General features: G+C 40.3%; 13 protein-coding genes, 2 long non-coding RNA genes and 5 other non-coding genes across 32 annotated transcripts; 12 read left to right on the top strand and 8 right to left on the bottom strand.

Annotated features, from left to right (window-relative positions):
* Positions 1-52,037: 52,037 nt before the first annotated feature.
* LOC5500830 (palmitoyltransferase ZDHHC4) lies at positions 52,038-56,138 on the bottom strand. Its single transcript, XM_001622159.3, has 5 exons — positions 55,948-56,138; positions 55,569-55,663; positions 54,296-54,588; positions 53,530-53,774; positions 52,038-52,859 (listed from the first exon to the last, which is right to left on the bottom strand). Exons 1-5 carry the CDS (start codon positions 56,074-56,076, stop codon positions 52,530-52,532), a joined length of 1,092 nt encoding a protein of 363 aa, XP_001622209.3. The 5' UTR covers positions 56,077-56,138; the 3' UTR covers positions 52,038-52,529.
* A 1,605-nt stretch (positions 56,139-57,743) lies between these two features.
* Positions 57,744-61,422, top strand: LOC116607552 (supwaprin-a). Its single transcript, XM_032369210.2, has 5 exons — positions 57,744-57,938; positions 58,238-58,393; positions 58,833-58,880; positions 60,721-60,836; positions 61,344-61,422. Exons 1-4 carry the CDS (start codon positions 57,875-57,877, stop codon positions 60,831-60,833), a joined length of 381 nt encoding a protein of 126 aa, XP_032225101.2. The 5' UTR covers positions 57,744-57,874; the 3' UTR covers positions 60,834-60,836; positions 61,344-61,422.
* Positions 61,423-66,849: 5,427 nt separating this feature from the next.
* LOC5502948 (synaptotagmin-7) lies at positions 66,850-75,744 on the top strand. Its single transcript, XM_048728149.1, has 4 exons — positions 66,850-67,277; positions 67,352-68,016; positions 73,331-73,469; positions 74,250-75,744. The coding sequence occupies exons 1-4, from the start codon at positions 67,268-67,270 to the stop codon at positions 74,552-74,554; spliced, it is 1,119 nt and encodes a 372-aa protein (XP_048584106.1). The 5' UTR covers positions 66,850-67,267; the 3' UTR covers positions 74,555-75,744.
* Positions 75,675-111,231, bottom strand: LOC116610383 (centrosomal protein of 83 kDa). 4 transcript variants are annotated; one of them, XM_048728141.1, is made up of 33 exons: positions 110,684-111,231; positions 109,877-110,410; positions 109,629-109,712; positions 108,325-108,422; positions 107,867-108,011; positions 104,639-104,764; positions 103,712-103,837; positions 102,792-102,959; positions 102,106-102,264; positions 101,640-101,732; positions 99,902-99,970; positions 99,442-99,506; positions 99,015-99,123; positions 95,623-95,687; positions 94,848-94,911; positions 93,896-93,966; positions 93,225-93,293; positions 88,052-88,110; positions 87,522-87,603; positions 87,297-87,362; positions 83,688-83,988; positions 83,519-83,569; positions 82,838-82,911; positions 81,853-82,024; positions 81,209-81,270; positions 80,042-80,213; positions 79,671-79,760; positions 78,683-78,728; positions 78,125-78,194; positions 77,913-77,990; positions 77,441-77,506; positions 77,142-77,198; positions 75,675-76,119 (listed from the first exon to the last, which is right to left on the bottom strand). In XM_048728141.1, the coding sequence occupies exons 1-33, from the start codon at positions 110,807-110,809 to the stop codon at positions 75,960-75,962; spliced, it is 3,777 nt and encodes a 1,258-aa protein (XP_048584098.1). In that variant the 5' UTR covers positions 110,810-111,231; the 3' UTR covers positions 75,675-75,959. The 4 variants fall into 4 exon arrangements, with proteins under 4 accessions (XP_048584098.1, XP_048584099.1, XP_048584100.1 ...); XM_048728142.1 differs by having other exon boundaries at positions 79,686-79,760; XM_048728143.1 differs by lacking the exon at positions 102,106-102,264.
* Positions 88,060-124,858, top strand: LOC5502942 (U3 small nucleolar RNA-associated protein 15 homolog). Of its 2 annotated transcripts, none has more exons than XM_048728147.1 (14): positions 88,060-88,245; positions 111,917-112,009; positions 113,294-113,425; positions 113,498-113,550; positions 115,640-115,763; positions 116,617-116,671; positions 117,041-117,166; positions 117,992-118,127; positions 119,094-119,178; positions 120,510-120,668; positions 121,283-121,384; positions 121,726-121,853; positions 123,128-123,186; positions 124,141-124,858. In XM_048728147.1, the coding sequence occupies exons 3-14, from the start codon at positions 113,393-113,395 to the stop codon at positions 124,332-124,334; spliced, it is 1,254 nt and encodes a 417-aa protein (XP_048584104.1). In that variant the 5' UTR covers positions 88,060-88,245; positions 111,917-112,009; positions 113,294-113,392; the 3' UTR covers positions 124,335-124,858. The 2 variants fall into 2 exon arrangements, with proteins under 2 accessions (XP_048584104.1, XP_001624074.2); XM_001624024.3 differs by lacking the exon at positions 88,060-88,245 and adding an exon at positions 111,431-111,603.
* Positions 88,491-91,247, bottom strand: LOC5502949. The gene is made up of 2 exons (XM_001624018.3): positions 91,136-91,247; positions 88,491-91,101 (listed from the first exon to the last, which is right to left on the bottom strand). Exon 2 carries the CDS (start codon positions 90,909-90,911, stop codon positions 89,082-89,084), a length of 1,830 nt encoding a protein of 609 aa, XP_001624068.3. The 5' UTR covers positions 90,912-91,101; positions 91,136-91,247; the 3' UTR covers positions 88,491-89,081.
* Positions 115,172-115,308, top strand: LOC116610387. Its single transcript, XR_004293351.1, has one exon. It is a non-coding gene; the product is annotated as a small nucleolar RNA SNORA16B/SNORA16A family (small nucleolar RNA).
* On the top strand, positions 117,583-117,719 carry LOC116610385. Its single transcript, XR_004293349.2, has one exon. It is a non-coding gene; the product is annotated as a small nucleolar RNA SNORA16B/SNORA16A family (small nucleolar RNA).
* LOC116610386 lies at positions 118,493-118,629 on the top strand. The gene has a single exon (XR_004293350.2). It is a non-coding gene; the product is annotated as a small nucleolar RNA SNORA16B/SNORA16A family (small nucleolar RNA).
* On the top strand, positions 122,058-122,194 carry LOC116610388. The gene has a single exon (XR_004293352.2). It is a non-coding gene; the product is annotated as a small nucleolar RNA SNORA16B/SNORA16A family (small nucleolar RNA).
* Positions 123,420-123,556, top strand: LOC116610389. Its single transcript, XR_004293353.2, has one exon. It is a non-coding gene; the product is annotated as a small nucleolar RNA SNORA16B/SNORA16A family (small nucleolar RNA).
* Positions 124,859-126,002: 1,144 nt separating the features above from the next.
* LOC125563176 lies at positions 126,003-128,636 on the bottom strand. Its single transcript, XM_048728148.1, has 2 exons — positions 128,291-128,636; positions 126,003-127,915 (listed from the first exon to the last, which is right to left on the bottom strand). The coding sequence occupies exons 1-2, from the start codon at positions 128,354-128,356 to the stop codon at positions 126,662-126,664; spliced, it is 1,320 nt and encodes a 439-aa protein (XP_048584105.1). The 5' UTR covers positions 128,357-128,636; the 3' UTR covers positions 126,003-126,661.
* A 232-nt stretch (positions 128,637-128,868) lies between these two features.
* On the bottom strand, positions 128,869-155,174 carry LOC5502940 (integrator complex subunit 3). 2 transcript variants are annotated; one of them, XM_048728145.1, is made up of 29 exons: positions 154,983-155,174; positions 154,721-154,804; positions 154,133-154,216; positions 153,314-153,427; positions 151,039-151,190; positions 150,389-150,530; positions 144,560-144,618; positions 144,043-144,113; positions 143,762-143,859; positions 143,633-143,680; positions 142,655-142,798; positions 142,287-142,374; positions 141,884-141,963; positions 141,373-141,464; positions 140,418-140,936; positions 139,958-140,015; positions 139,316-139,413; positions 137,671-137,715; positions 136,995-137,114; positions 136,349-136,445; positions 135,709-135,768; positions 135,039-135,107; positions 133,864-133,939; positions 132,382-132,544; positions 131,913-132,086; positions 131,264-131,352; positions 130,623-130,695; positions 130,304-130,421; positions 128,869-129,160 (listed from the first exon to the last, which is right to left on the bottom strand). In XM_048728145.1, the coding sequence occupies exons 1-29, from the start codon at positions 155,058-155,060 to the stop codon at positions 129,077-129,079; spliced, it is 3,177 nt and encodes a 1,058-aa protein (XP_048584102.1). In that variant the 5' UTR covers positions 155,061-155,174; the 3' UTR covers positions 128,869-129,076. The 2 variants fall into 2 exon arrangements, with proteins under 2 accessions (XP_048584102.1, XP_048584103.1); XM_048728146.1 differs by lacking the exons at positions 151,039-151,190; positions 153,314-153,427; positions 154,133-154,216; positions 154,721-154,804; positions 154,983-155,174 and adding an exon at positions 150,794-150,941.
* LOC125563177 lies at positions 137,085-137,625 on the top strand. Its single transcript, XR_007308191.1, has 2 exons — positions 137,085-137,312; positions 137,570-137,625. It is a non-coding gene; the product is annotated as an uncharacterized LOC125563177 (long non-coding RNA).
* A 5,775-nt stretch (positions 155,175-160,949) lies between the features above and the next one.
* On the top strand, positions 160,950-181,530 carry LOC5502952 (solute carrier organic anion transporter family member 4A1). 3 transcript variants are annotated; one of them, XM_032371242.2, is made up of 11 exons: positions 160,950-161,052; positions 172,115-172,323; positions 172,611-172,865; positions 173,502-173,809; positions 174,326-174,606; positions 175,624-175,757; positions 176,300-176,459; positions 177,068-177,218; positions 177,773-177,969; positions 178,651-178,865; positions 179,904-181,530. In XM_032371242.2, the coding sequence occupies exons 2-11, from the start codon at positions 172,119-172,121 to the stop codon at positions 180,068-180,070; spliced, it is 2,073 nt and encodes a 690-aa protein (XP_032227133.2). In that variant the 5' UTR covers positions 160,950-161,052; positions 172,115-172,118; the 3' UTR covers positions 180,071-181,530. The 3 variants fall into 3 exon arrangements, with proteins under 3 accessions (XP_032227133.2, XP_048583517.1, XP_001624073.3); XM_048727560.1 differs by lacking the exon at positions 160,950-161,052 and adding an exon at positions 163,641-163,771; XM_001624023.3 differs by lacking the exon at positions 160,950-161,052 and adding an exon at positions 165,172-165,328.
* Positions 167,813-171,795, bottom strand: LOC5502941 (alpha-2-macroglobulin receptor-associated protein). The gene is made up of 4 exons (XM_001624013.3): positions 171,233-171,795; positions 170,454-170,794; positions 170,086-170,235; positions 167,813-169,072 (listed from the first exon to the last, which is right to left on the bottom strand). Exons 1-4 carry the CDS (start codon positions 171,657-171,659, stop codon positions 169,019-169,021), a joined length of 972 nt encoding a protein of 323 aa, XP_001624063.3. The 5' UTR covers positions 171,660-171,795; the 3' UTR covers positions 167,813-169,018.
* On the bottom strand, positions 180,789-190,179 carry LOC5502944 (secretory carrier-associated membrane protein 2). Its single transcript, XM_001624012.3, has 10 exons — positions 190,013-190,179; positions 189,773-189,871; positions 187,467-187,583; positions 186,761-186,799; positions 186,347-186,413; positions 184,558-184,689; positions 183,744-183,915; positions 183,130-183,231; positions 182,449-182,569; positions 180,789-182,034 (listed from the first exon to the last, which is right to left on the bottom strand). Exons 1-10 carry the CDS (start codon positions 190,052-190,054, stop codon positions 181,897-181,899), a joined length of 1,029 nt encoding a protein of 342 aa, XP_001624062.3. The 5' UTR covers positions 190,055-190,179; the 3' UTR covers positions 180,789-181,896.
* A 3,799-nt stretch (positions 190,180-193,978) lies between these two features.
* Positions 193,979-233,381, bottom strand: LOC116610380 (structural maintenance of chromosomes protein 5). The gene is made up of 32 exons (XM_048727477.1): positions 233,189-233,381; positions 227,854-227,915; positions 226,206-226,285; positions 223,871-223,923; positions 223,592-223,694; positions 223,043-223,105; positions 222,639-222,701; positions 220,267-220,338; positions 219,562-219,702; positions 218,368-218,529; positions 212,267-212,338; positions 211,948-212,009; positions 211,696-211,771; positions 211,469-211,586; positions 210,614-210,768; positions 205,535-205,648; positions 205,046-205,140; positions 204,543-204,675; positions 204,164-204,211; positions 204,014-204,075; positions 203,606-203,672; positions 203,303-203,404; positions 202,333-202,400; positions 201,045-201,168; positions 200,379-200,501; positions 199,100-199,225; positions 198,514-198,609; positions 198,322-198,437; positions 198,041-198,146; positions 197,056-197,241; positions 196,138-196,233; positions 193,979-195,926 (listed from the first exon to the last, which is right to left on the bottom strand). The coding sequence occupies exons 1-32, from the start codon at positions 233,335-233,337 to the stop codon at positions 195,795-195,797; spliced, it is 3,225 nt and encodes a 1,074-aa protein (XP_048583434.1). The 5' UTR covers positions 233,338-233,381; the 3' UTR covers positions 193,979-195,794.
* A 171-nt stretch (positions 233,382-233,552) lies between these two features.
* On the top strand, positions 233,553-278,363 carry LOC5502946 (leucine-rich repeat serine/threonine-protein kinase 1). Of its 6 annotated transcripts, none has more exons than XM_048727470.1 (27): positions 233,553-233,817; positions 235,016-235,691; positions 236,147-236,431; positions 241,460-241,757; positions 242,318-242,560; positions 242,910-243,133; positions 243,986-244,095; positions 246,151-246,254; positions 246,748-246,885; positions 248,138-248,308; positions 248,687-248,941; positions 249,966-250,125; positions 250,590-250,813; positions 263,115-263,311; positions 265,251-265,411; positions 265,775-265,986; positions 267,083-267,218; positions 267,657-268,080; positions 268,511-268,715; positions 269,372-269,608; positions 270,273-270,497; positions 270,855-270,997; positions 271,426-271,622; positions 272,838-273,034; positions 273,358-273,489; positions 273,953-275,878; positions 276,572-278,363. In XM_048727470.1, exons 1-27 carry the CDS (start codon positions 233,808-233,810, stop codon positions 276,761-276,763), a joined length of 7,482 nt encoding a protein of 2,493 aa, XP_048583427.1. In that variant the 5' UTR covers positions 233,553-233,807; the 3' UTR covers positions 276,764-278,363. The 6 variants fall into 6 exon arrangements, with proteins under 6 accessions (XP_048583427.1, XP_048583428.1, XP_048583430.1 ...); XM_048727471.1 differs by having other exon boundaries at positions 233,555-233,817; positions 265,293-265,411; XM_048727473.1 differs by lacking the exons at positions 233,553-233,817; positions 235,016-235,691; positions 236,147-236,431 and adding an exon at positions 240,503-240,539.
* On the top strand, positions 252,616-255,176 carry LOC125562992. The gene is made up of 2 exons (XR_007308043.1): positions 252,616-252,736; positions 255,117-255,176. It is a non-coding gene; the product is annotated as an uncharacterized LOC125562992 (long non-coding RNA).
* Positions 278,364-288,358: the final 9,995 nt, after the last annotated feature.

Here is a 288,358-nt window from a genome sequence, read left to right as displayed (position 1 = left end):
AAGATGTTGGTTTTGCAGTCTTTTATTCAACACTTTCAAGATTATCATGCAATTCTGTAGTTTGACTGGATATATATACTTTTTTTCTATTCATTTACAGTTCTATATGTAAAGTGTGACCATAGTCATGATTACAATTATTTATAATAATTTTTACCCACTAACAGAAACCAACTTGACTGCAAAACACTCACTGTAAAGCATAAGATATTAGGCATTTCTTTCATGTGGCTGTGAGGTTGACCTGTCAACATCTACAGGGGCCACACTCAACTCGGAGTCATAGGGGTCCATAAAAGCAAGGTGTCGCAGAACCTTTTCCTGCCCTCCTTACCCTCCTTCATCAGGAACACCTGTGCAGCCGACACCCTTAGGTGGATGGGGTGCACAGGTGCTTTGGGTGTAGCCCTGAAGATGGCACAGTGACCACAAGATGTACCAGAATGAAATTGTATATACTGTAAAAACATGTGAGTAGAAAACAGTCAATAGCCATGGAGTTTTTAGTGTGTTGTACATGTTATACATGTTTTAGGATTTACCTAATTACTTACAGTATTTTTTTAAATAGAATTTTTTACTTGTATAATTTAGATGAGTAATACATACTTTTCATAGTATGTTGTAGAACTCGTCTCGTTCCTCCTAAATAACAATCAAAATTATGTTTGTTATTATCTTCGTGCAAAGGAATCTACAGTAGTTTTTTAATCAGATAATTGTTTTTCCTTCAACATTCCCCTGTTATTTCAACAGCTCTCCCTTGAATTTGCTTGTCTCAGAAATAGACCTTGTTTGATAAACAAAGACATGTTACCCACTTATTCAATAATAGGTAACAACTGCAATATTGTACTGTATGAAAAGAGTGTCCCTCCCCTTTCTAATGTTGACATCAGTAAATCTAGCAAGTTCATTTTGCTAGATGTATGATGTATACCAGGCTTGTATCCTCCAGGTCCATTTCCATACTCCGATGGATGCCATTACGGAATTGATCCGGAGATCCGGAGAAAAATTCACGAGGGGGAGGGCCAGTCAACACTCCTCCCCCCAAAGTCAGACGGTTGTTTGGATGGTCTGTTTTTTTTTTTTTTTTTTTTTTTTCTTGTTTTTTTCTTCTTCTTATTTTTCCGAAAACTACACAGGAGTGAAAGGGGTTAAGCTCTACGAAAAAAAAAAAAAATAGAAAAAAAAAAGAAAAAAATGCTATTGGCATGGGATCGAACCCGACCTGAAAAACAAAACGGAAACCATACATACGGATTACCCAATCGGTATGGCAGCACAAGGCTTTTACGGAAGGCTGTAAAGCACCCGAAGGCCCCAAGCACCGATATTTCCGGCGAATATGCTGTACAACACTCTTGCAAGGTATTCCAACCCGCGCATTAATGGGGAGGACAATAACCAGGATCCCAGGCCTGTAATACGGTTACGCCACGCACAGCTCGCTGAGATAGAGGGTGAAAAAAAATACAGGTCTATTTGGGCGTCTTGAGTCCCTTGGGGGCTCGCTATGTCGGCGCGTGGCATCGTAACGCACGGGCGCATTGTCTTTTATCGTGTACAGGACATCAAACAAGCGAAGAAAGAAAAACGTTTTTTTTAGGAACCGTTTTCTTAATATCATGCAAAAAGCAAAAATAAATAGAAATAAAAAAGTGCGATTTGGCGATTCTATTTTTCTTTGTAGAGCTTATTAAGCTATTCACCGGCCTAAATATTCATTAAAAAAAATAAAAATGCAATGAAAGACGTAAGGAGGAGAGGTTTGTAAAATCGCATAGAATATCGAAAAAATCCGCAATACTGTCTACCCTGACTAAGTATAGCTGTATTTCACTTCAACCCTTTCACTCCTGGTTACTTTTGAGCAACATTGTAAGAAAAACAGACTGAAAACAGAAACCTCCCCCCCTATTTCAAGTCCAACACTACCAGTTAAGCTAAGCTACCGTTGACTGAAAATTGTTTTCAGTCTTATTCTGGGTTTCTTGGACCTGGAAATGTTTTGTTTGGCTTCGGGGCAAAGAGACTTATAAAAAAACTGTTATGATTCTGTTGGAGGAGATTGCCCGCCTGTCTGTCAAGGTGTTTCCAAGACTCCCATGATGCAGTGCAGGCATGCAAAATAGGCTAACAATGGTGACTCGCTTCTAATGGAGGTTCTAGCATTGATTATTGTGACTGATTGCTGTAAAATGGGACCTGACGGAGCGCAATAAAGGTATCTATTGGTGACTTGATCTGTGTTTGCTTGTCTCTATTTGTAGTTCGGAATTTTGTGTCTTTTTTGGTAAGAAATGTTTCTAAGTTTAAGCATTTTATTACGAATTGGTCAGCAATTAAGGTTGATATTTTGACAAAAGAGTCAATTCTATTACATTGCTTAGATGCGCTTTTGCAGGTCGTCTATGCCTTGGATGAATCTATGAGTATCCGGGTCTGGTGATGTTTAGTTTGCATTTTTGACGTTTTGGAGTTGGGCCTATATTTTACAGGCGTCTCAGGGCGTTATGGCAATGAAAGACTTAAAAGGACAGCGTCATGGTACTGCGCATGTCAGTGTTTATTGTAGGCTTTTAATCGCCTAGAAATAGTTGACCTTTTTAAAAGCTGTCAATACCTTGTTAAAATAATATGCAATATTTTATTGAAAGCAATATTTTATAGAAACTATGTTTATTGACAGTTTGTGGTCATTTTCTTTGAATTTAAGTCCCCCACATGTACCAAAAGCTCATAAGTCAGTATTAGAGTTTACTAAATTTCATTGTGTCAGGTTCAGAGAGCTATTGAAAGCACTTACCATGGCACTGCCCCTTTAAATAGCTGTAAAAAATAAGAGAAAATAGCTGGAGGGGGTCTCTGTTGGTTTTGTTTTAGTTTTAGTTTTCTTTTATTATTTTTTTTCTGGGGTGGGGGAGTGGGGGAAAGAGGAATTCAGCTTTAAATTGCCCATGGTCAATTCAACCAACTAAGCAACTAGTACAAAAGATGTTGGTTTTGCAGTCTTTTATTCAACACTTTCAAGATTATCATGCAATTCTGTAGTTTGACTGGATATATATACTTTTTTTCTATTCATTTACAGTTCTATATGTAAAGTGTGACCATAGTCATGATTACAATTATTTATAATAATTTTTACCCACTAACAGAAACCAACTTGACTGCAAAACACTCACTGTAAAGCATAAGATATTAGGCATTTCTTTCATGTGGCTGTGAGGTTGACCTGTCAACATCTACAGGGGCCACACTCAACTCGGAGTCATAGGGGTCCATAAAAGCAAGGTGTCGCAGAACCTTTTCCTGCCCTCCTTACCCTCCTTCATCAGGAACACCTGTGCAGCCGACACCCTTAGGTGGATGGGGTGCACAGGTGCTTTGGGTGTAGCCCTGAAGATGGCACAGTGACCACAAGATGTACCAGAATGAAATTGTATATACTGTAAAAACATGTGAGTAGAAAACAGTCAATAGCCATGGAGTTTTTAGTGTGTTGTACATGTTATACATGTTTTAGGATTTACCTAATTACTTACAGTATTTTTTTAAATAGAATTTTTTACTTGTATAATTTAGATGAGTAATACATACTTTTCATAGTATGTTGTAGAACTCGTCTCGTTCCTCCTAAATAACAATCAAAATTATGTTTGTTATTATCTTCGTGCAAAGGAATCTACAGTAGTTTTTTAATCAGATAATTGTTTTTTCTTCAACATTCCCCTGTTATTTCAACAGCTCTCCCTTGAATTTGCTTGTCTCAGAAATAGACCTTGTTTGATAAACAAAGACATGTTACCCACTTATTCAATAATAGGTAACAACTGCAATATTGTACTGTATGAAAAGAGTGTCCCTCCCCTTTCTAATGTTGACATCAGTAAATCTAGCAAGCTCATTTTGCTAGATGTATGATGTATACCAGGCTTGTATCCTCCAGGTCCATTTCCATACTCCGATGGATGCCATTACGGAATTGATTCGGAGATCCGGAGAAAAATTCACGAGGGGGAGGGCCAGTCAACACTCCTCCCCCCAAAGTCAGACGGTTGTTTGGATGGTCTGTTTTTTTTTTTTTTTGTTTTTTTTTTCTTGTTTTTTTCTTCTTATTATTTTTCCGAAAACTAAACAGGAGTGAAAGGGGTTAAGCTCTACGAAAAAAAAAAAAATAGAAAAAAAAAAGAAAAAAATGCCATTGGCATGGGATCGAACCCGACCTGAAAAACAAAACGGAAACCATACATACGGATTACCCAATCGGTATGGCAGCACAAGGCTTTTACGGAAGGCTGTAAAGAACTCGAAGGCCCCAAGCACCGATATTTCCGGCGAATATGCTGTACAACACTCTTGCAAGGTATTCCGACCCGCGCATTAATGGGGAGGACAATAACCAGGATCCCAGGCCTGTAATACGGTTACGCCACGCACAGCTCGCTGAGATAGAGGGTGGAAAAAAATACAGGTCTATTTGGGCGTCTTGAGTCCCTTGGGGGCTCGCTATGTCGGCGCGTGGCATCGTAACGCACGGGCGCATTGTCTTTTATCGTGTACAGGACATCAAACAAGCGAATAAACAAAAACGTTTTTTAAGGAACCGTTTTTTTAATATCATGCAAAAAGCAAAAAATAAATAGAAATAAAAAAAGTGCGATTTGGCGATTCTATTTTTCTTTGTAGAGCTTATTAAGCTATTCACCGGCCTAAATATTCATTAAAAAAAAATAAAAATGCAATGAAAGACGTAAGGAGGAGAGGTTTGTAAAATCGCATAGAATATCGAAAAAATCCGCAATACTGTCTACCCTGACTAAGTATAGCTGTATTTCACTTCAACCCTTTCACTCCTGGTTACTTTTGAGCAACATTGTAAGAAAAACAGAATGAAAACAGAAACCTCCCCCCCTATTTCAAGTCCAACACTACCAGTTAAGCTAAGCTACCGTTGACTGAAAATTGTTTTCAGGCTTATTCTGGGTTTCTTGGACCTGGAAATGTTTTGTTTGGCTTCGGGGCAAAGAGACTTATAAAAAAAACTGTTATGATTCTGTTGGAGGAGATTGCCCGCCTGTCTGTCAAGGTGTTTCCAAGACTCCCATGATGCAGTGCAGGCATGAAAAATAGGCTAACAATGGTGACTCGCTTCTAATGGAGGTTCTAGCACTGATTATTGTGACTGATTGCTGTAAAATGGGACCTGACGGAGCGCAATAAAGGTATCTATTGGTGACTTGATCTGTGTTTGCTTGTCTCTATTTGTAGTTCGGAATTTTGTGTCTTTTTTGGTAAGAAATGTTTCTAAGTTTAAGCATTTTATTACGAATTGGTCAGCAATTAAGGTTGATATTTTGACAAAAGAGTCAATTCTATTACATTGCTTAGATGCGCTTTTGCAGGTCGTCTATGCCTTGGATGAATCTATGAGTATCCGGGTCTGGTGATGTTTAGTTTGCATTTTTGACGTTTTGGAGTTGGGCCTATATTTTACAGGCGTCTCAGGGCGTTATGGCAATGAAAGACTTAAAAGGACAGCGTCATGGTACTGCGCATGTCAGTGTTTATTGTAGGCTTTTAATCGCCTACAAATAGTTGACCTTTTTAAAAGCTGTCAATACCTTGTTAAAATAATATGCAATATTTTATTGAAAGCAATATTTTATAGAAACTATGTTTATTGACAGTTTGTGGTCATTTTCTTTGAATTTAAGTCCCCCACATGTACCAAAAGCTCATAAGTCAGTATTAGAGTTTACTAAATTTCATTGTGTCAGGTTCAGAGAGCTATTGAAAGCACTTACCATGGCACTGCCCCTTTAAATAGCTGTAAAAAATAAGAGAAAATAGCTGGAGGGGGTCTCTGTTGGTTTTGTTTTAGTTTTAGTTTTCTTTTATTATTTTTTTTCTGGGGTGGGGGAGTGGGGGAAAGAGGAATTCAGCTTTAAATTGCCCATGGTCAATTCAACCAACTAAGCAACTAGTACAAAAGATGTTGGTTTTGCAGTCTTTTATTCAACACTTTCAAGATTATCATGCAATTTTGTAGTTTGACTGGATATATATACTTTTTTTCTATTCATTTACAGTTCTATATGTAAAGTGTGACCATAGTCATGATTACAATTATTTATAATAATTTTTACCCACTAACAGAAACCAACTTGACTGCAAAACACTCACTGTAAAGCATAAGATATTAGGCATTTCTTTCATGTGGCTGTGAGGTTGACCTGTCAACATCTACAGGGGCCACACTCAACTCGGAGTCATAGGGGTCCATAAAAGCAAGGTGTCGCAGAACCTTTTCCTGCCCTCCTTACCCTCCTTCATCAGGAACACCTGTGCAGCCGACACCCTTAGGTGGATGGGGTGCACAGGTGCTTTGGGTGTAGCCCTGAAGATGGCACAGTGACCACAAGATGTACCAGAATGAAATTGTATATACTGTAAAAACATGTGAGTAGAAAACAGTCAATAGCCATGGAGTTTTTAGTGTGTTGTACATGTTATACATGTTTTAGGATTTACCTAATTACTTACAGTATTTTTTTAAATAGAATTTTTTACTTGTATAATTTAGATGAGTAATACATACTTTTCATAGTATGTTGTAGAACTCGTCTCGTTCCTCCTAAATAACAATCAAAATTATGTTTGTTATTATCTTCGTGCAAAGGAATCTACAGTAGTTTTTTAATCAGATAATTGTTTTTCCTTCAACATTCCCCTGTTATTTCAACAGCTCTCCCTTGAATTTGCTTGTCTCAGAAATAGACCTTGTTTGATAAACAAAGACATGTTACCCACTTATTCAATAATAGGTAACAACTGCAATATTGTACTGTATGAAAAGAGTGTCCCTCCCCTTTCTAATGTTGACATCAGTAAATCTAGCAAGCTCATTTTGCTAGATGTATGATGTATACCAGGCTTGTATCCTCCAGGTCCATTTCCATACTCCGATGGATGCCATTACGGAATTGATCCGGAGATCCGGAGAAAAATTCACGAGGGGGAGGGCCAGTCAACACTCCTCCCCCCAAAGTCAGACGGTTGTTTGGATGGTCTGTTTTTTTTTTTGTTTTTTTTTTTCTTGTTTTTTTCTTCTTCTTATTTTTCCGAAAACTAAACAGGAGTGAAAGGGGTTAAGCTCTACGAAAAAAAAAATAGAAAAAAAAAAGAAAAAAATGCCATTGGCATGGGATCGAACCCGACCTGAAAAACAAAACGGAAACCATACATACGGATTACCCAATCGGTATGGCAGCACAAGGCTTTTACGGAAGGCTGTAAAGAACCCGAAGGCCCCAAGCACCGATATTTCCGGCGAATATGCTGTACAACACTCTTGCAAGGTATTCCAACCCGCGCATTAATGGGGAGGACAATAACCAGGATCCCAGGCCTGTAATACGGTTACGCCACGCACAGCTCGCTGAGATAGAGGGTGAAAAAAAATACAGGTCTATTTGGGCGTCTTGAGTCCCTTGGGGGCTCGCTATGTCGGCGCGTGGCATCGTAACGCACGGGCGCATTGTCTTTTATCGTGTACAGGACATCAAACAAGCGAAGAAAGAAAAACGTTTTTTTTAGGAACCGTTTTTTTTAATATCATGCAAAAAGCAAAAATAAATAGAAATAAAAAAGTGAGATTTGGCGATTCTATTTTTCTTTGTAGAGCTTATTAAGCTATTCACCGGCCTAAATATTCATTAAAAAAAATAAAAATGCAATGAAAGACGTAAGGAGGAGAGGTTTGTAAAATCGCATAGAATATCGAAAAAATCCGCAATACTGTCTACCCTGACTAAGTATAGCTGTATTTCACTTCAACCCTTTCACTCCTGGTTACTTTTGAGCAACATTGTAAGAAAAACAGACTGAAAACAGAAACCTCCCCCCCTATTTCAAGTCCAACACTACCAGTTAAGCTAAGCTACCGTTGACTGAAAATTGTTTTCAGGCTTATTCTGGGTTTCTTGGACCTGGAAATGTTTTGTTTGGCTTCGGGGCAAAGAGACTTATAAAAAAACTGTTATGATTCTGTTGGAGGAGATTGCCCGCCTGTCTGTCAAGGTGTTTCCAAGACTCCCATGATGCAGTGCAGGCATGCAAAATAGGCTAACAATGGTGACTCGCTTCTAATGGAGGTTCTAGCATTGATTATTGTGACTGATTGCTGTAAAATGGGACCTGACGGAGCGCAATAAAGGTATCTATTGGTGACTTGATCTGTGTTTGCTTGTCTCTATTTGTAGTTCGGAATTTTTGTGTCTTTTTTGGTAAGAAATGTTTCTAAGTTTAAGCATTTTATTACGAATTGGTCAGCAATTAAGGTTGATATTTTGACAAAAGAGTCAATTCTATTACATTGCTTAGATGCGCTTTTGCAGGTCGTCTATGCCTTGGATGAATCTATGAGTATCCGGGTCTGGTGATGTTTAGTTTGCATTTTTGACGTTTTGGAGTTGGGCCTATATTTTACAGGCGTCTCAGGGCGTTATGGCAATGAAAGACTTAAAAGGACAGCGTCATGGTACTGCGCATGTCAGTGTTTATTGTAGGCTTTTAATCGCCTACAAATAGTTGACCTTTTTAAAAGCTGTCAATACCTTGTTAAAATAATATGCAATATTTTATTGAAAGCAATATTTTATAGAAACTATGTTTATTGACAGTTTGTGGTCATTTTCTTTGAATTTAAGTCCCCCACATGTACCAAAAGCTCATAAGTCAGTATTAGAGTTTACTAAATTTCATTGTGTCAGGTTCAGAGAGCTATTGAAAGCACTTACCATGGCACTGCCCCTTTAAATAGCTGTAAAAAATAAGAGAAAATAGCTGGAGGGGGTCTCTGTTGGTTTTGTTTTAGTTTTAGTTTTCTTTTATTATTTTTTTTCTGGGGTGGGGGAGTGGGGGAAAGAGGAATTCAGCTTTAAATTGCCCATGGTCAATTCAACCAACTAAGCAACTAGTACAAAAGATGTTGGTTTTGCAGTCTTTTATTCAACACTTTCAAGATTATCATGCAATTTTGTAGTTTGACTGGATATATATACTTTTTTTCTATTCATTTACAGTTCTATATGTAAAGTGTGACCATAGTCATGATTACAATTATTTATAATAATTTTTACCCACTAACAGAAACCAACTTGACTGCAAAACACTCACTGTAAAGCATAAGATATTAGGCATTTCTTTCATGTGGCTGTGAGGTTGACCTGTCAACATCTACAGGGGCCACACTCAACTCGGAGTCATAGGGGTCCATAAAAGCAAGGTGTCGCAGAACCTTTTCCTGCCCTCCTTACCCTCCTTCATCAGGAACACCTGTGCAGCCGACACCCTTAGGTGGATGGGGTGCACAGGTGCTTTGGGTGTAGCCCTGAAGATGGCACAGTGACCACAAGATGTACCAGAATGAAATTGTATATACTGTAAAAACATGTGAGTAGAAAACAGTCAATAGCCATGGAGTTTTTAGTGTGTTGTACATGTTATACATGTTTTAGGATTTACCTAATTACTTACAGTATTTTTTTAAATAGAATTTTTTACTTGTATAATTTAGATGAGTAATACATACTTTTCATAGTATGTTGTAGAACTCGTCTCGTTCCTCCTAAATAACAATCAAAATTATGTTTGTTATTATCTTCGTGCAAAGGAATCTACAGTAGTTTTTTAATCAGATAATTGTTTTTCCTTCAACATTCCCCTGTTATTTCAACAGCTCTCCCTTGAATTTGCTTGTCTCAGAAATAGACCTTGTTTGATAAACAAAGACATGTTACCCACTTATTCAATAATAGGTAACAACTGCAATATTGTACTGTATGAAAAGAGTGTCCCTCCCCTTTCTAATGTTGACATCAGTAAATCTAGCAAGCTCATTTTGCTAGATGTATGATGTATACCAGGCTTGTATCCTCCAGGTCCATTTCCATACTCCGATGGATGCCATTACGGAATTGATCCGGAGATCCGGAGAAAAATTCACGAGGGGGAGGGCCAGTCAACACTCCTCCCCCCAAAGTCAGACGGTTGTTTGGATGGTCTGTTTTTTTTTTTGTTTTTTTTTTTCTTGTTTTTTTCTTCTTCTTATTTTTCCGAAAACTAAACAGGAGTGAAAGGGGTTAAGCTCTACGAAAAAAAAAATAGAAAAAAAAAAGAAAAAAATGCCATTGGCATGGGATCGAACCCGACCTGAAAAACAAAACGGAAACCATACATACGGATTACCCAATCGGTATGGCAGCACAAGGCTTTTACGGAAGGCTGTAAAGAACCCGAAGGCCCCAAGCACCGATATTTCCGGCGAATATGCTGTACAACACTCTTGCAAGGTATTCCAACCCGCGCATTAATGGGGAGGACAATAACCAGGATCCCAGGCCTGTAATACGGTTACGCCACGCACAGCTCGCTGAGATAGAGGGTGAAAAAAAATACAGGTCTATTTGGGCGTCTTGAGTCCCTTGGGGGCTCGCTATGTCGGCGCGTGGCATCGTAACGCACGGGCGCATTGTCTTTTATCGTGTACAGGACATCAAACAAGCGAAGAAAGAAAAACGTTTTTTTTAGGAACCGTTTTTTTTAATATCATGCAAAAAGCAAAAATAAATAGAAATAAAAAAGTGAGATTTGGCGATTCTATTTTTCTTTGTAGAGCTTATTAAGCTATTCACCGGCCTAAATATTCATTAAAAAAAATAAAAATGCAATGAAAGACGTAAGGAGGAGAGGTTTGTAAAATCGCATAGAATATCGAAAAAATCCGCAATACTGTCTACCCTGACTAAGTATAGCTGTATTTCACTTCAACCCTTTCACTCCTGGTTACTTTTGAGCAACATTGTAAGAAAAACAGACTGAAAACAGAAACCTCCCCCCCTATTTCAAGTCCAACACTACCAGTTAAGCTAAGCTACCGTTGACTGAAAATTGTTTTCAGGCTTATTCTGGGTTTCTTGGACCTGGAAATGTTTTGTTTGGCTTCGGGGCAAAGAGACTTATAAAAAAACTGTTATGATTCTGTTGGAGGAGATTGCCCGCCTGTCTGTCAAGGTGTTTCCAAGACTCCCATGATGCAGTGCAGGCATGCAAAATAGGCTAACAATGGTGACTCGCTTCTAATGGAGGTTCTAGCATTGATTATTGTGACTGATTGCTGTAAAATGGGACCTGACGGAGCGCAATAAAGGTATCTATTGGTGACTTGATCTGTGTTTGCTTGTCTCTATTTGTAGTTCGGAATTTTTGTGTCTTTTTTGGTAAGAAATGTTTCTAAGTTTAAGCATTTTATTACGAATTGGTCAGCAATTAAGGTTGATATTTTGACAAAAGAGTCAATTCTATTACATTGCTTAGATGCGCTTTTGCAGGTCGTCTATGCCTTGGATGAATCTATGAGTATCCGGGTCTGGTGATGTTTAGTTTGCATTTTTGACGTTTTGGAGTTGGGCCTATATTTTACAGGCGTCTCAGGGCGTTATGGCAATGAAAGACTTAAAAGGACAGCGTCATGGTACTGCGCATGTCAGTGTTTATTGTAGGCTTTTAATCGCCTACAAATAGTTGACCTTTTTAAAAGCTGTCAATACCTTGTTAAAATAATATGCAATATTTTATTGAAAGCAATATTTTATAGAAACTATGTTTATTGACAGTTTGTGGTCATTTTCTTTGAATTTAAGTCCCCCACATGTACCAAAAGCTCATAAGTCAGTATTAGAGTTTACTAAATTTCATTGTGTCAGGTTCAGAGAGCTATTGAAAGCACTTACCATGGCACTGCCCCTTTAAATAGCTGTAAAAAATAAGAGAAAATAGCTGGAGGGGGTCTCTGTTGGTTTTGTTTTAGTTTTAGTTTTCTTTTATTATTTTTTTTCTGGGGTGGGGGAGTGGGGGAAAGAGGAATTCAGCTTTAAATTGCCCATGGTCAATTCAACCAACTAAGCAACTAGTACAAAAGATGTTGGTTTTGCAGTCTTTTATTCAACACTTTCAAGATTATCATGCAATTTTGTAGTTTGACTGGATATATATACTTTTTTTCTATTCATTTACAGTTCTATATGTAAAGTGTGACCATAGTCATGATTACAATTATTTATAATAATTTTTACCCACTAACAGAAACCAACTTGACTGCAAAACACTCACTGTAAAGCATAAGATATTAGGCATTTCTTTCATGTGGCTGTGAGGTTGACCTGTCAACATCTACAGGGGCCACACTCAACTCGGAGTCATAGGGGTCCATAAAAGCAAGGTGTCGCAGAACCTTTTCCTGCCCTCCTTACCCTCCTTCATCAGGAACACCTGTGCAGCCGACACCCTTAGGTGGATGGGGTGCACAGGTGCTTTGGGTGTAGCCCTGAAGATGGCACAGTGACCACAAGATGTACCAGAATGAAATTGTATATACTGTAAAAACATGTGAGTAGAAAACAGTCAATAGCCATGGAGTTTTTAGTGTGTTGTACATGTTATACATGTTTTAGGATTTACCTAATTACTTACAGTATTTTTTTAAATAGAATTTTTTACTTGTATAATTTAGATGAGTAATACATACTTTTCATAGTATGTTGTAGAACTCGTCTCGTTCCTCCTAAATAACAATCAAAATTATGTTTGTTATTATCTTCGTGCAAAGGAATCTACAGTAGTTTTTTAATCAGATAATTGTTTTTCCTTCAACATTCCCCTGTTATTTCAACAGCTCTCCCTTGAATTTGCTTGTCTCAGAAATAGACCTTGTTTGATAAACAAAGACATGTTACCCACTTATTCAATAATAGGTAACAACTGCAATATTGTACTGTATGAAAAGAGTGTCCCTCCCCTTTCTAATGTTGACATCAGTAAATCTAGCAAGCTCATTTTGCTAGATGTATGATGTATACCAGGCTTGTATCCTCCAGGTCCATTTCCATACTCCGATGGATGCCATTACGGAATTGATCCGGAGATCCGGAGAAAAATTCACGAGGGGGAGGGCCAGTCAACACTCCTCCCCCCAAAGTCAGACGGTTGTTTGGATGGTCTGTTTTTTTTTTTGTTTTTTTTTTTCTTGTTTTTTTCTTCTTATTATTTTTCCGAAAACTAAACAGGAGTGAAAGGGGTTAAGCTCTACAAAAAAAAATAGAAAAAAAAAAGAAAAAAATGCCATTGGCATGGGATCGAACCCGACCTGAAAAACAAAACGGAAACCATACATACGGATTACCCAATCGGTATGGCAGCACAAGGCTTTTACGGAAGGCTGTAAAGAACCCGAAGGCCCCAAGCACCGATATTTCCGGCGAATATGCTGTACAACACTCTTGCAAGGTATTCCAACCCGCGCATTAATGGGGAGGACAATAACCAGGATCCCAGGCCTGTAATACGGTTACGCCACGCACAGCTCGCTGAGATAGAGGGTGAAAAAAAATACAGGTCTATTTGGGCGTCTTGAGTCCCTTGGGGGCTCGCTATGTCGGCGCGTGGCATCGTAACGCACGGGCGCATTGTCTTTTATCGTGTACAGGACATCAAACAAGCGAAGAAAGAAAAACGTTTTTTTTAGGAACCGTTTTTTTTAATATCATGCAAAAAGCAAAAATAAATAGAAATAAAAAAGTGAGATTTGGCGATTCTATTTTTCTTTGTAGAGCTTATTAAGCTATTCACCGGCCTAAATATTCATTAAAAAAAATAAAAATGCAATGAAAGACGAAAGGAGGAGAGGTTTGTAAAATCGCATAGAATATCGAAAAAATCCGCAATACTGTCTACCCTGACTAAGTATAGCTGTATTTCACTTCAACCCTTTCACTCCTGGTTACTTTTGAGCAACATTGTAAGAAAAACAGACTGAAAACAGAAACCTCCCCCCCTATTTCAAGTCCAACACTACCAGTTAAGCTAAGCTACCGTTGACTGAAAATTGTTTTCAGGCTTATTCTGGGTTTCTTGGACCTGGAAATGTTTTGTTTGGCTTCGGGGCAAAGAGACTTATAAAAAAACTGTTATGATTCTGTTGGAGGAGATTGCCCGCCTGTCTGTCAAGGTGTTTCCAAGACTCCCATGATGCAGTGCAGGCATGCAAAATAGGCTAACAATGGTGACTCGCTTCTAATGGAGGTTCTAGCATTGATTATTGTGACTGATTGCTGTAAAATGGGACCTGACGGAGCGCAATAAAGGTATCTATTGGTGACTTGATCTGTGTTTGCTTGTCTCTATTTGTAGTTCGGAATTTTTGTGTCTTTTTTGGTAAGAAATGTTTCTAAGTTTAAGCATTTTATTACGAATTGGTCAGCAATTAAGGTTGATATTTTGACAAAAGAGTCAATTCTATTACATTGCTTAGATGCGCTTTTGCAGGTCGTCTATGCCTTGGATGAATCTTTGAGTATCCGGGTCTGGTGATGTTTAGTTTGCATTTTTGACGTTTTGGAGTTGGGCCTATATTTTACAGGCGTCTCAGGGCGTTATGGCAATGAAAGACTTAAAGGGACAGCGTCATGGTACTGCGCATGTCAGTGTTTATTGTAGGCTTTTAATCGCCTACAAATAGTTGACCTTTTTAAAAGCTGTCAATACCTTGTTAAAATAATATGCAATATTTTATTGAAAGCAATATTTTATAGAAACTATGTTTATTGACAGTTTGTGGTCATTTTCTTTGAATTTAAGTCCCCCACATGTACCAAAAGCTCATAAGTCAGTATTAGAGTTTACTAAATTTCATTGTGTCAGGTTCAGAGAGCTATTGAAAGCACTTACCATGGCACTGCCCCTTTAAATAGCTGTAAAAAATAAGAGAAAATAGCTGGAGGGGGTCTCTGTTGGTTTTGTTTTAGTTTTAGTTTTCTTTTATTATTTTTTTTTCTGGGGTGGGGGAGTAGGGGAAGGAGGAATTCAGCTTAAAATTGCCCGTGGTCAATTCAACCAACTAAGCAACTAGTACAAAAGATGTTGGTTTTGCAGTCTTTTATTCAACACTTTCAAGATTATCATGCAATTCTGTAGTTTGACTGGATATATATACTTTTTTTCTATTCATTTACAGTTCTATATGTAAAGTGTGACCATAGTCATGATTACAATTATTTATAATAATTTTTACCCACTAACAGAAACCAACTTGACTGCAAAACACTCACTGTAAAGCATAAGATATTAGGCATTTCTTTCATGTTGCTGTGAGGTTGACCTGTCAACATCTACAGGGGCCACACTCAACTCGGAATCATAGGGGTCCATAAAAGCAAGTACTGTATGAAAAGAGTGTCCCTCCCCCTTCTAATGTTGACATCAGTAAATCTAGCAAGCTCATTTTGCTAGATGTATGATGTATACCAGGCTTGTATCCTCCAGGTCCATTTCCATACTCCGATGGATGCCATTACGGAATTGATCCGGAGATCCGGAGAAAAATTCACGAGGGGGAGGGCCAGTCAACACTCCTCCCCCCAAAGTCAGACGGTTGTTTGGATGGTCTGTTTTTTTTTGTTTTTTTTTTCTTGTTTTTTTTTTCTTCTTATTTTTCCGAAAACTACGCAGGAGTGAGAGGGGTTAAGCTCTACGAAAAAAAAAATTAATAGAAAAAAAAAAGAAAAAAATGCCATTGGCATGGGATCGAACCCGACCTGAAAAACAAAACGGAAACCATACATACGGATTACCCAATCGGTATGGCAGCACATAGCTTTTACGGAAGGCTGTAAAGAACCCGAAGGCCCCAAGCACCGATATTTCCGGCGAATATGCTGTACAACACTCTTGCAAGGTATTCCGACCCGCGCATTAATGGGGAGGACAATAACCAGGATCCCAGGCCTGTAATACGGTTACGCCACGCACAGCTCGCTGAGATAGAGGGTGGAAAAAAATACAGGTCTATTTGGGCGTCTTGAGTCCCTTGGGGGCTCGCTATGTCGGCGCGTGGCATCGTAACGCACGGGCGCATTGTCTTTTATCGTGTACAGGACATCAAACAAGCGAAGAAACAAAAACGTTTTTTTAAGGAACCGTTTTTTTAATATCATGCAAAAAGCAAAAAATAAATAGAAATAAAAAAAGTGCGATTTGGCGATTCTATTTTTCTTTGTAGAGCTTATTAAGCTATTCACCGGCCTAAATATTCATTAAAAAAAATAAAAAAATGCAATGAAAGACGTAAGGGGGAGAGGTTTGTAAAATCGCATAGAATATCGAAAAAATCCGCAATACTGTCTACCCTGACTAAGTATAGCTGTATTTCACTTCAACCCTTTCACTCCTGGTTACTTTTGAGCAACATTGTAAGAAAAACAGACTGAAAACAGAAACCTCCCCCCCTATTTCAAGTCCAACACTACCAGTTAAGCTAAGCTACCGCTGACCCAAGACGGTATGCCTTGAACTTTCCAACAATGCACTGCGGTGCCTTTTCTTTGTAGCGACGGCACTGCTACAGCCTGTTGCTTATAACAGTTTTGCTTGTAATTTGCTTAAAAATTACAGCTTTTTCACATCTGGAGAGTGCCTTAGGACATCATGAAGTCTTTTTGGGCATATCAAATGCTGTGCTCATGGATGTTTGCACGCTGAGGTTGATTCAATGGGATAATTCCTTGTCTGGGCTTCACCAAGTGAGAAAGGAATTTTCTGGTGAATGGCCTCATACTCTCCATTGTGAGCCATCTTTGCTACCCAACCTTATTCAAAAATTGTTTTCAGTCTTATTCTGGGTTTCTTGGACCTGGAAATGTTTTGTTTGGCTTCGGGGCAAAGAGACTTATAAAAAAACTGTTATGATTCTTTTGGAGGAGATTGCCCGCCTGTCTGTCAAGGTGTTTCCAAGACTCCCATGATGCAGTGCAGGCATGCAAAATAGGCTAACAATGGTGACTCGCTTCTAATGGAGGTTCTAGCATTGATTATTGTGACTGATTGCTGTAAAATGGGACCTGACGGAGCGCAATAAAGGTATCTATTGGTGACTTGATCTGTGTTTGCTTGTCTCTATTTGTAGTTCGGAATTTTGTGTCTTTTTTGGTAAGAAATGTTTCTAAGTTTAAGCATTTTATTACGAATTGGTCAGCAATTAAGGTTGATATTTTGACAAAAGAGTCAATTCTATTACATTGCTTAGATGCGCTTTTGCAGGTCGTCTATGCCTTGGATGAATCTATGAGTATCCGGGTCTGGTGATGTTTAGTTTGCATTTTTGACGTTTTGGAGTTGGGCCTATATTTTACAGGCGTCTCAGGGCGTTATGGCAATGAAAGACTTAAAGGGACAGCGTCATGGTACTGCGCATGTCAGTGTTTATTGTAGGCTTTTAATCGCCTACAAATAGTTGACCTTTTTAAAAGCTGTCAATACCTTGTTAAAATAATATGCAATATTTTATTGAAAGCAATATTTTATAGAAACTATGTTTATTGACAGTTTGTGGTCATTTTCTTTGAATTTAAGTCCCCCACATGTACCAAAAGCTCATAAGTCAGTATTAGAGTTTACTAAATTTCATTGTGTCAGGTTCAGAGAGCTATTGAAAGCACTTACCATGGCACTGCCCCTTTAAATAGCTGTAAAAAATAAGAGAAAATAGCTGGAGGGGGTCTCTGTTGGTTTTGTTTTAGTTTTAGTTTTCTTTTATTATTTTTTTTCTGGGGTAAGGGAGTGGGGGAAAGAGGAATTCAGCTTTAAATTGCCCATGGTCAATTCAACCAACTAAGCAACTAGTACAAAAGATGTTGGTTTTGCAGTCTTTTATTCAATACTTTCAAGGTTATCATGCAATTCTGTAGTTTAACTGGAAATATATACTTTTCTTCTATTCATTTACAGTTCTATATGTACAGTGTGACCATAGTCATGATTACAATTATTTATAATAATTTTTACCCACTAACAGAAACCAACTTGACTGCAAAACACTCACTGTAAAGCATAAGATATTAGGCATTTCTTTCATGTGGCTGTGAGGTTGACCTGTCAACATCTACAGGGGCCAAACTCAACTCGGAATCATAGGGGTCCATAAAAGCAAGGTGTCACAGAACCTTTTCCTGCCCTCCTTACCCTCCTTCATCAGGAACACCTGTGCAGCCGACACCCTTAGGTGGATGGGGTGCACAGGTGCTTTGGGTGTAGCCCTGAAGATGGCACAGTGACCACAAGATGTACCAGAATGAAATTGTATATACAGTAAAAACATGTGAGTAGAAAACAGTCAATAGCCATGGAGTTTTTAGTGTGTTGTACATGTTATACATGTTTTAGGATTTACCTAATTACTTACAGTATTTTTTTAAATATAATTTTTTACTTGTATAATTTAGATGAGTAATACATACTTTTCATAGTATGTTGTAGAACTCGTCTCGTTCCTCCTAAATAACAATCAAAATTATGTTTGTTATTATCTTCGTGCAAAGGAATCTACAGTAGTTTTTTAATCAGATAATTGTTTTTCCTTCAACATTCCCCTGTTATTTCAACAGCTCTCCCTTGAATTTGCTTGTCTCAGAAATAGACCTTGTTTGATAAACAAAGACATGTTACCCACTTATTCAATAATAGGTAACAACTGCAATATTGTACTGTATGAAAAGAGTGTCCCTCCCCCTTCTAATGTTGACATCAGTAAATCTAGCAAGCTCATTTTGCTAGATGTATGATGTATACCAGGCTTGTATCCTCCAGGTCCATTTCCATACTCCGATGGATGCCATTACGGAATTGATCCGGAGATCCGGAGAAAAATTCACGAGGGGGAGGGCCAGTCAACACTCCTCCCCCCAAAGTCAGACGGTTGTTTGGATGGTCTGTTTTTTTTGTTTTTTTTTTCTTGTTTTTTTTTTTTTTTCTTCTTATTTTTTTGCGAAAACTACGCAGGAGTGAGAGGGGTTAAGCTCTACGAAAAAAAAAATTAATAGAAAAAAAAAGAAAAAAATGCCATTGGCATGGGATCGAAGATGCTCTCCCAGTTACATACAATTTATTGTTAATGATATCAAGGAATATGCGTCATCAAGGGGAATGCGTCTGAACCCCAAGAAATGCAAAGAGCTTCAAATTAATTTCTTAAAGTACCAACCTTCTGTCCCCCAAAGATTAATCCTAGGGAGCGCAGTTTTTGAGAAAGTTGAACATTACAAGCTATTAGGTGTACATATATCAGCAGATCTGTCATGGAATGTTCACGTTGACCACATTGTTAAGAAGGCTAGCAAGCGCCTCTATGCCCTCAGGGTACTCAGGAAGGCAGGTGTCCAGCAGTCAGATATGGTTCTTATCTATTGCTCGTTAATTCGGTCAGTCCTTGAGTACGCTGCTCCTGTCTGGGCCTCCCTTCCTGAGTACCTTGCAGAGCTTATCGAAACAGTACAACGAAAAGCTATTCGAATAATCTACCCTTGCCTTAGCTATGAATCAGGGCTCAAAGTAGCAAAAATGGACTCACTTACAGTCCGCAGAGCAGAACTGTGCCGTCGATTCATGGCTAAAGCAAGATGCACTGAGCCTATAAAATATATAATACAATCTGGGACTGAGGTCGCCCATGGTTATTCGCTAAGGGGGGGTTGCAGCCGTTTGGATAAATCAGTTGGTGCAACTGAAAGGTATAATAACTTTATCACAATTCGTTTCCAGTAGTTATTCCAGTATTTATTTATACATTGTTAAGTGTAGTGTGCATCGGCCGACATACTGTAATTTAGCTTATGCTACAAAAGTATAAATAAACGATTATTATTATTATTATAACCCGACCTGAAAAACAAAACGGAAACCATACATACGGATTACCCAATCGGTATGGCAGCACAAGGCTTTTACGGAAGGCTGTAAAGAACCCGAAGGCCCCAAGCACCGATTTTTCCGGCGAATATGCTGTACAACACTCTTGCACGGTATTCCAACCCGCGCATTAATTGGGAGGACAATAACCAGGATCCCAGGCCTGTAATACGGTTACGCCACGCACAGCTCGCTGAGATAGAGGGTGAAAAAAAATACAGGTCTATTTGGGCGTCTTGAGTCCCTTGGGGGCTCGCTATGTCGGCGCGTGGCATCGTAACGCACGGGCGCATTGTCTTTTATCGTGTACAGGACATCAAACAAGCGAAGAAAGAAAAACGTTTTTTTTAGGAACCGTTTTTTTAATATCATGCAAAAAGCAAAAATAAATAGAAATAAAAAAGTGCGATTTGGCGATTCTATTTTTCTTTGTAGAGCTTATTAAGCTATTCACCGGCCTAAATATTCATTAAAAAAAAATAAAAAATGCAATGAAAGACGTAAGGGGGAGAGGTTTGTAAAATCGCATAGAATATCGAAAAAATCCGCAATACTGTCTACCCTGACTAAGTATAGCTGTATTTCACTTCAACCCTTTCACTCCTGGTTACTTTTGAGCAACATTGTAAGAAAAACAGACTGAAAACAGAAACCTCCCCCCCTATTTCAAGTCCAACACTACCAGTTAAGCTAAGCTACCGTTGACTGAAAATTGTTTTCAGGCTTATTCTGGGTTTCTTGGACCTGGAAATGTTTTGTTTGGCTTCGGGGCAAAGAGACTTATAAAAAAACTGTTATGATTCTGTTGGAGGAGATTGCCCGCCTGTCTGTCAAGGTGTTTCCAAGACTCCCATGATGCAGTGCAGGCATGCAAAATAGGCTAACAATGGTGACTCGCTTCTAATGGAGGTTCTAGCATTGATTATTGTGACTGATTGCTGTAAAATGGGACCTGACGGAGCGCAATAAAGGTATCTATTGGTGACTTGATCTGTGTTTGCTTGTCTCTATTTGTAGTTCGGAATTTTGTGTCTTTTTTGGTAAGAAATGTTTCTAAGTTTAAGCATTTTATTACGAATTGGTCAGCAATTAAAGGTTGATATTTTGACAAAAGAGTCAATTCTATTACATTGCTTAGATGCGCTTTTGCAGGTCGTCTATGCCTTGGATGAATCTATGAGTATCCGGGTCTGGTGATGTTTAGTTTGCATTTTTGACGTTTTGGAGTTGGGCCTATATTTTACAGGCGTCTCAGGGCGTTATGGCAATGAAAGACTTAAAGGGACAGCGTCATGGTACTGCGCATGTCAGTGTTTATTGTAGGCTTTTAATCGCCTACAAATAGTTGACCTTTTTAAAAGCTGTCAATACCTTGTTAAAATAATATGCAATATTTTATTGAAAGCAATATTTTATAGAAACTATGTTTATTGACAGTTTGTGGTCATTTTCTTTGAATTTAAGTCCCCCACATGTACCAAAAGCTCATAAGTCAGTATTAGAGTTTACTAAATTTCATTGTGTCAGGTTCAGAGAGCTATTGAAAGCACTTACCATGGCACTGCCCCTTTAAATAGCTGTAAAAAATAAGAGAAAATAGCTGGAGGGGGTCTCTGTTGGTTTTGTTTTAGTTTTAGTTTTCTTTTATTATTTTTTTTCTGGGGTGGGGGAGTGGGGGAAAGAGGAATTCAGCTTTAAATTGCCCGTGGTCAATTCAACCAACTAAGCAACTAGTACAAAAGATGTTGGTTTTGCAGTCTTTTATTCAATACTTTCAAGGTTATCATGCAATTCTGTAGTTTGACTGGAAATATATACTTTTCTTCTATTCATTTACAGTTCTATATGTACAGTGTGACCATAGTCATGATTACAATTATTTATAATAATTTTTACCCACTAACAGAAACCAACTTGACTGCAAAACACTCACTGTAAAGCATAAGATATTAGGCATTTCTTTTATGTGGCTGTGAGGTTGACCTGTCAACATCTACAGGGACCACACTCAACTCGGAATCATAAGGGTCCATAAAAGCAAGGTGTCGCAGAACCTTTTCCTGCCCTCCTTACCCTCCTTCATCAGGAACACCTGTGCAGCCGACACCCTTAGGTGGATGGGGTGCACAGGTGCTTTGGGTGTAGCCCTGAAGATGGCACAGTGACCACAAGATGTACCAGAATGAAATTGTATATACTGTAAAAACATTTGAGTAGAAAACAGTCAATAGCCATGGAGTTTTTAGTGTGTTGTACATGTTATACATGTTTTAGGATTTACCTAATTACTTACAGTATTTTTTTTAAATAGAATTTTTTACTTGTATAATTTAGATGAGTAATACATACTTTTCATAGTATGTTGTAGAACTCGTCTCGTTCCTCCTAAATAACAATCAAAATTATGTTTGTTATTATCTTCGTGCAAAGGAATCTACAGTAGTTTTTTAATCAGATAATTGTTTTTCCTTCAACATTCCCCTGTTATTTCAACAGCTCTCCCTTGAATTTGCTTGTCTCAGAAATAGACCTTGTTTGATAAAAAAAGACATGTTACCCACTTATTCAATAATAGGTAACAACTGCAATATTGTACTGTATGAAAAGAGTGTCCCTCCCCCTTCTAATGTTGACATCAGTAAATCTAGCAAGCTCATTTTGCTAGATGTATGATGTATACCAGGCTTGTATCCTCCAGGTCCATTTCCATACTCCGATGGATGCCATTACGGAATTGATCCGGAGATCCGGAGAAAAATTCACGAGGGGGAGGGCCAGTCAACACTCCTCCCCCCAAAGTCAGACGGTTGTTTGGATGGTCTGTTTTTTTTTTTGTTTTTTTTTTTCTTGTTTTTTTTTTCTTCTTATTTTTTTGCGAAAACTACGCAGGAGTGAGAGGGGTTAAGCTCTACGAAAAAAAAAAATTAATAGAAAAAAAAAAGAAAAAAATGCCATTGGCATGGGATCGAAGCCGACCTGAAAAACAAAACGGAAACCATACATACGGATTACCCAATCGGTATGGCAGCACAAGGCTTTTACGGAAGGCTGTAAAGAACCCGAAGGCCCCAAGCACCGATATTTCCGGCGAATATGCTGTACAACACTCTTGCAAGGTATTCCAACCCGCGCATTAATGGGGAGGACAATAACCAGGATCCCAGGCCTGTAATACGGTTACGCCACGCACAGCTCGCTGAGATAGAGGGTGAAAAAAAATACAGGTCTATTTGGGCGTCTTGAGTCCCTTGGGGGCTCGCTATGTCGGCGCGTGGCATCGTAACGCACGGGCGCATTGTCTTTTATCGTGTACAGGACATCAAACAAGCGAAGAAAGAAAAACGTTTTTTTTAGGAACCGTTTTTTTAATATCATGCAAAAAGCAAAAATAAATAGAAATAAAAAAGTGCGATTTGGCGATTCTATTTTTCTTTGTAGAGCTTATTAAGCTATTCACCGGCCTAAATATTCATTAAAAAAAAATAAAAAATGCAATGAAAGACGTAAGGGGGAGAGGTTTGTAAAATCGCATAGAATATCGAAAAAATCCGCAATACTGTCTACCCTGACTAAGTATAGCTGTATTTCACTTTAACCCTTTCGCTCCTGGGAACTTTTGAGCAACATTGTAAGAAAAACAGACTGAAAACAGAAACCTTCCCCCCCCCCTATTTCAAGTCCAACACTACCAGTTAAGCTAAGCTACCGCTGACCCAAGACGGTATGCCTTGAACTTTCCAACAATGCACTGCGGTGCCTTTTCTTTGTAGCGACGGCACTGCTACAGCCTGTTGCTTATAACAGTTTTGCTTGTAATTTGCTTAAAAATTACAGCTTTTTCACATCTGGAGAGTGCCTTAGGACATCATGAAGTCTTTTTGGGCATATCAAATGCTGTGCTCATGGATGTTTGCACGCTGAGGTTGATTCAATGGGATAATTCCTTGTCTGGGCTTCACCAAGTGAGAAAGGAATTTTCTGGTGAATGGCCTCATACTCTCCATTGTGAGCCATCTTTGCTACCCAACCTTATTCAAAAATTGTTTTCAGTCTTATTCTGGGTTTCTTGGACCTGGAAATGTTTTGTTTGGCTTCGGGGCAAAGAGACTTATAAAAAAACTGTTATGATTCTGTTGTAGGAGATTGCCCGCCTTTCTGTCAAGGTGTTTCCAAGACTCCCATGATGCAGTGCAGGCATGCAAAATAGGCTAACAATGGTGACTCGCTTCTAATGGAGGTTCTAGCATTGATTATTGTGACTGATTGCTGTAAAATGGGACCTGACGGAGCGCAATAAAGGTATCTATTGGTGACTTGATCTGTGTTTGCTTGTCTCTATTTGTAGTTCGGAATTTTGTTTTTTTTTTTGGTAAGAAATGTTTCTAAGTTTAAGCATTTTATTACGAATTGGTCAGCAGTTAAGGTTGATATTTTGACAAAAGAGTCAATTCTATTACATTGCTTAGATGCGCTTTTGCAGGTCGTCTATGCCTTGGATGAATCTATGAGTATCCGGGTCTGGTAATGTTTAGTTTGCATTTTTGACGTTTTGGAGTTGGGCCTATATTTTACAGGCGTCTCAGGGCGTTATGGCAATGAAAGACTTAAAGGGACAGCGTCATGGTACTGCGCATGTCAGTGTTTATTGTAGGCTTTTAATCGCCTACAAATAGTTGACCTTTTTAAAAGCTGTCAATACCTTGTTAAAATAATATGCAATATTTTATTGAAAGCAATATTTTATAGAAACTATGTTTATTGACAGTTTGTGGTCATTTTCTTTGAATTTAAGTCCCCCACATGTACCAAAAGCTCATAAGTCAGTATTAGAGTTTACTAAATTTCATTGTGTCAGGTTCAGAGAGCTATTGAAAGCACTTACCATGGCACTGCCCCTTTAAATAGCTGTAAAAAATAAGAGAAAATAGCTGGAGGGGGTCTCTGTTGGTTTTGTTTTAGTTTTAGTTTTCTTTTATTATTTTTTTTCTGGGGTGGGGGAGTGGGGGAAAGAGGAATTCAGCTTTAAATTGCCCGTGGTCAATTCAACCAACTAAGCAACTAGTACAAAAGATGTTGGTTTTGCAGTCTTTTATTCAATACTTTCAAGGTTATCATGCAATTCTGTAGTTTGACTGGAAATATATACTTTTCTTCTATTCATTTACAGTTCTATATGTACAGTGTGACCATAGTCATGATTACAATTATTTATAATAATTTTTACCCACTAACAGAAACCAACTTGACTGCAAAACACTCACTGTAAAGCATAAGATATTAGGCATTTCTTTTATGTGGCTGTGAGGTTGACCTGTCAACATCTACAGGGACCACACTCAACTCGGAATCATAGGGGTCCATAAAAGCAAGGTGTCGCAGAACCTTTTCCTGCCCTCCTTACCCTCCTTCATCAGGAACACCTGTGCAGCCGACACCCTTAGGTGGATGGGGTGCACAGGTGCTTTGGGTGTAGCCCTGAAGATGGCACAGTGACCACAAGATGTACCAGAATGAAATTGTATATACTGTAAAAACATTTGAGTAGAAAACAGTCAATAGCCATGGAGTTTTTAGTGTGTTGTACATGTTATACATGTTTTAGGATTTACCTAATTACTTACAGTATTTTTTTAAATAGAATTTTTTACTTGTATAATTTAGATGAGTAATACATACTTTTCATAGTATGTTGTAGAACTCGTCTCGTTCCTCCTAAATAACAATCAAAATTATGTTTGTTATTATCTTCGTGCAAAGGAATCTACAGTAGTTTTTTAATCAGATAATTGTTTTTCCTTCAACATTCCCCTGTTATTTCAACAGCTCTCCCTTGAATTTGCTTGTCTCAGAAATAGACCTTGTTTGATAAACAAAGACATGTTACCCACTTATTCAATAATAGGTAACAACTGCAATATTGTACTGTATGAAAAGAGTGTCCCTCCCCCTTCTAATGTTGACATCAGTAAATCTAGCAAGCTCATTTTGCTAGATGTATGATGTATACCAGGCTTGTATCCTCCAGGTCCATTTCCATACTCCGATGGATGCCATTACGGAATTGATCCGGAGATCCGGAGAAAAATTCACGAGGGGGAGGGCCAGTCAACACTCCTCCCCCCAAAGTCAGACGGTTTTTTGGATGGTCTGTTTTTTTTGTTTGTTTTTTTCTTGTTTTTTTTTTTCTTCTTATTTTTCCGAAAACTACGCAGGAGTGAGAGGGGTTAAGCTCTACGAAAAAAAAAATTAATAGAAAAAAAAAAGAAAAAAATGCCATTGGCATGGGATCGAAGCCGACCTGAAAAACAAAACGGAAACCATACATACGGATTACCCAATCGGTATGGCAGCACAAGGCTTTTACGGAAGGCTGTAAAGAACCCGAAGGCCCCAAGCACCGATATTTCCGGCGAATATGCTGTACAACACTCTTGCAAGGTATTCCAACCCGCGCATTAATGGGGAGGACAATAACCAGGATCCCAGGCCTGTAATACGGTTACGCCACGCACAGCTCGCTGAGATAGAGGGTGAAAAAAAATACAGGTCTATTTGGGCGTCTTGAGTCCCTTGGGGGCTCGCTATGTCGGCGCGTGGCATCGTAACGCACGGGCGCATTGTCTTTTATCGTGTACAGGACATCAAACAAGCGAAGAAAGAAAAACGTTTTTTTTAGGAACCGTTTTTTTAATATCATGCAAAAAGCAAAAATAAATAGAAATAAAAAAGTGCGATTTGGCGATTCTATTTTTCTTTGTAGAGCTTATTAAGCTATTCACCGGCCTAAATATTCATTAAAAAAAAATAAAAAATGCAATGAAAGACGTAAGGGGGAGAGGTTTGTAAAATCGCATAGAATATCGAAAAAATCCGCAATACTGTCTACCCTGACTAAGTATAGCTGTATTTCACTTTAACCCTTTCGCTCCTGGGAACTTTTGAGCAACATTGTAAGAAAAACAGACTGAAAACAGAAACCTCCCCCCCCCCTATTTCAAGTCCAACACTACCAGTTAAGCTAAGCTACCGCTGACCCAAGACGGTATGCCTTGAACTTTCCAACAATGCACTGCGGTGCCTTTTCTTTGTAGCGACGGCACTGCTACAGCCTGTTGCTTATAACAGTTTTGCTTGTAATTTGCTTAAAAATTACAGCTTTTTCACATCTGGAGAGTGCCTTAGGACATCATGAAGTCTTTTTGGGCATATCAAATGCTGTGCTCATGGATGTTTGCACGCTGAGGTTGATTCAATGGGATAATTCCTTGTCTGGGCTTCACCAAGTGAGAAAGGAATTTTCTGGTGAATGGCCTCATACTCTCCATTGTGAGCCATCTTTGCTACCCAACCTTATTCAAAAATTGTTTTCAGTCTTATTCTGGGTTTCTTGGACCTGGAAATGTTTTGTTTGGCTTCGGGGCAAAGAGACTTATAAAAAAACTGTTATGATTCTGTTGTAGGAGATTGCCCGCCTTTCTGTCAAGGTGTTTCCAAGACTCCCATGATGCAGTGCAGGCATGCAAAATAGGCTAACAATGGTGACTCGCTTCTAATGGAGGTTCTAGCATTGATTATTGTGACTGATTGCTGTAAAATGGGACCTGACGGAGCGCAATAAAGGTATCTATTGGTGACTTGATCTGTGTTTGCTTGTCTCTATTTGTAGTTCGGAATTTTGTTTTTTTTTTTGGTAAGAAATGTTTCTAAGTTTAAGCATTTTATTACGAATTGGTCAGCAGTTAAGGTTGATATTTTGACAAAAGAGTCAATTCTATTACATTGCTTAGATGCGCTTTTGCAGGTCGTCTATGCCTTGGATGAATCTATGAGTATCCGGGTCTGGTAATGTTTAGTTTGCATTTTTGACGTTTTGGAGTTGGGCCTATATTTAAAAGGCGTCTCAGGGCGTTATGGCAATGAAAGACTTAAAGGGACAGCGTCATGGTACTGCGCATGTCAGTGTTTATTGTAGGCTTTTAATCGCCTACAAATAGTTGAACTTTTTAAAAGCTGTCAATACCTTGTTAAAATAATATGCAATATTTTATTGAAAGCAATATTTTATAGAAACTATGTTTATTGACAGTTTGTGGTCATTTTCTTTGAATTTAAGTCCCCCACATGTACCAAAAGCTCATAAGTCAGTATTAGAGTTTACTAAATTTCATTGTGTCAGGTTCAGAGAGCTATTGAAAGCACTTACCATGGCACTGCCCCTTTAAATAGCTGTAAAAAATAAGAGAAAATAGCTGGAGGGGGTCTCTGTTGGTTTTGTTTTAGTTTTAGTTTTCTTTTATTATTTTTTTTCTGGGGTGGGGGAGTGGGGGAAAGAGGAATTCAGCTTTAAATTGCCCGTGGTCAATTCAACCAACTAAGCAACTAGTACAAAAGATGTTGGTTTTGCAGTCTTTTATTCAATACTTTCAAGGTTATCATGCAATTCTGTAGTTTGACTGGAAATATATACTTTTCTTCTATTCATTTACAGTTCTATATGTACAGTGTGACCATAGTCATGATTACAATTATTTATAATAATTTTTACCCACTAACAGAAACCAACTTGACTGCAAAACACTCACTGTAAAGCATAAGATATTAGGCATTTCTTTTATGTGGCTGTGAGGTTGACCTGTCAACATCTACAGGGACCACACTCAACTCGGAATCATAGGGGTCCATAAAAGCAAGGTGTCGCAGAACCTTTTCCTGCCCTCCTTACCCTCCTTCATCAGGAACACCTGTGCAGCCGACACCCTTAGGTGGATGGGGTGCACAGGTGCTTTGGGTGTAGCCCTGAAGATGGCACAGTGACCACAAGATGTACCAGAATGAAATTGTATATACTGTAAAAACATTTGAGTAGAAAACAGTCAATAGCCATGGAGTTTTTAGTGTGTTGTACATGTTATACATGTTTTAGGATTTACCTAATTACTTACAGTATTTTTTTAAATAGAATTTTTTACTTGTATAATTTAGATGAGTAATACATACTTTTCATAGTATGTTGTAGAACTCGTCTCGTTCCTCCTAAATAACAATCAAAATTATGTTTGTTATTATCTTCGTGCAAAGGAATCTACAGTAGTTTTTTAATCAGATAATTGTTTTTCCTTCAACATTCCCCTGTTATTTCAACAGCTCTCCCTTGAATTTGCTTGTCTCAGAAATAGACCTTGTTTGATAAACAAAGACATGTTACCCACTTATTCAATAATAGGTAACAACTGCAATATTGTACTGTATGAAAAGAGTGTCCCTCCCCCTTCTAATGTTGACATCAGTAAATCTAGCAAGCTCATTTTGCTAGATGTATGATGTATACCAGGCTTGTATCCTCCAGGTCCATTTCCATACTCCGATGGATGCCATTACGGAATTGATCCGGAGATCCGGAGAAAAATTCACGAGGGGGAGGGCCAGTCAACACTCCTCCCCCCAAAGTCAGACGGTTGTTTGGATGGTCTGTTTTTTTTTGTTTTTTCTTGTTTTTTTTTCTTCTTATTTTTCCGAAAACTACGCAGGAGTGAGAGGGGTTAAGCTCTACGAAAAAAAAATTAATAGAAAAAAAAAAGAAAAAAATGCCATTGGCATGGGATCGAACCCGACCTGAAAAACAAAACGGAAACCATACATACGGATTACCCAATCGGTATGGCAGCACAAGGCTTTTACGGAAGGCTGTAAAGAACTCGAAGGCCCCAAGCACCGATATTTCCGGCGAATATGCTGTACAACACTCTTGCAAGGTATTCCGACCCGCGCATTAATGGGGAGGACAATAACCAGGATCCCAGGCCTGTAATACGGTTACGCCACGCACAGCTCGCTGAGATAGAGGGTGGAAAAAAATACAGGTCTATTTGGGCGTCTTGAGTCCCTTGGGGGCTCGCTATGTCGGCGCGTGGCATCGTAACGCACGGGCGCATTGTCTTTTATCGTGTACAGGACATCAAACAAGCGAAGAAACAAAAACGTTTTTTAAGGAACCGTTTTTTTAATATCATGCAAAAAGCAAAAAATAAATAGAAATAAAAAAAGTGCGATTTGGCGATTCTATTTTTCTTTGTAGAGCTTATTAAGCTATTCACCGGCCTAAATATTCATTAAAAAAAATAAAAAATGCAATGAAAGACGTAAGGGGGAGAGGTTTGTAAAATCGCATAGAATATCGAAAAAATCCGCAATACTGTCTACCCTGACTAAGTATAGCTGTATTTCACTTCAACCCTTTCACTCCTGGTTACTTTTGAGCAACATTGTAAGAAAAACAGACTGAAAACAGAAACCTCCCCCCTATTTCAAGTCCAACACTACCAGTTAAGCTAAGCTACCGTTGACTGAAAATTGTTTTCAGGCTTATTCTGGGTTTCTTGGACCTGGAAATGTTTTGTTTGGCTTCGGGGCAAAGAGACTTATAAAAAAACTGTTATGATTCTGTTGTAGGAGATTGCCCGCCTTTCTGTCAAGGTGTTTCCAAGACTCCCATGATGCAGTGCAGGCATGCAAAATAGGCTAACAATGGTGACTCGCTTCTAATGGAGGTTCTAGCATTGATTATTGTGACTGATTGCTGTAAAATGGGACCTGACGGAGCGCAATAAAGGTATCTATTGGTGACTTGATCTGTGTTTGCTTGTCTCTATTTGTAGTTCGGAATTTTTTTTTTTTTTTGGTAAGAAATGTTTCTAAGTTTAAGCATTTTATTACGAATTGGTCAGCAGTTAAGGTTGATATTTTGACAAAAGAGTCAATTCTATTACATTGCTTAGATGCGCTGTTGCAGGTCGTCTATGCCTTGGATGAATCTATGAGTATCCGGGTCTGGTGATGTTTAGTTTGCATTTTTGACGTTTTGGAGTTGGGCCTATATTTTACAGGCGTCTCAGGGCGTTATGGCAATGAAAGACTTAAAGGGACAGCGTCATGGTACTGCGCATGTCAGTGTTTATTGTAGGCTTTTAATCGCCTACAAATAGTTGACCTTTTTAAAAGCTGTCAATACCTTGTTAAAATAATATGCAATATTTTATTGAAAGCAATATTTTATAGAAACTATGTTTATTGACAGTTTGTGGTCATTTTCTTTGAATTTAAGTCCCCCACATGTACCAAAAGCTCATAAGTCAGTATTAGAGTTTACTAAATTTCATTGTGTCAGGTTCAGAGATCTATTGAAAGCACTTACCATGGCACTGCCCCTTTAAATAGCTGTAACAAATAAGAGAAAATAGCTGGAGGGGGTCTCTGTTGGTTTTGTTTTAGTTTTAGTTTTCTTTTATTATTTTTTTTCTGGGGTGTGGGAGTGGGGGAAAGAGGAATTCAGCTTTAAATTGCCCGTGGTCAATTCAACCAACTAAGCAACTAGTACAAAAGATGTTGGTTTTGCAGTCTTTTATTCAATACTTTCAAGGTTATCATGCAATTCTGTAGTTTGACTGGAAATATATACTTTTCTTCTATTCATTTACAGTTCTATATGTACAGTGTGACCATAGTCATGATTACAATTATTTATAATAATTTTTACCCACTAACAGAAACCAACTTGACTGCAAAACACTCACTGTAAAGCATAAGATATTAGGCATTTCTTTTATGTGGCTGTGAGGTTGACCTGTCAACATCTACAGGGACCACACTCAACTCGGAATCATAGGGGTCCATAAAAGCAAGGTGTCGCAGAACCTTTTCCTGCCCTCCTTACCCTCCTTCATCAGGAACACCTGTGCAGCCGACACCCTTAGGTGGATGGGGTGCACAGGTGCTTTGGGTGTAGCCCTGAAGATGGCACAGTGACCACAAGATGTACCAGAATGAAATTGTATATACTGTAAAAACATTTGAGTAGAAAACAGTCAATAGCCATGGAGTTTTTAGTGTGTTGTACATGTTATACATGTTTTAGGATTTACCTAATTACTTACAGTATTTTTTTAAATAGAATTTTTTACTTGTATAATTTAGATGAGTAATACATACTTTTCATAGTATGTTGTAGAACTCGTCTCGTTCCTCCTAAATAACAATCAAAATTATGTTTGTTATTATCTTCGTGCAAAGGAATCTACAGTAGTTTTTTAATCAGATAATTGTTTTTCCTTCAACATTCCCCTGTTATTTCAACAGCTCTCCCTTGAATTTGCTTGTCTCAGAAATAGACCTTGTTTGATAAACAAAGACATGTTACCCACTTATTCAATAATAGGTAACAACTGCAATATTGTACTGTATGAAAAGAGTGTCCCTCCCCCTTCTAATGTTGACATCAGTAAATCTAGCAAGCTCATTTTGCTAGATGTATGATGTATACCAGGCTTGTATCCTCCAGGTCCATTTCCATACTCCGATGGATGCCATTACGGAATTGATCCGGAGATCCGGAGAAAAATTCACGAGGGGGAGGGCCAGTCAACACTCCTCCCCCCAAAGTCAGACGGTTGTTTGGATGGTCTGTTTTTTTTTGTTTTTTTTGTTTTTTCTTGTTTTTTTTTTTTTTTCTTATTTTTCCGAAAACTACGCAGGAGTGAGAGGGGTTAAGCTCTACGAAAAAAAAAAATTAATAGAAAAAAAAAAAGAAAAAAATGCCATTGGCATGGGATCGAACCCGACCTGAAAAACAAAACGGAAACCATACATACGGATTACCCAATCGGTATGGCAGCACAAGGCTTTTACGGAAGGCTGTAAAGAACTTGAAGGCCCCAAGCACCGATATTTCCGGCGAATATGCTGTACAACACTCTTGCAAGGTATTCCGACCCGCGCATTAATGGGGAGGACAATAACCAGGATCCCAGGCCTGTAATACGGTTACGCCACGCACAGCTCGCTGAGATAGAGGGTGGAAAAAAATACAGGTCTATTTGGGCGTCTTGAGTCCCTTGGGGGCTCGCTATGTCGGCGCGTGGCATCGTAACGCACGGGCGCATTGTCTTTTATCGTGTACAGGACATCAAACAAGCAAATAAACAAAAACGTTTTTTAAGGAACCGTTTTTTTAATATCATGCAAAAAGCAAAAAATAAATAGAAATAAAAAAAGTGCGATTTGGCGATTCTTTTTTTCTTTGTAGAGCTTATTAAGCTATTCACCGGCCTAAATATTCATTAAAAAAAATAAAAAATGCAATGAAAGACGTAAGGGGGAGAGGTTTGTAAAATCGCATAGAATATCGAAAAAATCCGCAATACTGTCTACCCTGACTAAGTATAGCTGTATTTCACTTCAACCCTTTCACTCCTGGTTACTTTTGAGCAACATTGTAAGAAAAACAGACTGAAAACAGAAACCTCCCCCCTATTTCAAGTCCAACACTACCAGTTAAGCTAAGCTACCGTTGACTGAAAATTGTTTTCAGGTTTATTCTGGGTTTCTTGGACCTGGAAATGTTTTGTTTGGCTTCGGGGCAAAGAGACTTATAAAAAAACTGTTATGATTCTGTTGTAGGAGATTGCCCGCCTTTCTGTCAAGGTGTTTCCAAGACTCCCATGATGCAGTGCAGGCATGCAAAATAGGCTAACAATGGTGACTCGCTTCTAATGGAGATTCTAGCATTGATTATTGTGACTGATTGCTGTAAAATGGGACCTGACGGAGCGCAATAAAGGTATCTATTGGTGACTTGATCTGTGTTTGCTTGTCTCTATTTGTAGTTCGGAATTTTGTTTTTTTTTTTTGGTAAGAAATGTTTCTAAGTTTAAGCATTTTATTACGAATTGGTCAGCAGTTAAGGTTGATATTTTGACAAAAGAGTCAATTCTATTACATTGCTTAGATGCGCTTTTGCAGGTCGTCTATGCCTTGGATGAATCTATGAGTATCCGGGTCTGGTGATGTTTAGTTTGCATTTTTGACGTTTTGGAGTTGGGCCTATATTATACAGGCGTCTCAGGGAGTTATGGCAATGAAAGACTTAAAGGGACAGCGTCATGGTACTGCGCATGTCAGTGTTTATTGTAGGCTTTTAATCGCCTACAAATAGTTGACCTTTTTAAAAGCTGTCAATACCTTGTTAAAATAATATGCAATATTTTATTGAAAGCAATATTTTATAGAAACTATGTTTATTGACAGTTTGTGGTCATTTTCTTTGAATTTAAGTCCCCCACATGTACCAAAAGCTCATAAGTCAGTATTAGAGTTTACTAAATTTCATTGTGTCAGGTTCAGAGAGCTATTGAAAGCACTTACCATGGCACTGCCCCTTTAAATAGCTGTAAAAAAAATAAGAGAAAATAGCTGGAGGGGGTCTCTGTTGGTTTTGTTTTAGTTTTAGTTTTCTTTTATTATTTTTTTTCTGGGGTGGGGGAGTGGGGGAAGGAGGAATTCAGCTTAAAATTGCCCGTGGTCAATTCAACCAACTAAGCAACTAGTACAAAAGATGTTGGTTTTGCAGTCTTTTATTCAATACTTTCAAGGTTATCATGCAATTCTGTAGTTTGACTGGAAATATATACTTTTTTTCTATTCATTTACAGTTCTATATGTACAGTGTGACCATAGTCATGATTACAATTATTTATAATAATTTTTACCCACTAACAGAAACCAACTTGACTGCAAAACACTCACTGTAAAGCATAAGATATTAGGCATTTCTTTCATGTGGCTGTGAGGTTGACCTGTCAACATCTACAGGGGCCACACTCAACTCGGAATCATAGGGGTCCATAAAAGCAAGGTGTCGCAGAACCTTTTCCTTCCCTCCTTACCCTCCTTCATCAGGAACACCTTTGCAGCCGACACCCTTAGGTGGATGGGGTGCACAGGTGCTTTGGGTGTAGCCCTGAAGATGGCACAGTGACCACAAGATGTACCAGAATGAAATTGTATATACTGTAAAAACATGTGAGTAGAAAACAGTCAATAGCCATGGAGTTTTTAGTGTGTTGTACATGTTATACATGTTTTAGGATTTACCTAATTACTTACAGTATTTTTTTAAATAGAATTTTTTACTTGTATAATTTAGATGAGTAATACATACTTTTCATAGTATGTTGTAGAACTCGTCTCGTTTCTCCTAAATAACAATCAAAATTATGTTTGTTATTATCTTCGTGCAAAGGAATCTACAGTAGTTTTTTTAATCAGATAATTGTTTTTCCTTCAACATTCCCCTGTTCTTTCAACAGCTCTCCCTTGAATTTGCTTGTCTCAGAAATAGACCTTGTTTGATAAACAAAGACATGTTACCCACTTATTCAATAATAGGTAACAACTGCAATATTGTACTGTATGAAAAGAGTGTCCCTCCCCCTTCTAATGTTGACATCAGTAAATCTAGCAAGCTCATTTTGCTAGATGTATGATGTATACCAGGCTTGTATCCTCCAGGTCCATTTCCATACTCCGATGGATGCCATTACGGAATTGATCCGGAGATCCGGAGAAAAATTCACGAGGGGGAGGGCCAGTCAACACTCCTCCCCCCAAAGTCAGACGGTTTTTTGGATGGTCTGTTTTTTTTTGTTTTTTTTTTTTCTTGTTTTTTTTTTTTTTCTTCTTATTTTTCCGAAAACTACGCAGGAATGAGAGGGGTTAAGCTCTACGAAAAAAAAAATAATAGAAAAAAAAAAGAAAAAAATGCCATTGGCATGGGATCGAACCCGACCTGAAAAACAAAACGGAAACCATACATACGGATTACCCAATCGGTATGGCAGCACAAGGCTTTTACGGAAGGCTGTAAAGAACCCGAAGGCCCCAAGCACCGATATTTCCGGCGAATATGCTGTACAACACTCTTGCAAGGTATTCCAACCCGCGCATTAATGGGGAGGACAATAACCAGGATCCCAGGCCTGTAATACGGTTACGCCACGCACAGCTCGCTGAGATAGAGGGTGAAAAAAAATACAGGTCTATTTGGGCGTCTTGAGTCCCTTGGGGGCTCGCTATGTCGGCGCGTGGCATCGTAACGCACGGGCGCATTGTCTTTTATCGTGTACAGGACATCAAACAAGCGAAGAAAGAAAAACGTTTTTTTAGGAACCGTTTTTTTAATATCATGCAAAAAGCAAAAATAAATAGAAATAAAAAAAGTGCGATTTGGCGATTTTATTTTTCTTTGTAGAGCTTATTAAGCTATTCACCGGCCTAAATATTCATTAAAAAAAATAAAAAATGCAATGAAAGACGTAAGGGGGAGAGGTTTGTAAAATCGCATAGAATATCGAAAAAATCCGCAATACTGTCTACCCTGACTAAGTATAGCTGTATTTCACTTCAACCCTTTCACTCCTGGTTACTTTTGAGCAACATGTTGGAGGAGATTGCCCGCCTGTCTGTCAAGGTGTTTCCAAGACTCCGATGATGCAGTGCAGGCATGCAAAATAGGCTAACAATGGTGACTCGCTTCTAATGGAGGTTCTAGCATTGATTATTGTGACTGATTGCTGTAAAATGGGACCTGACGGAGCGCAATAAAGGTATCTATTGGTGACTTGATCTGTGTTTGCTTGTCTCTACTTGTAGTTCGGAATTTTGTGTCTTTTTTGGTAAGAAATGTTTCTAAGTTTAAGCATTTTATTACGAATTGGTCAGCAATTAAGGTTGATATTTTGACAAAAGAGTCAATTCTATTACATTGCTTAGATGCGCTTTTGCAGGTCGTCTATGCCTTGGATGAATCTATGAGTATCCGGGTCTGGTGATGTTTAGTTTGCATTTTTGACGTTTTGGAGTTGGGCCTATATTTTACAGGCGTCTCAGGGCGTTATGGCAATGAAAGACTTAAAGGGACAGCGTCATGGTACTGCGCATGTCAGTGTTTATTGTAGGCTTTTAATCGCCTACAAATAGTTGACCTTTTTAAAAGCTGTCAATACCTTGTTAAAATAATATGCAATATTTTATTGAAAGCAATATTTTATAGAAACTATGTTTATTGACAGTTTGTGGTCATTTTCTTTGAATTTAAGTCCCCCACATGTACCAAAAGCTCATAAGTCAGTATTAGAGTTTACTAAATTTCATTGTGTCAGGTTCAGAGAGCTATTGAAAGCACTTACCATGGCACTGCCCCTTTAAATAGCTGTAAAAAATAAGAGAAAATAGCTGGAGGGGGTCTCTGTTGGTTTTGTTTTAGTTTTAGTTTTCTTTTATTATTTTTTTTCTGGGGTGGGGGAGTGGGGGAAGGAGGAATTCAGCTTAAAATTGCCCGTGGTCAATTCAACCAACTAAGCAACTAGTACAAAAGATGTTGGTTTTGCAGTCTTTTATTCAACACTTTCAAGATTATCATGCAATTCTGTAGTTTGACTGGATATATATACTTTTTTTTAAATTCATTTACAGTTCTATATGTAAAGTGTGACCATAGTCATGATTACAATTATTTATAATAATTTTTACCCACTAACAGAAACCAACTTGACTGCAAAACACTCACTGTAAAGCATAAGATATTAGGCATTTCTTTCATGTTGCTGTGAGGTTGACCTGTCAACATCTACAGGGGCCACACTCAACTCGGAATCATAGGGGTCCATAAAAGCAAGTACTGTATGAAAAGAGTGTCCCTCCCCCTTCTAATGTTGACATCAGTAAATCTAGCAAGCTCATTTTGCTAGATGTATGATGTATACCAGGCTTGTATCCTCCAGGTCCATTTCCATACTCCGATGGATGCCATTACGGAATTGATCCGGAGATCCGGAGAAAAATTCACGAGGGGGAGGGCCAGTCAACACTCCTCCCCCCAAAGTCAGACGGTTGTTTGGATGGTCTGTTTTTTTTGTTTTTTTTTTTTTTTTTCTTTTTTTTTTTCTTCTTATTTTTCCGAAAACTACGCAGGAGTGAGAGGGGTTAAGCTCTACGAAAAAAAAATTAATAGAAAAAAAATAGAAAAAAATGCCATTGGCATGGGATCGAACCCGACCTGAAAAACAAAACGGAAACCATACATACGGATTACCCAATCGGTATGGCAGCACATAGCTTTTACGGAAGGCTGTAAAGAACCCGAAGGCCCCAAGCACCGATATTTCCGGCGAATATGCTGTACAACACTCTTGCAAGGTATTGCGACCCGCGCATTAATGGGGAGGACAATAACCAGGATCCCAGGCCTGTAATACGGTTACGCCACGCACAGCTCGCTGAGATAGAGGGTGGAAAAAAATACAGGTCTATTTGGGCGTCTTGAGTCCCTTGGGGGCTCGCTATGTCGGCGCGTGGCATCGTAACGCACGGGCGCATTGTCTTTTATCGTGTACAGGACATCAAACAAGCGAAGAAACAAAAACGTTTTTTTAAGGAACCGTTTTTTTAATATCATGCAAAAAGCAAAAAATAAATAGAAATAAAAAAAGTGCGATTTGGCGATTCTATTTTTCTTTGTAGAGCTTATTAAGCTATTCACCGGCCTAAATATTCATTAAAAAAAATAAAAAATGCAATGAAAGACGTAAGGGGGAGAGGTTTGTAAAATCGCATAGAATATCGAAAAAATCCGCAATACTGTCTACCCTGACTAAGTATAGCTGTATTTCACTTCAACCCTTTCACTCCTGGTTACTTTTGAGCAACATTGTAAGAAAAACAGACTGAAAACAGAAACCTCCCCCCCTATTTCAAGTCCAACACTACCAGTTAAGCTAAGCTACCGCTGACCCAAGACGGTATGCCTTGAACTTTCCAACAATGCACTGCGGTGCCTTTTCTTTGTAGCGACGGCACTGCTACAGCCTGTTGCTTATAACAGTTTTGCTTGTAATTTGCTTAAAAATTACAGCATTTTCACATCTGGAGAGTGCCTTAGGACATCATGAAGTCTTTTTGGGCATATCAAATGCTGTGCTCATGGATGTTTGCACGCTGAGGTTGATTCAATGGGATAATTCCTTGTCTGGGCTTCACCAAGTGAGAAAGGAATTTTCTGGTGAATGGCCTCATACTCTCCATTGTGAGCCATCTTTGCTACCCAACCTTATTCAAAAATTGTTTTCAGTCTTATTCTGGGTTTCTTGGACCTGGAAATGTTTTGTTTGGCTTCGGGGCAAAGAGACTTATAAAAAAAACTGTTATGATTCTGTTGGAGGAGATTGCCCGCCTGTCTGTCAAGGTGTTTCCAAGACTCCCATGATGCAGTGCAGGCATGCAATAGGCTAACAATGGTGACTCGCTTCTAATGGAGGTTCTAGCATTGATTATTGTGACTGATTGCTGTAAAATGGGACCTGACGGAGCGCAATAAAGGTATCTATTGGTGACTTGATCTGTGTTTGCTTGTCTCTATTTGTAGTTCGGAATTTTGTGTCTTTTTTGGTAAGAAATGTTTCTAAGTTTAAGCATTTTATTACGAATTGGTCAGCAATTAAGGTTGATATTTTGACAAAAGAGTCAATTCTATTACATTGCTTAGATGCGCTTTTGCAGGTCGTCTATGCCTTGGATGAATCTATGAGTATCCGGGTCTGGTGATGTTTAGTTTGCATTTTTGATGTTTTGGAGTTGGGCCTATATTTTACAGGCGTCTCAGGGCGTTATGGCAATGAAAGACTTAAAGGGACAGCGTCATGGTACTGCGCATGTCAGTGTTTATTGTAGGCTTTTAATCGCCTACAAATAGTTGACCTTTTTAAAAGCTGTCAATACCTTGTTAAAATAATATGCAATATTTTATTGAAAGCAATATTTTATAGAAACTATGTTTATTGACAGTTTGTGGTCATTTTCTTTGAATTTAAGTCCCCCACATGTACCAAAAGCTCATAAGTCAGTATTAGAGTTTACTAAATTTCATTGTGTCAGGTTCAGAGAGCTATTGAAAGCACTTACCATGGCACTGCCCCTTTAAATAGCTGTAAAAAAATAAGAGAAAATAGCTGGAGGGGGTCTCTGTTGGTTTTGTTTTAGTTTTAGTTTTCTTTTATTATTTTTTTTCTGGGGTGGGGGAGTGGGGGAAGGAGGAATTCAGCTTAAAATTGCCCGTGGTCAATTCAACCAACTAAGCAACTAGTACAAAAGATGTTGGTTTTGCAGTCTTTTATTCAACACTTTCAAGATTATCATGCAATTCTGTAGTTTGACTGGATATATATACTTTTTTTCTATTCATTTACAGTTCTATATGTAAAGTGTGACCATAGTCATGATTACAATTATTTATAATAATTTTTACCCACTAACAGAAACCAACTTGACTGCAAAACACTCACTGTAAAGCATAAGATATTAGGCATTTCTTTCATGTTACTGTGAGGTTGACCTGTCAACATCTACAGGGGCCACACTCAACTCGGAATCATAGGGGTCCAAAAAGCAAGGTGTCGCAGAACCTTTTCCTGCCCTCCTTACCCTCCTTCATCAGGAACACCTGTGCAGCCGACACCCTTAGGTGGATGGGGTGCACAGGTGCTTTGGGTGTAGCCCTGAAGATGGCACAGTGACCACAAGATGTACCAGAATGAAATTGTATATACTGTAAAAACATGTGAGTAGAAAACAGTCAATAGCCATGGAGTTTTTAGTGTGTTGTACATGTTATACATGTTTTAGGATTTACCTAATTACTTACAGTATTTTTTTAAATAGAATTTTTTACTTGTATAATTTAGATGAGTAATACATACTTTTCATAGTATGTTGTAGAACTCGTCTCGTTCCTCCTAAATAACAATCAAAATTATGTTTGTTATTATCTTCGTGCAAAGGAATCTACAGTAGTTTTTTAATCAGATAATTGTTTTTCCTTCAACATTCCCCTGTTATTTCAACAGCTCTCCCTTGAATTTGCTTGTCTCAGAAATAGACCTTGTTTGATAAACAAAGACATGTTACCCACTTATTCAATAATAGGTAACAACTGCAATATTGTACTGTATGAAAAGAGTGTCCCTCCCCCTTCTAATGTTGACATCAGTAAATCTAGCAAGCTCATTTTGCTAGATGTATGATGTATACCAGGCTTGTGTCCTCAAGGTCCATTTCCATACTCCGATGGATGCCATTACGGAATTGATCCGGAGATCCGGAGAAAAATTCACGAGGGGGAGGGCCAGTCAACACTCCTCCCCCCAAAGTCAGACGGTTGTTTGGATGGTCTGTTTTTTTTTTTGTTTTTTTTTTCTTGTTTTTTTTTTTTTCTTATTTTTCCGAAAACTACGCAGGAGTGAGAGGGGTTAAGCTCTACGATAAAAAAAAATTAATAGAAAAAAAAAAGAAAAAAATGCCATTGGCATGGGATCGAACCCGACCTGAAAAACAAAACGGAAACCATACATACGGATTACCCAATCGGTATGGCAGCACAAGGCTTTTACGGAAGGCTGTAAAGAACCCGATAGCCCCAAGCACCGATATTTCCGGCGAATATGCTGTACAACACTCTTGCAAGGTATTCCAACCCGCGCATTAATGGGGAGGACAATAACCAGGATCCCAGGCCTGTAATACGGTTACGCCACGCACAGCTCGCTGAGATAGAGGGTGAAAAAAAATACAGGTCTATTTGGGCGTCTTGAGTCCCTTGGGGGCTCGCTATGTCGGCGCGTGGCATCGTAACGCACGGGCGCATTGTCTTTTATCGTGTACAGGACATCAAACAAGCGAAGAAAGAAAAACGTTTTTTTTAGGAACCGTTTTTTTAATATCATGCAAAAAGCAAAAATAAATAGAAATAAAAAAAAGTGCGATTTGGCGATTCTATTTTTCTTTGTAGAGCTTATTAAGCTATTCACCGGCCTAAATATTCATTGAAAAAATAAAAAAATGCAATGAAAGACGTAAGGGGGAGAGGTTTGTAAAATCGCATAGAATATCGAAAAAATCCGCAATACTGTCTACCCTGACTAAGTATAGCTGTATTTCACTTCAACCCTTTCACTCCTGGTTACTTTTGAGCAACATTGTAAGAAAAACAGACTGAAAACAGAAACCTCCCCCCCTATTTCAAGTCCAACACTACCAGTTAAGCTAACCTACCGTTGACTGAAAATTGTTTTCAGGCTTATTCTGGGTTCCTTGGACCTGGAAATGTTTTGTTTGGCTTCGGGGCAATGAGACTTATAAAAAAAACTGTTATGATTCTGTTGGAGGAGATTGCCCACCTGTCTGTCAAGGTGTTTCCAAGACTCCCATGATGCAGTGCAGGCATGCAAAATAGGCTAACAATGGTGACTCGCTTCTAATGGAGGTTCTAGCATTGATTATTGTGACTGATTGCTGTAAAATGGGACCTGACGGAGCGCAATAAAGGTATCTATTGGTGACTTGATCTGTGTTTGCTTGTCTCTATTTGTAGTTCGGAATTTTGTGTCTTTTTTGGTAAGAAATGTTTCTAAGTCTAAGCATTTTATTACGAATTGGTCAGCAATTAAGGTTGATATTTTGACAAAAGAGTCAATTCTATTACATTGCTTAGATGCGCTTTTGCAGGTCGTCTATGCCTTGGATGAATCTATGAGTATCCGGGTCTGGTGATGTTTAGTTTGCATTTTTGACGTTTTGGAGTTGGGCCTATATTTTACAGGCGTCTCAGGGCGTTATGGCAATGAAAGACTTAAAGGGACAGCGTCATGGTACTGCGCATGTCAGTGTTTATTGTAGGCTTTTAATCGCCTACAAATAGTTGACCTTTTTAAAAGCTGTCAATACCTTGTTAAAATAATATGCAATATTTTATTGAAAGCAATATTTTATAGAAACTATGTTTATTGACAGTTTGTGGTCATTTTCTTTGAATTTAAGTCCCCCACATGTACCAAAAGCTCATAAGTCAGTATTAGAGTTTACTAAATTTCATTGTGTCAGGTTCAGAGAGCTATTGAAAGCACTTACCATGGCACTGCCCCTTTAAATAGCTGTAAAAATTAAGAGCAAATAGCTGGAGGGGGTCTCTGTTGGTTTTGTTTTAGTTTTAGTTTTCTTTTATTATTTTTTTTCTGGGGTGGGGGAGTGGGGGAAGGAGGAATTCAGCTTAAAATTGCCCGTGGTCAATTCAACCAACTAAGCAACTAGTACAAAAGATGTTGGTTTTGCAGTCTTTTATTCAACACTTTCAAGGTTATCATGCAATTCTGTAGTTTGACTGGAAATATATACTTTTTTTCTATTCATTTACAGTTCTATATGTACAGTGTGACCATAGTCATGATTACAATTATTTATAATAATTTTTACCCACTAACAGAAACCAACTTGACTGCAAAACACTCACTGTAAAGCATAAGATATTAGGCATTTCTTTCATGTTGCTGTGAGGTTGACCTGTCAACATCTACAGGGGCCACACTCAACTCGGAATCATAGGGGTCCATAAAAGCAAGGTGTCGCAGAACCTTTTCCTGCCCTCCTTACCCTCCTTCATCAGGAACACCTTTGCAGCCGACACCCTTAGGTGGATGGGGTGCACAGGTGCTTTGGGTGTAGCCCTGAAGATGGCACAGTGACCACAAGATGTACCAGAATGAAATTGTATATACTGTAAAAACATGTGAGTAGAAAACAGTCAATAGCCATGGAGTTTTTAGTGTGTTGTACATGTTATACATGTTTTAGGATTTACCTAATTACTTACAGTATTTTTTAAATAGAATTTTTTACTTGTATAATTTAGATGAGTAATACATACTTTTCATAGTATGTTGTAGAACTCGTCTCGTTCCTCCTAAATAACAATCAAAATTCTGTTTGTTCTTATCTTTGTGCAAAGGAATCTACTGTAGTTTTTTAATCAGATAATTGTTTTTCCTTCAACATTCCCCTGTTATTTCAACAGCTCTCCCTTGAATTTGCTTGTCTCAGAAATAGACCTTGTTTGATAAACAAAGACATGTTACCCACTTATTCAATAATAGGTAACAACTGCAATATTGTACTGTATGAAAAAAGTGTCCCTCCCCCTTCTAATGTTGACATCAGTAAATCTAGCAAGCTCATTTTGCTAGATGTATGATGTATACCAGGCTTGTATCCTCCAGGTCCATTTCCATACTCCGATGGATGCCATTACGGAATTGATCCGGAGATCCGGAGAAAAATTCACGAGGGGGAGGGCCAGTCAACACTCCTCTCCCCAAAGTCAGACGGTTGTTTGGATGGTCTGTTTTTGTTTTTTTTTTCTTGTTTTTTTTCTTCTTATTTTTCCGAAAACTACGCAGGAGTGAGAGGGGTTAAGCTCTACGAAAAAAAAAAAAATAATAGAAAAAAAAAAGAAAAAAATGCCATTGGCATGGGATCGAACCCGACCTGAAAAACAAAACGGAAACCAAACATACGGATTACCCAATCGGTATGGCAGCACAAGGCTTTTACGGAAGGCTGTAAAGAACCCGAAGGCCCCAAGCACCGATATTTCCGGCGAATATGCTGTACAACACTCTTGCAAGGTATTCCGACCCGCGCATTAATGGGGAGGACAATAACCAGGATCTCAGGACTGTAATACGGTTACGCCACGCACAGCTCGCTGAGATAGAGGGTTAAAAAAAATACAGGTCTATTTGGGCGTCTTGAGTCCCTTGGGGGCTCGCTATGTCGGCGCGTGGCATCGTAACGCACGGGCGCATTGTCTTTTATCGTGTACAGGACATCAAACAAGCGAAGAAAGAAAAACGTTTTTTTTTAGGAACCGTTTTTTAATATCATGCAAAAAGCAAAAAATAAATAGAAATAAAAAAAAGTGCGATTTGGCGATTCTATATTTCAAGTCCAACACTACCAGTTAAGCTAAGCTACCTTTGACTGAAAATTGTTTTCAGGCTTATTCTGGGTTCCTTGGACCTGGAAATGTTTTGTTTGGCTTCGGGGCAATGAGACTTATAAAAAAAACTGTTATGATTCTGTTGGAGGAGATTGGCCGGCTGTCTGTCAAGGTGTTTCCAAGACTCCCATGATGCAGTGCAGGCATGCAAAATAGGCTAACAATGGTGACTCGCTTCTAATGGAGGTTCTAGCATTGATTATTGTGACTGATTGCTGTAAAATGGGACCTGACGGAGCGCAATAAAGGTATCTATTGGTGACTTGATCTGTGTTTGCTCGTCTCTATTTGTAGTTCGGAATTTTGTGTCTTTTTTGGTAAGAAATGTTTCTAAGTTTAAGCATTTTATTACGTATTGGTCAGCAATTAAGGTTGATATTTTGACAAAAGAGTCAATTCTATTACATTGCTTAGATGCGCTTTTGCAGGTCGTCTATGCCTTGGATGAATCTATGAGTATCCGGGTCTGGTGATGTTTAGTTTGCATTTTTGACGTTTTGGAGTTGGGCCTATATTTTACAGGCGTCTCAGGGCGTTATGGCAATGAAAGACTTAAAGGGACAGCGTCATGGTACTGCGCATGTCAGTGTTTATTGTAGGCTTTTAATCGCCTACAAATAGTTGAACTTTTTAAAAGCTGTCAATACCTTGTTAAAATAATATGCAATATTTTATTGAAAGCAATATTTTATAGAAACTATGTTTATTGACAGTTTGTGGTCATTTTCTTTGAATTTAAGTCCCCCACATGTACCAAAAGCTCATAAGTCAGTATTAGAGTTTACTAAATTTCATTGTGTCAGGTTCAGAGAGCTATTGAAAGCACTTACCATGGCACTGCCCCTTTAAATAGCTGTCAAAAAAAAATAAGAGAAAATAGCTGGAGGGGGTCTCTGTTGGTTTTGTTTTAGTTTTAGTTTTCTTTTATTATTTTTTTTCTGTGGTGGGGGAGTGGGGGAAGGAGGAATTCAGCTTAAAATTGCCCGTGGTCAATTCAACCAACTAAGCAACTAGTACAAAAGATGTTGGTTTTGCAGTCTTTTATTCAATACTTTCAAGGTTGTCATGCAATTCTGTAGTTTGACTGGAAATATATACTTTTTTTCTATTCATTTACAGTTCTATATGTACAGTGTGACCATAGTCATGATTACAGTTATTTATAATAATTTTTACCCACTAACAGAAACCAACTTGACTGCAAAACACTCACTGTAAAGCATAAGATATTAGGCATTTCTTTCATGTGGCTGTGAGGTTGACCTGTCAACATCTACAGGGGCCACACTCAACTCGGAATCATAGGGGTCCATAAAAGCAAGGTGTCGCAGAACCTTTTCCTGCCCTCCTTACCCTCCTTCATCAGGAACACCTGTGCAGCCGACACCCTTAGGTGGATGGGGTGCACAGGTGCTTTGGGTGTGGCCCTGAAGATGGCACAGTGACCACAAGATGTACCAGAATGAAATTGTATATACTGTAAAAACATGTGAGTAGAAAACAGTCAATAGCCATGGAGTTTTTAGTGTGTTGTACATGTTATACATGTTTTAGGATTTACCTAATTACTTACAGTATTTTTTTAAATAGAATTTTTTACTTGTATAATTTAGATGAGTAATACATACTTTTCATAGTATGTTGTAGAACTCGTCTCGTTCCTCCTAAATAACAATCAAAATTATGTTTGTTATTATCTTCGTGCAAAGGAATCTACAGTAGTTTTTTAATCAGATAATTGTTTTTCCTTCAACATTCCCCTGTTATTTCAACAGCTCTCCCTTGAATTTGCTTGTCTCAGAAATAGACCTTGTTTGATAAACAAAGACATGTTACCCACTTATTCAATAATAGATAACAACTGCAATACTGTACTGTATGAAAAGAGTGTCCCTCCCCCTTCTAATGTTGACATCAGTAAATCTAGCAAGCTCATTTTGCTAGATGTATGATGTATACCAGGCTTGTATCCTCCAGGTCCATTTCCATACTCCGATGGATGCCATTACGGAATTGATCCGGAGATCCGGAGAAAAATTCACGAGGGGGAGGGCCAGTCAACACTCCTCTCCCCAAAGTCAGACGGTTGTTTGGATGGTCTGTTTTTTTTTTTGTTTTTTTTTTTCTTGTTTTTTTTTTTCTTCTTATTTTTCCGAAAACTACGCAGGAGTGAGAGGGGTTAAGCTCTACGAAAAAAAAAATAATAGAAAAAAAAAAGAAAAAATGCCATTGGCATGGGATCGAACCCGACCTGAAAAACAAAACGGAAACCATACATACGGATTACCCAATCGGTATGGCAGCACAAGGCTTTTACGGAAGGCTGTAAAGAACCCGAAGGCCCCAAGCACCGATATTTCCGGCGAATATGCTGTACAACACTCTTGCAAGGTATTCCGACCCGCGCATTAATGGGGAGGACAATAACCAGGATCCCAGGCCTGTAATACGGTTACACCACGCACAGCTCGCTGAGATAGAGGGTGAAAAAAATACAGGTCTATTTGGGCGTCTTGAGTCCCTTGGGGGCTCGCTATGCCGGCGCGTGGCATCGTAACGCACGGGCGCATTGTCTTTTATCGTGTACAGGACATCAAACAAGCGAAGAAAGAAAAACGTTTTTTTAGGAACCGTTTTTTTAATATCATGCAAAAAGCAAAAATAAATAGAAATAAAAAAAGTGCGATTTGGCGATTCTATTTTTCTTTGTAGAGCTTATTAAGCTATTCACCGGCCTAAATATTCATTAAAAAAAAATAAAAAATGCAATGAAAGACGTAAGGGGGAGAGGTTTGTAAAATCGCATAGAATATCGAAAAAATCCGCAATACTGTCTACCCTGACTAAGTATAGCTGTATTTCACTTCAACCCTTTCACTCCTGGTTACTTTTGAGCAACATTGTAAGAAAAACAGACTGAAAACAGAAACCTCCCCCCCCCCTATTTCAAGTCCAACACTACCAGTTAAGCTAAGCTACCGTTGACTGAAAATTGTTTTCAGGCTTATTCTGGGTTCCTTGGACCTAGAAATGTTTTGTTTGGCTTCGGGGCAATGAGACTTATAAAAAAAACTGTTATGATTCTGTTGGAGGAGATTGCCCGCCTGTCTGTCAAGGTGTTTCCAAGACTCCCATGATGCAGTGCAGGCATGCAAAATAGGCTAACAATGGTGACTCGCTTCTAATGGAGGTTCTAGCATTGATTATTGTGACTGATTGCTGTAAAATGGGACCTGACGGAGCGTAATAAAGGTATCTATTAGTGACTTGATCTGTGTTTGCTTGTCTCTATTTGTAGTTCGGAATTTTGTGTCTTTTTTGGTAAGAAATGTTTCTAAGTTTAAGCATTTTATTACGAATTGGTCAGCAATTAAGGTTGATATTTTGACAAAAGAGTCAATTCTATTACATTGCTTAGATGCGCTTTTGCAGGTCGTCTATGCCTTGGATGAATCTATGAGTATCCGGGTCTGGTGATGTTTAGTTTGCATTTTTGACGTTTTGGAGTTGGGCCTATATTTTACAGGCGTCTCAGGGCGTTATGGCAATGAAAGACTTAAAGGGACAGCGTCATGGTACTGCGCATGTCAGTGTTTATTGTAGGCTTTTAATCGCCTACAAATAGTTGAACTTTTTAAAAGCTGTCAATACCTTGTTAAAATAATATGCAATATTTTATTGAAAGCAATATTTTATAGAAACTATGTTTATTGACAGTTTGTGGTCATTTTCTTTGAATTTAAGTCCCCCACATGTACCAAAAGCTCATAAGTCAGTATTAGAGTTTACTAAATTTCATTGTGTCAGGTTCAGGGAGCTATTGAAAGCACTTACCATGGCACTGCCCCTTTAAATAGCTGTAAAAAAAATAAGAGAAAATAGCTGGAGGGGGTCTCTGTTGGTTTTGTTTTAGTTTTAGTTTTCTTTTATTATTTTTTTTCTGTGGTGGGGGAGTGGGGGAAGGAGGAATTCAGCTTAAAATTGCCCGTGGTCAATTCAACCAACTAAGCAACTAGTACAAAAGATGTTGGTTTTGCAGTCTTTTATTCAATACTTTCAAGGTTATCATGCAATTCTGTAGTTTGACTGGAAATATATACTTTTTTTCTATTCATTTACAGTTCTATATGTACAGTGTGACCATAGTCATGATTACAATTATTTATAATAATTTTTACCCACTAACAGAAACCAACTTGACTGCAAAACACTCACTGTAAAGCATAAGATATTAGGCATTTCTTTCATGTGGCTGTGAGGTTGACCTGTCAACATCTACAAGGGCCACACTCAACACGGAATCATAGGGGTCCATAAAAGCAAGGTGTCGCAGAACCTTTTCCTGCCCTCCTTACCCTCCTTCATCAGGAACACCTGTGCAGCCGACACCCTTAGGTGGATGGGGTGCACAGGTGCTTTGGGTGTGGCCCTGAAGATGGCACAGTGACCACAAGATGTACCAGAATGAAATTGTATATACTGTAAAAACATGTGAGTAGAAAACAGTCAATAGCCATGGAGTTTTTAGTGTGTTGTACATGTTATACATGTTTTAGGATTTACCTAATTACTTACAGTATTTTTTTAAATAGATTTTTTTACTTGTATAATTTAGATGAGTAATACATACTTTTCATAGTATGTTGTAGAACTCGTCTCGTTCCTCCTAAATAACAATCAAAATTATGTTTGTTATTAAAAAAGAAAAAAATGCCATTGGTATGGGATCGAACCCGACCTGAAAAACAAAACGGAAACCATACATACGGATTACCCAATCGGTATGGCAGCACAAGGCTTTTACGGAAGGCTGTAAAGAACCCGAAGGCCCCAAGCACCGATATTTCCGGCGAATATGCTGTACAACACTCTTGCAAGGTATTCCGACCCGCGCATTAATGGGGAGGACAATAACCAGGATCCCAGGCCTGTAATACGGTTACGCCACGCACAGCTCGCTGAGATAGAGGGTGAAAAAAAATACAGGTCTATTTGGGCGTCTTGAGTCCCTTGGGGGCTCGCTATGTCGGCGCGTGGCATCGTAACGCACGGGCGCATTGTCTTTTATCGTGTACAGGACATCAAACAAGCGAAGAAAGAAAAACGTTTTTTTTAGGAACCGTTTTTTTAATATCATGCAAAAAGCAAAAATAAATAGAAATAAAAAAAGTGCGATTTGGCGATTCTATTTTTCTTTGTAGAGCTTATTAAGCTATTCACCGGCCTAAATATTCATTAAAAAAAAAATAAAAAATGCAATGAAAGACGTAAGGGGGAGAGGTTTGTAAAATCGCATAGAATATCGAAAAAATCCGCAATACTGTCTACCCTGACTAAGTATAGCTGTATTTCACCTCAACCCTTTCACTCCTGGTTACTTTTGAGCAACATTGTAAGAAAAACAGACTGAAAACAGAAACCTCCCCCCCCCCCCCCCTATTTCAAGTCCAACACTACCAGTTAAGCTAAGCTACCGTTGACTGAAAATTGTTTTCAGGCTTATTCTGGGTTCCTTGGACCTGGAAATGTTTTGTTTGGCTTCGGGGCAATGAGACTTATAAAAAAAAACTGTTATGATTCTGTTGGAGGAGATTGCCCGCCTGTCTGTCAAGGTGTTTCCAAGACTCCCATGATGCAGTGCAGGCATGCAAAATAGGCTAACAATGGTGACTCGCTTCTAATGGAGGTTCTAGCATTGATTATTGTGACTGATTGCTGTAAAATGGGACCTGACGGAGCGTAATAAAGGTATCTTTTAGTGACTTGATCTGTGTTTGCTTGTCTCTATTTGTAGTTCGGAATTTTGTGTCTTTTTTGGTAAGAAATGTTTCTAAGTTTAAGCATTTTATTACGAATTGGTCAGCAATTAAGGTTGATATTTTGACAAAAGAGTCAATTCTATTACATTGCTTAGATGCGCTTTTGCAGGTCGTCTATGCCTTGGATGAATCTATGAGTATCCGGGTCTGGTGATGTTTAGTTTGCATTTTTGACGTTTTGGAGTTGGGCCTATATTTTACAGGCGTCTCAGGGCGTTATGGCAATGAAAGACTTAAAGGGACAGCGTCATGGTACTGCGCATGTCAGTGTTTATTGTAGGCTTTTAATCGCCTACAAATAGTTGAACTTTTTAAAAGCTGTCAATACCTTGTTAAAATAATATGCAATATTTTATTGAAAGCAATATTTTATAGAAACTATGTTTATTGACAGTTTGTGGTCATTTTCTTTGAATTTAAGTCCCCCACATGTACCAAAAGCTCATAAGTCAGTATTAGAGTTTACTAAATTTCATTGTGTCAGGTTCAGAGAGCTATTGAAAGCACTTACCATGGCACTGCCCCTTTAAATAGCTGTCAAAAAAATAAGAGAAAATAGCTGGAGGGGGTCTCTGTTGGTTTTGTTTTAGTTTTAGTTTTCTTTTATAATTTTTTTTCTGGGGTGGGGGAGTGGGGGAAGGAGGAATTCAGCTTAAAATTGCCCGTGGTCAATTCAACCAACTAAGCAACTAGTACAAAAGATGTTGGTTTTGCAGTCTTTTATTCAATACTTTCAAGGTTATCATGCAATTCTGTAGTTTGACTGGAAATATATACTTTTTTTCTATTCATTTACAGTTCTATATGTACAGTGTGACCATAGTCATGATTACAATTATTTATAATAATTTTTACCCACTAACAGAAACCAACTTGACTGCAAAACACTCACTGTAAAGCATAAGATATTAGGCATTTCTTTCATGTGGCTGTGAGGTTGACCTGTCAACATCTACAGGGGCCACACTCAACTCGGAATCATAGGGGTCCATAAAAGCAAGGTGTCGCAGAACCTTTTCCTGCCCTCCTTACCCTCCTTCATCAGGAACACCTGTGCAGCCGACACCCTTAGGTGGATGGGGTGCACAGGTGCTTTGGGTGTAGCCCTGAAGATGGCACAGTGACCACAAGATGTACCAGAATGAAATTGTATATACTGTAAAAACATGTGAGTAGAAAACAGTCAATAGCCATGGAGTTTTTAGTGTGTTGTACATGTTATACATGTTTTAGGATTTACCTAATTACTTACAGTATTTTTTTAAATAGAATTTTTTACTTGTATAATTTAGATGAGTAATACATACTTTTCATAGTATGTTGTAGAACTCGTCTCGTTCCTCCTAAATAACAATCAAAATTATGTTTGTTATTATCTTCGTGCAAAGGAATCTACAGTAGTTTTTTAATCAGATAATTGTTTTTCCTTCAACATTCCCCTGTTATTTTAACAGCTCTCCCTTGAATTTGCTTGTCTCAGAAATAGACCTTGTTTGATAAACAAAACACGTTTTGTTTTTGAGAGTAGTCAAATAGACCAACATATGCAATAATAAATAAATTTAGGTTGATTGTCACCTACAACGATCCGTGTACCATGGTAAGGCTTTGTGTCATTTATTGTACTGAGACTCTCCTGAATTTCAATTTGACCACGAAAAAAAGGGAACATAATTGCAAGTATAATGTTCACAAACGCCCTGTTTACTCTCACATCCCCACAAACTTATTTTCTTTAAAGCATCATACTTACGTATAGAAGATTCCCATTCACATTACATTCACATTCCACCTCTCCTTGGTAGAGTATTTCCTTCCCTGGTACAATTTGACTCTGGTATGAAAATTTCCCCTGGACGAAAACAGACATTAAAAAATGGAATAATTCCTCCGACCTGGATAATAAATTTGCCAACCTGTTGAGCTTTTACGGAAAACCTGCCAGGAAATTTTAATTCGCCAGGTTTATTATTTTCTTTAGCTTGTTTTCCTAGATTTTTCGCGCTTCAACCTTTGGTTCGTTTGTCCTCAACTTTTGCACAAATTAAAGGTCACATTGAGTCCTTTAATTAAATTCTCGCGGGCGCTTCATTGCATATTCAGTCCGGTCCCCTTTTCTTACATGATTTCTTGTATATAAGTCATATAAAGGTTGTCAATTGTCCTTCAAGCCTAAAGTATAACAATACCTAATTTTAAGAAAATATCTCAGCGACATTTTTCCACATGCCTTTGGAATAAGGAGTACTATGGTAAGGTACATCCGGGGTCTGCTCTGTCTCAACAGACGATGTATTTTTCTTAACTTTTTGTCGCAATCTCGAATTTTCTTTACTCGTAAGTGGTGTCCCCCTTGGCTTATTTCTTGGGCCTTTTGGTGCCTTGAATCTCTTGAAGAGTTCATTTGTGGTTTGGTTTGTGAGCAGAAGATAGAAATGAAATATGGTGAATAGAGTCAGGAATATGCCAAAGATGAGGACGACCATGAAGAGAGTAAAGATCGTGGGGAAGTTGACGAGAAGAAACTGAAAATAAAGAGAAAAAAGTCAGGGATGGATAACACCAACATGAGAGAGCAAGAATATGTGAGGAAGGTATTAAGGAGTGTTTATCAAATACCCTGAGGAAGGGTAAGGAAGAGATATTTGGGAGGGGCTCTGAACATGTTTAACCTCCCAAAAGGGGGGCTTGGAAAATAATTGGTTCCACTAAGGGGAAACAACATGTCTGGACAACATGTCTGATGGTGATAGGATACTCTACCTGGACAACATGTCTGATGGTGATAGGGTACTCTACCTGGACAACATGTCTGATGGTGATAGGGTACTCTACCTGGACAACATGTCTGATGGTGATAGGGTACTGTACCTGGACAACATGTCTGATGGTGATAGGGTACTGTACCTGGACAACATGTCTGATGGTGATAGGGTACTCTACCTGGATAACATGTCTGATGGTGATAGGGTACTCTACCTGGACAACATGTCTGATGGTGATAGGGTACTCTACCTGGACAACATGTCTGATGGTGATAGGATACTCTACCTGGACAACATGCCTGATGGTGATAGGGTACTCTACCTGGACAACATGTCTGATGGTGATAGGGTACTCTACCTGGACAACATGTCTGATGGTGATAGGGTACTTTACCTGGACAACATGTCTGATGGTGATAGGGTACTTTACCTGGACAACATGTCTGATGGTGATAGGGTACTCATTGCCTTCACTGTCCACATATTGCCCCTGTAGTAGGCGCTGAGTTATGCTGATATACACAAACACTATCATGACAAGGAAGGTCACATAGATGCACAATGCTGCAGCTGTAAAGATGAACCCGATGAAATATCCATAGTTATTGGCGCCGATGCAGTTATTCACCCATGAGCAGTGGTGGTCGAACCTGTTAATGCATGCTTTGCACAGAGCTGGGGAGAACAAAAAAAGCATGTTTAAGTGTATTGATGCACTAAGGTTTTCTACCATCTCACTGTCAAATTCTCATCACTTAATAAAGGTTGAGAAACAAAAAAATCATAGCACCAAAAATATGTATGGAATGTTTTCTTCCGACCAATCGCTCATGAGTTATGTATTCTATCATTCAACTGGAAGCATGTCTCAACAATGTGCAGTGTCTGAATTCTAGTATCTGATTTGTCAGAAGACATTAAACATTCCACATATATTTTTTGTGATCATGGTTTTACTGGTTGAACTGTAACAAATGTTCACAATAAAATACTTTTTGTAATACACCAAGAGTTGCAAGCATCAACAGCATTAATAGTTTTGATTGCATCCAGTACATTAATATGTGGGCTGCTGTCAAATGAGGGTAAAAGAATACAAAAACCAGCATTTCAGGACTTTGAAAAGTGGCCACCTGATAGAGTAAACAGTTAAAATTACATTTGTAGAGAGGGTCGTTGCATTGTATTTCACTTACAACAGTGCTTAGACCTTGCAGGCTTATCTAGTTCACAAGTTGGACACTCCTTCCGGATATAGTAATATCCATCATATCTGTATCTCTGGATTGATGCTGCCATGTTACTCGGTGTGACTACCCCAGGTTCAGCGTAACAGCAGATGACAAAGAAGGAGATGTTGATGATTATCAAGCAGTAGGTTGAGTACGCAAACGAGTTCATCTTGTCAAAGTAAGGGAGAATGTGAAGAGAGTAAACGAGGCTACCTCCGATCACGAGGAACAGATAAAATGCCTGTAAAAAGTGGTTCCTAAAAAACAAACATTTCAAGTAATATATGAAAAACGAGTGCAAGTGTTTCATCAGGGATTCCAAACACCGAGAGAGATGAAAGCACGAGGCCCTCTGCGGTGCTATCCATTATACAGTGTGTTTTATACAGCTGATTGACAAAACGTTGTTGTCATCCAACTAAGTGACTACACAACAAGCTCGCATGCAGAGTAAAAAAAAGTGCCTAGCTGTATATTAGCCACGACATAACTTTAGGCCGACACCGTGGCTAATATATGCAGCTGGGCACTTCAGTGGTTTTTACCCTTTGCTAACTAATGGGGTTGTCGCGTAGTTGATTGATGACAATGTTTTGTCAATTGACTGTATACAAGGCAATGTACATCTATTGTAAAAGCATCCATTTTTGACATATAAGATAAGGAACAGTATTCTAGAGAAAAAGAAATATTTGGGTACCATAATCGCTTATGGGCTTATTTAATTTTTAATGTCTCATATTGAAATTATCATTGAATGAGACCCAAAACATGCAGAGCTGGACCCCAGCAACTCAGATCGATCATATTATGTTGCTATAGAGGTGCTACACACTGTTTAGCGTAGAAAAAGGGGGCAGCGACCACAGCATAGCAATTCCCTTTGATTTGCAGTCTTTCTGATGAGCAAGCCCATGGATATATATAGCAGGCTTTTTCAAAATAAGCTAGGACAGCATTTGCAGAATGCTCAAACAATAAATCATTACTTAGTTCTTGCTAATGCTGATAAGAATCACGTTTTTCTTTACTGCACAGTAATAAGTTATCTTCACAAAGTTGTTGTCAAGATAATAACTTTATTAAAGCCTCAAGCCATCTAGTTGTTAATGATGATAATACAAATGTTAATTAAATTTCCACATTCATGTTTTACTTACATAAGCAACCAATATTCAACACACAGTAACCTATAATACTATTTTTTATCTTTATTGTAACTATGGCGATAGATTACCTGGTATAGAAAACAAAGTCAACAATTCTGCTGGTACCTCTGGTGATGAAGGTAGGAAGGCAGTTGATACATGCCCCCTCTACCAATAAATAGCCCTAGAATTAAAATAAAAAAGTTACTTGATCACTAAAGCAAATTAGTTAAGTGACTTTTACTTACTTAACTTAAGTTATATAAGCTTAGTTAAGTGTCATATTATTTTTTTCATCAATCACGATCTTTTCCCATTAAAATCACGAGGACAACTTTACACAGAGCTGGGTTCAATCAGGGATGGTTCAATGACTTTCTTCCTCTTAAAAACAAAAGAATTCCTAAGAATTGTAAGTAAAGTACTTTTTATACGAAACTGACAGGACGTGTTTTACGAGCTCCTTACATAGAGTATTTTCCTCCTGATCCACGATATTACACCTCCGCGGTGAAAAGAACTCCCTCCACAAAGCAATACATAGCAAATTACGGTGAAACAAGCCGTGTAGGCGAAAGCTAGCGTAAGAAAATCCATGGACACACAAAACAACAACACTAAGCCGCCATCTTGGAATTATGAATTACCCAGAATGCACTTCGCTGAAAAGATTTGGATTTAGCGGGAACCGGAGAGTTGTCTCGGGCTGGAACATAGAACATAACACAGGTACAGTCGTCACGTGTTGTGATCCACTTATACATCTTCAGTAACATATAAATAAAAACACAGCTGTGAATGGAGATGCAATAACTGTAGCTAAATGGTTACCCTGTGGTATGTATTGAAGTCAAGACTTCTACATGGCACAGCACAGGCAGGTAGCCCAAGCTCTGTCAATGAATAATTTGAACCAACCGGCTCATTGACCGTTAATATAGAGAACATATGGAGTTGTTACTTTATGCTAGTATTTTTCCATACAAATGTAATGAATTCAATCCAACTTGATGTAGTACTTGAAGTTGTTTATTATTTCCAAGTTTAAGCGATTTAGGGCGCATTTGGGGCCGTTTATTCCCTCGATCACTTCTGCTTTCTAAAGCGAAAAAAAAAACGAGGACATGGCCGAGAATCGAACCTCGTCCAGATCAGGTAAAATGAGAAAAAACGACCATACTTCCAGACATGCGCTGAAACACCGTATGGCAGCATAAAGCTTTACGGCTAAGCTGGAGATTTCGGCCCCAGCACCGCTATCTAGCGAACTATACAACACAAAGGAACCTGAGGTACCAGTGCATTAATGGGGAGGCAATAACCAGGATCCCAGGCCTGTCTTAGTCGGTTACGCCACGCACAGCTCGCTGAGATATACATTAAAAAATATCGAGGTCTTTTGCACGGTTGCGTCTCTTAGGAATGGGTGTGTTGCTATAGTAATGTAGTGATGTCGTCATGGCACACTGTGACCCAGGTCTACATTGCTGTCTTTAGCCTGTTATTCTTTGTCCAGTCACGCACGTGTATATGACATGTTTGCGTCCAGAACAACAAAAGCTACATTGAAATGTTCGCAATTGAAGATGTTTTATGTTCCTTGATTTTAGAAATAATGTGATTTAACCTCTCGTAAGCTACTCTCCTCGAATTTCTTAGTAGCATTTCAGATTCTAAGAGTTCATATTTTTCTTGGCACAGACATCGGGTGAGTGATCTCAACCTAACCATAAGATATCGATTCGGTGTTCTACTTGTTATGGTCCATTCTTTGGTTCTTTCTTTTTTTTTTTATAATTACTATGATGTTCCGTGTTTTCCGAAATAAGTCTTTATTCCTTGCTTCTTCGCTTACAAAAGTCCGTCATCCCTATTTGTGCGACTTTTGCCTTACTACCAGCTACACTAGACACCAGGGGCCGATTCTCAGAAAGCAGGTAAGCGCTAACCGAGGGATAAATACGGCTGTCTTGATATTTGATTGGATTAAAAGGGCATTCATCCCCGGGTAAGCGTTAATCTACTTTCTAGGAACCCGGCCCAGGTGTTTTTTTCAAGTGGTACTTTTTGAGGGGGAAGGGATTGAGCGCTTATTGGGGAGGCGGAGCTTATTCCAAATTTCGAGGTCGAGGAAGGGGCGCTTATTCAAAGGGTGCACTTATATGTTGATAATAAACTAGATTTCCATTTCAGTTTTAGCATTTCGGTACATCCGGTTGCGGTACTAATGGGCAGTATTCTTTTCCTGTAACCCGATACCACCAGTCTGAGTGCACGCAGCACAGATAGCCATTGTTGTCGATCAAGCCAAAGCGCATCTTTTAGCGCGAGGCGAGAGCAGAAAACGGTTCGACGGCGCCTTGACAGGCAGGGAGCCCCGGACAGCGCGTTAGCCATGGCCTCCCTTCCAAGAAGTGTGATGTTAGTGTTGTTTCTAGCTTTATGGACCCTGGCGCAAGGTACGTACAGAAAAACACACGGACTATAAATAGACTGTAAACATTGCGAATTGCGTTATCAGTTTTTTTACAAACCAAACAAATTCAAGTTTCCAATGTTTAGAGTGCGCAGATAGTGATATTGACGATTTGAGAATTAAAAGCAATTCCTTAAAGATCTTCACAGCAGAACGTGAGAAGGACATTTGCAAAAACACATCTCGAGTAAAAAGTTGAAAGCAAGCGCAAGAGAACATTTGAATTTCATTCTCGTGTGCTAATGTGAACCGATCGGCTACAAATACACACCATTCTTTTAGGCCAAACAACTCCTGTTACTTGTCCGACATTCCCTCCGCCGGACGAATGTCGCCCGGATCCGGACGACGAGTGTAAAAACGATTCGCAGTGTTTGACGCTGTACCCTGGATTGGGTCTGAAATGCTGCAAAAAGGGTTGTGACTTCCGCTGCGTCGGTGAGTAAAACCTGGATAGGCCGAACAGTAAATAAATAGTGGGAATATGCTTGTATATGTAAATAAAACCTGGTTAAACAGAACATGTTCTAAATTTAGCCCTTGCAACTGCCCTGTATAAACCGAACTGTAACGGATTTTTGAAAGAAGATGCTTTTGTGTGTGTTAGTAAAACCTGGGTAAACCGAACATGTACTGGTTTATAAGTCCTAGAAGCTACGCTTGTGGATATAAGTAAAGCTTGCATATGGCGGCTAAAGTGACCCCAGTAAAACCAAAAACCGAATAAACTAGCTTCAAGAGGTAATACAATATTGCGACACGTCAGTGCCTCTTCCTTGTGGACGTTTTTGTCCGCAAACCAAACTCTTATTAATTAAAGAAGAAGTTTGTTTCTTAGAAATGAACACTTTAAAAACTGCTCCTTTCCCTCTCTCAGCCCCTGTGCGTGATCCAGCACCCACCGTAAGACCAACTACCACGGCCGGTAAGTAGCGCCATGGCACCCAACGATAACCAATGTGCACAATTTTCTCGTGGATCTGGATGTATAAAGGAAATAGATAATGGATATGATAGACAATGGAAATAGGTAATATGAATAAAAAAAAATAAGAGAACTCCGACTTTTTAACTCGTGTTTAAAAATACCCGTGTACTTGCAGGCTTTTTGTTCACCTTACGTCGTTCTCCCACAGACTTACAGATCCGCCTCCACCCACCCACCTTACGTCGTCTCCCATAGACTTACAGATCCGCCTCCACCCACCCATCTTACGTCGTCTCCCATAGACTTACAGATCCGCCTCCACCCACCCACCTTACGTCGTCTCCCATAGACTTACAGATCCGCCTCCACCCACCCACCTTACGTCGTCTCCCATAGACTTACAGATCCGCCTCCACCCACCCATCTTTCCTTGAGGGGCGGACCATTAGATATGAAGAGGGGGTGCTTGAGGAACACAAAAAAGCCTGGAAAAAATGCAAGCCCAAGCCAGACAGAAAAAAAACTTACGAAAAAAGACAACTCCTTTGTGCCGCTACGCGTCCTGTGTGTTTGTTTTGTAATAGGGGAGTTATCACTTGCGCTTTTGAGGGCGCCGGCTCGGTTAATGAAGTGGATTTCTTTGTCCGTATAATGCCCGAATGCTTTCCGAGGACAGAGAGTTATAGCCAAGCATCTTGCGTCGGTACTTCGTATATGCATCTTTCGTCGGTACTTCGTGTCGACACTACGTGTATTCTATGTCTTCGGGCGGCCTGTAACCAATGAAACGAACAAAGACCCTGTTGACAAACTTTATCCACTGCCCCACCAGCCAAATATTGGTTGTTTAATAGAAGAATTATTATTTTTCCAGTCAAACCAGGTTAATCGTGCACCACTGGGGCAGATGATTCTCATTATTCGAAATTTTATTTGATTATTGCAGGGAAGTTTTCATTGTTGAAACAAGTTTAGCAAAGTTTGTCGTCGTTTTTGATGTAAATAGAGAATTATTTACCCCCATAATAGATTCATTCAAAAACTTTTGTAATCTCTTGACTGATGGAACAGTGGTTCGAATTTTATCCTATTTTTACACCTAACTGCCGCCTTCACGCAATTTTACAACCTCCACCCGTCTACCACACACATATACATCCCACTCATTTCACAAATTACTTTGCGTGTTTACCCTCCCATGCTACGTGATCACCCACATTTACCTTCCTAATCCCCGCGTAAACCTCTTCGTACATAACCACGATAACATACCCTACACACAAAACAGCTACCCTTTTTCACTGCTCTCCTTTATACACTACCTATACAAAATATATCTCTCTTCCTCCCTCTTAGCCGTCTTCCCGCGTACCCAGTCTACACCATAAACGAATCAAATTTAATATTATGCCATATATACCACAAACTAAAAACACCCTCCCCTATTTAACTGTTTAATTCCAATAACTAACCGATGTTAATAATATCACACCTGGGAAGCCTCCCCTTCAGGCCCCCGCGAATAATAATAAATACCGCGAACAAACAAACAAAAATGCAAAATTGATTTGTTATTTACTATCATGATGATGATGATTATTATTATTATTACATAAAAAGATTTGTAGAAGATACTGGAGAAAATGTTTGAAAAAGATTGTCCGCCAGTGCGCGTCCGAATCCTCGATTTATGCACACCCCCCACAAAACAACGCAAATGACGCGTTGCATAACAAAGTGCAAAGTGGTTTATTTACGTAATAATCTTAACCATGGGTTAGATAGAAAAACATTCTGCCGTGGTCCCTTGATCGAAATTGTTGTTTTGTTTGTACAGTTTGTAGAGATCTGTTCACCAAACGCTCGTGTGAGCCATACAAGGGATACTGCAACGGTCGGTACAAGGAGAACTTGAAGTACTGGTGCTCGAAAACCTGTGGCTTCTGCTGAAAGGTACCATTTCCCCGCTGAGATTTTAGCTGTTATGTCATAGTATTCCATCCCTATCCCCACCCCTCCCTTCCCACCCCTCCCTTCCTCTTTATCTCGTTCGTCTCGTCACAGCTTGCGCACGGTCATCAAAAACAAGATGGCGAAAGCAAACCGTAGTTTGCACACAAAACCACTACGCCTCATTATAAGTCATAAGTTTCCAAAACCAGCGACCTTTTCGAGAGCTTTTCGTTGATGCCAAAATTCCAGAGAAAGAAACCTCCTTGAGCTATTCATGACATCATCTGGTACCCAGGGCGTCGCGGTCAGCGTAACGAGGCGCGAGAGCGAGGCGGCGGAGGGAGGGGGGGGGGGGGGGGGGGGGGTTGGGGAGGGGGGGTGATGGGGGGCTTGCCGGCCTTGTTCCGCCTCGTTTCGCGCCTGTTACCTCGGCGCCCAGGACGTATTCATGATGGCATCTTGCTCTCGCGATAATCTGATCATATTGTCGTTTCTTTTTTTCCACAGGTGATCAAAGTGTTACACAAAAGTTTGATTCTGCGCTATTGCGATGTGTATAAAAAAAAATAATGAATGCCTAAAAGTCCAAAAAAAATAATAAAAATAATAACAAAAAAATAATGAATGCCTGAAAGTACCCTGCTATCTACGGCCCTGGTGAACAATATCAAAATATAGTTGACCTAATGGTCATCTCAGCCTCTCCACTCCCACCCTTCACATTTAAATCATTGGGGAAGCAATGTCCTGTGCCTATGTACAAGGGATATACTGTGCCTATGTACAAGGGATATACTGTGCCTATGTACAAGGGATATACTGTGCCTATGTACAAGGGATATACTGTGCCTATGTACAAGGGATATACTGTGCCTATGTACAAGGGATATACTGTGCCTATGTACAAGGGATATACTGTGCCTATGTACAAGGGATATACTGTGCCTATGTACAAGGGATATACTGTTGCGCGATAGCTCAGGGTACGAGCTACGGTTCTCAAGCAAGATGGGCGGGGTTCGAACCCAGGTCAGATCAACTTGATATTTTTTTTCAGAGGTGTAAAAAACCTGGCTCTCAACATTGGGGACTGTGATTCTCTCGTCTTCTCGGATAAAGACGTTAAGCCAGAGGTCCCGTCTCTCATCGCACATCATTAACCTGTATTGGGGGGACGTAAAAGAACCGCTGGGGACGCTGGCCCGGGCACCATCTTCAGCGACAATGCTTAAATACTAACTCACTCATGATTGTAAACTGCGTGGAGCAGTCCGTATCTACACACTGACGAGTAAAGTCAGTCACATATAAAGAGCATTTAATCTTTTCGTATGTCGAAGTGCGCTATACAAATGCCACTGACGAGTAAAGTCAGTCACATGTGAAGCGCATTTGATCATTTTGTATGTTCTGGCAACTGTCGAGTAAAGTCAGTCACATGTGAAGCGCATTTGATCATTTTGTATGTTCTGGCAACTGTCGAGTAAAGTCAGTCACATGTGAAGCGCATTTGATCATTTTGTATGTTGAAGTGCGCTATACAAATGCCAAACATCTAACATCATTTACTGTAAAAGTTTATTTTAGCGCTCCGGGTGCCTTTCTTTTTATTTATTTATTTATTTATTATTCGGGAACTGGGATAAAACACATTTGCAAATTTCGCAGTAAACTTCTTCTATAGAGGATCATAGCATTTTGCAATTATGTTTCTCAGGAAAAAAATATTGCAAAATATAGAGAACACTTATATACCGAGGTCGGGTTTTGCAATTATGTTTTTGACATAACTGCGAAATGGATGGTTTACCTATATACCGAGGTTGGGTTTTGCAATTATGTTTTTGACATAACTGCAAAATGGAAGGTTTACCTATATACCGAGGTAAGTTTTTGCAATTATGGTTTTGACATAACTGCGAAATCGATGGTCTACCTATATACCGAGGTTGGGTTTTGCAATTATGTTTTTGACATAACTGTGAAATAGATGGATTACCCATATACCTTGGTTGGGTTTTGCAATTATGTTTTTGACTAACCTCGGTATATGGGTAAACCATCGATTTCGCAGTTATTTTAAAAAACATAATTGCAAAAACTAACCTCGGTACATAGGTAAACCATCGATTTCGCAGTTATGTCAAAAACATAATTGCAAAAACTAACCTCGGTATATGGGAAACCATCGATTTCGCAGTTATGTCAAAAACATAATTGCAAAAACTAACCTCGGTATAAGGGTAAACCACCGTTTTCGCAGTTATGTCAAAAACATAATTGCAAAACCCGACCTCGGTATAAGGGAAAACCATCGATTTCGCAGTTATGTCAAAAACATAATTGCAAAACCCAACCTCGGTATATGGGTAATCCTTCTATTTCGCAGTTATGTCAAAAACATAATTGCAAAACCCGACCTCGGTAAATAAATAAACCTTCAATTTCGCAATTATGTCATAAACATAATTGCAAAATAAACCTCGGTATATAGCACGATTCTATATTTTGCAATAATCTTTTTTATTCCGAGAAACTTAATCGCAAAAATGTACCATTATCTATAGAAGAAGTTAACACACAAAGAAAAATGACCCCTTATAAGCTAAGAGCTTTGTGTTTACTTCCGGGTGCCGTATACCACGCTGTGCTCTTAGTAAACAAAATAAAGTTGTCATCATCATCAACAACAAAAATCATTCAAAATGAAATTTCCATCTTTCTTATGATATGGAGCTATGGTATGGTATGTTATGATATGGAGCTATGGTATGGTATGGTATGATATAGAGCTATGGTATGGTATGTTATGATATGGAGCTATGGTATGGTATGTTATGATATGGAGCTATGGTATGGTATGGTATGATATGGAGCTATGGTATGGTATGTTATGATATGGAGCTATGGTATGGTATGATATGGAGCTATGGTATGGTATGTTATGATATGGAGCTATGGTATGGTATGGTATGATATGGAGCTATGGTATGGTATGTTATGATATGGAGCTATGGTATGGTATGTTATGGTATGGAGCTATGGTATGGTATGTTATGATATGGAGCTATGGTATGGTATGTTATGATATGGAGCTATGGTATGGTATGTTATGATATGGAGCTATGGTATGGTATGTTATGATATGGAGCTATGGTATGGTATGTTATGATATGGAGCTATGGTATGGTATGTTAATATGATATGGAGCTATGGTATGGTATGTTATGATATGGAGCTATGGTATGGTATGTTATGATATGGAGCTATGGTATGGTATGTTATGATATGGAGCTATGGTATGGTATGTTATGATATGGAGCTATGGTATGGTATGTTAATATGATATGGAGCTATGGTATGGTATGTTATGATATGGAGCTATGGTATGGTATGTTATGATATGGAGCTATGGTATGGTATGTTATGATATGGAGCTATGGTATGGTATGTTATGATATGGAGCTATGGTATGGTATGTTAATATGATATGGAGCTATGGTATGGTATGTTATGATATGGAGCTATGGTATGGTATGTTATAATATGGAGCTATGGTATGGTATGTTATGATATGGAGCTATGGTATGGTATCTTATGATATGGAGCTATGGTATGGTATGTTATAATATGGAGCTATGGTATGGTATGTTATGATATGGAGCTATGGTATGGTATGTTATGATATGGAGCTATGGTATGGTATCTTATGATATGCAGCTATGGTATGGTATGTTATGATATGCAGCTATGGTATGGTATGTTATGATATGGAGCTATGGTATGGTATGTTATGATATGGAGCTATGGTATGGTATGTTATGATATGGAGCTATGGTATGGTATGTTATGATATGGAGCTATGGTATGGTATGTTATGATATGGAGCTATGGTATGGTATGTTATGATATGGAGCTATGGTATGGTATCTTATGATATGGAGCTATGGTATGGTATGTTATAATATGGAGCTATGGTATGGTATCTTATGATATGCAGCTATGGTATGGTATGTTATGATATGGAGCTATGGTATGGTATGTTATGATATGGAGCTATGGTATGGTATGTTATGATATGGAGCTATGGTATGGTATGGATGATATGGAGCTATGGTATGGTATATTATGATATGGAGCTATGGTATGGTATGTTATGATATGGAGCTATGGTATGGTATGTTATGATATGCAGCTATGGTATGGTATGTTATGATATGCAGCTATGGTATGGTATGTTATGATATGGAGCTATGGTATGGTATGTTATGATATGGAGCTATGGTATGGTATGTTATGATATGGAGCTATGGTATGGTATGTTATGATATGGAGCTATGGTATGGTATGTTATGATATGGAGCTATGGTATGGTATGTTATGATATGGAGCTATGGTATGGTATGTTATGATATGGAGCTATGGTATGGTATGTTATGATATGGAGCTATGGTATGGTATGTTATGATATGGAGCTATGGTATGGTATGTTATGATATGGAGCTATGGTATGGTATGTTATGATATGGAGCTATGGTATGGTATGTTATGATATGGAGCTATGGTATGGTATCTTATGATATGGAGCTATGGTATGGTATGTTATGATATGGAGCTATGGTATGGTATGTTATGATATGGAGCTATGGTATGGTATGTTATGATATGGAGCTGTGGTATGGTATGTTATGATATGGAGCTATGGTATGGTATGTTATGATATGGAGCTATGGTATGGTATGTTATGATATGGAGCTATGGTATGGTATATTATGATATGGAGCTATGGTATGGTATGTTATGATATGGAGCTATGGTATGGTATGTTATGATATGGAGCTATGGTATGGTGTGTTATGATATGGAGAAGAGAGGCGCTATAAGGCAAGATTGTTGCCCATATAGAAATAGCTGGAAAATAGCTAATTTAATCTATATTCTACAAGAATAAGCGTGAAGTGTTTTCATTTGAAAGCCAAATTGTAGAAGAGAAAAAGAATACCTTTTTTTCAACGACAATGTGAGCATGTGGGGTATGGCGCGTTTTCAGGGTAAATTAATGTTGCGTGTCACGCATGAAATTACTTTCGAATTAAAACTTTTATACGCATTATTTGATATTCGGATGAAAACTTTTCGCATTATTTGAATAACCTATTGAAACTTTTCGAATTATTTGATAATCGAACTAAAACTCTATGAATTATTTGACTATTGGTTTAAACGCATTATTTGAATATCGATTTTAACCAGATTGGATTTTAATATTATTGGCACCAGGCTCCGCTAAGGAGAGTATTACGAAGAACGCCTAGACGAGTCGTACTTAGAAAGTAATTTGCGTTAACACAGCATTAGACAAATTTGTAAGAAGACAATATTAGCAGGAAATGGGAGACATGTTATTCCGGAAGTCAAGTAATACCCGCAAAATTGTGGTCGCTATTCTTTTGACTTTGACTTTGATTTATTACTCCTATAAGTAGCTTTCGCTAATACTAGGAGACCGATTCCTCGGTAAGTAAGCACTGTCACTGGGGGTGGTCACTGCCAGAGGGTTTATTGCGTCCCCAGTGGTTCTTTTACGTCCCTTCGGTTCAGGTTAATGTAGTGCAGCTTGAAGAGACGGGACCTCCGGTTTAGTGTCCTTATCCGAGAAGACTGGAAACACGGGAGAATAACTTCAACTCACTTGTGACAAATTCGATTCAAGGCAGGAACCCGGAAAAAATCCCCAGTTTGAGCCAGGATTCGAACCTGGGCCACAGCGGTGAGAGGCCGACGCGCTAAACCAATAGCCAAATAATGCATAGAGTTTTAGTTCGATTATAAAATAATTCGAAAAGTTTCAATAGGTTAATCAAATAATGCGAAAAGTTTTCATTTGAATATCAAATAATGCGTATAAAGTTTTAATTCGTAAGTAATTTCATGCGTGACACGCAACATTAATTTTGACCCTGAAAACGCGCCATAGTGGGGCGCTCTAGATAAAGGGGTGGCGCTTATTTGGTGCTTGGCGCTAAAAGTGGCATTTACGGTATGATTTAAATTTTATGATAGGTTACACATTTCCACCCCCCTCTTGGCGGTCAAAAGTGGGTCATTTCTTATTAAGGAATATTCAAATACTGTGACTGCTTGTTCTATAGAAATCCAGTTGTCAAATCCTATTGTTAACTCATTGTGGTAATTTTATATGAGAATGGTTTATGCAGATCCGCTGTCCGTCTGAGACAAGGTCAATTATTTGACATGGCCTAAGCATTCGGTTACGCTAAATTAACAAAGAAAATACCTCTCTATTTGCGAAGTCGACGGATAAAGACACACTGTAACGGGTATAGCTTAAATAAGTACTCAGTACACTTTGTCAGAATGACATAGATTTGAAAAAAAAAAAAGACATCGACGCTCTTTTTAGATGCGGTATGACACCAGGTAAGTGGACGCGCTTAGAAGCCGCGAATTTTACTCGTTTGAGTTTATAATGCATGACGAATTTTCGTTTGCAGATAGCTTCACCTTTGCGGCCATAACAGGATGTGTAGCTGGTTGTTTGGTCGGTGTATCACTCCTCGTCTTGTGCAAGACTGTTTGCAAGGGGTGCCTTAGCTCTAAACTCCACTGGTGCTTCCAGACAAAGCAAGATAAATCAGAGGAAAGTAGCTCTGAGAAATCAGATGCGATTCCCGACGCTGTGGCTTCGTCTACACCCTACAGCTCGCCTAGCTTGTGTCGAGGCGGCAAGAATACCTCTCAAGGAAACGATGATGATGATGCCGTCCCGATATCCAGGCCGTGCAAACTTCAGTTCTCGCTGTACTACAACTTCCATGATATGCGCTTATTGGTTCATATCATCTGTGCGCTGAATATCCCCACTCGGTGGTACGGGAAAGCACCTGACTCTCAAGTCCGCTTGCAATTATTACCGGACACAGAGCATTTCTACCAGACGGAGATTCGAGTCAACGAGGCTCAGCCTATCTTTAATGAGACCTTCGAGTTTGTAGGATATTCCGAGCGCGATTTGATGGACTTAACTTTACGTATGGGCCTGTTTGCTTACGATAAATTCAGTCGCGGTAAGATGCTTGGTTTTACGAGTGTCCCGTTTCGAGATGTAGAATGGCACCCAACCCAGGCAACCATTTTATGGCGGGATCTGGACACAATGGTAAGGGTACGATCTAGGAATTGATGAACACAATGGCAAGGGTAAGATCTAGAAATAATTGAACACAATGGTAAGGGAAAGATCTAGGAAGAGACAATGCGAGCTAAATAAAATGAAGATACAGATGAAGTGGTACTATTGTTAAGCTTCTTTTAGGGGGAGGTAGAGGCGCTTGTTTAAAGAATTCGAATCTTTACGGTGGTTGAATGTCTTTTTTTCCATATTATATTCTTAAAAAAAGTCAGTAACCGCACTCAAAGAAAATATAAAACGGCCTTTAATTTGCCCTTATGAGCCTATAGTCAACTTATGCCTACTGGTCATTTGTTGTCTTGGAACTGTAGTTCAGTAATATTTTTCAGATTGCATAAATCTGCGCCATTTAACTGAATTTATCTTGGGGAAATGTGAATTATTGGCAATAATCGCGAAACAGCGACAATTTTTAACTAGAATCCCATTTTATCTTTAGCCTTTTGTTTACTTCCTAGTTAGATTATAATGCGCAATATTTCTTTCTTGGAGATAACAACAAAATACTGCAATAATCATCATTAGTAACCAAATTCGGTGAATTGAATATTCCATCTCTCTACCTTCTAGTGCGGTTTTTTGTTTTTGTTTTTTGCTGTGAGTTAGAACATCCGGTCTGGTGACCTTGATCACAATCTTGGGGGGGGGGGGGGGGGGAGGATGGCAGGTTACCCTGATAACAGATCTTTTCTCCGTGTCACGTTTCTTGTTCTTTAGCGCTTTTTTTTGGTGTCCGCTGAAGAAACCTCTGCGAAAAAAAGAAGAAATCTATTCCAAAAAAAACATTATTTTTGCGATTTTAACAATGATTTAGTCATACGATACTTAGAAACAAACAAAAGAAAAACAGGGTATAGGGTGTGCGTTTTTTAAGCTTTTCATTGTATGTCAATGTGACTACATAGAAACATCCTTTAAACTTGGTTCTCAGGGTCATTCGACATTTTGACGGTCACCAAAACCAGTCATGCCGTACAACAGGCTCACATGGTACACGTATTACTGAAAATGAATGTAACGAGGGACATGTACACTTTTAGATCATCGGGCGTGCATGGTAATAAGACCTTGACCTTTTGCGCTTTACACAAACTAGATACACAGCTGATGCAGGGCCCTAGCAGGGAGGGGTTGGTGCCCCCCCACTACCTATATTTATATTTATATTTATATTTATATTTATATTTATATTTATATTTATATTTATAAGAAAATGACCAGTAGAGGCGTGGCTGTGCCCCTAATATTTCCTTGATGTTTTTGTATGCCCCCCACCCCCTATATTTATATTTATAAGGAAATGACAAGTAGAGGCGTGGCTGTGCCCCAAATATTTCCTTGATGTTTTTGTATGCCCCCCCACCCCCTATATTTATATTTATAAGGAAATGACCAGTAAAGGCGTGGCTGTGCCCCTAATATTTCCTTGATGTTTTTGTATGCCCCCACCCCCTATATTTTTATTTATAAGGAAATGACCAGTAGAGGCGTGGCTGTGCCCCTAATATTTCCTTGATGTTTTTGTATGCCCCCACCCCCTATATTTTTATTTATAAGGAAATGACCAGTAGAGGCGTGGCTGTGCCCCTAATATTTCCTTGATGTTTTTGTATGCCCCCCACCCCCTATATTTATAAGGAAATGACCAGTGGAGGCGTGGCTGTGCCCCTAATATTTCCTTGATGTTTTTGTATGCCCCCCCCACCCCCTATATTTATAAGGAAATGACCAGTAGAGGCGTGGCTGTGCCCCTAATATTTCCTTGATGTTTTTGTATGCCCCCCCACCCCCTATATTTATAAGGAAATGACCGGTAGAGGCGTGGCTGTGCCCCTAATATTTCCTTGATGTTTTTGTATGCCCCCCACCCCTATATTTATATTTATAAGGAAATGACCAGTAGAGGCGTGGCTGTACCCCTAATATGTCCTTGATGTTTTTGTATGCCCCCCCACCCCCTATATTTATATTTATAAGGAAATGACCAGTAAAGGCGTGGCAGTGCCCCTAATATTTCCTTGATGTTTTTGTATGCCCCCCCACCCCCTATATTTATAAGGAAATGACCAGTAGAGGCGTGGCTGTGCCCCTAATATTTCCTTGATGTTTTTGTATGCCCCCCCACCCCCTATATTTATATTTATAAGGAAATGACCAGTAGAGGCGTAGCTGTGCCCCTAATATTTCCTTGATGTTTTTGTATGCCCCCCCCACCCCCTATATTTATATTTATAAGGAAATGACCAGTAAAGGCGTGGCTGTGCCCCTAATATTTCCTTGATGTTTTTGTATGCCCCCATCCCTTATCTTTATAAGGAAATGACCAGTAGAGGCGTGGCTGTGCCCCTAATATTTCCTTGATGTTTTTGTATGCCCCCCATCCCCTATATTTATAAGGAAATGACCAGTAGAGGCGTGGCTGTGCCCCTAATATTTCCTTGATGTTTTTGTATGCCCCCACCCCCTATATTTTTATTTATAAGGAAATGACCAGTAGAGGCGTGGCTGTGCCCCTAATATTTCCTTGATGTTTTTGTATGCCCCCCCACCCCCTATATTTATATTTATAAGGAAATGACCAGTAGAGGCGTGGCTGTGCCCCTAATATTTCCTTGATGTTTTTGTATGCCCCCCCACCCCCTATATTTATAAGGAAATGACCAGTAGAGGCGTGGCTGTGCCCCTAATATTTCCTTGATGTTTTTGTATGCCCCCCACCCCCTATATTTATATTTATAAGGAAATGACCAGTAGAGGCGTGGCTGTGCCCCTAATATTTCCTTGATGTTTTTGTATGCCCCCCCACCCCCTATATTTATAAGGAAATGACCAGTAGAGGCGTGGCTGTGCCCCTAATATTTCCTTGATGTTTTTGTATGCCCCCACACCCCCTATATTTATATTTATAAGGAAATGACCAGTAGAGGCGTGGCTGTGCCCCTAATATTTCCTTGATGTTTTTGTATGCCCCCCCCCACCCCCTATATTTATAAGGAAATGACCAGTAGAGGCGTGGCTGTGCCCCTAATATTTCCTTGATGTTTTTGTATGCCCCCCCACCCCCTATATTTATATTTATAAGGAAATGACCAGTAGAGGCGTGGCTGTGCCCCTAATATTTCCTTGATGTTTTTGTATGCCCCCCCCACCCCCTATATTTATATTTATAAGGAAATGACCAGTAAAGGCGTGGCTGTGCCCCTAATATTTCCTTGATGTTTTTGTATGCCCCCATCCCTTATCTTTATAAGGAAATGACCAGTAGAGGCGTGGCTGTGCCCCTAATATTTCCTTGATGTTTTTGTATGCCCCCCATCCCCTATATTTATAAGGAAATGACCAGTAGAGGCGTGGCTGTGCCCCTAATATTTCCTTGATGTTTTTGTATGCCCCCACCCCCTATATTTTTATTTATAAGGAAATGACCAGTAGAGGCGTGGCTGTGCCCCTAATATTTCCTTGATGTTTTTGTATGCCCCCCCACCCCCTATATTTATATTTATAAGGAAATGACCAGTAGAGGCGTGGCTGTGCCCCTAATATTTCCTTGATGTTTTTGTATGCCCCCCCACCCCCTATATTTATAAGGAAATGACCAGTAGAGGCGTGGCTGTGCCCCTAATATTTCCTTGATGTTTTTGTATGCCCCCCACCCCCTATATTTATATTTATAAGGAAATGACCAGTAGAGGCGTGGCTGTGCCCCTAATATTTCCTTGATGTTTTTGTATGCCCCCCCACCCCCTATATTTATAAGGAAATGACCAGTAGAGGCGTGGCTGTGCCCCTAATATTTCCTTGATGTTTTTGTATGCCCCCACACCCCCTATATTTATATTTATAAGGAAATGACCAGTAGAGGCGTGGCTGTGCCCCTAATATTTCCTTGATGTTTTTGTATGCCCCCCCCACCCCCTATATTTATAAGGAAATGACCAGTAGAGGCGTGGCTGTGCCCCTAATATTTCCTTGATGTTTTTGTATGCCCCCCCACCCCCTATATTTATATTTATAAGGAAATGACCAGTAGAGGCGTGGCTGTGCCCCTAATATTTCCTTGATGTTTTTGTATGCCCCCCCCACCCCCTATATTTATATTTATAAGGAAATGACCAGTAAAGGCGTGGCTGTGCCCCTAATATTTCCTTGATGTTTTTGTATGCCCCCATCCCTTATCTTTATAAGGAAATGACCAGTAGAGGCGTGGCTGTGCCCCTAATATTTCCTTGATGTTTTTGTATGCCCCCCATCCCCTATATTTATAAGGAAATGACCAGTAGAGGCGTGGCTGTGCCCCTAATATTTCCTTGATGTTTTTGTATGCCCCCCCACCCCCTATATTTATATTTATAAGGAAATGACCAGTAGAGGCGTGGCTGTGCCCCTAATATTTCCTTGATGTTTTTGTATGCCCCCCCACCCCCTATATTTATAAGGAAATGACCAGTAGAGGCGTGGCTGTGCCCCTAATATTTCCTTGATGTTTTTGTATGCCCCCCACCCCCTATATTTATATTTATAAGGAAATGACCAGTAGAGGCGTGGCTGTGCCCCTAATATTTCCTTGATGTTTTTGTATGCCCCCCCACCCCCTATATTTATAAGGAAATGACCAGTAGAGGCGTGGCTGTGCCCCTAATATTTCCTTGATGTTTTTGTATGCCCCCACACCCCCTATATTTATATTTATAAGGAAATGACCAGTAGAGGCGTGGCTGTGCCCCTAATATTTCCTTGATGTTTTTGTATGCCCCCCACCCCCTATATTTATAAGGAAATGACTAGTAGAGGCGTGGCTGTGCCCCTAATATTTCCTTGATGTTTTTGTATGCCCCCCCCACCCCCTATATTTATATTTATAAGGAAATGACCAGTAGAGGCGTGGCTGTGCCCCTAATATTTCCTTGATGTTTTTGTATGCCCCCCCCACCCCCTATATTTATAAGGAAATGACCAGTAGAGGCGTGGCTGTGCCCCTAATATTTCCTTGATGTTTTTGTATGCCCCCCACCCCCTATATTTATATTTATAAGGAAATGACCAGTAGAGGCGTGGCTGTGCCCCTAATATTTCCTTGATGTTTTTGTATGCCCCCTACCCCCTATATTTATAAGGAAATGACCAGTAGAGGCGTGGCTGTGCCCCAAATATTTCCTTGATGTTTTGGTATGCCCCCACACCCCAATATTTCGAGGCCTGCTACGGCACTGTGATGGTATATCCCCTTTATAGGAAATCACGGAAGACTTTTCACTACTGACATGTTGTATTTGTGTGACAGCAATCTCGACAGCGCTCGTTCAGTTACTCACGAGGCGAGCTGTCTGTCTCCCTCAGATACGAGGCTCAGGCCAACCGGATCAGTATCATCGTACTGAAAGCAACGGCGTTACCAAAAGTCAGCCTAGTCAAGAGCACAGGTAACGTAACACACATCGCACAGGTAACGCAACACACATCGCACAGGTAACACAACACACATTACACAGGTAACGCAACACACATCGCACAGGTAACGCACACCGCACAAGTAACGCAACACACATAGGTATCCCATCAAAGCCACAATACACAACCTCTGGGAACGAGTTTTAAGCAACATACACAGAGGTATTCTGATACCTGTAATACGATAAAAATACTAACGCGATAAAACACACAAAGATCCCTCCCCAATCGAGGGTTTGCTAGTTTGTTTTGTTGCCGACATTTGAATGTCTTTGTACGAATATCTTTCTTTAATAATAATTATCTGTTGGAACTTATCATACCCCAATATTACGGACGTCCCGTTATTAAGGGGGCACGCAACTATCGCGATCACCTCGTTAATTCGCTAATAGGCCATTCTAGCTATAAGCATGCGCGCGCACTCGCCCGGGAAACCTACCGTAACTACCGTCATGCAGCGCGCGCTTCGTTTGGTTTCGCGCAAGCCTATAGCTTGAATGCCCGAAGCCCGGAGCACACGGCGAGGAATATTTCACGCGTGCACTTTGCTTACTGCCTCGCGAGCACAGAAACTCACAGTTCAAACAAGTGAGAATTTTGCCTTAGTTGCTCTCAAGACGTAATTTCGTTCAATCGACGTCCGCACACTTTGAGTTTTGGCCTCGCGAGGCAGTGAGCGAAGTGCACGCGTGAAATATTCCCCACCGTGTGCACCGGGCTTAAGGGAATTGGACTGGATTTTCCCGCAGCTCCTTACTGCAAAGTCATCCTAAGCATAGACGACAAAGTCATCGAGTCGCGGCGTACCAAATGCAAACGGTCGCTAAGCCCGGTGTGGAACCAGGGGTTTATACTGGACATTGACAAGAGTCGAGTGAATGATTACGTCATCACATTACGCGTCATGAACCATGACTTGCTAATGAGCGATGACATCATCGGCGAAGTAGTCATCAGTTCCCGCGCAAACGGCTTCGCCAGGGAGCACTGGGACGAGATGATGAGAAACAAACACTCGCGCAAAGAGGTTGCCATGACACACGCCTTGGAGTAAATAGAGTATATTGGAATAGGGAAACGGAAATGTAAATATAGGATTGACATTGATTATAAACGTTTGACATTGATTATCAACGTTGATTCATACGTCGCGAAGTTTCTGTTGCACATATTAAATAAAGGTATTTTATTCGGCGCATCAAAAGCTCGACGTTTGAATCAGTGTCGTGCTTTTTCCGTGCAGCACGACAGGGGCGTGACGTATGAATCAGTGTCGTGTTTTTGCCGTGCAGTACGACAGGGTCGTGACGTCTGAATCAGTCATGCTTTTACGGTGCAGCACGACAGGGGCGTGACGTATGAATCAGTGTCGTGTTTTTGCCGTGCAGTACGACAGGGTCGTGACGTCTGAATCATTCGTGCTTTTTCCGTGCAGCACGACAGGGGCGTGACGTATGAATCAGTGTCGTGTTTTTTCCGTGCAGCACGACAGCGGCGTGACGTATGAATCGGGCCTCCGTTAGCTTTTAACAATTCAGATGCGCGCGCATTTTCATGAAAACTGCAAGACTAGCCTCCTCCGCAGGCATCTCAAATGTTTTTTACTTTTTCAGTTTTTTTTATTAATTGGGGTTCCTGTGGCGAGTTGAACCAGAGACCGGAATAAGGGGAGGGGAAAAAAAAAAAGAAATGAGATCTTTCCAACCCAGGCCCCACTCTTTCTTGAACACTCCACAGGAAGCCCGAAATCGAAAAAAAGCCTTTTTCCCAATTCACTTGAGACGCCTTCGGAAGAGACTAAGACATTGAGATGTAAATATAGAATTGACCTCGCTTTTGCGCGTATTGTGCATGATCGTGAAACTGGCTAAAACGCTCGATTAAAGAGTCCTAGTCAGGCACAGGTTATTTCTATTCAATATTCATGAAAATTGGAATCTTGGAATAACCATCTAAAACAAAGATTATACTTTATTTATCAAGTTATATTAAAAGTATTGCAATTGCTTTCCCTAATAAGCGGACGGTAATGGATGTTTTCTCACACTTATGCTGGGATGACAAAATGGCGGCTGCCAGACTCACTGATCAACTCGTCAACGTGTGTTGGGAGCAAAAGAAACGAAAACGGACGGAAAGAGGATTGAACAGTAATAAGGAATTGGCTCTGGAGATAGGCGATTTAACACATTTATTAAAATGTATATAGTAGCAAAAAAACCTAAATAAATAATATTAAAACAACTACTATTTACATTTTGGGTTATAAATAGAGGGAAAAAAAGGTATAGATGTTACTGGAATAGTTAACGAATAGCAACATGGTTAAAAACTCGAGCCACATTGCTTTTCGCGCAAAATTTGTATTGCCCCTAGGAAAAAGGGATTCCTGGGAGAACACAGAAATTTTCAAATGCGCACAAAACCTTCAGAGTCACAGTGGATGATTCGCTTTGCTGCTACATATTTCCGTTAAAGTTTTCAGTGCGATGAACGCTCGTCACGTGGTTCGGGTCAGGACTTCGTCTCGGAGAAATTTGACCGTTTGTTACAAAGTCGATGCCCGGTACGCGTGGGCTTGGCGTACGAGAAGACACTCGATCGGGGGATGTTCTTGACCTAGAACACCAAACAAACATTAAGAGTTTGCCAGTGGTAGGATAAATGCCCGCTGGATAGGAGCTAAGTGAGAGGATAAGCGCCCCCTGGATTGTGGTACAAAATCAGGAAATGCTCTTAAAACCTTACAAACAGGTGTGATATAGCTAACACTTGCCCTACCCCACCCCCCTCACTTACCCATTGACACTTGCTCTACCCCATCCCCCTCACCTACCCGTTGAACCTTGCCCTACCCCATCCCCCCACTTACCCGTTGACACTTGCCCTACCCCATCCCCCTTAATTACCCATTGATACTTGCCCTACCCCATCCCCCTCACTTACCCGTTGACACTTGCCCTACCCCACCCCCCTCACTTACCCGTTGACACTAGAGCTACCGCATACCCCTCAATTATCCGTTGACACTTGCCCTACCCCATCCCCCCCACTTACCCGATGACATTTGCCCTACCCCATCCCCCCCACTTACCCGTTGACACTTGGCCTACCCCATCCCCCTCATTTGCCCGTTGACACTTGCCCTACCCCATCCCCCTCACTTACCCATTGACACTTGCCCTACCCCATCCCCCTCACTTACCCGTTGACACTTGCCCTACCCCATCCCCCTCACTTACCCATTGACACTTGCCCTACCCCATCCCCCTCACTTACCCGTTGACACTTGCCCTACCCCATCCCCCTCACTAACCCATTGACACTTGCCCTTCCCCATCCCCCTCACTTACCCGTTGACACTTGCCCTACCCCATCCCCCTCACTTACCCGTTGACACTTGCCCTACCCCATCCCCCTCACTTACCCATTGCAACTTGCCCTACCCCATCCCTCTCACCCGTTGACACTTGCCCTACCCCATCCCCCTCACTTACCCATTGACACTTGCCCTTCCCCATCTCCCTCACTTACCCATTGACACTTGCCCTACCCCATCCCCCTCACTTACCCATTGCAACTTGCCCTACCCCATCCCTCTCACCCGTTGACACTTGCCCTACCCCATCTCCCTCACTTACCCGTTGACAGCATTGTCTAGTGTGATAATGGGTGTGATATAGCCAACACTTGCACTCCTAAGAAAAACAAAGGAATAACTTGGATATTCAAAGAAGCAAACAATCAAATAGCGAACCGAACGTGTCACAGGTGTCTTGATAAGATTAAGGCAAGTGCCGTTGAGTCACCCCAAGTAAATAAGAGATTTAGATCGATAATGATTAAGTCATGTGATACATGATAAGCCAATGAAATCTGAAATTGTTCTGGCAGAAATAATATAATGAAATGCTTTCTTTAATAAAATCCCGATTCTTACCTTTTTCGTCCCCTGTTCTCGCGTCGTTTCGGACTTGGGAAATATAAGTCAACCTGAACCCCTTTACTGAGAGCACAAACACAGCTGGTTACTACGGTAACGATCAACGCACTCAACTTGAAGACCACCCGGGAAGGTAAAAGAATCTTAAAGACCCAGCGTGCTTTGCGGGTGCTCCAAAAGGGAAACTGTTCGATCCTCGAGCAGGGGATGTTTGATACAGCGAATAGCCCTTTTCCGAATTAAGCTCCACTGCTCTTAAAAAAAGCTTCAAATCGAGGCTCAGAGTCCATTCTGTTACATTTACTGTTATAGCACAGGGCTCCCGCACAACAAAAAATTGATAGAAATCTCATTTCCATCGGCAAATTCAAGCAAGTAACTGAGATATACATCAAATATAGTTAATAAAGTATCAGCAATTTGCGTAATTTCGGTTTGTGGTTGCAGATAATCTTTAGACAGTACTTACTCCTGGCTTCTTGACCTGTTTTCACAGAGTTCTTCCACTTGTCTTCTAAGCTCGTCCCGCTCAAATTCGAGGTTTTTTCTTGTAAAAAAATGAACAAATGAAACAGTGGTTAAGCGAATGAACAAGTGCTTATGGATTTGAGGTAGAGAAAAGTCTTGACTGTTACCTATAATATGACGCTACAGAATAACACCTGAGTCAGAGAAACCCACCTTTCAGTTTCCAAATTTTGCTTATCTTCCCTCAAGCACTTCAACTCGTCTTGAAATTTAGAGATTTCTCCTGTAATTTAATATTGAATGCACATTTTCATACAAATACAAACATCCCATCTAAATTGAATAGATCCCCTACCCAACCCCCCCCCCCCCCCCCCCATGTGAACACAGGCCTCCAAATATGAAGGGAGCGATACGGAAATATTAAAAAATATTGGGGGCAAAGCCACGCTCCTAATGGCCATTTCTTTTTGTGAAATATTAGGGGTCGCATGGCCCCTGCGCCCCACCCCCTGCCACGCCTCTGTAAAAAAGAGTGGGGACGCTCTGGTCTGGGTAAGTAAAGATCAGGCGAAGGATGGCGTTAATTGTGTAATGAGAGTAAAGAGTATCAACCCAGCCCTCTCAATGGGGTGTGGTGGGACGGTGCCCGAACTTGAGCAACACAAGCGAGCTGACGGGGTGTGGTCCATTTTTAACCCAATATATAGCTAACGATCATTATCCCCAGGGAGTTGATTATCAATGCAAATGGCGTTTACATAGACTAACCTGATACTGACAGAGAGTCGTCTCTTGATAATTTATTTTCTTTGTGCTGTATAAAACAATAAAAGTTTAACTTAAATTTAAGGGATTAGTCAACACTTCTGTACCTTCAACTTGTGTTAACTGACTTTGAATTAAAATTTGATTACAAAGGTAAAAGTTCGGCTTAACAATGAGGATATCCTTCTTTAAGAATCCATTTCATCACATGATCACACTCGACTCTTATACAACCATAAAAAAAAAACACGTAACATAGGCACGCAGACAGAGATTCCCAAGGGAGGGTGAGGTGGGGCAGAAGGGGTGCAGGCATAGTTCTGATTGATAGTTATCATATGCAAATTAACTACGGCGTGCGGCTAGGCGGCTAGCCATCTCTCCTTTGGCGGAAAGCTCACAAAGTCACAAAATTAGGCGCGACAATGGCTTAAGTGCAGAAGGCACGAGCGACTCCGGACTATCTCCGAGCGCTCATCCGACCTAAAGTGAAGACTAACCCCACGAGCGCCTACTGGGCATGTTGATATTATGGACTAGGGACCTGAAAGGACAGACTGGCTCGAAGGAAATGATGGGAGGAACTCGCTACAACCCTAGTTCTCAAATGCACGTGGACGTCTTGCCTGCTAAGCCCTTCTATGCCTTTCATTTGCGCCGCCAAAGACACCACTTGCTCACAGTAAGAGTTCTTGCCCTACCAGAGTCACCGACTTGCTCACAGTAAGAATTGCTGCGCTACCAAAGACACCGACTTGCTCACAGTAAGAATTGCTGCGCTACCAAAGACACCGACTTGCTCACAGTAAGAATTGCTGTGCTACCAAAGACACCGGCTTGCTCACAGTAAGAATTGCTGCGCTACCAAAGACACCGACTTGCTCACAGTAAGAATTGCTGCGCTACCACAGACACCGAATTGCTCACAGTAAGAATTGCTGCGCTACAAAAGACACCGACTTGCCTACAGTAAGAATTGCGATTGACGTACCTCAAGGATGCGTACCTTCTCTAGTTCAAAGCGCTCTTTTTGGAGCTCAAGTTCGCGCTCAATCTCATCTTCAAATGCCTCTTTCAGTTGCTGAAACAAAGATACAAATTGTGCTAAGAGACTGGTAGATAGCGCGTTCTTCGAAACATTACCACTACTACCACGACACGAACGGCCTTTTGCATTCCCTCTGCGAGGTTGAGCGATATTCAAAGGGTTATTCGATGCCAAATAGTAAAATACCTGAATTCCCTTTGCGAAGTTGTGCGGTATTTGAAGGGTTTCTCGATGCCAAATAGTAAAATACCTGAATTCCCTTTGCGAAGTTGTGCGGTATTTGAAGGGTTTCTCGATGCCAAATAGTAAAATACCTGAATTCCCTCTCGGAGGTCAAGCGCATCTTCAATAGCGAAATCCCTCTCTTCTTGCAGCTCTGCTACTCGCGCGCTTAATCGCTCATTGCACTGCCTCAGTGAATACAGCTCGTTCTTTTGTTCGTTATTCACGCCAATGAGTGCAGAACCTATACGTACGCTTGATGGTCTGTCAGTATAAAAAAAAAACAGTTAGCCCAGCTAGTTAGTTGGGTGATCGCCAACAACTAAGCGACCATTATGACTATCGCCAACAACCAATATGATAATAAAAAAAACCGACCAATACGATAATGGCCGACAACCAAACGACCACTACGATAATCACCAACAACCAGACGACCACTACGATAATCAGCAACAACTAGACGACCAATACGATAATCACCAGCAACCAAACGACCAATACGATGATCACCAGCAACCAGACGACCATTACGATAATCACCAGCAACCAGACGACCAATAGGATAATCACCAACAACCAGACGACCAATACGATAATACCCAACAACCAAACGACCAATACGATAATCACCAACAACCAGACGACCAATACGATAATCACCAACAACCAGACGATCAATACGATAATCACCAACAACCAGACGACCAATACGATAATACCCAACAACCAGACGACCAATACGATAATCACCAACAACCAGACGACCAATACGATAATCACCAACAACCACACGACCATTACGATAATCACCAACAACCAGACGACCAATACGATAATCACCAACAACCAGACGACCATTACGATAATCACCAACAACCAGACGACCACTACGATAATACCCAACAACCAGACGACCAATACGATAATCACCAACAACCAGACGACCACTACGATAATTACCAACAACTAGACGACCAATACGATAATCACCAACAACCAGACGACCAATACGATAATACCCAACAACCAGACGACCAGTACGATAATCACCAACAACCAGACGACCAATACGATAATAACCAACAACCAGACGACCAATACGATAATTACCAACAACTAGACGACCAATACGATAATCACCAACAACCAAACGACCAATACGATAATCACCAACAACCAAACGACCATTACGATAATCACCAACAACCAATACGATAATCACCAACAACCAAACGACCAATACGATAATTACCAACCGTATGGGGGCGGGGTCTGACGCTCGCCGCAAGTCTAAAAGTGACGAAGGAGGGGCGTGGCCCTGTGGAGAAAAATGGACTATCTAGATATAGGACATCGTTTGAGTACCGAAAAAAAAAATTACAGCCTCGATTTGACTTAAGTTAAATCTCCATAAATGAAACCTACACGTTTTTCGGTTTCGCGGGTAAAGACTTGTAAAATCCACAATGTGAGCTGTTTCGATTAATTAAGATGGTTCTCTCTGACCTTCTTCGCGCTCTTTATTGCTTGTGTTTTTTTTATATAACTTTCGCGTGGTGTATTTCTCGGTTAGAGTTATAATAGTTTCCTCACTAGAGAGCATTTTGTGCACGAATTCGATATCAGTCTTAAAGTGCCCTTGTCAGCCACACCTTTGTCATTGACTTCATTTAGTATTGGAAGTTGCATAACGTGTTAAGATCTTGGAATAACCATCCAAAAACAAAGTCTTACACTTTATTTACCAAATTCAATCGAAAATATCGCACTGGCTTCTCCAAATTGGCCGATAAAAATGGATGTTTTTCACACATTTGGTTCTTTGCTAGATGCCAAAATGATGGCTGTAAGCGACTGTTTAAGTCTCAGCTAACGTATAAGCAATCCTTATCATAGCTACCGTCACTAGCTTCTTGTCTTCAGGGATTGCGTGACTCTCGCCCGGGATGCCACTGTATGGATGCGTGAGCGAGTGGAGTTTTTCCCTTAACGCGGTATGGGTCTCCTGGATCTCGGCATTTTCCTGTGCCTTCTCGGCCAGCTGATCTCTCAAAGCAGTAATCACTTGGTTCCTCGGACACAAAAACATCAAGAAAGTTGAGGGGGCACGGCCTAGAGCTCACTTCCTTATAATTATAGCGCCCATCCCCTCCTACGACCCTTGACAAGGATACTGCTTTGGCCAATATAGAACCATCTATAAGACTGTGGCAACTTCGGAGCCTCTCGTCCAGTATGGGTAGTTCAGGGTTGAAACTTAGGACGACATTATGCAAGTGTGCGAAGGTCCCAAAGACAACCAGCAAGGGATGCTTATTGGTCCTTGCATTGTTAGGATTTCGATCCGTGATCGGACAGGAACTTATGCAAATTATTGGGCACTACCAGACACTTTACACGGCATTGTCACCAGTTTACTTTCAGAGGGCCTCAACTGACAACAGACAAGAGAAGCTTCGAATAGACACACTGCTCTTACAATTTTGAATTTGTTTTGCGTTTTCCATTAAAAATCAACGGAGATTGTTACGTAATCGACTGGAAGTATACTGGTGATATCACCGCTTTAATGACTGTTCACGAGAGAAAAAAAAACAATTTTTTTCGCGAGAGCCTCTTTATTTCCCGTTTAGGCAAGTTACTTTGACACAGGATTCTTTTTTTCGTTCATTAAACCAAAAGTTTACACGCGGCCAAAAAATTTCCCGCCTAATTTTCCCGCTCTTAAACGCGACGCGCGATAGCAATGTCTCCCGGTCGGTGAAAAGTTTTTCTACGAAAAGTTAACCGAACGGGGAATATTTGATTTGTAGTTCATCTTGTAACTATGATTAAGCAAATGAGAGCTCGCGATGAAAATACGCACTAGTCATAAAACAACCTACCTTGAAGACGCTTTCGTGACCATCTCAGCGAAGTCCTTCTTGGCGCGCGTCGCCTCCTCGGCCCATCTGTTCAACTGTCACGCAATAAAGCTTTAGTGTCACGCAATAGAGGCACACAATCCTGGCATTGAAAGCATCAAATGAGAAGCATTAACGTTATTTTCATAGTAGGCTTTTTTCTTATTTAGTTTGGACTGTTTTTTTATGCTGTAATTTTTTTTTATTTTTACTGTGAAAATATTTTTACCAGACGAAGCTTTTAAGAATTTTATGGCTTTATGTTACTTATTACATAATTCTTATCTATTTTATACAGCTATTTCCAATAAGGTTGTACTACGACAATCCATGTATTGTAGCAGTGCTTTATGGGTCCCACATAAATACGTTACGTTACCCATAAACAACTGCGGGTTACGACACGTGGAAACACGAGTATAACCTTATTTGAAATAGGTGTGAATACATTTTATCCACTCATTTTTTAAAATGAATTAATGTTTACTACTCGTGTCACCTTTGTGCAAGAACAGGGTTATTTTGTTTAGCAAGTCTTCGTCGGCGTAGATGCACCCGTTACCATTCTATATTCGAAACAAAACGAACAATTCATCATTTCTTTTGACGATCATTACCTGGTTATTACAATTGGTCCCTGAATCACAAAGACCACTGATTTACCTGATGCTGTCGCTGATCCAGAGCTTGTGTCTGCAATTCCAGTTGCGCATCCTGCAATCGGATAAGATTGAGAATGAGAGACAAATGGGCGGGCGGACAGGCAAACGGGTTAGACGGAGGACTGACAGATGGACGGACGGATGGGCGAACGTTGCTTCAATCTACAAACCTTTTCGTTCAAAGCCTGCAAGACTTTTTCTAGTTCCCCTCGCATAGTTTTCAGTTCTTGGGTCGCCTCTTCTGTTGCTTTCTGGATGTGTGATGCGTCATCTGCCATAACAGCATCACTACACGCCGCCAGGGTGTCTCTCGTTGACCCGCTGGTCTTGAGCTTCTCTTCGATGCTGGCATTCTCGGCCTGTAGTTCCGCAATGCTCATAGTCAACTCGGCTTTCTCATCACTCCACACGCTCTTGTCTTGGCGCAGAGCCTCGAGTTCTGACATCAGCTCATGTTTCTCTGAGTCAAGCCTGCATTACAACACATTCCGTTATTGGTCCCAGCTCTCGACTGAATATACAGACACATGAGTGTTCGGGCGGAAAAAACATGTCGATTAACCACTTTTTTGTTATGATTTATATCTGAATATGAGATGGTCTTTTCTTTTTAATAATCAACCAGCATTCAAGTCTGTTATTTTATTAACGATATTTGCTTCCTTTGAACTAGCCGATGGAAGTGCATGCTTAGTGTGACTTGGTGTTGTCCTAGAGTAGAAAAACACCGGCGTGATTTGACTTGGTGTTGTCCTAGAGTATAAAAACACCGGCGTGATTGGACTTGGTGTTGTCCTAGAGTAGAAAAAAGACCGGCGTGATTTGACTTGGTGTTGTCCTAGAGTATAAAAAAGACCGGCGTGATTTGACTTGGTGTTGTCCTAGAGTAGAAAAAGACCGGCGTGATTTGACTTGGTGTTGTCCTAGAGTATAAAAAGACCGGCGTGATTTGACTTGGTGTTGTCCTAGAGTAGAAAAAGACCGGCGTGATTTGACTTGGTGTTGTCCTAGAGTATAAAAACACCGGCGTGATTTGACTTGGTGTTGTCCTAGAGTATAAAAACACCGGCGTGATTGGACTTGGTGTTGTCCTAGAGTATAAAAAGACCGGCGTGATTGGACTTGGTGTTGTCCTAGAGTATAAAAAGACCGGCGTGATTTGACTTGGTGTTGTCCTAGAGTATAAAAACACCGGCGTGATTTGACTTGGTGTTGTCCTAGAGTATAAAAAGACCGGCGTGATTTGACTTGGTGTTGTCCTAGAGTATAAAAAGACCGGCGTGATTTGACTTGGTGTTGTCCTAGAGTAGAAAAAGACCGGCGTGATTTGACTTGGTGTTGTCCTAGAGTATAAAAACACCGGCGTGATTTGACTTGGTGTTGTCCTAGAGTATAAAAACACCGGCGTGATTGGACTTGGTGTTGTCCTAGAGTATAAAAAGACCGGCGTGATTGGACTTGGTGTTGTCCTAGAGTAGAAAAAGACCGGCGTGATTGGACTTGGTGTTGTCCTAGAGTAGAAAAAGACTGGCGTGATTTGACTTGGTGTTGTCCTAGAGTAGAAAAACACCGGCGTGATTTGACTTGGTGTTGTCCTAGAGTATAAAAAAGACCGGCGTGATTTGACTTGGTGTTGTCCTAGACTATAAAAACACCGGCGTGATTTGACTTGGTGTTGTCCTAGAGTATAAAAACACCGGCGTGATTGGACTTGGTGTTGTCCTAGAGTATAAAAAGACCGGCGTGATTTGACTTGGTGTTGTCCTAGAGTATAAAAACACCGGCGTGATTGGACTTGGTGTTGTCCTAGAGTATAAAAAGACCGGCGTGATTTGACTTGGTGTTGTCCTAGAGTATAAAAACACCGGCGTGATTGGACTTGGTGTTGTCCTAGAGTAGAAAAACACCGGCGTGATTGGACTTGGCGTTGTCCTAGAGTATAAAAACACCGGCGTGATTGGACTTGGTGTTGTCCTAGAGTATAAAAAAGACCGGCGTGATTTGACTTGGTGTTGTCCTAGAGTATAAAAACACCGGCGTGATTTGACTTGGTGTTGTCCTAGAGTAGAAAAAGACCGGCGTGATTTGACTTGGTGTTGTCCTAGAGTATAAAAACACCGGCGTGATTTGACTTGGTGTTGTCCTAGAGTAGAAAAAGACCGGCGTGATTTGACTTGGTGTTGTCCTAGAGTAGAAAAAGACCGGCGTGATTTGACTTGGTGTTGTCCTAGAGTAGAAAAAGACCGGCGTGATTTGACTTGGTGTTGTCCTAGAGTATAAAAAAGACCGGCGTGATTTGACTTGGTGTTGTCCTAGAGTAGAAAAAGACCGGCGTGATTTGACTTGGTGTTGTCCTAGAGTATAAAAACACCGGCGTGATTTGACTTGATGTTGTCCTAGAGTATAAAAAAGACCGGCGTGATTTGACTTGGTGGTCCTAGAGTATAAAAACACCGGCGTGATTTGACTTGGTGTTGTCCTAGAGTATAAAAAGACCGGCGTGATTTGACTTGGTGTTGTCCTAGAGTATAAAAACACCGGCGTGATTTGACTTGGTGTTGTCCTAGAGTATAAAAAGACCGGCGTGATTTGACTTGGTGTTGTCCTAGAGTATAAAAAGACCGGCGTGATTTGACTTGGTGTTGTCCTAGAGTATAAAAACACCGGCGTGATTGGACTTGGTGTTGTCCTAGAGTAGAAAAACACCGGCGTGATTTGACTTGGTGTTGTCCTAGAGTATAAAAAGACCGGCGTGATTTGACTTGGTGTTGTCCTAGAGTATAAAAAGACCGGCGTGATTTGACTTGGTGTTGTCCTAGAGTATAAAAACACCGGCGTGATTGGACTTGGTGTTGTCCTAGAGTAGAAAAACACCGGCGTGATTGGACTTGGCGTTGTCCTAGAGTATAAAAACACCGGCGTGATTGGACTTGGTGTTGTCCTAGAGTATAAAAAAGACCGGCGTGATTTGACTTGGTGTTGTCCTAGAGTATAAAAAGACCGGCGTGATTTGACTTGGTGTTGTCCTAGAGTAGAAAAACACCGGCGTGATTTGACTTGGTGTTGTCCTAGAGTATAAAAACACCGGCGTGATTTGACTTGGTGTTGTCCTAGAGTATAAAAACACCGGCGTGATTTGACTTGGTGTTGTCCTAGAGTATAAAAACACCGGCGTGATTTGACTTGGTGTTGTCCTAGAGTATAAAAACACCGGCGTGATTGGACTTGGTGTTGTCCTAGAGTAGAAAAACACCGGCGTGATTGGACTTGGCGTTGTCCTAGAGTATAAAAACACCGGCGTGATTTGACTTGGTGTTGTCCTAGAGTATAAAAACACCGGCGTGATTTGACTTGGTGTTGTCCTAGAGTATAAAAACACCGGCGTGATTTGACTTGGTGTTGTCCTAGAGTATAAAAAGACCGGCGTGATTTGACTTCTTTCATCTCGAGGTTCCGGTATACTGCCACTTTTGTACATTGTTCACCATTTATCGGCACGAGGGCACGTGTAACAATACCTGGTAAACTTTGGACTTCTCGACAAGCCGTCTCTTGAAAGGCTTGAGGTGATTTTATCTAGTTAAGAAGACTGACTTTACCTAGTCAATGGAAATCATTTAAAATAGTCAAGAGAACGTACTTTACTTTGTAAAGAGTTTTGGATTGCCTGGTCACTAGCGGTCACAAGAGGGTTGACCTAACCGGGCCAAGATAGTTGACTTTACCTGGTCAAGATTGTTGACTTAAATTGGTCAAGAGAAAATTTTTTACCACTTTACCTGGACAAAGCTTCCTTGATGTGTTTGAGCTCTTCCTGGACATTCTTGACACTGCGTGCCTGTTTCCTGTCGTGCAGATCATACGAAATAATATCATTCATTCAACAACTTTATACAGTCTCACAAAAATTATAAGGGCTGCCAACTAGTCTATGCCAAAGTTTCAATGGGAATCATTTAACCCAGCTCCCTACCGTCTATATGGTATATTAAACGGTCCCTTACTCTAATTCTCTTGCTTTCTGTATCTGCGAACTCAGCGTCGCGTTGTTGTTTATCAAGTCAGACACATCCTTCTTCAGGAGCTCTAAGGAAACAATACATCAACAGATGTCAATCATGCTGTCAATATTTTCCAAATAGTACTTAGTCCAACTGCGTCACGCGCTTTTCAAGTGACATCATGGACAGACTGTGCGTAGTCTGGAAATAGGCACGCTATGGCCACGTGAGACCCAAGCACGTGATTGCCAAGCAGTGACGAAAGGCACGTGTTAGGCACATGATGGACACGTGAAATGCTGATAGGCACATGGCAGGCACATGATGAACACGTGTAGTAATGATAGGCACGTGCCAGGCACACGATGGACATGTTGAATGCTGATAGGCACGTGACAGGCACATGATGAACACGTGTAGTAGTGATAGGCACGTGCCAGGCACACGATGGACATGTTGAATGCTGATAGACATGAGGCACGTGCGTTGAAAATTTATAGGCATGTAGTGACCGGATGTGCTAAGAGTTCTACCTTTTTCGTGTTGTGAAGTTCTCAACTCCTCCTCTAATCGACTAACTTCGAGAGGTAGCCTAGAAACCAAAAAAAAAACATAGACAAACCTCAAAGAGGAGCGGGATCACAAGAAGCCTAGAAACAAACACAGACGAAGATCACAAGTAGCCTAGAAACAAACACAGACGAACCTCAAAGACGAGCGAGATCAGGTAAGAAGTAGTCTTGAAACAAACAAACATAGATCCCTCCTTGGAAATTTCATCTTGGATATTTTACGTTTCATGTGAAAATGCTAGTTTATTTTGATATTTGAAGAATTGGGGTTTGGCTTGGGTGTGATTTTTATGGCTCCTAATTAAAATTATAAATATATACTTCAGCCAATAGAAGCCGCGTTTCCACTTAGACACGAAGGCGATTTTCAATCGGGATTTGATAAAAAATAAATACTGGGTGGAAGGTTTGAGGTGGTTTTATTTTGTATTTCATCGGGTGGTGCAGCTGTATGGATGCCGTGATTAATAGTATAGATATTGATTTATGTGTCTCAATGAAATATACCAACACAAGGTTAAAATGGTATTTTCTATAAAAACAGAGTAGTTTCGCTGAAGTTCCGAGCGTTTTGCTCCGACGAAGGGACGCTCGAAACCCCTTTGTCATCACAGAGGCGTAACACATACCATTTCAACCTTGAGTTGATTTATTTCCCTGATTCCAACACGCCTACGCAGAACACCTAGTTATTATACAGCTTGTCTGTTTTTTTTTTCTAGGCATACCACCTAGTTATTTTACAGCTTTCTGTAGTTATTATTAGTCATACCACCTAGTCATTCTAAAGCTTGTCTGTAGTTTTTCTAGTAATATCACCTAGTAATTCTACAGCTTGTCTGTAGTTTTTCTAATCATACCACCTAGTTATTCTACAGCTTGTCTGTAGTTTTTCTAGTCATACCACCTAGTTATTCTACAGCTTGTCTGTAGTTTTTCTAGGCGTGCCAGACCACGTGCATGTTTGTCGGATATTTTACAAATCATCTTCTCAATAACCGAAAAACACTCCGTGCCAAGAACGCTCAAAATAATGCCCTTCTTCCGGATTAGGGTGATCATTTACAAAACCTATCAGGCGTTTATAAAACCCTCTTGTTCTCGTTCGGATAACTCGACGTGTCACGCCGAAAAACGCCCCCGCATTCCACTGAGTGGACGAAGGGTGTGGTGTCCCTAAAGCCTTCAACCAGAACTCCCCTATCGAGAAATTACTCCTGCGAACCTTCCCACTGTTAAACTCTTTCCTCCACTTCCCGCCGTACTTAATCCCATCCCACTCATCAAAGTAGCCATGCATTCGGGTGGAGAACCCGGTGTTATTGGCTTCAGTGACGTAATCCTTTAGGTTAGCGTAAGTTTGAGTCTCGTGAGACTTTCTGGAGCCTTGTACGAAAACTGTAATGTTGGCCAGACGGTCGTAGTTGTCTACGATGTGGTGAAGATAGGAATGCGCTTCCCGCCCGACGTTAGGGAGTTTCTCCCACTGTTTGAAGCGCAGGTCGGGTATTAGGGTTTCTCCTTTGTGGTAAACGTGACAATGGCTTGCTTCTGGGATTAACCAATTAAGATCTTCGTCGTAATGCGCCACTACGATCTCGTAGTCCAGCCCGACAGACTGCAAAGGCTTGACCTGGCGCTTTGAGGCCTTCATGGAGTTAACAAGGTTAGGGTTTGGGTAAGTCTCCTCTGGCGTCCCACGCAGCAGGTAATCCACTACCTCTACCCCCTGCATAAGGGCGTGGTCCTGGTTCCCTACTTCGTACCGCCAGCCGCCAAATCGTCCCCGCGAGAATATATCTAGTGACTGTAACCACCCCTGCAGCGACGCCAGCAATTGCTCCCTGTGTAGGGAGGGGACGGGGTAGCCATGGTCCAGCTGACGGTGCCATCGTGACACGATCTGCTCCAGCGTGATAAAGCCGTACTCCACAAGTGCTGACACCGTACTCTGTATTATCGTACTTCTAGTCCATCTTGTTGCATTACTGGCACGCGAGACATGCTCGGCTGTTTCGCAGAGGAGAGACCAGTATTTCTCAGAATCCGGGACATGATCTTTTGAGTACTTAGAGAACAAAGTCACGCGGTAAAATGGTGAATCGGGATCGGGAAAGTAGATCCAGGACTTGTCTAGAAGGCTCTGTGGAGGCTGCCCTGTCAATCCTATGCCTACAACGTGCGTCCTCGTGTAAACCAGTTGCCTGGCGATAGCCTTCTTCTTCCCGTGACGACCCGAGCTGTCCATGGTCACAAGTAAGTCCAAAGGCGCAGTCGAGATAAGTACATCGTAAGACAAAGAGTACTTGGCGCCATCCTTACTAGCAACTGTTAAAATCTTTTTGTCGATGTTAAGCTGGACGACACGGTTCTCGAAGTGGAACCAGCTTCTCGGTAATAGATCAGCCACTGATTGCCATATCCCGCCCGTACCGTTATACCTCGGGAACCGAAAGTTCCTATTGGGGCCCCACTCGGAGTCCTTGAGCCTCTTGTTCTTTTTGATTCTCTCTACGCTCGGAACTGCGACCCTCTCCCCAATCCATTCATAGTTCATCTCCTTAGGGTCAACCGTCCATACCTTGCGATTATATTTGCTCATGAAGAATCTACATAGCTCTTCGCCAAACGTGTCCACCAGCCACTCATCAAAATTCCCTGGTTTGCGTGTACGACTCCTGTTAAAACCTTGAATATCCTTAAGAATTCTCTCACTGTCGACCCGATCCATCGCGAGCACGTTCTCTTGCACAGGGTACGGGATAAATCGGCGTGCCCCACTGGATCCCATCATGTACGCGAACGCCGCCCTTTTATGCATCGTCCAGTTTTGAACAGCCTCCTCCAATACCTTATCAAAGTAAATATAATGGGAGAATACCACGTGACCACCAAGGTCCCACAGAAAGCCCGCGTCGTCCCGGAATGACAGAGATAATCCGCCGGGTTTTTCCTGCTCTTCTAAGATCACGACCTGCGTGTTGGAGCGTGAGATGCCCAGTTGGTGCAACCTGTACGCTGCCCCTAGTCCAGTGGGCCCCGCACCTATGATAACAACTCGTTGCATCTTGTTCCCGTCGATCATAGGCCTACTGGCCAATTTGCCCGTTCGCTGGCCGAAGTACGAACCCTTGGGGGCTTTTTTCCAGGCGCGAGGGTTAATACTTTTTCGTGTATAAAACAGCACTAGAAGTAAAGAGAAGACGATGAAGAAAAATACTAGTGTGAATCTTGCCATTTTTTTCCGTCATAAACTTGAGCTCAGCAAGCCATTGGAAGATGTCGATAAGCCGTCGCAGGGAAACTTTAAAACAACTATCTATGATTGAAGTTTGATACCCCATCAACGATAGCTGATGAATAGTTCTCTAGATATATGCTTTAATAAGCCGATGGAAATGGCTGCTTTGTGTTATGAGGAAGCGTCAAACAGCGGCATGATTGGCCTTCTTGAAGGGTCCAACTTGCTTCGTCTAAACTAGCGCATGAAGGGGCGATGTAATAACCAAAACCACGGGTGAATAATCGCAACAGTAAGCTCAGTACTACCGAGCGATATACACAACACGGCACGTCTCGGACTGTCGCCTGAAATAGTCACTGAAATAACACCCTGACAGCCACTTCTGAATCTTGGGGTTCAAAAATTCAGAGATTAATTTTATCGAATAAATTCCGAAATATCAATCTGAAGAGGAGTTATTACCCTTGGTGAAACCAAAGCAACCGTTCTCAAGAAGCTACAGAGAGATGTGTGTAGATAAATACAAGTGTCTACCTTTTCTGAAGAAGAAACAAAGAAGACGTCTATTACTTTTGATGAGTGGAAGTTAAAAGTTAGATGACTAAATGTTAGGTAAATGATCAACGAAGCTCTTCACGCATCATAACTCAGAGGCCCGGTCTTGCGATTTCGGTCTTTCCATCACGTCATGATATAATAAAGTCCTTGCAAGGAATATACATCTCGTCAAAAATCACCTCGTGTCGAAGTAAAACCACCAATTCGCACGTGTTTCGTTCTGCACACTTGCATCACGGTAAAGTGCAAAATCAACCCCAAACTGATGCCTTATTGGATATGCAACAATGGAACCACCCAAGTGAAGACGAAATGGCCGAGAAAACGATAACATGGACTAATTAAGTTTTTTTGTAAACCCATGCGAATGATTTTTAGCTGCTCGTAGGGTAATAATTTCCCATGTGTTTTGTTAGCGGTTATTAAATACAGGCAAAATGCCTTATCCTAAAGGATTTACAAACATAAGACCCCAAAAGCGCTAAGTTGGCATGGTTCGATGAATTTTACAATTAATTCGTATTATTTGCCGTAGGCGAAGTGAAGTCGAGGATATTATTTGTTGGTTAAATATCGTAATAAAAAAACGAAAAGTAAATCAAGGCTCCCTTGAAGCAACAACCAAAAACTTCTTGTTATGTTATAAATTATATGTGTTGTATATTTTGTGTGAGCAATATCGCATGGTGGGCAGTGTAATGGAATGTGCATTGGCCACTGTTTTTAAAGACTTTTTATCAGCCACCCCTTTGTTGTTGTTTATCATTTATCCTTTTTTTTTTCGGGTTCCGGTATCCATCAAATCGCGCGCTCTGGTTGGCGATCTGGTTGACGATCCGGACCCCGCGATACCGGACCGCTCACCCCCAAAGCTCGAAATAATGGGTTGATTTGTAAAACGACAATCGAAAACTGGCTTTTTACTCCCGAGGTTATAGATCTTCACACTTAAACGACATTTTATTCATCATTTTATCTAGAATCATTGACTTTACTGAAAATCGGCTTTAAACATTGTGTTTTGACAATTTCCCGCCATAATGATTTTGCAACGCGCGCGGCCTCGGTCAGTATTTTCAAGACCTCGGTCACGCTATTACACGATACGGACCTCCCAGCTGGTAAATAACATATATATATATATATCTTTGCAAGAATAACCGCCAAAAATAACCGTCCACGATTAAAGAACTAATACTTTATGAGAGATAGTTGATTAAAAGTATTTGAGTTACTTGGAATAGATTCTTTGAGGAACTCTCGATCGGGAGGGTAAAGCGTCTTGTGATTCGCCTTCTTCAGACGGTTATATTCTCATCAAGCAATGATTACCGTTGGTTTTCCTGTGTAGCAGCGTTCATCGCTTGTCTCAGAGAACTGCAATCTTCACACTGAAGGTCCCTAAAGACATCCAATCAAAAGATTCATATTATTTTAAAACAACCAATAAGATAATCGCCAAAAAAACCAATCACGTGACAGTTAATATTTGACAACCGGTCAGTATTGTTTATATTGAAAAAGCCAATCAGGTGGATACCAAAACGACCAATCAGGGAACAGGTTATATCCAGCAACCTGTAAGAAGGCTTACTTCCGGAAGTCCGACGGAAACCTCAACAGTCGAAAAACAAAAGAATCTATTAGAATTCGCGCTATAAAACAGGCTATCCGCTCTAAATTATCAGTCACATCCTCGAAGAAACTTTCAATAGACAGACTGATTTTAAAAATTTTGAAATATTTTCCGTGTTTTCCGTTAAAAACCATCGGAGATTGTTACGTAATCGACCGGAAGTAAACTAGTGACAATGCGACTTTGCCGTTAATGTAATAAAAAATCGATACCCAGTCCGATAAATGTTCGCTAGACTCTAAATTACCCCGAGACGTCCGTTCTCCGAGATTTTGATCACGAACGTCATTTCAATATAGCAAAGTAGAAAAAAAAAACGATCTTGAAGGTTTAGTTATTCATTGCAATTTGATGCTTTCACAAATACCTTGGCGGCTCCTCAGATGTTCCCAACAAGTTGTTCGTGCCGTCTGTCTTCGCGATATCCTTTGAAACATCCTATAATTAAAACGTACATATAGCTAGCATCTATGTGGATAGCCTGCGTGCAGCCAGGAATAGTCCCGTTATTAATCACTATGAGGATCACCCAGCCGACATCCCAAACTTTAACAACTTTAAAGGCCCCCGCCCTATTCCACCTCCACATTTTTTTTAAGAATCGCCAAATTTAAAAGTTTTCGCATGTGATATGTATCTCAACGCCACGCCTATTATATCGAACACGATTTCAACAGTCATTTGCTTGCAGGCGGTATATGGTGTTATCGCAAAAACCTTAATGCATAGGCGGCTAATCGGCCGCCATGTGGCTTGTAAAAATAAATAAATTTTGAAATTGGCCCGACGCGCATCTACCCCCCCCCCCCCCCCAACACTTATTTTTTGCTATTCCTTTCGCTCGCGGGACCGCACGAAACCCCTTAAAATCCAAAGCGGCCGACAAGGAGATGGATCGAGGTTTCTTCAAAAACACCATCGCCTGTAATCAGGTGAACCGTGAATGGCTATATATAATAATGACTATAGAGTGGACCCGCGGTTGTCCGCTCTAGGGAAGCTTCATTGTAACCCATGGTCCCGAAGAGTTCATTATATCGAGGGCCAAAAGTGAAAGAGACTATAGATCGGACCCGCGGTTGTTCGTCATAGGGAGGCTATATTGTAATCCATGGTCCCAAAGAGTTCATTATATCGAGGGCCAAAAGTGAAAGAGACTATGGAGTGGACCCGTGGCTGTCCGTAATAGGGAGGCTATATTGTAATCTATGGTCCCGAAGAGGTCATTATAACGAGGGCCAACAGTGAAAGGGGCGCTAGACTTGATCCGCGGTTGTCCGTTATAGAGAGGCTTTACTGTTAATGCCGCGTTTTCTCACCAGTAATCTCTTGATCACCCCAGTTTGCTGCTCCGCGCGTCCCGTCAGCTCCGTGATCTCGTCCCTTTGTAAATAAACAGATGCCATATTAGACAACTACAGGAGTTTGGTCAACACTCCCTTGTCGTTATTTGTATTTGAAAATACAATATATGCCCTGAAAACAGCAAAATAACCATCCACGAATAAAGTCTGATACACTACTAACGCTAATTGATTGAAAATATATTATTTACTCGCTTGTATAAGCCGATGGAAATGGATGCTATGATGTACTCGATATTGGGCAGGAACGTAAAATGGCGGCCTTTTTTAAGCAAAAGGTTATTGGACGATGGACGGCAACCAAAATATAACTTAGAATATAACACACAAGTGCTATAGGTAAAAACAAATAAAAGGTTTTATATTGAAACTCGCAGTTAAACTCACTTACAACAACACCAAATTCAAACCAAAATATGAGCCCAGAAAAGTTCTCAAGTTCAGAACAGGGTTTCGAACTCGGCCACCTTTTCTAGCCTTTGGATGTATACGCTTAGTACGTTAGTATCGGAGACTGAAAAGGCGGTACCTTTTCTATGCTTGAATTTACTCGATATTGAGCGGGAGCGTAAAATGGCAGTCTTCTTTAAGCAAGAGGTTATTATACGATGGACGGCAACCAAAATATAATTCAGGATAAAACACACAAGTGCTATAGGTAAAAAATAATAATAATAATAAAAATAATTAAAGGCTTTATACCGATACCATAGCGGCTATCCGGACTTACCACGTTTCTTTAAGCTGGTTTTTTAGTTCAGAATTCTCCGCTTGCAGACGCTTGTTTGATGAGCACTGAAAATAATCATAATAATAATAATAATAATCATCATCATCAGTACTATCGCCATCACTATCGCCATTACAATTACCATAATCATCATCATCACAATCATCATCAGTACCATCACCATCGCCAAAATCATTATCACCATCATAGTAAGCATCATCATCCTCATCATCATCATTATCACCATCATCATCACCATCATCATCATCATCATACACATCATCATCATACACATCATAACCATCATCATCATACGCATCATCATTATACACATCATCATCATACGCATTATAACCATCATCATCATACGCATCATCATTATACACATCATCATCATACGCATCATCATTATACACATCATCATCATACACATCATAACCATCATCATCATACGCATCATCATTATACACATCATCATCATACGCATCATCATTATACACATCATCATCATACGCATCATCATTATACACATCATAACCATCATCATATGAATCATCATTATACACATCATCATCATACGCATCATCGTTATACACATCATCACCATCACCGTCAGACACATCACCGTCATACACATCACCGTCATACACATCACCATCAGACACATCACCGTCAGACACATCACCGTCAGACACATCACCGTCATACACATCACCGTCATACACATCACCGTCAGACACATCACCGTCATACACATCACCGTCAGACACATCACCGCCGCCACCACCACCACCACATGTGCATACACATGTATGTATGCACATGTATGTATGCATGTTGCAGTCAATAATAAATGTCAGTCCAAAATGTAAAATGGACTAGTCAAAAATGAAACCAAACCAGTCCATATTCGTTTTTAACCAGTTTAAGTAGTGGGGTTAGGGTTAGTTTAAGTAGTAGGGTTAGGGTTAGTTTAAGTAGTGGGGTTAGGGTTAGTTTAAGTAGTGGGGTTAGGGTTAGTTTAAGTAGTGGGGTTAGGGCTAGTTTAAGTAGTGGGGCTAGGGTTAGTTTAAGTAGTGGGGTTAGGGTTAGTTTAAGTAGTAGGGTTAGGGTTGGTTTAAGTAGTAGGGTTAGGGTTAGTTTAAGTAGTGGGGTTGGGGTTAGTTTAAGTAGTAGGGTTAGGGTTAGTTTAAGTAGTGGGCTAGGGTTAGTTTAAGTAGTAGGGTTAGGGTTAGTTTATATAGTGGGGTTAGGGTTAGTTTAAGTAGTGGGGTTAGGGTTAGTTTAAGTAGTGGGGTTAGGGTTATTTTAAGTAAAAAAAATAAAACTAGCGACTAACAAAGGCGACGAAAACAAACCCAATTTGATGACAGCAGCTTTAATCGTTGTGAGTACAGGAATCTAATAATAAGTGGTACTGTCGTTCTACTCATTCATACAGCCATTACAGTCATGTGGGTCATTGAAGGTGCGCCATCTTTGACGCTCTCGTAAGGGAGATCTCTGTGGAATAGTCAAAGACTATGTTGGGCTTGGCAATTTTGTTCAATCTACTCAGGGAAATTAATGAATCAATCACACCAAATTTAGTGACAATTCTTGCATTGTCATTTGCTTTCTCTATTATCTTAGCAAGAAGGGAGTTTGGATGTAGCGGACCTTTATCGACTACATTGATCTTTACAGAAACATAATCATTTTCTTGAAAGTTTAGCTTTCTTGTTCGTGTTTCCTTCTTTTTCCGATTATAACCTGCCTGGTTTTCAAACACTTGGTCATTTGAATGATGATTCCACTTTCATCTTCTTCCACATTTTGATCATGGCTTTCTATGGTGCTGACTGTCATGGTAGTTGTTTTTGATGTCGCTGCCCTTTCAGGGACTGTCTCGCTCTTTCTTTTTCGTTTTTGGGCTCTTGTCTCAACAGTGGCCAGCTTTTCTTCTGTATTACTCACGGATTCGACTTTATCATCGTTGTTTCCTCCATCTTGAACGGTGCTTAGGATACCGGTTATTTCCCTCGTTGGGGTCAATGCCTTCTCTTTATGGGGGAAGATGCCAAAAACAACTTCGTAGGGCGATTTGCCAATTGCTCGATGAAGAGTGATATTTTTTTGTAGGCCGCCTCATTCAGAATTTTGCACCAATCATTTGATGCTAATCCCTTCTCTTTAATGAGGCTCAACAAATTCTCCTTTACTAGTCGGTTTGCCCTCTCGACAAGTCCCTGAGTAGAAGGGTTTCTTGGAGCGCCTCGGGCTTGTGGTATGTTGAACTTTGCGCAGAAGTCATCAACGCTCCCTTTAAACTCTCCTCCCCTGTCTGTGTGCAATTTGCATGGAAACCCGAACTGCCAAAACAAGGGCTCGATGGTTTGGGCGACTTCAAGACTTTCCTCCTTTTTCAGTGGAAGTAGCCATGAGTACTTGGAAAAATGACCCGGGGGATCTCAAATTTTAAGAGTAGTCATGGCCTTATAAAGCTATGGTTTCAAGTTTCATTGAATTTGAAGACTCTCATATGAGAATATTGATGATGTTGTATAAGACCCTAGGGGAAGTGTATACCTGAACTATACCTGACTTTTTTGTAAAAAAGCAAATTTTCGAAAGAAGAATCCTTGATTTTTGGTTGAAGATGTGAAGCTATAGCAACCAAGTTTTGAGGGTGGTTAAGATCTTATTTAAACTTTTAATACCCTATATGCTTTAATTAGATCGGAAGAAAGCATTTTCACAGTAGCTACAACCTATGACATGATCGACCTCCCCTGCTTTAGCAAATGCAACAAGGTGTTGATGTTGGCAGCGCTGGGTAATAGACATAATTTGACTTTTCAGTTAAATTATATTTAACTGATTATATTATATCACTGCAGCTTGCAGTGATCAAGAATGTCTGTTTATTTTTGCGGGTTTGTATTGGTTTGTAAACAATAATCATTCATCGAATGTTTATCCTTGGTCTAAACTCTTGTGGTCAGCGTATAAATGCTTATTGTATCGATTTCTTATTTCAGGAAGATTTAGTATCGCTACCACATAAAAGTCTCACTACTTTCTTCTCTAGCAATCAAGTCGAATTATCAACAATTCAGTTATCAACAGTCGAAGTGGAATTATCAACTGTCGAAGTCGAATTATCAACTTTCGAAGTCGAATTATCAACGGTCAAGTCAAATTATCGACAGTGAAGTCGAATTATCAACAAGTCGATTGATCAACATCAAAGTCGAATTATCAACATAAGCAAGTCGATATATCAACATTAGCATAGTCATCATCATCATCATCATCATCATCATCATCATCATCATCATCATCATCATCATCATCATCATCATCATCATCATCTCTTTTTCACGGCCACGCCCTCTTTCAATAAATCCTACCTCTCTTTGCAGGATATTCTTCTCTGTCTCGGCGAGTCGCAGCAGCTCTTTGTTTTCCTCGTATTCTTTAGTTATTTGTCGGTTTTGTTCTTCCACGGACCTAAGACGGCTGGAAAAACAATTACATGCAGGATATACAATATGTAGCCCAGACATTCACAATTTCAATACTTGATATTTGATAGTTTGTGAGATGGGCACATTTGGACCTAAATTCCTGTTAGTAACCAATCCGTTGTCAGATACGGGTAAACAGGGCCATGGCAGGACACTAGGGGAATGTGCCCCTATACTGTAAAACTAAAAAAGAAATGGCCAGTAGAGGGGCGTGGCTGTGCCCCAAACCAAATTTCGTTATTACTAGGCCTGTTATAGCTCTAAAAAGCAAGCCTCGTTACAACAACCAAATAAAAAAAATCAAAATTACCTTTGTAGTTGCTCTACGGTAGATCGATCTGTGAGATCATGCTGTTCTACCACAAGTTTATTATTCTACAAGCAAGGATAGTTCAGTATAATATATGCATAAAGTAAGAAGAATTCTTTGCCCATTAGAGGCAACATCCCATGTGGTAGCACTTCGTTCTCTGGGTACTTAAAGGATAGTCAGGCCGTGAAACCGGGGGAAATTCCCTGCTTTCACGAATAACAAACGGGTCCTTTTACGCCCCCTTACAATTGTTAGTGAAACGGGAGTTTGTGTCTAGCCAGAAAGACTGGAAACTCACAGGAGAAACATGTTCAACTCACTTACACCAAATTCAAACCAAGATATGAACCCCGAAAAGCTTCCAAGTTCAGAGCTGGGTTTCAAACTCGGGCCACCTTTTCTAGCATTTGAATTTTCACGGTTAGTACGTTAGTATCAGAGACTTAAAAGGCGGTACCTTTTCTAACAACTCTTGACATCGCTCCTCGAGTATCCGATTTTCGGCAGACAGTTTCCTGGCCCTTTCCTATATAAACAGAGCGTAGTAATAAACATAGAAAGTCGTTAATATAGTGAGGTAAGGTAAGCCTCCCCGGGTGATGGAGTATGTGACGCGACGCCACAAGACACGTTGCACATCAAAACAGCTCACTTGCCATGATGTAGTCTATACTGCAAGGTTTGATATCACAAAAGATCCCCCCACCTCCTACTCCCTTATGGAAAAACGGAGCTTGACGTCTAGAATACGGCACTGGCGGACCCCAAACAGGCCCGGGATTTTCCTTTAACCACTGAGAGTGGGAGTATATTTTTACACATTTGACTAAAATGCAGCATAGTTTACAAATGCACGATTTCTACTCATTTGGTATAGATCTTACTGTGTAAGCGGCTCATTTGGTATAAATCTTACTGTGTAAGCGGCTCATTTGGTATAGATCTTACTGTGTAAGCGGCTCATTTGGTATAGATCTTACTGTGTAAGCGACTCATTTGGTATAGATCTTACTGTGTACATACATACATACATAAACTTTATTTAAGTGTCAAAAGTGTTTAGCTAAAAAAGCTAATTGTGGACACTATAAAAAATAAATAGTCAGATAATTAATAAATAATATGATTTAGAATCTAATCTAGCTATATTTAAAATATTAAAAATATTATAGAAAACTATAAGTATTATACATATTAATATAATATATTATATACACAAACACTATATAGACGAACTATCACAGGCGTAGATACAAGTAAACAGACATGTGTATACAAATAGACACAAGAACAAACAAACAAACAAACAAGCAACATATAAATAAATAACAAAACAAATTAATATAAAAATATGATACAAGGGTGGTGCACACTCCTCATGTGCCCGACCGCCAGACAGCACACGGGACCACCCCACGTGCCCACCCCACTAGGATGAGCATGCGATGCAGTCACATGCGCCATCCAGCAGGCCAAGCACATCAAGAGTGCGCACTCCCGTCCTAAAAGCCTGTAAGCGGCTCATTTGGTATAGATCTTACTGTGTAAGCGGCTCATTTGGTATAGATCTTACTGTGTAAGCGGCTTACTTGGTATATATCTTACTGTGTAAGCGGCTCATTTGGTATATATCTTACTGTGTAAGCGGCTCATTTGATATAGATCTTAGGGTGTAAGCGGCTCATTTGGAATAGATCTTAAAGTACTGTGTAAGCGGCTCATTTGGTATAGATCTTACTGTGTAAGCGGCTCATTTGGAATAGATCTTACAGTACTGTGTAAGCGGCTCATTTGGTATAGATTGAAAAGAGGCTGATTTGGTATAGCTCTTATAAGTGGCTCATTTGGCATAGATTGAAAAGAGGCTGATTTGGTATAGCTCTTATAAGTGGCTCATTTGGTATAGATTGAAAAGAGGCTCATTTGGTATAGCTCTTATAAGTGGCTCATTTGGTATAGATTGAAAAGAGGCTGATTTGGTATAGCTCTTATAAGTGGCTCATTTTGGTATAGATTGAAAAGAGGCTCATTTGGTATAGCTCTTATAAGTGGCTCATTTGGTATAGCTCTTATAAGTGGCTCATTTGGTATAGCTCTTATAAGCGGCTCATTTGGTATAGCTCTTATAAGTGGCTCTTTTGGTATAGCTCTTATAAGCGGCTCATTTGTTTACAGATGGCCCAAGTGTAGATTACCACGGCTTCCTGTAACAATTCTTGTTCACTGTACAGCTTGTCCCTTAGTGTTCTTCGCTCTCTATCAAGTGTGTCTTTGGCGGCACCGAGTTTCTAGAATGAAAGAAAAGCGCCATAGAAACCATCAAGATAATCAAGAGGGATTATCTAATCAGCAGTTTTCACGGTGCAGCACGCGCACCTCTAATACTGTGAAAAAGAGTGAAGCAGACAACAACAACAACAACAACAACAGCAGCAACAACAACAACAACAACAACAACAACAGCAGCAACAACAACAACAACAGATGTTAACAACAAAAACAATGACGGAAGGCCCATTGCTAAGTTTTCAAAGCGGTCATTAAAACACTTTCGTAAATTCTGGGAAAAGTCCCCAAGTCGTGGAAGGCACAAAGTGAGCATAACAAAGGAAATGCCGTGCGCGAATTGCGAGAATTACCAATTATTATTCCACTTCTCACCTGTTGGAGATCAGATGTGAGAGCAGTCAGTGTTTCCTTTTCTTTCTTATATTCGTTTTCAATGCTTTTAATTAATTGTCGTGAATTTTCCAACTGCTCTGCCAGCTTTGATTTGCTCTCATACAATTCTCGTACTTCACCCTTCAAGTTATTGTTAATCTGTAGGTATGAGACAGATACCATGATCCCAACTACTTGTCATATAAAAAAAATCATAATCATCATAATCATCACCGCAATTATCACATCTACGAACATCACTAGAATTATTATCATCAAGATCAAAATCATCATCATTGTAATTTTTTGCAGTGGGACCATTATCACCACCGTCATCATTTTCATTCTTGCCATCATCACCACCTCCATGAGCACCACCATCATCATCATCATCACCATCACCATCACCATCACCATCATCACCACCATCACCATCATCATCATCATCATCATCATCATCATCATCATCATCATCATCATCATCATCATCATCATCATCATCATCATCATCATCATCATCATCATCATCATCATCATCATCATCATCATCATCATCATCATCATCATCACCACCGCCACCACCATCACCACCACCATCATCATCATCATCATCATCATCAGTATACCATGATCATCAGCACCTCCATGATCATCATAATCAGATCATGCATCAACCAAGGCATTACCTGTTGAAGAATCACTCTTTCCTGTTCCCCTTTGTCCACATCTCGCTCTACTTGAAGCTTGCCCTTGAGCAACACCTCTTTCTCTGTTCTTAACATTTGACATGTTTCTTTCAAATGCTGAACCTCGTCTTTCAGCAGGCTGAGCTTCCCTTGTTCTGACTCACTCATCTGGAGGAGAGACATAACATACTCAGTCATGTAGCAATTGTTAACTTCCCCGACTTGTGAATGTGCTCCATTGGAGGACTACAGTAGTCCTGTAGCAATTGTAAACTTCCAAGACTTGTGAATGCATTGTATTGGGGGGGGGGGGAGGCTGTGATTCCAGCTATCCTGTTACCATGCAGGCGTGAACCCAAGATTGGATGAGGGAGTGTGCGCAGGTATCATACGGCAAAAGCATAGAATTTGAGGATTCCTTAATAAGAAATGACCCACTTTTTGGCCGCTTTTAGATAATTATGATACAGCGGTGCGGACACTTGTCTACACAGAGACCCGAGTTCCATTTCCACTGTTAACGCAATTTTTCTTTTTTTTTTCTTTTAACAATTTAACAATTAGACAACGAGTTCTTGTTTCTATGAGTCAATATATAGTCAACGAGCGACATAGAAAATAAGAACCAATATACCCCAAGTTGGCACAATAGTAATACGAAGTGAAGCCGTCAAACCCAGAAAAAAGTCCAGTCCAGAATAAAGAACACAAAGCCATAACAGTCGCTACAGTTATCTACCTATTCCTGACTGTGCTCCTGGTTATACAGTATTTTCTTGTTGCCTGTTTGGCCTTTTCTAAGAAAACCCAGAGAAAACCTTGTGATTTCTACTACTATGCAGGTGAGCGGGTGAAGAAGCTCAAAATCTTGTGACACCGGCCTAATGGGGGTGAGTTGACAGCTATGCCTTTGTACTTACCACCCTTTGTTCTGCAAGCTGTTGTTCAAGTTGCCGAACCTGCGAAATCTGAGCTTTGATCAATGTCTTTGAATCTGCATTTTTACTTTTCAGTGAACTGACTTCCATCTTTACTGCTTCATATTCCTAAAGCAAATTGGAAATTACGTATATTTTTAAGGCAATATAATGCAGCGCAGCAATAGACCATAAGCAGTGTGTTTTCATAAACCAAGGCTGGTTCTAGTAAGAATGCCAGAAAAACACAGGAACCAGACAGATACAAGTGCAACACAAGTGAGAACCAGTCAGACACAAGTGTAATATAAGTGGTGTAACACAAGTGAGAACCAGTCAGACACAAGTGTAATATAAGTGGTGTAACACAAGTGAGAACCAGACAGACACAAGTGTAATATAAGTGGTGTAACACAAGTGAGAACCAGTCAGACACAAGTGTAATATAAGTGGTGTAACACAAGTGAGAACCAGTCAGACACAAGTGTAATATAAGTGGTGTAACACAAGTGAGAACCAGTCAGACACAAGTGTAATATAAGTGGTGTAACACAAGTGAGAACCAGTCAGACACAAGTGTAATATAAGTGGTGTAACACAAGTGAGAACCAGTCAGACACAAGTGTAATATAAGTGGTGTAACACAAGTGAGAACCAGTCAGACACAAGTGTAATATAAGTGGTGTAACACAAGTGAGCACCAGTCAGACACAAGTGTAATATAAGTGGTGTAACACAAGTGAGAACCAGTCAGACACAAGTGTAATATAAGTGGTGTAACACAAGTGAAAATTAGTCAGGAGTGCTACTTTCATGTGAGAATCAGCAACAAGAATGTGTTGAAAATTGGGATGGAGGTTTGCAAACCAAAGAATAAACACAAAAAAATCAACATGAAAGCTATCTTGTGTCAAGTCTATGCTTTCAAACCTGTTTAACTTGTTCTAGCTCTGCCAAAGCTTCTTGCTTTTCAAGCTTTTGTTTCCTCTGTGCTGCAAATGCTTCCTGGTAGCTTTGAAATGCAGAGGCACATTCGTCCAAAAGCTTCTGGTTCCTCTGAAATACAGTACAGGGTTAACATAATATGCGGTACTACTAAAAATGGCACCTGATTACAAAGCCTTTGTTATTTTGTGTATAGCCTTTGTTATAGAATTTGTCATAATTGTTTGACATCCATAGTATTGCAATATTAGTGGATGGTGATACCCTTCATGACAATACAACAGGCTTGGCCACAACATTATAGCGGAGCCAGCGCGACGGTAGGCCGCGCGCGGAGCTCCATAGGTATAGAAATATGGTATAACTATGCGACTTGGTTTTGTGGTCATTGCGCCAGTCAGTCAGCCGCGCAACTCCCAGGCCCCACTCGGCCCCGTAATGGCGGCTAAATACAAGCACGGAGCAAGGGAAAAAGTTCTTGCCATGCGATGATTATTTCTTTTTGCCTCAAATTTTGTGACTTAAGGATAAAGTCAACTAGAGGAGATCTACTAACATTCATTCACGCCAAGATTTATGTTAGGATATATCTGGTTTTAGCTAGTAAATTTAAAAGCGAACACAACCACGAGAAAGCGACAAAAATAATGCAAGGTGAGTTTCGGACGACGCTTTGTATTGTCTTAAGGATATGACAGTTATTGGGCTTTTTGTTGTCCTTTTTGTTTGCTTTGAGAATGCGAGTACTTAACTTAGTAATCAAATTATTTGAGCATAACTCCCTCTGTTTCGACATTCTTTGTTCTATCTTTGTTCTTGATTGTGTTGAAATATTTCATAAAGGCTAACCAATATCGGGTTGCATTTGTCATATACTGCTAAAGAAGACCCTTTTTTGTATTTATATCCTGTGCTTTTAGTCCTAAGAAGATACATATCCTTAGAAGATACAGCAACTTTTAAAACTTACAAGAGAAATTTTCCTTACCGAGTATAAAAAAAATCGACCCCTATTGCCAATATGTATTGTTGTTATTGTCTGCATCTTGAATGTCATGTGTTTATTTTTTTCGAATAGTTGTGGAAAATTAGTTAGATTATAAATGGCTTGATGAAAAGATTGTTTTGAAAGATATAATTAATAATTGTTTTCACTCTTTTATGAACCAGGAACAACCTGAGGGCCAAGATGAATGCTAAAGACTGGAAGACATTAGAATTGAAAACCATGTCTTGAAAGATAACAGTAGGGAGTTCCTATTCACTAGTCATTTGATACCCCCACACACATGGTCCCAGGAAAGGGTGGGGGATTAGACGTTAATAAAAGCCTGTTTCCAAGTTTTAAGAGTCAAAAACTGTCAATACCACCACCCCTCTTGACATATTCTGGTTAAAAAGTAATCTAAAACCCCACATTAACCCCTGACTTCCCCAGGACCATAATGAAGGGGGCTCAAATTAATAGGGCATTACTATGTGATTCAGCAGTACACACTCAATAGGTTTTTTGAGAACAAGATACTTAAATTATAGTAAACTAAAAACAAACTTTTGCTTTTAAATAATAAATCTGTAAAGAAAACAGTTTTCTATCAACCTAAAGATAATGGGAAAGGGGATATTTTAGGAAAGTACTGAATATAATTATCACATTATTGTTATTTTATTTTATTTTCAAACATTTAAAAAAGAGTCATATTTCTTCCTTTTCCCTGTTGACTATTTTTATGCAATTAATTTAAATTAGAAACTTTCATTTAGTACTTTCACTTATATTTTCTTTTTAGGATTTCCTTTCCAAGCCTCTTTCCCATTACATTTATTTTAGAGGTTTAGATTTATTTCATTGGAATGGTTGGATCCAGGGTTTCTAAAAACACCAAAATATAATGCATTACTGGATGTATATTTGTAGATATTGATTCCCATGGGGATGGGAAATCACCACTAAAAATGGTACATTAAAACTTCAGTATTGCATCTTATCTAAAATTGTGTCTAACACTATATTCTATCTTTGAAATCCTGTTTCATCCATTACTTGTTCTTTGCAAAGACAAAGCTTGTCAGAATGTAGGTTTACAAATGTTTATTTATGGAACTTTTATTAAGGGGAAGGGTTTTTGGGGCAAAATACTTATAAACATACATACATACATGGACTTTATAACACTAGCAACAACCTTGTTCTTTTTCAATAATAGAATTCTGTTCACATAACTTGGATAGCATAGACATGGCCTCTTTAGAGGCCTGTGGTGGTAAAAGGGTTAAGATAATGGGAAAGGGGAAATGTCAAGAAATGCTCAATCAAATTATTTTCATTACTGTTATATTTTTTTCACCAAAACTTTCAAGTTGAGTCAATTTCCTTTATATCTCCTTTCTCTTTATATCTGTCAACTAATTTTTAGTCAATTGATATTCTTTGCTTCCTCTCTACCCCAAACATAGATCAATGAAAGGGTTTGGTTTGAAATTAGAAGTTAGCATTTTAGCACTGTCAGTGATGCCCTAGATGTTTTTTTTAAGATTTGCTTCCAAAATCAATCTGTTTTTTCTTCATTGCATTCAGTAGGCCACCAACAACGAGGCCACTATATGGTAAAGGGTGGGTGCACCAATATGTAATGCATGAAAGGAGATATATTTTTGGATTTTAACTTCCAGACATTTTTTTTCTGAATATTTGGTCCGATGAAAGAGAGAATTGCCACTAAATCAATGCATAAAAATTACAGTATGGCATCTAAACAGTCTAAATATATTATTTAAAATCTTTGGAATGTTGTTAAATCCATGACTTCCCCAGGGAAAATTTGTGGGAGTATTGTTTTGATTAAAAAAAAATGGAACTTCTATGATGGGACATAAGAATTTACCATTAGACTCTTGACAGCCATATTCACACCAAGAATTGTGTTTGCTAAATTTGATGTACTGCATAATTTAAATTATTGAATAAGGCCTGGATCCATCTGGTTCGTACAATAAATAAATCTCAGGAGAGAGCAGGATCCTAGATCCCCCAAAAATACCTCGATCAGTCAACACAAAAGGTGTTTAATGCTGGCTCCGCTTTTAGGCAGTGCATAAATCTATATATTAGCAATGTAACATTTTTCTAGGTAACAATATTCATAGCAATGCTACACTGCTTGGGATACAACATTTGATCAGGAATTGACCGAGTCTCACTTATGACTGTACCTGATGAAGTTCCCTGTTTGTCTGCTCAAGGAGATTAACACTCAATGAGGTCTGCTCCAACAAGCTCTCTTTTCTTTTATTGTCCAATAGAAGAGCATTATGAGTGATCAACAGACTGTGGAATTCCTTCTCTAATCTGCTCAGTCTGAGGAAGAAAACAGAGATTTTAACTTTAGTTAATTCCACACTATACTAAACCATTCCCTCTTCGATAAGCATAACCAACACAAGGTACTTAAGCTTCATCAAATAATAGATAAAAGAAAGTTGTCTTCTTTTGTGTCTGTATTTGGTTGTCATAGCTAATATAGGATACTGCCAACTGCCTTGCCATAGGACAGGTTTGCCTTGATATGTCAAGGATTTGATCATTGTGGAAACATCAAAATCTCTTGTAGTCTAGAGAACAGAACTACTTTGTCTTTTTGCTGCCTCCTGTCAGAATTCATCTTGCTTACCTTAGATGGAGGGAATTTGTATTATTGATTTCTTCTGTTTGGTATTGTTTCATCTGTATCTGTTCCCATTGGGTTTCTTCTAGAACTTTTTGATAGGTCTAACACAATAACTTAATCAGTCCAAAATTCACAGAAATTATCATGTAGAGTCTAATCCAAATGGTACACCTTGAGAAAGAAGGGTACACCTTGAGAAAGAAGTGTAGACCTTGAAGGAAGTAGGGTGCACCTTGAAGGAAGAAGGGTGCACCTTGAAGGAAAAAAGGGTGCACCTTGAAGGAAAAAGGGTACACCTTGAAGGAAGGGTACACCTTGAGAAAGAAGGGTGCACCTTGATGGAAGAAGGGTACATCTTGAAGGAAGAAGAGTACACCTTGAAGGAAGGAGGATACACCTTAAAGAAAGAAGGGAGCACCTTGAAGGAAGAAGAGCACACCTTGAAGGAAGGAGGGTGCACCTTAAAGGAATGAGGGTACACCTTGAATGAAGAAGGGTACATCTTGAAGGAAGAAGGGTACACCTTAAGAAAGAAGGGTACACCTTGAAGGAAGAAGAGTACACCTTGATGGAAGAAGGGTGCATCTTAAAGGAGGAGGGTGCACCTTGAAGGAAGAAGGGTGCACCTTGAAGGACGAAGGGTACACCTTGAAGGAAGAAGGGTGCACCTTGAAGGAAGTAGGGTAAACCTTGAAGGAAGAAGGGTTCAACTTGAAGGAAAAAGGGTACACCTTGAAGGAAGAAGGGTGCACCTTGAAGGAAGAAGGGTACACCTTGAAGGAATAAGGGTGCACCTTGAAGGAAGTAGGGTAAACCTTGAAGGAAGAAGGGTACACCTTGAAGGAATAAGGGTACACCTTGAAGGAAGAAGGGTACACCTTGAAGGAAGAAGGGTACACCTTGAAGAAAGAAGGGTACACCTTGAAGGAAGAAGGGTACACCTTGAAGAAAGAAGGGTACACCTTGAAGGAAGAAGGGTAAACCTTGAAGGAAGAAGGGTTCAACTTGAAGGAAAAAGGGTGCACCTTGGAGGAAAAAGGGTACACCTTGAAGGGATGAGGGTACACCTTGAATGAAGAAGGGTACATCTTGAAGGAAGAAGGGTACACCTTAAGAAAGAAGGGTACACCTTGAAGGAAGAAGGGTACACCTTGAAGGAAGAAGGGTACACCTTAAGAAAGAAGGGTACACCTTGAAGGAGAGAATATTATATTTAATATTATAACGAACCTATGGCAAAGGTGGAATTGGTTCCTTTCAGCTTTTACTCAGTTAAAAAAATATTTGTGAAGGGGACCACATATTACCATGAGCTGTTCTTCCCTAGTCTCCAGCTTGCCTTGCAGGTTTCTCACTTCACCCTCAACAATGGTCAGCTGTTCAGATTGTGTCTAAATCCAATCAAAATGTTATACAAAAGAGAAACAACAAAAAATATTATTCGGGGAGTTACTTTATGTTTCTAAATATTACATACTTTATTGGGAGTCCAATGTGTTAGCCACATTAAAATTAGGAAAATTAGGAAACAAAAAGCCTATCAGAATATGCTTACTTGTATGATTGCATGTGCATCCTTGATTCTATCCAGCAACAATGTCCGCCTGTAGTCATCACCATCTAGACTCCGCGTCTCCCTAACGTGACGGACTGGGGATGTTGAGTGTCCGCCTGGATTCCACACATGGCTTTCCTGCATCACCCCTGATTGCCTTGATGACTGTGCCTCAAACCTCAAATTTCTCAAGCTACTCTGTTGAATACCATTCTTTGGGTTCAATGTTGAATTTGTTAAACGAAAAGGATGGTTGCTCTGGTTAAGGCCATGTTCTGGTAGATCTATATTCTCTCCAATTGGTGAGTGGTCAAAATTGAGGGTTGAACTAAGAGGTCCTTCTTGTCCAGAACAATCTAGCAATGCTGCTAGTAGGGTGAGATTATTTGGGTTTCTCAATGATTGACTGGAGTATAAGCTAGTAGGGCAGTGTATCCTTTCTGGTAGCACAAGACTGGGCATTTCAGGGATGTTTAGAGCTTTCTGAAGGGCTTGGATTTCTAATTCCTTGCTTCTCATAGTAAGTGCTCCAGCCTAAAGGAAACATGAAGTAAAATCACATGAATTTTTGAATTATTTTTGTTTAAAATCTGTTCTTTTTAATATGGTCAAGAAAGTTTTAAAAGACCAGCTAAACTAACATCAAATGGCATTTCTACTGAACAAAAAACAAACAGCATTTCTAGTACCATCATTTTTTTTCATTTTTCATTTTTTTTTTTTTTTGCCATGTTGAACATTTCCCGCCAAACTCGAAATAATCCACCGCCTTCGACACGGTAACTAAATCAGACAACAATATCTCACCGGGGTGGCTAATTCGCCTGAGTAGTTTTTGAACACAGCGTCCTGCAGGTCTTTTGTAGTCGAAGTACACCCCCTGTTTTGTTGTCCTTCCTTTATTTCGTCGACATCGTCGTGCCCATGCAGCATGCTGGTTGTGTTCTTTATCGCTTCGTTACACCTCAGCAAAAACACAGTTATCTGCCCCCGGGCACAAATTATCTCTCCCCTTGACCAAGCAGTGTGTACTGCTTATTTCCATTGCTAATTCCAAGTCCTGATTCCTCTAGTTTTCATATTTTTTCAGCTTGGTTTGTTTGCGAAGATGATGTGATGTGATGTTTTTTATCAACGAACGAATCATTTCGGTTAACTGCTCATAGCGTTTTCTCCAATTTAAAGCGCTCCAATTTGACTTTTGCGGCTTAATTCAGATGCGCTTCTTCTTACAAGTTATTATGGAGAAACATCCCGTTCAACAATCTCATAAAAGTAAAAGACGATTTGTGGACATAACAAGTATAGCAAAACAAACTCAAAGTTTGATTTGGGAACACAAAACATTTTAAGGGGAGGGGAGGGAGGGGAGACTTTGCATTTTCATAATACTGCAATTATGAAAAAATAAATAAAATAAAATAAATACGGAAATGATAAACGCCAGTAAAAGATTCGGAAGGGATAGATAAAAAAAAAAGAAAAAGAAAAAAAAAATGTTGGGTTCTTCATATTTTTTTCGGATTGATATCCTGTGGGGAATTGACCGACAAATTGTTGGGGCCTGGATCTAATAGAATAGTCCGCTGTGGGTGATGCCTGCATATTCATTATTCTCTGCACGTGTTTCCAAAATGGCGTCCGAGTTTCACAAAATTCAAGTGAAACGCTATCCAAAAGTAGAGAGGAAACAGAATAGCGACTCCAAATTCTGGAAGAAATTCAGCGTAAGTAGTCGTATGTTCCATACTGTGAATCCGCCATTCTTGTTTCGCTCTCGGTGTTTTATTAGCTGTTTCCGATAAAAACACAAACTTCGTGAGTTCGATGATTGGATTTCTAAATCTTACTTTATACCCTTAACTAAGCACATTTAAAAAATTGCAGGCTAGCGGACCACTGCTAGAAAATATAATGTTTAAGTGATGTTTCTTGACGTTGAAATCTATAAGGTAACTTATATACCGCATGGACTCGGACTTGGAAGTGCCTCGAGTGTTTGCTGTTTTCTGATCTTGTAAATAATGTCATTCCTTCTAGTCGCCCATCTTTGCAAGAGAGTATGGTGCGGTCACACATGTGGACTTCTGTAATTCTAAACCTCATGATTTTGCTGTAACTGGATCCACAAGGGTGAGGATTTTATTGTAGGAATTAAAAATAAGCAAGGACAACTTCCATGGGCCGTGCTGATGGATAGGGCGGGGGGGGATAGTTATTATGGCAGTATTTAAAGCACTGGCTGGATTATGTCCTTACTTCCATCAGCTATACTGGTGCGGAAGACACAACAGAGCTAGGCTCCACATTAAGCCAGGGGTGTGCAATTGATAGAATCAATAATCAATATTAATTGACTTCAATCGATAAAATTAGTTAATGGTATCGGTAATCGATAGCAATCAATAGAAAAATTGTGAGGAAAATCGATAGTTGTCGATTTTTCAATGGACCTGATCAATTTATGTCAATTTATTGATTAAATCGGGAAAAAATAAAAGATGAGTACCAGAGATTTAACAAACGTTTTTTTTTTAATCGCAATGTGAAAACAAAACGTGAAAACTAAGGAACCAGCACCAACTAGTAGTAGCCACAGTAGTTTTCGCCACAGCGTCCAGAATAATGTTTATTGATGCTACACAATTAACTTGAAGTAGTGAAACCATTGTTGCAGTCAGGCTGTAAAAAAACAACACTGTACATAGTATATACTACACTACTTGTTACAAATTATTGCTGCAGTCTGGAGAGATCGATATAAAATTGATAGCCTCAATTGGGAAGAATTTTGTGAGTATCGATTAATATCGATCATTCGATACAATTGATATCAATGAATCAAGGATTATCGATTGATTTCAACTTATCGATCATATTTTTGATATCGATTTTTATATATTGCACACCCCGGGCATAAAGTGCTCCCTTGTGTGTATTGTTATTAAGCACTATCACTGAGGGTGGTCGTTGCCAGAGGATTTATTGCATCCCCCTTGTTTTTATACATCCCTTCAGTTCAGGTTAGTGTAGTACAGTTTGAAGAGACAGGACCTCCAGTTTAGTTTTCTTCTCCGAGAAGACTGGAAACACTGGAAAGTAACTTCAAGAATCCACAGCTGTGAGAGGCCACCCTGTGAGAGGCCACCCGTGCTTCCATTGCTCTGTTCATTAGTTACTGTAGTATAACAAGAATCAGTTATTGTAGCAAACTAACACCAACTGTATTTTGACTGCAGTATACCTTTATTTTTATAAAGAAATCATTATTCTGATGATAAACATCATTTTTTATTATAATTATGTCTAGTCTATCATTGTCAGTACCATCATCTCTATTATGATGATCATCATTTAGGTCTAATTCTGCAATCTTCTATGCATCCTTCAATGCTTTCCATGTTCTCATCATTAAAGGTGCAGATCTACAGCTCAACCACACACCAAGTCAACAAGACCATTTCCAGATTCAAGGAAGTAGCCTACTGTGGTACATTTCGCAGTGATGGACAGCTGATGATAGCCGGAGGAGAAGATGGTCTGATACAGGTATCTTTTTAAAGACTGATTTTTATTCAATTATTTCAGCTCAACCTTTTTTTTTTTTGCTCTATTCACTAGCTGTTTGACCTAAATAGTAGAGCTGTTTTGAGACAATTCAAAGGACATTCAGGGTGAGTCTCCGTATTTATGCTCTTCTCTAATTATTGCCTTAAAATTAAAGTATAAATTAGCTCAAAATTTTATTAATACAAGTAGTTTTGAACTTCAATTTCAATGTCAAAATCTCTGTGTGTTAAATAGGCATTTGTTTGTACAGTACTGACGGAAAGTAATGCAAAAGAAAGTGGCCGAAGTTCGCTGAATTACCTCAAGCACATCCGAAAACACCCGAACTTCCGCAAATTTCGGCACGGCCAAAATTCTTTTGTTTAACACGCTCCCGATCTTCGGCAATTTTCGCCTTAGCGACGATTCTAAGGCAAACACATCCTAGCCGAATTTCTCCGTATTTCACCTTCACAATTTTCGGATGGGCTAATATGTACAGCAGAAAATCCAGAGAATGTACAGATACTAAATGTTTGTTGGCAGAGCGACACAGGGTTTTATCAATATAAGCAAGGAGGGATACCGTACATTGAACGAAGGGAAATAAAAACACGTAATCACGTGCGAATACCGTTGTTCTTGTATATTTGCGGGTATATTTCTTTATGAAGAAACTAACAGGACACGAACGAACACTCCATGACACTTCTTTTTCAATTCTCAGTTCGAGTTGATAGATTTCATAAACAATAACCCAAAAGCTGCATGAATCCGTCACATCCGTAGAATAAACATGGAGATCGTTTGATTAATAAATAAAAAAGCTCCAAGACTCAAACTCGAAATGCAGTTCAAGCAAAACAAAAATTATTTGGAATCAAATAGAGATCCTTGTTAATAACTGTATTCATTTACGGAAATGTTATGTGTTTCTCGAAGAAAGAGCGTGATTCGAATGTCGCGACAGCTTGAAGTGACATAATCATAACAATTTTTCCCCGGGTCTTCCCGCGAGTTCTAAAAATATCAAGTCGCGTTTTGAAAATATGATCGAGCTGTACAATAACTTTTTAGACTAGGGGAAACCAAAATACTTTAGACTAACATTACATGATTGTTATAATAAAGTTTTAGAACAGCGAGATGAATGTAAATATCTTGAGATGCGTGACATTTCCATTGTCTGGACCACGCAACAGCGACATGCTTTCCGCGGTCACATTACAGATGTAAACATCAAACTCCGAACAATTTTTATGCAAATGAAATCTATTTTTCATGCTTAACATCTTTCTTACGTTGCATGTGTTGTTCGATGATCGCATGTGTATGTTCTCCTAAATAACATAGAGCCTCCGTAATGCTGTCTCGGCCTTAGGAAAGTACGGTGTACAGATTAAGAGCTCACTTCAAACGAAAATCGAAAACAAGAGCCCTAAAACTTTGGCCGAAATTCGGATGCGGAAATTTCGGCTGGTTTAAACAGCCGAAAATACCGTAACCGAACTTCTGCGAAAACATCCGAAATTTCGGTTTGAAAACAAAAGGACGTAATTTGGTGAACTTTGGCCAATTTCTTTTTCATTACTTTCCGTCAGTACTGTATGCCACAAACCTGGTTGTAAAATAAAAAGAATTAGTCACTAAATTAACCCTCACTAGCATACAATTCCCATAGACTGACAGCATCCGCTGGGTGCACCAATTACCTAACAACAATATAACTACTGTACTTTTGATTAGTGATGGCCCTGTCGAAGCTCCCTGTGGTTCCTCATACCTCAGGGAGTCAAAAGGGAGCCAACAGTAACAACTTTTCTTATGGTCGCTGTTTGACTCTGATTGCCCCATCTTGCAGCATTACCCAGGAAAGCAACAAAACCAACAAAATGTTTAACCATTTTTTTTAGCATTGCGTTTTTCATATATCATTTTTACATAAGACATATTTTTAAGCTATTTATATATTTGCTCATGATGCATAGTCCAATATATTCAACTCTTCCTTGTCATCTTCTTTCCACTCCTTTTTTCATCTATTAATTTCACTACTTTTACTCATCTCAACCCTTTTTTTCTACTCTGACAAACCATCTGTTAATTACCATATTTTTATCTCATCCTCCTTCCTCTCTCCCTCTCTCTTTTTTCCCATCCATGTTTTTGTTCTTTATGACATCCACCTGACCAAGAAATCATATTGTTTCACAGGCCTGTTCATGTGACCAAGTTTCTTCAAGACAACCTTCACATTGTGTCTGCTTCAGATGACAAACTTGTAAACTGCTGGGACATTGCCACTGAACAGACGACAGCCACTTATAAAGAACACGAAGTATGTAGGGGTCTCTGGAATCTTAGGGATAACTACACTGCAGGGCACATGAAGGCAATACCAGCTAAGAATTTGGGGTTCATGAACCTTGACAGACACCCTATGTACCTTCATTCATTGTTTGGGGTGATGGCGTGATGGCTCATGCAAACAGTACATAAGAGTTTTCTGTTATTTGGGTAGTCTTACACCCACTCTACAGAATGCTCCCCACGTTTGGCGGAGTGTTTTCTGGTAAAGAAACAGGGAGCTTGTGCCTGTTTCACAAATGCTTGCACCAGCGTAAATCTTGTGTCCTTTGGCAGAATGGTTATCCCCACTCCACAGAGCACTTGCACACCAATAACATGGTTATCCCCACTCCACAGAGCACTTGCACACCAATAACATGGTTATCCCCACTCCACAGAGCACTTGCACACCAATAACATGGTTATCCCCACTCCACAGAGCACTTGCACACCAATAACATGGTTATCCCCACTCCACAGAGCACTTGCACACCAATAACATGGTTATCCCCACTCCACAGAGCACTTGCACACCAATAACATGGTTATCCCCACTCCACAGAGCACTTGCACACCAATAACATAAAGCTCACCCTTTGAATAAACAAAGCTTTTGGTTCTATTTAGTAAATGAAATGGAAGGAAGACACGTTTATTGGCCAATTAGTGAACACACTAGGGGCTTTACATACTGTACTCTTAGGATAGATAAGAATGGCCTTCTACAAGGATCACTTTACTTGCTTTTAGTGAGTACCCTAGAATTCAATCCTGTTTAGATTTGGCTTCAGTATTATTCATTAGGATGGCATTAGTAAGAGGGCCCTTTGAATTCTTACCAGGACTATGTGAGGACAGGAGTGGCAAGTCAAGTTAGCAGTGACATCTTCTTAACAGGTTTGTCATTCCATGGCTGTAGCTATAGACGATTTTATTTGGGTGAGGGACATAAGCATCAGATGTTGTTTGCTTTATAAGAATCTACAGCTCTCATACAGCTGCCTCCTGCTGAGCTGCGACCCTGTGCTTGTGTTATTGAAATTTTTACCCTCAGCTACAGCACCCTTCTCAAATGTGTCACACTGAGTGTACTGTATCCTATTGGTTGAACTCTTAGTCTTGATTTGCTGTGTGTCTTTAGATGTTCTCAAATTTCACAAACAATTTCTTGAAGACTGGTGCATATATCTGGGAAATGTTCTGTGTATACAAGTAATAAAGGAGCTTTTGTCTCTTTTTGACCCTACCCTTGCCATTCCTCTTTAGGGTCATACGATCACACTGTCCGAATGTGGGACAGGCGATGTAATGCTAGCGTGAACACCTTGGACCATGGTGCCCCGGTGGAATGTATCCAGATGTATCCAAATGGTGCAATGGCAATAACAGCAGGTACAATAGCTATTTGATCTTCTACAATTATAGTTTTTTTGTGTAAGCCCTAAAATAACTCATCTTTGTGCAGAATTTCATTAGTAACTTTTGAAATAATATTTCAAAGCAGCATCTTTCATAAACAAAATATGACATGCATGGCTGACATACAATTTAATAGCAACAACGATGATTGCAACAAGTATGGCAACACCAGAGGACAAAACGATATTTGGGGGCCAGACATAAAACACCCTTTGTCTTCATATCAGCTATTGTAGCTATACAAGCTAACTATAATTTAGAATTGAGTGCTAAGCAGAAAAGAATTGTTCAGTCACATTCTCTTAGCCATCACCACTGATGTTGCCTAAGTTCCCTAATACCACAGTTTTAAATTATCCAAGAATTACCGTGTAACTACAGGATGTCTCTTCTGGCCCCGTCAAAGCTTCCTGTGGTTCCTCATACCACAGGGAGTCAAAAGGGAGCCAACAGTAACAGCTTTTCTTATGGTCGCTGTTTGACTCTGATCACCCCATCTTGCAGCATTACCCAGGAAAGCAACATTATTTTTGTCTAATGTAATCTTCTTATCAAAATGTCATGCCATTTTGAACACAGGTTATTTTATAGCCTAGATTAAAAGCCCTGGAATCAGTTCATATCCTTATATGTTTTATTCTTGTTTGCCAGACATGCTTCATAGTCATAATTCACTTAGTCCAAATCAGGGGTTTCATTAGATCTCAGAGTAGGCAGTGGAGATTGATAATGCCAGCTGCCTGGACCTAATGAAACCCCTGTTCAAATGGTCATACATGTATCTCATTTGTCTTTAAGGGGAGAATGTCATCAAGATTTGGGACATCCTAAGTGGAGGTCGGCTCGTCACTTCATTCTCAAACCACCAGAAGACCATCACTTCTCTCTGCTTTGATGGCGCTTACAAACGCTTGCTATCAGGATCCATTGACAGGTATTCAAGGAGATGAATTTTATGAAAGAGGTATACAGTATATTATTCAAGGTTCGTTAAAATAACGTGATTCTTGCATAACTTCCACCAGATGTACTGATGCAGAATGCACAACAGAGCTAGGCTCCAAATCAAGTGCCTTTATGTGTGATTTTTGTAAGGACTGTCACTGGGGTCGGTTTATTGCATCCCTAGTGGTTCTTTTTATGTCCCTTCGATTTAGGCTAGTGTAGTACAGCTTGAAGTTATGGGACCTCCGGTGAAGTGTCATTATCCAAAAAGATTGGAAACAGGAGAACACTGGCAATCAAAGCCACTTAAAATTTCATAATTAAAATTTCATAATTCAATTAACCTTTACATTCTTCTGGCCCCGTCGAAGCTACCTGTGGTTCCTCATACCTCAGTAAGTCAAAAGGGAGCCAACAGTAACAACTTTTCTTATGGTCGCTGTTTGACTCTTATCACCCCATCTTGCAGCATTACCCAGGAAAGCAACAAAAATATGCCTTAGAACACAATTAATATTGTACTGTAATTATGCAGCCCTTTCTTAAATTTGTGGTCTTTAATTAGCAATATTGCTTGCTTGAATCACTTATCGTTGTACTGGAACTAAATCCTATGCTTGCATTTTGACATGAGAACTTCTAATGCTTAGTTTAAATGCCGTTCTTTTCTTGTGCCGTGCCAAATGTAAATGCGTGCAAATGAAGATGAAACAATCGACTCTATTGTTCCCATGTATTTGCAATTGAAATGGTACTTAAAAAGAACAATGTCTAAACAATGCCTAACCAAGCAAAGAGTGGAAACATTGTGGAATATTGCAAGGATGTCCTATGTAATATTAACATGATGGCCTTGCTACACTTATAACATTTGAAATTAGTTTTTACTACCTTAATACCATTTGTACCATTTAGATATATCCTCTCTTCAGCTTAATCTGTCTTGTTATTCCAGGAATGTCAAGGTTTATGACCTTCAAGACTACAAAGTTGTTCACAGCATGGATTATCCATCTCCAATTCTCAGCTTGGCTGTTTCAGTAAGTATAAAATGGGCACACATCTGCATTGTACAACTCATTAAGCATTTGAATAGGTAATAACATGGCCAAGGTAAAATTTGGGGTTACTTGCACAAGCATTTTCATTTTTTTCCATCATTGCAATTATATAAAAGGACAAAATTCAGCATGTGTGTACAGGGTGTTTCAACAGTTCGTGGACACTTTTTAAATTAATGTAATTGCAGATTTTAATAGTCTGATTTCAAGGAAATTTGCAGGAAAACAAGGTGCATCAACGTAGCAAGCTACCATATCAATTTCAATAGTTTGCGTGTCCTCCTTTTTCTTTTATAACTTCCTAAGATGCTGTGGTATGGAGTGAGAAATTTCTACCAAAGTAAGATAAGATGCCTAAAATTAAGTCTTTAAGCCCCACAAACAACATTGTTTTTTTGAGTTTGGGTGATGAAACAAGTACTAAAGGTACTCGTCAGTGAAGAGAAAGTTGTCCCATTCAGTAACTGACAGAACTTGTACTTGCCTGCGAGCTTCAAACGGGATTTTCACAGACAGGTGCTCAATAATGGCTTTTTATGCTGCTGAAAAGGTTTCCACCCCTTCCTGGCCATGTATCTCCAGAAGGTTGGCGAAGACCCTAAGAGAGCTTTTCTCTTTAGATTTTTGCTTATTTTTCTGGATGAATATCCCCCCTTGTGCACAAAATTTTCAAAGTCGTAATTTGTAGCTTGGTTGAGCACTTTCGCCCCTCGAATTCGAAGTGTGGGTGAAAATTTCCTCGAACTTGAGTCCACTCTTGCTTCTTCCTAGAATTTTCCTAACCGTTAGTCCGTTGGCATACAAAATTGCTGCTTGAGCTCTTATTTGAACATTGTTCAGGCGTTTCTCTGTCATGTTTGAATCCATTTTCCTAGCCTATATTTTTGTCTAGCAAATTTTAAGCAAACACACCAAACTGACAGCCTACCCAAAAATGGCGTGAAAATGTAATGATGCGCGACACTTTTTTTTTGCCTTTTGGCGGGAATTTGCCAAAAACCTTATTAGTATGCCTTGCATATTAAACTTATTATCTATCTGATTGGAAAAAAATGATTTATGTTTAAATCTCAGCGAATAAGACCATCTTGAAAGTGTCCACGAACTTTTGAAACACCCTGTATATCCAATTGCAGCAAAGTAATATTTTGCCCTCATTGAGCGTACAGTTATTCCCTCACACTTAGCCAAACACCATTGAGTAGTTTTGCCCTGTATATTATAAGAACTTTATTTATAGTAAGCCTAAGTGAAAACAATTCTACATTTGCGGCTGTGTTTCCATCTATAATTCGCTATTGTTACCACAGCCTGATGATTCCCACATCATTGTTGGCATGTCAGATGGCTTACTATCAATTAAGCACCGAAACAATAACATGGAAGAAACATCTACCCTACCGCCTCCTAGGCCACGCCCAGGGAGCTTCAAATACTTCATTAGGGGCCAGAACTATAAGCCAACTGAGGTGAGAAGGCTGATTATTTTCAGCTGATGATGATTATGGTCAGGGATTACTCTGACAATTTTATAATGATATGTATGATGAGAGTGTGAGTTGGTGGTATTAGTTTTGATGATGATAGTGATGATAATAGCAAAGTGATGATTGTGATACATAGCTGTCAACCTCGCCTTAGGAAAACTCTTGAGAAAATATAGTGAATTTTTCAGAAGTACCAATATAGCTAATGCGCTAATGTGTGGGAATACAGTAAATGTATGGATATTTTCAAGAAAATTAGGATTGAGAAAAGGTTCAAAGACTTGAGACGCTTGCCTAATACTGGAGAGTTGACAGCTATGTGTGTTGGTAATGATACTGTAAATGTGGTGATAGTGATGTTGGGTAGTAATTATTTGATTATCCTGGTGTTTTGATGAGTGGTGCACTTGTAACAATAATTTGAATAATGGTAAAGAAAATTATTGTTATTGCGAGAATTGCCATATTATTAACTTTTTTTTCGTTATTGCGCAGATCTTTATAAATGTGGTTAGGCTATATGATCAAATTCTTTTCCTCATTTCCTTGTTGATCTATATGGACGTGGTTCACCGTTACTAGTGCTATAATTGCAGGATGATGTTGTTGTATCTGAAAAAAGGAAAACCTACCTTAACAAGTATGACAAGTTAGTCAAGAATTTTGAGTATGCTGCTGCTCTTGATGCCATACTACAGGTGAGATACGGTAACCAGAATCCAGTGAAATCGCTGAAGAATTGCCAGAGTTTACAACTTTTTGCTAAATAATAACACTCCTCTAATAATGGGTTGTTTAGTAAACTGTGATGCACAGAGTACTGTTTCCCCTTTAAAGTGCCCTCATCAGCCATATCTTTGTTATTGTTTTCATAAAGACAATGCAGACAAATGTTATGGCATTAGTTTTTCTGTAAACTCTATTGATTTCTCAGTTTCAAAATCACTGCTTTTGACACCCACCCCTAGCGATGACTAGAATCTCATACCAACACGATACATCTGCATGCATGTATAACATTTTTTCCCTTTGTTTTTAGCCTCTCTCTAATCACCCCCCTGTAGTGGTTGCTATATTACAAGAGCTGATACGGCGAGGAGGACTGGAGAGAGCTTTATCAGGAAGAGATGAGGAGGGACTGGTGCCCATCTTATATTTCCTAATACGGTAGGTATTTGTACGATGCTTGTGACTGCGCCGTGTCCTTGCCCTTCTTGTCTTGCATAGTTTTTTTTATTTTCTTAATATATTTTTTTAGGGTGAAAGAATGATTATGTAGAATTAACAATTACTTTTGTCTTTATGTAATTTTTCGTTCCCTTGCCATATTGTATATATGGGTTTCTTAGAAGTGTGATGTTTCCTAATTCATTTTGGCTCTGTCGAAGCTCCCTGTGGTTCCTCATACCTCAGTGAGTCAAAAGGGAGCCAACAGTAACAACTTTTCTTATGGTCGCTGTTTGACTCTGATCGCCCCATCTTGCAGCATTACCCAGGAAAGCAACATTAATACTAATGTGATTTTAAGTAGAGAAGTCTGACAAATGGTTTTGAACTGCTATATCTATTGGCTTTGATTTTAGTAAAGTTTCTGCTAATTTAGTAAATGTGGTGATTTTTTTAGTAAATTCTTTAAATTTTCTGCTCTTTGACTGCAAAGCTCTGAAAAAATCACTATTCTATTTAAGTTAAATTAGAATGCTTTGAGAAATTCGTAATGTTCACATTGCATTAGAGAGTAGCTTTACAGTGATTTTCAACACTACTATGAAGTACATTCTTTAGCAACTATTTACAAGAAACATAAGACAATTTCCCCCATAAATGAGATCCCTGCCCTTGTTTTATTTGACAAACAGACCTCCCAAACAATCTTTAACTCCGGGTCATACTTGATTGAACAAGAGTAAAGTTTGTAGAGTAATAATGTGGTGATTTTTTTAGTAAATTCTTTAAATTTTCTGCTCTTTGACTGGTCGACTTCTTGAAATCCGTTGGGGTCATCAGAAGCCACCATAACCGGCCAATTAAAATCTCAAGATTTTTAAAGAAAGCCATAATGCAGGGGAAGTCACCTTAATGACTTGAGACAAAGTCCGGTATGGATAAAATTTAAATAATGTTTGAGCGTTGTTATTGATTTAGATTTCTACAGTAGCCTTTATGTCTTTGTCATTCTGAAAGCCATGCGCACGTGGTGCATGCTCCTTGTTTAACACCCTAATGGGTCACTGCGAGATTATCTCATGTCACCCCCTTTAGTCAAACTTTAACCCTTTCTCAAACTAGAAGTTAGTTCCGGTTGCATGATTTCATGGAATACTCATAATTCCAGTATAAATAATTGTACAAAGCGATCAACTTGTATCAGCGAGCCTCAATGCTGTTTTTCTTCTTTTTCTTCATTTTATTATATTGATTGGATATTTATTTATTCCCAGTAATATAACCAACCCAAGATATACTGTTGTCCTCATCGATGTTGCAAACATCCTGTTAGGTAAGGATAATAGTCCAGTTTTGAATTCTACTGTACTTTGCCCCCTGAGCTGAGCAAACATACAGTACTAAGGATGCATTGATACAGTACAAGCGTTGGTTTCGGACAACGTCCATGCACATATCAGCGAAAATTCCTTACAATAAAACAATTTAAAAACTTGTGAAATCTAAATGAGGTTCACACTGTTTATGAGTCCTTAGTGCTTATGTCAACCTTATGGTCCTCATCTTTTCTGGCCCCGTCGAAGCTCCCTGTTGTTCCTCATACCCCAGGGAGTCAAAAGGGAGCCAACAGTAACAACTTTTCTTATGGTCGCTGTTTGATTCTGATCGCCCCATCTAACAGCATTACCCAGGAAAGCAACATAAATACTAATTTGATTTTAAGTAGAGAAGTCTGACAAATGGTTTTGAACTGCTATATCTATTGGCTTTGATTTTAGTAAAGTTTCTGCTAATTTAGTACATGTGGTGATTTTTTTAGTAAATTCTTTAAATTTTCTGCTCTTTGACTGGTCTTTGACTGCAAAGCTCTGAAAAAATCACTATTCTATTTAAGTTAAATTAGAATGCTTTGAGAAATTCGTAATGTTCACATTGCATTAGAGAGTAGCTTTACAGTGATTTTCAACACTACTATGAAGTACATTCTTTAGCAACTATTTACAAGAAACATAAGACAATTTCCCCCATAAATGAGATCCCTGCCCTTGTTTGATTTGACAAACAGACCTCCCAAACAATATTTAACTCCGGGTCATACTTGATTGAACAAGAGTAAAGTTTGTAGAGTCTCAAGTTTTGGCACCTTCCCGAACACGCGTGAAGATGCGTCAGTACTTTAGCTTGACTGAGCAGTTACAGTTTAGATTTGTAGTGCCCTACGTAGTAATGGAAAACTCGGTACTTCAAAGAGAACAATACTAATGAACATCACATTGTTTCTCTCTAGATATGTATTCTCCCATAATCGGTCAGTCTCCGAACATTGACCAACTTTTTACGAGCCTGAGAGAAGGCATAACTAAAGAACTAGACTTCAACCAGCAGGCTTGTGAACTGCTAGGCGCTTTGGACACTATATTTGCCGCTTCCTCGTGTTCACTTGGGACAGCAAGCATGCCAGAGGTCACAGAAGGGAGATAGCACATGTTTGGTAATGGTTATGAGGAGACGGCGAATCTGAGCACGGCGATGTGCCATCACACCTTTATCCTGGGCTAGGGAATTAAGGTGTCGCACGAGCTTACATGGAAACATCAACCAGTCGCATGAGCTTACGTGGAAACATCAACGAGTCGCATGAGCTTACGTGGAAACATCAACGAGTCGCATGAGCTTACGTGGAAACATCAACGAGTCGCATGAGCTTACGTGGAAACATCAACGAGTCGCATGAGCTTACGTGGAAACATCAACGAGTCGCATTAGCTTACGTGGAAACATCAACGAGTCGCATGAGCTTACGTGGAAACATCAACGAGTCGCATGAACATGAGCTTGTGTGGAAACATCAACGAGTCGCATGAACATGAGCTTGTGTGGAAACATCAACGAGTCGCATGAGCTTACGTGGAAACGTCAATGAGTCGCATGAGCTTGTGTGGAAACGTCATCGAGTCGCATGAGCTTGTGTGGAAACATCAACGAGTAGCATTAGCTTACGTGGAAACATTAGAGAGTCGCATGAACATGAGCTTGTGTGGATACATCAACGAGTCGCATGAACATGAGCTTGTGTGGAAACATCAACGAGTCGCATGAACATGAGCTTGTGTGGAAACATGAACGAGTCGCATGAACATGAGCTTGTGTGGAAACATCAACGAGTTGCATGAGCTTGTGTGGAAACGTCAACGAGTCGCATGAGCTTGTGTGGAAACTTCAACGAGTCGCATGAGCTTGTGTGGAAACGTCAACGAGTGGCATGAACATGAGCTTGTGTGGAAACGTCAACGAGTCGCATAACTTACGTGGAAACATCAACGAGTCGCATGAACATGAGCTTGTGTGGAAACATCGAGTCGCATGAGCTTACGTGGAAACGTCGAGTCGCATGGACATGAGCTTGTGTGGAAACATCAACGAGCCGCATGAGCTTACGTGGAAACGTCAACGAGTCGCATGAGCTTACGTGGAAACGTCAACGAGTCGCATGAGCTTGTGTGGAAACGTCAACGAGTCGCATGAGCTCAGGTGGAAACATCAACGAGTCGCATGAGCTTGTGTGGAAACATCAACGAGTCGCATGGACATGAGCTTGTGTGGAAACGTCAACGAGTCGCATGAGCTTACGTGGAAACGTCAACGAGTCACATGAGCTTGTGTGGAAACGTCAACGAGTCGCATGAGCTTACGTGGAAACGTCAACGAGTCACATGAACATGAGCTTGTGTGGAAACATCAACGAGTCGCATGAGCTTACGTGGAAACGTAACGAGTCGCATGAGCTTGTGTGGAAACATCAACGAGTCGCATGAGCTTACGTGGAAACGTCAACGAGTCACATGAACATGAGCTTGTGTGGAAACATCAACGAGTCGCATAAACATGAGCTTGTGTGGAAACATCAACGAGTCAAATGAGCTTAGGTGAAAAAATTGAGATTGCATGGAAGCAACAAGGTTTCTTATGAACTTGATCATGGCGTGCAATGTTTTCCAGTGTGATCTTGACAATAGCGGAGAATGACAAAGGTCCCGTGAGCACACGCATTACGTACAGGGTTCCCACTAATCTGAAAAAGTAAAATTCCCTGACTTTTCCCTGACTTTTCCCTGACCATAACCCATTTTTCAATGACCATGCAGCATGTCTTATGAATACTTTTAATGAATAATCTATAATTTCAATAACAGCAACAAAGCAATAGTGTCTCAAGATTGTGAGATTTTGACTTAACGTCTTTTCAAAAGGATTTCAGCTTCTTCTGTAGAAGATCAATATTTTGTTCTTCCTTCTCTATTTCCTTCCTCTTTTCTTTTGATTTTACCCGCAAGGCGTTCGACTTTGCAAGAATGCTAAAGTCTCCCTTCATTTCTGCATTAGTAGCAAGGTCATCGGCTTCTTTCAGAAGAGCAGTAGCTGTAGTTTCAAGCTTTTGTTTTTTCTTTTTTGCTTGCTTGATGTCTTCTTCGACTTTTCTTTTCAAGCTTTCTTTATGGGTTTTTGCCTCAATTGATTTCTTCTCTGCTAAAGATTGTCTGTATCTGTTACTAGCATATTTACAAGATGTAAGCAGCTCAGTTGTGATAGAATCTTCAATTGGACATTCCAGACTTTTGACACCACTGTGAGCTCTGCGAAATCCAACAAGCGTGTCTTGGTGCATATTGTTGCTCACGATATCCTTGTTATCAGAGAATCCTCTTTCAACACAGGATTGACCATGGGACAAGATAAGCAGCATCTTTACTGTTTGCCAAAGGTCTGCATACTGTGGTTTCTGGTGAAAGTACTCTGCTAGGAAGACATCAAGTGCTTTGTTTGGCAACAATGAGTGGATCTTGTACAAATGCCTGTAGATTTTTGAAAGATTGGCTTGTAGGAATTTTGCTCTTTGGTAGCTTTGACACCTCGTCAACATATTTCTTGATATTTGGCCAGATAGCCACTGCTCGTTCTGCCACTGGCAAATCTTCCAGCCACCTTGTTCCACAAAATCGTAGTGGCCACATGGAACTTCCAGAAATGGCTTCATAATCTTCTCTTTTTGCTGGTGAGTCTGAAAAAGTGTACCAGAGAGACCTCAGAAGTTTATCAAGACGCCAGCCTGTGGCTGTAGCTCCATATTTAAAAGCCCCATGTACCACATGTAACCCACAGGCACCAATATTAATGAGCTTTGGAAGATCTGGATCAGTTTGTTCTCTATCTTCTAATAGGTCTTCAAGAAATTTCCAGTTAACATTAGGACCATCCATCGATACCTGCACAAGGTTTGCAGGATTCAGCTTTTGTAGACCTAGCTTGAAACTTTGAAGTAAATCTGCAGCTCTTGTGTGACCAAGAAACTGGGAATCAATGTATCTTGATACAACTTTATTCTTCTGAACATCCCAAAAGCGCACAATCAAATCCATCTGTTCTTTCTGGATCACTTTATTCAGCGATTCATCAAATGAGATAACATACATTGTTCCTTGCTCTTGAAGTCTTTTCATTAATTCATCATGAAAAAATGGGGCAATGCCAAAACAAATCAAGTATGAACACTTTGTTGCTCCACATTGGAACTGTTTGGCAATTACACTGTCTGGAAACATATTGGAAAATAGCTTGTCAGTGCCTGCACTACTATTACAGGAATAGTGAGACATGAGGACTTTTATAGCCCACAGCACCTCTGCTTTTAGAGTTTCATCTTTGGTAACATACTTTTTAATTGTGCCTTTAGATGAATCAGATGAACTGGCAACTTGAGAAAGATCGACGGGAGGAGGTGGTACAGTCATTGTCCTTTCTGCTGCTGAAGAATTTTGTTCGGATTCTTGCTTTTGCACAGTGACAAAAGAGTTCAAAGAAACTTGTTGTGTCGATGGAGCAACTCTCCTAAGATGTTTTTTGCCTTTAGCATGACTTATCAGTGCTTGTTTTCCCATATTTCCAAGCTCAAATGTAACAGAGCACATTTTACACCTTGCTTTAGTTGATTCCTGAGCTTGTGCAACCCAAGGAAATAGTGGGTCTTGAAGCCATAGATTATTAAATACAGTTCGCTTACTCATCTACAAACCAATACAAAAGTTATAAAAAATAAGTGTTACGACTGTAAATAATTTTGTATAAAGTCATGCTGCAATTAAATGCAATGAGAATGGACAAAAAAAATGTATATCTAACTAAGTTCAGGCGTGGTTTCCTCTTTTTCAAAATGCAAATCAGGATAAACAAAAATAATTTTTAAAGCTTAAGACTAAGACTGAACAGTTACGAAAAAATTCGCTGCATACAAAAATATCTTGAATTAAATGTCGTTAGTTTACCGATTTTGTCATTAAATGATCAATAAATTGTTACATTATGCATCCCCCCACTCTATCACTGCTAAGGTTATGAAATAATGCCCTTAAAATAGCTAAAATACTTAATTCCAGCCCTACCTCCACGTGCTTTCCAATACTGCAACAAGATGGCCGACATAATTCAGACCCAGTCCTCCACTTCATTTTCCTCCACAGGAAAACCACATAGGATAATTCGTTTATACTGATGTATTGCGATTTTTGAAACTTTTAATTAACAGTGAGGTTGCTTGATTATCGCCAACACAATTCATAATAATGATTTTTGAAAAATAAGAATTATTCCCTGACTTTTCCCTGACTTTTTGAGAATTATCAAATTTCCCTGACTTAAATCATAATTCCCTGACAATTCCCTGACCTTGAAAAAAAATCGAATTTCACTGACTTTTCCCTGACTGTGGGAACCCTGACGTACAATGTAGCCATGTGCAGGTCAGACTTCATCTGGTTTGTACAATGGACATGCGGCAAATACGAATAATCTGTTCCTCGATAGCAAATCTACCAGCCCGTGCGTGTATACAAGTCGTGTTATCGAAAACTACACAACGTAGGAGCAAGAAAATCGCGACTTTAGAGGTCTATCCATCTCGGCACCAAATCAGAGGTGCGCCCTGCTTAGGCGAACGTAAACAACGATCCCACACAAGTTAATCAGCAGAAAACTGTACGGTTGTTTTATTTACAATAGTTTACACAATAATTAACATGATCATAATCTCATCTGCCTTTGCCTACATTCAGGCGACTTGTCATTTTGGGTATCCTGTGTCTGTTTATCGCTTGCTTAGTATGGCAGTACCGCTGACCATGAATGCCATGGCCTATATTTCACCCAGAAGCCCCTGACAAGGAACCTATCTAGTCATCGCTATCTGAATCAACAGAAGACCCGCCATTTTTCTTCCTGCGCTTGGCTTGTTTGGGCTTCAGTGCCACGTCCTCCTGAAATCATGCAATAGGTCAAGATCGTCGCGATGTGCACAGATGGACAGGAATAGACGAACTAAGTAATGGAAGTAATGAATTGAAAAAATAGCAAAGAAAATAAATATAATTTGCCACAACGTTCACCCCTTTGTTATTGGTATTTGGGCGAATCAGCTTTACAATCAATAAGGTACAGCAAGAACCCGTGTATGAAATGCCAAAATGCTCAACTTCACCATTTTCAATAGCAGCTTTAAATTAAGAGCTAAAATGCAAAACCAGCATTGGTGTATATTGTTTTTAAATCACACACAAAAAAATGCCTCAATAAAAAGGTAGACTGCATACAGGCCCTCGGAAATAACGGTTTCGGGTTATTGAGATTCTTGTGGCGCGCGGGAAAAGGAAACTGATCTCTGAGTTGTTTGGACATTTCCGTTCACAATTTAAACGAAAAATACTGGCTTAGAGTCTATATAATTGTGAATATAAATGAGTGTTCTCCCTTTTTCGTTTGTGTGTCTTTTTGTTGGAGTTGTTGACATCTCTCCTTTTTACAAATCGGCGGTGCGGGTCAGTAAGCAGCTCTTATAAGCTGCAATTTGATTGGGCAGATGAACAATATCCGCACCTCGACACAAAGAACGAGAAGAATAGAGACAAAAGAACTCCTTTGTAGAACAAAGATAATAGGAGACAAAGAAGCTGCGTACTTACTCGGCGGCGCTGCACGTGTAAAACAAAAAAAAAATCATTTTGACGGGCCGATCCAGGCCATTTCCGGTTTATTCCAATTGGCTCTTTCCACTTTGACAGGTCAATCAAGCGGAAAAAGGGGTTGGTTTTAAATGCAAAAGGGATAATTGAAGGCGCCGGCTTCCCTCTCCTGCTAATTTTTTTCGGGTGCGACAAGGAATTTCGCTAGCGTTCACTCCGAGCGCCTGTGTGCAAGCTATACAAAAGGAAAAAGACAACAAAATAGCATATGGCCTTCCATATGAAATCGAGCTTGTCTAGTAAAATGTATAATTATAATGGTGGCCGCCACTGTTTATTTACCCTTAATTCTGGAAAGCACCATTTCCAAACCCTCTACGGTACGTGCTATTCTGGAAAGCACCATTTCCATACCCTGTACGGTATGTGTTCAACCCTTACCTCGTCGCTCTCATCTGAAGATGCAGGGGATGACGGTCTATTTGCGGTGACACGTGACATGCGCGTGGTGCGCTTGCGCGATTCCTTCTCGTCACATATTGAGAACAGCATTTTGAACCTTGAACAAGTGACAAACAATCAGGTCAAAGTCACGTGACATAAGGGGCCAAGCAACCCCCCCTATAACCTTATAAGGAAATGACCAGGGGCGTGGCTGTCCCCCCCTTTCTTTTTCGATTTAGTCACGGCTCTGTCAATGGACTTGGTGTTATCATCGCTAACGTTTTAGTTGTAATATTTTATAATGGTTATTTCATACCTGTTTTTTCTCGCTTCTGGCGCCGCTACCCTCACTTGCTCTAGTGCCTTCACTAGCGACTCCTGTTTAAAAACTGCAAAATACTGCAAGTCAGCATGGACAACAACGAAGAAGTAGCGCTATAAACAACAAACAGCAACAACACCATTAACACAATTTTCAACAATAGGACAAATAACATCAAGCAGCAACGATGAAAGTCGTAGCATTAACGACCCTGACTGTTTTGAGTTCATACTGCTGTTTTAGCCTAGGTTTCTTATGGAGTGTCTTCAATTTTTTTGTGCCTTGAAGTGCTTAGAGTTAGAAATTTCTTCGACCACACTTTATGTGCTATCTTTAAGAGTTAGAATTGTTGTTGACCACAACCAAATTGCTGTCCCTTAGGGTTAAAATTGATTTCGCCGCGATCATCCCTATCTGATTTTATGGTCTCTGGTTGGCCTGTGTTAAGCCCCGTGCAAACTGCGCCAACACCTGCCAGCTTTGCTGGCGAATTTTCGCTTGACTGACTATAAGACAAAGGAAATGCGTAATGGACTTTCTGCTATTTCCTTTGTCTTGTGGTCAGTCGAGCAAGGATTCGCCAGCAGTGCTGGCGCAGTTTGCACGGGGTAAAGATCGATGAATCGGATACATACACTTGATGTCTTCCTGCTCCTGGCACACCTTGTAGAGCCAGTTGAGGTGTGTCAAGACTTGCTCCACAGACGGCTGATTCTTTGAGCTTCTGAAGACAGACAAAAGACGAAACCTCAGTTTCGATAAATATCACCATGTTAAATATCACTGTATCAAACAAACAAACAGACAGTCGGGCAGGCATGCAAGCAACCAAACAAATAAACAAGATAAACAAATAAGACGGGACTGGCAAGGGTCCTTTAAAGGTCGGTGATTCGACTTTTGGCTGATGCCCCCCCTATCCCCTACGTGCGTTTACGTTTAATGCATTACTCCACAAAGGCAGAGCCATAACGTGAAGGTATAAAACAATTAAAATACAATAATCTAACTAAATAAATGCGAGAAAACTGTCAATAGTGGGCTGGGTGATAGCGCCACCAGGAAGGCCATTCCACATTCTTATTGCATGTGGGAAAAAGCTTTCGTTTGTTTTACAGGTCTGGTTCTCGTATAATTTTGGGGGGTTACATATGATGGCATAGAAATCGCGCCCAGGCCCCTAAGCCCTTTCCCTCCTTTAAGTTTTGGCCATCCCAGTTCTTTCAGTAGTCGGGGCATTGTTCCTGGTTCACCGGTTTACGGCCTAGATTGCAAGCCACTCACTTCCTCTTCTTGCCTCCGGAAAGCTGTTTGCACACGTGCTGACTGACGAGCTGGGCGAGGTCTCGCGCGTGCTCTTGGCTCCAGTACTTTAGCAGAGCACACGTGAACTGGTTACCAGGCCTTTTGTCGCTACAGTCCATCTCGAGCACAGGCGTCAGGAGATCAACGGAGGGCCTGGGAACAAATGAAAAAGGGGACATTTTTCCTGACTGCTCAAAAGTGGGTTATAAAAAAATAATTTGTAGCAAGGATACGATATGTTATTAGGCAAAGATGCAACTGATTCTTCTATTTAAATATATTTCATTAGGGAAATCAGCTTCCACGTTATGCCTGCACACTAGTGACATGACATAGGCACGTGCACCCTTATGTTCATATGTTCAAGTGTGAATGGTTCGACATAAAGATATGAGCCCGCCAAAAGACATGGACATATTGACATAAGAGAAAAACATACGGCACTTACGGCACGCTTTTCATGATAATGAGCAGGTTGGCTAGAGCCTCGGCGTGTTTTTCAGGGTGAAGCTGGGGCAGAATGCTAACGATAGACTCCAGCAAGACATCTTCTGCCTGGATCAACTGCCACACGCAGTACTGCTCAAAAGACTCCCAATCGAGGGTAGACTCTAGTGACAAAATGGGCAGGAGATTGAAACAGCGAATGGCAACGTGCTGAGGGGAGGTGGACTGTAAAACCAAAAAGGATAGGAGATTTATAACAACGGATGGCAAGGGAAGGTGGGATATGGGTAGACTGTAAGACCAAAAAGGATAAGAGATTTATAACAACGGATGGCAAGGGAAGGTGGGGATATGGGTAGACTGTAAGACTAAAAATGATAAGAGATTTATAACAACAGATGGCAAGGGAAGGCGGGGATATGGGTAGACTGTAAGACTAAAAAAAGGATAAGAGATATATAACAACGGATGGCAAGGGAAGGCGGGGATATGGGTAGACTGTAAGACTAAAAAAAGGATAAGAGATTTATAACAACGGATGGCAAGGGAAGGTGGGGATATGGGTAGACTGTAAGACTAAAAAAAGGATAAGAGATTTATAACAACAGATGGCAAGGGAAGGCGGGGATATGGGTAGACTGTAAGACTAAAAAAAGGATAAGAGATATATAACAACGGATGGCAAGGGAAGGCGGGGATATGGGTAGACTGTAAGACTAAAAAAAGGATAAGAGATATATAACAACGGATGGCAAGGGAAGGTGGGGATATGGGTAGACTGTAAGACCAAAAAGGATAAGAGATTTATAACAACGGATAGCAAGGGAAGGCGGGGATATGGGTAGACTGTAAGACTAAAAAAAGGATAAGAGATTTATAACAACAGATGGCAAGGGAAGGTGGGGATATGGGTAGACTGTAAGACCAAAAAGGATAGGAGATTTATAACAACGGATGGCAAGGGAAGGTGGGGATATGGGTAGACTGTAAGACTAAAAAAAGGATAAGAGATATATAACAACGGATGGCAAGGGAAGGCGGGGATATGGGTAGACTGTAAAACCAAAAAGGATAGGAGATTTATAACAACGGATGGCAAGGGAAGGCGGGAATATGGGTAGACTGTAAAACCAAAAAGGATAAGAGATTTATAACAATGGATGGCAAGGGAAGGCGGGGATATGGGTAGACAGAAAAAAAAATAGGTAGAGTTAACTACCACACATAAAACTCCCAGTCAAGGGAAGGCTCTGGATAGAGATAAAGAACAAAGGTGATGGTACGAGAGGATGAAGGTATAAGCAAAATCTTGAAACAAAAGGGAATGGATAGCTATAAACACCACCTTGTCAATACAGAAACAATTTTATATACATTATTTGTACAAAATGGATATCTTCTGTTATGAACTTAGCTTACAAGAAAAAAAAGCTTAATAATACACAAACAATTTTAGCTTCTCAGTAAATGTGCCATATCTTACCTATGAGTGAGTCAAGTTGCTCTTCGCCAAAGATTACCAGCTCGCCCATTGTAATCTCACAGATAAACTCGTTGAGCTGTGGGAAGATAGCCAACGCCTCAGTACAATCAATACAGGATCTGGGACACACGCCTCAATACAATCAATACAGGATCTGGGACACACGCCTCAATACAATCAATACTGGATCTGGGACACACGCCTCAATACAATCAATACAGGATCTGGGACACACGCCTCAGTACAATCAATACTGGATCTGGGACACACGCCTCAGTACAATCAATACTGGATCTGGGACACACGCCTCAGTACAATCAATACAGGATCTGGGACACACGCCTCAGTACAATCAATACTGGATCTGGGACACACGCCTCAGTACAATCAATACTGGATCTGGGACACACGCCTCAGTACAATCAATACTGGATCTGGGTCACACGCCTCAGTACAATCAATACTGGATCTGGGTCACACGCCTCACTACAATCAATACTGGATCTGGGTCACACGCCTTAGTACAATCAATACTTGATCTGGGTCACACGCCTTAGTACAATCAATACTTGATCTGGGACACACGCCTCAGTACAATCAATACAGGATCTGGGGCATAAGTGTGGCCCCACGACGAGTTACAAAATGGTATTTGGGGAGAGGGGGAAGGGGGAATCCTTTGGTACAACATAGATAGATCTTTCTAATAGAAGCTCAAATGTTAAATCGGTTTGGGGACAAGAATAAAAAGAACTGGGCCATTTAACTTTCGATGGAGGATGGGGGTGGTGGTCAAGCAGTCAAGGGCTTTTGGATCTTTCTGATGATGCAGGAATTTCTGGGGGGGGGACCTAAAAGACATGCATGATATTTATTTTCCTCAAAGCCAAATTGCATCTTTTCTTTGTTAGAAATGAGGTCTTGAAATATCTACCTAATCAGGGTCGCACAACTTTACAACGCAAGGGAACTAAGAAACAGAACCACACGAGAAACAACCCTGTAGCTAGGGTACAAGACCAGCCCGCCAAAATGGCAGCTTCGTATCATTTGACATTTTACTGAAATAACAAAATAACGTAATAGGCTTTGTCATATTTTACGGCAGTGCAAGAGTTGGAGAAATGAACAAGTGAGTTATCAGGGAGGAAGCGCCGCGGTAAACGGGCTTGTACCTGTCTTGGCTCCATATTGCAGACCAGCATATGAAGAACCTCGCTATCACCGACCACGTGCTCGGAGAACTGAAGAAGGAGACAAGAATAATGATAGTAGGGTTCCAACAGAGATTTGTAATACGGTTTGTACAACGAAACTCGTAAATCGCGCGCTCTGATTGGTCAAGGGTCCATGTGTTATCAGAGAACACATGCACGCTTGGCGTCAGCATGCGCACGCTCCCCCAAAACTAGATTGTAAATCAAGAAAACACTTTAATTTTTGTATAAAACAAATAGATCTTATTAAACAGAGATGTAAATACGGTACTGTGTGCTCTGGCAACTGCGGAAAAACACATGATGCACTTAGAGATGCACCCAACACACAACAGAATGACGACAATAGGTGACAAGAGAGCCCCTTCATAGAAATATGCAATATGAAACTGCACTCTGATAACTCGACTTATCACCTACAAAACACACAGCAGAATAGCTCCTATAGAAATACGCAAACGGAACGGTGCGGTACTGAGGGGAGAGCTCAGCACACGCAACAGAATGATTATAACGAATGAATTTTTAACGTTTCTTTAGATCATAGACAGGACTACTGAGTTCTTCGTCAAATAGATCAATGGACACATAAAACGCACTAGTTAAAATAATGAGATTAAGTTCTTACCTTCCGGTAAATCGACGGAATCAGGAACCGGAACGCTCTTGGATCGTACTCCTGACAGACCTAGTGGTACGATAATTCGATTAAAAATTAAGTTTCATACGAAATTTAAAGCACAGCACAAGGCAGATTTTTCGCACTCAATACTGGAATATGATTCCTGTAATGAAATCTCACAGTTTTATACTTCATTTGCGAAATTCAATGGAAAATATCGAAACATTTTTCGCAAGTCATCCGAAGGAAAGGTGCCTCCACACACTTTTGATGTGGTTGCTAAGATGTCAAAATGGCCATTTTGCCAGAGACTCTATAAAGTGTGGAGCGACAGCTGAACGGTATGTCTCGGAGCACGTGATAGCCTTCCCATAACGCAGAGCGCAGATTGGTGGTCGCCCTATCGTCAAGTCTGGTTATATGTATATTTGACAGCCACAACTTTGTTATTCTTTTAATTCATCTTTGGAATAAAATCTATTTTTGAAATTTCGTGATAATAATCTAAAAACAACGTTTTGTACTTTATTTATTAAATTAAATTGAAATCTTTCTCAAATCACCCGATGGAAAAGGATGCTTTTCCACACTTGGGTAGGGTAACAAAAATGGCGGCAGAGAGAGATTACTGGGTATTGGGTCTCACCTTTAGGTCCTCTATTAGACAGCCCTGGAGGGATCTCTCACCACGTGACGCGCTCGCAAAGTCTTCGTACATCGTGAGGCGCTCTTCGTCACTCGCGCTGCGTTAGTTAGAACATCGCCATGTTACGTTAGGCGTTTATTTGAACGATTTTTGTACATAAGCTGTTAACAGTAGGGAGGGGAAAGTATCTATAGCCGTGGGGTAAAACAAGAAGTGGTTGAGATCAGGTACTGGTTTGACCGGTTTGGATACATAAGGGGAAAAGTTCGAAGGGATATTGTGTTGTAAATAGGAAGTATCTAACCTCAAGAACAGGTTTCACCAGACAAAAGCGGAAAAGTGTCGAGAAAAAAGTAGCTCAAGAACAGGTCCGACTGGTTTGAACTCACACGCGGAAAAGTACGAAGGTAAATGTGCATTGCTTCGAAATTAACAGAAAGCGGTTTAAGTCAAACACTTGACTTGGCCTTGATGTAGAAAGCAGGAAGTGGCTGAAGCCAAAGAACTGGTTTGACCGGTTTCAATGCTTACCATCCTTTGGGACCCAGGCCGATGCGAAGACCAGGTCTTCGCAGGTTCAAGTTTTCCGCGTCGTCCTGGGTCCGAGAAGATGAATACTTAGCAGAAAAGTCAAATGGATATGTACCTGGCCTTTAGGTAGAACAGGAAGTGGTAGGCAAATTTGTTGTTCTCATCGTTGAGCGCACTGAGCAAAGTAAGGAACCTCTCCCGACTGACGTCATGTGTAGGTAGGGCGCAGATGTTTCTACGGAAAATTAAAAACTTAGTAAGAAACCTTTTCGCCTGAGTTGTCTGAAAGTATGCCTCAAGATATAATAACCTATTTATCCAGACTTGAATCAAGTTACACGTTTTTTTACGATAGTCCTTTTATTTCAGTTTCAAGAGATATTTTGCCAGGTGTTCGTACGGCAAGAGCTATCTGTATTTTAGTTTCAAAAAGGTAATGTTCGTTAACCAGTGTTGTAATGAATATGGTACTCGGACTCTGCCAAATTTTAGTCTTGGCTCTGGGTAGACTGCCCTGAAGAAGTCTTACTAAGGACAAAAATTTGGCTGTGTCGAAAATCAGTTTTCACTTTTTAAAGAAACATTTTGCCTGAAATAACAAGCTGTCAGTAGGGCCAGATATTTGTTTTTTCGGTTTTAAAAGCTATACTTTGGCCGTTATATTTATGTTTTGCCGGATTTTTTTTCAAGGCTGTATCAAAGGTGTCTGCACTAGCAGGCTTTGTAACACAAGAGCTGTCTGCAGATAAAAAAAGGAATTTCGACCAAGGAACGGTAAAAAATGCAAGTACCTGCAAAGAACGTATACAGGGCTTTCAAGAGCGTCTTCAAGACTCCTGCAAGATTAACACAAGCCTTTAGTGACAACACAAAGCACAGGTTGATGAATGAACCACGTAAAGAAGTCTCGCAATACTTAATTCTTCAGGGCAGAGGGTTGGCACTGCGGCCCACGCCAAAATTATATATCAACATTGTTATTGATATGTTGAGTGAGTTCCTACAAGCTGTAAATTATATATCAACATTGTTATTGATATGTTGAGTGAGTTCCTACAAGCTGTAAATTATATATCAACATTGTTATTGATGAGTGAGTGAGTTCATACAAGCTGTAAATTATATATCAACATTGTTATTGATATGTTGACTGAGTTCCTACAAGCTGTAAATTATATATCAACATTGTTATTGATGTGTTGAGTGAGTTTCTACAAGCTGTAAATTATATATCAACATTGTTATTGATATGTTGAGTGAGTTCCTACAAGCTGTAAATTATATACCAACATTGTTATTGACGTGTTGAGTGAGTTCCTATAAGCTGTAAATTATATATCAACATTGTTATTGATATGTTGAGTGAGTTCCTACAAGCTGAAAATTATATATCAACATTGTTATTGATATGTTGAGTGAGCTCCTACAAGCTGTAAATTATATATCAACATTGTTATTGATGAGTGAGTGAGTTCCTACAAGCTGTAAATTATATATCAACATTGTTATTGATATGTTGAGTGAGTTCCTACAAGCTGTAAATTATATATCAACATTGTTATTGATGAGTGAGTGAGTTCCTACAAGCTGTAAATTATATATCAACATTTTTATTGATATGCTGAGTGAGTTCTTACAAGCTGTAAATTATATATCAACATTGTTATTGATATGTTGAGTGAGTTCCTACAAGCTGTAAATTATATATCAACATTGTTATTGATGAGTGAGTGAGCTCCTACAAGCTGTAAATTATATATCAACATTGTTATTGATATGTTGAGTGAGTTCCTACAAGCTGTAAATTATATATCAACATTGTTATTGATGAGTGAGTGAGTTCCTACAAGCTGTAAATCTTCAAGTTAAACGTAATCCTCCTGGCATTGCGCTAGTGAGGCGGACTCACTTGTTGCATTGCGCTAGTGTGGCGGACTCACTTGTTGCATTGCGCTAATGAGGCGGACTCACTTGTAGCATTGCGCTAGTGTGGCGGACTCACTTGTTGCATTGCGCTAGGGAGGCGGACTCACTTGTAGCATTGCGCTAGTGTGGCGGACTCACTTGTTGCATTGCGCTAGGGAGGCGGACTCACTTGTTGCATTGCGCTAGTGTGGCGGACTCACTTGTTGCATTGCGCTAGTGTGGCGGACTCACTTGTTGCATTGCGCTAGTGTGGCGGACTCACTTGTAGCATTGCGGTAGTGAGGCGGACTCACTTGTTGCATTGCGCTAGTGTGGCGGACTCACTTGTTGCATTGCGCTAGTGTGGCGGACTCACTTGTAGCATTGCGGTAGTGAGGCGGACTCACTTGTAGCATTGCGGTAGTGAGGCGGACTCACTTGTTGCATTGCGCTAGTGAGGCGGACTCACTTGTTGCATTGCGCTAGTGAGGCGGACTCACTTGTTGCATTGCGCTAGTGTGGTGGACTCACTTGTTTCGCGGCATGCAGGGTAGCAGCAGATCATCCGCCATGCAGAAGTTGAGGCAGACGGCGAGTGGTTTGGCGTTCTCTTCATCCTCGAACTCATCCTGAAATATGAGTATTAGTAAATCCATTTTTCAGCGAAATCTACACGGGTTAAGATGATAAATTTGCTATAGCAGCCTTGAAGAGTACATGACAAATTGTAATGGGTATGTGACTGGTCATGATGAGAACGTGACTACTTGTGATGAGTACGTGACAAATAATAGTGGTATATGACAAAATGTGATGAGTACGTGATTATTCGTGATGAGTATGTGACAAACTGTGGTGAGTATGTTACAAATTGTGATGAGTATGTGACAAATTGTGGTGAGTACGTGACAAGTTGTGATGAGTACGTGACTAGTCATTTTGGTGTATGTGACAAATTGTGGTGAGTACGTAACAAGTCATAATGAGAATGTGACTAGTCATGATGAGTACGTGACTAGTCGTGACGAGTATGTGTCAAGTCATGAGGAGTGCGTGACTAGTCATGATGAGTTTGTGGCAATTCTTTAAGAGTATGTGATATGTGAACCAAATTGCGTGGAGCTTTGATAAACTGCGTGATCATGTCACCTGTACCAACATCTTGCAACATACCAAATCCAGCACGCCCGTGAGAACATTCTCCATGAGCTCGCACCGCAGAGTAGGGTCGCTAGAAAATCAAATATAATCGAATATATGAATATGGATTACAGAGAACAAAGGCGATAAGGGATGGCACATCGGGGAAAAGTGGTGGTATACACAAATGAATGTCCCCATAAGGCAAATCACGATGCCATTTTACGCTCCTGCCAAATACCGAGTGACTCAAAGAACCCATACAAGCAAGAAACTATATTAAGCCTTATAGCGCGACATCCTTAATAAAGTATCCGACTTCAACCGTGGATGATTATTTTGAACTTTTCTTGAAAAAGAAAAGAACTGTAAACAATAACAAAAGAGTGGTTGATCGGTATTCTTTAATTTCAGGTCAGATATTGAATGGACTATTAGTACTTTTTCAAGAAAGAAAACGGCTGCAATATGAAGACTTCTGCTTGTTACGTACCTCGTCTCATGATGAAACTTGAGCACCATTTCCTTCAGCTCATCACTAAGACTTTCCAATTCCTCTAGCTCATTAATATCCTCACTACTCTCCCTCTCCTCCCCTCCGGCCTCTACTCCACCCCCTGGTCCAGTACTCAGGTCCCCCTCCTCCGTAGCGTCCTTGCTGATTGGCTTAAACTCGTAGTACTTTTCCACAGGCTCTGATTTGATAGGTTCCGCCTCATCTTCATCCTCGGGGTCTGAGAACACTGCTTCTTCATCCGGAATGTCTATCTCTTCCTCCACGCCGCTGTCAGTGTGTGCTTCACCCTCCTTACCCATGGCCTCCAGGGGGGGAGGGTCACTCGTGAGGGATAGAACACCAGACGATTGCGGGCCAAGCTCGATCTTGTTATAAGTAGAGCTAGTGGATTCCTCCACTCGTGGGCCAGAGTTCAAGAATTCGCTGAGTTCTTTTCTGACTAAGATCTTCAAGTCTCTCTCCATCTTTGGGTTGTCTAGCACAGGTGATAGTGACCTAGTGGAGTGATTGAAGAATAAAGAGCTACTTCTTACTGGAAATCGCAAACCCGCATGACCAGTCACAAGTACGTCAATAGCTCAAATATATGCAGAAAAGTGCATCCCTCATTTTTATAGCCAAAATAATAGCAAATAGCAAAATTGGCGTGACCTGACTGAACATACCGTGTTGTGAATAAGCGTGACTTGTCGTGACGGTACTAAGCTTGACGTGTCGTGACTAAGCGTGGATTGTTGTAACGGGACTAAGTGGTATTTTGTACACAAAATAATATATAGAAGAATGTGTGTGACGTGACTAACCGTTACGTTTGTTGTAGCGTGATTAAGAGTTGTTTCCGCGACTTGAGTAATTGCGAAGTGAGGTGTTGTGACTAGGCGTGACGTGACATGATGTGACATGAAGGGGCGTGGTGCTAAGTTGTACTTACATGACAACCTTCTTTTTCTGGATCGTGCGGAAACCATTGCGCACTCCTTGGCGAACCTCCTTTTCAAGCGAAGGACAGAAGCTGGACATCAACTAAACAAAAATTTGGAAATGCGGTAAGAAATCTCTAGTATTAAGTAATAATAGTATTGCACTGTCATGATGTTGCTAGTGTGAACAAAGCTTTATGTCATTATCTTAAGTGGTTATACCATGATGCTGCCTGTGTGAAATAGGCTCTATGTCATGATCTTAAGTGGTTATACCATGATGCTGCCAGTGTGAACTAAGCTTTATGTCATGATCTTAAGTGGTTATACCATGATGCTGCCAGTGTGAACCAAGCTCTATGTCATGATCTTAAGTGGTTATACCATGATGCTGCCAGTGTGAACCAAGCTCTATGTCATGATCTAAAGTGGTTATACCATAATGCTGCCAGTGTGAACTAAGCTTTATGTCATGATCTTAAGTGGTTATACCATGATGCTGCCAGTGTGAACTAGGCTTACCCTACAGATGAAGTCCAGCAAGGTCTTTGTGATGGCAGGGTGGCTCTTGATGGAGTGGTGCATCAGTAATATCGCTGGTTCTACAGTGAATAAAACACAATCAGAGGAAGGAGGGAGAGACAGCTAAGGAGTTAAGGAGGTTGCAAGTGAGATAGTTGGCTCTACAGTGAATAAAACACAATCAGAGGAAGGAGGGAGAGACAGCTAAGGAGTTAAGGAGGTTGCAAGTGCGATAGTTGGCTCTACAGTAAATAAAACAAGACAATTAATCATCTAGGGATGATCTCATTGAATTAGGGAAAAGAAGAACAGGTGGAAGATGATGTAAATACGATGATGCTCATCCCATGAGCCCTGACTAACGAGATACCAAGACCCACTACTTGTAAGGAACTCACTTTACCTATATTCATAATATTGTCTTTGTCAGGCTGGTAAAATAGCCAGTCATAGAACAACGCCAACTTGCTATTAGCAGATGCCACAGCAGTCTAGGGCAGAATAACAAAGTATGGATCTTACAAGATGTGACATTTTATTGCTTTTAAATGGACACACAAAGCTCAACATAATTAAAAGGTCATCAACAAATCAAAATGTGTACCCTTTCAATAAAAAAAAATATGTAAAGATGTATATTATTTAGAGATGTAAGAATTGCAGAGAGAATTAAGTCTGTAAAAAACAGTTTGATCTTGATATCTGACTGATATACAAAACGAGGACCTTGTGCTGGAAGTGAGAGGGCCTATGTTTGTCATGGAAACACACCTGACAAGATGTAAGTAGCCAACCAATAATAGCCCAGCGAGGAATGATGTCAGAACAGAGGACCTCGTTGGATGGGTGGACCACACCCACAATAAACCGTATCAGGTCAGGAATAAGACTACGGCTTTCAGGGGAGGATAAGTACTACAAACAAACAATAAAACTATATGTCAGTGGAGAGTGGAGTGTACATAAAAATAAAGCAAACAAAAGAAAGGGATAGCCTTTAGTGTACAAAAAGGGAAAGCCTTCAGTGAACAAAAAGGCCTTTAGTGTACAAAAAGGAATAGCCTTAGTCTACAAAGAGGGATAGCCTACTAGTGTACAAAAAGCCTTCAGTAAACAAAAAGGCCTTTAGTGTACCAAAAGGGATAGCCTTAGTTTACAAAAAGGATATCCTTAGTGTACAAAAAGGGATAGCCTTAGTGTACCAAAAGGGATAGCCTTAGTTTACACAAAGGGATAGCCTTAGTGTACAAAAAGGCCTTTAGTATACAAAAAGGATATCCTTAGTGTACAAAAAGGGATAGCCTTAGTATACAAAAAGGATATCCTTAGTGTACAAAAAGGGATAGCCTTAGTATACAAAAAGGGATAGCCTTAGTATACAAAAAGGATATCCTTAGTGTACAAAAAGGGATAGCCTTAGTGTACAAAAAGGGATAGCCTTAGTATACAAAAAGGATATCCTTAGTATACAAAAAGGATATCCTTAGTGTACAAAAAGGGATAGCCTTAGTATACAAAAAGGATATCCCTAGTGTACAAAAAGGGATAGCCTTAGTGTACAAAAGGCCTTTAGTATACAAAAAGGATATCCTTAGTGTACAAAAAGGGATAGCCTTAGTGTACAAAAAGGCCTTTAGTATACAAAAAGGGATAGCCTTAGTGTACAAAAAGATAGCCTTAGTGTACAAAAAAGGGATATCCTTAAGTGTACCAAAAAGGATGTCATTCATTGCATGCTTTGATGCTTACCATGCGGTGGAACCAGTCCTGGTAGCGCTTTTGCTGGCCAAACTTTACCTGGAAAAGAACCATTATGGTTACACACAAACTCCATATCACAAGGGAACACCTAAACTTGTTAGATGATATTTCCCTTACTTTTGATGTGAGAAATAACATTTTGTTTTCCATTTCTGGTGTCAGACGACAAGCCAGGAACTTTCTGGAAGTCCTTATTCTCATCAGTTGACTCAGGCCTGTAAAAAGTACCGTATCAGCTTTAAATACATAGAAACTAATGGGGGGTCATGCAAATTAACAATAGTTGAATTTTTTAGCCAGATATTCCACATCAACTCAGCATACAGTACTTGGATATAGTTCTAAGACATGCACAAGGCTTTTGTCATACAATTAATCTTTTTTTTAATAGAAAATACCTGTAAACTGAGGGCTGAGACTTTGTGGTTTATGTAACATATCTCTCCATAATGCCTGGAATTCTGGTATTCTGTGGGTGAAAGGTACATGATTACTAAAAATGTGCACAAAACTTCTCAACAAGAACATGCAAGAACATGTCCATTTGATCTACAACTAACAAAAACACTTGGTATATTCCACTGCCAAATTTTGTTGTTTTTAACAGGGGGTACCCCCTTATATTTAGAGACATGCCGCCAGATAGGTACAGTAGCGGTGGGTCACCTGGCCTAGACAGAGATTTAAAGGGCAGATAGTTATCCTAAATGGGGTAATATTTAAAGCCTCTCTGCCCTGAACATTTGTGTTGTCAAGCCTTTTCATCAAAAGCCTACCAAGGTTCAGAGGATATTCCTGTTTTCTTCAATTTTGTGTTTTTGCCCTTATCAGGGCATAAAAATTGGTGTTTTTGCCCTCCACAAAAACTTACAACAACATGGTGTATACTATATATTTCTAATATGTCATACAAACCTTCCAACACTCTGTAGCAGCCTGACAAGATCTCGGCCAATTTGGATGCAATCAGAAAACTAGACAATAAAACATCAAACATCTCCTATTGTTATGGATATATTGTTGTATATATAGGGTCAGTACCAGTATTAACGGGAGCATCTCTATTGTTATGGATATATTGTTGTATATATAGGGTCAGTACCGGTACTAACGGGAGCATCTCTATTGTTATGGATATATTGTTGTACATATAGGGTCAGTACCAGTATTAACGGGAGCATCTCTATTGTTATGAATATATTGTTGTATATATAGGGTTAGTACTGGTATTAACGGGAGCATCTCTATTGTTATGAATATATTGTTGTATATATAGGGTCAGTACCGGTACTAACGGGAGCATCTCTATTGTTATGGATATATTGTTGTATATATAGGGTCAGTACCGTATTAACGGGAGCATCTCTATTGTTATGGATATATTGATGTACATATAGGGTCAGTACCGTATTAACGGGAGCATCTCTATTGTTATGGATATATTGTTGTATATATAGGGTCAGTACCGGTATTAACGGGAGCATCTCTATTGTTATGGATATATTGTTGTATATATAGGGTCAGTACCGTATTAACGGGAGCATCTCTATTGTTATGGATATATTGATGTACATATAGGGTCAGTACCGTATTAACGGGAGCATCTCTATTGTTATGGATATATTGTTGTATACATAGGGTCAGTACCAGTATTAACGGGAGCATCTCTGTTGTTATGGATATATTGTTGTATATATAGGGTCAGTACCGTATTAACGGGAGCATCTCTATTGTTATGGATATATTGTTGTATATATAGGGTCAGTACCGTATTAACGGGAGCATCTCTATTGTTATGGATATATTGATGTACATATAGGGTCAGTACCGTATTAACGGGAGCATCTCTATTGTTATGGATATATTGTTGTATATATAGGGTCAGTACCAGTATTAACGGGAGCATCTCTATTGTTATGGATATATTGTTGTATATATAGGGTCAGTACCGTATTAACGGGAGCATCTCTATTGTTATGGATATATTGTTGTATATATAGGGTCAGTACCGTATTAACGGGAGCATCTCTATTGTTATGGATATATTGTTGTATATATAGGGTCAGTACCGTATTAACGGGAGCATCTCTATTGTTATGGATATATTGTTGTATATAGAGGGTCAGTACCAGTATTAACGGGAGCATCTCTATTGTTATGGATATATTGTTGTATATATAGGGTCAGTACCAGTATTAACGGGAGCATCTCTATTGTTATGAATATATTGTTGTATATATAGGGTCAGTACCAGTATTAACGGGAGCATCTCTATTGTTATGGATATATTGTCGTATATATAGGGTCAGTACCGTATTAACGGGAACATCTCTATTGTTATGGATATATTGTTGTATATATAGGGTCAGTACCAGTATTAACGGGAGCATCTCTGTTGTTATGGATATATTGTTGTATATATAGGGTCAGTACCAGTATTAACGGGAGCATCTCTGTTGTTATGGATATATTGTTGTATATATAGGGTCAGTACCAGTATTAACGGGAGCATCTCTGTTGTTATGGATATATTGTTGTATATATAGGGTCAGTACCGGTATTAACGGGAGCATCTCTGTTGAGTTATGGATATATTGTTGTATATATAGGGTCAGTACCGTATTAACGGGAACATCTCTATTGTTATGGATATATTGTTGTATATATAGGGTCAGTACCAGTATTAACGGGAGCATCTCTGTTGTTATGGATATATTGTTGTATATATAGGGTCAGTACCGGTACTAACGGGAGCATCTCTATTGTTATGAATATATTGTTGTATATAGAGGGTCAGTACCGTATTAACGGGAGCATCTCTGTTGTTATGGATATATTGTTGTATATATAGGGTCAGTACCGTATTAACGGGAGCATCTCTGTTGTTATGGATATATTGTTGTATATATAGGGTCAGTACCAGTATTAACGGGAGCATCTCTGTTGTTATGGATATATTTTGTTGTATATATAGGGTCAGTACCGTATTAACGGGAACATCTCTATTGTTATGAATATATTGTTGTATATATAGGGTCAGTACCGGTATTAGCGGGAGCATCTCTATTGTTATGAATATATTGTTGTATATAGAGGGTCAGTACCGGTACTAACGGGAGCATCTCTATTGTTATGGATATATTGTTGTATATATAGGGTCAGTACCAGTATTAACGGGAGCATCTCTGTTGTTATGGATATATTGTTGTATATATAGGTTCTGGATATATTGTTGTATATATAGGGTCAGTACCGTATTAACGGGAACATCTCTATTGTTATGGATATATTGTTGTATATATAGGGTCAGTACCGTATTAAAGGGAACATCTCTGTTGTTATGAACATATTGTTGTATATATAGGGTCAGTACCAGTATTAACGGGAACATCTCTATTGTTATGGATATATTGTTGTATATATAGGGTCAGTACTAGTATTAACGGGAACATCTCTATTGTTATGGATATATTGTTGTATATAGAGGGTCAGTACCAGTATTAACGGGAGCATCTCTGTTGTTATGGATATATTGTAGTATATATAGGGTCAGTACCGTATTAACGGGAACATCTCTATTGTTATGGATATATTGTTGTATATATAGGGTCAGTACCGTATTAACGGGAGCATCTCTATTGTTATGGATATATTGTTGTATATATAGGGTCAGTACCAGTATTAACGGGAACATCTCTATTGTTATGAATATATTGTTGTATATATAGGGTCAGTACCGGTACTAACGGGAGCATCTCTGTTGTTATGGATATATTGTTGTATATATAGGGTCAATACCGGTATTAGCGGGAGCATCTCTATTGTTATGGATATATTGTTGTATATATAGGGTCAGTACCAGTATTAACGGGAACATCTCTATTGTTATGAATATATTGTTGTATATATAGGGTCAGTACCGGTACTAACGGGAGCATCTCTGTTGTTATGGATATATTGTTGTATATATAGGGTCAGTACCGGTATTAGCGGGAGCATCTCTATTGTTATGGATATATTGTTGTATATATAGGGTCAGTACCGTATTAACGGGAACATCTCTATTGTTATGGATATATTGTTGTATATATAGGGTCAGTACCGTATTAACGGGAGCATCTCTATTGTTATGGATATATTGTTGTATACATAGGGTCAGTACCGTATTAACGGGAGCATCTCTGTTGTTATGGATATATTGTTGTATATATAGGGTCAGTACCGTATTAACGGGAACATCTCTATTGTTATGGATATATTGTTGTATATATAGGGTCAGTACCAGTATTAACGGGAGCATCTCTGTTGTTATGGATATATTGTTGTATATAGAGGGTCAGTACCGGTATTAGCGGGAGCATCTCTATTGTTATGGATATATTGTTGTATATATAGGGTCAGTACCAGTATTAACGGGAACATCTCTATTGTTATGGATATATTGTTGTATATATAGGGTCAGTACCGTATTAAAGGGAACATCTCTGTTGTTATGGATATATTGTTGTATATATAGGGTCAGTACCAGTATTAACGGGAACATCTCTATTGTTATGGATATATTGTTGTATATAGAGGGTCAGTACCAGTATTAACGGGAGCATCTCTATTGTTATGGATATATTGTTGTATATAGAGGGTCAGTACCAGTATTAATGGGAGCATCTATATTGTTATGGATATATTGTTAGATATATAGGGTCAGTACCGTATTAACGGGAGCATCTCTGTTGTTATGGATATATTGTTGTATATAGAGGGTCAGTACCAGTATTAACGGGAGCATCTCTGTTGTTATGGATATATTGTTGTATATATAGGGTCAGTACCGTATTAACGGGAGCATCTCTATTGTTATGGATATATTGTTGTATATATAGGGTCAGTACCAGTATTAACGGGAACATCTCTATTGTTATGAATATATTGTTGTATATATAGGGTCAGTACCGGTACTAACGGGAGCATCTCTGTTGTTATGGATATATTGTTGTATATATAGGGTCAGTACCGGTATTAGCGGGAGCATCTCTATTGTTATGGATATATTGTTGTATATATAGGGTCAGTACCAGTATTAACGGGAACATCTCTATTGTTATGAATATATTGTTGTATATATAGGGTCAGTACTGGTACTAACGGGAGCATCTCTGTTGTTATGGATATATTGTTGTATACATAGGGTCAGTACCGGTATTAGCGGGAGCATCTCTATTGTTATGGATATATTGTTGTATATATAGGGTCAGTACCAGTATTAACGGGAACATCTCTATTGTTATGAATATATTGTTGTATATATAGGGTCAGTACCGGTATTAGCGGGAGCATCTCTATTGTTATGGATATATTGTTGTATATATAGGGTCAGTACCGTATTAAAGGGAACATCTCTGTTGTTATGGATATATTGTTGTATATATAGGGTCAGTACCAGTATTAACGGGAACATCTCTATTGTTATGGATATATTGTTGTATATAGAGGGTCAGTACCAGTATTAACGGGAGCATCTCTATTGTTATGGATATATTGTTGTATATAGAGGGTCAGTACCAGAATTAACGGGAGCATCTCTATTGTTATGGATATATTGTTAGATATATAGGGTCAGTACCGTATTAACGGGAGCATCTCTTGTTATGGATATATTGTTGTATATAGAGGGTCAGTACCAGTATTAACGGGAGCATCTCTGTTGTTATGGATATATTGTTGTATATATAGGGTCAGTACCGTATTAACGGGAGCATCTCTATTGTTATGGATATATTGTTGTATATATAGGGTCAGTATTAAAGGGAACATCTCTGTTGTTATGGATATATTGTTGTATATATAGGGTCAGTACCGGTAATAACGGGAGCATCTCTGTTGTTATGGATATATTGTTGTATATAGAGGGTCAGTACCAGTATTAACGGGAGCATCTCTATTGTTTATGGATATATTGTTGTATATATAGGGTCAGTACCAGTATTAACGGGATCATCTCTATTGTTATGGATATATTGTTGTATATAGAGGGTCAGTACCAGTATTAACGGGATCATCTCTATTGTTATGGATATATTGTTGTATATATAGGGTCAGTACCAGTATTAACGGGATCATCTCTATTGTTATGGATATATTGTTGTATATATAGGGTCAGTACCGTACTAACGGGAGCATCTCTATTGTTATGGATATATTGTTGTATATATAGGGTCAGTACCGTATTAACGGGAGCATCTCTATTGTTATGAATATATTGTTGTATATATAGGGTCAGTACCGGTACTAACGGGAGCATCTCTGTTGTTATGGATATATTGTTGTATATATAGGGTCAGTACCAGTATTAACGGGAGCATCTCTATTGTTATGGATATATTGTTGTATATATAGGGTCAGTACCGGTATTAACGGGAGCATCTCTGTTGTTATGGATATTTAACGGGAGCATCTCTATTGTTATGGATATTTAACGGGAGCATCTCTATTGTTATGAATATATTGTTGTATATATAGGGTCAGTACTGTTATCAGCGAGAGCAGTCCCATGTGAGATGCTGCACCAAGGGTCAAGCGAACAACTTTCACTGTGAACATTTTAGAAGAATTGAACAGTAACAAAGAATTTATTTTATTTTACAGTATGTCAGTTTTGTTTTGTCGTATTGTTTTGTCCCCAGGTCCCATGGATCATGAGAAACATTTCTCCTATTTTATGTTTAAGTACTTCCCTGCACAACTGACCTTTTCTCTTAGCATTGATATACAAAACTCTACTTCCATTGCTTTCAGGTTTTTGAAGGGTGCAGCCTCGTGATCATGTATCAGCCTGAGGTAGCAGTACACAGCAGTCGCAAGAAGGACAGAGTTCTTCTCAAGCCAGGTCCTAGTGCCAAGAACAAAGGTCAAATCATTCATGTTAGCTGGCATGTGTATTAAAAGAGTATGACAAATAAAAGGGAAGGATTGCATGGCACTTGCATGTTTAAAGAGCGATTTTAGTGTTATTTCTAGAAAACTAAAAAAAAAAAAAACAGTAAAAATATGCAGTATAACCAAGATAATCATCAAGGTGTATTACATGACCTTTAAATTTTTAGATAAAAACAATATTGTGGATGGCAATGGTTTAAAAAATAGTAGTTTTACATTTTGTAACAGGCTGTGCCTCAGCTCAAATCTTGAAACTGGATAGAGGTTTGCAAAAAAGGACCCTGTGCAGCATCCGTTTATGCCCTCGCCCCCAGGAGCCACACAGCTCAAAATATAAGATGCCGCCCAATCATCCAATGGAACGGTTTTCTGCAATGATAACACCAAGTACTGCCTGCAGCCAGGCTACTTACCACATATCAATGGCACTAATGTCAACATCTTTAAAACTACAGCAATACCTGTGTGTGATGAGTAGGTTGAGCATAGATTCTGTCAGCCATACATTAGGGGGTGAGATATCTCCCCCAACAATCTGCCGTAACAGGGCGTGGCAAAGACCCTCTGTCCCGATGACAGAATTCTTAACAAACTCTGATGTAAGCCAAATCAGCTGAAATAGCGAAGGATGAGCTCAGAATGGATACAAACTTGTAAATACATCTTTCAAATAAGGTTCCACTCATGACTGTGTCATAACCCACAGTGTTTCATGAGTATATAAAAATTAAGCAAAATTAAAACAAAACCAGGTTAAAAAAACTGTAGCATTATTGTTTATGTTTTTGTATGTTCCAGTTTTATGTCACCCATGAATCAATGTGGGCAACAACACATGAATTGTTGAGTGTAACCTTGGACTTTTTAAATTTAAAAAGGTGCATCTGAAGGGGCATGAGGGGTATTTCAAGTACTTCAACACTTCAAATCAACACAATTGAGAAAGGGAGGGCTGGAAGGGAAGAGAGGACTGGAGGGGAAGAGAGGGCTGGAGGGAAAGAGAGGGCTGGAGGGGAAGAGAGGGCTGGAGGGGAAGAGAGGAGTGGAGGGGAAGAGAGGAGTGGAGGGGAAGAGAGGGCTAGAGGGGAAGAGAGGGCTGGAGGGGAAGAGAGGGCTGGAGGGGAAGAGAGGGCTAGAGGGGAAGAGAGGGCTGGAGGGGAAGAGAGGGCTGGAGGGGAAGAGAGGGCTAGAGGGGAAGAGAGAGCTGGAGGGGAAGAGAGGGCTGGAGGGGAAGAGAGGTCTGGAGGGGAAGAGAGGAGTAGGTGGGGAAGAGAGGTCTGGAGGGGGAAAGAGGAGTGGAGGGAAAGAGAGGGCTAGAGGGGAAGAGAGGGCTGGAGGGGAAGAGAGGAGTGGAGGGGAGTGGAGGGGAGGGGAGGGGAGGGGAGGGGAGGGGAGGGGAGGGGAGGGGAGGAGAGGGGAAGAGAGGAGTGGGTGGGGAAGAGAGGTCTGGAGGGGAAGAGAGGAGTGGGTAGGGAAGAGAGGTCTGGAGGGGAAGAGAGGACTGAAGGGGAAGAGAGGAGTGGAAGGGAAGAGAGGAGTGGAGGGGAAGAGAGGAGTGGAGGGGAATAGAGGCCTGAAGGGGAAGAGAGGAGTGGAGGGCTGGAGGGGAAAAGAGGAGTGGAGGGAAAGAGAGGGCTGGAGGGGAAGAGAGGGCTGGAGGGGAAGAGAGGTCTGGAGGGGAAGAGAGGAGTGGAGGGAAAGAGAGGGCTAGAGGGGAAGAGAGGGCTGGAGGGAAAGCGAGGGCTGGAGGGGAAGAGAAGGCTGGAGGGGAAAAGAGGAGTGGAGGGGGAGAGAGGAGTGGAGGGGAAGAGAGGGCTGGAGGGGAAGGGAGGGCTGGAGGGGAAGAGAGGGCTGGAGGGGAAGAGAGGAGTAGGTGGGGAAGAGAGGTCTGGAGGGGGAAAGAGGAGTGGAGGGGAAGAGAGGAGTGGAGGGGAATAGAGGCCTGAAGGGGAAGAGAGGAGTGGAGGGGAAGAGAGGAGTGGGTGGGGAAGAGAGGTCTGGAGGGGAAGAGGGGAGTGGGTAGGGAAGAGAGGTCTGGAGGGGAAGAGAGGACTGAAGGGGAAGAGAGGAGTGGAGAGGAAGAGAGGAGTGGAGGGGAATAGAGGCCTGAAGGGGAAGAGAGGAGTGGAGGGGAAGAGAGGAGTGGAGGGGAAGAGAGGCCTGGAGGGGAATAGAGGAGTGGAGGGGGAGAGAGGAGTGGAGGGGGAGAGAGGGCTGGAGGGGAAGAGAGGGCTGGAGGGGAAGAGAGGAGTGAAGGAGAATTGAGGGCTGGAGGGGAAGAGAGGGACGGTTATTTGAGGACCTTCTAAGCCAACCACAATGTTATAACAACACAAACTAAAGAACTGTAATGATTTGAATTAGCATCTTCCTTTAAAAAGTCCCCCCTCCCCATTTGACCTTGATTTTTGAAAAAAAAAAAACATGCCCTCCCCCTCTCCCTCCTGGAGCTTTTGCTCTTTGGGGAACCATAAGCTGTGGATGGTTGAAATTATAGCAAAGAACAGGAGGAAGCCGATGATGGGGCTTTTATGCATTGAGTCAAAAGAATGAGGTTATACCAAAGTAGTAGAAGCAATACCAAGAGTCTATAGAATATGGTATGGTAGTTCCTCATGTAAACAGGCTTTGGCTTTCTACTAAAAGTAAAGCAAATATAAAGTATGATAGTAGCAAGTACCTGTACATGGGCTATAGCTTTCTACATGAGTCAAGAGATGGTAGCCAATCAGTTACCTGTGTTCTTGCTGTTTCATGCAGTTTTGCAAATCTGTCAGCAATATTCCCAATGACTTTAGCGATAACCATTCCCAAGGAATCGCGGGTGATGAATGACAAGTCCCTGTAGGCCTGTATTGCAATGTACATAAATATGTAGTTAATTTTCAAGGAATTTCAGTTCTTACAATACAGACTCTGCACACAATTGCACAATTGTCTGAACACAGACACTGCAATTTAATCCTGATTTTTTTTTCATTTCTTACTGAAATGCCTATTTTTGATAAATATATTCTGATTGTGGCTTATAGTTTATTCAATTTGAGTCATGTAGACCAGTTTTAATCAATTAACATTATTAGTTTGTCATAATTGATTAACCAAGGCATTGCTTAAAGGGGCATTGTCATCAGTTTACTTCCATAGAGCAGACGAAAACCTCAACTGACAAGAGACTAAAGAATCTTATACAATCCGCGCTATTTACAGTAACAGGTCACCTGCCCTAAATTGCCAATCACATTCGCAAATAAACTTTCAATAGACCCACTTGACTGCTTTCCAATTTTTTATTTTATTTGCGTTTTCCATTAAAAATCATAGGATATTGTTACGTAATTGAATAGAAGTAAACTGGTGATAATTGCTTTAAGTTTTGTCCAGTTGAGTATGTTGTGGTTTCAAATGTGGCATTGTTTGAATTTTTTTCAAACTGGTTTGAATTTTTCAAACTAGTATGAAATTTTTCAAACCAGTTTTAACAATTTCAAACCAAGATGCATTTCAAACCACAACAAGTATTTCAGGGAGAACATGGATCAAGTAATACTGCACCTTAGGTGCTCCAGCAGGATCAGTCAGTATTATGTATAATAAGCCAAGTGATACTTCTTCATGTAATTGCATACTCTTGCACACCTAAAAATATAGACAACAAGGTACTAACAGTCAGTAATGTTGCTGAGATTTGAAAATGCATCAACTGCTGTTGTGATGGTATAATGGGTTCACAATTTTATCCACTTTATAAACATTTTGTTTTGTATCAACAATATGTAGACAGGACATACATTGTAAACTTCAGTCAGGTAGGGTCATGTATGTGTTGGGTTTAAAAACATTGTTTCTAAGTTTTGGAGGTCACAGTATTAAATTTCTGCATGCTTTGTTGTAAACTCACTAATGGATGCTCACTAATGTTGTAAGCTCACAGACAGATGCTCATGGATGTTGTAAGCTCACAGACAGAAGCTCACAAATGTTTTAAGCTCACAGACAGATGCTCACGAATGTTGAAAGCTCACAGATGGATGCTCACCGATGTTGTAAGCTCACAGACAGATGCTCACAGATGTTGTACTGTAAGCTCACAGACGGATGTTCAGCTTATGGATGCCGTGATGTGTGCAAGGTAAGACTTACAGTTTGATTCAGAGCATCGTGGGCTTCTCGCTCTGATAAACCGTTCACTATCCCCATGACCGCGCTGTAGTGTTTCTCGAGTTTCTATAAAGGATGACTCCAAATTTAAGTTTTTCTCTATGGTAGTTGGTATTACCTTTCTATCCACAAATACGATATAACTATAAACTTAAATTGTTTTACTTTATAAATTTCATATTTAAAGAATTCAAAGCAGATTTCAAGATAGACGACTACCACGGTAGACTATGATAAATCTTACCTCTTCAAATTCATCCTTCGAAACAAGAGCACTGGTTCGAAAGAGTCGAGACTCTACGGACTTCTGGTTACCTTCCATTCTAGCTTTTGATTTTTCTAAAAGCTAAAGAACTTTGTAAAAAGAAAAGCAACAAAAGCTTCTCTCCACTTTCGTATCCGCCATGTTGGATTGTAACTAGAGAAAAGACTGGGGCCTAAACACACAGTTGCACTCTGGGTTGGGGGTGGTAGCCCGGTCGCTTAGTGTTTCAATCTATACATAGCGGACAAAAGCACCAAACTTGGCACAAAGATAGCCAAGAGGATGCTAATTAATATTGAGACCGGTGCCCACCGGTACCACTTGAGGATTTCGTGTAATAACGGAATAAAAAATTAGAAAAAAGCGTCCATCACGGGCTTCCTGTGGTGAAATTTAAAAGACCTTGTATTTCCAAAACTAAGGCGAAATATCTGATTGTTTTATTCTAGTAGTGGAAATATAAAGCTTTTTGTTAATATTTCAAGATAAAACTGTCTTCGGCTGCATTAAAACGCTTTATCTAAGAGAAAAAGTTTTCAAGGCTAGACCCAATCCCCCTCACGGTTATCCAAGATGGCGGCTTATATTGGCATACGCTGTAGTACCTCATAAAATCGCGTATTTTAGGTGAAAAGGCTCATACTTTATGTATCAAGGACTTACAATGTCAATAACCGAATAAATATGAACTTTTGTCTTGAATTTAAATGTATTTCTTCTAAATCTGCGTTTATTGCAATTATCGGGTATTTTGACGTTGGCTAAAAAGAGGTAGAGCTGGATTTAATAGGGGGTTTTGTAAATGTATGTCAACTAGACACCACAGAACAACGAGATGCTTTAGATATGCCTCCTCAATCAAAGTAATTAGTTTGTGAATCTTTTCTTGAGAATATTAAAGTATTTAGATGTTCTCCAGAAGAAACATCTGTAGAAACTCTTTGTCGCAAATACCGTAAAATGGCACAGGAATTATCACAAATTTGCGGTATTAATGCTCGAAAGCTTTGAAGAACGAAAAAAGGTGACTAGAAGAGGAACTGCGAAAAAAAAAACAGTGCTTATTTCTCCCTACGTGTGCATTATAGTGACGAGGTTGAACGTATCGCATGCTTTGTGAACAGGATAGCAACCAGCCAACGAATCGCCGCAGCAATAAAGGACTATGTTATCAACTTAAAGATGTCTTAATGATGACCTCAGGGATGGAAAAAGCCATGGAGCATAAGTAAAGGAAAGGTCTCCAAGAAGCGAGAGAGGATGATAAAAAAAGTGTAGAGCTTTTTGTCAGGCTTATAGAATATAATATATTATCAGAATATATAACTGGAAGCTGTTGAAAATGGTACGTTCCTTTCTTGTGATGTCCAAGCTCCACAATGCGCATGAGACACGCATGGGAGATTTCGGGAATGAGAAATCCTTTAACCGATTTTTACTAAAGGACAGAGTTTTAGAGGCTTTTTCTAAGGCGCACGATCAGTGATCGGCGGACCGTTATTGTAATAAAGGGAAAAAATCATTCTGAAATAAACTGAAAGAGACTTTTTAGTATGATGCGCGTACGCAAGCTTGTGTGCAGGGTACGCTGGGATTGATTTTCCAAACAGATGTTTCCTTCGACGGTGCTATGAACAAATGTACAAAAAACTCTAGTGTCAACGGTACTAGCGACGACCTTAGGACACGTTTAGGCCCAAACCTGACGTAAGCCAGAATTATTCTATGTAAGTTATAAACGATCAGATGGTTTTGAGCGCCATATCCGTAAACGCCAGTAGCTTATTTTTTCCTGGTGACGGGCCTATTAATTACAGCCGCGCTGGTTGAATCAAAGCTCTGTAACCCTTAATATAATGCTTAGACAGCTCATTGAAAAAACATTTCTGGTAAAATTCATGTGCACCACCTACTGTGCTTATTTGTTGGACGGAAATCAGTCATATTATTATTATATTTGTATGTTAGGAGGAGGGATGTAAAAAAAAGGCCGCGCGGAGCCTGGGTTCCAGTAGATTTCCTTCTTCTTCAAATGTAGCTTTTTATAGCTATTTATACGTTTTTTTGTTCGGAATTCGATAGAGTACAGCTTAAATGATAGAAATCATTTTCAAATATGTGCATTTTTATCTTTTTTTTTGCCTCATGAAAAGGTATGAAAATCTCACCATAGGGTACCCGCAATACCAGATTTCTAAAAAAAGAATTGCTTTTTATCTATGGATCCGCTAATGGTACCGGTGGGCACCGGTCTCAATATTGATTACCATCCCCTAGGCTATATTTATACCAAGTTTGGTGCTTTTGTCCGCTGTGTATAGATTGAGCTCTTTTTGTGCGCTAAGCGACCCGACTATGGGTGGTGCTGCACCACAGGTGACCCAAACTCTGGGTCTGCGTTCAAAAACAGGGACGCGTTGAATGTCCAGGGGCGTAGTCAGGGGGATGGCTTAAGGGGCTCGGGACCCCCTACTAGTGGCCCAAGATGCAATGAACTCACCAACTGCCTCCTCAAGCGTGGCTATAAACCAGCTTTCTTCAAGAGACAAATCCTACGCGCTACTATGCTAACATTTCCCGCATTGACGCCTACGTCCTAATAATAACCCCAAAAGTTTCGTCGCATCCCCTTTGTCACTCCTTATAACCCTACACTACCTAACATCAACGCATAATCCGTAGAAATTACAACCTCCTACTCTCGTCTAACCGATGCAATAAGGTTTTCACTAAACCACCGCTCACCTAACCTCCGCGACATCCTCGTTAAAAGCCAAGCTACCCTCCATCCACTCTACCACAAACCAGCCTTCCAGTGTTTTCCGTTGCGGAAAAACTGCCCCTATATTAGAACCGATGGCCTAACAAGCTACTCAGTTTCCTCGACAGGTGAAACACGACCTATAACCTCCCACATAACCTGCAAAACTGAAAACGTGAATTATGTGATTCAATGTAACCGCTGTAACCTACAATATATTGGGGATACTAAACGCAAACTAAAGGAACGATTAATGACCACCGCAGAACCTTAAAATCTCAATCTCGATCCCCACCAACCCACGCCGCTGGAACACTTTCTAATAAAACCTAACCACTCCGCTTCCTACATAAGCTCATACCTATTGTAAAAATAAATAAGCAACCGCGTATTTATATTGCCTGTTCTAAGTATGTTCGCACTAGAACAATTCGCTCGATATTGCCCGTGCATCGGACACAGAAATTTTCCAATCAATCTACGGTTTAAGATCCGTTTTGGACTCTGTTTATGGGTTTACCGCCGGGGCAATGTAATAAATAGAAGTATTGTATTGGAATTTAAGTTTTTTAAGTCATGTTAGAAGTCATGTTTAGAAATAGATTCGCTGTCAACCCTTAATTATGCTTTAAGAATTGGAAGTGTTTTGTTCTGCTTTCCCTTTGTCCATTACCGCAATTCTGTGGGGTTGATTTCGGGGACTCCTCGGTATCGTTTCGGGTCCCGGGATCAGTTGGGGTACTTTTGGGGATCATTTCGGGTCCTGGGATCATTTCGGGTCCTGTACAGATCTTGTAAGCAGATAGCAGAACCTCGCAATCGGGAATGCCCATTGACAATGACGTCGTACATGTTACAGCTGTCATTATAGCGCTCAATTCTAGCTGCTCATCCCCAGAAGACCTTGAACAACATTTCTCCTTTGAGCTCTGAAGCTTTCATCCAGCATTGCTGCTAGACCCCGGGGGGATACTCCCTATACATTGGGGTAGTGACCGTTGTATTTTTTAGGGTTTGAAATCCGAGGTTTGGTAATTTTTAGGGTCTTCGAAGCAAAGACTATCAAAAATAAAGAGACATGATATTTTTTACGCGAGGTTCCTTTTTTTCTAAAATGGCGACCCTACAGTTTCGCCAAGTTTTCGATTTAAAATCTGAGATAAGGGGGTGCCATATTTTCTCTTTCTTTTTGAAAGTAGGATAAACACGGGATTAACACACAAGTTAATCAACAATCATATAATATACCATATCGCCAACACCACTAGAACAATAACGTAAATACTAAACGGGGCTAAGGCGACGCTGGAATTTTATTGGTATTTTTTAAGGTTATTTTATTTTGTAAGAGGTATTTTTTGGGGTTGTGATGTTTTCGTGGTATTTTTAGGGTACATTTTTCGGGGTCTCCGACGGTCACCCCTCGTTTTACCCCCAACCCCCCCCCCCCCCCCCCCCCCCCCCCCCTCCCGGGGTGTTAGAATCTATGATGAGTGTGGCAAAATTTTATTTAAATGTTAAGCAAGTACCCGAGGGAAGGCGGTCGTGACACAATGGACACGGGAGCTGAGGACGAATCGAATTTATAATTTATGTTTGCTTTTGTGGAAAGCTGCAATAAAATCGTTACACGATTAGCATCACCGTTCCTGTTGGTGACGATAATTCCGCATGGAAGCACATGACATCTTCCTGAACCGAAATCCAAATCCACACGAAGATGTGTGGAATAACGGCCATATAAATGAGCTGCTAAGGGAAAGATTTAATGTTATTTCTATTTCTCATTTTTTTATCCATACCCCTCTTGGTTGTGATACCACCTTCCATGAATACGGATAGGGCAAGGGGGCATCGTTCAAGAAGCTTGTCTCATCACCCTAAATCCGCGCACAGGCAGCTGTTAACAGGATAGAGCTAAGAGAGCAACAAAATCTATCGCCAACTTCAGCAGCAGCCATGTTCCACAGTTCCAAGTTCCAGTATTCTATCAAGTCAACCAATAGAAAGGTGATGAAAAAGGCGGTCTGAAGTCTGAGCCAAGATGTTGGTCAACGACAGGGTGAACCCTTAACAGATCATGACAGGGTTCGAATGGGGGGGGGGGGGGGGGTCTGTATGTCGGTGGTCAGTTGAAATTTCCATAATTTGTCGGTAGTCGGTAAGAATTATTGTCTTTGTCGGTAGTCGGTGAATCGCTTTTGTAGCAGATTTCACGTATAAACAAGATTAAACATTATTTAGGATTTATTAGCAATTAAAAACTTATTGATAATAAATTAATTATCGATTAATAATCGACTGAAGAGTTGATGCAATAGGAAATACATAGTGCAGATTCTGAAATAGCCAGATTTAAGTAGATTGACGATGGAAGTAAAGACTAAAAATACCGGAAATAATAAAAATGTCGGTAGTCGGCAAATATTTTTTGTCGCTAGTCACTAGTTTTTTTCATGTTTTGTCGGTTAGTCAGTTAATTCATCATAATCCGTTTGTTGCGAGTCGGTTAAGCCCGTCGAGAGGACTCCAGGACTGCAGCACGTTTAGTGCTCCTGCCGCAATGAACACTCTAATGTTTTCGCCCCACGGCCAATGCAAAGGGTCATCGTGTAACTCCCTCTCAATCGGGTCTTAATTTAAAAGAAATTATATTAAAAAATCCAACATATAAGAATCTATTTCACAGAAAAACGCTACAATGAGAATGATTGTATTATAAGTATAATATAACCATATAATGACATTATTATTGAGAGCCACATAGCAATACCTGTTTTCATCACGTATAGTCATTTATGAAAACGAAATGTGGTGACAAGGATAGCTAAGAACCTTGTGTTGCAATTAGTCCGATGTTGGCCCCTTTTTTGACGTAGACTGACTGGACTAAAAGGCTCCATTTCACATTATTGCTTCTGCTCAGGAAACTAGGACTTCCCAGAGAGTGGTAAAGCACAGTGGTAAAGCCCTGTCGAAGGTTAGTGGCACGTCTTGACCGGCGTCTTGACAGGTCGAGTATATACCAAGCAATTTCCTTCGAAACTTTATCCCTTTTCGCCAAGTATTCAAAATAACCTAGTTTGTGCTAGAACCCCTGTAGTTAAAGTGACGAAAATAAACTAATCTGAAAAACATGTCCCGCTACACACTACCTCCATGACCTTTGCGGGCTTATCAAATGCATTCTGAATAAGGGTGGATCTCATGTTGCAAAATACGTGTACGGAGAAATCCTACAATTCTGCAACGCAAGGGTGACCGAGTACAGACAGCTTTCGTGAGAAGGTAAGAGACAATAGCCTTAAAGATATTCCAGTTGCTCAGTACCGCTTGCTAAAGTTTTATAAACCATCTCAGTCGCACGGGTAGTAGTATTATCACAATTAAATCAATTCTTTTATGCGCGTTTATCACATTGATTTTTGTTATGTAATTCTCCGGTGTCCGTATGGTCCGAGATGGAAGTAGAGAGAATTAGCACATTTATCACAGCAGTGTGATGGCAACGAGATGGCAACGAGAAATGGAATGAGAAAACCGGGAAAAGGATACTCTTTTTTTAGTTAAAAACCTTTATTATAAAAACTCCAGACTGAGATTTCACCAAATTTTAAGAACATGCCTAGGCTCAAATAGCAGAAAAATTCGAAAGCATATTGTGCTCAGAATAACAACCTTATATAGAAATGCTATTGATCATTTGTGTAATTCTCTGAACAGCGTTAAGAACATATTCAGCCTTAAAATGCTAAAAAAATAAGAACGGTCAGTCTCAACTAAAAATTAGACGTTCTTAATTCGAAATTATTACAAATGTATGTATCTCATCTTGCCGTGTGCCTCTACTACAAAAGTCAACATCGTTGAAGGGCCTCTTGACATGATCGCGTGATAATTAATGCTATATTTGCCACCTCACGCTATCAGCGGCCTCAAGGATAAACGATCTTTGAGCTTGTTATGATCAAGTCAAAGACAGATATATCTCTTGTTCTTCGGAGCTCGTGATTTTCATCGGACTAATGAAGGCCCTGCTAGTATCGTGAGTAGTGAATGTGGAAGAGGGAGGGGGAGGGAGAGGGGGGAACCAGTGAATAATGGGTTCGTCCGAGCCATAGCCAAGATCCTGAAATGCTACATTTTATAACTGCATACCATTGCGCGCATTTATTAAAGTGATTAAATGATCAGTTTAACGTCATGTTTATTGGGTCAAATGGGCACGAAAGGCTCGATAGTTGCACTGGCAAGAATCCAGCAGAAGCCCCAGCAGCACGCTACCCTTGATCGATCCAACTCTCATTTGCTTTATACCTTTCAATATTTTGTCCTGTATTTTACAGACTAAAGAAGTTGTTATAATTGTAAAGTTTTTACGTTACAAGGACACATCAAGAAGAATGGTAAAGAAATAAGTTATGGATGCATAATTTAACAGCACGCCTATGGCTAGATAAAATTGTCGAATAGTACTCCTGCCGTTCCCCTCTTTCTACTAACATATATGGCGTAACTGAAAACATATTATCAGCGGGGTCATTTTTTCAATGTTATCGAATTCTTTTAAAGGGGCAGCGTCATGGTATTGCGCACGTCTGGAGTCGGTGTTTATTGTAGGCTTTCAATTGTCTACACACAGTTGAACTTTAAGCTGTCAATGCCTTGTTAAAATAATATGCAATATTTTATTGAAAACTATGTTTATTGACAGTTTGTGGTCATTTCCTTTGAATTTAAGTCTCCCATATGTACCAAAGGCTCATAAGTCAATATTAGAATTTTACTGAAATTCATTGTGTCCGGGCCGGAGAGCTATTGCAAAACTCTTACCACGACACTGCTCCTTTAACAAAAAAAGAGACTTGGATTCTTAAGACTGTAAAGGTTGGTCCAAGTGCAAGAGCCAGCACAAATGCAAGCGGTCGAAGAGATAATCGGTCAAACACAGGCGGATGCGAAATGAGAACCGGTTAAACACAGACGAATGCGTAGTGAGAATCGGTCAAACACAGGCGCATGCGTAGTGAAAATCGGTCAAACACAGGTGCGTGCGCAGTTAGAATCGGTCAAACACAGGCGCATGCGTAGTGATAATCAGTAAAACATAGGTGCATGCGCGGTTAGAATCGGTCAAACACAGGCGCATGCGTAGTGATAATCGGTAAAACACAGGTGCATGCGCAGTTAGAATAGGTCAAACACAGGCGCATGCGCAAGAAAATAAAAATAGCATTTGTCTCTTGTGCTTGCGTTTCAGCGAGAATGGCAACAGGAGCAACAACAACCGGAGAAATAACTGTATTTTACAGACTAAAATCACTCAAGCTTGCCTAAGCCCATGCACACACGTTGCATATTGACCTTGTATTAAAGTTAGCACTAGCCCTTTTTTCGCGATTTCGATTATTAAAGCACATTTTTATTGCACTTGTTTTGCTTGATTTTATTGTCCCCAAATCGCGAAATCGTGAAAATAAAGCGATCTGGATTTTACGAAAATAGCGAAAATGAAGTACCACGAAATATCGCCATCTCAAAATCGCGAAATTTTGACGTCGCGAAAATTAAGTGTAAATAAGGTACATAAAGCAAACATGCGCAGACATACGTAAGTCCTAGGCCTTACACACAGACACTTTGTATAAGACGGTCAAGTGACGATCAAGGATTCAACGGATATCGGCGATGGGTGGCTTTCCCACCTCGGGTCTGGGGACAGTAACAGCTTTTATGCCTCACTCCATGAGATAGGCGGCAAAACAAACTATTAAAGATGAGCAGCATTATACAGGGTTAGGTCAAACAATTAAGCCAATCAAATGCGCGATTAGATCTATTGTCCCTGGGACTTGGCTTGACGCTATTTGACCCCAAATACATGATATTAGCAAACTCCAGTAAGTAACGGTAAGCTTACGCAGATCTGCAGCCAAGACGCAGCAAATTCGCCTCGCATCAAACTCTAAAGAACTATTCAAGCAACTTCAGAGAGGGCCTTTAGTATGTAAGTCATGCGAATAGGGAATTTCAACTACTTTGGAAACTACTTTTGTCTGCATAGTTGTTGCTTACATAACTTTAAAATAAGGATCATATTCAAGTGTATAGGGTGTGAACTTGGACACAACGCTAAATCTAGAGGCAAAACGTTTTTACTGTTTTGTACAACTCCGAGGTATTCTTCTCTACAAATATTTAAAGAAACAATCAAGCGCTCAGGGATATAAAGAGCAAACCAAGGCGCATTATAATGTAAACAAATCACGTACATAACATCTTCATTTGTTAAGCGCTTTTAAAATACAGACATACTAAGGATTTGCGTCACATGTAAGCCTAGAAGATCGAATCATGCAAACGGGTAGACTAATAGAAAATTAGATGACACAGTGAAAAAAAAAGCAATTAATATATTTCGGTGACGATTTCTATCTACTTACTAACAGTAAATGAGACCGAGTGGGGCCTGGGAGTTGCGCGACTAGATTACTGGATTGTGACATCACAGGGTGCCCACACGATTAGCACGTAAACTGAGTCGCATAGCTATACCATATTTCTATACCTATGGGGCTCCGGCTCCGCTATGACCGCACAATTTGGCACACTGCTAGGTTATCTATTCAAGAGTGATACCGTGTGCGGCTTTTGAGGGATTTTGAGCGGATCGTATTTTATGTCCTTCGGTGTCATGTCACCTGGAAATGATTCAATCCTCTAACTTTGACTCAAATTTGCATATAAACAAAGAACAATATCTCAAAAGCCATACACGGTCTAGTAGGTGTATATGGTAATTGATATATGTCATAAAAAGTAAAGATTTGCCGGATAGTTTAGACACATTAGGGATTTTAAGGGATGTGATTGGCTGAAAAAAATCAAGTGATCAAAACCCGTTAAAAATATACCATTTTATCAAACCTATACACAAATAAGATTATCGTATTCCCCATTTTAAAGCTTTCCAATGGCATATAACATGAGCATATTTCATTAAATCTGACGCGCTTATCGACATTTTTCAACGACACTGTTTTTTTACGAAAAAAGCGAAATGGAGAAAATGAAGTACCACGAAATATCGCCATCTTAAAATTGCGAAATTTTGACGTCGCGAAAATTAAGTGTAAGGTACATAAAACAAACATGCGCAGACAGACGTAAGTACCAGGCCTTACACACACAGACACTTTGTATAAGACGGTCAAGTGACGATCAAGGATTCAACGGATATCGGCGATGGGTGGCTTTCCGACCTCGGGTCTGGGGACAGTAACAGCTTTTATGCCTCACTCCATGAGATAGGCGGCAAAACAAACTATTAAAGATGAGCAGCATTATACAGGGTTAGGTCAAACAATTAAGCCAATCAAATGCGCGATTAGATCTATTGTCCTTGGGACTTGGTTTGACGCTATTTGACCCCAAATACATGATATTAGCAAACTCCAGTAAGTAACGGTAAGCTTACACAGATCTGCAGCCAAGACGCAGCACATTCGACTCGCATCAAACTCTAAAGAACTATTCAAGCAACTTCAGAGAGGGCCTTTAGTATGTAAGTCATGCGAATAGGGAATTTCAACTACTTTGGAAACTACTTTTGTCTGCATAGTTGTTGCTTACATAACTTTAAAATAAGGATCATATTTAAGTGTATAGGGTGTGAACTTGGACACAACGCTAAATCTAGAGGCAAAACGTTTTTACTGTTTTGTACAACTCCGGGGTATTTTTTACAGATATTTAAAGAAACGATTAAGCGCTCAGGAATATAAAAAGCAAACCAAGGCGCATTATAATGTAAACAAATCACGTACATAACATCTTCATTTGTTAAGCGCTTTTAACATACAGACATACTAAGGATTTGCGTCACATGTAAGCCTAGAAGATCGAATCATGCAAACGGGTAGACTAAGAGAAAATTAGATGACGCAGTAAAAAAAGCACAAAGCAATTAATATATTTCGGTGACGATGTCAATCTATTTGCTAACAGTAAATGGACGTTACATAAGAACAGTTGACTTCGTCGGTTTCACAGGTGTTGGCAGTTGACACTACGAGTGGGTAAAACGGCTCCAATTTTCCCTAGTAGTGCAGACTCTTGTGAAGCTCAAATCAGCTGATTATGAAAACAAGACCCTTCTGTGGCTCGATATTTTTCCATCACATATGGGGGATGCTTCTGTTGCTACCTTAGGTGGCACCTTAAATTTACATTTTATTTAATCGTGCTCTAATGCTATTTCGACATCATTTTATCAAAGGAAAACGAAGTTCAAAACCAGCGAACATCTGAGACTTCTTGATATTGCCTTTAATATGCGTCTGATACTTGAGCAAAGCCATTGAAGTATGAAGAGCACTATTTCGAATGTTAGAGCCTAGGAAATGGGGTAGCGCACTTAAGTCAAACCATTTAAGAATCGCATCGGTTTGCTTTTAATAAAAAGAGATGGGTGCTAGACAAGAAATACATTTTTAGCTGATTGCGTAATCCGTGGATAGTGGCCATTGGTTTGGAACCCAGCATCTCCCGGATTCGTCACGAAATGTTATATGGTGACATTTTTATGTAACTTTGAAAAGGTAAAGGCATCTAAGGTTAACAAATCTTGGGTTATCTTAGATGGAGGTTCTATTTTTTTGTAAGGGCCAATTAGATGCCATCATATTATGGTCGCGGAATATTTTAAAATCGGGACTCTATTTCATGTTCCAGATCGTTGATTGTGACAGATCACTTAGCGCAACAACAGCTCTGTATAAAGAGAAGCAGTCAAAAGAGCGATGTACCCGCATTCAATATCTTTTCTTTATCCGCTGGCTAGACATAATATAATAATAATAATAAATACTAATAATAATAATAATAACAACAACAACAACAACAACAACAACAACAACAACAACAACAACAACAACAACAACAACAACAACAACAACAACAACAACAACAACAACAATAATAATAATAATAATAAACGAGTTACCCAACTTATAAAGTGTAATTTAATATCTAGTGATGGAAAACCAAATGGACACATTTTAATTCATGATCGACTTGTCAACTGAATAACCTATTTTGAATAAAGAAATTATTCGTTTTGTCAGGACAGACAGGTATTGAAGATTTAAAATACTGAGAATGATGTAAAAAATGCTTTTGAGAAAAATAGGTGTAGACAAAATAACACTTCATTATTGTAAACCGAGTTTATTAAAGCTTCTTACACTTCTTTAATTAAATAATAACAAATAGTCTCCTTTTTTTTTGGAAAAAAAAATTGACCTGCAAGAAAACCCAGGGGAGTTGGTGGTTGATTGCACAAATTTGAAAAGCTCATTAGATCAATACTGTACACAATCAAAATTAACATTTAGACAGAGCGGGGCTGCTCCATGCACGGACTCAATTCCCAAAGGTGTAGTTGAATTGCAAAGTTTTCGTAACTCGGAGTTTAAGTGTGAGCACGCTGCGAGAAAATGGAGCTTACTGACAGCGAAGAAGAGCGACTTATTTTTATTACGCCAAAAATATATTTTCAAGAACTGTAATGTCGATGCCATGAGCAAGCGGAGCGAGTGAGTAGACGCCTCAAATAGCCACACCATAGCCTAACTTTGCTAGTGGAATAATTTTCCAAAATCGCACATAAATATTTGGTTGAACTTATTTTTGAATTTCGAGGTTTACAAATACGAATTTTGCTTTCATGACAATTAAATCGATGCATTGTTAATATGTAATCATTCTTGTTATCAAATCTGTGGCGAAAATGTGGCGTTTTTTGCTCATGTCTGCCCAATGTCTAATATGATGGTCCTTCGTTATTCCGGTTAATATATAATATACTCCTCCTCATTAGTATTCTAGTTATTAACCTCATTTATATTTAATGAGTTCATATAAAATCCCACTTTTTTCCTGCTGATACATCAAGCCCTCCCCGTTCTTTAAGATTGTAAATAATTATTTATAGGTATTAAAGTGAAATAAAGGACTTGCAAGAACAATAGAAAAGGTGTCAATCATGTAATAAAGCTTCTTCCAATTCTTTTATTAAATAATAATTAGAAAAATAGTTCAGATAGTTTGCGTAGCAATTAATTTTTTTCCACCATAGCTGCTTTAATCAAACTGTAAAACAAAGACCGGTAAACAACCAATTAATACCATTTAAATTATGAGACAAAGTATTTGTTGAAATTCCGAAATAGCCACCTAAAAGCAAAGTTTAAAAGTTCACCAACAAAATACAATAAAAAATACCGCAAAAGTTTCCATGATGAAAATGTATATATTGAATAGCTAACGCTATCCTTTTTTGCGTTGGAAATGAAGATGAAAAATCGACTTCGAGCAAGCTCATGTGCATGCATATGGACTGGTAAATAATAATACATTTTCCAACAACTATTGGTTATCAGTCTTTTGTGATTAATTTGTCTGGCACTGTAGCTCAAGTCACAAAAACAATATTTCTTTTTCCCTTACTCTTACACCCCATTAATCTCTCTTCAGAAACTTTTATCACATCCTCAGTATCTTTGGGATGTGAATTTGTAGATTTTAGCTCCCTTCAACTTTTCCTACAATTCCATTTTGAAGAAGGCATAGACCTAAGCCAATATGGTGATGGTGATATTTCGCAACACTTTATTTTCACGATTTTCCTATTTTTGTAAAAACCAAATCACTTTATTTTCATGATTTCGAGATTTTGGGATAATAAAATAAAGCAAAACAGGTGGAATTAAAATGTGCTGTAATCATCAAAACTGAAACAATTTGTAACAAAAAGATGCATGGGCAAAATTTAGTTTCATAAAATCTGTAAATACAAGTCCAACTCAACCCCTTACCGTACTATATGCACCTTAGATGACTAAATAGACAAGGTGTTTCCATAAAACTTATTAAACAGCCAATATTCCCCAAAGGTTTCTTATGTACTCACTTAATTTTCGCGCATCCTAATTTCAGCAGTTCAGTGACACTTAATTTTTTTGCAAATCTTTTAAAATCGTGAAATTTGTAAAATTAAAGTGACGCGAAAATTAAGTGTAATAAGATAATTCAATGCACCCCTAGTTACCTTGTCTGGCAATTTCCAGATAATGTACTGAGACCCTGGCTACTTTCCAGATCCTGCAGATCATACTTCACTCTAGTTTTGTTTTGGTAATATGGTAATAGACTAGCATCACTCTAGGGTGAATTGAGGTGTTTCCAAGACTCGTTACAGTTCAGAATGTGTCACCCTGTCCAAGAGCGTAGAGTGGAGCTTTTTCACCTGTTATTATAAAAGGAAAAAAAAAAATGTCTCTTTGTTTACAATTAACAAATCTTTTAAGAACCACAATCAAATGGGGTCGTGACCAAATTATCTTTAAGTAAATGATTCATAACTTATGGACCGCATAGAGGGAGGTAGGGCTAAAGCCCAACCACTTTTTGGCTTGGCTTGATTTTTTTTCAGGGCTCCAGATGATGTAGATCTGTACTTGTTTGTCCTGGCCAAATTATTATTATAAATTATTATTAAAAATTAAAAATCGTCTCAGCTGCCCCTGTAACTGAGGTATGAATTGCACAAAAAAATCCACTTATTGCACAATAAACTCCACTTATTGCACAAAAAACTCCACTTATTGCACAATAAACTCCACTTATTGCACAATAAACTCCACTTATTGTACAAAAAACTCCACTTATTGCACAAAAAACTCCACTTATTGCACAAAAAACTCCACTTATTGCACAAAAAACTCCACTTATTGCACAAAAAACTCCACTTATTGCACAATAAACTCCACTTATTGCACAAAAAACTCCACTTATTGCACAAAAAACTACACTTATCGCACAAAAAACTCCACTTATTGCACAATAAACTCCACTTATTGCACAAAAAACTCCACTTATTGCACAATAAACTCCACTTATTGCACAAAAAACTCCACTTATTGCACAAAAAACTCCACTTACTGCACAAAAAACTCCACTTATTGCACAAAAAACTCCACTTATTGCACAATAAACTCCACTTATTGCACAAAAAACTCCACTTATTGCACAAAAAACTCCACTTATTGCACAAAAAACTCCACTTATTGCACAAAAAACTCCACTTATTGCACAATAAACTCCACTTATTGCACAAAAAACTCCACTTATTGTACAAACTGCTGACATAAAACCCCTCAACATACCACACTTGGTTTAGAGCCTAACACTGTTTTGCTTTTGGCAACAGTAGAACTGGTGGAATGCATAAATGGAATAGTGGAGGGTGTATTTTCTTACATATCGCCCATGCTGTTTCTCCTTCTGCTTCAGCTCCTCGTGATCATGGCTCAACTCTTCTCCCTCTGCCAGCCTGGCCTCTGACTCCAGCACTTGCTTCTTGTAGTGTTCATGTTTGCTGATCTTATGATCAAAATGCTTCAACTCTTCCTGAAACCAACAAACTACAGTGAGCCATGCAAGGGGAAACAGCTTCAGTCAATCCATTCTTACATTAAGAGTGATTTTATTGTTATGTTTCAAAGCTTTTAACAGTCAAAATTATGTGGAATAACCAAAAATAACTATCAATGTTACCTTTTTAATAGAATTTTTACAATACTGTTTAAAATCCTGAAAGGGAAATTACAAGATCTCCAAGTACTAACCTTAATAGAATGGAGTTCTTGTTCAGTAAAGCCTTTCTTCTTAGCTTTCTCCCACAATTCCATGACTCTGTGATCTGAAAATTCCCTCACTTGTTGTTCCCCTGTGACTTTTACTTTCAGCTTGATGTAATTCTCAGTCAAATCATCATGTTTATCTTTCAGCTTCTTTTTTAGCTGTTCTATTTCATGTTCTTTCATCCGATCATGAATTAAGACTGAATTATCAGAGATATCGTGCTGTTTTTGAAGCTCATTTAGGAGTTTGTCATATTCTCCCATTTTGTTTTTGTGATGCTTAAACTCGGTCTGCAAATCATGTAGTTCTGCTTTTGTGAACTTTCCTAAGGAGGGTAAACAAATTGGATAATATTCTGAGGGAGACTTCATATAGTTATTTCATTATGTAATGATAAGTTACAAAACCTTTACAATGAGGGCAACTACATTTGATAGATATATTTAAAAGCTAGTGAAGTAAATTTGAATTACAGGTTGATTATAATTCTATCCTTCATAAATGCAATACAATAACTCAATAATCTAAATTTGATGTAAAGGTTCCACTGTGATAATGCGAAGTAACAATGACATACAAAGACAATAGAACTGATTGTTTTGAATGCAGCGATAAAAGAATTTTATAAGTACATGTCAAACGCAATAATGGTAATCATATCAGCATGCGCAACAAACCATGAAGAGAATAATGGTGTCTCGGCTATCCGTAGAGCAAACTTTGTTTGTAAAAATAAGCTGCTAGCAATTAACGTTCTCCCTACCTTGATCGCTGGCGAGACTCCAGAGCTGTTCAAGTCTTCTATCTCCAAAAGAGTTCATATCTCTCACGACATTGGTATCGGTAGCGTATCCAGTACCGTGCCCTTCCAAGACAGCATCAGCAATTCTACTCAACCCATGTTTCTCGAGAATTCGTATCAAATTATTCCGTAATTTCATCTCCATTTTACCATCGATATCTCCTCCATGAAGCTTGAGCTCTTTCCATTTTAATTCCTTTTCATCGTGCTGTAATAATTCTCGTTTTAGGTTTTGTAGTTTGTTATCAGACATGACGGTGTTCTGAGCTTTCTTCCAAATCATGTTCAACTTATTGATTCGAAATACTCCAGCATCTTGGGCAAACAATGGTGAAATAATCAACGAAAACTGTACAAGACAGGCATGCAGTGCCAGCCAGCTTACCATCGTACTAAAAAACAGTTTGAATTGAGAATAAATCCTTAGCGTTTAGAGACTGACATTCAGCCAGTTCCCGTATTTTGTTGTCATGTCGAACAGTAGACACATGTGCAATACTGCGCATGACCTCGACCAGGCCGCAGGAAAAACACAGGCAACCCAATACCTACCGCGACCATTGATTATTGTATTCGCGAGAAGGGAGGGGTCACATTTTTTGGTCACGAGCTATATTTGTTCTATATATCTTTTTCTCTTTTTAATACCATTATTGCTTACGCTGCTTTTTTACCTTTTATTGTTGTTTTCTTGATTTCTATTGTCACTATGATGATTTGCTTGCGGTTTAATGATTTTTATTTATTTTATTTTATTTTTTTTATTTGCTTTGCCACAATAAGCAGGGTAGCCGCAATTATCAAACCATCCCTTCCCCACGCTTATCAACTATTTCATTATAGACCTATGATGGTTGACTCCAACACGGAAAAACTTCTGTCAAATGATATCAACAAGAATGAAGAGACCCCCTCTCCTCTTGTCAAATCAACGGAGCGGTCCTGGGGCGAGCACTCGTGGGGATGGCGTGGATTTCGACCGAAGTATCTCCAGTTTATCAATAACCCTAAGGGCTTCATGGTCTTCCTGTGTATATTTGGCCTATTGCAAGGTGGGTACATTAGTGTGAATACGATAGCCCCTTTTCAACCTCCACTATTTTTTTTTGTAATGTCCCCTCTTTGATAATGTGCCCCTACCACCTAATAATGATTATTGCCCGGCCTTTCCCCTAGATAAATAAAGAAGGTCATTTCCGCCCTAAGGAATGGCTATAATCACCCCCTCCCTTCGTCCCTCACTTCTAGGATTCGTCTCTTCCTAAAATACCTTTCTACCCTTTTTTCTTCCTCCTACATTTTATTCCTGATTGTCTATCTGTCCAACTATGTATTTTAGGAATGGCCATCAACACATTTGTAAATCAGGCTTTGCCGACTTTGGAGCGGCGTTTCGGCTTCAACAGCAAGCAGGCCGGCTTCATCCCCTCCTCCAATGACATCACCGCCATTATATTGGTGGGTGTGGTCAGCTTCTATGGGGGAGTCGGTAACCGTCCCCTCTGGCTTGGTGCTGGCTCCATCATCACAGCATTAGGGACGTTGATATTCACTATTCCTCAGGGACTCGTCGGGGAGTATATACCTCCTGAACGTAAGCATAGACTGAATGTGTTTGGGATAGGGGCGTAGCCAGGGAAGTTGTTTTGGATAGGGGCTTCCAAGAGGGGTATTTGGGATAGGGGCATCCAATAGGGGTGTTTGGGATAGGGGCTTCTAAGAAGAGTGTTTGGGATAGGGGCTTCCAATAGGGGTGTTTGGGATAGGGGCTTCCAAGAAGGGTGTTTGGGATAGGGGATTCCAAGAGTGGTGTTTGGGATAGGGGCTTCCAAGAAGGGTGTTTGGTATATGGGCTTCCAAGAGGGGTGTTTGGGATAGGGGATTCCAAGAGTGGTGTTTGGGATAGGTGCTTCCAAGAGGGGTGAAGCTGTCCCAGTGAAATCGTGCGTATTACTTCTAAGCAGGTAATTACAGGAAACAATTCTTGAAACAAAATGACTATACGAGATAAGATATAATCTCGATCTAACATTCTCGATATCAGATATTTTATTTAGATTAATATACCAATTAACCTTCTCCATATGTTTTATATATTGGTACTTCATATGTTTTCTACATTGGTACCCCCATTGGGATGCTGCTCGCCCCAATCGAGAAATCCTGGATCCCGCATCATGTTGTTAGTGCATTTCGCGGGCAAATGCAAATATATATTTTTTCTTTTCAGTGAAAGCGGGACGCTTCCTGCTTTGCCAAACCAAAATAAACGTCACCGCAGACGACAGTTTGTGTAACTTAGACGACACCGTCTCTTCGTCAGGAATCCACTACTTCCTTTTCGTGCTTGGGCAGCTGATAGCCGGTGCTGGGGCCACACCTCTCCATACCCTCGGCCCCGCCTACCTGGACGATAATGTCCATCCGCAGTATATCGGGATTTATTTCGGGGTCTTCTACTTGACCGTGTTTCTTGGTCCAGGATTGGGGTCTATTCTAGGCGGCAAACTGCTAGGGATTTGGATCGATCTCAATGTCGTAAGTTGTCGGGAGTCCTGTGGCGGACGGGAAGGGGAGCACTTGTTCGGCTTGGCCCCAGTGAACCTTGGCCTTCGCGCGCCCAAAAACAAAATATTTCTGAATTACCAGGCAGGGTATAAGATCATCCAGAGGCTTATTTTTGATCGACACATTTCAATACCGGATGTTTGCTACAATATTTTGGTTTTGTTAGTGTTTTCCTTGAATAAAATTTTGGTTAGATGACGATTGATGATTACTTGTTCGACTTGATCGGGGGCGGTGTTTGCGAGTGACCGAGTTACACCGTGGCGCGTCGAGAAACCTTCATTCTACCTTACTTATACCCTCATGTCTACTCGAACCACGCGATCAGGCAAGATACCACAGTCGCTAAAGTATCGAAAAAAGACCGATTTCATCGAGACCATAGTTTTTGCGTTTCTCGCCCCTCGTTTAACGTAAAGAGACTGGGTACGAGTCCGGCACGTGCTCAAAACGTGACTACAAATCCTACTGTTTCTTATTCCCCAGCCCAAGGGAGTACGCATCACGCCATTCGACCCGCGCTGGATGGGGGCCTGGTGGCTTGGCCCATTGGGCAGCGGTGTCATCCTGGTAGTAGTGGGTCTTATCATCACAGGGTACCCGCGTATGCTACCATCAGGCGTCGCCCTGCAAGCCACCAAGAAACGCAGGGCCCCCCCTCGAGTCTACAAGAACCTGTCGGATAAATTGAAGGACATCATTCCTGCCACCAGATCTCTGCTGACAAACCCGGTGTACATCTGTCAGAATCTGGCCTTGACTGCAAGGTTAGATATATGTTTAATCAAATGGGCCCTTTTTAAAGAAAATTAGGGTCATGAAAGTGATAATTTTATACAAGTCAGTCTTTTTTTGGCAAAAGTGAACAACTGTCTTGCAACTTTTTGCTTTTTCTTATTCTATGTTTTGTAATACGTAGACTCATTTACCTATTTCGCACTATCTAATAACCCTGTGATAAGTAAAATGAAAGAATAGAGAAAATTGAGAAAAAAAGGCGCGCCGAGATTTGGGAGACATTTGCCCAGTGCACACTAGCGACATAACAGCATTATTAGAGCGTTATGTCACAACCGGAAAAGAACGGGCAAACAAAAGAAATACTCAGAGTTTTTAAACGTTAAACACGTTTTTAACATTGCATTATTGTGGACTTTAAAAGCACACTAGCATACACACATTGGCACCAGTCGGGCCAAGACGGGACGCTAGCACAGTCTATTACCCGTGCAGTTCGGCAACCATGGACAGCTGTTTCGTCAGCATGACTCGTCAGCATGGCATAGCCGGTTTGCCTCAGTTAAACTTCATCGGCAAAAAAAAATGCAGAGCGACTTCGACTCGAACGAAGTGCTTTAAACCACAGCTTAGATCCATGTTGGATCTAGAGCTGCGACCGGGCTAGCGTGATGCCAATTGTGCGGATCACGCATGCGACCTTTGCTAGTCTAAAACTCCGTCGGATAGCCAAACTATCCTTGCGAGTATGTATACATAAATGTGGACTTTAAAAGCACACTATCATTAAAATTATGTGTATTCATTTTAGTATAATGTCGCTTGTGCGAGGGAGAATTTGCACATTCAAGTAGGTAAAGTTTCTGTATCTGGAACTAAAAGGCACACACACAAAAGCGCAGACTTCCTAAGTATAACGTTATGCTCGGACATTCGGCGTATTTCTCGGTTGCGCTTAGAGAGACCGGCCTGCCTTTTGCGGCCCAAAAAAGTGCAGGACCCTCCAGCATGGCTAGTATGTTATCCAACATTTGCTTCATTTGCAGCGTTTTCTCTTGGATGGGTATTGGCCCTTTCATGTTCAAGATTATTCGCAGTCGCTATGGTGCTAGCCCAATGATGGCTGGAATTGCGTCTGCGATCATTGTTATTGGGGGATGCGGTTTAGGCATGATGTTGGGTGAGTAGCATGGAGATCCATGATGCTTTGCGTACTATCCCCGACCAAAGACCCGAGTAAGTATAGGCATTAGGGGGATATTTGTTTTTCTATCTCCTAGAAGGAAGGGGGGGGGGGGGGGGGGGGGGGAGGGGGGCTCTGTACGCGATCACTTTGACCAAGCTATGAATTGGAGTTGAGCACCCAAAACTTATTAAGTCCCTCCCTTGTTTTATTTTAAGCTGTTAGCCTGGGGGTGGGGCGAGGGGAAAACATACGGGGGTGATCGTCATACGGGGGTGATCAATTTTAACCTTTAGGAGCACTTTGGGTGCTCCTAAAGGGTCGAAGACATTTTTAACCCTAAAAGATAGCAGAATCGGAAAAATCCCTCAACACCCGCTAAGGAATAGCAGTTGGTCGAGATTTTATACCCTAAAAGAAAGGACGATGGAGAGTCTCTCCCCGTCCACTCCCCCCCACCCCCCAGGGGACTGTTAGGTTGCGTACGCCAGTTTAGATGTCGGCAGTCTTGTTGATGGTTTGTTTATCTATGCGTGCAGGTGGACTTATCGTCAAGTGGAGGAAGATTGAGGAGAGCAAGCGCGCCGCTAAGTACACGTTCTTCCTACAGCTCCTGGGGATATGGTCCATGTGGTGCTTTCTCATCCCCGGATGCTCAAACTCCAAATATGCTGGCTTTGATGTCCCGTATCACAATAGGTATGTGGGAGATTCCCGGATGTTCCAATAACCCGTACGTTTATATAAGATTCATTTCCAATGATGGAAATGAATTAATGAGTATCAATGTGGATGAGTATCAATGCGGCTACATCCCATTTTTTATAGAACGTTCTCAATTTAGAACACTTTGTTTGGCATCCCCCGTTTTGTTTCCGCTTGCGTCATTGAAAACCTTAAAGAGCCCTTGTCAGCCACACTCTGTTATTGTTTTCATTTAATACGGAAGGCACAAAATGTGATAAAATCTCGAATAATCATATAGAAACGTTAAATACTTTATTAAAAAAAATTTAATAAAACGATAAAAATGGATATTTTTACTCTTGCTACATTGCTAGATTGACAAAATGGAGTGACAGAGGCTGTTAAGAAATTCGATCAGCCCCTCCATTGTTTCTCCTCACATTCGAAATTAAAATAGTCTTTTTGCAAAGAAAAAAAACCATCTAGTCCCGTACTTGAGTAAAAATCATTCGATTGAAAGGATCTCAGTTACATGCTTGAATCAGCCGATGGAAATGGGTACTTTGTTGGAATCCGTACTGAGATATTTGGCCGACCTTCATATCTCATTCTGTCTGCAGCTCTATGGTGAAAGGTTCTGACATGACGCTTGGAGCGTGTAACTCGGCCTGTCATTGCTCAACTGCACAGTTCCGTCCGGTTTGTGGGCCGGACGGCGTTTCCTACTACTCGCCGTGTTTTGCGGGCTGCAAGGCCAGTCTCGGAATGAGGGTGAGGGCATATTTAAGTCTCCTATAGACTATTCTTAATTCTTACCCCTTTGAAAGCAGCGGACCGTAGGAATAGACACGGTGTTTTAAAATTCGGCATCCGAGGAGTAACAGAAATGCGAAAACCTTTTCCTGTTGATTCCTAGCCAATTGCCTATGAATTTCAAGCATTAAAGAAAAAAAAATCAAAATTACTGTCGATAAAGTGAAAGGGAGATGCTGCAAAGCCAAGAAGATTTTGGGAAATATATAACCTGTTTTAAGGTAACTTTCAGGGAGGGAAAAACTCCTTCACAGACCCAATTTTCACCACCACTTCCCTCGAAAATCAACTTGTTGCTCAAACACTTTCCCTCTCACATACATTTATAATTCACACCGTTCAACTCTATAGCTTATAACGCGAATCCTTGCCAGTCATCACAAACTGTTCCTGCGAGATTCGATGTCTGACTCTAAGGCTAATTAATTTGCATGCATTTGCATTGAATACGGCTCAATGATAACACGACGTTGGACTTAGCCTAATTCTACTTTATTCCGGATTCCGTGTAGGGTTTCACCAACTGTTCCTGCGTGCCGGATTTTGTCGTAAACGCCACCACCACGCTGTCCAGCACAAATGGAATCGTGCTGCAGAATGACGGGTGCATTCAAGATTGCAAGAACCTGCCCCTCTTTGTGATTGGACTGATTATAACTGCCATGTTCAGTCTGACGAATGCCGTTCCCAGTAAAATAACCACCATGAGGTGAGATGTAATTGTCATGATGTCTACGCATGTTGGAAATTACGTTTTTAAGAAAAAAAATTAAAAACGAAGAGCCTGATTTAAATTTGAAGAAATACTGTTCTCGCCTTATGTTTTCGCTTGTCGCATTTATATCTTCTTGAGCCTGATTGGCTCCTGTCCTATCCGTTCTTGAGCCTGATTGGCTCCTATCCGTTTTTGGCTGAATGATTAAACAATACCTGTTTCTACTTAAAGGTTTGCAAATTTTGTGTGTGATGAAAAAAGCACTGCTCCATACATATTTTCGCTGTCCAGGTTTTAACTGGTCACGCAGTAACTACCCTTATTTTGTTTCTATAAAAGCCCGGTGCAAAAAGCGCCGGAATTGCTGGCCAAAACCTAACGGACGCTGATCAAGCAATGCTTTTGTGAACACCATGTTGTGTGTGAAGTAGTTCTGCCAATATTTCCTCTTGGTTTGTGGCTACCCGAGCGTAGGGGAGCCAGCAATGTAGCCTGGTACTAGCGCTGTTTGCATTGGGCTTCATTCGCTCTTTTTTCATCGTGCTGCGCTAGATCCACTTCCCTACCTGTATCAGAGCCTCTATCTTCGCTTTCTCATTCGCGAATCTGAGACAAGCGAGAAGAAAATGTGAAACCAATAGTATATATCCACCAACCCATTTTTACCCCATGTAGATGTGTCTCCGATGACGAGCGATCATACAGTCTCGGAATCCAGTTCATCTTCATGCGTCTTTTCGGCTCTCTCCCCGGTCCGATCATCGTGGGTTACATCATTGACCACACGTGCACGATGTGGAAGACCGTCTGCGGCGAACGCACAAACTGCCTTAACTACAACTACGACCAGCTTGGTTGGATCCTCGTCTATTACGGCGTACCGACACAAGGTAATTATGGTAACCAGAGAGAGGGAGGGGGCAGAGGATTATGGGAAATATAAGTCTGAGTTCGACATAAATGTATCCTAGTTTAGCCACTACCAAAAACATGTAGTGCACGACAAATTTTGTAAAGCGCGAAACGAAAATTGTACATGTTTCTCAACTATCCGAGAAACATCCCTTTGTCGCTGCTACAAGTCTTGTCGCACTTCAATGTTTCTCTGGGTGGCTAAGCTAGAAGACTTGTCGCACTTCAATGTCTCTCTGGGTGGCTAAGCTAGAAGACTTGTCGCACTTCAATGTCTCTCTGGGTGGCTAAGCTAGAAGACTTGTCGCACTTCAATGTCTCTCTGGGTGGCTAAGCTAGAAGACTTGTCGCACTTCAATGTCTCTCTGGGTGGCTAAGCTAGAAGACTTGTCGCACTTCAATGTCTCTCTGGGTGGCTAAGCTAGAAGACTTGTCGCACTTCAATGTCTCTCTGGGTGGCTAAGCTAGAAGACTTGTCGCACTTCAATGTTTCTCTGGGTGGCTAAGCCTGTCGCACTTCAATGTCTCTCTGGGTGGCTAAGCTAGAAGACTTGCAGGCATGCATGTATTGATTATACTGATTTAAATCGTAGTTCTATTGGTGCTGTTGTATTAATTATCCTTAATTAAATCCCGATTATATCTGTTCTGTTGATTTATTTTTCCCTATTCAAGTCACAATTCTATCTGTTCTATTGTTTTAATCAATTCTTTACTTATTCGAATAAGTCCTGTTGTTTCAATCAATTTTTTTATTTATTCAAACCCAGTTTTCTCTGTCCTGTTGTTTTAACCAATTCTTTTTTTATTTGAACCCAGTTCTCTTTATACTGTTGTTTTAATCAATTCTTTATTAATTTGAATCCAGTTCTCTCTGTTCGGTTGTTTTAATCAATTCTTTATTCATTCGAACCCAGTTCTCTCTGTCCTGTTGTTTTAATCAATTCTTTATTCATTCGAACCGAGTTCTCTCTGTTCTGTTGTATTTAATCAATTCTTTATTTATTCGAACCCAGTTCTCTCTGTCCTGTTCTACTTTCTCTCGTGGCACTTCACCAAGAGGGACAGCGCTACACAGACGGCATCTGAAGTCAAGATGGATGACATCGCCATGGAAACCAAGCCTGTACTTTCAGATGAAATTCACGAAGGAGACAAACACGAGAAAAATGGACACGTCTAATAAAACCGTCCTTTTGGAACAAATTCATACCCTCACTCCCCCCATGGGGGAGCAATGCTAGGGAAGAGCTCCTGCATAGAGCTCCCATCTTCTTGCGTATGCTAAAGAGGTTTCTCTTCCGTTAGCGCATGCGCAAGACTATGAGACCGCAGTAACTGCACATGCTCAAGGACCCAACGATCTTTTAGGCCACTCTCCAAGGTTTTCCTGGCCGAAGAAACGCTGGGTCCGAGTATCTGCCTAGCGTAGTAACGTTCCCATTCATTGTATTAATGCACTTCCTATTCGTAGTTAGGTAGAAGTATGATTAGGTGGAGGTGGAACATAATTTTCGAGGTATGGAGGCTTGGGGAAGGGTAGGTAATATCAATTGGTTTTAAGCGGGGGGTCATTTTCTCCGAGAGGTAACAACTTAATAACTGGCAGTTGTTCTCCGTTTTGGACCTTCCAGTCACGAGGGGTACTTCTTCAGATCCCCTGGCTACGGGCCTGGGACCACCTTTTTATTTGAGGTTTTTAGTAACGCATGATTTCGGGAGTCTTGGGAAGTACCACTAGTACAAGGGGTAGTGTCATCACCACCCATTCACATTGTTTAATTTTGGGAGACGAAAGCTAGCACAGTCACAAATTCTCGAACATAAGCGTGGCCTACGGAAAATCCAAAACTTTCGCAACTGGAAACAGTGCCCTTTAAAAAACCAATACCAACATTCCATACGTCGATTATAAATTTATTTCCTAATCCAAAGTCAATTACTATAATGTATTAACAACCTTTTCCATCCCTTACAAAATAAATTTATGTTCTTTAACATGGACAGGTATATACTGGCATAAGCTCATTCAAGAAATTTTGCACGCAGAAGTATATTACTTTTCGCAACGAAACCCCATAAGACCATACATAGCCGTATTTAAAAAAAATCCTTTTAACAAAGTTGACAAAAAATTATATTAATCTCAATCGCAAAATAGACAATTCTCTTTTCAAGACGTTAATAATTAATACTTTCCAGAGCCAATATAGATGTGGAAAAAGTGAAACAAATGCGCGGAATATTATGAAATATGCGTCCAATAGATACTGAATGCGCTTTAGATGAAATGGTCTAGCAATAATTTTAAGGGGTTATAGCCAACATATTTCCTCACGTTACTATCTTACGCAAGCTACCGTGACCACCTTAAAAAAGTCTTTAGAATGTTAGCCAATAAGGGTACGATAAAGGTATTGATTGAAAATGTCCAATCAACAAAATGTCTGATTGAACGTTTTGGCGAAAATTTCCCAAAATAAGAAGACCATTAGTATTCGGCCACGGTAGTGAGCGTCATTAATAAGGACACTGGTAGTTAGGAACAAACGTATCATTCAATAACACAGTCATTAAATGCAAATGTTTTCACAAAGTGTATCAAAGCACGAATCCTGAGAATAAACATACAAATTTAACAAATGCTTGGTTTGCTATTTCTAGTGTACTAGGCCCAGTATTTCCTTGGTTACAGCATTACAGGAAAAGTTTAACAATCAAAACTTACGTCAAGTGTCAGAGAATGCACAAATTAAATGTCTTTGAGACGCCAGTTTGTTTGGCATGTCTTCAAAATTCCATATACCTACGAGTCCTCCGTTCAAAATAACTGCTGGACAGACTCTAAAAAGAGGTTTGCCTTCTTATGTACTTAGTCATGCTAGGGAAGCTTCCGCCCTGAGTCCAATATCCTTAAAAGGACAGGGAGAAGACACTTTCTTGATGCACTGTTTCTGAACGGAGGGTAGCCTGTTCCCTCTATCCTTTTCCATGTGGGAGATGGGTGATTTATTTCTGGTTGGACATTGCATTGCGGACCCCAGCGGCAGCTGCTGTCTGGACATGAGGGTTGGTGGCCACGCCCTTGGCGAACTCGCCTTGCGCCTTCTCAAGACTGGCACCAGCTTGGCGGTATATCCGATGGACCTGACAATAAAGATAGGTCGGTGTTAACAACTGCTTTATATTTCACAATTTGACTTTCTTGCTTCAGATGATGAAAATATAACGTACTGTTATCGAAAAGTAAACATTGAAATTCGCCGTTGCCTGATCAAAGTAACTACTGTAGAAGAAAACATTCGCTTTTGCATGACTTTCTTTCTTGAAAAGACGAAAATTTCTAATGTAGGGCAAACGGTCTCTGAGTGGGGCGATCGTGCTCAACTGTGATGGGGCGACGGTACTTTGGGCAATCGTTCCGCAATTCCTCTGCCATGGGTGTTACTCTTCCTTTACTTACACTTGTAAATATGAATATGTAAATATCCATTTCACATAAAATTTTGAAGGAATGTTTTTTTTCAAACAAGGCCACTGTACAAATCGCAATAAACTTACTTTGACGATTAGAATACAGTCAATGCCCACTCCGGCCAACAGCATTGCAGCGCAAATAAACATCATGATGGATACTGCCTTGTTGGTGCCATGCCACGTATCTGTGGCAGTTATAAACCCACTGCAAAAAATCAATATTGGTAAGTGAAAGGGAGGCTTCACCGCTATCCTGGTTCCAGAGCCTCGAACCTCTCTCTATTTGGGTCAAGGAGCGGAGCTTGCGAAACAGAGAGACGTTTGAGGCTCTGGAACCAGGGTATTTCACCGCCAGAGCTAAAGAATTATAAACAACTGAAATAGGATTCAAGTAAAAGTAAAATGTTTAAAATGGAAATAAATAAAAAAGTCAAAGTTAGTGAGGATTTTGAATATCTATGTTTGGGTTCAAATTATCTCATGAAAATGGCTAAATGAAGGAAAGTCGAACTCAGTTTGGGAATTTGAGATATCCAAGTTCAAACTAGTGGGGTACTACTCAGCCTTCTCAGAACCGGCCACCTCCTCTGGATGTTTGACCGTCTCCATCCAGACGATAAATATGTTATTTTGGTTTTGTTAGTCTTCATCAACCAAACCACCTCAAAACTCACAATAACCTGCTCCTGAAAATCTTTTTGAGAAGGCTGAGCTTTGAAATTGATATACTGTAACCAAATAACGTGCATTGACATCTGGACGTACCATGACCCCCCACCAGGGATCCCCAGCGTGTAGTAAATATTGATGGATATGTGCAGGAAAAAAATCAGGAAGAAGATGATGTAGCTAAATGAACTGTCATTCCTGAAAAGAAAAACAAACATTTTAGTAACAGAAAAAATTTGATTGTAAAAGTCAGTAAAATTTGTTTTTCAACATTTATGTAAGTTGAGGTACAATTGCTTTGGGATTTTCCTCCATTGTTATCCAAAGCTGAAGAAATATCAGATGTTTTTTAGCCTGGGTAGCAAACATTTTTTAGGGATTCAGTGAAAGTTTGGATGGGCAAAGATTTTGACTGATGAAAATGGGGAACTATTTCTTTGTCATACTTTCCAAAGAAAAAAAAAGGGAAATGCTAGCTATATTGTGGCAAGGATTGTTTTAATAATAGGTTGTCAAGTTTTAGCTGTACAGTTAAGAAATCAAAAAAAGAAAGTTTATGCAAAGGGCATTGCATGAGTATTGTTCATGATTTTGAAACTAGATTTTTCTGTTTGCAAGAAAAAAAAAACTAGTGACTTTTGCCTCTAGTATGGTTACATTTCAATAAAATGAAATAATGTGAACTATGAAAATGATTTAGGCTTTCTTACTTTAGTGCTTTGTAGGCTGGCCTATACCAGCATAGAAAACTGGCTGGGACATTCCAGACCAGGTAGAGGATAGAAAGACCAAATGTTTTCCCTTCATTGTGGTTGCCTGTAGCAGCCGTGATTAACAATGCCAATGCAACGATAAAATTGTAAAACATCACAAAGCTGTAAGCTGAAAGACATGAGAAATGTCATTTTATTTAGTAAATACACGCATAAAGAACCAAAAGGCTTTTTCACACATTGATGCAATGCAAGGCTCTGATCATAATGAATTTTCAACCAAACATTTAAAAATTTTCAACCAAACATTTAAACATGGCTTTAATATAAGAAAGGGATTGCTTGAAAAAATAGAATTCCTTATCACATTCTGATATTTTTTTATATGCCATCTGGTTATCTGGCTTTAAATATAATGATATACAGCCAGTGAACATCAATTTATCATTTTGCAAGAAGTAATGTCAAACTTTACTCCTCTGAGAAACACCACTGTGGAAAAATTGTTCTAGCGCACAAAATGTAATGTTTTGGTAAGAAAAATCTGCTTTCAGAAAAATTTAAGTAGAATGAGTTCAACTTAGAATGGCTATAACAACAAAAGTTGAGTCTGAGTGCAACTGACTTCCAAACTTGAAATCATCACTGTTAGTTCCAAATGCCCACATGTAACTTGTGATAAAATATGATTAATGAAATAAAAATTTTATTAATACAGGCAAATTTGTAGCAAACATTTACAGCCTTTACTGAGTCAAAGGACAACTTGCTTTGGTGAATAGTAAAAATTAACACTTTAAACTACACCCACCTTGCCATCTAATGAAGAGGAACCGGCACAATTTCTGGTACTCAATGGGGATATCCACCTGAATGTCATGGTAGAAACACGGTTTTAACTTAAACCATTCAGGCAGGGGCGGGAAGTTGTTTTCTCTGTAGCCTGGGAGATAAAAAAAAAAAAAAAGAAAGAAGGCATCTTGAGATAATGTCAGGAGAGATAAGACATGGTTGTCCTTAATTAAAGGAATTAGTCTGCTGTTACAAACAATAGCTCAAGATCAAGACAAAGAGTTCATAATTGAAGTACATTGAACCAGAAGCTTTAATAACTGTTTTCCAGCCAGTGAAATTCAATGGCAGCCAGTGCTTAGGGACAACCCTAAGAACAATTTTGAAATATATTTTTTTAACATAACATAGAACATTATTACTCACACCCTATTTACTGATGTATAATGTGCACCACGTCTAATTCACACCCCAATGTTAACCCATTGACTCCTGGCTATTTTTGAGCTGAATTTACAAAAAACAGACTGAAAACAGATACCTCCTCCCTATTCTGAGTTTTATACAGCCCGTCAAAGTCAAACACAGCTGCACCTAGTCAGCGGTATCCAAACTTTCCAACAGTGCTTTGCGGTCCCCACTTTTAATCCCTCATCGTTGTGCTGAAGCCAGCACAAGTTGATGGTTGCTTGTATTTTTCATCAAAAATAGAGCTATGAGCATATTAGGACAGTGTCTTAGGACATCATGAAGTCTTTTGGGGCATAATTGAGTGCTTTGCTTATGGATATTTGCAAGCAAAGGTGGATTCATGATGATTTTTTTCTTGTTTGGCTTTGCCTGGATGAGAAAATAATTTTCTAATGAATCACCACAGCTCTCCTAAATGCTGTCTTTTCTGAAACCAAATTGATTCCAAAATTGTTTACACTGCTATTCTGGGTCTGTATGACCTGGAATTGATTTGTTTGGTTTCAGAGTGAAAAGACTTATAAAAAACCATCTGACTTTGGTGAATTTTTCCCTGGATCTCCCAGAATGCTTTGCAATCCGTAAAGGCATCTTCGTGGTTTGACAAGCCTTCAAGGAGTGGACATTGTGTTTTGAGGCCATGGAAATGAACCTGGAGGATCAGAATAAAGGTATCTATTTGTGTCTTGAGCTGTGTTTGCTGATCTCTCTCCCTTGTGTTGTATTTTGAACGTTTTATTGAGAGGGGTGATCTGCTTTTTTTTCCTTGTTCGATTTGAAATTTGTCAAAGAACCTGTGCTTTTATTTGGCTTAAGAGCAGTTGCCAACACCTTGGTTGGATGCATATCTTCAAGACCATTTATCCCTTAGACTGATGCCTGAGTATCTTCATCTTGTTGTGTTTAGTTTGCATTTATGAATTTTTTGGGTTGTGGGTACTTCCCAAAGCCGGTTGAGGGGTCACTGTGTTAAGGCCTTTTTTTTAAAAAAAAATTAGAAAACCTGCGTATAATACCCACCCCAATAGAAATAGCATAGAAATGATAAACAAGAAACCTAAGATTAAAGATGCTAGATAAATTCATTTTATTTACTTTTCTACATCTGAACTTGAAGGTGATAATCACTTTGAACCCCTAAGGCATAACCAGCGCATCTCAGCACAACTGTAAAGCTGTTATTCTCATAGCTGAACATTTGTATTTTCACATAGAACATCAAAATGCAGGTAAATACGGTATTCATTTTAAATCATCATAGGTTAAAATTTCTTGTAGTATTGTTGTTTAGTTGATATTTTGAGCATTCAAAATTCAATTTCTGCTGTTTTGGTTACCTGAATACTGCATGCGCTGTAGTTCTTGCTCTTTTCTTTGCAATTCAGCTGCCTTTCGCTCCAAATCCTGATAATAAAAAACTTATTAACATTCATTATGGAAAAATCACATTTTCTGAAAGATTCTTGGTGTTTGGCCCCAAATAAAGTCAACAACCTGATTAAACAGATGCCTTGCTTAAACATAGCACTGACTTGTGAAAAAGATAGGTCTAAACTCACACATTTTAAATTCAAATGGAAATAGAATAAAAATGGGAGATAGTAAATGTAATTCCTGCACAAAATGGAAAGAAAAAATGTTGCTATTGCGTCTGTTATATTAAATACATATAAAACAGAGCCCAGGTAAAGTAATACATTTAACAAATATAGAAGAAAATGATCAGAGCTTGCCAAAGTATAGCCACTTGCCTCTTGTCTCTTCCTTAGATTCTCTTGCTCATTTTCTATCTGAAAAAATAGAATCCATCCCATGATAATTAACTACTACTACTGCTATGTCTACATTACATTCATAGGGGTGAGGGACACTTTTTTATTTTTCGCACCTTATTTTTTTTTTAGGGGGGAGGGAGGGCACTTATTAGATGCTGGGTGTACAGTGATTCATGTATAGTGGCTACTAAGTTCACTATAATAGAAGAAATGGCAAGAATTGAAGGTATGTACTGTTTGTTTTACAGTAACAGCTGTTAGATAATGCCTTGGCTTTGTGTAGCAACCCGAAGAAACACATTTCATTTCTCCAAGGGGTTTTTACTCAACTTCACAGACCGTACATTTGCTTTGTCTCTAAAACTCGTTTTCACATGTTGCTTATATATCTAACACGCATGCGCGTGGTGCCAAATATTCCCTAGGGGGGGGAGGGGTGTATACAATAAATGACAAACGATACATTTTACATTTGGCACATTTTTGCAAGAAATAGAATCAAGCTTCAATCACTTGTCATATACAGTAAACACCCACATACAAGAACTTAGAGATTAAGCACTGAAATCTGGCAATTTAAGCATCCTTTTTATAATATAAGGTTTTATAAATGTGCTAAGCTTTTAAAGCATCTTTTGCCATCAAATGTTGAATGGTAGAATACTGGATTTCATAAGCTTACCACATAAGGCGGAGGATCTTGATGTGTCTGAAGCACGGCTGGTTGGCTTGGCTGTGTCTTAGCCTGGGGCTGTGGTGGTAGCTGAGGAGGAGGGGCTGCTGTTGTCGTTGGAGAGGGCTATGAAGAAGTAGAATAAAACATAGCATAAACATTAACTTATCCTTATCTTGGGATAAGGTGGGTGAGTGGATTTAGATGAAAGGGATGATAATAATCTTTATTTAGCTCATATTTGTATTTTTACAGTACACATTTCACATAACTAAGAAAAGGAACACATAGTAAGGTAAAAAAAAAAGTGCAAAGGAGTAAAGTGCAAGCAGGGGAGCCAAAAAAAAACTGGTAGGTTATTTAGTTGGCCCCCTGTCCAGTTTAGGTATTTATTGGCAGGAAAATATGAGGAAAAGAAAAAGATAATAATAATAATTAAAAAAAAGAGAACTGAGCTTAATTACTTCATTGATTAGACAGCAGATAATATTTAGCGAACTTTGGGAATGAATAAATAGTCAAGTTTGCAATAGATGTTGGAAGATCTTTCCAAATATTGATACCCAGGTAAGAAATACATTGTTTACTAATCTTGGTTCTACCTCCAATCTTATGACGTTTTTGTTTGGTTGCGTATCTGGTGTTGTGACTATGTACATCTGAAGCATATTTAGTAGTCCTTATGCCAAGAGTGCATAAATTTGAAAACATAAAGCTGATAAATATTATCACTAGAAATCTAACAAATTCAGCAGAGGTTTGGCTGACACTGTTTCCTTACCATACATTCTAACAAAAAATGTAGAATACCATAAGATATGCTAGAATACCATAAGAGATATAAGGATATATTAAGTTATAGTATAATTGTTTTAGTTGATGGAGAAAGATATAATGTCTTAACTTTGATAGCACTCCTATGTTCCTCCTATGTATGAGAACAGACAAATGAAATGTGATTTTTCCATGTAACATTTTCATCGATCATTACTCCAAGATACTTGATACAATGCTTTCGTTCAAGAAGCTTAAAAGCTCCATGGGAGGAAAACAATTGAAAACATCTGATGAGAAATACGACTTTGATATCTAATAACTTCGGACATTATATATAAATACATTTTCAGCACTTCAGTAGCAAGTAGCAATAGTATTGTTTTTACCAGGGGGAGGGAGGGGGGAGTGGAGATTGGCTTTTGTGTGTAACCGCAGTACTATAAATGTTCTAATCGCCAGGGGCATTTTTAAAAATTTCTATGGTCCCAGGGGGCACGTTCAATAGATTTGATTTATATTACCAGAATTCCTATGTTGTTTGCTTGTAAACTAGGAGGGAGGGGGGGGTGTTTAGTAGAGGGGGGTGTTTATTAGAGAGGGGTGTTCAATACAAACTTGTAGGGGGGGTCATTCGATAAGAGGCGTTGTTTAGACAGGGGCCATTTATTAGATCATTTACAGTATCAGGGTTTTCAATAACCAGCAGCCTTCAAATGTCACCATCTAGCCAACTGAATTTTTATTTTTTTTTCCACATCATGGTACTAGCTATTTTATGTGAAAAGCTTATGGCTTCTCTCATGGTACTGGCTATTTTATGTGAAAAGCTTATGGCTTCTCTCATGGTACTGGCTATTTTATGTGAAAAGCTTATGGCTTCTCTGCGTAGAAAGTCACATGCAGTTTTACTGGGTAGAGCAGTCTGTTTACACTTGTTTCAGGTATCTAGGGTTTAGCCACCAGTGGTTTATGGGTAAATTGTTACTGGCTTAATCCTGGTTAATGAAAGTATTGCAAATGTTTTCAGGCACATGATCAAGATCTCTACAACTTTCTAAACCTGGACTTCTTTTTGTTTAGGCTTATTTGACACATGGTGCCTTATTTGAAAAAGTTGTACAAAAAAATTAACAAGAGTGTTTGAAATGTAAATGACTTCTAATAATAACATGACATCATAGTTAAAAGTTTTATAATCAGACACTATAATTAGGATTTAGTTTAAGACAGAAAGCATCAATAACTCATCAAAATGTGCGATAACCTCAACAGATAAACAATACAAAGATATCAGCATTCTAGAGTATAATGGGTTGCTGGCGAAAGCGCTAAATATAGAAACACAACTATACAGAACATTGTGACAGACAGACCATCATATTCATACATTTACTGTATACAATATGACAGCTTCATCGACACTCGAAACGGAGGAAAGCATGTTAAATACATTAGGTGAAAATACCTCTCAAAAATAACACAATCAAAGTAAATGATTTAGCTGTGAACGGATTATTTTTTCAGTGGAAAAGACAAACCTTGGTCGTGAGGCCAGAAGAAGTGTCTTGCTCCGCGAAAGGATTGAAATCTCCAAGGCCGCGAGAAGCGCCGCTCGTCATGTCAGTCACAGAAGGATCCTAGACCACGGAAACACAAATCACTCGGTTAATTCAACGAAGAAAATCGTTAAAATTACAAGTGAAAGCAACTAAGAATTTCTCGGTTGCCTGTGCATCGATTCATGATCAAGATTTTTTGACTTAAAAAATCTCACTTACCGCAAAAGGATTTTCTGGATCTCCGTATCCACCTTCAGCCATATTGACAGGAATAAAGTGAGACGATTAGAATTTTTTCTGTTGGAAAAACTGAGTGTTTTCAAGGGAGACGAGATTATAAAGCGACACTAGCCTTCGGACGTGTAGAGATCACTGCTGCGCATGCGTGAGGCGGAAGCATAGTCATGTGACCCACACCGATCGGGCCTATGATGTCATGGGATCAAAACAGGGAACCCAAAAAATATTTACGATCCTATTTCCGCTATCACTTGGGGAAATGTCTTCTTTAATAGATTTTGGGTGCATTTCATTTCCCCTACCCCCACACCCGATGCCTGCGCCAAGGAAATAATCCTTTGAAATTCGAGGGGAGTAGCTTACGATAGGTTTAATAATTTCATTTTTTCTACAAAACATCTTAGATTGCGTGAATTTCAATTTAGCTTGCTTGTTCTGGGCAGAGAAAATGTCATATGCACGTGCGTGGACAAAGTAATACAAAGGCTAAAGGCAGCAATGTAGACCTATGTCGTAGAGTGATGCACTTGATGACGACATGACTACATTACTATAGCAACACACCTATTTCCAGGAGACGCAAGTGTGAAAAAGACCCCGGTATTTTCTAGTATATATCTCAGCGAGCTGTGCGTGGCGTAACCGACTAAGACAGGCCTGGGATCCTGGTTATTGCCTCCCCATTAATGCGCAGGTACCTCAGGTTCCTTTGTGTTGTACAGTTCGCTAGATAGCGGTGCTGGGGCCGAAATCTTCAGCTTAGCCGTAAAGCTTTATGCTGCCATACGGTGTTTCAGCGCATGTCTGGAAGTATGGTCTATTTTTTTCTAATTTTACCTGGTCTGGACGACGTTCGGTTCTCGGCCATGTCCTCGATTTTTTTTAACACTGTTTACCTGTTACAATTCCATACTCCTTGCTCCCCCTTTGCTCATCCCCGTTCTCAGTTTTTGGTCAATTCCATACTCCTTGCTCACCCTTGCTCCCCGTTGCTCACCCCTGTTCTCCGTTGTTCGGCCAAGTCTGTACTATCCCTTGCTCGCCTTTGATTACCCCCGTTCTCCGTTGTTCGGCCAAGTCTGTACTATCCCTTGTTCACCTTTGATTACCCCTGTTCTCCGTTGTTCGGCCAAGTCCATATTCCTTGCTCACACCCGTTCTTAGTTTTTCGGTGGAGTTCAAATTCCTTGATCCTCTTTGTTCATCCCCGTTCTCAGTTTTCTGTCATTTTCCATATCCCTTGTTCAACCATTGTTACTATTTGCTCAACCTCGTTCTCAGTTTTCGGTCATTTCCATATTCCTTGCACACACACGTTCTTAGCCTTTTCGGTCGAATCCATATTCCATAATCCTCTCTGCTTACCCCTGTTCGGCCAAGGCTATATTATTTGCTCCCCCTGGCTCAATTTATAGCTCCCACGCGGCGCCCCATACCTAAGAAAAAGTGGTGTATAAAACAAATATGGTAATATGGTAACAAACATTGGTAACCCATCAACTCGAGTTTTCGTGACGCAATATATCCGTCCGTCCGTCCGTCCGTCCGTCCGTCCGTCTGAAAAGCATCGCATGACAACCAAACTTGGCAGGTGTCATGTTTGTGTCAAGGGGGTTAAAAAATATGGTCACGTAAAACTATTCCGATGGCCATATCTCATGAACAAAACATCATATAACAACCAATCTTGGTATGTGTCATGAAGGTGCCATGGGGGGGAGGGGTGCACCAATATGAGTGATTGTTAGGTCATCAATGACGTCACTAGAAGCAAGAATATGCTGACATCATCAAAATAAAAAAATACATACTTCGTTAAAGAAACATCGTATGACAACAAAACTCGTTAGGTGTGATGTATGTTTCAAGTGGGGTGCAATGAGATGGTCACGTGACGTCGTCGATGACGTCAATAAATTAAATCTACCCAGACGCCGAAACATCGTATGACTAAACTTGTTATGTGTCATGTATATGTTGGGGGAAGGGGGTTGTTGGTCGAGTGATCTGTGAAATCGTTGACGTCGTCAAAAACAGAAATATAATTTCTTAAATTAAGCGAAAATAAGCAAAGATTTGGTCGTTTGGAGCTCCGCTTTTAGGCAATGCCTAAATCTATATAATATTTATTCAATGCATATATAACGTTTTCTACGACATCTCCAGTACCGAGCACGGGTTCACCGATTTAACCTGGGTACACACACAAAAAAGTAAAAAATGCTTGCTCACCGGTGCTCATTGGAGCTAGAGTAAAAAACGCAACCCTGTTTCAACAGATTTCAACATGGACGCCTTTCCTGGGGGTGGGCTCTTCCCATGTCGACCTGACAGGGATGCTCGTCGTATTTTCGGGCCTCAGTTGTTTTTCAGGGGGGCTCTAAGAAAAAATAGGCTATTAGACATGGTATTTTTTAGGGGTTTGCAAAAAGGCACAACGAGCGAACCTTTTCTTAGATATTCATAATAGCGGAGCCATCGTGGCCGCAGGCCGCGCGCGGAGCTCCATAGGTATAGAAATTGGTCATAAACTAGGCGACTCAAAATTTGTGGTCAATGACGTCATGTCATACGCTGTCAGCTGGCTGTACAACTCACGTGACCAGCTCCTGCGATCAGGCCAGCTAATTGATTGATCACTCTAAACCAATGACAGACTGGCTCCGACAGGAACTAGGGGGGGCTTGGAAAAGCCGGGGGGACTAAGCCGATTCTGACTTTCGACATCAACGGAACACAAGCTGGCAGGGAAGAATCGACCAAAAAAAGTGTTTCATAGAGAAAATGCAACTAATTATCCAGTCAAATGGCCGTATGAAAGTAAGAGTTTGAAGGATACATCTGTCTACTGCTTTGTAGGAACTGCTTTGTTCTTACAAGCTCGGAATATCGGCTCGACTTCTTCACCTGGCGCGGTGGTTGAAAATTTTTAGTTGAAGGAAAAGGCTACAAAACCAGCAGCATTTATCAGGGAATTGTCGAGGCTACTATTCTCATTATGATGTTACAGAGCAAAAAAAAAAAAAAAGAAAAGCTTTATTTATGATAGCTAAAATACGTTGTTTGCAAATATAAAATAATATCAAACAAAACGATTTTCGTCTTTTTACAACTTCTCTGATTTCCCCGGTGTCACTATTCAATCATCTTGCTTCCACTGTGTTTTTAATTGGCTGAGATCAATTTTTTGAACGCTGATTGGAGGCTATTTTGGCGCTCACTAAAACGGCTTCCCACTTCTGTTATAATCGTAAAAGAAACTTTTCCTCAAATAAGAAAAATACATCTACAAATAAAGACTTATCTATCTAGCTCATGTTAGAACGACCTTGATGACTCATGTATACACAGTTGTGAATTGAGAATTCATTTGCTATTTATTGGCAACTGTGTGAGGAAAAACAAAAAGCAATTCGCATTCATCCTTGCAAAGTCTTTCCCTTTTTCTTTATCTCCTGTCTATGCTGTTCTTGTCCCAAATTTTATGTTAAATACACAAAAACGTCAAAATGTCTCTTTCTTTCTCATATAAAGCCAATATTGATCTGTTTGTTTCTGTTTGGTAAGGATACTAATCTAATCATTTGTTTTCCTCTATGTTTGTTCTCATGTTTTAAGAAAATTAGAAATTTGAAAAATAACGATTGATTTTTTCTGATTCAGGTGAACTTTTAATACCCAAAAGTCATGATGTGAGACTGTATGAAGACATGGATGATGAGCAGCATATATAGCAAAATATTTAGCTTTCCTTTCTTCCCAATAAAATGTTTTTCCTTTTCAATCAATCTGCATTCTTCCCCTGGGAAAAATATTTTTGATGTTTGGTTGATATTGCCCTAAAATTTTATCAATTAAAATAAACAAAACTGTGATTTCTTTTTCCTTTTTAAAGGGGGAGGGGGGGGGGCGGGGTTTGTCCCAAGTGCTATGCTCTTTTCATTCTTTTGTGGGATTCAAGCTACTTATGAGTAGCAATAATTTGATTCGCTATTCAGCATCCTTTGTGCATTTAAGATATTATAAAATAGATACATTCAAGTTTATTCAGAACCTACATTTCTGCGTATTTGCCATATCTGCTATTGGGTAAAATTGCTGTTTACCATACCCATTTACCCAAAGAGACTTCCATTAAAACAGAAGGGGGTGATCGATCTCAACCCTGAGGGATAACACTTTGGGTGTGGTCAGTAATTTCTACCCCCATAAGGTAGCGCATTAGGTGTGGTCAAGCAATTTCTTTCTCTAAGCATTTTGAACACTCCCTAAGGAAAAGCAGTTAGCATGATTTCATACCCTTAAGATAGGACAAACAACCCCATTTGACTATTTTAGGAGAAGCCCTCCCCCTCCTTAATGGATGCTGTCAAATGGGATTTCTCATTTCTTACCTATGCTAACTTTGTCTGGGGTTTTAAATTGGCAGGTTAACATTTAAGAATGATATAACTGTGCTGTTAGACTGAAGTAGGAAAAAGATAGTGAATTATAATATTTGTATTCACAAAGATTTGTAGTTGTAGTTCATTACATTGGGAGAAATAGCTGAGATAAAATAAAATCTAGCTTGGATCGTGCATTTTAACCCTTTGGTGCCTGCCCTAAAATGGGCCATTTTTTGTCTCTCATTGTAAAATATCCTACCACTTCTGCTTTTATCCGATTTGCTTGTGCTATATGTCTATGGAAAGCTTACAAAATGGGCTACACATTGGTTCCCTCATTTTAAATTTTTTCACCATTTACTAATTATTTTTTGTATTAATTTATGCTAATTAAGGTGTTACGTAATATACTATTAACAAGAAAATATCACATTATACACTTGAAATCAAGTCAATCAAAAAATGTTGAAAACAAAATTACCTATCATATAATACACACTTGCTATAAATTCTAGCCCAAAGTGGGTGGGGGGGGGGGGGGGGGTTAAACATATAGCACTTTAGTCTTTTTACAGCATATGGACTGAGGTGAATGTTGTTATTATGGATCTCTTTTTTATTTTCAAAAGAAATTCTAGATTCTAGTCTAGAAACTATTTTGTTCAGGGGATCATACCCCTAAACTGCCCAAAGATTCCCAATATGGAAATTGGGTAATAAAGCTGGCTCCGCTTTTAGGCAGTGCCTAAATCTATATATTAACTTCTAAACAAAAGACTTGTTTACACTACTTCTGAACTCGTTTTTTCAATGGGTAATTTTTGAATCTAAGGTATTTCTTAGGGAAGATCTTTTTATGTGCAGTTATTTCTTAGGGATGTTTTTCGAATGTATGTAGCGTGCGACATGTCTCTTAGTTTAGCCACCCAAAGAGTAGACATTATGGCGCGCCCAAAATCTTGTAGAAGCGACAATAGATAGTTGAGAAACATTATCGTGTCGCGTCTACAAAATTTGTCGCGCACTACATGTTTTTGGTGGTGGCTAAACTAGGAAACATTTAGGAGACATGTAGCCAGGCCTTAACTAGTCTTTTACTTTTGTGATAAACCCTTCCTCCTGGTGTCTTGCTCTTTTTTTTGTCATGACTCGTAAGCTGGATATAGCAGCATGGAGTAAAGCATCATTTCTCTATTCACTGTTGAAACAGCTGAAACAATCAATGTTCTGCTCTACCGGAAATTATCCATATTACACTCTACGTGTGGTAACGTTCAGTGGCCGGATAGAGCTAGATGTCTTCTCTTTTATTCATTGTGAATCGCAAGCTTGATAGAGCAACACAAATTAATCCATTTATTTACTGTGTTGTACTAGCAGGACAGAGCTAAACGTCTTCTCTTCAAGAATCTATCCATATTCCACTCGCTGTGTGGTAACATCCAGTGGCCGTTAAACACGCACAAAATCGTCATCCGGTCTGTGTAGTCCAAGTCCGGCAGCAACTGTAATTACATAAACATACCATTATCGGGACTTATTCAGTGTGTTATATCTTAGGCTTGTTCGCAAAGTGAGGGGGGGGGGGGGGGGAGGGGCTGTCATTTGAAGGCAGATTGTGTGATTTTGTGCACTGTATACTACATACCTTGGGGTGACGAGAAAGTACTTAGCCCTTCATTTTAAGGCATATTTGGTTTACGGTATACTACTTACCTTGGGGGTGATCAGAAAGTACTGTGCCGTGTGGGCCTTGCACGCTGTCTTCACTACAAGGTCGAACACACGCCTCTCATTGTTGGGGTCCATACCCTGTGAAGAAGATTGAAATTAAATCTACTTATAACAGGCGCATACCCAGGATTGGCTAAGGGAGGGTGCGCAGTCATAGGTATCACATGGAAAAGCATAGCATTTGAAGACTCCTTAATAAAAAATGACCCACTTTTTGGCGGACAATGGGGTTATGTACCCGCCTGCATAAGCGCTGCATCCCCTTTCAAGTGTACACAGAGGCTTAAGCATATATATACTATACCGCATATATATCGTTAACAGCAGTGCTGCACCAAAGAAGCACTTGCACGCATATACAAAGAAAGATCAATGAAATTACTGAGGGTGTAACAAAACAAATCGTCCTGTAGTTACTTCATCCGCGTCTAATAAATAAAAGAGGAACCAATGAAATGGATCACCTGCAGAGGGGGACCTGGGCCCGAAAGGAGAGACCAAGGCGTCCGGAAGGTCCGTTAGCTACAAAACAACTCTCTTTAAATAATGTTTATCGTACTCCACTGTGTCGTATTTTCATACTTTTCCCTCCACGCGAGTGTGGCATGAGAAGAAGGCTATGTAATATTTTTATACTTTTCCCTTCACGCGAGTGTGTCATGAGAAGGCTATGTTATATTTTTATACTTTTCCCTTCACGCGAGTGTGTCATGAGAAGGCTATGTAATATTTTTATACTTTTCCCTTCACGCGAGTGTGTCATGAGAAGGCTATGTAATATTTTTATACTTTTCCCTTCACGCGAGTGTGTCATGAAAAGGCTATGTTATATTTTTATACTTTTCCCTTCACGCGAGTGTGGCACGAGAAGGCAAATACCCCGGGAGGCATGCACGGTACCTGGTTGATCTCGTCGACGACCCTGAAGGGGCAGTGGGTGAGCTCCTGGAGCGCCATGAGGAAGAGCATGGTGGACACACTTCTCTCGCCTCCGCTCTGATGGAAGGGGGTTAGCACATGGAGGGAGTCCTTCGCACGGAACTTCACCTTGATCTGGACACCATACCTGTCGTATTCCTTCTCGCCCTTTCCAGGAAGGAATAAAAGTACGTGTTAAAGGGGTGCTTCTATGTAACCAGAAACTTCCAATGACCCATTGTAGTTGTCCATGCCGTTTGGGGACTAATATTACGTATTAAGGGTGCTCCTATGTGAGCATAAACTTGGAATGACCCATTGTAATTATCCATGTAGTCCTTTTTGGGGGATATTATTACGTGCTTCCATGTGACCCAGAAACTTTTACCCCATTGCCACTATGTATGTCTATTTCTGAGACAAAACTAAACAAATTGCCAACATTACAGTTGTGCGCTCATTAATAACAATAGAATCTCATATGACCGACAAAAAAAATGTTAAAAGGGAATTTAAGCAGACAAGTTTCTGGATGACACAAAGGAAACGGAAGTAGAAAATTTTTGTGTTTAAAGCTTAGAATGAAAGCCTGCGAGGTAGAACATGTAAGTCTTCTTACATTGGGTTGGAGCAAAAAGTTCACAAAGAAGGAAACCATTAAACTTCCGGTTTCCGTTCGTGGTTCGGGAATGTGTTCACTTAAACACGGAGCTATCCCTTTCATAGCGCGCGTTCGTGTTTAAAGCCGCACTGTCACCAGTTTACTTCTCTGATGATTTTTAACGGAAAACGCGAAAACATTTCAAAATTATAGAAGGACTGTGTCTATTGGAAGTTTCCTTTAGGATGTGACTGATAATTTAGAGCGGATGGCCTGTTATTAGGGCGGATTCTAAAAGATTCTTTTGAGGTTTCCGTCGGCCCTCCGGAGGTAAACTGGTGAAAATGCAGCCGGTGGAGCATTTACCTGGTCAGTGGAGAGGGAGACTTCTCCTGCACAGCCCATCATCCGGAAGAACTCTCCATACTTAACGTTAATTTTGGCAAGAAGTTCCTGCAGTGGAACCAACCACCTGAAACCCCCGATATAAACAGTAAGCTATTTTAAGAAGAAGCTTTTGAATAGAATCAGAGAACAATGTGACATGGAAAGGTATTTACACTTGACGTCTTTGCACCTTTAGGGAATAATATTTTTTAGACCACTCAAACACAGGTTGTTGGAAGTGAAGTACCTTTGTTACTCACCGTTCTTTAAGGTTTGCAATCTGTTGCTGTTTTGCCGCTAGATTTGACTCTTGTGCGTCTACTTGTCCCGACATACTCTTGATTTCCTTGTCACGGCTCTCATATTCCTTAATAACCTGGTTAATAATTTTGAAAATGTTCAGAGTCTGAGCCCAACAGTTATAAAAGCGTTTGAGATTGATGCGGACTTACGTTCGGGTCTGTCTGATAGTTGCATTCTGCTCGAGCTTGTTCCTCATTTATTCTTTCATCAATTTCATCCAATGTGTCCGGCAGTATCTTGAAGGCCTGAAGTAGGAAAAAAAAAAAAAAACATCAGCATTGCTTGAACACTATGCTGGCAGTGATGTTGTAGGTCTGAAAAGGCTTGAAGGATACCATTTGCATTAGTCAAAACAGGGAAACATAGATGGCGGAAACTGAAGACGTTCTGTAGGAAGAAACAGCAAAATGACTAGACTAAGAAATGGCGCTGTCTTGGGAGTCCGCTAGGTAAAGAACTGTCATGTCTTTATTTCAATTGTCTAAATAGCATTGAACTGATTCAATAAAGGAAGGAAGCTTGAAGAAAAAAACAAACTTAACCAGGGAGAATGAAGACATCAGAAACACTAAACACCTTGCATTGGGTTAATACAGGAAAGGTGCTGATCTTAAGGGGCTAAAACGAGAATTTACGATAACATTCTTCTAAGTCAAGAAAATAGGAGAAAAACCTCTTGTATTTCAAAATGGCTAATTCGTAGCTTTTTTGGTATACATTAAGTCATTTACAAACCTCCTTCAAACTCGCTGGCACGTCTTCTCCCATAGGTATGCCTGTCAGCTGGTGAGCCACTTGTTTGAGGTTTCTAGCCTTTGACTTCTGTGCCTCCAAACTGGCTTGGGCCCGACGATACTCATCCTGAAATTCAAGTGATTGGATTCACGATTAGCATCTACTACTTGTACAGTATATTGATAGTAATTGCGAATTACAAAAAAAGTGAATTCTTTTTTAGTATGTTCGCTAAAATTTGTTTCGTGGTGCACAAAGGTGAGATCCAGATCTAGGTGAAGCAAGAGACTGGAGTACTTTGTTAAACAATACCCTAAGATGTCCTAGAAGAAGTTCAAACAACATTTTATCTATTGTTTTGTTAGAATTTGTTTCTGTGTGGCAGCGCAGGGTGCCTGGTGCCTAAAATTAAATCCAAAAGCTTGGAGTTTTGAATATTCAAAACAAGACGAAAGACATGTACACAAGAGGGATCCATAGTCACACAAGAGGGATCCATAGTCACACAAGAGGGATCCATAGTCACACAAGAGGGATCCATAGTCACGCAAGAGGGATCCAGAGTCACACAAGAGGGATCCATAGTCACACAAGAGGGATCCATAGTCTTACAAGAGGCATCCATAGTCACACAAGAGGGATTCATAGTCACACAAGAGGGATTCAGAGTCACACAAGAGGGATCCATAGTCACACAAGAGGGATCCATAGTCACACAAGAGGGATCCAGAGTCACACAAGAGGGATCCAGAGTCACACAAGAGGGATCCATAGTCACACAAGAGGGATCCATAGTCACACAAGAGGGATTCAGAGTCACACAAGAGGGATTTAGAGTCACACAAGAGGGATCCATAGTCACACAAGAGGGATCCAGAGTCACGCAAGAGGGATCCATAGTCACACAAGAGGGATCCATAGTCACGCAAGAGGGATCCATAGTCACACAAGAGGGATCCATAGTCACACAAGAGGGATCCAGAGTCACACAAGAGGGATCCATAGTCACACAAGAGGGATCCATAGTCACACAAGAGGGATCCATAGTCACACAAGAGGGATCCATAGTCACGCAAGAGGGATCCATAGTCACACAAGAGGGATCCATAGTCACACAAGAGGGATCCATAGTCACACAAGAGGGATCCATAGTCACACAAGAGGGATCCAGAGTCACGCAAGAGGGATTAAGAGTCACGCAAGAGGGATTCAGTGTCACGCAAGAGGGATTCAGTGTCACGCAAGAGGGATTCAGTGTACGGATCCAGAGTCTTGTTACCTCAAGCCTTGCATAGTTGTCCTGCGACTCTCTACACTGATTCTCAAGCTTGTTTTTCTCCATGTTTACTTTAGCGTGCTGGAAACTGGACAAAACACGCTCCTTGCAGACTGCCATGCAATCCTAAAACATAAAGATGCACGATAAAAGGACAAAACCTTAGTACAAAACAACAATGCTGTACAAATACGAAAATTCCCTTGTGACGGTGTTTTTTGTGGAAAGAAGAGAATCAGTAGAAAATCAGTTTAAAATATTCTGCAAGCTCTCGTCGTATTTTCTCCAAATTACGATTGGTTAGCGCCTTGTGGAAGGTGGCGTGACATGGTATCCTAGAATTAACAATTTGTCTCTAATAATGATTGAATAAATATTCGGAAACAGACGAGTGAATCTGTTGAAATATGGTTGCGTGCCGTTGAAGTGTACTTCTTTGTAAATGTTTGAAGCGATATTACCGTATCTTATTTAAAATCAAGCAAAAAACGAAAATATGACAATAGCTATCAGATTCCATTTTAATTAATCTCCAATAAGCGACCAACACCTATTGTTCAGGTATTTGGCGGCCAGTGGTCGCTTATGAGAGCAACCTCTCAGACCAGCTCCGTTAACGACCACAATTTTTCGTTCCCAAGTGCTTCGAATGTACTTGTCAATATTCACCTTGATAGCGTCCTTGAAATCTTCCGCAAGCCTCGTCCTCTTGACATTAATCTTATCAATCTCATGCTCAACCCTAGCTTCTTTAGCCTTTAGGTCTGGTGCCTCCCTCTGAACACTAGCCAGTCTGCATGGAAAGAGATAGTTCTATCATGGGGCAAGGTTGGTAAATCTATTTACTGGTACCTCTTTCCAAATGATCCATATTACCATGACGCGAGCTACATTGGCCACCAAGACAATGGTTTGAATTTAGCCAGTAAGAATCCGAGAACCACAGGTTTAATTGGCATGTTTCGTCATGTTCTGGTGCGCATTGAAGCATCTCTCAACCACGCTGATTGGCTAGTGAAGTTCATGTCAATCAAATACGTTTCTCGCATCCTTATTGGCTTACTTCCTGCAACTGTCAAGTGACAACGGTAGCGCGCGTCGTATCGATAACACGTTTCTCGCATCCTTATTGCCTTACTCCCTAATACTGTCAAGTGACCACGGTAGCGCGCGTCCTATCAGATAACATGTTTCTCGCATCCTTATTGACTAAATTCCTAAAACTGTCAAGTGGCCACGTTAGCACGCGGAGTATCAGATAGCACGTTTCTCGCATCCTTAATGGCTTACTCCCTTAAACCTTCAAGTGACCACGGTAGCGCGCGTTTTTCGCATCCTTATTGTCTCACTACCTGCAACTGTCTAGTGTTTTGTGTAACGTCTTTTTTGTCGACAACTTTATTTTATGAAGCTTTAGTTCTACTACAAAGTTTGGGAGGCCTGTGTTACGCCAACTAAACAGTGGTTAGCGAGTTAACCCACCTTGCGAGCAGGGTTAGATTTTACCTCCAAACTGACCCAGAGTTAGCGCTAACCAGCGTTTTGGGAACGAATATCCTAACATTTCGCTCTTAATCCAGGGTTAGTAATTCGGGGGATTACTTGGCTTTCGGGAACGGTGAGTTATCCGTAGATTAGCTAACCTACGATTAGCGAATTTTAACCCGGGATTAGGCGCTGATCGAGGGTTAAGTTAATCGGCCTTTCAGGAACCGGCCCCTGGGGGTAATAATTGAAACGTGGGTTAGGGTTAATTTAACCCTGGGTTAGCGCTAATCGCCTTTTCAGAAACCGGCCCCAGGAGCTAAAGTATGAAAAACTGAACTAAAATAGTGCCCTATTCGCCAGCTTTTGACAATGTCATTCTTTATTGCAGTTAAAAAGTACAGTTCTTATGCACATACAATAAAACCCCTATTTTGTTCCTGATATCTAAAAAAAAAAACCGCATCCTTACGTATTTTGCTTGGCCTCCATTTGGTTTCCAAGCGTCTTTCTTCGCTGTAGTTGCGAAGATAATGTTTTCTGGAACAAAAAGGTCAAGCAACCATTAAAAACAAAATGGTGAAACAAATGCATGAGCGCAGTAAGCAAGTAAAGAAAGGTTCCATGTCTTTAATAGCCACAAAAGTAATGGGTATAAGGCCGATTTGTGTTCACCATAGAGTATTAGCATACGGACCACTGACCTGAGCTGCTTATCTACTGTATCTATCTCAATATGGCAGGGGTAAACGGACTATGGGAAACTTGCTGGGGTACTGCCTATACATACACCTATACTTTTTGAAAAATGCAGGGCTTCTTCATGTCTAAAATTATGTCAACCCTAAAATTGATGCTCATCCTACTCCTATTAAAGCCGCATTGTCACCAGTTTACTTCCGGTCTATTACGTAACAATCTCCGATGATTTTTAACGGAAAACGCGAAACATATTTCAAAAAAATGAAAGCAGTGTGTCTATTGGAAGTTTCTTTCAGGTTGTGATTGATAATTTAGAACGGATGGCCTGTTATATATCTCCATTTGTTTCTTTGGGAGTATGAACCCCTTTCATTTTTATAGAAACTAGTTTAAAGCTGCATTGTCATCAGTTTACTTCCGGTCGATTACGTAACAATCTCCGATGATTTTAAACGCAAAACGCGAAAAATATTTCAAAATATTGAAAGCAAAGTGTGCTTATTTGAAGTTTCTTTGAGTATGTGATTGATAATTTAGAGCGGATGGCCTGTTTAATATCTCGGATTTTAATAGATTATTTTGTCTTTTAACGGTTGAGTTTTCCGTCGGACCTCCGGAAGTAAACTGGTGACAATGCGGCTTTAAATTTAAGTGGCTAGCATGAAAGCATTTTATCGGTTGCGTCCTCCTAGCCGTTGTTAAAACTCTCTAATCACGATAGCTATGGCACTGTAACTAACCTTGCTGTTCCTCAGTTCCTCTAGTTGGCCGGCAAGACCCTTTTCCTTGTCTACGATCTCTGCATACCGCTCATTAGATGACTGATGTTGTACCTGGATCTCCTAATGACAAAGCCAGTATAAACGGAAAACTGTGAGTCATATCTCAGTCATAGCGTTTTGGCAGATGGGTGCTTTTGTTATTGTTTTCTTTCAATGTTGAATGCGATTAAATATCGAAATAACCATCAAAACAAACTTTTATACCTCTTTTACCAAATCCAATCGATAATACAGCAAGAACCTCGGCTAATGTGGACAAACCTGTAGCTCCTCCTCAAGTGCTCTTTTGCGCTCAAGATCAACTGCAATGTTCAGAATCTTGGCATCCCTAGAGCGAAATTGGTGCATTGAGTATAATGGAAATGTTTAGAAACCTGGCTTCCTTAAAGCGAAATTGGTACACAGAGTAGGCAATGTCCGAAACTTTGTGCAAGAAAAATATAGTTGCACATAATTTCTTTTAATTTTCTAGTAATTCATTTTCTAGGAATGCAGGTAGATTGATGATCAACTACTTTCATATACAGTACATAGGAAATGTCTAAAGCCTTGGCTTTCTGGAAAAAGAATTGGTGTAGTGTTTATATAGGGAATGTTCACAAAATACAGAGACTGGTAAACCAGACTAAAACGGTTCTTTAATAAAACATACAAAATATTACTACTGACCTGATATGTTCAACACTTGTTGACTTCTCCTTATTCCCATACTTTGAAAACTTCACTCGATACTACATAAAGAAAACACGACAAAACCATAAGATAGAGTTGTTAAATGTCCAAAAAAAAAACCCACCTTTCTAAAGAAATATATATTACCCGTGATGAAGGTGTGAAGAAGTTTCGAAGTCCAGACTCATCAATAACCTGTGATAAAATGGAGAAAGTAATGATAATACTGTAAGAACACAGCCTTTCATGTTAGCTGGGAAACCCACATGTCGCTCCTCACTTACATTTATCGAATGCTGTGCTTTAAATGGCTGAGAACACTACAATTACTGATTCAAAATCCCAATTAATTTCTCATAGCTGAAAGCTTTATTGTATGCTGACAAATGATGACAAAACGATGTTAACCCAGGCAAGCATCTCTTATTGAGTATTAGTTACCTGATCGGAGTTCTTAGCAGTGGACTCATCACCCAGGAGAATATCATGTACCCTGTATGTTTCACATAAGTACTTAGTAACTTACCTGATCGGAGTTCTTAGCAGTGGACTCATCACCCAGGGGAATATCATGTACCCTGTATGTCTCACACAAGTACTTAGTGACAGCCTCTGGAGCAGTGAAGAGATCCTGAAGATAGCACTTGAAACCCCATCTCCTGATGATAACAGTATCTGGTCATTAGGCAACTGTCCACAAGGCAACTGGGCACTAGGAAACTGTGCTAAGTTACCTAACAATGTCTTAGCAAATGAAAATAAGGCATCTATAAAACACAGAGACTGGTATACCATCTATAAAACACAACCTAGTAATGGAAATTGCTGGAGTTTATTTATTCTCTTTATCCTTACCGATATCACTTATGAGCACTTTATTGTTGTAGAACTAACATTTGACATTCAGCGTTTGCATTGACAAAGTTATTTGAAATAAGTGTATATTACAAACCACACCAAGATACAGACTACAAAAGGTTTGCGGGAAATGTAGACACGAAAACATGCTCCAAGACTATGTTATCTTACCTGAGTTCTACAATTGAGCGCCTTGGACGGAAGCTTGAGAGTGGTTCATTTGGGGGGACCACGCCATTGACCTTCAGGTGCTGCTTATCACGTACCTATAGTCAACCAATTAATCAATAAATTCATTGGTCAATCAATCTATTTGTCAATGAATTAATATATTTATTGATAAATCAATCAATCAATTTTAGCAATCACTACAGTTATCTATCCATCCATCTATTCACATCAGTCAATCAATCAATCAATCAATTTTAGCAATCACTACAGTTACTGTATCTATCCATCATCAATTCACATCAATCAATCAATCAATCAATCAATCAATCAATCAATCAATCAATCAATCAATCAATCAATCAATCAATCAACCAATCAAACCAATCAATCAATCAATCAATCAAATCAATCAATCATGTGTGTAGTACAGGCAGGGATATGGGCTATATCAACTAACCCAATTAGTCAGATGCTTACTGGTTAGCATACCTCATCCATAAAGATGTTCATGTCTTCTCTGCTTTCAAAGACAAATGACCGCATGTCATTTGCATTGATAAGTTTCTCCAGATACTTTGCATCATTAATATTCTTCATGTTCACCTGTTATAGAAACAGGAAAACCAGGTCTAGTTAAAGTAATTTAGGGATAGGTAAAATTTAGGAATAGGAAAAATGAGACAATCAGACAGACAAATACACAAATATCCATGGCCCTAAGCAAGACCCTGGACAAATGTGCTGAAAAATTCAATACAAATAAGAGGAGGAGGAATGACATAGCTAGTTTCTAGTGCATCTCCTTCGAAATTGTCAGTCTTGTCAAACCTTTCCAGTTTAAAGCCATTTTGATGATTCACTGTCGAAGTGAAACCCCTTTATTATAATTGACCGCCGCCCTCAGTGTCAGTGCAAGTGAGTAGCTAAGGGGATGGGGGAGTGTGAGTGTCAGTGCAAGTGAGTAGCTGAGGGGATGGGGGAGTGTGAGTGTCATTGCAAGTGAGTAGCTGAGGGGATGGGGGAGTGTGAGTGTCAGTGCAAGTGAGTAGCTGAGGGGATGGGGGAGTGTGAGTGTCAGTGCAAGTGAGTAGCTGAGGGGATGGGGGAGTGTGAGTGTCATTGCAAGTGAGTAGCTGAGGGGATGGGGAAGTGTGAGTGTCAGTGCAAGTGAGTAGCTAAGGGGATGGGGGAGTGTGAGTGTCAGTGCAAGTGAGTAACTGAGGGGATGGGGGAGTGTGAGTGTCAGTGCAAGTGAGTAACTGAGGGGATGGGGGAGTGTGAGTGTCAGTGCAAGTGAGTAGCTGAGGGGATGGGGGAGTGTGAGTGTCATTGCAAGTGAGTAGCTGAGGGGATGGGGGAGTGTGAGTGTCAGTGCAAGTGAGTAGCTGAGGGGATGGGGGAGTGTGAGTGTCAGTGCAAGTGAGTAGCTGAGGGGATGGGGGAGTGTGAGTGTCATTGCAAGTGAGTAGCTGAGGGGATGGGGAAGTGTGAGTGTCAGTGCAAGTGAGTAGCTAAGGGGATGGGGGAGTGTGAGTGTCAGTGCAAGTGAGTAGCTAAGGGGATGGGGGAGTGTGAGTGTCAGTGCAAGTGAGTAACTGAGGGGATGGGGGAGTGTGAGTGTCAGTGCAAGTGAGTAGCTGAGGGGATGGGGGAGGGGGGAGTGTCAGTGCAAGTGAGTAGCTGAGGGGATGGGGGAGTGTGAGTGTCAGTGCAAGTGAGTAGCTAAGGGGATGGGAGGGGGGAGTGTCAGTGCAAGTGAGTAGCTGAGGGGATGGGGGAGTGTGAGTGTCAGTGCAAGTGAGTAGCTGAGGGGATGGGGGAGTGTGAGTGTCAGTGCAAGTGAGTAACTGAGGGGATGGGGGAGGGGGAGTGTGAGTGTCAGTGCAAGTGAGTAGCTAAGGGGATGGGGGAGTGTGAGTGTCAGTGCAAGTGAGTAGCTGAGGGGATGGGGGAGTGTGTGTCAGTGCAAGTGAGTAGCTGAGGGGATGGGGGAGTGTGAGTGTCAGTGCAAGTGAGTAGCTGAGGGGATGGGGGAGTGTGAGTGTCAGTGCAAGTGAGTAGCTAAGGGGATGGGGGATGGGGGAGTGTCAGTGCAAGTGAGTAGCTGAGGGGATGGGGGAGTGTGTGTCAGTGCAAGTGAGTAGCTGAGGGGATGGGGGAGTGTGAGTGTCAGTGCAAGTGAGTAGCTGAGGGGATGGGGGAGTGTGAGTGTCAGTGCAAGTGAGTAGCTGAGGGGATGGGGGAGTGTGAGTGTCAGTGCAAGTGAGTAGCTGAGGGGATGGGGGAGTGTGAGTGTCAGTGCAAGTGAGTAGCTAAGGGGATGGGGGAGTGTGAGTGTCAGTGCAAGTGAGTAGCTAAGGGGATGGGGGATGGGGGAGTGTCAGTGCAAGTGAGTAGCTGAGGGGATGGGGGAGTGTGAGTGTCAGTGCAAGTGAGTAGCTGAGGGGATGGGGGAGTGTGAGTGTCAGTGCAAGTGAGTAGCTAAGGGGATGGGGGAGTGTGAGTGTCAGTGCAAGTGAGTAGCTAAGGGGATGGGGGAGGGGGGAGTGTCAGTGCAAGTGAGTAGCTAAGGGGATGGGGGAGTGTGAGTGTCAGTGCAAGTGAGTAACTGAGGGGATGGGGGAGGGGGAGTGTGAGTGTCAGTGCAAGTGAGTAGCTAAGGGGATGGGGGAGGGGGAGTGTCAGTGCAAGTGAGTAGCTGAGGGGATGGGGGAGTGTGAGTGTCAGTGCAAGTGAGTAGCTGAGGGGATGGGGGAGTGTGTGTCAGTGCAAGTGAGTAGCTGAGGGGATGGGGGAGTGTGAGTGTCAGTGCAAGTGAGTAGCTGAGGGGATGGGGGAGTGTGAGTGTCAGTGCAAGTGAGTAGCTAAGGGGATGGGGGAGTGTGAGTGTCAGTGCAAGTGAGTAGCTAAGGGGATGGGGGAGGGGGGAGTGTCAGTGCAAGTGAGTAGCTGAGGGGATGGGGGAGTGTGAGTGTCAGTGCAAGTGAGTAACTGAGGGGATGGGGGAGGGGGAGTGTGAGTGTCAGTGCAAGTGAGTAGCTAAGGGGATGGGGGAGTGTGAGTGTCAGTGCAAGTGAGTAGCTGAGGGGATGGGGGAGTGTGTGTCAGTGCAAGTGAGTAGCTGAGGGGATGGGGGAGTGTGAGTGTCAGTGCAAGTGAGTAGCTGAGGGGATGGGGGAGTGTGAGTGTCAGTGCAAGTGAGTAGCTGAGGGGATGGGGGAGTGTGAGTGTCAGTGCAAGTGAGTAGCTGAGGGGATGGGGGAGTGTGTGTCAGTGCAAGTGAGTAGCTGAGGGGATGGGGGAGTGTGAGTGTCAGTGCAAGTGAGTAGCTGAGGGGATGGGGGAGTGTGAGTGTCAGTGCAAGTGAGTAGCTGAGGGGATGGGGGAGTGTGAGTGTCAGTGCAAGTGAGTAGCTGAGGGGATGGGGGAGTGTGAGTGTCAGTGCAAGTGAGTAGCTGAGGGGATGGGGGAGTGTGAGTGTCAGTGCAAGTGAGTAGCTAAGGGGATGGGGGAGTGTGAGTGTCAGTGCAAGTGAGTAGCTAAGGGGATGGGGGAGGGGGGAGTGTCAGTGCAAGTGAGTAGCTGAGGGGATGGGGGAGTGTGAGTGTCAGTGCAAGTGAGTAACTGAGGGGATGGTGGAGGGGGAGTGTGAGTGTCAGTGCAAGTGAGTAGCTAAGGGGATGGGGGAGGGGGAGTGTCAGTGCAAGTGAGTAGCTGAGGGGATGGGGGAGTGTGTGTCAGTGCAAGTGAGTAGCTGAGGGGATGGGGGAGTGTGTGTCAGTGCAAGTGAGTAGCTGAGGGGATGGGGGAGTGTGAGTGTCAGTGCAAGTGAGTAGCTGAGGGGATGGGGGAGTGTGAGTGTCAGTGCAAGTGAGTAGCTGAGGGGATGGGGGAGTGTGAGTGTCAGTGCAAGTGAGTAGCTAAGGGGATGGGGGAGGGGGGAGTGTCAGTGCAAGTGAGTAGCTGAGGGGATGGGGGAGTGTGAGTGTCAGTGCAAGTGAGTAACTGAGGGGATGGGGGAGGGGGAGTGTGAGTGTCAGTGCAAGTGAGTAGCTAAGGGGATGGGGGAGTGTGAGTGTCAGTGCAAGTGAGTAGCTGAGGGGATGGGGGAGTGTGTGTCAGTGCAAGTGAGTAGCTGAGGGGATGGGGGAGTGTGAGTGTCAGTGCAAGTGGGTAGCTGAGGGGATGGGGGAGTGTGTGTCAGTGCAAGTGAGTAGCTGAGGGGATGGGGGAGTGTGAGTGTCAGTGCAAGTGAGTAGCTAAGGGGATGGGGGATGGGGGAGTGTGAGTGTCAGTGCAAGTGAGTAGCTAAGGGGATGGGGGAGTGTGAGTGTCAGTGCAAGTGAGTAGCTGAGGGGATGGGGGAGTGTGAGTGTCAGTGCAAGTGAGTAGCTGAGGGGATGGGGGAGTGTGAGTGTCAGTGCAAGTGAGTAGCTAAGGGGATGGGGAAGGGGGGAGTGTCAGTGCGAGTAGCTAAGGGGATGGGGAAGGGGGGAGTGTCAGTGCAAGTGAGTAGCTGAGGGGATGGGGGAGTGTGAGTGTCAGTGCAAGTGAGTAACTGAGGGGATGGGGGAGGGGGAGTGTGAGTGTCAGTGCAAGTGAGTAGCTAAGGGGATGGGGGAGTGTGAGTGTCAGTGCAAGTGAGTAGCTGAGGGGATGGGGGAGTGTGTGTCAGTGCAAGTGAGTAGCTGAGGGGATGGGGGAGTGTGAGTGTCAGTGCAAGTGAGTAGCTGAGGGGATGGGGGAGTGTGTGTCAGTGCAAGTGAGTAGCTGAGGGGATGGGGGAGTGTGAGTGTCAGTGCAAGTGAGTAGCTAAGGGGATGGGGGAGTGTGAGTGTCAGTGCAAGTGAGTAGCTAAGGGGATGGGGGAGTGTGAGTGTCAGTGCAAGTGAGTAGCTGAGGGGATGGGGGAGTGTGAGTGTCAGTGCAAGTGAGTAGCTGAGGGGATGGGGGAGTGTGAGTGTCAGTGCAAGTGAGTAGCTAAGGGGATGGGGAAGTGTGTGTGTCAGTGCAAGTGAGTAGCTAAGGGGATGGGGGAGTGTGAGTGTCAGTGCAAGTGAGTAGCTAAGGGGATGGGGAAGGGGGGAGTGTCAGTGCGAGTAGCTAAGGGGATGGGGAAGGGGGGGAGTGTCAGTGCAAGTGAGTAGCTGAGGGGATGGGGGAGTGTGAGTGTCAGTGCAAGTGAGTAGCTAAGGGGATGGGGAAGGGGGGAGTGTCAGTGCAAGTGAGTAGCTGAGGGGATGGGGGAAGTGTGAGTGTCAGTGCAAGTGAGTAGCTGAGGGGATGGGGGAGGGGGGAGTGCACAGTCTCCCTGATTGTCAAACATTTTAATTACTTAAAAGTAATTACTTAAAATTACTTTTAATTACATTTTAATTACTTAAAAGTAATCTTTTATCAGAGGATTGTCATAAATTACTATTACTCCATATGAAATGTATGATTGTGCAACCCCAACCAGTTCAAGTTGCTGAATTACTGGCCCAGGAATGCTAGTTGTTTTGGCCAGGAATGGAGGGGGCTATTTGCATTGGGCTGAGGGTTTTCACTGTCTATGTATTATGTTACCTGTAACATAATGGGTTCATGGACCGGCTGTGAGAACTTGTCCTGGTTATCTCTCAGCCACATGACAGCATTATAGGTGTCTTTAAACCTTGTGCGAAGTAACTCAAGTCGCTGATTCCTCATGTCTTCAAGTCTGTGAAGCCTACTCTGGATATCTAGCCAGAAAGGATTCAGTTAGTTTTAGAGCACCACTTAAAAAGCCCTTGTCAGCCACACCTTTGTTAAACAAATGTTTTCTTCTTTTTCAACCAAGCTCAATCGAAAATATTGCATTGACTTCCCCAAATCAGCCAATGGGAATAGATGTTGTTTCATACTTGGTGCTTTGCTGATGACAAAATGGTGGCTGGCAGAAGCTGTTTAATGGTACATTGACAATCAGAAAGAGTTAGCCAATTGGTATTCAGGAATCCAAGTTTTGTTTGACATGGTTGATGCGGCAAAACAGCCGTTTGCTGTAATTACAATTTCTGTCTTCATTAGTTTATGATGTGAGCTCCATTTAACATTTATTTTAACACTAAAATGTGGAATGTTTATTGTGTTCTGTCTCGACAAACAGGGTCTTGTTGAGACTGTTTGAATATCTCACATGTGAAGCATTAAATAATTTCCGCTGTTCAAGGTTTTACTGGTTGTACAATTAGATATTACGAATAATTCAAATGAGATTGTTAAACTAAAACAACTAGACAAGATACCTTTGTCTTTTTATGTCAAGCCAAATGATAGCACCCTCCACTTAATTAATCTACTCTGTTAATTGTTATTATCTAATCAAAATGTAGCTCACCCAACACTATTTTAACAAATTATAGCTAATGTTGTTCCTATACAAAGAAATACCCCACAAACCTCTGGCTTGAAGTTTCAGTTGCTCTCTGTTTCTATTTAGTTGCTGGCCTTCCTGCTGTAAGGCTGTTATCTGGCGGTTCAGTTGGCGGGCATTCCCACTTATCTCCTCTATCTTAGGCTGAAATAGAAGTTTCCCGATCAATGTGGAAAAACTAGGGTATCGAAGAACCATCTAAGTAAGGACTCAGAATAACATTTACTGTTGAAGGTTTCATTTGTGTTTATACCTGTAGTTCTGCTGGGTCAGGCAACCTTTCCAGCTCCGTCTCATACCCCTGAATCTGTCTTTCAAGATCACTGATCCTGTTGATCAAAGTCAAATAAGATTTATTTTCTGCTATCACTCAAGTATTTACACAATAAACAATCATTTTTGAATAATTCAATATTAAATTTAATTATTTCCAGCCCTGTGCATATAGACTACTAGCCATACAACTTGAATATTCTGCTAATGGGAGGTTGGTTAGGACACTTACTTTTTATGCCTACGCTTCTCCTCATCCTGCATATCTTTCAAATGATTTTGCTGTTCCTCAATCTAAATAAAAAAAAAATCAATAGTTAAAATAATTGCAATAACATGCAATTACAATAATTGCATGCATATATCACACTTTATCCTGCAGTACAAAATATTCTGGTTTGCTTTAACTGTGTGTCAGGTTCACCTATATTGTGTCAGTTTACATGTTTATCTCAAGCAGATTTTACATTCTCAACATTTTGCATGATGAAGTAAATAAATACATACAAACATAATAAAAAATAAATAAACAAATCGATAAATTGCTCTACCTTGTCCACCAAGGCTTCTAGCTGATCACTCTTAGCTTTGGCCTTTCTGTGAGTCTCTGAGCCTTTCTCTGCCTACGGATAAACAAGTAGAGAGTATGGAGAAAACAAGCATAACAGATTATATATGTTTTCTATAGATTCATGGTGTTGAGCAAGCCAAAAGCTAAAAACAAAAAGGCATGTCTAGAGAAAAACCAAGGGCAGCGTCTAGCAGTAATTCACCAATCTTAGAATGGGTTTGAAAATAGTTAATTTTCTCACATGCTAAGCCATCTCTGAGCTCTGATAAGTACTGTATGTAGGTCACTGGAAATATCTAGACCTCCAAACAGTTTAAAAAGTCAATCACCCAACTATTTAACTAGTCAATTCTGTCTATCAAGCGGTTAACCAAAGAATCTTATCATTTCAGCACATGCACAGGGTGGGGCTGGACCCCATCTAGACACACCTGCTAAACCTACCCAGTTATCAGACACACACCTGCTAAACCTACCCAGTTATCAGACACACACCTGCTAAACCTACCCAGTTATCAGACACACACCTGCTAAACCTACCCAGTTATCAGACACACACCTGCTAAATCTACCCAGTTATCAGACACACACCTGCTAAACCTACCCAGTTATCAGACACACACCTGCTAAATCTACCCAGTTATCAGACACACACCGTCTAAACCTACCCAGTTATCAGACACACACCTGCTAAACCTACCCAGTTATCAGACATACACCTGCTAAACCTACCCAGCTATCAGACACACACCTGCTAAACCTACCCAGTTATCAGACACACACCTGCTAAACCTACCCAGTTATCAGACACACACCTGCTAAACCTACCCAGTTATCAGACACACACCTGCTAAACCTACCCAGCTATCAGACACACACCTGCTAAACCTACCCAGTTATCAGACACACACCTGCTAAACCTACCCAGAACCCACAACAAAAGTAAGTGGGACACTTCCCATACGAACAACCGCCAACCCTCTCCCCCCGATTAATATTGGTTAGAGGCGATTTTTCAGCTCAAAACACAAGCAGTAGCAAGGTGATCATTTGCCTTCAACATTGAGGAAGGGGGAGGGAAAGTGTCCCATTAGTTTTGTAACAGATTGCAGTTATCAGAACCTGAAAATCATCTAGACACACACCTGCTAAACCTACCCAGTTATCAGACACATACCTGCTAAACCTACCCAGTTATCAGACCCTGAAAATTACCTAGACACACACCTGCTAAACCTACCCAGTTATCAGACACACACCTGCTAAACCTACCCAGTTATCAGACACACACCTGCTAAACCTACCCAGTTATCAGACCCTGAAAATCATTTTTCTTGATTATGTAACTTTGTAAATGTAATAGCCCGGTTGGGATAGGGTTTGGTGGCCCAGAGACAAAGAATTACAATACTGTATCTTCTGGTCAACGGCAGACCGCTTCACTGTAGGATTGAAGTCCGCCATGTAGGATTGGGAATAAATGTACAGTCACTAATAGTTAGCTCATTGCTCGTCCTGTGTACACGACTTGGTGTCGGAAGTGGGATATGTCGAACACGAAGAGACCGGAGCTAAAGCTGGCCGGAAATATTAGCGAAAATTTCAAAAACTTCGAGCTCCGATTCAACGATTACTGCATACAAGCGAACTATCGGGACCTGGGAAAAGACCCCGGAACAGAACGCCTGGAACACTACAAGAGCCCCCTTCTAGAAATATTGGCATTGCGATCCTCCCTACCCGATGAAGCTTTATCCGCCCTTAGATACACTATCGAGCCACAAATACCTGAGGGAGAGAAGAAAAAACCATGGATTTGGATGGAAAAACTATGAGCCCACTACACAGGCACCACAGGGAGCTCGCTGTTGACCGAGCTGCTGAAAACACACATCAAACCTGACACCTCAAAGAAAACCTTGACGGATGTGGTTTCTGAAGCAAAATCAATAGAATCTGCAAAGAAGACAAGTAAGCTCATCACTGACTCGTCGGCAAAAGGAATCGAAGAGGAAGTTCATTGGACAGGCCTTAGACACAGCCAAATGAAACTGCGACGAGAACCAGGAACCTGCTTTTGGTGTGGCGACCGAAGAGGACCCCACCCCTGGAAGGAATGCCCTGCCAACGGCAAGTCATGTTCTAAGTGTGCTGGCAATGATCATTTCGCCCGAGTCTGTTTAGAAGAACACAATCCCCAAGCGTCCGGTTCGAGCCAGCGACAACAACAAGCGAGAGGAAGACCTCAGGCAAAGGGATATGACCAGCGCAGTCGGCGGGGCTATCCACGTGCCCGCGCCTCGCCTCGACCAAGGGATGTCCATTACACCAATATATGTGAAGAGCAGCAATATAGTTCAGCCCCCAGCCCCGACTATGGCTTCGATATGTACACGCTGGAAGCACAAGTACACAACATAGATACAGACAGCCCCTCCAAAAGCCCGGGAAAGCGCTATTTCACAACTCTACCACTTTCAACGACAGGGTCGTCTTTCAAGCCGGTCAAGTTTCAGATCGACACAGCAGCTACCTGCAACACGATGTCTTACAACACACTGCACATCTCCTGTACCCCTATAGAAACTCCAAGCCACTCCAACCAGTTGGCCAAGTAGAACTGGTATGCGACAAGTCGGACAAGTACGAAACACTAGTCTTCCAAATCTTACCAGACTCCTGCATTTGCCTTAAGCCTGCACTACTCTCTGGGAGTGACAGTGAACTCCTCAGACTAATCAAGGTGCAAGCAGAGGAGATCTATTCCCTCTCCTCGTCAGTGGTCCACACTGCCACCAAGACCGGAGATCTCCCAGGGTTCCAAACGACACCTCCAAAAGTGGATGAGGTCAGTCAGCACGGCATACGTCCACCTACAACAAGTACACGAAATCACCACAAACCCATGTCAGCCCACTCCCTCTCCTTCAGCATCGATCAGGGTTACAAAAGACCTCCGCCTCCAACTACCGGGCAATCTGAGAAAGGAAGACATACTTACTCAATACGCTGACAGCTTTGAAGGACTCGGATTCTTGGGTCCCCCTATACACTTCCAGTTAGACGAAAGCATACAGCCTGTTCAAATACCGGTTCACAGAATACCAGTAGCCAAACGAGAAAAGGAGATAGAAGCCCTGGACCGGTATGTCAAGGCCGGTGTCCTCGCCAAGGTGAACGACCCAACAAGTTGGTGTTCAAACGAGTTAATACGAGAAACATCTAAGAAATTCAGAGTGTGCATAGACCCAAGCCAAACTGTAAACAAGGCCATCAATCGCCCAATACACCAGATGTCCACCTTAAACGAACAGCTTCACAAGCTAAGTTCAGCGAGATGTTTCTCCCTTGTTGATGAGGAATCGTCATGGCTGACAACAATGCACACATCATACAGAAGATACAGTTGGCGCCGCCTACCACTTGGAATCAAGAGCGCACCAGAGGAGTTTCAGATGCGACTGTTAACTGCACTCGAAGGCCTGGAAGGCATCATATGTATGGCAGACGACATCCTAGTATTCAGAGAGGGAAAAGATTTCGCAGAAGCTGAGAAAGATCACGACAGACAATTCGTCGCCCTGATGGAACGCTGTAAACAGAGAAATATCAAGCTCAATGCACAGAAGCTTTAGTTCAAGCTGACAGAGCTCAAATTTATGGGAACCATAATCTCGGACGAAGGAATAAAACCGGATCCAGACAAGATAACAGCCATAACTGAGATGCCAACACCAAATAACAAGCAAGCACTACTTCAATTCATCGAAATGGTGAACTATCTCGTGCCGTTCTGCCCAAACCTGAGCACAGAAATACAGCCGCTGTGCAAGCTAACGCAGGACGCCGTTACTTTCAACTGGTCTGAAGCACAAGATAGAGCGTTCAAGAAAGCAAAACAACTGATCTCATCAGCTCCTGTCTTAGCCTACTATGATCTTCACAAGCCAGTCGTGCTACAGACGGACGCCAGTGACTATGCTGTCGGTGGAGCTCTGCTCCAACCCAATGACGAGGGTAAACTCCAGCCTGTGGCTTTCACTTCCTCAAGTATGAGCCCAACAGAACAACGCTACTCACAAATCGAGAGGGAGTGTTTGGCAATCTGTAACGGTTTCCAGAAATTTGACCAGTGGCTATACGGCAAGTCAGATATCGAAGTTCACACCGACCACCAGCCCCTCGAAACCATCATGAAGAAACCTCTCAACAAGGCTCCTGCACGCTTACAGAAGATGATCATGAAGTTGCAGCGCTATCAATTCAAGCTTACCTACAAAAGAGGCCCGACCATCTACCTGGCCGACACTCTCTCTAGAGCAGCCCTTCCTCAACCCATTGCCGCTAAAGTAACATCTTTCGAAGTATTCCGCACAGAGATGGCGGCCAGAGAAACCGACAAGAAACCAAGGCTAACAGAGAACACTGAGAGCCAAATAAGGGAAGAGACAAGCAAAGATACTACATTGGCAGCCTTACAAGACGGCATCATACATGGATGGCCAGAAGACAAAACACGCCTGCAACATTCGCTTCGCCCCTACTGGTGCTACAGGGGCGAGCTGTCAGTACAGAACGGCATAATCTACAAAGGCATACAAGTAATGATACCCCAATCAATGTACAAAACCATGCTCTCCAAGATACACGCAAATCACTTTGGCGCAGAATCCAACATACGCATGGCACGTGAAGTCCTATTCTGGCCAGGGATGAGGAAAGCAATTCAGGACGCATGTGAATCCTGTGGCACTTGTGCCCAATATGCACAATCAGCCCCAAAGGAACCCATGCGGTCTCCACCCATACCCACTAGACCATGGGAGATAGTCAGCCAGGATATATGTGAAATAGACAAGCAGAACTATTTGGTCACGGTCTGTCACTTCTCTGACTGGATTGAAGTGGACAAACTGGAAGACACCCTGGCTCCCACAATCATCGAGAAAACTCAGGCACATTTTGCGAGATATGGCATTCCAGTGAACTGCCACACTGACAACGGTCCCCAGTTTATAAGCAAGGAATACAGACAGTTCTCAGCTGACTATGGCTTCAAGCACACGTCGTCGCCATACCACCCAAAAGGCAATGGAAGAGTTGAGGCTGCTGTCAAGGTCGCAAAATCAATGCTGAAAAAGGCAAACGACTTTCAAAACGCAATGCTGATGTACCGAAACACCCCGCCTCAAGGTCACACCTACTAACGAGTGCAACGCACGTTTTTGAGACGTACAAGAACCACACTACCCACCACAGAACAACTCCTGGCTCCATCCATGGTCAACATTGAAACCGTAAAACAGGAAATAGTCAAAAAAGGAGTGAAACGAAAGCATACTATGACAAGATGGTGGTGATGATGGTGATGAGATACCCAGCATCGGAGCCTTATACCGCCACTCCAGCCCAGTTCAGTCAGCCCACAGGGATCACCCACAATACACCGCAGATACACAAAAGCCAGGTTTCGTCACACCAGGCTGAAGAGATCAATAAATCAAACCCCATGGATGGGCTCGCGATAGAAATACCTCTGCCTCAAGACACCCAGGGACAACCGGAAACGCTCAACCCGGCAAGACAGACAAGATCTGGGAGGGAAGTCAAAACTCCACAGAGACTTAAAGATTATCTTCTCAAGTAGCTGATGTTTAGAACCACTCTTCAGGAACCATCATAGGAACACTGTAGAACGTTATGGTTAACTGTTAAGGCGTTGTTTGTTTTATTTTATTATAATGTAATTTTCGTTAAAAAGGGGGAGATGTTGGTCAGCGCTCTGCTGGTCAGCGGCAGGCCGCTTCACTGTAGGATTGAGGTCCGCCATGTAGGATTGGGAATAAATGTACAGTCACTCATAGTTACCTCATTGCTCGTCCTGTGTACATGACTCTTTCAACATCGGGTTCAAGTCTAAATCTGACACACCTAGCATCGTATTACTAGCGACCTAACTGTCATACAATCATCAACTTAATCGCTTTATCTGTTTCGCTACATCATGCACACATCACTACATAAATGAGAAAATAAATTTGTAAAATTTAAGATTTTTTTATTACCTCATCGTCTACATACCTGTTGCTTCATGTTTCTGTCAAGTTGACAGAGGTGCTGTACAATGGCATTCAGTTGCTGTTCCATAGGGGCATTCTCCCTACGGCACTGGTCAAGTTGCTTCTTTGCATCTTCACGCTTTGTCTTGAGCTCTACAAATTGCTTTCGGGCCTCCTCATATTCCTGTTCAAAGAAGGAATTCTACAGTTGTACTAGATTGTTCTACATACTAATCAGATCTTAAGATGATCATCCTGGGCATGGAGGTGCTCAGATTTGGCATTACTACTATAACGCAGGTAGGCATATTGTTTAGACATGATAAAATTCCAAACTTTGAGTATTGAAAACAAATATGTAAGGATCTTAATGACTGTGGTTTCTTTCAAGTCAATTGGTCTGGCATGATAATATTGTTTTATTTTTGTTTTTGGAAAATTTAAAAAGTAACATTTCATATTTACTCCTGAAGAATTTCTTGGCCTTATTTGACACAAAATGAGCTTATTCAAGAAAAACCTTCATGCTGGCAAATATAATAACCACTATAACATGTTTTGGTCCCATGTTTTTTTAGGTTTAGACATAAAACGCCATTTGTAAGAACACTGCCAAGGTTATAGTGCACAACCATCTATGAATAAAGATTATTGTATTTTATTTAGAAGGTGATTATTGTATTTTATTTAGAAGGTGACTATTGTATTTTATTTAGAAGGTGACTATTGTATTTTATTTAGAAGGTGACTATTGTATTTTATTTAGAAGGTGACTATTGTATTTTATTTAGAAGGTGATTATTGTATTTTATTTAGAAGGTGACTATTGTATTTTATTTAGAAGGTGACTATTGTATTTTATTTAGAAGGTGATTATTGTATTTTATTTAGAAGGTGATTATTGTATTTTATTTAGAAGGTGATTATTGTATTTTATTTAGAAGGTGACTATTGTATGTTATTTAGAAGGTGATTATTGTATTTTAATTAGAAGGTGATTATTGTATTTTATTTAGAAGGTGATTATTGTATTTTATTTAGAAGATAATTATTGTATTTTAATTAGAAGGTGATTATTGTATTTTATTAAAAGGTGATTATTGTATTTTATTTAGAAGGTGATTATTGTATTTTATTTAGAAGGTGATTATTGTATTTTATTTAGAAGGTGATTATTGTATTTTATTTAGAAGGTGATGGATGAAGTTATACTCACAGCCCAAGGTCTTTTTTTCTTAAGAAGTTGAACAATCTCCATGTGACGCTCCCTCTCCTTGTACCGCTGCACCTCATGCTCAAGGCGTTGGTTCTGCTCTTGTAACCTTTCCAAGTGGCTATTCTTCTCTTGCAGAGATAGCTAAGGTAACATATATCAGGTAACATAAATATGCTAGATTTTGACGGCTTTATGGATTTTGGTGGTGAAAAAAAGCCTGCATACTCAAAATATGGAAGGGGAACACAGGAAAAAAGAGCCGGCAAAGACCAGAAAACAGCCGGTTATAGCCTTGAGCCGGCCCCTGTTTTGAACCCTGTATATAAATGCATGGTGGTAATAATGGATGATACAGCTTTTCAAGTATTTTTTGTGGGGAACCACAACTAACAACTATTGTTCTTGCTTCACCACAGAAAATCACCAATATAATATATAGGTAAGGCCATGTTTCACATATTTTTTTCAAAATGTTACTATCTGCATTAGGTTCTGCCTGCATGTTTAGTACAAAAAAAGATCCTATGCGGGAAAGCTATGATGAGGCTTTTTGACACAGGACAATGGAACTTTGCCTAAAGTTCTTGAATGGATAATAACTCGAAGGTCAATAAATGAATAGGTTATATTTTGTATACAGACATATCACACTAAAACAAGATGAATCTATTCTTAGTCTTCTTATTCTTGGCAAAAGGAATGTACCTCAATTTCCTTCTCTGCTTTTCTGAGATCAATCAGCTCTTGGTGATCACTCTGCATCCCAGGTGGGCCTACCTACAGACATGATAGAGTAACACAATGAAGTAAGAGAGTCCAAGGCATTGTCACACATGGGCCTATGTACCTACAGACATGACAGAGTAACACAATGAAGTAAGAGAGTTCAAGGCATTGTCACACATGGGCCTACCTACAGACATGATAGAGTAACACAATAAAGTGAGAGAGTCCAAGGCATTGTCACACATGGGCCTATGTACCTACAGACATGATAGAGTGACACAATGAAGTAAGAGAGTCCAAGGCATTGTCACACATGGGCCTACCTACAGACATGATAGAGTAACACAATGAAGTAAGAGAGTCCAAGGCATTGTCACACATGGGCCTTATGTACCTACAGACATGATAGAGTAACACAATGAAGTAAGAGAATCCAAGGCATTGTCACACATGGGCCTACCTACAGACATGATAGAGTAACACAATGAAGTATGAGAGTTCAAGGCATTGTCACACATGGGCCTACCTACAGACATGATAGAGTAACACAATGAAGTAAGAGAGTCCAAGGCATTGTCACACATGGGCCTATGTACCTACAGACATGATAGAGTGACACAATGAAGTAAGAGAGTTCAAGGCATTATCACACATGGGCCTACCTACAGACATGATAGAGTGACACAATGAAGTAAGAGAGTCCAAGGCATTGTCACACATGGGCCTATGTACCTACAGACATGACAGAGTAACACAATGAAGTGAGAGAGTCCAAGGCATTGTCACACATGGGCCTATGTACCTACAGACATGACAGAGTAACACAATGAAGTAAGAGAGTTCACGGCATTGTCACACATGGGCCTACCTACAGACATGATAGAGTAACACAATGAAGTAAGAGAGTTCAAGGCATTGTCACACATGGGCCTATGTACCTACAGACATGATAGAGTAACACAATGAAGTAAGAGAGTCCAAGGCATTGTCACACATGGGCCTATGTACCTACAGACATGATAGAGTGACACAATGAAGTAAGAGAGTCCAAGGCATTGTTACACATGGGCCTACCTACAGACATGATAGAGTAACACAATGAAGTAAGAGAGTTCAAGGCATTGTCACACATGGGCCTACCTACAGACATGATAGAGTAACACAATGAAGTAAGAGAGTTCACGGCATTGTCACACATGGGCCTACCTACAGACATGATAGAGTGACACAATGAAGTAAGAGAGTCCAAGGCATTGTCACACATGGGCCTATGTACCTACAGACATGATAGAGTAACACAATGATGTAAGAGAGTCCACGGCATTGTCACACATGGGCCTATGTACAGACATGATAGAGTAACACAATGAAGTAAGAGAGTCCAAGGCATTGTCACACATGGGCCTATGTACAGACATGATAGAGTAACACAATGAAGTAAGAGAGTCCAAGGCATTGTCACACATGGGCCTACCTACAGACATGATAGAGTAACACAATGAAGTAAGAGAGTCCAAGGCATTGTCACACATGGGCCTACCTACAGACATGATAGAGTAACACAATGATGTAAGAGAGTTCACGGCATTGTCACACATGGGCCTACCTACAGACATGATAGAGTAACACAATGAAGTAAGAGAGTCCAAGGCATTGTCACACATGGGCCTACCTACAGACATGATAGAGTAACACAATGATGTAAGAGAGTCCACGGCATTGTCACACATGGGCCTACCTACAGACATGATAGAGTAACACAATGAAGTAAGAGAGTCCAAGGCATTGTCACACATGGGCCTATGTACCTACAGACATGATAGAGTGACACAATGAAGTAAGAGAGTCCACGGCATTGTCACACATGGGCCTTATGTACCTACAGACATGATAGAGTAACACAATGAAGTAAGAGAGTTCAAGGCATTATCACACATGGGCCTACCTACAGACATGATAGAGTGACACAATGAAGTAAGAGAGTCCAAGGCATTGTCACACATGGGCCTACCTACAGACATGATAGAGTAACACAATGAAGTAAGAGAGTCCAAGGCATTGTCACACATGGGCCTATGTACCTACAGACATGATAGAGTAACACAATGATGTAAGAGAGTCCACGGCATTGTCACACATGGGCCTATGTACCTACAGACATGATAGAGTAACACAATGAAGAAAGAGAGTTCAAGGCATTGTCACACATCTGGTGTAACAGACAGCTGGATACTAGACAGACAAACAGATCCATTGACAGATAGATAAGCAGATAGGAAGAAATAAAAGCAGACAGACATACAATAATCAGACAAATATAGGTAAATGAATATAAAAACAAATCCACTTACTGCTGCTTCAGTTGCCATAAGAAGCTGTTGCTGTGTCATTTTTGCAAATTCCACAACTTTGTCCTAAATAATATGTAAAAAAAAAATACAGATTACTTGACTTGTTTCCAGGGAGTTTCACTGAGGCTTTACCTTAGCTAAACAAGGATAGTAAATAAACAATGCGGTCAAGATTTGTGCAACACCTGGAGCTGCTGGAGTGTTAGCAGTTGCTTATTTCAAAAAAAGCTAACCCTCAAACGTCAGCGACACTTCACTGTTTTCAAGCAATATAAAACATGAAACTACAATCCAGCATTGATCTTTATCCCTTCTTATACAATGCCAATTCATATTATCCATTTTTTGAAATCTCACTGTTATGTACCACACCTGGGGGTAAAATTGTGTAGACTGCACAGTACCTGTGGTAAAAACTGGCAGAGGTTGGATATCTGGACATTGAGTCTTGCTGTTAAATCTTGAACCTGCAAAAATACAAACAAATTGTAACAAATCTAGGTAATACCATTGTCCCTATCGCTGTAACTAACATGAACAGTTGCTTGACCCTGCTAGTGATGGTTTGGACACACTTACATACAGTATCTGTGGGTTTATCTAATTATGACTTCTGTATTGCAGGTATGTTAAGGCAGTGACCAATTGATGCCAGTGATTGCAGGGTGTGTGAAGACAGTGACCAATTGATGCCAGTGATTGCAGGTGTGTGAAGGCAGTCTCCAATTGATGCCAGTGATTGCAGGGTGTGTGAAGATAGTGACCAATTGATGCCAGTGATTGCAGGCTGTGTGAAGACAGTGACCAATTGATACCAGTGATTGCAGGGTGGGTGAAGTCAAGTGACCAATTGATGCCAGTGATTGCAGGGTGTGTGAAGACAGTGACCAATTGATGCCAGTGATTGCAGACAGTATGGATCTACATTAGCAGGATATTGAGCCTATACAAACCTCTTTCATAGTGGCCCCTTTGCCATTGATCTTCCACACAGATCTGTTGCCCTCCCTGTAGATGTCTCTAGTGATTATGTAGTTGTGGCCCGAAGAATTATACCTGGAATGCAAAAAAAAAAAAAAAAAAAACACTTAGACAAGATATCAGCTTGATTCTTTTGTAGCTTCTCCATGAGAGGAATCCACCATTTTTATAGTTTGGAAAAAATCCTCCAGTGATAAATGGATCTTAAATGTGCAGGGGCCACAAAGAGCTTTAATTCGAATCCAACTTACAGTTCAACCTCTGTCATCCCTTGAGATGCCCCATGCTTGACAAACTCACCAACCTGGATATTAATACATAAGTAGAACGAAGTTAATCCAGAACATAAGAGTTTTTTATATCCAAACAAAATCATCTAAAAAGTGAGTTATAAATACATCAACATAAGTAATTAGAAACCCTGGACCTGTGATTTATTTATTTATTCTAATATATCATTTTATACTCCCGAGATATGCAGAGTCACATTTTATGTTAACCCTCACATCACACAAAGCATCTATTTTCATCTGCTAATTAAGTGAGTATCCAAGATACATATTTTATATCAAATGTATCCTTAATTACTGTATGTACAGTGATGACTAAAACTATTGCAACATTTCACTGCGGTGACCTTGGTAAAAAACCACAGTAACCCCGGTCACACCTCTGTGGTCAGACACTCTAACCTCATCAAAAAAGTGTGGTAATTAGCAACGGTTTTCAACTGCGGTACAAACTATGAAAAGTACACATGATCCCGGTAACATTGCTCTATAATTGATATTCTTACTTATGGAAAACATAGTTTAAAATAGAACTGAATTGACAGGCAAGCAATTGCTAATCTCAAAGGTTCTCTGTGAACGTTTCAACAAGTTCTTTCTGGAAGGGTAAATTGTTTGTCGATATGAATGAAGAGGAATAATCGGACAACTAGCTTAGCAAGCAAGTTGAGTAGGAATTGTAAATAGAAAGTTCCGAAAGATTTCATTTGCAAAATAATGTTCGAATGCTAAAAATAATCGCTAGACACATGAATGTGTGAAATGTTGAACAAAACTATCTTGAGGAATCCATTTCTTTGTATGTAAAGACTACACATATATTGGGAAGACTTTTTACGTGAAGAAACTATTGATTGCTAAGCGAATGTGTGAAAAAGAGTTTTTTCGCGAAGGAATGTTCGAATGCTAAAAAGTGAAGGTTGCATATCAAAAGCAATCAAATGCTGTTAGGATAACAAAAATATACGCAAATGTGAGAAAAGTCAGACAAGTTGTCTTAAAGCCGCATTGTCACCAGTTTACTTCCGGAGGTCCGACGAAAACCTCAACCGTTAAAAAACAAAAGAATCTATTAGAATCCAAGATATTTAACAGGCCATCCGCTCTAAATTATCAATCACATCCTCAAAGAAACTTCGCGTTTTCCGTTAAAAATCATCGAAGGTTTTTTACGTAATCGACCGGAAGTAAACTGGTGGCTTTAAGACAACTTGATTAGAAATAAAGTTTTGGAAGGACTATTTTCTATAAGGAATGTTTAAATGCCAAAAATAATCTCTAAACACACGAATGTGTGTTTTCGCTAGGATTAATTTGTTATTGTAAAGATTATAAACAAAGTTCGGAAAGACTATTTTCTGGAAGAAATATTCAAATGCCAAAAATAATCATTCAGTTAGTAAAGTTTGTGCAGACCAAACAGACTTTTCTTGATATACAAATCAAATCACTCCTTATGTACATTCAGCTCTTACATGATACTTAACTGCAGATTTTGGCCGCGGTTTTAGGAATATAATGTAAACGCTGTCAACGCGGCAGACCGCGACAGAACTGCGGTTTGCTGAAAAATCTTGGGCACCCCGGTTTTGCCGCGGAAAATAGTTTTAGTCATCACTGTATCAGCCTTCATTCAAAGATTATTAATATTTGAAGTTTCCATTGTGAGTTGACAGTTGTCAGGGGCGGATCCAGGAGCTCCAAAAATGGGGGGGGGGGGGGGGACAAAGCAAGGGTTTCAAGAGAGGGGGGATTCAATATTCTTTTGTGTATTTCCTCAAATCTTTTTTCGTTTTTTTAAGCCATATATCTCAAAATAAGGGGGATGGAAATGAAAAAAGTTTCTCTGAATGGAGATGAAGAAATCTTGATTCTTCAAATCAACCTTTAATCAGCAGTGCTGCCTTTTACACAAGAGCAGTTGAACAAGGTTGAAAACCCAAGTGAGGATCTCAGCGATCGAGCTGCTTATATACATGTCACAGAATGTTCTAGAAGTAAACAATACATCAGTGTTCCTAAAATAGATCGATGGGGTCTTAGGTTATTTACAAATAATTGGAAATATCTAGATTATACTAAATCATGCTGAGTCATTATGAGTCATGGTTATTAGTCTGTATGGTATAGTTCCCAAAAGTTTGCAAAAAGTGATATTCCAACAGCCCACCCCTTAATCCGCCCCTGGTTGCGTTTTTAAATATAAACAAATACAAAGGTGTGGTTGATCAACATTCTTTAAGATAAGACTATTTGTCTGGTGCTCTGTGATGTCTTATAGCATAATAAAGCATACCTCACTAGCTCTGCCCAGTAGGCGGGGATGGCCGGCAAGCCCAAGACAGAGTGCACACACCACGGATGATTTACCAGTCCCTATGAAACAAAACACATCTTTTTCAATACTCCAACACCACAGAAAACTTGGAGGTTGTGATCAATTAAAACAGCTACATTCTAAATTCTCCTGGCTATTTTTGAGCTGAATTTACAAAAAAACAGACTGAAAACGGATACCTCCCCCCCTATTCTGAGTTTTATACAGCCCGTCAAAGTCAAACACAGCTGCACCTAGTCAGCAGTATCCAAGCTTTCCAACAGTGCTTTGCGGTCCCCACTTTTAATCCCTCGTCGTTGTGCTGAAGCCAGCACAAGTTGATGGTTGCTTGTATTTTTCATAAAAAATACAGCTATAGCATATTAGGAGAGTGTCTCAGGACATCATGAAGTGAGTTATGGATATTTGCAAGCAAAGGTGGATTTATGATGATTTTTTTCTTGTTTGGCTTTGCCTGGATGAGAAAATAATTTTCTAATGAATCACCACAGCTCTCCTAAATGCTGTCTTTTCTGAAACCAACTTGATTGCAAAATTGTTTACATTGCTATTCTGGGTCTGTATGACCTGGAATTGATTTGTTTGGCTTCGGGGTGAAAAGACTTATAAAAAACCATCTGACTTTGGGGAGAGGAGTGTTGACTGGCCCTTCCCTAGTGAATTTTTCCCTGGATCTCCCAGAATGCTTTTCAATCCGTAAAGGCATCTTCGTGGTTTTACAAGCCTTCAAGGAGTGGATATTGTGTTTTGAGGCCATGGAAATGAACCTGGAGGATCAGAATAAAGGTATCTATTTGTGTCTTGAGCTGTGTTTGCTGATCTCTCTCCCTTGTGTTGTATTTTGGGCGTTTTATTGAAAGGGGTGATTCTGCTTTTCTTTCCTTGTTTGATTTGAAATTTGTCAAAGAACATGTGCTATTATTTGGCTTAAGAGTAGTTGCCAACACCTTGGTTGGATGCATATCTTCAAGACCATTTATCCCTTAGACTGATGCCTGTGTATCTTCATCTTGTTGTGTTTAGTTTGCATTTATGAATTTTTGGGGTTGTGGGTACTTCCCAAAGCCGGTACAGGCTGGTTGAGGGGTCAATGTGTTTAAGATATTACCGCTAAAATTGCAATCACACCAGTTTACTTCCAGTCAATTATTTAACAATCTGACAGGCCGACTGAAACCTAAACAAGGCCATACAGTAGCAAAGGGAGAAACAAGAATTCTATCAGCACTTTTTAACAGGCTATCCACTCTCAATTGGAAGTCTCATCACCAAAAGGCCATAAGGCCCATCATCAACTGATCACTTTATAAAAAAATTTTTGATTGAAAGGGGTAATGTCCAGAGTTGTAACATACAGTAAACTGGCTCAAATTAGGAATAAAAAGTGTATCACACTAGACAGTAACAAGAATTGTTCTTGGTCTATGCCAAATCTACAAAGGATGACAGGTAAAACCAATATATAAATAATTGGAGAAATTGGAAGCTTACAGTATGCACTTTGGTTATCACATTAATCCAGTTGAAAACAAAGTCTAACTAAGGTCTAGGGAACATTTAAATGTGGACACTTCACACTCGCAACAGCAAGGAAGTACCAACTTACCATTAGGTCCAACAAGAACATTTAAATGTGGACCTTGCATTACTTCACACTCATCATATGTCCTGCAAAAAATTACCAAAAAATAATATTCAAATTAGATAATTGTATCAAGAAAACAATTGACAAACAGATCGATCCCAGATTTGTAAAGATCTGCTTATAACTTAGATGTCAATTGTATCAATTGAATGTTGATTCAATAATGAATTATCTAGTCTGTCAGTATCCAGTCATTTAGACTTTATCATCAATTAGTTCTCAATTGCCCAAACCGCTTGTAGTCCAGCGGATATGTGCAGATTTTACCTTGAATTGCGCACTTTTTGCTAAAGTTATCAATTTTAGCATAGTGATAGTTTTAATATCCCTTACAAGATAGGCTATAGAGCCAAGCTGAGTTCGGCTTTAATTTCTGATTAATAATGAATATTGATTTGGCCGCCATTTTGAACCGGAAGTAAACTAACTTTTTCAAAAAAAAATAAACTCACACATTTTAAGAAAGTTTACTCATAGACAAATAAAATACAAGTCAAAGAATGCATCTAAACAAAACAGTTCTTAAAGTAAACAGAGTTTTTTTCATTTTTGTAACTTTTACGGTGACAGCGATTTTGAACCAGAAGTAGTCAAGAGTAAATACTGGCACGCTTGTTTCAATTTGCGCCTTTAAACAAAAATAAAAAAAAATTGTTTCAGGAGTAGTTTAGGGTCATCTTTTCAAGATACCCTATGGAGCCAAAAAAAAATCGGATTTAATCGAAGGAATATCTTGGAATATTAAAATGGCTGATAATTTAATCCGAAAGTCGATATCACGCGTCGATACTCACTATTTTCGCAAGTCGTCAAATGATATAAAAGACACATATAGCCAGCCCAAGTATACCAAACATTCACGCTCGCTCGCAACTGCTTATGTGACAAGCCTGGTGGGGATACCAAGCTGCTCCACCAATTGACCTCAACATCTGTAAACGACCGCACACATGAATGTGTGCAAGTGCTATAAGATGAACAGTTTCTAACAGAAAAAAAACTGTTAATCTGGTGGCCTCGGGTGTGTGCTTATCACTCTTCTTGCCTTTCTTTCTTATTCTACAGAAGAGTCAAAGGAGTATCTCGCCAATTAGAATTTCACGCATTTACAGGTGATACTGTATCCTGTTGTGCGGGTAGGGGGAAAAACAGTACTTGCTGTATTCCACAAAGCCACAGATGGTCTTCAACAGCTAGTCTTCAGGTCAGTTAAGATAAAAGACAATGTTTGACAACACTTGAGTGCTTTCCACTGCTTCTATACGATCCAACAAGTGCAGAGAGTCGGAAGTAGACAAGGAAAGAATGCAGCTCTTCGTGAAGAAAGGAACACCATTTGATGTCATTCTATCAACGAAGGCAGCTATCATACAACACACCAAGAAAGCTGCCTTTCAAGCAGGCCATTGTTAGGGGCAAGCACTCCTCCCTGTCCTAATACTTCCGTCTTTTTTAGCACAATGGACTACAGTTGCCATAGCCGCTTTTGACAAACGCTACTAGAGCTTTCCAAGGCGTTACAAGAAGCAAAAGAACTATTAGATGAGAAACCAAGAGCTATTAGATGAAAGATAGGCTGCCCAGCACGCTGCACATTGCACCAAAGCCAGCTTGAAATGTTCAGCCCTTTGCAGCTCCAAAAAATCGTTTAACAAAGCTGTAAGATATCTGAATTGCAAAGAAAACAAAGAAGAAAACACATGTAAAGAAAACACAATTCTAATCGGAGTTTGTTATTAAGTTAGACTGACCAACGCATTATGAACCACACTCTTTTTGTTTTATAAGAATCTATTTTTTAAGAACGTCCAGCCTGACTGAGATTTCACTAATTTTTAACAAAATGCCGAGGATCACATAGCAAGAAACTTTTTCTTTATATTAAATTGGTGCATTTATCATTTGTGCAATTCTATTAAAAAAAAGCTTCATTGCTTATTCGTATATGCATTAAGCTGGTTTGATTAGAGTGTGCAGAAACAGGTTTGGAAACTTCCGGTTAAAAAAAAGGTAAAATTAATAGCAGAATCCTAATCAGTTTTGCCTTTTATTTACAACTTAAAAGAATTAAATTCATGAATATTTTTGTCATAGACTTTTAAACAAGATGTGCATCTCTGTGCTTTCAAAAATGCCAAATTTAATCTCCAGTGCAAAATGGCTGCTATTATAATAACCCATATTAGTCGGTGATAAAAGCCGATTTTATGGTGGCTCCATAGCTTATCTTATTTTATCAATAAAATTGCGGTTATTTTCAAAAATCTTGGGTTTAAATACATTCTTTGACTTTCATATTAGTTGTCTAATTATTAAACAGTATTACAGTATTAAAATGTGCAAGTTTATTTATTTTTTATAAAAAGGTCATTAACCCATTGACTCCTGGCTTTTTTAAACTGAATTTACAAAAAACAGACTGAAAACAGATACCTCCCCCCCTATTCTGAGTTTTATACAGCCCGTCAAAGTCAAACACAGCTGCACCTACAGTAGTCAGTGGTATCCAAGCTTTCCAACAGTGCTTTGCGGTCCCCACTTTTAATCCCTCGTCGTTGTGCTGAAGCGAGCACAAGTTGATGGTTGCTTGTATTTTTCATAAAAAAATACAGCTATGAGCATATTAGGAGAGTGTCTCAGGACATCATGAAGTCTTTTGGGGCATAATTGAGTGCTTTGCTTATGGATATTTGCAAGCAAAGGTGGATTCATGATGATTTTTTTACTTGTTTGGCTTTGCCTGAATGAGAAAATAATTTTCTAATGAATCACCACAGCTCTCCTAAATGCTGTCTTTTCTGAAACCAAATTGATTCCAAAATTGTTTACACTGCTATTCTGGGTCTGTATGACCTGGAATTGATTTGTTTGGCTTCGGGGGGAAAAGACTTATAAAAAACCATCTGACTTTGGGGAGAGGAGTGTTGACTGGCCCTCCCCTCGTGAATTTTCCCCTGGATCTCCCAGAATACTTTGCAATACGTAAAGATATTTTCGTGGTTGTACAATCCTTCAAGGAATGGACATTGTGTTTTGAGGGAAATGTACCTGGAGGATCAGAATAAAGGTATCTATTTGTGTCTTGAGCTGTGTTTGCTGATCTCTCTCCCTTGTGTGGTATTTTGAGCGTTTTATTGAGAGGGGTGATTCTGCTTTTCTCTCCTTGTTCGATTTGAGATTTGTCAAAGAACCTGTGCTATTATTTGGCTTAAGAGTAGATGCCAACACCTTGGTTGGATGCATATCTGCAAGACCATTTATCCCTTAGACTGATGCCTGAGTATCTTCATCTTGTTGTGTTTATTTTGAATTTATGAATTTTTGGGGTTGTGGGTACTTCCCAAAGCCGGTACAGGCCGGTTGAGGGGTCAATGTGTTTACCAACACACCCTAAAAAATCATGCTTGCCTCATTGCCTGAGAACAATGCCTTTTTCGCAAGCTTAGGTGCATACAACAGTGTAAGCAAATTCTGCTTGATAGACAAACAAGCCTCCTTTAAGTTGTGGCTGATATTCTAACAGATAATTCTTATGTTAAAACCATTGGGGAAACCAAAGGGAGCCCAAATTCTATGAAAATATTTGCCTTTATAAATTCAAAGCAGCAGTGTCAACCCACTTTTGGTACCTTTCCTGTATATTCACCGTCAAAGTAATCTTATCACAAAACCTTGCCTGAATCTGATGTTTTCTTGGGCATTTTTTCTAAAAAAGCTATTCATATTTTCCTATCAAGGAGTCCAGTCATGTCCAAGTAAAAAAAAATCTATTTTCTAGGTTAACCCATTGACTCCTGGCTTTTTTGGAGCTGAATTTACAAAAAACAGACTGAAAACAGATACCTCCCCCCCCTATTCTGAGTTTTATACAGCCCGTCAGTGCTTTGCGGTCCCCACTTTTAATCCCTCGTCAATGTGCTGAAGCCAGCACAAGTTGATGGTTGCTTGTATTTTTCATCAAAAATACAGCTATGAGCATATAAGGAGAGTGTCTCAGGACATCATGAAGTCTTTTGGGGCATAATTGAGTGCTTTGCTTATGGATATTTGCAAGCAAAGGTGGATTAATGATGATTTTTTCTTGTTTGGCTTTGCCCGGATGAGAAAATAATTTTCTAATGAATCACCACAGCTCTCCTAAATGCTGTCTTTTCTGAAACCAAATTGATTCCAAAATTGTTTACACTGCTATTCTGGGTCTGTATGACCTGGAATTGATTTGTTTGGCTTCGGGGTGAAAAGACTTATAAAAAACCATCTGACTTTGGGGAGAGGAGTGTTGACTGGCCCTCCCCTCGTGAATTTTCCCCTGGATCTCCCAGAATGCTTTGCAATACGTAAAGATATTTTCGTGGTTGTACAATCCTTCAAGGAATGGACATTGTGTTTTGAGGGAAATGTACCTGGAGGATCAGAATAAAGGTATCTATTTGTGTCTTGAGCTGTGTTTGCTGATCTCTCTCCCTTGTGTGGTATTTTGAGCGTTTTATTGAGAGGGGTGATTCTGCTTTTCTCTCCTTGTTCGATTTGAGATTTGTCAAAGAACCTGTGCTATTATTTGGCTTAAGAGTAGATGCCAACACCTTGGTTGGATGCATATCTGCAAGACCATTTATCCCTTAGACTGATGCCTGAGTATCTTCATCTTGTTGTGTTTATTTTGAATTTATGAATTTTTTGGGTCGTGGGTACTTCTCAAAGCCGGTACAGGCCGGTTGAGGGGTCAATGTGTTAATACTTCCGGTTCAAAATGGCGGCCAAATCAATACTCCTTATTAACTAGAAATTAAAGCCGATCTGAGCTTGGCTCTATAGCCTATCTTGAAAAGGGTATTAAAAACTATCACTATGCTTAAATTGGTAACTTTAGCAAAAAGTGCGCAATTCAAACACATATCCGCCGGACTATTGGTAATCAATTGATAAATTTGTAACCTAAAGTTAGACCCAGGCTAAGATCAGAACTGGATGAGGACAGCTGTAGGTTGAATCCCTGAAGCAGACGGCATTTGTGAGTACGAGAAGATTTATGTGATTCCTTTCGAAATTAATCCCTGTTTTGTTCGAAGACTTCGGAACAACAACAAAATTCACACCTTTCTCCATCCGGTGCGAGTAAGAACACAAACTATCGCATGCGCTCTTTATAATAAAAAATAACAAAGATTATTCGAAACAAGGATAATTCGAATACTATAATAATTCTTAAAATCTGTTTAAGACTTGAATGGATCGAAGATCGTGAAAGATGCTTACACCGATTATGCATCGCTAAAGGAAATAAGTTTAAACTCACACGAAATTCTTCATTTTGATTCGAACGATCGCCCCATCGACGAATTCATCAGAATGTCCCTTCTTCTTGATGATAACTCCATTCACTTTCGGTTTCTTGGCTGATAGAGTGCCGTTTTCTGCCTTCACTATTCTCTTGCGCGACGCCATCTTGAGCACCTTGTGAGCGGAGCAGCGGTGAAATTTCGCGCGAAAAGAGCGTATCCAAATAAGGGCAGGACTACCATATTTGTAAGATGATACCACTATTTGGCCATGCGTTCAACACAGGTAGTCCGCGTTCTGGGGGTCGACTGCTATCGTTGAAACCCGTTATAAACAAAACCTCACAAAAAAACGGTACAAACCAAACTCAACAGTATATATATTTCAAAGATCAGTTGGATGAATCGGTTGAAATGATTTTTTATGGTTAACCCAATGGGCGCCCTGTGGTACTGCTCATGCCCAGTTCCCACCAGTCCTAATGGCTAATGGCGGAAGTTGCCAGCCCGCTATTAGCGTCCTTCTAGGAATCAACAAGTGTCCATTTCTACGAAACTAGCACCAGTTGCAAACTGGTACTTTATAAAATATACCATAGTTATAGCCATGGGTGATATTTTCCTACCTACAGAGCAATGAGCGAAGGTGAGTTGAAAGAGAAAGCGCTGGACCGTAACTCTGGTCTGAAACTGTTTCTTTCGATCTGTTGTACGAAATCAGTCCAAAGAGTCGTCGAGATAACGGGTATTGTGGAGATGGCATCATTTGCTCGAAATATTATGTGTCCATCTATGGAATTCTTTATTTAAGGTGATTTGTAAAATACTTTTTGTTTTTGTAATAACCAAGCTTCTAAAATTAATTGGATATTGGAATATTTCCTAATTTTTGTTCCAACATAGGGCTAAAGTATATATGTTTTCTTTTGTAAGTCATCGCAAGCGAAGGGTAAACCGATAAAGATATAGGCATACTTCATATTCATCTCCTCAATAGAATAAAAATACTTAAAAAGTAGCAACCTGTAGCTAACAGCCTCAACTTATAGCATACCATCTCCTTCAAGGAATTATTCCCTAGCTAAAATCCGCGCCAAAACTACTTGATACCTTTTGAAATTTGCCAAAGAAAGTAAAAAATTTATATCTGGCCGGCCAAGACTCCGTCAACATACGAGACCCCCCCTCTCCCCCCTGTCCAATGTTGGGATTCCAAGTGGGCCACGTTAGAGAGTGGACATCCTGCTATCGGACCAACATTGGACCAGGGGGGGAGGGGTGATTATATCAAGGACAGAGGGGGTGTTTTGTAATGCTATTTGGTATTGTAATTGGTCCAAAATTATGTGTGAAGGTTTCAAGAGTCTTGGCACAGTTTGTAGCATAAGTATGAATTTTCAGCCAAGACTGAGGGGGAGGGGTAAGTGGATACAAAAAATAACTTTGTAAAACAGGTATAATACTTTATATAGAATGTCACCCACTTGGGATTTGGGATTACCTATGTAAGCAGGCTTTGCTTTGGCTTTTGTTTTGTTATTGTTTATGTTTAGAGAGTCATGTTTCACATTCATTAGTATAGCCACTAGGGTGATGGGGCATGCATTCTCTTGCAACCTCCATCTTTTTTTTGTCTTCCTTAAATTAACTGTCGTTACTAGGTCTAGGTCAGTGCTAGGTCTATACTTTTATTGGCTTCATTACAATATTGATGAATTTTTACTTTTTTGCTGATTTTTGTCCTTCCTGTCCTCTTATTTCTCACATGCAATAGTTTCAATGCTCACTTAACTATTTTTAGTTGTTTTTATTATTACTTATAATTATATCTGATTTGTTCCCAGGTCTATCCAAGTTGATTCGTGAGTCATGTAGAACTGGAGATCTAGATGTCCTTCTGAATGTCAAGTATAACTATCCAAATGTTGCCACTGATCTCGTTAAAGGTTCTGCCGATGCAGATGATGAGCTGCCTTTTCTACACGTTGCATGTCAAAATGGACACCTTAGCATAACAAGGCATCTGATCTATGCAGGTGCAGATGTCAATCAATCAAAACTGTCACAGACACCAATAAACATTGCATGTCAGAAGGGGCATGCTGAACTTGTTGACTATCTTATATCAAATGGTGCAGTTATAGACCCAATGGAGTCTGATTTTGAAAACTCACCCATCTACTTGGCATGCTGTAATGGCCACACAAGCATTGTAGAGTCTCTTGTCTCCAAGGAACCCATGATTCTACGCAGGAGTGGTCAGCTTCTTTTGTATATAGCAGCTTACGAAGGGCATCTGGATATTGTGAAGTTTTTTATTCAAAGACGAGTTAATATTAATCATACTGGGACCATTGTAAATGAGGAAGGAGTTGCTGTTGAATCGCTAGGGGCACTTCATGGAGCTTGCAAAGGGAAGAAGGCCAACACCGTACAGTATCTCATTGAAAACGGAGCTTTGGTTACTGAAAGCATTGTAGATGAATTTGGAGAAGATGTGTTGAAAACTGTGCTTTTTAGGTGAGGTGGCCGATTGTAGTTTAAAAAGGCTTTGCCATGTTTACAGAATGTTATACGCTAGTGTATAGACTTATTAGACACTACAAGAGGCCCATGAGGGGCCACTCCCTCTCAAAGTCAATCAAATGATGAAACCAATTAATGGCTTTCATGTTTTGACTGTCGTGTCATAAACCATTTGACTGCACACAGCAAGGGAATTGATTGGTCACAGTGGTACAGTATGATTGACTACGCTCTATTTCCAGACAAGAAATTGACAATAATTCACTGTATAATGGATGCTTTTTATTTTCAGAGTCCTTTAAGGCAAAGAAAAGTGTAGAAATTCTCCACTAAAAATGGCTCTAACTCCCCTGTCTGTTGAATCCCACACTAACTACTGGCCAACAAGTCTAATGTGACACTTGAATGTGATCTTTCAACCTTACACATGATTCAATGTTTGTTTCCAGATACACCAAAGATGCCAATGTAAAGCGAAAAACCACTTTCTCTTTTGAGCATGACCCAAATGTGAATAGGTTCAGTGTTAACTGGGGACACAAGAATCTACATGCCCTCCACAAAGCTTGGTTTGTTGACTACTCGTTGAATCTTGTGAGGATCGACCTTGCTAACAACAGCCTGCATGAACTTCCAGAGGAACTGCTCAACACACTGCCATTACTAGAAGAGCTAGATGTATCCAACAACAACTTAGTGTCACTACCAGAAATCAGCAATTTATCATTTATGAGGTAATCAGAGCTAGATGTATCCAACAACAACTTAGTGTCTCTACCAGAAGTCAGCAATTTATCATTTATGAGGTAATCAGAGCTAGATGTATCCAACAACAACTTAGTGTCACTACCAGAAGTCAGCAATTTATCATTTATGAGGTAATCAGAGCTTGATGTATCCAACAACAACTTAGTGTCACTACCAGAAATCAGCAATTTATCATTTATGAGGTAATCAGAGCTAGATGTATCCAACAACAACTTAGTGTCACTACCAGAAGTCAGCAATTTATCATTTATGAGGTAATCAGAGCTAGATGTATCCAACAACAACTTAGTGTCACTACCAGAAGTCAGCAATTTATCATTTATGAGGTAATCAGAGCTAGATGTATCCAACAACAACTTAGTGTCACTACCAGAAGTCAGCAATTTATCATTTATGAGGTAATCAGAGCTTGATGTATCCAACAACAACTTAGTGTCACTACCAGAAGTCAGCAATTTATCATTTATGAGGTAATCAGAGCTAGATGTATCCAACAACAACTTAGTGTCACTACCAGAAGTAAGAAATTTATCATTTATGAGGTAATCAGAGCTGGATGTATCCAACAACAACTTAGTGTCACTACCAGAAGTCAGCAATTTATCATTTATGAGGTAATCAGAGCTAGATGTATCCAACAACAACTTAGTGTCACTACCAGAAGTCAGCAATTTATCATTTATGAGGTAATCAGAGCTAGATGTATCCAACAACAACTTAGTGTCACTACCAGAAGTCAGCAATTTATCATTTATGAGGTAATCAGAGCTAGATGTATCCAACAACAACTTAGTGTCACTACCAGAAGTCAGCAATTTATCATTTATGAGGTAATCAGAGCTTGATGTATCCAACAACAACTTAGTGTCACTACCAGAAGTCAGCAATTTATCATTTATGAGGTAATCAGAGCTAGATGTATCCAACAACAACTTTAGTGTCACTACCAGAAGTAAGAAATTTATCATTTATGAGGTAATCAGAGCTGGATGTATCCAACAACAACTTAGTGTCACTACCAGAAGTCAGCAATTTATCATTTATGAGGTAATCAGAGCTAGATGTATCCAACAACAACTTAGTGTCACTACCAGAAGTAAGAAATTTATCATTTATGAGGTAATCAGAGCTAGATGTATCCAACAACAACTTAGTGTCACTAACAGAAGTCAGCAATTTATCATTTATGAGGTAATCAGAGCTAGATGTATCCAACAACAACTTAGTGTCACTACCAGAAGTCAGCAATTTATCATTTATGAGGTAATCAGAGCTAGATGTATCCAACAACAACTTAGTGTCACTACCAGAAGTCAGCAATTTATCATTTATGAGGTAATCAGAGCTAGATGTATCCAACAACAACTTAGTGTCACTACCAGAAGTCAGCAATTTATCATTTATGAGGTAATCAGAGCTAGATGTATCCAACAACAACTTAGTGTCACTACCAGAAGTCAGCAATTTATCATTTATGAGGTAATCAGAGCTAGATGTATCCAACAACAACTTAGTGTCACTACCAGAAGTCAGCAATTTATCATTTATGAGGTAATCAGAGCTAGATGTATCCAACAACAACTTAGTGTCACTACCAGAAGTCAGCAATTTATCATTTATGAGGTAATCAGAGCTAGATGTATCCAACAACAACTTAGTGTCACTACCAGAAGTCAGCAATTTATCATTTATGAGGTAATCAGAGCTGGATGTATCCAACAACAACTTAGTGTCACTACCAGAAGTCAGCAATTTATCATTTATGAGGTAATCAGAGGTAGATGTATCCAACAACAACTTAGTGTCACTACCAGAAGTCAGCAATTTATCATTTATGAGGTAATCAGAGCTTGATGTATCCAACAACAACTTAGTGTCACTACCAGAAGTCAGCAATTTATCATTTATGAGGTAATCAGAGCTAGATGTATCCAACAACAACTTAGTGTCACTACCAGAAGTAAGAAATTTATCATTTATGAGGTAATCAGAGCTGGATGTATCCAACAACAACTTAGTGTCACTACCAGAAGTCAGCAATTTATCATTTATGAGGTAATCAGAGCTAGATGTATCCAACAACAACTTAGTGTCACTACCAGAAGTCAGCAATTTATCATTTATGAGGTAATCAGAGCTAGATGTATCCAACAACAACTTAGTGTCACTACCAGAAGTCAGCAATTTATCATTTATGAGGTAATCAGAGCTAGATGTATCCAACAACAACTTAGTGTCACTACCAGAAGTCAGCAATTTATCATTTATGAGGTAATCAGAGCTAGATGTATCCAACAACAACTTAGTGTCACTACCAGAAGTCAGCAATTTATCATTTATGAGGTAATCAGAGCTAGATGTATCCAACAACAACTTTAGTGTCACTACCAGAAGTAAGAAATTTATCATTTATGAGGTAATCAGAGCTGGATGTATCCAACAACAACTTTAGTGTCACTACCAGAAGTAAGAAATTTATCATTTATGAGGTAATCAGAGCTGGATGTATCCAACAACAACTTAGTGTCACTACCAGAAGTCAGCAATTTATCATTTATGAGGTAATCAGAGCTAGATGTATCCAACAACAACTTAGTGTCACTACCAGAAGTCAGCAATTTATCATTTATGAGGTAATCAGAGCTGGATGTATCCAACAACAACTTAGTGTCACTACCAGAAGTCAGCAATTTATCATTTATGAGGTAATCAGAGCTAGATGTATCCAACAACAACTTTAGTGTCACTACCAGAAGTAAGAAATTTATCATTTATGAGGTAATCAGAGCTGGATGTATCCAACAACAACTTAGTGTCACTACCAGAAGTCAGCAATTTATCATTTATGAGGTAATCAGAGCTAGATGTATCCAACAACAACTTAGTGTCACTACCAGAAGTAAGAAATTTATCATTTATGAGGTAATCAGAGCTAGATGTATCCAACAACAACTTAGTGTCACTAACAGAAGTCAGCAATTTATCATTTATGAGGTAATCAGAGCTAGATGTATCCAACAACAACTTAGTGTCACTACCAGAAGTCAGCAATTTATCATTTATGAGGTAATCAGAGCTAGATGTATCCAACAACAACTTAGTGTCACTACCAGAAGTCAGCAATTTATCATTTATGAGGTAATCAGAGCTAGATGTATCCAACAACAACTTAGTGTCACTACCAGAAGTCAGCAATTTATCATTTATGAGGTAATCAGAGCTAGATGTATCCAACAACAACTTAGTGTCACTACCAGAAGTCAGCAATTTATCATTTATGAGGTAATCAGAGCTAGATGTATCCAACAACAACTTAGTGTCACTACCAGAAGTCAGCAATTTATCATTTATGAGGTAATCAGAGCTAGATGTATCCAACAACAACTTAGTGTCACTACCAGAAGTCAGCAATTTATCATTTATGAGGTAATCAGAGCTAGATGTATCCAACAACAACTTAGTGTCACTACCAGAAGTCAGCAATTTATCATTTATGAGGTAATCAGAGCTGGATGTATCCAACAACAACTTAGTGTCACTACCAGAAGTCAGCAATTTATCATTTATGAGGTAATCAGAGGTAGATGTATCCAACAACAACTTAGTGTCACTACCAGAAGTCAGCAATTTATCATTTATGAGGTAATCAGAGCTTGATGTATCCAACAACAACTTAGTGTCACTACCAGAAGTCAGCAATTTATCATTTATGAGGTAATCAGAGCTAGATGTATCCAACAACAACTTAGTGTCACTACCAGAAGTAAGAAATTTATCATTTATGAGGTAATCAGAGCTGGATGTATCCAACAACAACTTAGTGTCACTACCAGAAGTCAGCAATTTATCATTTATGAGGTAATCAGAGCTAGATGTATCCAACAACAACTTAGTGTCACTACCAGAAGTCAGCAATTTATCATTTATGAGGTAATCAGAGCTAGATGTATCCAACAACAACTTAGTGTCACTACCAGAAGTCAGCAATTTATCATTTATGAGGTAATCAGAGCTAGATGTATCCAACAACAACTTAGTGTCACTACCAGAAGTCAGCAATTTATCATTTATGAGGTAATCAGAGCTGGATGTATCCAACAACAACTTAGTGTCACTACCAGAAGTCAGCAATTTATCATTTATGAGGTAATCAGAGCTAGATGTATCCAGCAACAACTAGTGTCACTACCAAAAGTCAGCAATTTATCATTTATGAGGTAATCAGAGCTAGATGTATCCAACAACAACTTAGTGTCACTCCCAGAAGTCAGCAATTTATCATTTATGAGGTAATCAGAGCTGGATGTATCCAACAACAACTTAGTGTCACTACCAGAAGTCAGCAATTTATCATTTATGAGGTAATCAGAGCTAGATGTATCCAACAACAACTTAGTGTCACTACCAGAAGTCAGCAATTTATCATTTATGAGGTAATCAGAGCTAGATGTATCCAACAACAACTTAGTGTCACTACCAGAAGTCAGCAATTTATCATTTATGAGGTAATCATCTGATGCCTATGGGTGCTTATGAACGAATCAACCATCACCTTGCATCCGTTGATGCAACTTTATGTGACATTGTTGTTTTGCTTTTATTTTATGTATGTTTTACATAAATATATATCAATAAAGAATGCATTTAGAAACCCAGGAAATTAATTAACAAAAGGTTGGAATGTATAGTAGTTAAGCTGATGTTTTGAGTGTTAGCCATTCTGTGGAGAAAATGCTTAAAACCTACATTTCAACCTTGTTTGATTAATTTCCGTGATTCCACCACACCTACACAGACCAACTTGTTATTCCGCAGCTTGTCTGTATTTTCTCTAGTCATACATCGCGATACCAGTATGTTAAATATTAAATGCAAGAAGGTTGAAGGCACTAGTTGGAAATTGCTTTCTTAAAAGTTAAAAGTAATTACTATGGTGACAGCAATAACTAAATGACTAACAACTAAAAACAATTACCAAACGTTTATCTCAACAGCCTGGAGAAGCTCTTTGCCCAGCGTAACAACCTCACATGGGTTTCATCATCCCTTTTTCAACTGAAGACACTCAATAAATTAAATCTCTCCCATAATAAGCTGACCATGCTTGGTGAGGAAGACACAGACTTAGGCAGTCAAGGCTGGATGAGATGTACTTCCCTAAAAGTGTTGAAGGTCACCCATAACCTCCTTGAGTCTTTACCCTTTGGTATCCAGTCTGCATCATCACTGGTCAAGCTTTTCCTCAGTAATAATAAACTGAAAGAGTTTCCGATGCCATGGAAGTGCCCCTTGGTATGTACAAAAAAGTTTGTGTGATTCCAGAAACAGATCCATAAGGGAACTGGAAATAAGTTCCTTTCAATTCTTTTTTCCAGGGTGTCAAGAAAAAAATACTATATTTTGGCCACTTCTAGGGGGATGGAAAGAACCAGATAAGGGGCTGGCATTTACTAAAATTCTAACAGAGCATCATGTGTGCATTGATAATATTATGAAATAGGTGCATTTTAGTATAGAAAACCCATAGAATGTATTTTATTTAGTCGAATTTCCAGTTTTTGGTGTATTGTATTCATTGTTCTGGTACGAGATCGAGACAGTTTGGGCTTTTTGATTTTATTTAGTTTCTAGATATATTTGCCTTTTTTACTATTAGGGGTTAAAATTGCCGTTGAACATACTCATATTGCTCCCCCATACCTCTTCTTTGGGAGGGGTGGCGCAGTGTCTAAATCCTTTATAGAATATATGTAATTATAATTAATGTTTGTTGATAAAACTTCCTCATCCTAACAACATGTGATACACCCTGTTAGTCAATTCGTGTTTTTAAGCCTTTTTTTTTTTTTCAGGAAACTCTGGATCTATCCTACAACAGCTTTACATCATTTGTCTGCAGTGTAGACATGGTCTGGGCAAACTCTCTGCTATACCTGAACTTATCACATAACCATTTAGACGCAATATCTGGAAATGTGTGCCAGCTAAATGCTCTGCAAGAACTGAATGTGAGCCATAATAAGATCAGACGGCTTCCTCAGGATAGATACTGGTGCTGCACGAATCTCCACAAACTTGACCTTTCATATAACAAGGTAGTATGCAGCTTAAACTTGTTGTACAGGCTTTTATTTATAACTTTGATGGTACCACGTCTGTGATGCTTTTGAAAAGGCTGTGACTTCTCACGAGGACCTAAAAGCTTGTGACACATTCAGCTAATGTGGGTGAGCTGGCAGTACAATAATTAAGCAATAATTATAATTAAGTAATAAATCAAGACATGGTTGAAATAGTATGTTTTACGTCTAGTCTGTAAGAACAAAGTGGTTTCGAGGATCTTTCAAGCCTTAGCCCTTCATCTTTTGCTTCGGCGTCGCACAAGCAATGCTTGCACTGTTTTTACCTTGCAAATATATTTGAACACTTTGTTTCCTGTTCTAGTTGACTGCCAAATACCAAGGCGATGGTACAGGTTTCACGTTACGACAAAGATTGTTCAAGACGCCATCGCAAGAGGAATATCAGGAAGCTAGCACTGACTGTGAGTTTCCAGTGGATTTGTTTGCCCCAACTTTAGAAACGCTACTTCTAAACGACAATGGACTTTTGGTCGTACCGCCATCTGTCTGCAGGCTCACAAATCTAAACGAGCTTGATCTTAGCAAGTAAGTGAATTGTCAAGCCCCTTTTTTTCAAGGGAAAAAACGTTTAGTGAATGGGGATGGTAAGCAGGATTTGCCTAGGGGATACACAATCATGGATTACATGGAATAAGTCTAATAATATATGAGAAAATTAAGCGGATAATTTTTTTTTGGTTTCCGCATTTTTACCATGTTAGTTAGAATACTTTTTAAGGGTGCATTGGGGTGTTGCAGTTCTATTAAACTCCATGTTGATTTGCAGTCGTTGGAAAAATGCAGGGACTCGCATAAACGACAGACGTAGGCGATCGTCTCAAAATCAATCATTACCCTAGCACATTTTCAGTTTACTGAATTTTTTTAGCGTGAGACCTCCTAAGGGATAGCAGAATATTTTAACTTTCCCCGAAGGCATTGCAAAATCTTTGAACATCCTCTAAGGGATAGCATGATCATGCCAGTACCCAGGATTTTTCTAGGGGGGGGGGGGGGTACGAAATCCGAAAAAGTGGACCTAATTTTTCCGGGGGTGGGAGGGTGTTTTCTGATAACAATCTTACCCCTTTCGAAAGAACAAAAAGGGATTTTTTATGCTTTTGAAGTATCTCCACGGGACGTTTATTGTCGGATTTGGCTACATACCACAGTGATCTAGCTTATGGTTTTTAGTTTTGTCTACAAATAGCACGTCTATTGAGAACCAAAAGTGGACTTTCGGCCGTTGTGGAGCTGCACCCCCCCTGGGTACGGGCCTGATAATCTTTGAACATCCCCAAGGGACAATAGCAGTTTTGAATCATCTCCACCGGTGCGTGAGATGGATGATAGCCATTATTATTCAGTCTGACAACGTATATCCATGCTCTTCCTTAGCAACCCTGACTTGAGGACCTTGCCACCACAGCTCGGGAATCTAAGGGACTGCTGGCAACTTCGGCTCAACAAACTCACGTTGACAGAGTTACCTAAACATGTCAGACCAGGTAGGACACGACGCATGCGTCAGTACTGACGTCACATGTCCACGTATGTCGTCCATCACGTGACTTAACAAACTCATGCTGAAAGAGATACCTAAACATGTCAGACCAGGTAGGACACGACGCATGCGTCAGTACTGACGTCACATGTCCACGTATGTCGTCCATCACGTGACTTAACAAACTCATGCTGAAAGAGTTACCTAAACATGTCAGACCAGGTAAGACACGACGCATGCGTCAGTACTGACGTCACATGTCCACGTATGTCGTCCATCACGTGACTTAACAAACTCATGCTGAAAGAGATACGTAAACATGTCAGACCAGGTAAGACACGACCCATGCGTCAGTACTGACGTCACATGTCCACGTATGTCGTCCGTCACGTGACTTAACAAACTCATACTGAAAGAGTTACCTAAACATGTCAGACCAGGTAAGACACGACCCATGCGTCAGTACTGACGTCACATGTCCACGTATGTCGTCCGTCACGTGACTTAACAAACTCATACTGAAAGAGTTACCTAAACATGTCAGACCAGGTAAGACACGATCCATGCGTCAGTACTGACGTCACATGTCCCACGTATGTCGTCCATCACGTGACTTAACAAACTCATGCTGAAAGAGTTACCTAAACATGTCAGACCAGGTAAGACTCGACCCATGCGTCAGCATTTAACCTCACGTGTTATACTTATGTCACTTGAAAAATGTATGCCAGACCAGGTGCGACATGAGGAACACGGCACGTGAAAAAAGTGTAATTAGTAATAAATGAACACACACTTGACAGAGTTACAACGTGAAATGTAATGCACCATTGTCCCATTGCTGCATTAAATATGATTAACTAAAATTAACGCTGCCATAGCTTCACAGCGCAACCCTTTTAAAAAACCGTGAACACCAAAAAATATGTGAGGAATGTGTATTGTCACGTTATCACTTATAAACACATTGTTGACAAAACATGCATGTGATCGATTAAAACAAACACAGCATGTTATTAACGGCATGTTATAATTATGACCATATACCACGACACGTGGCCACCACACGAAGTCTAACTTTTCAATTAAAGCCGCATTTGTCACCAGCTTACTTCCGGTCGATTACGTAACAATATCCGATTATTTTTAACGGAAAACGCAAAAAAATATTTCAAAATATTGCAAGCAGTGTGTTTATTGGAAGTTTCTTTGAGGATGTTATTAATAATTTAGAGCGGATGGCCTGTTTAATATCTCGGATTTTAATAGATTCTTTTGTCTTTTAACGGTTGAGGTTTCCGTCGGACCTCCGGAAGTAAACTGGTGACAATTCGGCTTTAAGCGCACAAACCTATGCATGGGAGGGTGGCTAAGCAAATTCACCAGATTGGAAATTACGCACACGTCTGGTTTCGGCACTAGAAACTGCTATATATTGAAGCAGAGCTGAACTGAAGGATACAAGACAAGAAATTTTTGTCACCCCATTTAAAGGAAAATTTCGGATATCGGATCCCAAGAAGTAGCGGATCCTTGATCTTAAAGATTTCGAAAATGGGCCTACCTTGCGAATGCATAGCTGGCTGTATCTTGCCATCTTTTCGACATTTAATCTACCCACCAACAATACAAGACATATTTATTAGTGAAAATGGTCTTATAGTGCTTTAAGTTCTTAATTTTCAGCTTTGACTGATATTTGGATTCAGGATTCCATTTGTCCGGATCCCGTATTCCCATATTGTGGATCCCAAGCTCTGGATCCCGGTTCCAAATGCCTCAAATCTCACAAGATCCTGGATCCAATGCCTCAAATCTCACAAGATCCCGGTTCCAAATGCCTCAAATCTCACAAGATCCCGGTTCCAAATGCCTCAAATCTCACAAGATCCCGGTTCCAAATGCCTCAAATCTCACAAGATCCTGGATCCAATTCCTCAATTCCACTGGATCACGGATTCCTTTACATTGCGCGACATTTCACAGCTCTCTCTCTCGAAACCATTTACTGTACCACTAGCAAAATGCATCTCTCGACAAAGCATTATCTACCTTTCAGGTACTATAGGTGTCCGCTCCAAGGATACCCTTGCCTTCCTGAGAGCGACCTTGCGAAAGTCGGTGCCTTACTACAGGATGAAGCTGATGGTAGTTGGAATCCAGGTTAACAAACATGTACATGTTTTAGCTATTTTATAGGACCCCTTGGTACAAGCTCTTGATCTTTTTTTCATAGATATAAATGATTTATGCAAGTCATTGCATCGATTTTTTTCAAAGATCTGTTTCAATTCTACGAAAACGTTTAAATATTGAATTCCTTTGTTCAAACTAGTAGATGCTTTAATGATAACATATGATCACTCGCAAACTTTGGAAAACTACAGTGTGAGAATTCCTTTTAAAATATTCTGGACCACAAAGCCAATGGTTGTCAAAGTCGAAGTTAAACATTCTAAAACTTGTTTGAAATTACATTGGAATTCCGTTGATAAGGACACTATTGCGCCATTTAGAATTGCCCTATTACTAGGTTATTAAGATTTACAAAAGATAGACACCCTTAATTCTTTTTAAAATAACAAGGCTGTCCTTAGTCTATGGTCTAAATAGTCCTTAGTCCCTAGTCCATATATTCCTTTATTCGTTTTTTTAGGGATATGGCAAGACCACGTTGTTGGCAGCATTGAAAGGCCAGCCACTGCCAAGCAATCTATCGACGGTTGGAATTGTGGTGGACGAGTGGTCCGTACAGATTTCCACTTCCTTGCTATCTCGCATTGGTATAACCTCGGTATGTCAACCATCTTGCTATCACGATAACCCTGGTATTTCAACTTCCTTGCTATCTCGTATTGGTATAACCTCGTTATGTCAACCATCTTGCTATCACGATAACCCTGGTATTTCAACTTCCTTGCTATCTCGTATTGGTATAACCTCGGTATGTCGACCATCTTGCTGTCATGATAACCCTGTTATTTCAACTTCCTTGCTATCTCGTATTGGTATAACCTCGGTATGTCGACCATCTTGCTGTCATGATAACCCTGTTATGTTAACTTTCTTGCTATCTCGTATTGGTTTAACCTCGATATGTCAACCATCTTGCTATCATGATAACCCTGTTATGTTAACTTCCTTGCTATCTCGTATTGGTATAACCTCGGTATGTTAACCATTTTGCTTTCACGATAACCCTGTTATTTCAACTTCCTTGCTATCTCGTATTGGTATAACCTCAGTATGTCGACCATCTTGCTGTCATGATAACCCTGTTATTTCAACTTCCTTGCTATCTCGTATTGGTATAACCTCGGTATGTCGACCATCTTGCTGTCATGATAACCCTGTTATGTTAACTTTCTTGCTATCTCGTATTGGTTTAACCTCGGTATGTCAACCATCTTGCTATCATGATAACCTTGTTATGTTAACTTCCTTGCTATCTCGTACTGGTATAACCTCGGTATGCCAACCATCTTGCTATGATGATAACCCTATTATGTTAACTTCCTTGCTATCTCTTATTGGTATAACCTCGGTATGTCAACCATCTTGCTATCACGATAACCCTTGTATTTCAACTTCCTTGCTATCTCGTATTGGTATAACCTCGGTATGTCGACCATCTTGCTGTCATGATAACCCTGTTATGTTAACTTCCTTGCTATCTCGTATTGGTATAACCTTGGTATGTCAACCATCTTGCCTATCATGATATCCCTATTTTGTTAACTTCGTTTCTATCTCGTATTGGTATAACCTCGGTATGTCAACCATCATGATTATGTAATATGTGTATTCTCAGGGCCAATAAGGACAGTAATGGGAGTAGTTCTAATAATGGTGTGCTGGTCCCCAGGGTGTTGGCCCAACCATTACCTTCAGCACATGGGCTTATTTTAGTCAGAGCGTGTATATGAGAGTAATGGGAGAAGTTTTAACAGTGATTTATTGGTTATTTGTGTTATTTGGTCAGAGCGTGTATATGAGAGGAATGGGAGAGGTTTTAACAGTGAATTATTGGTTATGTGTGTCCCCAGGGTATTGGCCCAACCATCACCTTAAGCACGTGGGATCTAGCGGGTCAGAGCGTGTACTACGCCGCCCATCAAATGTTTCTCACCCCTAGCACGCTGTATCTGGCTGTGTGGAATGCCACTCTGGGTGAGGAAGGGGTTGAAAACCTCAGAAGCTGGTTATTGAACATCAAGGTATTATCAAAATAAAAAAAGAGTTTTTCCTAGGGGCATTCCCAAAGGATTTGCTGTGGTGTTTTTTTTCTGGAGGAGGGGATAGTGCTAAAAAGTCCTGGTGTATATAATTTTTTTAAATAATAGGTAAATGTGGGAAGCCTTTTGACCTTTTTGTAGCGGTAATCCGAATTTTTGAGAGTGCAAAGGTGTGAAGTCGATAAAAGCCACATGCTTTAAATATAGTCGGTATAAGGCACAGCTGCGAATAAATTTGTTGCTTTTTGGCGGCCAGAAAGGGAACGGCTTGCTCGATGCGATAAGACGTTTAGCGACCCCCGCCCATAAAAGTGTGACAATGTATTCAGTGGTCCATCTCTACGTCGTTGTTGTTCCCAGGCCCGCGCTCCGTACTCTGACGTCATCATTATCGGAACTCACCTTGACCGGATCCCGCGAGCATCCCGCGAGTCTCGGGTCAAGGAGCTGAATCATATGATCATGAAGAGATACAACACTAAAGGTTTCCCCAAGATCGTGGGCTACACAGTGGTATCAGCGGTCACAGGGGAAGGCATCACAGAGCTGAAAGAGCTTATTTATAAGAAGGCGATCAATTCCAAAGAGCAGGGGCAATTAGTGATCGGGAAACAGGTTTGTAAACAATGCTTCAATAAAGGAAGTGATATATCACCATTCTGGTTCGGTCTTTTAACAGGTTTAGCTGAATGATGTTGATGACTACAGTAATATTCTGACGATGACTGTTATGATGATTATGATTATGCTAATAATGTGATGATGATACATACAATGATGATGTTAATAATAATATCACACACGATAAGGATGTGGGGATGTGCTTGATAAACACGCCGTTTCTCATATATACGCCGTTTCTCATATACACACCGTGCTTGATATACACGCCTTGCCTGATATACACGCCGTGCTTGATATACATGCCATGCCTGATAAACATGCCGTGCTTGATATACATGCCGTGCTTGATATACACGCCGTGCCTCATGTACACGCCGTACTTGATATAAACGCTGTGCCTGATAAACACGCCGTGCTTGATATACATGCCGTGCTTGATATACACGCCGTGCCTCATGTACACGCCGTGCCTTATATACACACCATGCCTGATATACACGACAAGCCTCGCCCCCAGCCTCATGTACACGCCGTGCTTCATATACACGCCGTGCCTGATATACACGCCTTGCCTCATATACACGCCTTGCCTCATATACACGGCATGCTTGATATACACGGCATGCTTGATATACACGCCGTGCCTCATATGCACGCCGTACTTGATATACACGCCTTGCTTGATATACATGCCATGCTTGATATACACGCCGTGCCTCATATGCACGCCGTACTTGATATACACGCCTTGCTTGATATACATGCCATACTTGATATACATGCAGTGCCTGATATACATGCCGTGCCTGATATACACGCCTTGCCTCATATACACGCCTTGCCTCATATACACGGCATGCTTGATATACACGGCATGCCTCATGTACACGCCGTGCCTCATATACACGCCGTGCCTCATGTACATGCCATGCCTGATATACACACCTTGCCTGATATACATGCCGTGCTTGATATACACTCCGTGCATCATGTACACGCTGTGTTTGGCCACCAGGTTCCCTTGAGCTACATCCAGCTGCAGGACGCCATACGTCACGAGGCGGAGAGGAGGCGAGAAGCGAGAAAGCCACCCATACTCCTAGAGGAAGAGATGCTAGCACTTGCTGCCGGCAACAAGGACAACGACATCCACGACCACGAAGAGCTCGCGCTAGGTTCGTAATCTGTTCATAATGACGTCTACATCGACAATAATTATTATATTGATAAAGAAGACGATGAAAATAATGAAGAATATTATGACGATGGAGAGATGATAAATGTTATAATAAGGGTGATGGTGATTATGAAGATGATGATAGTGATGATGTTGTTGGTTGTGATGATGTTAATAAAGATGATTGTGGTGATGATGATGATGAAAAAAATGATGATGGTGGTGATGATGATGATGATGAAAAAAATGATGATAGTTGTGATGATGATGTTGAAAAAGATGATGATGATGTGAAAAAAGATGATGGTGATGGTGGTTGAAATTATAAAAGATGATGATGGTGGTCACGATGATTTTGAAAAAGATAATAGTGGTGGAAATTATATTGAATAAGATACAGTTGAAGAGTTTTATAACACGATTCAGTTCTAAAAATCGACTGACGACGATAATTTTGTGCAGCCACGCGCTTTCTTCACGATAACGGTGTTCTTCTGCACTACAACGACCAACTCCGTGGTCTGAACACACTGTACTTCATCGACCCTGCGTGGGTGTGTGACCTGATAGCCAGTATCGTCACGGTACGGGAGAAGAACGGCTACGTGCGTGACGGTATCATGCTCACAAGTAACGTACGGATGGTGTTGCGTGACCCTCGCTTTCCACCCAACTTTATACCTCAGGTAAGCGAGTAACAGGGACGATCTCGCGGAATGTGTGATTGTTTGGTGTTTGTTATTTCTACCCTGTTTGTAGAGTCTCAGTTGTTTGTAGAGTGTCAGGAGAGCGAGTGAATCGGACGATCTCGCAGAGTGTGTGATTGTTTGGTGTTTGTTATTTCTACCCTGTTTGTCCCGCATGAGCTGGCGAGGCTAGGTCTAGGTTTTTTAGGTGTGTTGAAACCTTTAATTTAAAAATTAAACAAGCCTTACCCGTAAGGTGAAGTTTGATTGAGATTCTACCTCCTCATTTATGCATATAGAGATCACATGAGATAGCGCATGCGCACGAAGAGTCATTCCTTTAAAGATTGGCCCTTTTATTTTTAATGGGAGGGCTATATAACAACAGTTTAAATGTCACTCGATCCCATCGCCAATATATATAGGGAGGGCATGCATAAATGAGGAGGTAGAATCTCCATCAAACTTCACCTTACAGGTAAGGCTTGTTTAATTTTTAAATTCTACCTCCTCATTTGCATACAGAGACCCCATGAGACTTCAAAGCACATGTGCCAATAACCCAATTATACAGTAACCCAAACTTTAACAAGAACATGTTGCTTTAATATCACAATAAAGCAAAAAAGGGTTACATAAATAAGTGCTGTTGCTTCCAAGTGTCAGAATATAATCAAAATATATCTGGCTACTGAGCACAACTTAATATTGCATGTCCAAACTCAGTGTCTGTGACAACTTTCTGGTAATATGTGCACTCGTTTGACCATATCCAGCTGCTGCTAAAATTGTCTCTAGTGGAATTCCCTGTCTAGATGCAGCAGATGTTGAGGCTGCACGTGTGCTATGAGGTCTAAATTCCTCAGTGTTAATACCTGCTTTGTCCATGACTTGTTTAACCCAACGTGATAACGTTGGTCTAGCCACTGGCTTATGTGGCTTGGTGTAACTAATAAACAGTTTTGTATCTCCTTGTGTCCGAAGTGGATTGGTTCTACTGATATACTCTTCTAAATGAAGAACCACGCACAATCGTTTGTCAACTGTAAAACTGGGAATTGTTAACACTGGCTGTGGACGCCCTGGTCTAGACTGTTCAGTTATGTTAAACTTATAAGCAGATTCACATTTTGACATATGTTGTGTATCCATTAAGTGAATGGACTGACCTCATTGTCCAGTCACCAGTAGGCACAGCGTCACAAGTTTGTATGATAATAGCTAAAGGCTCGACTTGTCAGGTGGGCTCAATTGTTTTAAAAGTTCCAGCACCTTTGACACATCCCACGTGGATTGGTATCTTGCCTTTGGCGGTCGTAACTGGTATGTTGCCTTGACCAAACGCTTAACTAATGGATGTTCCCCTACTGTGTACGAACTGTCTGCAAAGTCTACTGCTGCTGATAAAGCAGATCTAGCAGTGTTTATTGCTGAGTACCTGCTGTCATTTGAATGGAGATGTGTAAGGAACTCAAGAACATTTGCTACAGAAGGGCGAATTGGATTCGCAGTCCGTTGCTCGGCAAATCTTTCCCATTTATGCAAATAAACTCGGTACTGCTTAGTTGTCCCTTTCCTCCAGGAAGCCATGATGAGGTCTTCAGCTTGTTGTGAAAGGCTGTACATTTTGAGTTTTTCCCCCGACAAGAGGCAGGCCATGAGACGCATTTTTGGCCAAAGTGGATGAACTTGAGTACGGTTGTGGGGAAGTTGCAGTAGAGTCTTCTTGTTGGGTAGCAGCACTGGTTGGCTGATTAACATCCATGACATTCTGGGAAACCAAACCTTGGTCCTCTTGAAGTTTTTGTAGTATCTTGGTCAACGTGCTGAAAGGAGGAAATATATAAGAATATTTGTCACTCCAACTTAAACACATTGCATTTACAGCCGAAGCTTCAGGGTCAGCCTGCCATGATACAAAGGGTTTAACCCTTTCACTACTGAAGCCCAATGTGTGTCACATCCTGCTGTTCCTGGAGCCTAATTAGCATTCCCCACTAATTTACACACCAAAACAAAACATGTATGCTCAGTAGGTTTTGGAGGCAGATTGTAAAGAATAAAGCACAGAAACAAGTAGTGCAGATAATGAAGTTTTTAATGAACCGAAATATTGGCGTTTTTGCCACTAATGCTTAGAGCGATAATGATTTGAATTTACAATTTCATACAAAAATTCAAATTTCGCGCCATCTTCTCTACCAATGATCTCAAATTTTGCATCATTTACAAGATTATTGTTTATCTTAGACACAAAATATAAAAAGAACATATAATAAAGGTAGTTGTAAGCATATAGTCATAAGAAATAGTGTAAAAATAAAGTCTGTACTATGATAGTTTATGCCGTGCCATGGTCCATTTCATGGAATGCCTGGTGGCAACCTTTACGGCAGAGACCGACTTTGCAGACCGCACACTCATAGTACGTCTCGATCTTGTAGCCTTTCGGGGTCGTTTTTCCCTTCTTGCTGCAAAGAACACATGCCCTCTTCCTTCCTTCTACATGAGTGGCGACATGAGCTGAGGCTGGGATGTTCTGGGGAGTTGGGGGAGCAGGGACTCGTGGGCGCTTTCTCGAGTTGAACTTCGCAATAAGCGATTGCGCTAGTTCTGTCTTGAAAACGATAACAGTCCTCTTCGCCTTTCCTTGTAATTGGCGCTTAAATCCTTCAAGGACGAATGCGTTTGTCACTGCCAGATTGAACAAAAACCAAAACACGTATTTATACCATTTACGCGATTGCCAGCCCGAGGAATAAAACGATCGGAGCTGGTCCGCGCGGTCAACTCCTCCCATGTGCGCCGTGTAAACATCCGTCACCTTCGGCTTTTCGATGTCTATTTCTTCGCGGCTGCGATACTTTCTTCTCACTGTGCGACCCGGCTCAAGAGGGGAAACATTTGTCGAAAGAAGACTGACATCCCTCTTGTCGTGCCATTTTGTGAAGAGGAGCTGGCCTCGCTGACGCTGAAGCATTTCACCGGGCTTCAACTTGTCTTTGGCACATGGCGGCAATTCCCTGCGATTCACGCGCACAGTCCCGCATGCATAGGTTTTTTGATCTAGCAAGTGGTCAAAAAGCCGAACAGTTGTAAAAAAATTATCACAGAAGATGTGTCTGTAACTGTTAAGGAAAGGCTTAGCCATATCCATAACCACATCGTAGCCGAGTCCATGGACACGCTGTCTGTTTTCTTGCCCAAGGTAAACTTTGTAGTTGCACACGTAACCGTTGTTCGCGTCGGCAGCCATCCACACTTTTATGCCGTATTTCGTCGGCTTTGCAGGCATATATTGGCGAAAACCAAGTCTTCCCTTGAAGGCAATCATTCCCTCATCGACTGATATGTCCTTTGAGGGCTCGTAAGCTTGCTGGATACTTTTTAAGACATCGCTCAGTACTGGGCGAACTTTAAAGAGACGGTCGTAATCGGCGTCCCCACGTTGTGGCTCGTTGTTCGGATCGCTGAAGTGTAGGAATTGGGCGATCTCTTCAAACCTTGTCTTGGGAATCACGTCCTGAATCCCAAGGTTTCCAAATAGGGGGTTTTGGGACCAATAAAGGGCTTGCTGTGGCAAGGAATTAATCCCCATCACGAGCGCTACCCCAAGGAACATGCGGAGTTCGTCGGGAGTGACGTCCTTCCACTTCGCCAGCCGTGCCTCTCTATCGGCCTTCTGCCCGATAATAAATTGTGCATATCGGTTAGTTTCGTCAGAAATTAAACCAATAAGTTCATCCGAAAACATCAAACTAAAATAGTCTTCAGCTTTTGCATCTTCTGATACCGTTTTCTTCAACCGTTGTTGCCCGGTGAAGTCCTCGAGGTCGAAATGCGTGAGTTGCTCCGACCAATTTTTAACACTATCTTCATCGCTCTCGTCTTCACTTTCTTCCTCAGAAGAACTGCTTTCTTCCTCAGAAGAAAGTTCAAAACCCTGAAACTCATTTTCAGAATTGTTTACATCGTCATTCTCGTCAGGATTAACACCAAAAATCGCTCTAAATTCGCTCGCATCGATCGCTAAAGATTCCGCCATGTTTGCAGTACAGGGGTGACTGATAAGTTTTCGGTCGGCGCTCACGCACTTTATACAATGAAAAATTATGCGCAGTTGGTGGGATTTGATTGGCTAATGTCGTAACAACAATAGTCCACGTGTTTTCCTGCAGCATGAATTCCCTAGGGAGGAGGGGGACGATTGTTTTGAGTTGTATGCAAATTGGCCGCTTTTGGCCGCTCCAGGAAAAACGTCACATTTCCGTTTGGCCGCTTTTGGCCGTTTTGATAGTGAAAGGGTTAAGCTGACAATTCTGTCTCGTGGCAAAAAGGTCAATATCTGGCAATCCCATCGCACTGACAAAGATTTGAAGACCTGTGGATCCAGTTGCAACTCAGTGCGGTCAGGAAATTGGCGACTCAGGCGGTCAGCGGGATATAAGTTGCTGTTAGCCAGATATTTCTAGCTTTACACCATAACCATATTTCACGTGTGATTTTGTTACAAAGCTTAGAATGTTTTCCCCCCATGCTTGTAATGTAATGCGCAGCTGTGGTGTTATCTAGTTCCAGATGGATGTGAATTTTGGTCTCGTGAGAACATAAGGCTTGTAGTCCTAAATAGGCTGCTTTTAGCTCTAGACAGTTGATATGTTTGTATTCAGTTATTTCCTGTTCTAGCCACCTGCCTCCGGTGGGTTCCGTGTTGTCTCTGTATGCACCCCAACCCTCCATGGAAGCGTCAGTGCTTAGTATGGAGTTCGGGGTACCATGAGAAATCTGTCTTGCATGCTTAAAACTCTCATTTTTCCACCAACAAATGTCTTGCCTTGCAAGTTCTGAGAAGTGCATTAGTCCCTCAGATGACCCCTGCAGTGCTTTTAGAGCATCAATTTTGTCTATTTCAAGTTGTTTATAGAACATTGGCCCATATTCCACACCTTGGGAGCTGGAAACAAGGGTGCCAATTAATTTTGCAGCTTCTCTGATAGTGAATACATCCTTGCTTAGAATTTTATCTGCCAAGGCTACTATAATGTTAACCTTTTCTGCTGGTATGCTTACAGTCATTGTTACAGAATCTTATTTAAATCCTAGATGTATAAGCAGCTGGGTTGGTTGTGTGACCGATTTCTTCTCTGAGACTGAAAACCCTAGTTCACAGAGCAATGAATACGTGGCATTTACATTGTTTTTGCATTCGTTAAATGTGTTGCCCACCAAAAAACTGTCATCTAGGTATCCACTAGAGGTAAAGCCTTTATCTCGCAAAACAGAATAAAATGGCTTCATTAGCTTGGTAAATACCCTGGGTGCTGGGCTAAGCCAATTTGCCATAGTAACATACTTAAATGGCTTGTTACCCACTTTAAATTTCAAAAACTTTTGTGAATTGTCATTAATTGACACAGAGTAATAGGCATCAGTTAGGTCCAGAGAGGCCATAAAGCAATTTTTGGTCATAAGGTTAATACAGGATTGTAATGTGTCCATTTTGAAATGAATTTGAGGGATGCTTTCATTAAGCTTTTTTAAATTTAGAATCAACCTGTATTTCCCATTTTTCTTAGGTCTCAGGAACACAGGGGAGATAAATTCTCCCTCTTCATGGCTACATTTCTCAGTGACCCCTTTCTGTAAAAGCTCCTCGATCAAGCCTATTAATGATTTTTGTTCTGTTTTGTCACATTTAAGTTGTTTTGGCATTTGTGATTGGATAGGTGGGGAAGCAAACTCAATGGTATAGCTTCGTACTGTTTTTAAAACTGTCCCATCAGACGTAATAGCTTCCCATTGAGAAATGTGATTTTTCAATCTACCCGCTTGAGTAATCTTAGCATTTTCCAGTGTATTCTGCTTTTGCTCAGTAGTTTTTCCCCGGTAACAACTCACCTGTTTATTTTCAGGTGGTGGGTGGGTCAGCGTCGAGCTGGGTACTGAGGCTTGTTTTTGTTGCCCCAGTTTCTGTATCCGCTCTGTGCCTTTCCTCTTCCTCTTCCTAAAAAATGAAACTTGGACTTGTACTCAGATCGCTGGTTTTTGAACTGCAATCTCTGGTTACTATACGAGGGCCTCTGGTTATTATATGAGGGCCTCCGGTTGAATGTTTTGGAGGTCACCTTTGAGGTAACTTTACTTGCTTCTGCCAAGTCTTTAGAAGCTGACGTCATCGAAATTAAAAATATTTATATTCCACGAAGGAAACATCGCATGGCAACCAAACTCTGTAGGTTTCATGTACGTGTCAGGAGGGATGGAACAATATGGTCACGTGTTGTTTGACGTTATCGATGACCTCACTTAAAGCAAAAAACGTGATTAAAAGCAAACAAATTCATATCTCTTGGAAGAAACATTGTTTCACAACCAAACTTGGCAGGTGTCATGTTTGTGTCAGGGGGGTGCAAAAATATGCTAAAAGAAAAAAATATTCCGATTTCATTAAAAACAAAAATATCCATATCTCATGAACAAAACATGATATAACATCCAATCTTGGTATGTGTCATGAAGGTGTCAAGGGGTGCACCAATATAGTCACGTGATTGTATCTAGTGACGTCATCAATGACGTCCTTGCATTTACACATTTTCTGGAGACAAAGAAATGTCAATCCCATGGTTGACATTGAAGTAAGAATATTGAAATTAATATATAGATTTAGGCACTGCCTAAAAGCGGAGCCAGCATTGAACACCTTTTGTGTTGACTGATCGAGGAATTTTGGGGGAATCAAGAATGCCGCTCTTTACTGAGATTTATTTATTGTACCAACCAAATAGATCCAGGCCTTATTCAATAATTTAAATTATGCAGTACATCAAAATTAACAAACACAATTCCTGGTGTGAATATAGCTGTCAAAATTGTCAAGTGTCTAATGGTAAATTCTTGTCCCATCATAGAAGTTCCATTATGAATATTTTTTTAATCAAAACAATACTCCGACAAGCTTTGCCATTGTGCAGAATATGTCATGGATGTAACAGCATTCCAAAGATTTGAAATAATATATTTAGACTGTTTAGATGCCATACTGTAATTTTTATGTATTGATTTAGTAGCAATTCTCTCCTCCATTGGAACGAATATCTGGAAATTAAAATCCAAAAATATATCTCCTTTCATGCATTACATATTGGTTCACCTACCCTTTACCATATAGTGGCCTTGTTGTTGGTGGCCTACTCCAAAATGAATGCAATGGAAGCAAATCCTAAAAAAACATCTAAGGCATCACTGACATTGCAAAAATGCTAACTTCTAATTTCAAACCAAACCCTTTCATTGATCTATGTTTGGGGTAGAGAGGAAGCAAAGTATATCAATTGACTAAAAAATAGTTGAAGGGAGAGGAGATATAAAGGAAATTGACTCAACTTGAAAGGTTTGGTGAAAAAAATATAACAGTAATGAAAATAATTTGATTGAGCATTTCTTGACATTTCCCCTTTTCTATTTCAAAGATAGAATATAGTGTCAAACACAATTTTAGATAAGATGCAATACTAGAGTTTTAATGTACAATTTTAAGTGGTGATTTTCCCCATGGAAATTAATTTCTACAAATATACATTCAGTAATGCATTATATTTTGGTGTTTTTAGAAACCCTGGATCCAACCATTCCAATGAAATAAATCTAAACCTCTAAAATAAATGTAATGGGGAAGAGACTTGGAAAGGAAATCCTAAAAAGAAGATATAAGTGAAAGTACTAAATGAAAATTTCTAATTTAAAATTGAAATCTGTTCATTAATTTATTTTTGGTGTAGAGGGAAAATAGCAAAGAGCATCAATTGCAAAGAGCGCCAATAGTCAACAGGCGTAAGGAAAAGGAAGAAATATGACTCTTCTTCTGTTTGAAAAGAAAATATTATAACAATAATGTGATAATTATATTTAGTACTTTCCTAAAATATTCTCTTTTCCCATTATCTTTAGGTTGATAGAAAACTGTTTTCTTTACAGATTTATTATTTAAAAAGGAAAAGTTTGTTTTTAGTTTTATATAATATAAGTATCTTGTTCTAAAAAAAAAACTATTAAGTGTGTACTGCTGAATCACATAGTAATGCCCTAGTCATTTGAGCCCCCTCCCTTATGGTCCTGGGGGAGTCAGCGGTTAATGTGGGGTTTTAGTATTGACTGTTTTTTTACTCTTAACTTGGAAACAGGCTTTTATTAAAGTCTAATCCCCCCCTTTTTCCTAGGACCATGTGTGTGGGGATATCAAATGACTAGTGAATAAGAACTCCCCACTGTTATCTTTTAAGACATGGTTTTCAATTCTCATGTCTTCCAGTCTTTAGCATTCATCTTGGCCCTCAGGTAGTAACTGGTTCATAAAAGAGTGAAATTTCTTTCAAAATTATCTTTTCATCAAGACATTTATAATCTGACTATATTCCACAACTATTTGAAAAACAAAACAAAATAAACACATGAGATGCAAGATGCAGACAATAACAACAATACATATTGGCAAAAGGGGTTGATTTTTTTTATCCTCGGTAAGGAAAATTTATCTTGTAAGTTGAAAAAGTTGCTGTATTTTCTAAGGATATGTATCTTAGGACTAAGAGCACAGGACTTTATCCTCACAAAATTTGAGGCAAAAAGAAATAATCATCGCATGACAAGAACTTTTTCCCTTGCTCCGTGCTTGTATTTAGCCGCCATTTCGGGGCCGAGTGGGGCCTGGGAGTTGCGCGGCTGACTGGCTGGCTGGCGAGTGACACCGCAGGGTACCCGCGCAATGACCACAAAACCAAGTCGCATAGTTATACCATATTTCTGCACCTATTGAGCTCCGCTATGAAATTCTTAAATGGTTGCCTACGGAAAACGCAGCTTTTGTGAAACATTTCAACATTTCTGCTTTATATGTGATTTTAGCATGCATTAGATATGATGTTTATCAGGTGTTGACTGATGTTGTAAAGCTAAAAATCATTGTGGTCGCTTACGAGAGCTTATAAATAAAAGAAAATCTCAGTTGGTGTTTTGAAATTGTGGTCGTTAACGGAGCTGGTCGCACCGATAAGTTGGTTGCTCACGAGAGCTTAGAATTACAGAGTTTGTGTGATAATTCAATCGGTGATTCGTGATCGTGGTCGTTATCGGGGCTGGTCGCTTACGAGAGCGGTCGCTCAAAGAGCTTCGACTGTATTTCATTAAACATATCATTCAATCTTTCAAAACTGTCGTTTTTCTAGCTCGCTCGGTCATTTCCTTATTAGGCACTACATACCATATTTGGGAGTCCCGCTTCAATCAATTTTATGCTTTTTTATCGCTCTGGAACTTTGTATGTCGAAAAATTCCACGTAAACTTGCAGGGATTCGTGTTTACTACGATTTTGCTGGCAGCCATCTTGGAAATGGAGCCTAGTCCCTATCGCTCGCCCAAGGCTCTTTTAGACCATTTAGAAAAACGACAACCATTGATTGATACGAGAAACATCGTGTGACAACAAAACTCGGTATGATGGTATGATGTATGTTTCAAGTGGAGTGCAATGAGATGATCACGTGACGTCATCGATGAAGTCAATAAATTGAAACTACCCTGACGTCGAAACATGGTATGACAACTAAACGTGTTATGTGTCATGTAGATGTCAAGGGTGGGGGAAGGGGAATTGTAACAAGATGGTCGCATGATCTGTGAAATCGATGACGTTGTCAAAAACAGAAATATAATAATAAAGCGAAAATAAACAAATATTTGGTCGTTTGGAGTTCCGCTTTTAGGTATATCTTAAATCTATATATTAGATTTTACTTTTTCCGTTTTACGTTTTTAGGTCTTTTTCTCTACATACATCGTTACCAATCAAGTAAAGAACTGTCCATTTCTTTGTATATCATTTTCGTTCGTCTTATTTTATTTCATTTTATTTTACAAATTTGTGTCTCTTTACTTTGGTAGCAGCGGAAGAATGTCGTCAGTACACTAAATGTTCTTTCTGACTTGCGAATAGCGTAAATGTATCTTACTCATCGAGTTCGTCTTCTTTTTCTAACTTTCAATTAAAGCCGTTTTGTCACGAGCTTACTTCTGGAGGCCCGACGGAAACCTCAACCAAATTTTTTTTGCGTTTTCCGTTAAAAATCATCGGAGATTATTACGTAATCGACCGGAAGTAAACTGGTGACAATTCCGGCTTTAAGTCCCTCTGTTTGTCCACCAAGCATTTTATTCGACAGGCACGACTCGGTTACACCTGCAGAGTACTTTCAACAAATCTAAGAATTCCCGACGAAGCGCTGTTATGCCCATCGTGTAAATCACTGAATTCCTGCTTATTAAAGCTAGGAACGCATACACCCTGTAGACCCACCATGGCATAACCCAGTCCCCGCTGGTAAAATCCACCAGGTCAATGCACAGAAATGGAACCCAACAGACAAGGAACACCACCACAATTGCGGCCAGTGTTCTTGTGATCTTGGTTTCCTCGGCGCTGATTGTGTGTATTTTATTTTCGTGCTGTTTCACTTTAAGGAAAACGCGAAGATAGCAATAGCTCATAACTGAGCCTGGAACAATTATGATGATGACTAAAGTAATAGCGTTTAACGTGGGATTTTCCATTGAAAAGAAGCAAAGGTATTTCTCAGGCTGATAGACGTAAACATTCCCTCTTGCTAGGTAAAGTAAAGGAGCTTGAAGCGAGCTCCCCCAGATTATAACTACATACAGGGCAGTCTTTTTTTAAGGTAAAGAGCCCCGTGTACTTCTCGTGTTTTACAACACAATAGAATCTGTTGACAGCAATCCAGCTATGCGTTTGTATGGAAGCAGTTCCAAGGGAAACCGCGATAAATCCCATGAATTGACATGCCTTATCAGAGAAAGGCCACCTTGATAACACTATGGGAGGCGTGCCGAGGATTCCAGCGGTAATCAAGGCTTGAAAAAAAATCCGATAAAGCCAGGGAAGCAATAAAGATGTTCGTCGGCGACCAAAGCTGGCGCTTCCTGGCGATTACAAGAACTGTAGCAAAATTTCCAAGAATCGCTAAAAAGCATAGAACACACCATGCTAAAACTTCACCTAGAGGCTGTTGGGGCTTGCTTGATTGATCAATGTCGCTGGTCCAATTTGAGAATTGTCTTGTTCGATTCATTGTTATAATCGTTGCAATCTGTGCCGAATGAGTTTAGGATGTTACAAGTTAGGAAATCGATTGATTCGCGCTCGGGCTATACGAAAATAATCCTTTTGAAAGACAAAGTTTTCCAAAACTTCGAGCCTGGAGTTGGATTGAGCGCTACATAAACATGTATGGTAACAGCTCAACAAACGATAAGTCAATCGACTCTCACAAGAGTGTGTTTGCTGGGCTTTTTGCTTTGAGGTGCCGAACACTTGAGATGGTTTTAAGGCTTTTACTTGGCACCATTCAGTTGTAAATTCGGAATATTTTAAGTTTTTGGATTAAAATGGTCAAAATGGAACGAATTAAGTCTCAATGCTAGTCTCGAGTGGCTTGAGTGAAATAAAGAATTTAAAAGGTTTCGTTGTTGTTAGTTTAGTACTTTTTAACGATGCTAAGATTAAATTAAAGGTTTTAAATTTTGAAAAATATGAATTGTAAAGGCAAGTTTTATTGTTTTAACAATAACAAGATCATTCTATTCGAGTGCCCCAAACACGAACCGCATAAAATGTTAAAAGGTTTTTTAGTCATTTAGCAGCATCTGCATTTTGCATCTGCGTTTATTGCTTTTTAAAATAAACACGCACTACATTTTTATTCATTTCATATGTTTTCACTTGACGGCTGGGGGGGGAGGTGAAACTTCTACAATAAATATTCACACCTTTTTTCAGAACGTTTAGTCTGAACCCTTTTAAAGCGAGCGGCATTGTCACCTCCTCTCGGTCGATTACGTACCAATCTCCGATGATTTTTAACGGAAAACGCAAAAAATATGATACAGCCATACGAGTCCGATGGCTCGTGGGATGGATGTATGGGGAACAACAACTATTAGCTGCTTATGGTACAAATGTACAGAGCGCGAGAACAGGCGACATATTATTTGTTATGGTTGTAAAAGGAGTACAATGGCTAAGGTCATTAATGTTTATGATCTCCTATGTGTGTTCAGAACTGGCAATTGATGATCTCCCATGTGTGTTTAGTACTGGTAATTCATGGTCTCCCCATGTGTGTTTAGTACTGGCAATTGATGATCTCCCATGTGTCTCCAGTACTTGCAATTCTTGATCTCCCATGTGTGTCCAGTACTTGCAATTGGTGATCCCCCATGTGTCTCCAGTACTTGCAGTTGATGGAGAGGTTCGAGATCGCTCTCACCTTAGATGACTTCCAGATCCTCATCCCTTCCATGCTCCCCCACGAGGCCCCTGGTATAAAGATGAACGAGCTCTACAGACTCTTCCAACGCACATCACCTGACAGTACCCCCCACAGTTCTGCAACGCTACCAACGAGGAAACAGAGCAAAGAGTCAAGGTAATTTTGACGTCATCATTTCGCCTAATCAGCTAATTGACGTCACCATTTCACCTTAACAGCTTTTTGACGGCTCCATTTCGCCTAATAAGCTTAATGACGTTTCCATTTCGCCTAATCAGCTTATTTGCGTCACCATTTTGCATAATCAGCTTATTGACGTCGCCATTTGCCTAATCAGCTTATTGACGTCGCCATTTGCATAATCAGCTTATTGGCGTCACCATTTGCATAATCAGCTTATTGACGTCGCCATTTGCCTAATCACCGTATTGACGTCTCCAATTCGTCTAATAAGCTTTTTTCACTTGCAATTTTCCCGAATTTTTCTTCCCCATCATGTCTTGCTACTTCTTCACTGCCCTTATCCTTGTTGGTGTTGCTTTGCCTTATTTCTCTCTCCGATGCTCATACTAACTGTATAGCATAATGCACGTGGCCAGGGCTGGGTATCCCATAATGCATGTGGCTAGGGCTGGGTATCCCATAATGCACGTGGCCAGGGCTGGGTATCCCATAATGCACGTGGCTAGGGCTGGGTATCCCGTAATGCACGTGGCTAGGGCTGGGTATCCCATAATGCACGTGGCTAGGGCTGGGTATCCCATAATGCACGTGGCTAGGGCTGGGTATCCCATAATGCACGTGGCTAGGGCTGGGTATCCCGTAATGCACGTGGCTAGGGCTGGGTATAGCATAATGCATCTGGCTAGGGCTGGGTATCCCATAATGCACGTGGCTAGGGCTGGGTATCCCATAATGCACGTGGCTAGGGCTGGGTATCCCATAATGCACGTAGCCAGGGCTGGGTATCCCGTAATGCACGTGGCTAGGGCTTGGTATAGCATAATGCACGTGGCTAGGGCTGGGTATCCCATAATGCACGTGGCTAGGGCTGGGTACAGCATAATGCACGTGGCTAGGGCTGGGTATCCCATAATGCAGGTGGCTAGGGCTGGGTAAAGCATAATGCACGTGGCTTTTGCTGGATATAGCATAATGCACGTGGCTTGGGCTGGGTATCCCATAATGCACGTGGCTAGGGCTGGGCATCCCATAATGCACGTGGCTAGGGCTGGGTATCCCATAATGCACGTGTCTAGGGCTGGGTATCCCATAATGCACGTGGCTAGGGCTGGGTATCCCATAATGCACGTGGCTAGGGCTGGTTATCCCATGATGCACGTGGCTAGGGCTGGGTATCCCATAATGCACGTGTCTAGGGCTGGGTATCCCATAATGCACGTGTCTAGGGCTGTGTATCCCATAATGCACGTGTCTAGGGCTGGGTATCCCATTATGCACGTGGCTAGGGCTGGGTATCCCATGATGCACGTGGCTAGGGCTGGGTATCCCATGATGCACGTGTCTAGGGCTGGGTATCCCATGATGCACGTGGCTAGGGCTGGGTATCCCATAATGCACGTGTCTAGGGCTGGGTATCCCATAATGCACGTGTCTAGGACTGGGTATCCCATGATTCACATGGCTAGGGCTGGGTTTCCCATAATGCAGGTGGCTAGGGCTGGGTATCCCATAATGCACGTGGCTAGGGCTGGGTATCCCATAATGCACCTGGCTAGGGCTGGGTATCCCATAATGCACGTGGCTGGGGCTGGGTATCCCATAATGCACCTGGCTAGGGCTGGGTACAGTCGGCACGCGCATACCCTACCCCCCGAAGGCGAAATAAATTAACATACTTCAGAAGCTTTCTGCACTTCGCCTCTCTGCAATATCCCTAATCTAGCGCAATTCCTTGGTTTTATATTTTCTTTAGTCCACAATAGTACGCCAAGTTTTTCTACAGCTTACCCGCTGTATTTGAAGTTATACATGAAGAATTGCCAATATTATCTATTCCCGTGAACCCCACCCCTTCCCCCCTCGGTAAATCCTGGCTGTACGCCTTACCATGTCTCAATGTTTTAACATCTAGCGAGATGGACGCCTTACCATTTCTCAATGTTTTTACGTCTAGCGAGATGGACGCCAAAGCAAAGGCAAGCACTCTAGGCGTACCAGGGAGACGCCAACCTCGTGGCACTCACGACAAGGACGGGAGTTCTTTTGATCAAAAGGAACTCGACCTGGACGATGGTGGGTAGGAGTTGTCTAACTGTACATGAACAGTTCCAATGGTCATTCCGTTGGTTTACCGCACTCCAATGGTCATTCCGTTGGATTACCGCACATTATATTATATATACATTGGTAAACCCTTGCATTAGCTTTCACTAATTGAACCCCCTACGTTAAAGATGGCAAAATCGGGGACTGTCTCGACGTACTTGTCTGGCGTTTAGAAGGCAAGGGGATTGTTATGCAAACTTTCGGCTACCCTGTCTTTTTTGTCTTTTTTCGAGCTTGGTGTGGACAAACCGGCTTGTGGACAAAGTAACAGCAAACCTGGAAATATGATTATGAATGACAGAATACATTGATTTTTATTTGGTATTTCAGATTCCCATGACTCTATCCAGCGGAACTACCAGATGGCGTACGTCCCTAGCGGCCTATGGAGTCGCTTGATTACCCGGCTGCTCGTCTCGCTCCAGCGATGGCGACAAACAGAGGGAATTGACGAGAGCAGATTGAGCGTGATCTACTGGAGGAAAGGGATCGGAGTGATGTACGAGGAAGGGCACTTCGTGGTCAAGTCCTACAGAGAAATGGTAAATAATTAGGGTTGAATATCCTTAAATAAAATGACCATAGTATACACGGAGGAAAGGTATCGGAGTAACGTGCGGGAAAGATTATTTCTAACAGTCTTACAGTAGAACTCTCTAAGGATTGGGAGATAAAGTATCATCTCTTTTTCCTACAAAACCATTTCCATCCCCTCTGAATGAATGAAAATTATATATAAGGGAAGGGATGGGAGTGCTGGCGTGCGAGGGAGGTCATTTCGTGATCCAAGACATATAGTATTTAGGGTGGAGTATCATAGTCTTCACCACACATCAACTCTTTTCTCTATTACAAGTGACCATAATCTACTGAAGGAGATTGATTTTGAAGTGATTGGAGAAAGTGCTTTTCGCTGTCACGCTGTCACGTCAGAAATAGGAGCCACGCCCTTCCTTTAACTGTCTGAAAATACACTGCCCATTTTTCTCTATTTCAAGTTTAGGCAAAATTGCAAAACATTTTTTTCTGATAATCACGCCGTTGGTTTTCACATCTTGCATAAGGGAGCTCAAGCAACGACGACAGCGACGAGTACCGCGACGGCAGAAAGGAAGTGAAAGTTTAAAAGCCACAAATAAAATCCCTTGTGTGTTATACATTTTAGGCTTTGTACTGCAAACGGCCTGTCTCACGTTCTATAGAGTACGGGGAGGACGGCGCAGGAAACGACACTATCATTACTAGCTGGCAGGCAGAAATAAGCTTCTAGCCTTTTCTTTAATTATTTAGAAGTATTAAGTCAAGTTCATTTTATCGAAACTACTTTCGAATTGAGCGTCGCTTTCGTGCCGCTGACTTGATCATTAGAGAGTTTTAGCAGGGACGCCAGACCGAAGACGGGACCCAAAAAAGTGCTTCCAGACTAGAACCTTATTTGTGCTTTTGCGAACAGGTTGTGTTTTGAGCGCAAGCGTACCCTTCCTCGGCCGACCATGACACTTAGTGTTTTCACGTCACGGTTTGGTGGAACACAGATCAAATGTACCAGACAGAAGTGGATTTTATGTTTTATTGTTTTCTGCCGTTGCCGTGCGCTTTGCTGTCGCTCTTGGTAAAACCCCCTAATCTCGTTTCCAGGTCCCGCTGTCTAGCGGTCGCCGGTTCGAGGAGCTTGAGGGCATCACGGTACAGGTATGGTCTAACGTCAAGGACTTCTCCGTCATGGGATTCATAGTGGATCAGATCGACGCACTCATCTCCGAGTGGTACCCAGGTAAATCACAACAGACTATTAGTATTTTATCACGTCAAGGAATTCTCAATCATAAGCTTTATACTAAATCAAATCAACCCCTTTCTGGAAGATCACAATAAAAACCATTCAAGACCATAAGAATTTGATTACGTCAAGGGGGTAACCACTTACTAGTTAGAATTTGTTTGATCGAATTTTTCGATATCCTCCATTTGTCATTTTTGTATTCGAAGCTTTATTAACCGCCTTATAGAAAAACTTAGACAATAATGTCTTTAAATGTGGATTACTATAAACAGCAATCCAATACATTCTCGGAGTAAGAATGGACTAGCGAGAACTCGGGATCGTTTTTAGAGAGGTCACTTACCTCATTTACATTTCTTACGACACTAACAACTTGCATTTCTTTCCTCAGGTCTTGACGATACTGATAACTTGCATTTCTCTCCATAGGTCTAGACGATACTGATAACTTCGGCTATCCCTTGGTACGACGCCTGATCCCTTGCCCCAAGTGTACCACCGACATCAGGAAGCGGCCCCCTTCCCTCCGTCGCTCATGCTCCATGGAGTTCCCCTCCCAACGCCTCCAGCGCCCCTTCAACTTCACTCTCCCCACGTGTGCAGCCGCCGCCCTTATGTTCTCCACTATAAGCTGTCCCTACCACCCCGACAGCGTGGTCTGTCTTGACGAACTGGTCCCAGATTTAATGATGACCGATCTCCCAAGGCATTTACTCGTAGAGAGATGCGACTTTTCGTATAGGGACGATGCGGCGAGTCGACTTGGCGGGGGAGGGGCGGGGGAGGTATTTAGGGGGGAACTGAGGAATTCTTTTGTCGCAGTCAAGACTTTTCACTCAACACGTGCGTCAGGGTGAGTTAATAAACTGATTTATTAGAACCCTGTTACACATATGATATTCTCTTGCAACTTGTGTCGCAAAAATAAATTTAAGACTCGCGTTTCTCACATGTGATGCCTTATTTGAAACTTGTTTTACGTTTCTCGAAGTCGCATTAAAAGTAGAATGCGCTTCGTCTTCCCGCTACAAATTAAGACTCAAATCAAGCCTTCGGCTGGTGCAAATTCGTGTGATATGGTGCGTGCTCTATCAATGGCTTTATATGTTCAATGTTTGTACGGTGGTACCTCTATTTAGCGGCCATTCGCGGGTCCATGACAGGTGGCCGCTTAATGGAGATAGCCAAATACACAAATTGATATTCTGGAACATGGTGATTAGGGCATTTAAGGGCTGCCACTTTATAAATGATCACTTATAGGAGGTCTCGATGTATTTCAGCCTGTTGTTTGACAGCGGTATCGGAGAAAGGTCTGGAGCCCGAGATTGGTCAGCGGCATCTTCCTCCTTGCGCCCGCGCAGTGAGGGCACAAGCATGCGCAGAGCAGGTTTGCACCGGTTCGAGGTTGATCTAGATGACGAAAATGTCGAGAATGAGCTTGAGAAGACGAAGGTTGTGCGCGCATTCTGGGATCTCAGACAGGAGGTGAGAAGACGTACACGAAACTGCTCGGCTACTGTTCGTTCAGATCAGGGCAATGTTTAGGGGGTGACTTCGTTATATTCGGAAGAAGCTCGACACTGTTCGGATGTGGCAGGGTATTCTATGTATGGGCGTGGTACTGTTCGACAGTGACCAGTAATACTCTGCTCGGTAACAGGGACTCGGTAATATTCGGAAGGCCCTCGGTACTGTTCGGATGGGGAAACGTTTTCGTACATGGCGTGGAACTGTTAGGAAGTGATTCCAATATATTCGGAAGCTGTTCGGTATTGTTCGTATGTGGCATGGTACTGTTCTATAGTGATTCGGTTATATTCGGAAGCTGTTCGGTCCTGTTCGTATGTGGCATGGTACTGTTAGGGAGAGACCGTTATTATTCGGGTGCTACCCTGGTACTGGTTTGATGTGGTAGGGCAGTGTTCGTATTTGGCATGGCACTGTTTGAGAGTGATTCGGTTATGTTCGGGTGCTGTTAAGATGTGTAGCGTTTATCACACTTTTCCGCCACAGACTCGGCTCTTATTTGCCAGTGAGTCTTTAATTGCTTTTTTGTGTAATGCTGGGCTATAATTCGTTAATCAAAGGTGCCATAAGAGATAACATGAGAAAAAATCCCGTCATTCTCTGTCCTCAACTAGGTCGCAGTCCTCTGCCACCTTCAGCACCCGTGCGTAGTCCGCCTTCTTGGCGTGTGCCTACGCCCTCTCTGCTTCCTCCTGGAGCTTGCCCCCCATGGAAGCCTGGCTTCAGTCATGGAAGACATCACTCTTGGGCGGCGGGAGACTGAGAAGGAGCACGTTGGTGCCAAGTCCATAAAGTATGAGACCAAGCAGACCCCACTGGGCAGGGGTCTTACTTACAAGATTGCATACCAGGTAATGATTGGGTAATTCAAGGTAATATACTGCCTTTGGCGACCGTCCATTATTTAAACGTAAGGTAACTGCTGGGTGGGAAATTATTAAAAACCGCATTTTTTTTGTTCTCCAAACCTAACACATACCGACATAGCCAACAAACTTCTGGCCCGCCTTTTGTATCTTTAGCCCTTCTTTTCCACATTTCGCAAATAAAAATGGGCCCCCTTCTTTCCACCACCTCCTCTTTTGAAAAATCGACAGTACCTTAAAACCTGGAATCCACGCTAAGCACGCTACGGTGTTTAGTCAAGTTTATAAAGATGTCGATGGAGAATGGGTCCACAACGATTTTTTCATTCTAAAAGGGAGTTGGATGAGATGAGGAGGATGAGTCCCTGAGGTGGATTGAAGCGGAATTTTAAAGCGAATTGTTCAAGATAACATTGTATAAACCTTCTTAATTAGTAGTCTTTCCTTTTAATAATATTCCAAATTCTTTCCATTGGAAATAAGACTTCAAATGCGTCGTACCAGGGGGCCCTCAAACGATATCCAATACTCCCCCTCGTGTGCTTAGATCGTAAAGCATTGTGGGTAAGAACAAGGTTGCAAGTGCATTATGGGTATAGTGACCCAACCCCCTTAACTAATATGACAAAACTTTGCCTCGTGTGCTCAGGTCGCAAGTGCATTGTGGTATCTGCATGACAGTGACATTATCTACCGCGATCTGAAAACCGACAACGTCCTCGTGTGGTCCTTACACGATACGGATCTTGTCAATGTCAAGCTGTCCGACTATGGAATCTCGTGTTTTGCCACACCCCAGGGCGTGGCAGGGGATGAAGGTACCCCTGGTTACCAGGCCCCCGAGATCCTACCTGGAATCGGCTACGATGAGAAGGTACTTCATATTTTGTTGATGTTTTTAATATCGTCCTCACTATTGCACCCATAGAAGGCCAGAATTTGTTTCTGGAGCTAACAATATTCCTAATTCGGTTGTACTATGTTTGGTCAGGGGCTCGTAAATATGCGCACGGATTAGCCAATCACATGCGACCTTCGTGCTGACTTTTGGCTGAGGTTAGCTGCGTGCGCAGTCTCGAACAAAAAGCCGTGTTATACCTTCGGTGTACTGTGATGTTTTTGTTGCTTTTTTCTTCAATCTGAATTTCTTAATCCTCCTCTAAATACGACTAGCTTGCACTTTTTTGCCATTTAAGTATTCCCGATTAAAAGACTCTTTTTTTTATTTTAGGTCGATATCTTCTCCTACGCCATTTTTCTGTATGAGTTAATGTCCGGGACACGTCCATTCCGTAATTACCGCAGCGCTGTGGACATAAAAAGGGACATCAGACGCAACATCCGACCCTCACTGGAAGAACAAGAAATTGACAGGTTGGTATATACCCTTATATATCCCTCCTTTACTATCTATCAACCCCCGTCAACTATATGTCTCCCTTAAACAACACTCGTGTTTCTGAATTCTCTACCATCCACTTTTATCAACCTCTCTCATCTCCTCATCCTAAACCCCGATCGTCGCTTGGTTTGTGACCCCCGTATGCATTTCTCCCTCGCTATCAACTATCACTATCCACCATTATCAACGACATGCCTTCTTTTACCACGTCTTCAATACCACTTGCTTCCCTGAATTCTCTACCTGTCCTTGCCACTTCCATCAAGTCTCTTGTTTCCCCCTCTTAATCCCTTTTTCCCTTATTTTCCTTTGTCGTTTTTCCCCTAACATTCTACAGTTTATTTAGTATTGCTTAGATACGTAGCGCTTACCGAATAATTTTCGTAAATCCCCTCTCTAGTCAGCTGCCACGACTCGAGCAGTTGATGCGGTGGGGCTGGAGAGAGCTTCCTGAGCAGCGACCCACTGCCGAGACCCTTCTCCATGAGATGGAGGATCCGGCCTTCCTCTGCCAATTCCGTATTATGCCGAGTCCTGAAGAGGGAGGAGTCCTGGAGAAGATCACAGCTGTCTATGGGTTGGCGCAGTCCGGATCAGGTAGAGTCACGCCCCGCTGTAGGGACACCTGCTTAAAGCGGCTTTGTCACCAATTTACTTCCGGTAGATCTCCGATGATGTTTAACGGGAAACGCGAAAAATATTTCAAAATTGTACAAGCGGTGTGTCTATTGGAAGTTTCTTTTAGGATGTGACTGTTAATTTAGAGCGGATGGCCTGTTAAATAGCGCAGATTCCAATATATTCTTTTGTCTCTTGTCGGTTGAGGTTTCCGTCGGCCCTCTGGAAGTAAACTGGTAGCCTTGAAGGTGCATTAAGAGAAAGCTTAACCATTTTCAGTAGAACCCCGTTAATAAAGACATCTTCCGGTTCCCACAAACTGTGGTTATTAAGGGGGTGTTCATAATAAGCAGGTTGAACAAAATATAAAGCTTTCTTTTAACAAACTGCCCTTGATAACAAGGCGTCTCATGTTGTCCTTTAATCCAGGCCAAACGAAACGCAAGTCGGCGCAAGTTGTTGCAAAATGTATAAAGATTTTATTATAAAATGCCCTTGATAACAATGTGTCTCTATTTTACATAGAGTCCTGGAAGGCGTATAATACACTAAAATATCGAAATAACCATCGAAAAAATAAAGTTTGATACTCTATTTACCAAATTCGATCGAAAATATTGCATTGGCTTCCCCAAATCCGCCGATGGAAATGGATGCTTTTTCGCACTTACTCGTACTTTGCTAGGATGACAAAATTGAGGCTGACAGAGGCTGTTTAAGTCCAGGTAAAACTAAACGCAAGTTGGCGTAAGTTGCTACCTAACTTGCTATCGTTTGTCCACCAACACGCCATACCTTGCGTCGAATTTGAACATGTTCAAAATTTGAATACAATTTGCCAACTTGGGTGGAACTCTTTTGTTCTTGGGTTTGATGGCGCTTAATTATTGTTATAATCTTATCGCTTATTTTGTTTATTGTGTTGGACAAACGCGAAAGTGACTAATTATTTTCAAATGAATTTATGACTTTTACTTAAGTAATGTACGGTTAAAATTTGAGTGCCTGGTGTCAAGTTAGGTGACGGTCAGGCTTGGGTATTTGTTTTGATGTGAAATAACGTTCGGCCAGTTGCTACCTCTTTTATCATTTGTGATATGTAGTAGTGTTACTGATGACGGCAGCATATATTGCAATCAGCTGTTGTCACTGACTTTCTTTAGTGATCATTCCTCCTCTTCCATTATTACACAGGTAACCCGGGTCTGGGTGCCGTGACCCCTGGCTCCTCGCCTAACTTCGTACTGGTGTGGAGTCGTGAGCGTGAACAGCGTAACTTCAGCATGTTGAACTGTGACACGGGCGTGTTTTACCGACAGGAGGAGTCTTGTCCGGGCCACAGAGTGCTTTGTATGGCCAGGGTCGGAACTAGGACATGGCTTGGGACCGAGGTATTGTTTATGAAAGGATAATAAAATAATGATAAAATTATGATGATGATGATGATGATGATGATGAACCATCAAAAACAACTACAACAACAATAATGATGAGATGATAGTGGTGGTTGTGTTGGTGGTGGTGATGGTGATGGTGATGATGATGAACTCTTATTTCAAATATGCTTTTATTTGCTGAAAGCTGACTCAAGCGATATGAGTTTCAAAGGTCTTCGATCTTTCAGGAACCTTATCTTAAATTTTTCGTGTGTGTACCTAGAAATGGTGATCTATGTACGTACAAAGCACCACTGAATAAGTGTCCTTACTCTTAGGGTCAGACTATTGAGGTCTTTGGTAAACGTTCTTGGCGCCTTCCCAGCACCCTTTGCTCCTTCATCGTCAAAGCCCCAGTTCTCGCTCTGCTAACGGAGGAGCATCCACTGCAGGCCCAAGCAGAGCCTCAGGTGTGATAATTACTTTAGATTGCGTTATTTTCAGTGGGTAGGTCTGGAAGGTAAGCAGACGGTTAGGCAAGCATGGGGAGAGGTCTGGCTGGGCTTGGAAGGGAAGTGGGAGATGATTTGGCAGGGGTAGATGGGGAGATATTGTCTGGCAGAGAGTAGGGTAGGGGAAAGGTCTGACAGGGGGTGAGACGAGAGAGAATTTCTAGTAGAGGTAGGGGGAAGTGGGGGAGACGGTCAGGCATGAGACTGGGTGGGAGATAATTTCTAGTTGGGGGGAGGGGGTGAGGGAGATGGTCTGACAGGGGGTGTGGGAGATGGCCTGGCAAGATATGTGGACAGCCTATTGGTACATTTTTGTTTATATACCCATCTATTCTCGTATAGTGACCCTTCTCTCTAAATATACGCAAACAATAATTCCCATGCATCGTTTAATTTGTCATTGATATCTTTCTTTAAAAAGACGAGGCCTCAAGTAAAGAAAGTATACGCGTCACTCGCCAACGGCACCTTAGTCGTATTCACACACATCAGCGCTTCCACGGCCTGTCAATTACACAGTGACGTCACACTCAGCTACACTGACGTCAGCGATGACGTCATCAAGAAGGAGATGTCAGAGTGGCGTGACATTCAAGTCATCAATCTCGGGCAAAACCGTAACCCAGTGAAGTGCATGGTTCTCGTGAACGACTCCCGGGAGCTTTGGGCTAGCTGTGGTAACAAGATACTGATTGTCAGTACGCAAACTCTGGCTGTGATAGAGGAAATCACTGTCTACTCTTCACTGCGGGCTCACATTCGTAAGATGGTCGTGAGTGGGGATAAGGTCTGGAGCATCGATCGTCGATCTACCAAAATTCTAGAATGGGACGTCAAGTCGTACCAGTTGTCAAGGGTGTTTGACGTGGACTTGGAACACCCAATCGGCAAGATCGTCTGCAAGCCCTTTGAGAATTCTTTGGACCAAGACATTGGCGAGGAAGAGGCGGCGATACCTACCATACCGCGCATGCGCCGCCCCGAACATGTGTCTGTGAACCCGCCCTCCTACGGTGAAGCCACACAGACTGTTGACGCCTCCACAAGCCCTGGCACGAAAGTCCTTGTAGACCGAGCCCTGGGAGGGGGGAGGGTGAGTAGATCTGGTGCGCTGAAGAGACGATCAGCTTGTGGGCCTTATCGACCTGATCCACAGGAAGACCGCGGCGATCTCCGTATCGAAGGTCACACCGACTCTGATAGAATAGAGAAAACATATAACGCAAAGATTTTGATTCCCGGCGGTAGTGACGAAACAGACGCTGAGAGAAATGAGAAGAGTAATTCTGATGGCGACCTCATGGGGACGTCCAGAGAAAATGACGACACAGACACTAAGAGAACAGACGCGGAGAGAGGGGAGAAGGGTAATTCTGATGGCGACCTCATGGGGACTTCCGTTGACAGTGGGTTTGCTGCTGAGGATTTGGGTGCTTGCTTGACAAAACAAGACGATGAGGATCAAGATAGGATCGGTTCGGTTGAAGAGGGTGCCTCTATTGCTGATGAGACCGAGTCAAACAAAGAAACAAAAGAAAAGCATCGGGAGGATGAGGTTGGTGTCTCCAACAAAGAGTCAACTCAGAGCGGAGAAGGAGATGGACAAAGTGCAGGCAATGGTTGCGTCATAGCCGATCTTGCTGAAGAAAACGTGGCTTCAGGTGACATCAATTGGACTGTTGAAAAGTCCCTAAAAACAAATAATATAAATTCAAACGACGAAGAATTTGGCTCAAATGGTGCTAATATCGAAAGTGCTGATAGTAGAAAAGATAAACGCGTCCCTGGAGAAGAATCATTAGAACTGAGGTCAGACAAAAACGCAAATGATCCAAAGGCAAATACAGCAGAAACAGAAGAGGAAAATGGAAACTCAGAATTTGAATTAGTAGACCGTGAGCGGCTGATTGTCGAACATGCGCGCCTGCGCAGTGAAGCAAAACGAGCGGCAATCGAAGCAGGCGACGCGTCAATGGCGTCACTCAAGGCGAAACCCAGGACCACACAAAGAGGTCCGTCTCTTATGCGATCTTGGAAGCGTTCTAAGCGACAACCAATGACGTCACTAGACCGCGGATCTCGTGACCAAATAGACTCACCCAAAAAGCGTGGGCAGCGACCACGACTACAAGTCAGGATGGGATCTATGAACAAGGTGATGACGGTGCAGATGGTTGGGGGCGTCCTCTGGGTCGGCAGGGGCAGAGGGGATATCCTGGTAATCAATGTGGACCCGGACGCGAAAGAGTGTGAGTATGGCGAGGTGTTGGCCCAGCTGGAGATCGACAATAACATGGACTACAGCAACGGGCAGATGGACGAGATTATCATCACAGGCAACGATAAGGTAAGTAAAGGGAGGGTAGGGTTGGGGTCTGACAGGAGGCAATAAGATAAAGAGAGGCTCTGGCTTAGGTCATTTGCAATAAACGACAAGGTAAAAAGGGGAGGGGAGGATGTGGAGATGGTCTGACAGGGGGCAATAAGATAAAGAGAGGCTCTGGCTTAGGTCAATTGGAATTAACGACAAGGTTAAAAGGGGAGGAGAGGATGTGGAGATGGTCTGACAGGGGGCAATAAGAAGGGCAATAAAGCTCAGATGAATTGGAGAGATGGACTGACAGGAAAATATGATGAAATGAGGCTGTGGCTCCATATGTAGGATTGCTCAAAACTTTGTAGAAGACTTTAAAGTGGCTCACAGCTCGGGTGTGACTTGCTCGAGGGAGGGGGGTGTACTTGGATATTAGTATGACAAGTACGATGATAGATAATTTATTGTAAATAGAAATATAATTGAAAACCAATTGTAAATTTTGTTCTTCAATATGAAATTATTTGGAGCAACGCCCGTAAATCAAAGATGAAAAGGTGCCAAATAAATTAATTGGAGTGAATTGAAATTATCCGATGTTTTTCTGGAGTGTGTCGCTTGAGTGCAAGTAAATGTTACTGATAACGTAATTGATAACGTATGGAATACTCTATCGATAATGATAGCTGGAAAGGGGATTTTGACGATAACAAATGTTTTCCACAGGTCGTTTGCCTTCGTCGTCTAGAACCAATGCGCACGCGCAAGCTTGCATCACTTGATACGCCCCAGTATAGTCCATACAACGCGGACCCTTCGACAGAGCGGTATCAGGTGATTGTCCTGGAGGCCTGGGGTCGAAGTGAATTTCAAGCATTCAAGACTTATTTAGATCAATTCAACTCATTGATGGAGTGAATGAAATCCGTTCTTGAAGACATGTGCCGTTCTCAGTCGGACTTGCACACTTCAGGCTTAGGCGTATGTTTACTACAAGCTGTATTAAGCAGCCACCTTTGCGACCCAAGCAAAGTGTTGTTGTAGGGAATCTGTTTATCAAGGACACCGTTGGGTCTCCAGCGATGCTTGTTGTAGAATTGAACCTGTATAAAGCGTGCGCATTCGAGATGCACCCTTTGCGGTCGCTCATCCCGGCGAAAGAAGGAAAGAGCTGGATCATCGAGTATGCCATCGGTAACAGTGGAATCGACTAAAAATGTTTTGCATGTAGAAGAAACATATTTTCATCATCGTAGCTTTTTAAAAGAAAACAATTTACAGCTTTCCGTGAATGGAAAACATAGACGTAATGACAATCTATATCGTCACAAAATTGCAAGGATATTAATTTTAATTTAGACTTGTTTTTTTAGATTAAAATTTGTTTTTATAGGGTACTAAAGTCAAAGACTTGAATTTCAGAAATTGTTGCATGACTTGCCGCAATAGTAATTGTGCTCTTTCAAATCGCAGTAGAAATCAAGCAGTTTTTTTAGTATTAAATACTTGGTATTTTTCATATTTTGGCAATTTTTAGAAAAAAATTATTATGAGTACAGGCGTATCAAAATAAAAATAGTTTGCCTTATTGATTATCAGTTTTGTTTTTGGTTTACTCTAAAGGTACTAAGCCCTGTAAATAGAACTAGAACCACATAGCATATGTATACACCTATTTCAAAAAGGGTCGCACTCCAGGATCCCTTGTCGTGACCCGCGGTGGCTCATGGGTAGCGAATAAACGGCTGAATCCTTGTTTTTTAAAGCCGTGTCAATAAGAACACGAACAAGAATTCTACAGCTTTTGAAACCTGGATTTGTATTTTATTTACGCTTATTTGCTTATTTACTTGATGACCATGAATCACTGTGGGATAAGATACACACATTCTCTGAGTGCAACCTTATTTGAAATAGGTGTATATTTCAAATCTTGGAACATATAGTTTTCCATGCGTGGTCGTACGACACGGGAAAGCTTGAGAGGACATCAAGTCTTTGGAAACACGAGGGTGCGCATTTTATTACTCTTGCTCCCAGAAAAAAGATCAGGGTTACATACATACATTTTTCACGAGTCTAACCCCCAAAAGGTTACAATCGATAAATTTTCTATTGGTATCGTAAACTATCCCAAGCAAAGTCACCATCTGACTGGAAGTTACATTCGGGAAAAAGATCAGGGTTACATTCGGGAAATTTTTTACGAGTGTAACCTTCAAAAGGTTACAATCGATAATTTTTCTCAGAATGTAACTTCCAAAAGTAACATTAGGAAAAAAAAAATATTATACTCGGAAAAAAAGTATATCTATCTATCGCGCGCTATGCTCTGCGTTAGAATCACCTCAATCAAGTTATCTAAGGAATCTAGTTAATTCTTGTGTGCATAAAATATATACAGGATCCTGAACAAAGCATGAGCACATCAAAGATGCTGAGAGTACATAAAAATGTCCCTATCCCTTTTTTAATGTCACGACACACAAAGAACATTATAATTAAGTATCGATATTTTTAAAAAAAAAATAAAGAAAAAAAAATAGGCTATCAGCGGGAATCGAACCCGGGTCTCTGCGTTAGTAGTCAAGTGCCCGCAACGAAAGACTAACGTGGCATTGCTGAAGGGAATTGTAATGAAAATTACTTTTAATACTATTGATATCGTAAAATATCCCAAGCAAAGTCACCATCGGACTGGAGGTTACATTCGGGAAAACCTTCAGGGTTACATTCGGGAATTTGTTTTACGAGTGTAACCTCCAAAAGGTTATTTTTTTTCCGAATGTAAATTCCAAAAAGTAACATTAGGAAAAATAAAACAGTATACTTGGAAAAAAAGGTATATCAATCTATCGAGCGCTATGCTCTATGATAGAACCTACTTAATCAAGTTATCCAAGGAATCTAGTTAGTTCTTGTGTGCATAAAATATGTACAGGATCCTGAACAAAGCATGAGCACATCAAAGATGCTGAGAGTACATAAAAATGTCCCTATACCTTCTTTTTATGTCATGACACACCAAGAACAGTATAATTAAGTATCGATATTTTAAAAAAAAAATAAAGAAAATAAAATAGGCTATCAGCGGGAATGGAACCCGGGTCGCTGCGTTAGTAGTCAAGTGCCCGCAACGAAAGACTAACGTGGCATTGCTGAAGGGAATTGTAATGAAAATTACTTTTAGTACTATTGGTATCGTAAACTATCCCAAGCAAAGTCACCATCGGACTGGAGGTTACATTCGGGAAAAGCTTCAGGGTTACATTCGGGAATTTGTTTTACGAGTGTAACCTCCAAAAGGTTACAATCGATAATTTTTTTTCCGAATGTAAATTCCAAAAAGTAACATTAGGAAAAATAAAACAGTATACTCGGAAAAAAAGGTATATCAATCTATCGAGCGCTATGCTCTATGTTAGAATCTACTTAATCAAGTTATCCAAGGAATCTAGTTAGTTCTTGTGTTCATAAAATATGTACAGGATCCTGAACAAAGCATGAGCACATCAAAGATGCTGAGAGTACATAAAAATGTCCCTATACCTTCTTTTTATGTCATGACACACCAAGAACAGTATAATTAAGTATCTATATTTAAAAAAAAAATAAAGAAAAAAAAATAGGCTATCAGCGGGAATTGAACCCGGGTCGCTGCGTTAGTAGTCAAGTGCCCGCAACGAAAGACTAACGTGGCATTGCTGAAGGGAATTGTAATGAAAATTACTTTTAATACTATTGGTATCGTAAACTATCCCAAGCAAAGTCACCATCGGACTGGAGGTTACATTCGGGAAAAGCTTCAGGGTTACATTCTGGAATTTGTTTTACGAGTGTAACATCCAAAAGGTTACAATCGATAATTTTTTTTCCGAATGTAAATTCCAAAAAGTAACATTAGGAAAAATAAAACAGTACACTCGGAAAAAAAGGTATATCAATCTATCGAGCGCTATGCTCTATGTTAGAATCTACTTAATCAAGTTATCCAATGAATCTAGTTAGTTCTTGTGTGCATAAAATATGTGCAGGATCCTGAACAAAGCATGAGCACATCAAAGATGCTGAGAGTACATAAAAATGTCCCTATACCTTCTTTTTATGTCATGACACACCAAGAACAGTATAATTAAGTATCGATATTTAAAAAAAAAAGAAAGAAAAAAAAAATAGGCTATCAGCGGGAATCGAACCCGGGTTGCTGCGTTAGTAGTCAAGTGCCCGCAACGAAAGACTAACGTTGCATTCCTGAAGGGAATTGTAATGAAAATTACTTTTAATACTATTGATATCGTAAAATATCTCAAGCAAAGTCACCATCGGACTGGAGGTTACATTCGGGAAAAGCTTCAGGGTTACATTCGGGAATTTGTTTTACGAGTGTAACCTCCAAAAGGTTATTTTTTTTCCGAATGTAAATTCCAAAAAGTAACATTAGGAAAAATAAAACAGTATACTCGGAAAAAAAGGTATATCAATCTATCGAGCGCTATGCTCTATGTTAGAATCTACTTAATCAAGTTATCCAAGGAATCTAGTTAGTTCTTGTGTTCATAAAATATGTACAGGATCCTGAAAAAGCATGAGCACATCAAAGATGCTGAGAGTACATAAAAATGTCCCTATACCTTCTTTTTATGTCATGACACACCAAGAACAGTATAATTAAGTATCGATATTTAAAAAAAAAAAAGAAAAAAAAATAGGCTATCAGCGGGAATTGAACCCGGGTCGCTGCGTTAGTAGTCAAGTGCCCGCAACGAAAGACTAACGTGGCATTGCTGAAGGGAATTGTAATGAAAATTACTTTTAATACTATTGGTATCGTAAACTATCCCAAGCAAAGTCACCATCGGACTGGAGGTTACATTCGGGAAAAGCTTCAGGGTTACATTCGGGAATTTGTTTTACGAGTGTAACCTCCAAAAGGTTACAATCGATAATTTTTTTTCCGAATGTAAATTCCAAAAAGTAACATTAGGAAAAATAAAACAGTACACTGGGAAAAAAAGGTATATTAATCTATCGAGCGCTATGCTCTATGTTAGAATGTACTTAATCAAGTTATCCAAGGAATCTAGTTAGTTCTTGTGTGCATAAAATATGTGCAGGATCCTGAACAAAGCATGAGCACATCAAAGATGCTGAAAGTACATAAAAATGTCCCTATACCTTCTTTTTATGTCATGACACACCAAGAACAGTATAATTAAGTATCGATATTTAAAAAAAAAAAGAAAGAAAAAAAATAGACTATCAGCGGGAATCGAACCCGGGTTGCTGCGTTAGTAGTCAAGTGCCCGCAACGAAAGACTAACGTTGCATTGCTAAAGGGAATTGTAATGAAAATTACTTTTAATACTATTGGTATCGTAAACTATCCCAAGCAAAGTCACCATCGGACTGGAGGTTACATTCGGGAAAAGCTTCAGGGTTACATTCGGGAATTTGTTTTACGAGTGTAACCTCCAAAAGGTTACAATCGATAATTTTTTTTCCGAATGTAAATTCCAAAAAGTAACATTAGGAAAAATAAAACAGTATACTCGGAAAAAAAGGTATATCAATCTATCGAGCGCTATGCTCTATGTTAGAATCTACTTAATCAAGTTATCCAAGGAATATAGTTAGTTCTTGTGTGCATAAAATATGTACAGGATCCTGAACAAAGCATGAGCACATCAAAGATGCTGAGAGTACATAAAAATGTCCCTATACCTTCTTTTTATGTCATGACACACCAAGAACAGTATAATTAAGTATCGATATTTAAAAAAAAATAAAGAAAAAAAAATAGGCTATCAGCGGGAATCGAACCCGGGTTGCTGCGTTAGTAGTCAAGTGCCCGCAACGAAAGACTAACGTGGCATTGCTGAAGGGAATCGTAATGAAAATTACTTTTAATACTATTGGTATCGTAAACTATCCCAAGCAAAGTCACCATCGGACTGGAGGTTACATTCGGGAAAAGCTTCAGGGTTACATTCGGGAATTTGTTTTACGAGTGTAACCTCCAAAAGGTTACAATCGATAATTTTTTTTCCGAATGTAAATTCCAAAAAGGAACATTAGGAAAAATAAAACAGTATACTCGGAAAAAAAGGTATATCAATCTATCGAGCGCTATGCTCTATGTTAGAATCTACTTAATCAAGTTATCCAAGGAATCTAGTTAGTTCTTGTGTGCATAAAATATGTACAGGATCCTGAACAAAGCATGAGCACATCAAAGATGCTGAGAGTACATAAAAATGTCCCTATACCTTCTTTTTATGTCATGACACACCAAGAACAGTATAATTAAGTATCGATATTTAAAAAAAAAAATAAAGAAAAAAAATAGGCTATCAGCGGGAATCGAACCCGGGTTGCTGCGTTAGTAGTCAAGTGCCCGCAACGAAAGACTAACGTTGCATTCCTGAAGGGAATTGTAATGAAAATTACTTTTAATACTATTGATATCGTAAAATATCTCAAGCAAAGTCACCATCGGACTGGAGGTTACATTCGGGAAAAGCTTCAGGGTTACATTCGGGAATTTGTTTTACGAGTGTAACCTCCAAAAGGTTATTTTTTTTCCGAATGTAAATTCCAAAAAGTAACATTAGGAAAAATAAAACAGTATACTCGGAAAAAAAGGTATATCAATCTATCGAGCGCTATGCTCTATGTTAGAATCTACTTAATCAAGTTATCCAAGGAATCTACTTAGTTCTTGTGTTCATAAAATATGTACAGGATCCTGAACAAAGCATGAGCACATCAAAGATGCTGAGAGTACATAAAAATGTCCCTATACCTTCTTTTTATGTCATGACACACCAAGAACAGTATAATTAAGTATCGATATTTATAAAAAAAAATGAAGAAAAAAAATAGGCTATCAGCGGGAATTGAACCCGGGTCGCTGCGTTAGTAGTCAAGTGCCCGCAACGAAAGACTAATGTGGCATTGCTGAAGGGAATTGTAATGAAAATTACTTTTAATACTATTGGTATCGTAAACTATCCCAAGCAAAGTCACCATCGGACTGGAGGTTACATTCGGGAAAAGCTTCAGGGTTACATTCGGGAATTTGTTTTACGAGTGTAACCTCCAAAAGGTTACAATCGATAATTTTTTTTCCGAATGTAAATTCCAAAAAGTAACATTAGGAAAAATAAAACAGTACACTCGGAAAAAAAGGTATATTAATCTATCGAGCGCTATGCTCTATGTTAGAATGTACTTAATCAAGTTATCCAAGGAATCTAGTTAGTTCTTGTGTGCATAAAATATGTGCAGGATCCTGAACAAAGCATGAGCACATCAAAGATGCTGCAAGTACATAAAAATGTCCCTATACCTTCTTTTTATGTCATGACACACCAAGAACAGTATAATTAAGTATCGATATTTAAAAAAAAAAAGAAAGAAAAAAAATAGACTATCAGCGGGAATCGAACCCGGGTTGCTGCGTTAGTAGTCAAGTGCCCGCAACGAAAGACTAACGTTGCATTGCTGAAGGGAATTGTAATGAAAATTACTTTTAATACTATTGGTATCGTAAACTATCCCAAGCAAAGTCACCATCGGACTGGAGGTTACATTCGGGAAAAGCTTCAGGGTTACATTCGGGAATTTGTTTTACGAGTGTAACCTCCAAAAGGTTACAATCGATAATTTTTTTTCCGAATGTAAATTCCAAAAAGTAACATTAGGAAAAATAAAACAGTATACTCGGAAAAAAAGGTATATCAATCTATCGAGCGCTATGCTCTATGTTAGAATCTACTTAATCAAGTTATCCAAGGAATCTAGTTAGTTCTTGTGTGCATAAAATATGTACAGGATCCTGAACAAAGCATGAGCACATCAAAGATGCTGAGAGTACATAAAAATGTCCCTATACCTTCTTTTTATGTCATGACACACCAAGAACAGTATAATTAAGTATCGATATTTAAAAAAAAAAATAAAGAAAAAAAATAGGCTATCAGCGGGAATCGAACCCGGGTAGCTGCGTTAGTAGTCAAGTGCCCGCAACGAAAGACTAACGTGGCATTGCTGAAGGGAATTGTAATGAAAATTACTTTTAATACTATTGATATCGTAAAATATCCCAAGCAAAGTCACCATCGGACTGGAGGTTACATTCGGGAAAAGCTTCAGGGTTACATTCGGGAATTTGTTTTACGAGTGTAACCTCCAAAAAGGTTTTTTTTTTCCGAATGTAAATTCCAAAAAGTAACATTAAGAAAAATAAAACAGTATACTTGGAAAAAAAAGGTATATCAATCTATCGAGCGCTATGCTCTATGTTAGAATCTACTTAATCAAGTTATCCAAGGAATCTAGTTAGTTCTTGTGTTCATAAAATATGTACAGGATCCTGAACAAAGCATGAGCACATCAAAGATGCTGAGAGTACATAAAAATGTCCCTATACCTTCTTTTTATGTCATGACACACCAAGAACAGTATAATTAAGTATCGATTTAAAAAAAAATAAATAAAGAAAAAAAATAGGCTATCAGCGGGAATCGAACCCGGGTCGCTGCGTTAGTAGTCAAGTGCCCGCAACGAAAGACTAACGTGGCATTGATGAAGGGAATTGTAATGAAAATTACTTTTAATACTATTGGTATCGTAAACTATCCCAAGCAAAGTCACCATCGGACTGGAGGTTACATTCGGGAAAAGCTTCAGGGTTACATTCGGGAATTTGTTTTACGAGTGTAACCTCCAAAAGGTTACAATCGATAATTTTTTTTCCGAATGTAAATTCCAAAAAGTAACATTAGGAAAAATAAAACAGTATACTCGGAAAAAAAGGTATATCAATCTATCGAGCGCTATGCTCTATGTTAGAATCTACTTAATGAAGTTATCCAAGGAATCTAGTTAGTTCTTGTGTGCATAAAATATGTACAGGATCCTGAACAAAGCATGAGCACATCAAAGATGCTGAGAGTACATAAAAATGTACCTATACCTTCTTTTTATGTCATGACACACCAAGAACAGTATAATTAAGTATCGATATTTAAAAAAAAAATAAAGAAAAAAAATAGGCTATCAGCGGGAATCGAACCCGGGTTGCTGCGTTAGTAGTCAAGTGCCCGCAACGAAAGACTAACGTGGCATTGATGAAGGGAATTGTAATGAAAATTACTTTTAATACTATTGGTATCGTAAACTATCCCAAGCAAAGTCACCATCAGACTGGAGGTTACATTCGGGAAAAGCTTCAGGGTTACATTCGGGAATTTGTTTTACGAGTGTAACCTCCAAAAGGTTACAATCGATAATTTTTTTTCCGAATGTAAATTCCAAAAAGTAACATTATGAAAAATAAAACAGTATACTCGGAAAAAAAGGTATATCAATCTATCGAGCGCTATGCTCTATGTTAGAATCTACTTAATTAAGTTATCCAAGGAATCTAGTTAGTTCTTGTGTTCATAAAATATGTACAGGATCCTGAACAAAGCATGAGCACATCAAAGATGCTGAGAGTACATAAAAATGTCCCTATACCTTCTTTTTATGTCATGACACACCAAGAACAGTATAATTAAGTATCGATATAAAAAAAAAAAGAAAAAAAATAGGCTATCAGCGGGGATTGAACCCGGGTAGCTGCGTTAGTAGTCAAGTGCCCGCAACGAAAGACTAACGTGGCATTGCTGAAGGGAATTGTAATGAAAATTACTTTTAATACTATTGGTATCGTAAACTATCCCAAGCAAAGTCACCATCGGACTGGAGGTTACATTCGGGAAAAGCTTCAGGGTTACATTCGGGAATTTGTTTTACGAGTGTAACCTCCAAAAGGTTACAATCGATAATTTTTTTTCCGAATGTAAATTCCAAAAAGTAACATTAGGAAAAATAAAACAGTATACTCGGAAAAAAAGGTATATCAATCTATCGAGCGCTATGCTCTATGTTAGAATCTACTTAATCAAGTTATCCAAGGAATCTAGTTAGTTCTTGTGTGCATAAAATATGTGCAGGATCCTTATCAAAGCATGAGCACTTCAAAGATGCTGAGAGTACATAAAAATGTCCCTATACCTTCTTTTTATGTCATGACACACCAAGAACAGTATAATTAAGTATCGATATTTAAAAAAAAAATAAAGATAAAAATAGGCTATCAGCAGGAATCGGACCCGGGTCGCTGCGTTAGTAGTCAAGTGCCCGCAACGAAAGACTAACGTGGCATTGATGAAGGGAATTGTAATGAAAATTACTTTTAATACTATTGGTATCGTAAACTATCCCAAGCAAAGTCACCATCGGACTGGAGGTTACATTCGGGAAAAGCTTCAGGGTTACATTCGGGAATTTGTTTTACGAGTGTAACCTCCAAAAGGTTTTTTTTTTCCGAATGTAAATTCCAAAATGTAACATTAAGAAAAATAAAACAGTATACTTGGAAAAAAAAGGTATATCAATCTATCGAGCGCTATGCTCTATGTTAGAATCTACTTAATCAAGTTATCCAAGGAATCTAGTTAGTTCTTGTGTGCATAAAATATGTACAGGATCCTGAACAAAGCATGAGCACATCAAAGATGCTGAGAGTACATAAAAATGTCCCTATACCTTCTTTTTATGTCATGACACACCAAGAACAGTATAATTAAGTATCTATATTTAAAAAAAAAATAAAGAAAAAAAACATAGGCTATCAGCGGGAATTGAACACAGGTCGCTGCGTTAGTAGTCAAGTGCCCGCAACGAAAGACTAACGTGGCATTGCTGAAGGGAATTGTAATGAAAATTACTTTTAATACTATTGGTATCGTAAACTATCCCAAGCAAAGTCACCATCGGACTGGAGGTTACATTCGGGAAAAGCTTCAGGGTTACATTCGGGAATTTGTTTTACGAGTGTAACCTCCAAAAGGTTACAATCGATAATTTTTTTTCCGAATGTAAATTCCAAAAAGTAACATTAGGAAAAATAAAACAGTATACTCGGAAAAAAAGGTATATCAATCTATCGAGCGCTATGCTCTATGTTAGAATCTACTTAATCAAGTTATCCAAGAAATATAGTTAGTTCTTGTGTGCATAAAATATGTACAGGATCCTGAACAAAGCATGAGCACATCAAAGATGCTGAGAGTACATAAAAATGTCCTTATACCTTCTTTTTATGTCATGACACACCAAGAACAGTATAATTAAGTATCGATATTTAAAAAAAAAATAAAGAAAAAAAATAGGCTATCAGCGGGAATGGAACCCGGGTCGCTGCGTTAGTAGTCAAGTGCCCGCAACGAAAGACTAACGTGGCATTGCTGAAGGGAATTGTAATGAAAATTACTTTTAATACTATTGGTATCGTAAACTATCCCAAGCAAAGTCACCATCGGACTGGAGGTTACATTCGGGAAAAGCTTCAGGGTTACATTCGGGAACTTGTTTTACGAGTGTAACCTCCAAAAGGTTACAATCGATAATTTTTTTTCCGAATGTAAATTCCAAAAAGTAACATTAGGAAAAATAAAACAGTATACTCGGAAAAAAAGGTATATCAATCTATCGAGCGCTATGCTCTATGTTAGAATCTACTTAATCAAGTTATCCAAGGAATCTAGTTAGTTCTTGTGTGCATAAAATATGTGCAGGATCCTGAACAAAGCATGAGCACTTCAAAGATGCTGAGAGTACATAAAAATGTCCCTATACCTTCTTTTTATGTCATGACACACCAAGAACAGTATAATTAAGTATCGATATTTAAAAAAAAAAAAAGAAAACAAATAGGCTATCAGCGGAAATCGAGCGCGGGTCGCTGCGTTAGTAGTCAAGTGCCCGCAACGAAAGACTAACGTGGCATTGCTGAAGGGAATTGTAATGAAAATTACTTTTAATACTATTGGTATCGTAAACTATCCCAAGCAAAGTCACCATCGGACTGGAGGTTACATTCGGGAAAAGCTTCAGGGTTACATTCGGGAATTTGTTTTACGAGTGTAACCTCCAAAAGGTTACAATCGATAATTTTTTTTCCGAATGTAAATTCCAAAAAGTAACATTAGGAAAAATAAAACAGTATACTCGGAAAAAAAGGTATATCAATCTATCGAGCGCTATGCTCTATGTTAGAATCTACTTAATCAAGTTATCCAAGGAATATAGTTAGTTCTTGTGTGCATAAAATATGTACAGGATCCTGAACAAAGCATGAGCACATCAAAGATGCTGAGAGTACATAAAAATGTCCTTATACCTTCTTTTTATGTCATGACACACCAAGAACAGTATAATTAAGTATCGATATTTAAAAAAAAAAATAAAGAAAAAAAATAGGCTATCAGCGGGAATGGAACCCGGGTCGCTGCGTTAGTAGTCAAGTGCCCGCAACGAAAGACTAACGTGGCATTGCTGAAGGGAATTGTAATGAAAATTACTTTTAATACTATTGGTATCGTAAACTATCCCAAGCAAAGTCACCATCGGACTGGAGGTTACATTCGGGAAAAGCTTCAGGGTTACATTCGGGAACTTGTT

The sequence above is a fragment of the Nematostella vectensis genome, chromosome 5 (genome assembly GCF_932526225.1).
Source record: "Nematostella vectensis chromosome 5, jaNemVect1.1, whole genome shotgun sequence".
Taxonomy (NCBI): Eukaryota; Metazoa; Cnidaria; class Anthozoa; order Actiniaria; family Edwardsiidae; genus Nematostella; species Nematostella vectensis.
This window is presented reverse-complemented; position numbering and strand designations above follow the sequence as displayed.

What these genes read in the sequence shown, in the direction of transcription:
- LOC116607552 (XM_032369210.2), top strand. Translation starts at nt 57,875, where the DNA reads ATGGCCTCCCTTCCAAGAAGTGTGATGTTAGTGTTGTTTCTAGCTTTA. An exon ending in TTTATGGACCCTGGCGCAAG is followed by an intron (nt 57,939 to 58,237) that starts GTACGTACAGAA and finishes CCATTCTTTTAG; the next exon opens with GCCAAACAACTCCTGTTACT. An exon ending in AAGACCAACTACCACGGCCG is followed by an intron (nt 58,881 to 60,720) that starts GTAAGTAGCGCC and finishes TTGTTTGTACAG; the next exon opens with TTTGTAGAGATCTGTTCACC.
- LOC5502944 (XM_001624012.3), bottom strand. Translation starts at nt 190,054, where the DNA reads ATGGCTGAAGGTGGATACGGAGATCCAGAAAATCCTTTTGCG. An exon ending in ACAGCGCATGCAGTATTCAG is followed by an intron (nt 184,690 to 186,346) that starts GTAACCAAAACA and finishes TTTATCTCCCAG; the next exon opens with GCTACAGAGAAAACAACTTC. An exon ending in ACTGTATTCTAATCGTCAAA is followed by an intron (nt 182,035 to 182,448) that starts GTAAGTTTATTG and finishes CTTTATTGTCAG; the next exon opens with GTCCATCGGATATACCGCCA.
- LOC5502946 (XM_048727470.1), top strand. An exon ending in AATTAGTGATCGGGAAACAG is followed by an intron (nt 248,942 to 249,965) that starts GTTTGTAAACAA and finishes TTTGGCCACCAG; the next exon opens with GTTCCCTTGAGCTACATCCA. An exon ending in GTTGGCGCAGTCCGGATCAG is followed by an intron (nt 271,623 to 272,837) that starts GTAGAGTCACGC and finishes ATTATTACACAG; the next exon opens with GTAACCCGGGTCTGGGTGCC.
- LOC5502948 (XM_048728149.1), top strand. An exon ending in GGCGGGATCTGGACACAATG is followed by an intron (nt 68,017 to 73,330) that starts GTAAGGGTACGA and finishes TTTGTGTGACAG; the next exon opens with CAATCTCGACAGCGCTCGTT. An exon ending in CAGCCTAGTCAAGAGCACAG is followed by an intron (nt 73,470 to 74,249) that starts GTAACGTAACAC and finishes ATTTTCCCGCAG; the next exon opens with CTCCTTACTGCAAAGTCATC.
- LOC125563176 (XM_048728148.1), bottom strand. Translation starts at nt 128,356, where the DNA reads ATGAAGTGGAGGACTGGGTCTGAATTATGTCGGCCATCTTGTTGCAGT. An exon ending in GTATTGGAAAGCACGTGGAG is followed by an intron (nt 127,916 to 128,290) that starts GTAGGGCTGGAA and finishes ATTGGTTTGTAG; the next exon opens with ATGAGTAAGCGAACTGTATT.
- LOC5502952 (XM_032371242.2), top strand. Translation starts at nt 172,119, where the DNA reads ATGATGGTTGACTCCAACACGGAAAAACTTCTGTCAAATGATATCAAC. An exon ending in TATATTTGGCCTATTGCAAG is followed by an intron (nt 172,324 to 172,610) that starts GTGGGTACATTA and finishes TATGTATTTTAG; the next exon opens with GAATGGCCATCAACACATTT. An exon ending in GGAGTATATACCTCCTGAAC is followed by an intron (nt 172,866 to 173,501) that starts GTAAGCATAGAC and finishes TTTTCTTTTCAG; the next exon opens with TGAAAGCGGGACGCTTCCTG.
- LOC5502942 (XM_001624024.3), top strand. Translation starts at nt 111,472, where the DNA reads ATGCCTGCATATTCATTATTCTCTGCACGTGTTTCCAAAATGGCGTCC. An exon ending in CCACTTATAAAGAACACGAA is followed by an intron (nt 115,764 to 116,616) that starts GTATGTAGGGGT and finishes AATTCTTACCAG; the next exon opens with GACTATGTGAGGACAGGAGT. An exon ending in CTATCAGGATCCATTGACAG is followed by an intron (nt 118,128 to 119,093) that starts GTATTCAAGGAG and finishes TTGTTATTCCAG; the next exon opens with GAATGTCAAGGTTTATGACC.
- LOC116610380 (XM_048727477.1), bottom strand. Translation starts at nt 233,337, where the DNA reads ATGGCGTCGCGCAAGAGAATAGTGAAGGCAGAAAACGGCACTCTATCA. An exon ending in GGGATGACAGAGGTTGAACT is followed by an intron (nt 223,695 to 223,870) that starts GTAAGTTGGATT and finishes TTTGCATTCCAG; the next exon opens with GTATAATTCTTCGGGCCACA. An exon ending in AAGCAGAGAAGGAAATTGAG is followed by an intron (nt 219,703 to 220,266) that starts GTACATTCCTTT and finishes ATGTTACCTTAG; the next exon opens with CTATCTCTGCAAGAGAAGAA.
- LOC5502940 (XM_048728145.1), bottom strand. Translation starts at nt 155,060, where the DNA reads ATGGAAGGTAACCAGAAGTCCGTAGAGTCTCGACTCTTTCGAACCAGT. An exon ending in TCTCAGCCCTCAGTTTACAG is followed by an intron (nt 143,860 to 144,042) that starts GTATTTTCTATT and finishes TACTTTTTACAG; the next exon opens with GCCTGAGTCAACTGATGAGA. An exon ending in CCAGAAGCGAGAAAAAACAG is followed by an intron (nt 130,422 to 130,622) that starts GTATGAAATAAC and finishes CACTTGTTCAAG; the next exon opens with GTTCAAAATGCTGTTCTCAA.
- LOC5502949 (XM_001624018.3), bottom strand. Translation starts at nt 90,911, where the DNA reads ATGCATAAAAGGGCGGCGTTCGCGTACATGATGGGATCCAGTGGGGCA.
- LOC5502941 (XM_001624013.3), bottom strand. Translation starts at nt 171,659, where the DNA reads ATGGTAAGCTGGCTGGCACTGCATGCCTGTCTTGTACAGTTTTCGTTG. An exon ending in AAGAACTCCATTCTATTAAG is followed by an intron (nt 170,236 to 170,453) that starts GTTAGTACTTGG and finishes TGTTGGTTTCAG; the next exon opens with GAAGAGTTGAAGCATTTTGA. An exon ending in AGAAACAGCATGGGCGATAT is followed by an intron (nt 169,073 to 170,085) that starts GTAAGAAAATAC and finishes TTATAATAACAG; the next exon opens with GTGAAAAAGCTCCACTCTAC.
- LOC116610383 (XM_048728141.1), bottom strand. Translation starts at nt 110,809, where the DNA reads ATGCTGCATGGGCACGACGATGTCGACGAAATAAAGGAAGGACAACAA. An exon ending in AGCTTGCAGAACAAAGGGTG is followed by an intron (nt 102,960 to 103,711) that starts GTAAGTACAAAG and finishes TCTCTCCTCCAG; the next exon opens with ATGAGTGAGTCAGAACAAGG. An exon ending in ACATCTGAGGAGCCGCCAAG is followed by an intron (nt 93,294 to 93,895) that starts GTATTTGTGAAA and finishes GGATGTCTTTAG; the next exon opens with GGACCTTCAGTGTGAAGATT.
- LOC5500830 (XM_001622159.3), bottom strand. Translation starts at nt 56,076, where the DNA reads ATGGATTTTCTTACGCTAGCTTTCGCCTACACGGCTTGTTTCACCGTA. An exon ending in GACTTTGTTTTCTATACCAG is followed by an intron (nt 54,589 to 55,568) that starts GTAATCTATCGC and finishes TTTGTTTTTTAG; the next exon opens with GAACCACTTTTTACAGGCAT. An exon ending in CCATCAGACATGTTGTCCAG is followed by an intron (nt 52,860 to 53,529) that starts GTAAAGTACCCT and finishes CTTTATTTTCAG; the next exon opens with TTTCTTCTCGTCAACTTCCC.